Source organism: Lethenteron reissneri, chromosome 41 (assembly GCF_015708825.2).
Source record: "Lethenteron reissneri isolate LAM-NWPU_2019-01 chromosome 41, ASM1570882v1, whole genome shotgun sequence".
Taxonomy (NCBI): domain Eukaryota; kingdom Metazoa; phylum Chordata; class Hyperoartia; order Petromyzontiformes; family Petromyzontidae; genus Lethenteron; species Lethenteron reissneri.
In genome coordinates, this window is record NC_083819.1 from 2692186 (window position 1) to 2980543 (window position 288358).

Sequence of the window (288358 nt, forward strand, 5' to 3'; positions counted from 1 at the left end):
CGTGCTTTCAGAGGCGCTTCAGCGGCCGTCTGGAATGCTCTTCCCTCCAATATTATGAAGCCACTGAAGCTATGCACTTTGAGATCTAGATTGACAACTCGTTTCTTTCTAACAGTGTTTGTGTTTAGTTTGTTGTCCTCCCACACTTTCGATTAGCACGGTTGGATTCGCACGGTGTGAAATAAGTTCAAGATACATACGTACACTATTGGATTAAGGCCTAGCCCATGAAACATGGGTGGAGTGGTCAGGACTGAATGAGTTATCACTCACCACTGATGTTAGCTGTAACCGGGAAGCGGGGAAGCCAGGTTCACAGCGCAATGCACTAACCACTGCACCGCTGCTCCATCACGTTTACACGGAACACATCATTGAATTAAACATTCAAATTGGAGCACATTTTCCGATTGTTATGTAATTTTATTCAAGATATAGTTCTGGTTCATTTTTTGATAATTATATTATGAATTTATATATCTGTATTTACTGTATTGTATACAATAAAATAACATTTGCATATATATGAAAATATTGTCTTTTCTCAAGAATAGAATTATACGGAGTTGATCAATATAATAAACTCAACAATAATAATAACCCCTCCTGTATTCTGTGCACATCTGAGGTGCCTGCAGATGGCAGCGGCACAAATAGGTTAATTGTGTTTTAGTGTTACCATTGTCAATAGAGTACTGTATATGGATTGTTCCAGGTAGTTTTTTATTTATTAAATATGTTGGACAATAATCCCAAGCAGGATCTTCCTGAAAAATAGTCCTTAGGCTCAGTGATTATTTTATAAATAAACGAAACTACAAATAGTCATTTTGCTGCGTTGGTTACATAGACATACAACAACGTTAAATTACTCTGTGTTTCATCGACAAGCAAATTAATCAGAATTGACAAAGTGTCATTGATTTTCGTCAGAATTGATTCAGTATTGAAACACTGATATATTTTCCAATTCCTTATATTGTCTTCTTTTCCACAATTTAGTTCCACTTCATTCGGGAGCAGTGGCACGGTGGTCAATTCACTCTGCTGTGAATCTGGCGACCTAAGTTAAATTCCTGACCACAGCTAACTTCAGTGGTTAGTCATAAATTAACCGGCCCTCGACCGCCCTCCCCGTCCCCACCTTCACCAACCCTGCAATGACCAGCATGGGGAAGTATGATAAAAAAAAACATTACTGTGACTGACATGGTTTGGTAAGGCCGTCATCCAGCAGTGACTTGACGAAAGGACGTGCATTGTTATTCCACCACTGGTATTTGTGTCATGTCATGAGGCAAAATATCCATGTGGAACTATCTCAGAGTGGTGCAACCCTGTATTAAAGAACAGCCCTCTGAAGGAGAGATCATGGAAGTACCGCTGAGATCCCGTCCAGTGATTCATTTTTCCCCACACACATTTGACACGACTTGCGCAATTCGCATGCCACAGAGACATGTTTGTTGGCCGACAAACCAATATTATTTATTCTAGATTTGAAATTAAAATTAATAAATTATAAAAATAACGACGTTTCGGAGGCAACACAAGTCTCCGTCATCAGGTGGGACCGTCACAGCCAGATTTGCTGTATCAAGCAAGCCAGATTTGCTGTATCAAGCAAATCTGGCTGTGACTGTCCCACCTAATGACGGAGACTTGTGTTGCCTCCGAAATGTCGTGATTTTTATTACTTTATTTTTTAATAATTTTAATTATTTTTTTTTACGTACGTGACTTTACCGAAAAAACTAAGAGTACAGTATTATTTAATTGCAAGAACTGAAATAGTGCCACGTTTTGTGACGAACCAGGTTTAACATAATGTCATTTGTGGGGGCATAGGCGACTGGGCTGAGACCATTAACCCGCTGCACTTGAGATACCAGATTAATCATGAGCGGCTGTTCGTATATCAGCTGGGGCCAGTGGTTAGGGGCAGCAACCCCTGAGCTACCTGGCTTTCCCTCTCCATGATTTGAAATTTCAGAAGCCACAATGAGCTCCTCCCCTGTGTGCTTGTGGGGGTTGATAGGGGTGCATACAAATCCCTTGTCCTTATTTCGCAGTAGAATACACAACTAAAAATCCCACTTTAAGATTACTTGGTGTCTCCTGGAATAAATGCATCGTGTCCGGGCACTGAGCAAGCACCTCTGTGATCTTCGCTCTTAAGTCGCCGAGGCAGGAGAGCATAAACAAATAAAGTTGTTCCATCCCATTTGGAAGCGTAAAAAAAAAATGGTCCTCATACGCGCGGCACATTTGCTCGCAAGCTCGGTCGACCCTGTGTGTGTGTGTGTGTATTTGCACACAAAGAATGTTCACACAAATGTGTGTTTGCACTTAGTTTGGCCACACTCAGCTAGGCGAGGCGCAGGCATCGGCAGGTGATGTGCTGGAGAATCCATTATCCCGCAGTCTGACGGTGCGTTAGCGAAGTCCATCGTGACCAACCCCCCCTCCCCACCCCAAAAACGTGCCAGGGAAACTGCCTTTGAAATTATCCGTTGGTTAAGGTGTTTGAAGAGGAGTGCTAGGACACAGTGATGCAACAGCTTTACTGAGGTATAGGTGTACGCAGGGCTGTGCCTCGGCTCTCCGATTGGGAGCAGCGGGCAGAACGTAATAATCAGGCTGCGCACCCATCACTCACGCGTAGGCAGCGGCGAGGGTAAATGTCAGGCTGCATATCGGGCCCATTTCTCACAGCTGGAGGGAGTCCCCCACAACCCCCCCGCTTTTTGAGTGCAATTTAAGACAATATTACTCCTCCCTGACCATGTGCCGTACAAATAAGGAGATACCCACACTTTACCCCACCGCAAGCGACACTCCAACCAGCCTGTTGCCGTGGTCCGCTGTGGGGTGGGTTTTTTTTTGTGTGTGTGGAATCTTGCGTAGTCACGGCCAATGGTCACGTGACGCAAATGGCTAAACGTTTAACGTTCCCACACAAGGAAGTTGACCCCGTGACTCGGTATTGCGAGGCCCGAGTGTAAGGTGATGGGAAATGTAACTGAAACAGGATGAAGAGACGGGCAAAAGAAAAGATGCAATTGTTACAAATGTGTCTGCGGTCTCCCACTGGAAATTCATGCGCTAATTTGATCGTGCTAAATACGCCCACGTCTTCCGAGGTGTCTGGCCCGTTTGGAGGAGTAGGCCAAATGTCCATTGGAAGAGCTTCGTCTAGTGGAGGCCCGTTTGCCAGCAGGGGCATGAGCAAGATATTGCAGGGCTGCACATTTACCTTTCACGTTGGAGTGTCGACATCTGCATGCCGGGTGTTTTCTTTGTTCACCCCGCTTCCTGATAAAAAAAAAAATAAGAATTCTTAACGGGCTTGTGCTGCGTTAATTTAATTCAACAAAATGTGGATTAAAGAGCACAGAAGCAATGCAGATAGCCTTGTGAAATTGACAGTTCTGAATTCAACACGTTTAGTATGATGTTTTTTGCCATGATGTCGTTTCCGCACATTGCATTAGCGCACAAACCGAGTTAATTCATTACGGACAGAAAATTCTATTTGACACCTGAAAATGCTTCACAGCGTGGGCACAGGCAAAAGGAAAACAAAATTGAAAAAAATTGATTTCGATGCAATTTTTTTTTTCGTGAAAGAGAGCTCCAATTTTTATTGGGTTGGTTGGTTTATTGAACTTTGCGATAAGGTGGTGAAATCACCCAGGGATAATGGGTTTTGCGTTCATATTGCAGGCCGTGGCAATGGTGAAGGTGGGCGATTTTTTTTGGGAGGGGTTGTGAAGGGGGGCTACTGCCCTTTTCCCAGTAGGCAATGGTTTGTGAGCAGCAATGCACATATCTTGAGTTGATTCACCTGGTCGCTCTGTGGGCAATAACACAACCAGATGTGAGATAAATGCGTACAACGCGCCGTTCCTTTGCGCTCTGAAATAGACGATATCAGAACAAATAATTGTCATTGCTCATCGCTTTGCGCCGATCCATTCTACGTAACGCGATGAACGCGCAAAAAGTGGCTTGCGAGGGCTCCAAATTGGCTTCTTTGTCTCATAACGTGACGAGAGCACAACCGTTTTCATTCTGACAACAATCCCGCAACCACAGCGGCCGCGGGAAAACGCAACGCGGTTATTCCGCGTCGGGCAAGACGGGTGCGCTGACAGATACAAATAAAAAAAATGTGTGTGTGTATTGAGCCGCTTTTACTCATTACATTCACGACGATAGCCTTACAAATGTGTGAATGGATCTATGTGGGGGGGGGGGGGGGGGGTGCGGTGGAAATGTCAAAATGGTTCCGGCGGAGGAAGCATGCATGCTTAGGTCAAGGGTTCACACATTTGGTTCCTGGGTGCGGGCGGGGGGGGAATGAGGTGAAGCAAGGATGGTGGCAAAGCAGCCGATGTTTTCACTCCGCACGACGGCTGCTCTCGCGCGTGGAGATGAAATGTCACCAGCCTGACATCGGGGCCTCTCCTAATCGTCGTCATCATCATCATCACGTGTTCACAGCACGAGCAGTATTTATAAAGCAGCAATGGAATTTTGATTTAAAGCTTTCGTGACTGCAGGGATTCATATTCTTCGTTCTTTCGGTAAAGTCACGTAGAAGGGAAACAATAAAATAATAAAGCATATAAAGCAATAAAATGATGATTGCTTGTGTTGCAGTCGAAACGTCGTGAGAATGTTATTGTTTTATAATTTGTATTATTTTATTGTTTTATATTTTTATTATTTTATTGTTTCCCTTCTACGTGACTTTACCGACAGAACCAAGAATACAGCAATGGCATATTATGGAGGAATCCTGCCATGGTGTACACGGTTAGCACGCAGTGCTTGACAGTGCAAAAGTCGCCGGTACAGTTTCGTTTTCAGGCGCGGCAGTTGAAGCAATGGGGCAGTTTCTTAAATGCCCCCTCTCACCTCTTCTGTGTCTGCACAGCAATAAATGGCTACACTGCAGTTGATTGGCTGACCATCGAACAAAGACGGTCCACTGCGTCGCGTGTTTTCAGATGCGCTTCTGCGGCCGTCTGGAACGCTCTTCCTTCCGATATTAGGAAGCCGCTAGGAGCTGTGCAATTTGAGATCTAGATTGAAAACTCGTTTCTTTAGAACTGCTTTTGTGTTTGGCTTGTTGTCCCCCCCCCAGCACCTCCGATTAGCACGGTTGACTATGTACGGTGCAAACGAAGTTCAACATACATGTCTCCTGTGGTGTTCTTAAGTGCGGGTACTCCCACCTCTTCCAAGATGTCTGGCCAGGGTGGAAGAGTCAACAAAATCTCTTCCATGGAATCTCTTCGGAGATACCTCTCGTGGAGGCCTATCTGCCAGCAGTGGCGTGAGAAAGGAACTGCAGTGCTGCATCTTTACCTTATGGTGAATATCACGACGCGCTGGAAATAGCATAGTTGAGGAATAATGACAACACAAATACAGCAGCAGATAATATAAAGGCAAGCTAGAGAGTGTAATTTCATAAATGAGGAGATGGAATGATGAAATAAGAACCTAGGCTGGTGCGAGGTGGATTGTTACATCGCATAACCGTGAGTGATAGTGTCAACTTGTGGTGGCTTTCATCCAGAAGTGGAAATGATCATTGGTTGATAATGATGATTACATTTTTCCATAATAGTGTAAGTGGTCTCACTTTGAGGTCTTTGTACAAAGTGATATGTCAGTGTGGTTTTATTTTACTCTTGCACAAGAGTTGTGGGTAAAAACCCCTAATTGCAAAACATAACCTTGGACTTTCCTCGTGGCATCCCTCATGTAAAATTCATGAAAAGTCACCCACGTTTTCCACAACTCTTCATTAGACCAGCGGTGGAACATGCTGGGGAGGTTTTATATTCTCAAGATTTACAAATGCTTTCAGAGATCAGTGCTGTTAGTGTGAACATTTTTCCCGAGTAAATTCAGATGGTGTAGTTACCACTGTGGAATCAATATCGCTTACTCCACTGAGAGCGAAAGAGAGAGAAAAAGCCCAAAAAACTGGGATAATTACCGATTCTGCCTTTTGTAAAAGTTAATATTTGGAGGTTGTGAAAGGAACGTTTGCAGTCGTGGGTTTGTTTAATCAGTTTGACGTTTACAGTTGCGGTCAGTGGCTTGTTTTCCTACACTGAGTACACTTGCCGTTAATCAGCTCAGGGTTAGGAAAATACCCCTGTTTGATGTCGCATATTGATCCCTCGGGGTTTTCTCGTAGACAACCGGTGTTAGCAGTCGCGTGTGTTTTTTTCGTTGTTGGGGTAATCGCAGATTGGATGAATTCCAAAAAGGGAAACGGCTCTGTCATCTAAGAGTCAAATTACATCACGTGGGGCTGGTGCGGCGGCCGTAAATTGAAGGCATTTCATAATGCAGGTTTCTTTGGTTTAGATGGCGTACACATTTTGGGTTAGGTCGCGTAAACGGCAACTTGTGATTGCTTTCATCCGGAAGTGGAAATGATCACGGTTGATCATGATAATGACATTTTTCCATAATAGTGGAAGTGGTCTGACTTTGAGGCCTATGTACAAAGTGATATCTCAATGTGTTTTTATTAAATTTTTCTATTTATGCGATCTAACCCAAGAAAAACCCCCTGTATTATGGATGATATTGGTCGCGAAAGCCTACCACGTGTTAAACTGGACGACAGTTATCTGCGAAGAAGCACAGGGGGTTGTGGTCGTCTCCCCCAACAAAATAATAAAAATACTCGGGCAGTGCGGATTGACAAACCGCCCAAGTGTTGACATCGATCTTACAGTAATGATATTCATTGACTGCCTTCGAGGCGATCCGACGCATCGTTAGGTCTCACGTCCGTGTACGCCCGCGTGTAGTTTTCACACCGTGTTCTTTTGGACCACCGCGCGCGCGCGCGAGCTCGACAAAAATTGCGCCAGCGCTCACCGCAGGCAGGAAGCCATTTAAAATGAAAACATTGCACGTGGTTAAGTTTTTTTTTTAATATATAAAATGAATCCTTTGTCCAGCTTTCATATATATATAAATAAGCTAAACAATGTATTCATTTCAGTTCCAAATATCAGAGGTTGAGCTCTGGAAAATACTTGTCCCTCTCGCCTAGAAAATATTTATGAAAGATATCCATGGGAAATTGAGCCCTCGATACACATTGATGCGATGGGCATCAATGTGTATTGAAGGCTCTTCACAGCCGACTGTAATGGACGCATTCCTTGAGTGTTCTGTTCATATATGGATGCTTTTTCATCACGGCCATGGGCTGCTCTCGTACACGTTCGATACAAAGACAGAGCGACGTTGTAAACGAATTGATACCGATTTGTGCGTGAGAGGAGATGTAACGAAAGAGACATCCCAAACTTACCAATGATGGAATAGGCACGGTCTGCCAGAGGGCTTCTTCTTTGCTTCACAAAATCCTGATTTAATGACGTGAAACGAGGTGATTAATCGGCAAAGGATGCCCACGCGCATATATTTGTACCCGTGGAGCCATTTCAGCTTTGTGCGTGTGTGCAAATGTTGGCTCAAGCTGAGTGTATTTCCTCTGTGCCCCGTTATTTCCGATCTTTTATTCTGCTCGCTCTCTCACATGCACACATTATGTGGACGAACAGAGGAAGCACATCTCGCTTTAAAATATCAGTGACTCGATTTGCTTTTGCGTCTCATCGTATGCTCTGCCATTGAATTAGGAAGTTAATCCCGCGGCACTTTGCTAACGCGGCCGCAGCATGCCTTAGAAAATAAACTCGTGCGCATATTAAAGTCAACGTTTGCGTGAAAACTGCGAAACTGTTGGGAGCTCGGCAAAACGTTATCGCAATGTTATCGGGGTGAGTGCAAATTGCTAATTTTCTTGAAAAATATTGGATCGTCGTGCGCTAAACTATTCACGGCAGCCGGCAAATGGGGAAAACCCAAGCCTGTGCATGAAAAAAAAATCATCCCTTGAAAGGATTTCACAGGTAAAATTTCGATTTAAAGCTTTCGTGACTGCAGGGATTCATCTTCTTGGTTCTTTCGGTAAAGTCACGTAGAAGGGAAGTAATACAATAATAAAAATAAAACATAATAATTTTTATAATGTTTTATTTTATTTTATTATGTTTTATTTTTATTATTTTATTACTTCCCTTCTACGTGACCTTACCGAAAGAACCAATAAGATTTCACAGGTAGTTCCATGATATACCCTTCAGAAGGCTGTTTTGTAACACGGGGTTGCACTGCTCTAGATATTTTGCCTCATGACATGACAACAACGAATGCGGCAGGGTGTAAGAATCCATTTTTTCTCTCTCTCTCTAAACACCCGTCTCTTGCAACAACATTGTTTGTTGCAAAGCAACGCAATGCGGGGACCATGCTAATGCATCACTCTGTAGAGGCACAAATGACGAGCCGCAGGCTTTGACTGAGGATACGAAGCCACTGAGCTCGCAGCAGTCGTTAGAGCCAGTGACTCATTAATGAGCCCACTGGCGTGCAAATCACTGAGCCACACTTTCTACCACGGGGATTCAATAATAATAATAATTCTAATAATTTGCACACCTTTATCTCTCCGCTTCTGGATGAAGGCTTCTTCCATGCTGTGTAGATCACGGGCATTTGTTCAAGCATCTTTTCACTACGCCAGTCATTGCGGTGTTGGTGAAGTGGGTAGGGGAAAGGCCATTAACTAGGTTCAGATCTCAATCGCCACTGATGTTAGCCGTGGCTAGCATGAGTGACAGAACAATTAAACTCGTGGAGAAATATTATGCAGATATCTTTATATATTAAAACATATCACGTGAAATAAATTCAGGTGCGAAGGAGGAGGTTAATTTCGCGATCTTTATTTGCCTGCTATGAATTTCCACATTGATAACCCACGTCGTTAAGGTATCATTTGTGGTCAGGTCGCTTCTGAGAAAGAAGCTAATAGCTCAGTGTGCTTTAACTGGTAGAATAAAAAATATATAGTTAAGATTCATTTGTATTTTTTGTGATTTGTTTACCTTTCCTATATGTTGCACTCATATCGTGTTTTTGTTTATTGTTTATTGATGTCACGTTCTGATCTGCCCCTACTGGACATCTGTGAAAAAGAGCTTCATAGCTCATCTGATTCATCCAGTATAAATACACATTCTGATTCTGTGCAGTTTGCGGGGAAATGGAGGATGGTTTGCAGTGCTTATTAATTATAAATTTAAATTAATTATTCCATTAATTGCCTGCTCAAGACCAATTTATTCATTGTTGCTACCTCTTTGTGCATGCCTTTCCGATGTCAGATTTAATATTTGTGCAGAGTATGCTTAATAATTAGGTTTTTGTTATTTGCTTCAAAGTTTCCATTGAAATTTTGAGCGGAAAATTGCTGTTATTCTATCTAACAGACTTCAGTCTTCATTTTTTACAACGACATTTCCCGTGGCAAACTGCACATATGGCATGTCAGATATCTGCCACTTTTACATTACATGGCCGTGTTCCAGGCAATATGAAAATGTAGCAGTGACTTGACCGAGGAAGAAAACTTTATTTCTTCTTTATTAAAATGTCATCTTTGTCAGAAACTCGCCTTTTCCTTTAAATAATGAAGCGCAGAGTGTGTTGGGTACAAGTTGTGAATTTATTGTCTATCCAAAAAAATGTTCTTCTCTTTCTCAGCATCGCAGGTTTAAAAGAAAACTCTCCTTGCATTTGGATTGACTCCCAGGTTGCACATTTGGATGTGAACATAGTGCAAAAGCAAGCAAACAAAAGATAAAACGAGATGCGTTGTGTTTAAACGACAGACGATTCATTTCGTGGTTACGAATGTTGGGTACAAACATAGCTGAACAGCTCAAAGCCTGCACAATGATGGCTGTGTACAAGCATACATCTGAAATATTTACACATGCGGATGTCTATAAATAATGCATGAAGCTCCATCGTGAAGGCGGTTGGAAGTTTTTAGAAAGGTCATACTCATGGCAAATATAAGTAGTAAAAAATAGCAATCGCTCTTGAATAAACTTGATAGTCGGGCTGCTGGGTCAGTGGTTGATATACGACAGGGTTTGGCTGAGAGCAAGGTAAGATTTCCCACTCATACCACCCATTGTAGTTCTCCCCTTGGGTGGCCTCAATCAGATTACTCCACTTAGGCTGGCAGTAGAGCTACGGGCCTGGACACTTTCTCACATGCATGGGAAGGCTTTGCTTGTATGTACGTATGTCGAACTTCTTTCGCACCGCACGTAGCTATCCGTTCTCATCGGATGTGCGGGGGGAAGGACAACAAACTAAACGCATTTCTCGAATTGAGCAGATTTATGAGTATTGGAGGTTGCGAAAAAAGGCAATGGGAGCGAATTCCAAAGCGGAGCAGTGCGAAGGAAGACCCATGAACTAACTAAGCTCATCTTGATAATTGTTTTTTTACCCTTTTATCTGGCAACAAAATTGACACCTTTTTAACAAGGAGTCATGTTTGCATAGACCACAATACCTGCAGTCATAATGCAAACAAAAAACATAACTCTGACCATGTATGCACTGTCCTTGAAGCTGATTGGTCCACATCCGAGACAGCTTTCCTTAGAGTCTAGTCTCACATGGTGTTGGACCAGATGACGTCCAAAAGGCGCACAACTCAAAGACAATGCACCATCAGAGTATGAGAGCTCGTTTTTGTTTGCATTATGACTGCAGGTATTGTGGTCTATGCAAACATGACTCCTTGTAAAAAAAATGTGTCAGTTTTGTTGCCAGATAAAAGGGTAAAAAAAACAATTATCATATTTTTTACTGGCAAATGAGGTTCCAATGGTGTAAACTCATCTTACTAGAACTGAACTGATATTGCGATAATCGCCGTATCGTGTAAGTTAATATCCCATCATATTGCATCGTCAAAAAATTATAACTCACCAACCCTGGTGTTAATCCTAGCCTAACATCATATCCCCAGCTGCAGGGAACTACCTTATCACTCGTCTAGCGCTACTACCATGGTTGCTGATTGTGTGATCTCCACCCACTGATTCCCCTACCCTGGTTGAGAACTCAGTCTACCAGACAAAGACGGCTTCGTCTCATCTACACTGCGCTCAAACAAATCGCCCACAACTTAAATTCCTACCTCTTCCCACGCACGGCTCAGCTTCAGAATTATCTCTCGTTGTCTAAAATCCCAAGTTTTTTTTTTTTGTAAATAATAACCTTGCTCCACTGAGCTCGTATCGACTCGCAACTTTGATAGTGCTGTTTGTTGCTGGCTCCTTGACACACGCTCTGGGCCTGGGGGCTTGTGACCAGACGCTTGCAGCTTGCAAAGCAGAAGGTCGTGCGTCTTGCGACCCAATCAAAATCCCTGTCGCTGTGGGTTACAGTCGCTTAGCAACCCGGGGCTGCTTGAACTAAATGGAAGAAACAGTTGATAGAACTTCACAATTGATCGCTATTTATTACTCAGAAGAAGAAAAAAAAGTGTTCGATTTTATGATATATCGATATAAATAAAAGTGCAGCTATGCCAGAGCCTTATACGTGTTTTACTGTATTGTAAAACACATTTGACCCTGTGAGATTCATTCCAATGTATTTGTTTTTTGGGCTTGTTTGTAATGTATTGCGTTATGCGTGGGTTATTTTCATCGCTAAGGCAGCGTCGTAGTGGAGTGATGACCCAGGAGATGGCGGCACCAACAACAGATTCTTGTATCCATCGCTGAGGTTTTTTTTTTATTTTAAGAAAAGCTTCGTTGCTTTGATCTGACACGTAAAGTTTATCACATCCATATGTAAATATGGAACAGCTGCACTGAGATTGCATGAAGAAAGTAACAAAATACAAATCCTAGGCGGAGTCAGGCAAGAGGATACAACTCCAAGTCTATGGATTTGGCCAAACATGCCAGTGTATGTCTTGGTGAGATTGTTTTCGCGTAAATAAAGGGCATTCGTGTTTTTATAACCGAGTTTTCTGACGTAACGTGTAATTTTGTTCGTGATGTTGTTGTTGCTGTTGCTGCTGCTGCAGAACAGCTAATGTGCAGTGCCGTAGTTACTCGGGGTAATAGGTCTTGTTAGCATTGCCCTATGCAGTTACACTGTGATCCAAATCACTGAAAACATTGCAGGACAACATTCATGCTCCCCCCCCACCCCACACACACACACACAGAGATAGAGAAAGTCACGAGCACGTGTTCTCAGAGCATTATCTCCCGTGTCAAACCGCGCGGACAGACTTTGTGGCTATGTCCGTTGAAAGAAACTTGGTTCCAAGGTGATGAATCCCATCGCAGAGGGCACAAGTCAATGCAGCAGGTCGGATAAGAGTTTCAAAGCGAGCACAATCTCGCGTTGTCTGGGGAACCGTGAATATGTACGGTCCTTCGTCAATCACCTTCTGTGTGAAAGCCACACGCCGTTCCAGTCATCGGGGTTGTTTGACCATACTTCGCCACGCCGGTCAGTGCGGTGTCGGCGATGGAGAGATCGTCCAGACGCGGTTCAGATACCACTTCCCCCCGCAACTCCGATTAGCGCGGTTGGTTGCGTGCGGTGCGAAAAAAGTTCAACGTACACGCGTACAGACTTGCCGCTGTCCAGAAGTTGAACTCGGGGTGCCGTGGTTTGGAGCGCAGTGTGGTAACCACCGTGCCACTGCGCAGGTAAACACAGAGTGGCGTCAGCATCACTTGTCAAAGCAATGCGTACTATACTCTTTGGTTCTTTCGGTAAAGTCACGTGGGTAGGAAAAAAATTGATCACGACGTTTCGATTGCAACAACAAGCGAGCGTCTTCAGGTGAGAGAATCAGAGTGCTGTGGACGAGGAATTATATACCATGTGTCCCGTCGAGTTATCATCCTTTCCAACATTTCAGTTAAATATTGGCTGCATAACTCGGCATATCCCTCCCAGAGAGGGCCTTGCAAATGTGTTTTTGTTTGCATTTTATTTACGTGCGATAAGCACGTGGTTGTGTCTATCACACGTTAAGGAAACTTGAGTCTGTCATGAATACTCTCCCGGTGCAAACGAGTTTAATTGCCACAGGGAAAAAAGAATGTATTTTCAATAATAAACACAACTTGGTGGTGTAAAGTAAATATTATTTGGCATCAGCAGCATTATCATCCCAATGCCATGTGGATTATTGAGTTTAATTTATTTAAAAATTACGTTAAACTTTTGGGAAAATACAACAACATTGCCTCGTGAACAAGGGATGCATGTCTAACCTCTATTGCTCCGAATTATGAAGTTTCATATTATCATCATCATCATCATTATTATCAGGTTCACATTTTATAATCACACTTCGTACACATACCCCCGTACGTATTCACCTTAGCCACCTCAGCTGTGTAGATGCTGTTATTATGCATTACGTCCGGCGAATGCTGGAGAGGGCTTGGGGGGAAGAGGAAGATACACGGACGTGACAGATTTCATTATGAACTCTGGAATGTGGCTGTTACGGCACTGTGGCAGCAGGGATATGTAACGTCGAGCTCGGCCCTGGGGCTAGGTCAGGATGCGATGAGCAAGAGGGCCGAATCGTGACTGCGAAGGGCAAAGCACAGTTGAGAAGCTACAGATCATGGATTACGACGAATGCAATTCAGGTACTGGGACTGGGGTATCGGCCACACTGTTCCAGTTATTGTTATTATTATTCCATATCCGGTCATTACAATTGTTGTTATATTATAGCTTTGATTGTTGAAGGGATTCTTCGTGACTCACAAGCCATGAATAGGTAGCCATGCATGTGCTCGTTTAAAAACTGATAATATAATCGGGAAACCGTTACAAATGTAAAATTTCATCACGCCCCCTCAAAATAAAGACCAGTCTTCAATTCTAATCGACTCTATCTCTCTGGCCTCTCTATTTACGCCATGAAGAAATGCCATTTCCCAGAAAATGTCGAATATTATCTACTTTTCATTTTAAGGCCACAGCGGTATTGACGATATTTTTTTTGTTATTTGCACTCGGACACCACTGCCAACGCAGCGTCACCAAAATAATCAGGCGTCGTGCATTTGCTTGGCAGGAACACAATTTCAAACAGCTTGGAGTGTTTCGGGTGTTCAAGATTGGCGTGCAAGCCAAACAACTGAGATGATCTCAGAGCCTGGCTACACAATCGAGCGATGTGGATTTACGTGGCTCACGATATTCCTTCCGAAGCTGTAATGAGCCCAGGGCGCGGAAGGTCGGATGAAAGTGGTTGTTTGTTGTCTATATATATTATTTTTTGAAATGAGACCAGACGAGTCTGCGCGTTGAGCAACAAACGGTGACAGCCTGGGCTTCATTTCTCACTGAATATTCTCCGGGTTTTCCGGCCGACTGGAGGGGTGTGCTCGATAGCGAGAGGGTGATCTGATGGATGTGGTGTGCCGGGTGCAGACATATTTTCTGGGTCACCGACAGACGTTGGCTCAAATGATTCCTCGTGTGACAGGACCAAACGCGTTGCGAGCACGATGATTGTCGCATGCACACCACGATTGGATGTGGAATAGTTCCATAATGGAAAAAAAGGTGCGCTGGTGAATCTACGAATACAACGATCCATCCCCTCTCACGTTCTCCTACCTCGCTCTCTGTCGTCCAAGGGTAGTCGTGTATGCGTGGTGCTTCCAGAACATTTGATTTAGAGAGCTGCTAGGTATTCCGGCAGCCGGCTTCGTGATGGGGGGGGGGGGGGACGCAGCTTCTCCCAGGGGCAGTAAACACCGGGCCTGCAGCAATGCATCACGACACACGCGTGTAATTGTGCACTTGAGAACCGGTTCATAGCAATGCGTGCAATGTCTATGCAAATGTTATGCCAGTGTACATATTATGCTAACAGATTGAGCAACAGTGTACTAACAAGACAGGCACGAAGAAGCGATGCAAAAAGTGAATGTTAACATTAAATACGTCGTGATCAAATTTACGGACTAAATGGTGGGGTTTGGGTTGGGGGATGTTTGAGGGAAGCGTGGTTGATAAGAGCAGTTACATCGCTCTCGATCTCGTTGTTGGTGATGTGGGTAAGGTTACACGTTTGGGGATACGGTAACGTTTAGTTAATTCACAGTCGAGGTGCGGGGAACGCTCCCCGCTCCTATAATCCAGAGAACAATCACAGGAGAGGTGGTGCCGCACTTAAAAATGCACTTTAAAATACAGTATTATAACTAAAATACAATTTGTTAAAATAAGCTTCGAAAGGTTTTTTTTTGCTTGTTTTAGCAAGTGTGGCCAATTTAAATATAAGACTTATTTTTTGCGTTCATACTCATATTTTGGTCGAATTAGTTCAACCCGAATATGAATAATCAAAGTCAGGGTCACTTGGGTTGGCAGAGGGACAGCCCTTATTTCTCTCCCTCCCACGCCCCTCCTTCTCTGCAATAGTATTTTCAGTGCGTGACGTGTGGCATTTTTGTTAAAAGGAAATCAAGGATGGGCCTTAATCACATGCAGTCTTTTTGTCAGGCTATCCCAATATTTCAAGGGCCTCATTCAAATTCACGATTTACGTGACCACCGTTCGTAACCTTTCTGCCAAAATCGCAGCTTTAGTTATGAGCCTAAGCCAGTCTTAAAATAGCCCAGGTAGATCAGTCGGCAGAGTGGCAAACCAATGATTTTTACAGGGCACGAGTTCAAATCCTGTCCAAGGTTAGCTCAACCCATCATTTCTCTGCTCTCTTAAGCTCCCTATGCCTTGGGGGCAGGTCCAGAGCTCAAGCTGTCTCCATTCAATCTGCCCCCATATCCCCTCTTCACTTGGCAACACCGCGCTCGCCACATGCCCTGGGGTGCTTGAGCCACTACTAAAAAAGGACAGTTGAGGTTGTTCCCCCACGCCTTCCCGAAGTGTTTTTTTAGGTGACGCCGTCACCGTTTACCTGGGATGATTGACAACTATGCCATCATGGGGCGCCACGGTGGCGAGATCTTAACTGCCTCGCCTGGTGGGGTTTGAATGTTCTTCCCCTGGTCGCGTGGATTTCTCTCCGGGTCCTCCGGTAATTCCCTCCACGTTTAGAAACATGCGTTTAGAGTACAGTTTTTGGCTGATGTACATTTCCACGCAATAAGCCACTTCATTGAGCTATCATTTGTAGCCTAGGTCACTTCTAAAAAAGAGCCATGTAGCTCAGTGGGCCTTTACCTGGATAAAAGAAAAATGGTAAAATAGTCAAGTATATATACTCAATGATCTTCTTGGTTCTTTGGGTAAAGTCACGTAGAAGGGAAGTAATAAAATAAAAAAAAAACATAATAAAATAATTATCACGACGTTTCGGCCACAACGCAAGCAGGCGTCCTCAGGTGAAAAGGACGGCTGCTTGCGTTGTGGCCGAAACGTCGTGAGAATTATTTTATTATGTTTTATTTTTATTATTTTATTACTTCCCTTCTACGTGACTTTACCGAAAGAACCAAGAAGATGAATCCCTGCAGTCACGAAAGCTTTAAATCGATACTCAATGATCACCACCTCGTAATATCCGTTGAGGCGGAATCCAAGAGTGGTTGACAAATGAATGCACTCATCCCCACCACGGGACTGTGGAATTTCCAACACTCACTCAGGACCATCAACAGGTGCAATTTGAGCACCATTCAACTCTCAGATGCAGTGCTCCACTGCATCTGCTCTTGCATCTTCGCGAACACAACTTGGAGAATTCAAAGCGCTGCTTGAGCTGAGCAGTGTCTGTCTTCACATGTGTGCGGTGGAAATTGGGCCAAGCTTCCGAAACGTGATTGACATGGCTTTTTAGAGATTTTAACTTTAAGGTTAAGGTTGATCCACGTATATTCCTGCTTGCACAACCAATCATGGTGTGCCTTTGAAGAAAGGGGAGCTTTCAGAGATAAATGAAAGCGTGTATTCCAGATATTGAGTGCTTGCGTGTCGCGTGTGTGCGTGCCCGTGTGTGCATGTGTCCGTAATCTTCTGTTCACCTAGGTGCTCTTTAACAGCACTTACCCCCTGACGCTCCGTGAAGATAAGCGGGTAAACGTGTCTCTTTTGTAACGTTTCATATGTAAATGATAAACTCGATGTTACAGGCGTTATATTTTCCACGACCTCCGTTTAATGAGATGTCGGTACTTGATGTGCTCCGCATTACACAGTGTGCTTGTACAATTGTGGTTTATGATATTTACGAAACAAATATCGCCTCTCAATAGCGTATACATAGCGATTCCGTTCCCTGGATGTTGTGACCCTACGTTCACTGCCAAGAGGTTAATTCACTTTCACGTCGGACAAAGTGTGCAGGAGCGCAGCATTCGTCACCGGCCTGCTATATCTACGGCGATTCCTAATCTCTTGCCATGGTCGTGTGCAGAATCCAAATTCTAACAAAGTTCAGCGGCAGTGACTCAGCCAGCCATCAGGACTTATTATTATTATTATTCTGGCAGTATAGCAAACCGTGGCAATGTCGAGATTGCCTGCCGTAGAACCGGACCCCGGATTTTCTCGTAGACCGGCAACAGCACTTGTGGCCCTCTGAACTTTGTCGACAAAAAAAAAAACGCAGATGAATTGCTGTCTAAATTTTACGTGACTTGGTCTATTCATTTGCAATGAAGAGGTTCGATGAGACGAACTCAATGCAGCCCGGGCACGGTGGCGAAGTGGTCACAACTAGTGAATCACCGGAAGAAGGTCACTTGGGGTTCAAATCCAGACCAGGGTGCCTTCCTGTGCGGAGATTGTACGTTCTCTCCCTGCTCTGCGTGGGTATCCTTTAGGTTCTAAAGTTTCCTCCTATAGCAATAAAAACATGTTTGATGTTGGCTGAAAGTTTACCTGTTAATTACTCTCTTTGGGATTAGACATTGCAGCAAATATGCTGTGACAACTTGACAGGCCGGACACTCCTGAAAAAAGCATCATGAGACTCTTGAATAGAGCTTTCCTGGGTATACTCATCATCATAATAATTATAACACAAATGGATCTTTCCGTAGCATTTCGCATGCTGGTGTTTGACAATGGATTATCGCGACATCGGTATAATTCCGTGCCTGCATTTAAATTAGCATACGCGAGCGCACACAGCATGCTGAAATGTCCTTGCATTTTGGGTGGAATGTGAATCTATAGTTGTGGGTTTGTTCATGCGGGACGTTGTTGTACATTTGAAGGCTGTTATGGTGAAATTATATATAATGACTGATGTGAGTGTTTCATAACACTATGTAATACCATTTTTGTTCCTGGGTAGTAAGTGTTATTTCGTAATTGCGTATGCCTAAAAAGTATATAAAATGGCTATTATTTCCCACGACTTTTGCTTTTGTGACCAGGACAGTGACATTTGAAATGTACCTATTTTCAAAGAGAAAACGAGCGAATTCGTGTCTTTTAGTTCACATAAAGTCAGAAAAAAACATATTAATACTAATTTACATGCATTTATACTGAAGTAATACAGAAATGACCAAAAGATTTAGAAGTGAATTGTTTTTCGAGATTGTCCCCCACCAGTCCAGTCTGTGGTAGTGCGCCTTGGTGTCTAAATATTTTGTAGTAATTTTTGTATTACTTCAGTATAAATACATGTAAATTTAGATTCACATGTTTTTTCCTGACTTTATGTGAACGAAAAGACACAAATTCTCCCGTTTTTTTCATTGAAAATAGGTACATTTCAAAATATCATTGTCCTGGTCACAAAAGCAAAGTTTCTGGGGAATAACAGCAATTTTCTGTACTTTTGAGGCATAAGCAATTAGAAAATAACACGTACTACCCCAAAAAAATGTGTTACACAGTGTAATCAAGGCCACAATGCAGAACAATATTGCTAAAAAAAGAGGCGATATGGGAAAAAGCAAAGGACAATACTTTCTATGCAATCTATGCCGGATGTCAATTTAATAATTTATTGGAGAAATGCAGGATTTTTTTTCGCCTTTCCTTTTGATCCCACACAGCTCATTTGCATTAACTTTCATTTGTATGGATGATTCGTGTAAATTTATTCATTATTTCTTTTCCCCCCGAATAACAAAACAAAAGAGGTTGATTGGAATACAAAACAACTGATGTTTGAAACTTCAGACGTATTCCTTTAAATTATTGTCGTAACCATTATAATTATTGTCAACATTACAATTTTTATTATTGCAGCAACAATCTTTTACCACACGAAGACATTTTCGTGGCACAGAAAAGTGCATTATGGCCTTTTCGTGCGCTTTATTTATTTATACTTACATACACCAATATTTAATGATCTCTCAAAGACTCGTATAAATTATTATTATTTTTTGAATACTCTACACACACACCAAAAAAGAACAACGGGACAAAATAACAACGCTCGGGTGACTCACGCGCTCATGGCGAGAGCACTTTTATGACTAAATAATAAAAAATTGTTATTCACGAAGTGCGTCAGAATTGCAGCCAGTGGCACGCGCGTGCACATCCCATCGTCGTCACGTGCGCGGAGACACACGAAGCGCATCTGCCGCGGTGCGGGGGTGACACACAGCTGTTGACGTCGCGCGCGCACACACCAGTGCACCTCACCACCCGCGGCAACACGTGCGCACAGTCATTGGACGTCTGGTTTCTGCCCCCTTTTGTACGCGCGATGGAAGAACAAAAATGTGTACGCACGCATGAATCGGGGACGCTCTTTTAGCATTGCGGGTGGAACAACGGCGTGCGGGTAGAGAGGGTGTCCCGCGGGTTACGAGTCTTTACGAATGATAATGATTTTTGATTGGGATCCTTCACTGTTCACCTTTGTTCATGCGTTATCCAGAAGCGCAGTATCCATGTAATAGATCTCAAAGCTATGAATTAATCAAGTGTAGGTTATAAACCAGAGCAGCTGTTTTGGTTTTCATAACTTGGCTTGAAGAGCAATGACTCAGCCCACGTGCTATGAATTAAATATATTCCGACCGACAGAGATGTACATTTTTTAGTGAAAAAAAAACTCCTGCTCAGTATATTGTTTTGGGATTAATTAGCAGCAAGTTACTCTAGCGGCTAATTTGTTTTTTGAAGCAAAACAAATGTTGTGCATAGTTTGCAGTGAGATAAAGACAGCTAACTCCACAAACAAGTCAAAAATTGATCAAGCGCAACTGACTCGTTCAGAACGAGAGAAATAATCATCAAACATGTATTGCTAAAATACTGGGGCCATGGAGCCTCTGTGGATTAGAAAGACCCCGTGGTGCAATTTCAGAAAGAACATCTCAGCCCGGCTTTCTTGGCTTGAATCCCATTATAGGTTTATAATATCTGTACCGTCCAAATTTCACTGTCTCAACAAAGAAATATCCACTGGTCTAAGTTCGTTTTTAAAAACGTAAACTGCCTTTAGGCTTATCCCGTTTGCTCATTTATACCGGATTAAAACTTTAGCAAATTAAGATGTGCTTTTTAATCAATGTGTCAGGTACTGTGACTCAATACCATAATCTTGACGTACCCAGGATGACGTGGTGTATCTTCTATGATTCGTGTCCGTTTCACGTACATCGGTTTTCTAGGATAAACTCGATACGTAGCGCAATCATTCTTCTGATGTTTGTTTATAAGCATGTATTTATAATTATATATCATGGCTTGCTGAGCACAGGTCCAAATGCCAAAAAAAACTAACAGCCAATAACAAGAATTGTTTTGCCCCGTTAAATCACTTCCATGGCCGTTTGCCGCGATAAACGGTTAATGATCGCTTGTTATTACCACACTCTCTCCCATCGCTATGTCCAAACATACGCTTGGATATTCATAAAAAAAACATCTATTGGTTTGCGAATCATAAATGGCAGTCAAGCTGGTGGATGCCGAGCTGTTTGTGGACTTCGTTAAATATATATTTTTTGAAACATGAGTTTTGGCTGCTATCAAATTCCACACGATAAGCCACTTCGTTGGGTTATCATTTGTGGCCAGGTCGCTTCTGAAAAAAAAGCTACATAGCTCAGTGGGCCTTGCCTGGTAAGATAAAAAAAAATTGTTGAGTTAGTTAGTTGTGGTCGAGCCATTTAAGGATATATTTTGCACATTTCTGTTGAATTTCTCTTCTCTGTTCAATATTTGGTGATCAATTTGATGGGTTAATCGTGACCTCACTGCTACTTGCAAATCTGAGGTCACTATTTTAATCTCCCAGCGCAGAAGTTGAAACAATGGGACACGTGTCTGAAAGCTCTCCCACCACAGTCCATCCAGCAGTGTAAGTGGATTCACCGCAGTTTGTGGAACATCAGGTCGCATGTGGTGCAGTAAAGTGGGGGTATATCCCACCTCCTCCAATACGTCTGGGCAGGCGTGGAAGAGGAGGCCAAAATGCCCTCTAGAGGGGTCCTCCCGCGAGTAGAGACCCTTCTGCCAGCAGTGACGTGAGCACTTAAATATTTGTTCATAATATTTAAATGTGTACTTGATGATGTACAGACCATTGCAAGGCTACTTTGAGCCCTAAACCCAACTCCTGCCCACTGTTGCCACTTGAATTCTATCGTGCTCCTGTCCTACCTGCTCCTAGCACAGAACACGAACGCAAAAAAACACTCACATCATCACAGCCCCCGTCCACCGTGTCCCTTCTATTGTTGTCCCTTCAAAACATGCTGGCTGCCGTGGGATGCACGATCCCTCACTCGACTCCTCAAGGTCACACGGAGTAAGCGATTAGAGGCACAGTCGGCCCCCCTCTTCGCGGCTCGACTGCAGCTACACAGGCCACGCAATCAGGCGACTGAATAGCTCGGGGCACTGAGTTGCTGCATTACACACGGGAGGAGAGGGAGCCACGTGGCCCATGGACATCGTGTTGAATCGCGTGGCATTTTTGGCGGAGGGGGCGATGGCGCGCGACGGAAGCCGGGGTTGGGTGTGGGCAGGCAACACGTGGAAGCCCGTGGGCAGATGGACATCGCTCGCTGACCTAGCGGCTCCGTGAGCAACTTGAAGAAAATGCGTCAGCTCTCCCGTCGAGCGCCATCGCTCTCGAAATTCCGTTGTGAGCCCGTTCGCTCCGCCTCGATGTGCACGGACAGACGGACGACAGAAGGACCGCACGCACGCACGCATGGACTCGCCGACGGACGGATGGCCACATGAACGAGGGACGCGCTGGGTGAATGTGCCCGCACGGCGTGACGAGTGCGGTGGAATCCACACGGCTGTTCACGGGGCCGTAAGATGAATGTAAAGCCCGCGCAGGAATGAGTTTATGAACCGGCGAACCTTGGGCGCGGAGGTTTAGAGCGTTACCTCCGAGCCGGTGATTGGGAATAAGGTTGATCTTACAAGCAGAGCGGCTTCTGATTAAAATGATAGCCCGGGCTCTTTCCGCTAGACCATACATACGTTACGCACACACACATACAGACGCATCATTAATCTTTGCTGTACTTGTTATCTTGAGTTATAATCCTCGCAGACCTTAGGGCCTAATCTGGACCCTTGATAAAATGTATTTTCCGTTCTGACCTATGTTAAATATGTAATAGAAAACATACGTATATTAGATTTTGTGCTGAGGATGCTTGCTGTGCAGAATGCATGCGCTTATTGTCCATAAATATAATGGCATTTTTCACCAATTGCTACTGCTTTTTATAGATTTTTATTCGTGTCAGGAGAGTAATTAAATAATATGTCTGCAAATGGACTGGAAAATTGGAATGATTAAAGAAAACATTTTTAGTTACGCGACTCTGGAGCCATATTCAAAGGCATTTTTTTTTGGCAGACTTAACTGCTGGAGATTTTCTCACAACTCGCTGTGCACATGGCCAACACTGCAAATGGTTTAAAGGTTGATGTGGGCCGGTGAGCTAGCATTTCAAAGAGCAGGAGCGACTTTGCACGGTGTGCCGAGACATTGACATTATTACGGATAAAATTGTGATAAGCCACTTCACCAAAGTCTAAATGGCCGATTTTACCACGTGAACATTCCTTCACCACACAGCACAACGACAACAACAACACTAATAAACTCTCACCTGTCCGGTGTAAATTCCTCGCCCCCACTGCTTCCCCTTCTTCGCTCTCCCCCCCCACTCCGCCACCCCCGACTAAAGCCATTTCGATTCTCATTTAAAATGCCTTGAGAGACAGGCAGGTAAGACTTTTACATCGTGTTTGGAAAGTAAGTCCATTAAAGAGTGCGCTCCCTTAGTGTTAGGCAGCGACGGGCGCATTGGTACATTGCGGTCACAATGGGATGTGCTGTCTTGAGTCCGCGAGGAAGATGCATTAACTGGCCTTGGGAGAAAACATTTTTGGAATCAGTCCAAAAATACTGCCAGGCATTTTGACATCGCGGTGCAGCGAGCATGTTGATAATAAAGGCCTTGGCACGCGCAGAGTGATCAAGCACACGTTTGCTCCTCATTGACACCTGGAACATGGAAAAAAAACCAAGGCCAATTCATTGATTGACTGCATTTTACTCTCTATATTCGTATGGCACAGAGATATTTAATGCAATGTTAATATAATGTGTTGGTGATGCAGCGTTGGCAGTGGTGCACAACCATGCACAAAAACTCTACATAATCCTTCAAAAATGTACAATAGGCAACGTTTTGGTGCAATGACGCTTCTGTATAGCACACATATGAAGAAGAGCCGTTGTTCTTAACATCACCTATTATGTATTCTTTTTAAAGCAGTGTTCAGGTCGAATGTATTGAGAGATATGTAATAAGGTAGGTTGAACTGCTAGATGGACTCATCTTTGGCAGGATGGCTTACAGAATCATGAACCATTATTTTGGGAGGCATAACATCGCATAAATTATACCATTTTACTGCCTTTTCAATCTTGCTGGTGCATAGCAACCTTGTGTATCCCCAGGTGGCAATGATATGAAATTAATACATTGCCATCATACTTTATTGCTTATTACTTACAATACACATGCGCAGAGGCTAATTACTAATGACATTTTTTAATGTCAAAAGGAATATGTGGGCATATTACGCCACCTTCCCTGCCAGCGGTATTCATCTTTGCGTGATTATCCGTTCATCTGTTTGTGTGTCTGTGTACATGCTTTTGAATGGGAATATGTGGGTGTGGATCAATTTGAACTATGAAAATTTTGATCGTGGCATTCCGTTAATGTTTCCATACGCATGGGAAGATTTCCGTGGAGGTATTCACTTAAATGTTTATGTTATATTTATTTTATCGTGTGTCACTGCTCATTACAACCCCACTCTTTATCTCAACCACTAGCTTAAATACAATTTTATAATTGCTGTAAAGCGCTTTGGAATAAGGCGCTCGATGCATCTATAGAACACAATATAAGATGACTGAAGTGTGCTTAATATGAATTCATTACAGAGAAAAGAATCATAATTATTATAATTATCTAGAAGCTAAGATGTGCTATTTTCTAGACGTGTAACAATGGATCATTCCATTGAATACCTTTCTGTTATTATGTTCACGATTCATCCAAGTCCAATGAACAGTGAGCACAAGAAAATCTATTTTCTCCCCTCCAAATGTATCCAGCTTGCGTTAGTGGCCTTATGATATGAGATTAAGTATCCATTCAGACCTTATACTCTTAGTTCTTTCGGTAAAGTCACGTAGGTAAAAAATGAAATAAAAATTAATAAAAATAAAACAATAAAATCACGACGTTTCGGAGGCAACACAAGTCTCCGTCATCAGGTGGGACCGTCACAACGAGATTTTCTGCATCAGCAAATCTGGATGTGACGGTCCCACCTGATGACAGACACTTGTGTTGCCTCCGAAACGTCGTGATTTTATTGTTTCATTTTTATTAATTTTTATTTCATTTTTTACCTACGTGACTTTACCGAAAGAACTAAGAGTATGAATCCTTGCAGTGACGAAAGCTTCAAATCTAGAACCATTCAGATCTGTCACAGAGCAGTGCGACTCATCGTGCAAGAGAGAACGGCCCACAACAGCTGAAGTCACAGAAATGCCTTGAGATAGCCTCTGGTCCAGTCGAGGGTAGAACTTCCCTACCCACTCGGCATATGAGTGATTATCATCGGCACGACGGTTTAATCCGATGGTTAATTATCAGAGGTGGAATTTTGCCAAATTAAGTGCATATCCACATTTAGGATAATGGAGTGAACTAAACTGGGGGACAAATGACATGATACAATAAGAGAGTGAAAATTAGACGAAACTAATCTTTTTTTAAAAATCAAATCACAACCCTTAATTGTGACGATTCGTCTAATCACTTGGGTGCACACCCAAACACACATTATTCTCTCCGTTGGCGGTATTTTACACCGTACCAGGTACTCATTTGAGGCTGAGTCGACATAGAGGAGACTCAGGATCGAATCGTCACTGGTGTTGGCCGTGAGCGGGAATCAAACTTGGGTCGCCGGGTTCGTAGCGCAGCGCTCGAACCACTACACTACCTCTCCCACACTAGCACACAACAAAGACAAAGAACCCCCGTATAGCCTTAACAGACTGTTGGGGCAAGTGCTGTTAGCGAGCACCTATGAAGGCCGGAACGGCACACGAGGGGGTGGGTGGCCAGCACCACGCCCGACCGCCTTTGTCTCCTTAGTGGCGATGTTTACACACCGCACCAGGTACTCATTTGAGGCTGAGTCGACCTAGGGGAGGCCCGGGACCGGTTGAGATAATCGTCACCGATGTTGGCCGTGAGCGGGAATCGAACCCGTGTCGCCGGGTTCATAGCGCAGCACGCTAACCGCTACACCACCGCTCCCCACAACACACACACTAGCACACACACACACACGCACACACTCAAAACAGCGGTGAAGACACATACATGCAGCGGTACATCGCTGTTTTTACCCAGAGATCCCATAAGCCCTAGGATTGCCACTATCCACTTGGACACATATATGCACTCATCCCAAGCTTGATTGTATTCAGACTGGGATAAAGCTATATTCGAGACAGAAAAAGCTTCAAATAACTGTTTTGCCATCGATCTGACTTGAGCAATGCTGTGCGTCAGATACACGCACGAAACAAATGTGGGACTCACACAAGAGTGAAGTTGCTTTACTTTGTGGAAATGTCACTGCTGAAGTTGGTAATCTAAAGCGGATGTCCCTGCATCAGAGCTCGCGTGTTTATGCTCAATAATTCCTGCTCACAAGTGACCATGCTGTCTTCTTTCATTGACGTAATTTTTTTAATTCCTGGCCATGCATGCTTCTGTAAAAGTCGAAATAAAAATTATCTAAATTTCGAGTTAAAGCTTTCGTGACTGCAGGGATTCATCATCTTGGTTCTTTCGGTAAAGTCACGTAGAAGGGAAATAATAAAATAAAATAAATTAAACATAAAAAATAATTCTCACGACGTTTCGGCCACAACGCAAGCAGCCGTCCTCAGGTGAAGAACAGGTCTGTCGGGAAGACAGCGTCTGAATGACGCTGTCTTCCCGAAACATGTAAAGGATCATTCAGACGCTCTCTTCCCGACAGACCTGTTCTTCACCTGAGGACGGCTGCTTGCGTTGTGGCCGAAACGTCGTGAGAATAATTTTATTATGTTATATTTGTATTACTTTATTATTTCCCTTCTACGTGACTTTACCGATAGAACCAAGATGAAAAATCATCTAGTTATATATATAGACATTTAATTAAGGCTCAGGTGGAAGCAACGCTGACACGAGACGTTTCAGCCACAGTGCAATGGACATCCCCATAGCAATCCTGCAGTAATCAGTATAGAAGTGAAGAAGCTAATGTCTGCATTATGAAAGTATAAGGGATTGAGTTATGCCGCATGGCAAGCACGCATGCTTTGCACATATACACACAAAACGGGTTACTAGTAGAGACAGCATGGCCAGTTTTGAGATTGATAAGTTGCAAGGGCAATTGGGCAATATAGATATGGCATCGTAGAAGGCCGCGCATTCATTCACATATTGCGTACTGCCGGAGGCGGTGGCACGCCGATTGGTTCACTGCGCAATAATCCTGGTGACCCGAGTTCAATTCCTGCCACAGCTGACATCAGCTGTGAGTTTGAGATTGGAACTATCCTGGAAATCCCGGCAGGGTTGGTCAGTGAATCCTTTACATTTCCAACTCCTGTAAACATTCTGACCACCCGCCCTCCGCAAGGATATCTAATGTAAATAAAGTACAGCTTTGGAAATTTACTGCAGATTACATTACGTGAGAGACCATCAATTATCATAATTCTCCCTTGGTGAGGAATTAAGTGGGGCGTACAAATTACTTTCCCCTCTGCAATCAATTTATATTTTTTTGCAGGGCCGCTGATTGATAAATACCGCGAGTGTTTATGACTTCCACGAATCAGCATTCTTGCCTCCGAGCTAATAAGGATGTAAGGCATTACTGAGCTTGCTTTACTGATGTTTCCATGAAGGATAATGAAAACGGCGGTGGGTCTCTTCCCGAATCATCATTGACGCTGGCGACTTGCTGCGTTCTTAAGTGTCTGCAATTTGAGCGAAGTGTGCAGATGCCCTGAAATTCGTATAAAGCGGCTTATGATTTACCAATGACATAAACGTAGGGGTGAATTGTTTATAAACTGTACCTCTTTTGATAATTGATTGAAAATGTAATGGCACAATCAGAGGGTAATTTGGCTTTGTAAAACACGCTTTGTTTAAACGTGTATATGACTGTACAGGACAAACTTAAATTAATTAAAAGTAAGATTATCAGCTCTTTGGAACTCTGAGCCGTTGAGCTAACTTCAATGGCAATGGTCCAATTTAAGTCGGTAGAATGTTGCGTTTGCCCATTACATTTTAAGCCGAACAAATGTTGCGTTAAGATATAGAACACAGTGAGCATTATTTTGAAGTGAACATTTAAACGTGCCCGAGTCAGTTATTATTACACTAATGTTCAGCTTCTCCCTACAAATGCCATGCCATGGGTTCACGCTCGCGACAACTGGTTTCGCATTCGTTAAAGTGTGATCGTTGCATTCTCTTCGAGTGTTTTATTTGCACCTCAAACATTGGTTACATTACTTTTTTCTTGCTGTTATTCTTGTTGTTGCTGCTTTCATTATTTTTTTGTAAAACCTAATCATATCAGAACCGGCTATGGGGCTTAGCGATAGAGTGAGGGGCGCCAAATCGGAAGGCTGAGAGTTCAAATCCTGGTTGAGGGTTTGGCTTCGTCCATTATCCCTCCGCGATCGATACAACGACTACCAATTTGTGGGGAGATCAACAATGGGTGCCACGGTGGCTATGAGATGCTAACTACCTCGCCTGGTATGCAGGAAGTCGATCCCGACCCTGACACCTGTATATTTGGAGTTTGCGTGTTCTCCCTGTGGTTGCATGTGTTTAGAGTATTTGGCTGCTCTCGATTTCCACGTGATAAGTCACCTCGCTGGGCTATCATTTGTGGCCAGGTCGTTTCTGAACAAAAGCGCAGTATAGCTCAGTGGGCCTTACCTGGTAAAATTAAAATTGTTAAAACATATATTTTAGTTAAATGCTCACCCCCGTCATAAGAATGTGGAATTTCCCACACTGGCTCATCAGGGCTGTAAACAGAGATGAGCACGGGGTGGAGAAGTGGTGTAGCTGTTAGCGCATTGCACTGTGGACTCATCAACCAGAGGAGGTTCATCACCTGCCCGTGCTAACATCGGCGGTGAGTAATATCTGAACGAGTAATTGGGGGCATCCCCCTTCATTCACCTTTACGCACTGGCCAGTGTGGTGAAACAACGCATGCAATTGACACGGCACCGGGAGGCTTTCATGTTGCAATGCGGCACATTGACAGAGCCGTAAGAATCACACCCGGCAGCGTTACGCACGGCAATAAGAATTACAGCATAAACCCACAACAGCATACTTACGTATGATTACAAAGACACGTGGCGCGCAATTAAAATTGATCTTTGCAATCCATTTGTCATGGAAAAAGGAGAGCGACTCATATCAAAAAAGGGGACTAAGAACTTATCATTATTTTAGATTTTACCAATGTTATCTCCACGCACTTGATTGAACCATTAGCAAAGGGGGGAAAAGAAACAATTTGAAGGCGGGAGAGAAGCCTTTTTAATGCGGCACATTAAATGAGCATCATTTCTACCGGGAGTGTTCACAAATAGCACGGCATGCAGCACCGTCACCCTCCGAGTGACCCGACTCCCCGCAGAGCAGCAAAAAACGGAGTTGGCTTTCAAATTCCTATTCCGCAGCGCCGGCTAAATTGAGCCGGACCCTCTGGGTTTCAAACGGTGGAAAGACTACTCCTGTGACCGCGCGCTTTTAATAACACGTTAATGCGTTCTATTGGAAAGGATACATGCAAGGCCCAGCATCACGTAGGGTTTTGAGTTACTGATTGGAATGAATATATGATTTCCGCATTTCCGCACAAGAACCACATACTTTATTCAAATGCGGAGCCGTGATTACGAGCACATGTACATGATGTATCCTTTCCAATAGAACGCATTAACGTGTTGTTAAAAGCGCGCGGTCATAGGAGTAGTCTTTCCACCGTTTGCGGTTGACTTTAGCAAAAATGCGGGAAAATTTGAACCCTCCTTCCGCATTTTCCATGCGGAAATCGCAACCCTGCCTTCCACACTGATGTGGACTCGTGGTCGTATACGGACCGTGTGTCAGAGCACGACCGCACGAATAAACACCTTGACAGTCAATGTTTGTCCAATTCTACTTCCCGTACGCAAGCCTTGCTTTCATCTACGTGACAGCGCTGAGCCGAGGATGCTACATTTGTGTTTAAGACTTCAGTCTATACCACTCTAAACACTGCCACCCCCACCCACCCCCACCCCCACTGCACCCGCTTCATCTCCTCTCGGAGAGCGCAACTTTAGTATTCGCAAATGTTATATACATCGCATCGATCAAGTGGTTGAAAGAGAAAATGCGTAAGCGGTCATTAATTTGTTCAGAGAATATTGTGCAGCTTTGAAGTCAATTGCAGGTTCATAGTGCAGCCACTGCGTGTCATTTTCTTTCTTACGGTCGTGCATTACACTTCGTTGTTACGCTACATCGCAGGCATATGAACATGAAGCAGCAAATAAATCCTTAATCATGCCCAGTCTTTATGTGCATGTTGAGATGCGGTTGCATTTGGAAGCTATATGATTCCAAACGTATTGTAGTGTGCATTATTTTACTTGAGAAATATGAAATGTGTTTTTAAATCGACATGTGTGAACCATCTAGTGCATGTCACATTAAAAGATGGTAAAGGTGCAGCCCTGAAACCGCTTGCTCACGCCACTGCTGGTAGAACGACCTCCACGAGAGGAAACTCTAGAAGGTCCCTCTGAGAAGGTGCTTTGGCCTACTCTTCCACGCTAGGCAAGGATCCATGTAGAGGTGGGACTACCCACACTTTACCCCACCACGCGTGAGCTGCCGATACATTAACCGTGATGTAGCCACTTCTTATACTGAATAGACATAAGTGGAGGGATATAAAAAAAATTGCCCCATTGTTTAAGTGCCCTCTACATTACACCACGATAGTATGTCGTTCTTTGAAAGGGGCACTTTACAAAAGATCAGCTTAGATTAACGTACAGCAAAAAGAAATCCCATTACTTAGAATTAGGGAATTGTCAAGCTAAAGCAATTAGGAGAACTGTAACAAATGGGCAATTGTAGAACAGTGGGAATTAATTTGTCTTTTGCAGTTACATATCTTTAATTAAGTCCGGGCAGTCCACGACTGGAGCTGATTAATGACCCGTGTTGTGCTCTACGAAGACGAAGATAAATCCTGAGGGCATGATGTTTAAGCATTTAAATATTTAGAATACCTGTCTTCAAAGACCTTAATTTGCTTACTGTATGCCAGAGGCATAGTGAACCATGTGGTTTAAAATGGAGCAGAGGGAGAGCGAGAGAGCGAGAACAAAAGAATAGAGACTTCAGCGATAGAGGCAGTGACAGACCGACAAAGAGACAGGTGAGACGTATGGACAAAGACACAAAGGCCAGAAGATAGGCAGATAAACAGATGATAAGAGAGAATAGATGTTTGTAAAGACAAGACAAAGTGGCAAGGTCAGAGATAAAGCAGCGACCCAGGCAACATTTATATTTGATCTTCAAGGGGTTGCTCTGCACGCGCATTTGTTAATGAAATTGAGGGTTAATGCAACACATTGGTGAGCGTAATTCGGAAAATTGACTTTGTACGGTCATCACTTGAGGCAGTGCAGTGGATTTCAATTCCCAGGCATTCTGCACCGACGAATTGCAGCACAATGCATTGAGTTCATCGGCGTTTGATGGAATCACACAGAGATCTCTACAATGTTCTCTCAATCGCGCCCTGATGAAATACCGTGCAGCGGCAATACACAAATCTCCCATTAGCCATCAAAGGAGACGGGGCATGATTTGCGTGGGGCTCTGTATGGGAAGAGACAGGAGGGATATTGGCTTTGGGCTCAGGGAGAATGAGCTTGTTTGGCAGAGACGTGCCTCTTCCTTGTTAGGTTTATCTTGTTTTGTGCACATTTTTGGGGTTGGATGGTTTTTTTTCTTCTTCTTCGTCAATCTGCTCCGCCACCCACGCTCTCTGATTAACTCTGAACACACACGCGGCTCCGGGCGGCCACCACGTCTCAGACCGAACGGGGCGACTGGATTCTGCAGCGTTAATTACGGCATTATAAGGTCAGACGAAATGTCCCGGTAGATCCATAAGGTTCCTTTGCCCTGAATTTTACCGCACTGCCCCATGCATGCCCCCGTGCTTGCTAATTTTGAAGACGCACCACTGTGGGTAGAAATTGGAGAGCAGTGGGGTGTACGCGATTATCCACGTTTACAGCCTTTGTGTACCAAGAATTGTATTAGTTTCTCCCGTCGCCAAGGGAGAGAAACTACCGCAATATCCGAATAGCGTGTGGCCATGTGGGCACGTGGGTGTACACGTGGTAGTGGGGAGCGGTTGGGCGCAGCTCTACGAATCCGGCGAACCCAGTTTAATTCCCGCTCTGGGCTAACACAAGTGACGGGTAATCTACATTGGTATTGAGCCTCCCCCAGATCGACTCAGCCTCAAATGAGCAGCTAAGTGCGGTGTGTAAACATCGCCACTGGGGAATACAAAGGCGGTCGGGCGTGATGCTGGCTACCCACCCCCTTGAATACCGTTTCGGCCTTCATAGGAACTCGCTAAAAGCACTTGCCCCAAAAGTCCATTAAGGCTATACGGGGGATCTTTGTCTCGTGTTACTGTGTGTGTTTATAGATCTGCTTGTGTATGTATCTCTGCATTTGTGTATGAATGAAAGGAGCGGTATAGTGTAGTGGTTAGCGCAACTACGCTGCAAGCTACAAGTTGCGCTAACCACTACACTACCGCTGCTTTCACACATTTCACCTGAGTTCAATTCCCACTCACGGTCAACTGACATCTGAACCGGTGTTGGATATCACCGAGACGGACTCAGCCGTGAAATGAGTTACCCATTCCAGGTGTGTGAACTTCAGTACTGGAGAGACAAAGGCGACCAGGATTGGCGCTATCATTGGATGCTCGCGAACAGCCCTTGCTCCAGTAGTCTTCGCGTGTGTGTGTGTTCACACGTGTGTTGAGTTTCTCATTGCGGTGTGTTTTTTATTAGTATTATCGGAAAAGCACTCCGCTGTGTTGCTGCATTGCAGGAAGCCCTCTCTCCCAGTCGACTCACGATCAGTCGACGCGCTCGCTCTGACGCACACTTCGCGCTGCGATGTCGCGTCCCGCAGTGGCAGAGCAATTTGTGGGGCAGCAAAACCGCGTGCAAAGAACGCGGCCCGGAGTGATGTGTGGCAGAAGAAGAGGAGGAGGAAGAGGAGGAGGAGCTTCACTCGTGTTGCAATTAAACCGTGGACTGATGGCAAAAGTGGATCACACACGGTTAGATGTAAGCAGCGAGAGTGTTTTATCTACTCTCATCTTTAACCATATCTGTCAAGGAAACGAAGCATGACTACGAAGGCTGGTATTTATAATCCACGGCAATGTGTACCTGTGTATCACACACCGCCATCGATCACGACAATAACACATTGCATTGAAGCGAAGGCAGCGTTTCATCAGTGTAAAAATAGCCTCGAACACGCATTGTCCACGAATGAATTAACGTCACCATCCCATCTGAAGAAAATACATCTTGGCTCGATTAGCCGGTTTTTTTTTCTTCTCCTTCTAAGCCAACAGTCACACGGACACATCGTGTCAGCTGCTCAAATCTTCTTTCCACATGTACCGTACATTTATTTTTGTGCCTCTTATTGAGTCATGTTCACCGTCTTCGAATCTCGTTCTACTGCACCCTCCCATATTCACCCTGGCTTTCTGTAGAGACCTTCACCGCTGCACCGGTGACATCTCCATAGCCCCTCTGGTCTGTTGGTCTCTCTGTGATACAGTGGGTCTCTGTGTTAGGATGTCGGTCTCTCTGTCATACAATGGCTCTCTGTGTTAGTCTGTTGGTCTCTATGTGAGTGTAAGGGTCTCCATAGCCCTTCATAATTTCATAATCTTTGTCTTTTCTCAACACCTGCCCAAAGCCATCTACATTCAGCTTTGCTCGCCTTCTGAATACCATTAGTAACCCCTTGCGAAGCTTTCGTCATTCCGCCTTATTCCCCTTAGAGATATTCCCAACATGCACACTTGATCTCACCTCATTTCTCAGAAGGCGCAATCGACTTCGAGGGGGTCCCTGGGGAGCAAAGAGCCCCCCGTTTTTTCCCCCAAAGTGAAAGCTGTTACTAAAAATGCCCTTATTAATTCTGTTTTTGTTTGTGAACGTTGGCTAGGCGATGAGCGGACAGCCGAGTTGGGACATGTGCCGACAGCAATGCGTGATAACAAAGGCCAATGAGCAAAGTGGTTATCCTGGGACGCGTAGGTCTTCGTCTGAAGCAAGCGAATGCCTCTCACACGCACGGTCGAAAGTCAAAAACTCTCTCTCAGGTGAAGCGTCTGAGATTGCTGTGCTGTATGCGGTCTGGTCGGGAATGTTTATGTTTAAACAAGACAAAGGCGTGTGTGTGTGTGTGTGTGTTTGTCCTTCGCCGAAAATGTGATGGTAACGTTGTTCAACACGAATGTGTGCAAAGTACCACGAGTGTGGTTAACGTCAATTAAACCCAATGTCACTTAATTCTCCTGTCCCTCAATGGAAGCCATTAGAGGCGAGCAGCCCTAATTGGCGCCTCTGCACATCCTTTAAAATGTCCTGGGCACTTATGGCTCAAAGCACCAAACGTAATCTGCTATGAGGGTAGGAGTGTCAGCTGTATTCCCCCCCCCCCCCCTCCTTGAATCGGTTAGTGAGATTGACAGCCTGTAGTGCGAAAGAACACACGCGTGTACACGCGTGCAAAAAATATAAAATGCGTTTATTTCCACAGAATGTTTGCTCATGGGAGAGCGCTTCATTTATTTACTCGCGCCCACGTCTCTCTGTTTTCTCGCGGTGATTTTTCCTTATTTCGGAGGACTTTACGTTTGCCGGTGACGGGTGTGCGTATAGCTGCCAAACGATAGACGCCGCTGTGAAAGCGCTTCGCGTAATTCGCGATGACGAATTTGTGGGTCACGAGATTGGGCGCGTCAATATATGAACGCGTCGGGCACCCAACCACCGCACGACGCAGCCGGTTAGTAAGGTTTGTCACCTGAAGGAAACGTGTTCATGTTGCGAGTACACACTGCACGTCAGCATACCCGGCGAGTTAGAGGGGATTGCCAGAAGATGCTGGCTTGCAATCACCAGTGAATCGACGCGCGCTCAATTGTAAATGTTTAAACGTGTTCTCCCTCTCCACGCACCGGTGTGCTGAAGTCGTGTCACACGAGCACGTTCTGTTCAGGCGACGAACCTCGCTGATCTGGCCGTGTCGGGTGGAGGACAGATTTGTGTGCGACAGATTTACATTGATGCGATGTAACCCCTAAAGATGAACGAAAATAAACTTCATCATGAATGAGATCGGTCGCGGAAGTCTGCTTCGTGTTAGAATCGCTCACGCTATGTAGAGTACGGGAATGGCTCTGTGTGTGTGTGTGCGCGCGTGTTTCATTTGTTCTTGAATGGACGGTGTGGACGTTGTCAAGCGACGATTCACTGCGCCCCCCGCCCCCATCCCATTCCAGGTGCTCCGTTCAATTGTGGCTCGTCAGATGGAGCCCTCCTCTGCAAACTAATTTCCACGTGGTCGCCGCGGTGTGGTGTAGAACGTCCGTCTACTCGAAGAGTTTTCATTTTTTTCCCTTTTTAGTTTTCAGAGGGGGCAGCTGCCTTGACGAGATATCGTACCTAGGCATTTCGAAGAGCAAATCTCATCAGCAAATATGGGCGGTGGGGGGGGGGGTCATCGGGGCTTGCTCTATAATTTCATGTCGGTTTTTTTCTGTTCGCCCAAAGTAACCTTTGCTTATTTTATAATCATCACCAACTCCCCACACCTCATTTCAACCCCACCCCAATCTCACCCACTGTACAAGTATAAATACCAAATCGGTAAAAACAATATGATCCGGGGCTGGCAAGATGGCTCAATATTAATTAGTTCGGTCACTGGAGGCATGAGGTTAAAACGGTGCATAATTAAAATGGTAATGAAGAAATGCATCGCACGTAATGCGTCGACCGACCTATTTATAATTAATAGCGTAAGTAACGGCGCAAATTGTAACGATAAATCAAAAGGATTTTTGCCAGTCGATGCCTAAGGGGCTTGCTTGGACCTTGTTGCATGAGGCCGGCGTTCCAATCAATAGCGGCGTCGTCGGCGAACACTGCGCGGCCGGAGGAGGAAGGGGAGGAGGGGGAGGAGGGGGAGGAGGGGGAGGAGGGGGAGGAAGGGAGAAAAAGGGAGATACACTTCCTTAGTGCTGAGCTCCAGGATCATTGCAGCGGCGGTTCGCGTAGCTGGATCGATATTGCATCCCACATGTCCAGTCGGCCAGCGCAGCCGGGAAGGCTTTTTGGCTGAAATGGTTTCGGGCAACGCTCGCTCGTGATGCTTTAGAAGTGGAAATGTTTTTAAATGTAAAAAAAAAAACAATTGCGGGGGGGGGGTCCCTACACATGGTCGTCATCAAAGCTCCAGCACGTCTGGGGATCGAACCGAGCGGGCGTATCCGTCGTCACGTTTTTGTTTTTTTTGCCGCGAGGAAGTGAAGCGATGTCCTCGCCTTCGCGGGAACTCCTTCCGCTGACTCTCCGATGCGGTGTTTGGGGGGCCGTGCCGCGGCGTGTTGGTTCGGTGAGGTTGTCCGACGTTTCGTTCCGCGCGCTGGGAGCTTCTCCAGGAACGTCTCGAGGAAGGAAGAGCGCAGCCCGTGCAGCAAACATGTCGTCCATCGTAACGCCCAACAGCACACGGCACAAACAGCAAACACACGGAGAGTTGTACAGCTCAACCGCAAAAAAGAACACGTACACGCGAGACTTGCCCCTCTTGCTAATATCCCCTCTTTAAAAATGTGATTTAAAAAGGCTCACATTTCCCCCCAATTCACTGTTAAACAAAAATGATTTTTTTGTTCCTGGGTAGTAAGTGTTATTTTCTAATTGCTAATGCCTCAAAAGTACAGAACATGGCTATTATTATTCCCCACAAACTTTGCTTTTGTGACCAGGACACAAAAACAAAGCTAATAATCCACTCTATTAATAACACTGTGTAACACATTTATAAAAAAATTGTTCTTGGGTAGTAAGTGTTATTTTCTAATTGCTAATGCCTCAAAAGTACAGAACATGGCTATTATTCCCCACAAACTTTGCTTTTGTGACCAGGACTTTGATATTGTGAAATTTACCTATTTTCAATGAGAATTTGTGCATTTGTGTCATTCCTTCACGTAAAGTCATGATCACAAAAGCAAAGTTTGTGGGGAATAACAAAAGACATTTTATATACTTTTGAGGCATAAGCAATTAGAAAATAACACTTAATACTCAGGCACAACAATCTTGTTAAATATAATCGAATCATGGTTTTCATTTGGCATCCTTGAGTTACGGTCGCATTTAGAAAGCGTCGTAAATTCAAATTGCATTTTCATTGTCGACTTAAAAGGGATTAATAAAGCTGCAGCCGCCAGGTCTATTTCTCTCTCCCCCTCTCTCCTCTCTCTCTCCATAGCACCGCTGCTGCTCTCCCAGGACTGAGCCCCCTATTTTTTAGAGACTTTCGCCAACCTCATCTATAACACCAAATGACCCACAGCTCCCTTCCCTCACCTCTATTATAGAGTTTTAGTGTACGGTATTATTTTTTTCAAATTGAATGCCTTTGCGATTCACACTTCACACACTTAAGACGCGTGCTCCTCAGTTGTCCATTGCAACAGCTTTTATCCGATGCACATCGACGGGCCCGTTGCGTTCTTGTCTCATCGCCACAAGGCGAAGCAGACGTAGAAAATGCTCGTTTGTATTTTTTCACCTTGTCTGTTTTCAAGGGACAACATTGGGTACAATTGAATTCCGAGACCGCACTGCAGAAGCGCGTTAAAACACATGACGCCTGAATCCATTAACAAGCAACTGCCTTTTAACTTTAAAATATTTATCGCGAACACTTTACTCAGGAGCCCTTCGCAGACTGAAAATAATGATGACTCTCTGGAACAAACATTGCAGATACAACTAACAATCACTTATTTGAGGTTGAAGCATTCACATCCATATCTGAGTTGATGATGTAATAATTAGAACATAATTTTACAGACTTTTCTTTATCCACTGCTGATTGAAGATCTCCCCGATGCCCGTATCGCTCATGTGGGGGGATCGCTTTACGATACGTAACCACGATGGTCAGTGCGAGCTGGTGAAGTTGCTTCCCAGGATACGTACAGATGTTGGTCGTCGATGGCAATCGAACTCAGGTGATGGGTTCATAGCTCAGCACGTTATTCACCCCTCTGCCCCTATTCCAATCCAGTGCTGAACATAATAATAATATAGAATTTTGCTGATGCAGAATGATTAAACATTACTTTCTCATTTAAGTTCACAATTTCCTTAGGTGATCGTAACACAAATTCTGCATGGGTAATGCTCTGAAAAGGTTAAGGGCAAGGAATGGATTATGTAAGTGTGCCATGATGCATTGTATAGAAATGTATGTGCCGCTGCTATTCCACTGATATCTTTAAACGAGTTTATTTCCCGAGCTGGTACGGCAGCAGAACATACTGCACAGACTCAAGTAAATAAGACCTCAAAACAGGAGCGAACAGACGAATTGTCCCAGGATGACTATAATCGAGTCCTATTATTGGTGTCAAGGCACTAATTGATGGGTACCGTCCACCAAGTCCATCAGTCAGTCCTTTATCTATAACCAGATAAGCACCCATTGTGAAGCAATTTAGCTTTTTTCAAGTGGGACATTGGGCCAATGTGGGGGAGCATCAATCATGGTCGCAGTCACGAGTCAACGTTTGTGCGACGATGCAATTCACAAAAGCGATGAGTGGGCATCCAAAACACGTTGCTAAACACTAATGATTTGTTTTAAAAATAAAATCCTTTCTTTTTTCGATTTAAAGCTTTCGTGACTGTAGGGATTCGTCTTATTGGTTCTTTCGGTAAAGTCACGTAGAAGGGAAATAATAAAATAATAAAAATTAAACATAATAAAATAATTCTCACGACGTTTCGGCCACAACGCAAGCAGCCGTCCTCAGGTGGAGAACAGGTCTGTCGAGAAGACAGAGTCTGAAAATCCTTTCTTGCACGTACAGTCGCTCTTTTCATCGTAGCAATCTATTGTAAACGCTTGTTAATTCGATACATATGGGGCTCTGGCCTTGCCCCGATTTAGGGGCCGTCCATAAATGACGTCACGCACCTAGGGGGGGGTCAGACATTTGTGACGATGTGTGACGAGGGGGGGGGGGGAGTTGAGTAATGTGACGTCACATAAAAATGCGCAACTTTAAATAAAACATAGACAACACGTTCTACTTAATTAAATAGACTTTTAATAAATGTTTTCTCCTACAACATCAGAGTGCAGCGGCACATTAAATACGCACTACAATGACAATAGTTTAAAGCGATTTGAAGCATGTTTTATTTTTTTTTGAGGGGGGGGGCAGAGATTTGTGACGTCATATTTGAGGGGGGGGGGGTCTGACTTTTTGTGACGCCGTGTGACTATAGGGGGGGGGTGGTTAAAAATCGTCCAAAATCGCGAGACGTCATTTATGGACGGCCCCTTATCCAATATTACGAATCATGTACAATGGTACTCCCAAGTGCCTCCTGCCCCATCACTTTAATTGTTTAAAAATGTGTTTTCCAAACTCTTCACACCCCGTAAGCATTGACACACCTGCACCAATTATATCCAAAACAGTGGATTTGTCTGGGCAGACTAATGGATTTATACTGCAGTCCGTTTCTATTACTTCTTGATGTCGGTGTAGACGGCATTTCTGAGAGTGTTGGCTTGCACAGAGGGCATGAACAAGGTAAAGTCCAAAGTAACAGATCAGCACTAACGCTCACCACGCGCTCCGCCACGAGACTGAGTCGTTGTTTTGGCCACTGCGTGCGGCGTCGCTCCACGCGAATGCCGAAATTGGACCATTCGCTACGGCAATTCGGCTCATGGCGAGTTATCCCCAATTACAAATTATAAAAAATAGAAACAAGGAGGTTTAACTCTATTACCGTGCATGTATCCAGAGAAGCTGCGACCACATTAACCCCGAGCGTGACCGATCTCGTAAAAGTCTCGGATTCTAAGCAGAGGTTGAGCCTGGATAGTGCCTGGATGGGCGACTACCATGCATTAAACAGGTTGGTATAGCTCTTGTGGGCAGCAGAGGGCAGTGCAGCAAACATAAGTTGTCCTATAGTAATAGGTTTTTACCCTTTCAACTGGTACAAAAACTGACACCTTTATACAAGGCATCATGTTTGCAATAACCACAACACAAGCAGTCAAAATGCAAACAAAAAGAAACAACTCTGATGATGATAATGATATGCACTGTCCTTGAAGTTGATTAGTCCACACCCGAGACAGCTTTAAGTTAGAGCCTAGTCTCCATTGGTGTTGGACCAGAAGACGCCAAAAGGCGTACAACTCAAAAACAGCGCACTATCAGAGTATTGAGAGCTCGGGGTAAGATTTTACACTATGAGACCTCCTTTACCAGTGGCAGTATATAGTAATAGGTTTTTACCCTTTCAACTGGTACAAAAACTGACACCTTTATACAAGGCATTATGGTATAAGTTGTCCTGTCCTATACTCCCTGCCATTGCCAACTGATGAGCGTGCTGAAGTATGGCAAAATTACCCACGTGACTCGCAAGGCATGGGGGGGGGGGGGCTTTTATCCAGAATTGATTTTTCAAAAAAAAACTTTACATGTCCATACATGTACATTTCTTCAGGAAAGCCTCACTGAGTGTTAAGGCTCCTGGGATGTTTGGCCGATTCTAGTAATGAGTGTTTGGCATGTGGGACGAACCAGAGTACCTGGGTGAGCCATAACAAAGGGGGTAACACTCAAAATTCCGCACAAATAGATTTAATAATCCATTGCTCTGCTCACGTCTCCTGGCTAGCTCGCTACCCAAGCCTGCGGACACGTGCTGTTCCCAGGTAGTCTTACATCCAAATAGTTTTCAGGCTCAACCCCACTGAGCTTGTGAGATTCGATGACTTTGGGGTGCATTCGTGGTGATTTTGGTTCGTGTGGGCTTGTCGCTAGAGGGGTTTATGTCCCACTGGAGGAAAAAAACAATCCAGAAAAACTTGAATAAAACATACCTGCTAATTGTAAATATTATAAATGGAATACAATCACCCTTCCCTTCATTCGCCCCTATACCTCCCCCCCACCCCTCCTGCCACCCCCACAGGCTTCCGTGACCCCACAAATACAGAATCAGAATCTTGATTTCAACTGCAGGAGGAATCTGATGACCTGTGAAGCTCTTTCTTCACAGACGTTGTCAGATAGGCCGGTTCAGCAATGCATGTCCCGACCCATCACCGCAGCATGTGGGTACTAGGCAAAAGCGTGCAGTGGGCATCTTGCAACGATGATCGGTCGTATTCATGCCACTCGTGAGTGGCTATAACACGTGCTCGAGTTCTTGAGATTGTTTTCTTCAGATTGGAAGGTCCCTCGAATTAACGCTTTGTTGAAAATGTCTGATTTGCCTCTCGCTGTTTACACATCACCCCGTTGTCCCTTGTGCAAATGTTACCGTGATCCCATGGCAGATGAAAATGTTTGCTGAACCGTTAATGCCGGGATCTACCACGTCTTGGCTCGATGCAGTTACCCAGCATGAGACCGCAATTAATTGCCACGTTACTCCATTAGGATGCCGATCGATACCGTTGTGTGTTTGTGCATTTTTTTTTTACTCAGCAAATTAATTCCGAGCCATTGCAAGCAGTTTAGAAGTTTCTGCGAGTGGAGCGGAATGCTTTTAGGCGAGCAGTCATTAGTTTGTGTGTACGGTTGGTAAACTTAAGCGGCGATAATTGATACCGGTAAGTGCAGAGTGTTCCTTGTTCGCTCTTGTAATAAAGCTGCTGCTGCAGAGAAATTGCTAGAAAAGAAAAAAACTTGCATAAGTATGGCTTATGTAGTGCTTTCCAAAAGGTGTTTTCGTCGGGATTATTTGATTCGCTATGAATACCAATTCCTTCAGACTTATAGGAGATACCATTATCATGTCGCCACCCTCTTCATCAAACTGACCGAATCGCCGTACAAGTCCCCGATGGCGACGCGACTTAACGCCTAATTTGTGTTCGTATTTTGGATCATCCTTCGTAAGAGTTGCCATGAAGCCTACAGACAGACGCGCTGCGAATGCATCAACGCACTCAAACTCCGCGGGTGAGAGTCCACGTCCTTGTCCCTTTGAAACGACCGTGCTGTTGTGGTGCTGCTCATTGCCGACTTCAAGCCCCGTGCCAGTGGTGGAAATTCCGCATTCCGACAAAATGTTATACGTTTAACAATCCCCATAGATTTGGATTTAAAGCTTTCGTGACTGAAGGGATTCGTCTTCGTGGTTCTTTCGGTAAAGTCACGTAGAAGGGAAATAATGAAATAAAAATATATAAACATAATAAAATAAAATTCTCACGACGTTTCGGCCACAACGCAAGCAGCCGTCCTCAGGTGAAGAACAGGGCTGTCGGAAACGCAGCCCTGTTCTTCACCTGAGGACGACTGCTTGCTATTATTACTTTATTATTTCCCTTCTACGTGACTTTACCGTAAGAACCAAGAAGATGAATCCCCATAGAGATGACGTTCCTGAGTGGACCATGACTGGGATTTGATGTTGCCAGCGTCTTGTTTTCACGTCCACACGAACTACTCTAGCCAATGCTGCGTTGCATTTATGCTGGGGCGATTAGTTGACAAGGTCAACGGATCGACGGAAACGTTTTAACGGATGGCTTTTTCGACAGTCAATTACACGTGGCCCTTTAAAAACGGTGGCCGCAAGCCCATAGCCTGCCTCTCGAAAGCAGGAAACTCCCACCGCCCCACCTGCAATACGCACTCAGCGTGACGCTGCCGCTGATGCGTGTGACGTTACAAAGCCCTGCCCATCACCTCCCGTCCAGCGGCACATGTGGGAATAGTGAGGTTAGACTGTTTTTATTTTATTTTCCACCCCTCCAAGTGTTTTTTTTTTATGTTACCCTACAAGTCGAGAAATCAAACCGACAATTAGTAGAGTAATCGATTACTTAAATTACCGGAAACGACCCGGATCTTCACTGGTGCCGCGTTGTCCTTTACTTAACGCCAGGTGAGATACCTCTTGAGACCAATATTCTCTGTTTCAATGGAGGCCCTGGGTCGATTAAGTAAAGCAAATGTGCCCCTTAGCTTATTGAGCCGGCCCTCTAGATGTATTGTGGCATGAATCCTTATTTGTAATGCTCCTCTCGTGTGACCTATCTGTCACAGAAATAAATGCTAATTAGCCCATTATAGCTTTTAACGCATTTTCAATGGAGCCTGACCGTTCTGCCATCGTCTTTGTTTTTCTATTAATCCGAAGCTTGCCTTTTTACTCAATTCCCGTTTTATCTGCCGTGTCTATCATCAGCGTATGCTAATGTGCATAACAAACAAACAGAAATCTGCCCCCGTGTCCGGGTTGCATTGAGCTAAAGATGCACGTCGCACACAAGCTTGAGCACGTGGCAAATGCGTCAATTAATTAACGAAACGAACACGGAAATAAATATATTAACTCTGGTTCTCATCAAGGGCGAGGGGGGGGGGTCTTTGGAAGGATTATCTCGGCTCATGAAAGCGCCAGGACACTTCCCACTGCAGCTCGTGACCGGTATTTAACGGGGACCCGTGTTTCCAGGAGCGAGTTGTCTGCCAGCGCATTCACCCTCCAGACAATTTCTCAACCCCAGGGAACCCCTTGAAGGAGCAGAGGCCACGGACTGAGAGGACAAAAAGGGTGTCCCGTGCCTCCATTTCCCCCGCCCCCCTCCACAAAACGCGTACAATACACATCAATGTCTTATATTGTGCCTAGAGCCTGCAATCGTAAAGGGCGTGCGGGAAGGACAACGGATATATAATGATGCCGAGAAAGACATTTCCACAATGTATCATTTCTGCTCGTAAGGATGTTGTTGGTGTGACCACCACAAACAAGTTACATTCACCATGCACTGCTGGATGAAGTCATCCCCATGTCATTGCCGTTGGTCACGATCGTTTAATTAAAATAATCCATCCTGAACACGAGCTGATTTCATCGCTCCATCTCGCCAGCGGACGTTCAATTAGGCGCGACCTCTACTTTGACCTCTGCTTTGACCTCTGCTTTGAGCTGCCCACCGGCCATCACCCACTTTGAGTAACGTGGCAAGCCAAAGGCGGCTGAACCTTTCTCAATGGTCAATGCGATGTCTCCAAGTGACCAAAAATAACCTCAAACGACTCCAATGTGTTCCGCAACGGAATTATATTCAGCATAAAAAAACACGCACACACAAAACAATATTGCCTGTCGCTTACACGGGCAGTTTTGTTTCCCTTCTGAGAGGCGAACGCGAGGGAAGCGTGCACTCGACGCCGCCGTGATATTTCTCATTCCACTCGCCGAAGCAGAAACAACAAAAAGCCGGTCACGATCGAACGCCACATGGCGGGCGAGCTGACGCCCGTTGTGACCTACGCGGCCAATTCGCGGACACTGTGAAAATCTGGCTTACAGCCATGCCCCCTGGCTCTGTCCTCCTTCCTAACCACGGCGGCAAGATGTGAAACCCCTCTCCTGCTATGCAAGAGGTCGTGGGTACGATCCCGTGCCTGGCGCCTGTATATTTGGAGTGTGCATGTTCTCGCCGTGCTCACGTGGATTTTTATCCGGGGTCCTCCGGTACCGCCCCACACACTCCACATTCAGAACCAACATCACGCGTTTAGAGGAGTTGGCTGCTATAAATGCCCCACGTGATGAGCGATCACGGCGTGGCGGCATACCCTGGTCCACGCATCCCCCACGCCAAACCTCCACCTCCGTCCCTACTCCCAGCTGTCGTCCGCCGCGCATCTGGAAAACATTTTTTTTTATCGTAATTCCCGAACGGCGCGCGCCTCGCCGGCGTGGACAGGCGAGCGCCAGCGCGTTCCGCTCATTTAGCCCGCTGGTGATTTACGACGGCGGTGCGGCAGGTGTCCTAACGATGCGGCAATGATGACAAATGCGTGTATGTATATATATATTTTATATTTATTAATTCAGTTTTCGTTCCCGGCGTCACAACGCCGCACGGGTGGCCGCTCTTGCGTGCCGAGGCAGCGGAGGTCACGCCACATGGGTGTTGTCGAACCCGACCGACCAGCTTCTGGCATTCGAGCAGTGACAGGGAAGTGAAGCGAGGCCAAGGACTCGCCCGCTCGGCGCGGACGGCACGTCCACACAGTCCGCCCGAGCTCTCGCACCCCCTAGGTGTATGCCGGAGTATGCTGTGAGTATGTTGTGATACTCTTAGTTCTTTCGGTAAAGTCACGTAGGTAAAAAATGAAATTAAAATACAAAAAAAAATTAAAAACAATAAAATCACGACGTTTCGGAGGCAACACAAGCTACCGTCTTCAGGTGAAACTGTCACAGCAAAAAATCTGTATCAAGTGGAGAGAAGTGCCAAGAGGTACGACCTTATATACTGGTTTCACCTGAAGACGGAAGCTTGTGTTGCCTCCGAAACGTCGTGATTTTTTTATTAATTTTAATTTCATTTTTTACCTACGTGACTTTACCGAAAGAACTAAGAGTATGAATCCTTGCAGTCACGAAAGCTTCAAATCTAGAAGTATGTTGCGAGTATGTTGTGCGGCGGTGCAGCAATGTGGCGCGCCGCGCTACTAAGCCGGCGCCCCGAGTTCGATTCCCGCTCACGGCCAACGCCGGTGAAGATCATCTGAGCCGGTCCCTGGGCCTCCCCTAGGTCGGCTCGGTCTCAAAATGATTACCTGGTGCGATGTATAAACATCGCCACTCGGGAGACAAGGGCGGCCGGGCGTGGTGTTGGTCACCCACCTCCTCGAACGCCGTGCTGGCCTTCATTGGTGCTCGCGAACAGCACTTGCCCCACCAGTCTGGTAAGGCTATACGGGGGAACTTTGTTTGTATATTGTGTGTCCTGTATATTGAACACATTTTTGAACCAAAATTTCTTGACTTTCCAATAGGAATTTAGCCGATGGAGGCTCAATCCCATACAGTTTTCTGGCGTTACGGGACTTTTTTAGGCGCTTGTGATTTCACGAGGTTCTCAAATGTAGTGAGTTAATGGTCTCAGTCCAGTCTCCAATGATGGCACACACACACAAAATCCCCGTCATATACTAAATTTTATTTTTCAATTCATTCGGTTGAAAGTCCAGCACTGATAATAAAATATATCCCTGCAGCAGAGCAGCCTGAGAAGGCACTGCCGCCTCGTGTGGATAAGCGGTTACTTGAAAATATTTCACAAGTAGTTCTGTGATATCTCCTTCCAAAGACTGTTCCCTAACATGGGGGTGTTGCACTGCTCTGCGATATTTCCAAATTCTTTATACGTCTCATGACACGGAGCCCATCACTAATGTGGGATCAAAATAGGTTGGGGGGGGGGTGGTAAAAAAAATGAAGCTTATCCAAATGTGGTGGTGGATCAAAGTCATAACTGGCATGGAACACCCAGATCCGACTTCACTGGTTTCTATGGATTTAACATAAAGCAGTCTGGCTGATTGATGGTCAAACACTCACTCATTCGTTTGCATGGTGAACTTCGTTCGCACCGTACGGAGCCAACCAAACTGATCGGAGGTGCGGAGGAAAAACACAACAAACTGAACACAAAGAGCAGTTAAGAAATTAGTTTTCAATACAGACTTGAAAGTGCATTAGCTCCAGTGGCTTCCGAATATCGGAAGGAAATGCGTACCGGGAGAGCCACAGAAGGGCATCTGAAAGCGCGCGACGCAGTGAGCATCTATGGAGTGAGTCACTCCCGTCCTTCGCTCACTGGCAATTGCCTGGAGTCAGTCGCCCCCTTATCACTTATATACGAGCGCCGCCACCATGGTTACAGTCCTCCTGAATCTCATTCGTCATCACGCTCACCCGTATTGAGGACTCGGATTCATCGTATCCACATCGTGTTCAGCCACCACACTGCGGTTAACCCTCCCCCCCCGCTCTGTCTTTCTTCCCCCGCAGTGCTAGACTTTGGACGTTCCTCCCGTTGTCATATTTTTTGTTTAATTTTATTACCCAAGGTTCTTAGAACCACGTTTAATTCAAACAACGCATTTGCACATTAGTCTAACTGCATCTTTAGCAGTGCTCTTTCTTGCCGGAATGCATGGCATTGTGGGATTTTTTTTGTTTTGTTGAAAAGGCCTGATCTCATCGACTGTGATTGGAATTAAAAAAATTGCTCAGCGTAGGTCGGGGTTGCCTCCTTGATCTCAACAAGAGCCTTGCCAACTTGCCCCGTCGTGCGCACCGTTGAGCGAGGCGACTCTCGCCTGAGTCACCGTCATGTTGACGCGCAAGATGACAGCGCGAGACAAAGGGACCCGGCATGCACTGCGGGGCGCATTCAATGAGCTTGTGAATAAGAGTGGGTGGGTGGGTGGGTTTAGGGGCTATTAAAGACATTTATGAAGTGTTAATTGCGTGTTTCGGGGTAATTTCTTGAATTGGAATGTTTTCACAACATCTTTTGAACAACAACAAACAACGCGAATTAAAGTTTAGATTACTGTATTACCTTTTTAAAAATATAGTAATTGTAATGTCGGGTTAATATGGCCTTTTTGGTTCTTTCGGTAAAGTCACGTAAAAGGGAAGTCATAAAATAATAAAAATAAAACATAATAAATAATTCTCACGACGTTTCGGCCACAATGCAAGCGCCGTCTCCTCGACAGACCTGGTCTTCACCTGAGGACGGCTGCTTGCGTTGTGGCCGAAACGTCGTGAGAATTATTTTATTATGTTTTATTTTTATTATTTTATTACTTCCCTTCTACGTGACTTTACCGAAAGAACCAAGAAGATGAATCCCTGCAGTCACGAAAGCTTTAAATCGAAATTTTATATGGCCTTTTTGGTTCTTTATCGAAATGGTTTAATTCCCCACTCGAACACATTAAAGTTGTTTTTTAAATATTATCGTGATTCAATCTCGCGATTGATTCGCGCATAAATTATATTGTTTTTACACCGTCGCGAATATTTGCTCTTCTAGTGACTGCAAAGTTCACGTGAACCTCTTACACCCAACATATGGTGAATTAAAACGTATAGATTCGAACACACACACAATGCGACACATTATCGCGAGTTTAATCATCTATGTTGACCAATAAACCAGCTTTTAACGCCATGCATTGTGACACTTTTATAATGTCTGGAAATATACGCACGCGAGCACTGCTCAGGTTTTTGCCAGAGCAGGGTTAACCGACTGCCGTGTGTTTACGAAATAAAATTCAGCACAAAGAAACTTATCGGCTGAGTCTTGCATGAATGACCTCTCGAGAGGCAAATAGCTGCAGTTTGCAGTATTTCTTCTCCCACGTCTCCTTTGTGGCAGGACAGAGAAGGAGCGAACATGAACACACATTACGTGTCTTTGTGTGTGTGTATGTATGTGTGTGAGGGGAGCAGTGGACTAGTGGTTCGCGCACCACACTACAAACCCGAGGGATAGAGTTCGATTCGCGACGATTATTTCAACCGGTTCTGAGCCTCTGATAGGTCAACTCAGCCTTAAAAATAGCTGGTGAAGTGTGCAAATATTTGCATTGGGGAGACAAAGGCGGCCAGACATGATACTGGAAACCCACCCCCTTGTGTGAACACCCACCTGTTGGCTTTAATAGGTGCTCGCTAACAGCACTTGCCCCAACAGTCTGTTTCAGACTGTCTGGGGGATCTTTGTCTTTGTTTGTATGTATGTAGTGTGGAACGGTGGGGCAATGGTGAGCACACTATGTTACAAGCCCAGGAACCTCGGTTCGATTTCCGATCATGGCTAACATCAGTGGCGATTGATGTATGGATTGGTCCAAGGCCTATCCTGGGTTGACTCAACTTCTAACTGTTTAATGTTCATGTTGATTCTTCAGCGGCCTTTTAATGGCTTGCCATGTTATGGTGCTTTAGAAGTCATCGTTGTTATTATTCTTTTTAATGAGTTCCTAGTGCGGTGTGTAAACAAACACTGTGGATAGAAAGTGTGCCAGGCGTGGTGATGATCACACGGTTCTCTTGTACTCTGTGCTGGCCTGAATAGTTTGTTGCTAACAGCACTTGCACCAACAGTTGATATCGACTAGACCGAAGGATCTTTGTCCTGCAGTATTAGGGATGGATTTTGAGTTTAAACATTGCGTCTTTATATTTTTAAGGACATTACTCCATATTTTCGATATAGTTGGGTGCTCATGTCAAAAACCTGTTCATGCTAACCAGAGTGTGTCACCTGAAGCCACGTGACTTTGGGAGTAAAATCGTGGAAGTGGCTTCAATGTTGCCTTTCTAAAACAAACAATAAGTATAACCCGTAAAAACAAAGTTTTTCACTCTAAATCCTTTATATGCGTGGCGGCTAGAGTCCTCTTGTCCTCTGGCTTGAGATGGCTGCCACCTATGGATCAGATGATTGTCTGCAGTATTAAACAATTGGTAATTAAATATAATATTTTTGTCCTATAAAGTGTAAAATTTTGGAAAATTTTTCACGAACATTAATTGTCACGCACAACGAGTCTGTGTGGAAAATGTCAACTCGATTGGATCATGGGAAGTGGGTTAAAAAACGACTGAAAGATTTACACGGTCGTAAGCAAGCAAGCACGCAAGCAAGCAAGCGAACTTAATATAAAGGATTTTAAAAAAAACTGTTTGCATCATGGGACATCTCACGCCTGGGCCTGATTTTCAAGTTGGCGCAAATTGAAATCCCAAAGTTGGGAGCACATCCATCGCACATGGAGGCGGTTTTCGACTTAAGGCGACTCGAGTTCCGTCGGGAAGTTTGCCAAATGCCACCCCACGTTGTTTACTCGTGACGGTCGGACACGCGCTGAACGGCACGGCGCTGACTCAGGCGACGTTGACGGGATGTCGCCCAGCCGGTCTGCGTTGATGAACCTCCGTGCCTCCAGTTCAACACTGAGTAAAGGTTTCGCGGCCAATTTCATCATAATACGGGGGGTTGTGTTGGGTCTGATCGCGTGATATTTACGCGATCTAACCCAAAAAATTAACCCGTAAAAACAACGTTTTTCACAATAAATCCTTTATATGCGTGGCGGCTAGAGTCCTCTCGTCCTCTGGCTTGAGATGGCTGCCACCTATGGGTCAGATGATTGCCTGCCACCATTAAGCAATTGGTAATTAAATATAATTTATTTTTTCCTAAAAAGTGTAAAATTTTGGATTTTTTTTCACGAAAATAAATTGTCACGCACAATGAGTCTGTGTGCAAACTGTCAGCTCGATTGGATCACGGGAAGTGGGTTAAAACACGACCGAAAGATTTTCACGGTCGTAAGCGCGCAAGCAAGCAAGCAAGTGAACTTAATATAAAGGATTAAAAAAAAAACCTCTGTGCGTCCTTTGTGATTTTTAAGCTTTTTTTTTTTACATATATTTCAGCCTTTAAAATGTCTACTGAAAGGAAAGCGCAGTGCCGTCGTGATGGTGTTGAAAATAAACGCAGCAGAAAGGTCATTGCAGTCGTGTACTGTATGCGTGATTGATAGTTAATGAAATATGCTATTTAAATTCATATCTATTTTAAAAAATGGCATATCGGACCCTATTATATCATTGTTTACCTGGGAAAGTCGCTCTCGACTTTCCCAGGTAGTAGTCCGTAGTTAGTCGTTTCGACTAACTACGGACGCAACTGGACGTAAGTCTGAGGACCACCAGCATACTGTACATGAAGATTAATCGAACATTTTTGCTAATGGAATTCCGAAATATGCACTTACACTTGTATTAATGTGCGTGACTTTGTAATACAATCACAAAATATGTAATATATATTATTTTGGTCTTTCGGTAAAACCACGTAGATATAAAAAAAATCATAAAAAAATGATTTTAAAAAATCACGACGTTTCGATCGCAACACAAGCAATCGTCATCAAGTGAAAAAAATATAGCAAGAGAGCTGCTGAGGCAGGAAAAAAAATAGCTATATTTTGTATTAATTACTGCAGTCACGAAAGCTTTAAGTCAAGGATTAAGCTATACATTCTGAAACTATTTACATTTGAAGGACACTGACACTATTTAGAATTTCCCTTCTTTGTCTGTTGGCTGCCAAGAAACAAAAAAATTATATATAACAACCCTTTGGATGAAGAACCCCCATCCCCACTATTCCATATGGTTCGTGGACATTTTCTTTTAATCATACTTCACCAAGGTGGCTTGTGCACATTGCTAAAGGAGTCTTGGGACCGATTCACGATATATATTATTCACCACTAATCTTAGCTGTGGCCAGGATTACAGTCTATTGCCTATTTTTATTTTACCCGTTAAGGCCCACTGAGACATATAGCTCTTTTTCAGAAACAACCAGGCCACAAATGATAGCTCAACGAAGTGGCTTATCGAGTTGGAAATGTATCACAGACAAATACTCTAAACGCGTGTTTATAAATGTGGAAGGGAAAACCAGGGGACCCCGAGAAAAATCCACGCGACCACGGGGACAGAGACACGCAAACTCCAAATATACAGCAGGCGTCAGTATCGATCGAACCCACGACATTCTGCATACCAGGCGAGGTAGTTAACATCTGACGAGGGCAGGGGCGGTTTCTTCATTAGGGCGATTGGGCGACGCACCACCAATGTCATTCAACCACAGAGTCACGCTAGCCGTCACTGTCAGCCTCTGGATATAGTCCAATCAGCGTCATGTTACGTTCTGTGGAGTACCGCCTCTTTTTGGGCGATTTCACTCCGGCTGAGAATCGCCCCGAGTGGCCCCATAGACTTACATTCAAAGATGTTTTTTTCGAACGGGAGCGCTGCAATGCTTCTCTATGGCTTCCGGGAGGGCATGCACTAACGTGCTTACGTCATCATACGTGCTAACGTCATCATACGTAAGCACGTTTCATCCAACAATATAATTTATCGCCACCTAGTGGAATCTTTAATAAAATAAACTTGAGTGGTTTGTTTTAATAGTGAGTATAGAAACAAACAAGATGTATTGTAAGAGTCACTTTATTTTTCATTAATATTAAAGAAGTGAAGTTGCCTTTACATGCTTAAGCTGTTAATTTATCCATTGCATGGGTGGACCTTATCCTTATCAATCATCCAGACATTTGCCCCCCCTGAGAGATTTTGCAGGAGCCGCCACTGGACGAGGGATATTCTGAACTGGTCCTGCCTACCCTCCCCCTCCCCCCTCCACTCCACACCACACAAACCACCTTTTACAAAACCCATGTTGTTCCACACTCAGGTCACCAGCTTCAATGTATAGTGCAGTTACCATTGTGCAACCACTCTAGCCGGAGATACAATTTTTTTTTTACGTACCGATCAAATATATTTTTTACATATATTATATACATGTTTAATGTACATATATAGATATAGAGCATGTCAAATATGTATTTTCATCACCCATCTCCAATAACACAAACATAATCGAATTGAAATTTTATTAAATAAGTAAATTGCACCAATACATTATCTGTTCATGCCTTCAGAGTGGATTATTGCCATAGCCAAATGTTCCTGTGGGCCCTATGCCCTGCTATCTGTATGGAATTTAAATTGGTGGCAGCACTGGCGTAATGAGGGCCCCTTTGGTTGATATCCACAATGGATAAAATAACCACATTATCATGAGAAAAGGAAAGCTTAGAAGTAGTTCGCTGGGTGACCCTTTAACTGAGAGGGCCCAGTGATAGCCCTTTGCAGCTATTCCTGGCCATCTTTTCGTATTTCCTATTAAGATAATAATCAATGTCGAGTTGAGTCAACCAAGTAGGTTGACAACAACAAATGTTGGGCATTTCAACAGAAATCAAATCCGAACGTACGGCCACTATAAAAGTCCGAAGCGTCGATTGCATTTCACGTTTAATTAGCCACTTTAGCGCAACGCGACCGCGCGAGCGAATCGATGTTGCTCGCAACGCACGTCGCTAACTCACCTGCCCGCCCCGTGCGATTCCACGGCGGCTCATCGATATAAATTTGCTTAACTTATTAAGTGCCGTGGCCATTCGCGGGCACCACATTTGGCCCCTTACAAGCGGCGGGATGCATTGCTATTTTGTGCGAGGTCGTTCACGCTCAGGCGCTGTTGTGTTGTGCCGTGTTGGATTCTCCGTGCGTAGGTTTTGGTGAATTGCGTTATGGCCAGCGAGCACCAATGCCTGCTGTCTACATTCCAAGCGAGTGGCAGTCGCCGATGGGCAAAATGACACGTTGATGGTAACAAAACAAATTGAGATCAATTAACGCGCAATGCCGGTTGTTTTCAAGTGCTCGCGCACGCCAGCGTGAATAGCCGCACGTTGATATTGTATCTCTCCCTAGTTCACACAACCGCGCGCATAGTAATTTGGCACAAAAGCCACTCGAAGCACTTTAAGCTAAAGGTAAAAAAGAATATATATTTTTTAAACCCGATCGTTCATATTGCTTACCGTGATCATCGTGCGATGACACCAGTAATTGTTTGTGCGGGATCTCAATAGCTGACGGGAGGAAAAGATTTGGGCGAGGAGGGAAACCATGAATTACCACGGCGCAGAAATATCTTCCTCGCGAGGAGCTCTTCGTGATGAACGCCGCCCCCCCCAGCAGGCTTTGGGCGAGCTTGCGTGCGCGCGTGTGTGTTTTATTTTATTTTGCTGAGCAATGTGGGTACCGGTTACAACCCCGCCCGCAATCAGCCTCCTCAAATTGTCTACATAGGCCACTATTAACAATGATCAGAAAATCTTACGTGGGTAAGTAGAGTAGGATTTGCTATTGACTGGAAATTAGCATATATATTGGGCAGCGGCAGCAGCAGCAGCATATGGGCTTGCACTGGTGCAACCGACAAAGCCAGAGTTCTGTGACAGCGGTTGCAATTTTCAGCACGGTGATGAAGTGTGGTGGATGGGGGGTGGGGGGGTTAAAATTACCAAGCAAATTGGGATGACTATAAAAGTGCTGTAAAAACTTGAGAATTGGGAGAATAGAGAGGGGAGGGGGGGTAGTGGCGGAGAGGTGGCGGAGAGATGGTGGAATTTGAATTAGAGAAATACATATTTTTTTTAAGTGCATGCTATTTTTTTGGGTAAGTGGCGTCAGGTTTAGGTAGAGCATGTTCCTTGTGACAGCGAGTCGCATTGAGATGGATCGCTTGGCAGATTGCTATGACTGCTGTAAACATGACTAACACAACACATGACGTTAATTGCATACTAATGCAAGACTGTTTTCTCCCCCCCGCCTCACACATAAGTCTGTAAGCCCTTACTGTAGGTAACCCGTGTAGTAATTGAGCACCATTACACCACATTTTAGACCTCTTGCCATTGGTCTGGTGCTGTACTCTGCATGTTAATGCCCTTAATGACTATTGACCAAGGCTAAACGTAAATGCATATTGAAAAACTTTTAACTGAAATGTTTGAATGTGTGCGTGTGTATTTTTTTGTGTGGGGAGCGGTGGTGCAGCGGTTAGCGCTACGCTGCGCTCCGAATCCGGCGTCCCGAGTTCGATTCCCACAGCAGTGACGATTTATCTGAACCGGTCCTGGGCCTCCGCTAGGTCGACTTGTCCTCAAATGAGTACCTGGTGCGATGTGTAAACATCGCCACTGGGGAGACAAAGGCGGCCGGGCGTGGTGTTGGCCACCCACCCCCTCGTGTGCCGTACCGGCCTTCATAGGTGCTCGCTAACAGCCTCAATAGTCTATTAAGGCTATACGGGGGATCTTTATCTTTGTGTGGGTGACATATCGGTGAGCACACTGTGCATCAAATAAGGCGACCTATTTTCGATTCTCGGCCACATCCAACGTCAGTGGTGATGATATGAACCAGGCCTGGGACTCTCCATGGTCAAATGGGTATCTAGTGTGGTGTGTGAACATTTGCTGTGGGGAAACAAAGGCTGCCGTTCGTGGTGATGGCCACCAAACCCCTTCGTGTGCCGTGCCGGCCTTCATAGGTGCTCGCCAACAGCACTTGCGTCAACAGCCTGTTGGTGGCCATACAGGACATTTTTGCCTTTTTGTCTGTAAATGTTGTTCCCGTATGTCTCAGGGAATCCATGTGTGGTCAAGAACAATAATGGAGTGGAAGTCAAGGGATGGAATCAGACTATGTCCACCAAGGAAATAGAGCGCTACATTCAGTTTATCATATCGCAGGATCGTAAAGACGTGTCGGCGGCTAGGGGAGGCCTTCATCCAGCAGTGGATTGACCCTGGCTGACGATGATTGGGAGACCTTTCTAGAGTGAAATCTTACCGCGATCGCGCGGCGCATTTGCGTGAAATTAATGTGGTAAACATTTTTAGACAATTTCGATTTAAAGCTTTCGTGACTGCAGGGATTCATCTTCTTGGTTCTTTCGGTAAAGTCACGTAGAAGAAAAATAATAAAATAAAATAAACATTATTATATTATTATATTTTATTATTTTATTATGTTTTATTTTTATTATTTTATTATTTTCCTTCTACGTGACTTTACCGAAAGAACCAAGCAGATTTTTTGACAAATGCTAATTATCTTCCCGTCAAAATTTGCGCTGAAATTTATACTTCATTTCATGAGCGCACAGTTTGTGCTGCCCTCCATTAACATCTTGACCTGTCGCAAAGTAATGCTGCGTATGCTGGCACAGCTGTTCCAACCAGTTCGGAAAAGTCACGTGCCAAATTAGTTTGAGACATCCCAGATGTGCTGAGCTGCAACGAGTGAAGAGGGAAAATAAGGCACGGAAAAAAACCACGTAAACGCAATTGTGCGTGGTTTTTCTTTTTGAATGATGAGCTCCATTCGTTCGGTCACAAAAAAATCAAACAAACGCCATCGCTCGTGACTGCTCACCGCGATATACAAAGTGCTTCGTGGAAAGTTGAACTTCTATCCTAAATTCGTGGCATTGGGAAAGGTCATCGAGTGCATTAAATACCCCACGCTTAAGCAACTGCGTTATTTTATTTTTCACTTCTTTCTCTGAGCTTGCGTAGCCATAGCAAAAAAAAATCAATGCTAGGAAAGGAGGAAATTTAATTTTCTTTCTAATCTTGCATCATATTGACCTGAAGCCTTGGGCAAGCAACGTGGCAAGATCTGCTTTATTTCTGGATTGTAGCGCTTTAATATTATTCAGTCGTCGACTGATGCACGTGGAAATGCTTTGAATGCGAGGGGTGTTTGTAGGCACACTTTGGTAGGTAAATGTATTTGATATAACTGAGAAGGTTGTAAATGTACAGACATTACTTTATTTTGTTCCGTTGATTTGTTTTTAAATAATTTTGTTATATTATAGCAACGGCTTGGATATATATCTCAAGGATACTTTTTTTACTTTCCATTATATTGTGTACTTCCACCCAAAGATCTATTTAGTTGCATTCAATTAAGGCTGTCCTCAAGACAAATATTATCTCTGTGCACAAATGATAAACTATTGTACATAATAATGATATCACGTAAACATTTTTTTAATATATATTTTTATAGAGATTCATGTGCCAGTAGTTTATTTTTCACTTATTTTTCGTATCACCAAACCAGGATTTTCTGAATAAAACAAATAAACTTCACACGTTGAAAGAACAGGCACACGATGAAGCGTTATTATTTAAGCGGCGTGAAGTGTGTGCGAGCATAGACGCAGTGCATCTTGCACTGCTTGTGTTTGACAAATAAGGTTTGAATTGCAGTTTACAAAGCCGAATACATCCCTCGGTGCAATTTCACGAGCATCCAATGAAGTTGCTTGTAATCGATTCATCCATAAGTATTGATTCTTCAGCTTACGAACCACGCATCGAGTAAACATTATCAGTCATCGCGATCCACACCGCTACATATTTCCGCGTTTACCGAATTACTCGACCATTCAAATACAAATCAAACTCGTTCGACGCTGCACGCACCTGATGATTGTTAAATATATCGCACGTTACCCGGCGACGAATGAACACAGCCTGCATTTATAGAGAGCCGATTAAAATTAAGATTGAGAGCTCGGTGTGTGTGTGCGCGCACGCGCGTTCCACGTGACTTAGCGTTAATTGCTTGGCTTGTCCCGTGGGCCGTGTTTAACAAGCATCAGGCACGTGCAGCGTGGAACGAGTTATTTTGTGCTTCAATGGGGAGGATTTAAATTGGTAATCGCGAAATTTGGAGTGCGGGAAACCCTCCGTTACTGTAGTCACGTGTCTCGTATGTAATGAGATATTCTCACCTTTGCTGTCACTAAGGGCTCCACCGTTCACCTTGATGTTAAAAAAAGAATCGTGACTCCCCAGAGGACCCAACTCATAAATCGTTTCCTCCACCCCCCCTCCTCCCACCATACCCTCCGAGTATCCCCCTTTTCTGAAGTGCCGGACATGTGAAAATCCCAATAAAGATGTATTACAAAAAAAAGCAAGAAAAGTAATCGTGACTAGAATGATAATCCCGACATTGAAATAATCGTTACACTCCCAGTATTAAAATGCACTTTTTTTCATGGACGTACATTTTTTATATTTAAAATAAGAAAAGTGTTCACGTGAAATATTTATTTTTGCAATGTAGACCTGATCAACCATAATACAATCTTTAACAAATTCAATGCTTCATTTTTTTTTGTTCCCTCCAAAAGGTATCTGATTCTTTGCAAAAAGTATATATTTGGTGTTTGAACATCTCAACATGTTTTATTTCCAGAAAGGGTTAAACTTATTATTATTTTTCAAACGTTTGTTTTGCTTTGACCTGAACACTCAATGTCCCACTCTTGTACAATGACTTCTCGTAGTATATTTCTTTACAGGCTACAATGTGAGTTGATAATAGTGCTCCACAGCCTTGCGGAATAAACCATCAACCCAGTGCAAACTCATCAACCCAGTGTCCATATGCAGCATTTATATTCATTGCAAATGCAGCATGCACTCAACGCTATTACCCTGAGGCCAACAACAACAACAATTTAATTTAAATATTTATTATATCTACTAGGGCTGCAACCGATGTCCTTTGGGCCAAAAGTAATGGTATCGAGTGTGGCCTCCCACCAATATTATGGACTCAAAGGTCAGCCCCGGCTTTTGTTACTGGCGCTGTCCATGGTTCTGGAGCTCTGGGTTTTGACCGGGCTACTATTGGAGGGTACAGAAGGCACCAATTGCATTTCGGTGTGGCTCGCCTTGACCTCCCTGTGACTCTTAAGTCATGAGCTGCGACTCAGCACATGTGCAATGCATTCTTGTGCAGTCATGCATAAATTCTTGATTTATAGTCGAGTCTATTATGCCAATATGTATTGGCCACAACGGCTGATGTATAATCCAATATACAACACATTACCCACGTTAGTGATCCACGTTTAAATTATGAAGAAAAAAAAACATCACGTAAAAAAAAAACGTTCATTCATAAACATAATCGGTGGTATTTGGTCACATGTAGACGCAGTGTAAATCCAAATTGTATTGAGCTGTTGGTGGTTACGTGGCTGGTTGCGGTGGTGGTGGTGGTGGGGGGGGGGTATTGGTGAGACAAAGAGGGACCGGTCTGCAGAGCAGCTTTGTTCTCTATCACACGTGGGAGAGTCGCAGTGCTCAAGGAGGGCCTCGTTGAATATTTATTTTCTGGGACACGTGCCTACGGGTTGTGTTTTTTGTTCACGTATTTTTTGTTTAAAGTGATGTAGAACCCGTGAGCTCAGGGGCGATTCGCTAGATGCAAGAGGAGCACTCGATGGGGTTCCGCGAGCCCCAGGTGGGAAACGCAACGCCAAGGAGACAGATTTCCACAATATTTTTTGATGATACTGCATTGCCACACAACAATACAACTCAACAAATTCCACGCATTAATCAATAACACCGCATTTGAAGGATAAGTATATAACAGGCGACGTTTTGCGCAATGCCTCTTCTTCATAGCACATCACAAAGTGCCCTCTGTGAGATTGGACAGAGGGATAAGTGTGGCCGTGACTCTCGGTAAGCCTTGGTAACCTGCACAATATGCACGGCGGCAGTCTTGTGTCTGGCATGAATGTCAAAGCACTGCGTCTATCGAGTGGAAGGTAGGGGGTGTGAAGTGCTTTTACAATAAGTGCTACACTGCCCAGCTTGAAGTTTTCATGTCTTTTTGTTGTTGCTGCAGTGACTGGATTATATAAAAGCCAAAGCATCATATTTCCTGTATTTTATGCACAAGTCCTGCATTAAGTGGGCACTCAATATGCAATTTAGAAATTACTGAACACAATTTTACACACCATTTAAAAAGGGTTGTATTAAAAGTTAAAATGAGGATGCCTGTTGGTTTGTTTTCTAATAAGTATATATGAATTACATGTTTAAGCCTTGCATACCACAATGAAATTACGAAGTTGTCTTCGATGTAACTTCGAGCGTATTACAACGAAGCCAATTTTACACTATGGGAACCTCATTTGCCAGTAAAATATGATAATTGTTTTTTTACCCTTTTATCTGGCAACAAAACTGACACCTTTTTACAAGGAGTCATGTTGGCATAGACCGCAATACCTGCAGTCATAATACAAACAAAAGACATAACTCTGAAAATGTGCACTGTCCTTGAAGTTGATTGGTCCACACCCGAGACAGCTTTCCTTAGAGCCTAGTCTCACATGGGTTGGACCAGATGTGTGGACCAATCAACTTCAAGGACAGTGCACATTATCAGAGTTATGTCTTTTGTTTGTATTATGACTGCAGGTATTGCGGTCTATGCCAGATAGAAGGGTAAAAGAAGCCAATTTTGTCACTTAAAACCTTTCATTACGTTTAAATTGCACCATTATGACAATTGCACACGTATTATAGTTCTGTGTTGTTTATCAAGGTACTTGATTATATTATTGGATCTTTCGGTAAAGTCACGTAGAAGGGAAATACTAAAATAATAAATAATAAAACATTATATAATTCTCACGACGTCTCGGCCACAACACAAGCAGCCGTACTCAGGTGAAGAACAGAGCTGTCAGAAAGACAGCGTCCTAATGAACACTGCTAAGCTTTAAATCGATCTTTACTTTATTATATTTTCCATGATACATATTTCGTTGCAAAAAAAGATGTATGAAACTGGTCATCAGCTATTATTTTAATAAATATTTCATACAATTATGTTATAAACGTAATATACCATGCGTAATTTTGTTTAGGCAAATAAAATAATAGCTAACTCTAGTACAGTATCAGGATAATTCATATAAACTCAAAAAATGCCGCTTGTCATCATTTATTTTACGATGCTAGTACGCATAAAAGTAACAAAGAAGATTTATTAAAAATATATTACGTGATTTTTCCCCTCCAAAAAACATTAAAGTGCCTTCATACTCTCATACACGCCATTTTATAGACAATCCGTTTCAAGACTATTTAGTTTACAAGTTAACTGTAAATATTTTATGAGTGCTTAAAAAATATATCGCTGCATTGGCCATGAGTCATTGGCAGAGTTGAATAGGTGACCTGGTATCGTTACTATTGAAACCACTTAATATCACCTTATATCCATACACTCTTCATAACTAAAGGAGGCATGGGCAATGTGGTACGAATTTGTCAGAAATCGTCTCTTGTTGCATGCTACATGCACTGTTGCACAAACTAACTGCAAGTAATGTTTTAGTCACCGTCACTTCCATCGAGACAGGTGATTGAGAAAAGCCTTTTTGTCCTCACAACAAACCGGAGACTTGCCAAAACAATAGCCTGACCCTGCTGATGAGATCCCGAATGTTGAAACCGGTCCAGAGTTTGCTTGCTTCAAACAATGTTTTTTGGACAATAGCGAAGAGGCTGATGGAAGAACAACATAAGGATTCATCTTCTTGGTTCTTTCGGTAAAGTCACGTAGAAGGGAAATAATAAAAACAAAACATAATAAAATAATTCTCACGACGTTTCGACCACAACGCAAGCAGCCGTCCTCAGGTGAAGAACAGGTCTGTCAGAAAGACAGCGTCATTCAGACGTCGTGAGAATTATTTTTATATGTTTAATTTTTATTATTTTATTATTTCCCTTCTACGTGACTTTACCGAAAGAACCAAGAAGATGAATCCCTGCAGTCACGAAAGCTTTAAATCAAAACATAAGCATACAAATTTGTATTGGTAGAGATCCAGAAAACCGCTTTACCTACATGTACATTTTTACTAACGTAAAGCTCTTTTTGAATCCACTACTGGATGAAGGCCTCCTCATGCCATTTCTGTCCTGGGGGTTGTTTGACCCCACATTTTGCCATACTCTTCAATGCATGTTCGTGAAGTAGAGAGGAGGGGGGGGGGGGTAGGACCGGTTCAAATATCACTCGCCCCTGATGTTAAGCCATAGCTGGCAATTTAACTCATGCCGTTGAAGTCATCGCGCAGTGCATAAACCGCTGCGTCGCCGCCCAATGCAGACTTTCCACAGGATCATGGAATTTCCACTACTGGGGAACAGCGCCGCGCTAAGTTTGCTTTAGCAGACACACACATTTACCGTTGACTTTCCACCAGGTCACTGGTTCTTTGATCGACGTGGTTTCATCTTGTCTGTAAATGGGCCTTGCTTAGACTATTGTATACAGTTGTTATATCCTCGTGTGAATTTCATTGGGCAAGAGCAAACTATAAAGGGAATTTTAACAACAACAAAAAAACTATATTATGGATATAAATGGAATACTTTTAAAATAAAACCATAACAAAAATTAAATCTAGGCTCCGAACAATTAGAGTAGGAATTCATCTAAAAAATTGAATAAAAGCCTTTCTAAATAATCTGCCTACAGCATCCACATAAATTATTTCATGAGAGTTTTGCATTTTAAAAACAATTACGTGAAGTGGAAAATGTTGCATGTCACCAGAGTTTATATTGCCCTGTGATTTTGATTATCTGCTCATGAATGCAATGAAAAGAAAGTACATGAAACATACAGCAGTGAATACCTTGATCATCCGTAACGAAGGATAGGGCTTAAACCCTTGCAATACCCACCGCGTTCAATGTAGAGACATGTTTGGTAAAGATTCCAAGACTGCGGTGGTGTTGCATAACTCTCCGATGTGTTTTCAGATTGTGCCACGTGGTGTTCGGCACGATGTCCGACGTTTCGCTCCACGTTCTCGGAGCTTCCTCAGTTCCAGAAGGAGCCCCCAGCATGCGGAGCACGTGGAGTGAAACGTCGGACGTCGTGCAGAACGACACATGGTACAACCTGAAAACGCATCAGAGAGCCACAACGATTCCATTTGCACGGTTTTATGGTTTTCCTATATTTTTTTTTATTATGACCATTAATGAATTGTGAAGGCCACACTCCAGAGAAGGCACAATGTAAAGGTCACTATTAATTCAGATAAATTACACAGTGGTGTTGAATGGAGAAATAATCTGGATTACTGTATTTTCAAATCTGACAATTAGAAATAGATTAAAATTTAATTACAGCGTTTGCCTCTGCTCTGGACAATAAACGGCCACTAAATCAATAAAAGGGCTTAAAGCGTTTCTTTTAAAATTTAACAAAGCGGTCAAAACTTCAGCATTAGAGGCTGTTAAAAATAATTGCTTTCCTTGGCCATCCAAATTTCAGTAAGATATAAAAAAACATATATTTCTCACATTTTATATCCTCGGCTGTCTTATATTACGGTTTATTTATATGATGGCCTGAACTCTTCGAAATATTTAGCATGAAAAAAATGTTTGAAAAATAACATGGCATCACAAAAGGAATAAGAAAAAAATACTATAATTGCCTCATGCCGTTACATTATTTGAGACCCATAAAAGGTGCATTAGAGAGGAATTATCATTTAGTAATCATCTTGTCATCCACAATTAATCTCTGTATTAGATCCTGAGACGCTCTTAAAATCTTGCGGATCCACTCTCAGATCAAAGATCCTGTTTGGACTCTCATGGCTTTCTCAGAATACGGGCATTGTTGCAAAGCGTCTTCCAATCCCCAATCAATGGACATCACATTGCCTCTCCAGACGAAGCCCTCCGCTGGAGCAGCAGGGACATTTTGCCGTGCGCTTGTTAAGCGTTCCGCTGATTTTTCATTTGCCGTGTTGCTATAAGGCATACAACCAGGTCTACTTTGCAAACAAGATATTGTATCGGAATTGGCTCTCATCTGCTTCTAAATAAAGGGCCACTGCTCATTATACCGAGACGCTCTTTGCAAAATAGATATACCTCGAGAGACTCCCTGCTGAATCTAAAAATAAGAAAGTCTTATCTTCTGCTTTTCTGGACAATCAAGATGCATATGACGGAATCAAACTCAAACACTATTTTTTTGGGGAAGGGGAGGAGAGGGGGCCCGGTTTGGAGAGAAGGACATTACTATAAAGGTGCTGAGACCATCACAGCCTGGAGAGTTGCACACACCATTGCAGCGACGTGTGATCTGAATACCCCCAGATGTTGTTTGGATTATATAATATATGAATATTTCGTGTTCCAAGACAATTGTTCAAAATATTTGCTTTCTTGTCATTTATTTTTAATCCCACTTAAAATTGCGATGAACTACGACGCTGAAAGCATCTGCTCTATATGCACGTTTGTGTGAACATGCCTTTCACGCTTAATACATTCGTAAAATGTGTATAAATAAATCCTTCAGATTAACTGCATTTTATTGGCCTGAAGACCAGAGGGCTCTGTACACAAACACAAACAATTTTCTCAGACCATTTCTGGGCAGAGACCTCAATTTCCTCTGAAACAAACAAACAGGCTCCTGAGATGCTCCTTTAGTCTTTAAGGAATTCATTAATCTTTAATGGATTCCACAGTTGTTTGGTAAAACCATCCAATGTCTTGTTAAAAAAAGGAATGAAAACCCTCGCTAAGCGACGGGGAACAGCTTCATGGGCAATGCAGTCTTGACTGGGGGGGAGAAGTCAGGTGATGTGTGCAGGCCGACTGTACGCATATCGTAAGGGTTGGGTTCAAAGTGTAATTTTTACACACGTGGATATACCATAAGCTTGGCCCTCACATGACTTGCTCATTGGGTGCATGAAGACATCTTGTCGCTCGCTCGCAAAATTTTGTTACCGGTTATTTTTGTTCATATTATGTCGAATGCGCTATTAAATTTAATTACGTATTTTAACATTGGCTTGTTTGGTGAACCACATCCAATTCCTTGTTTTATATCTACATACACACATAAAAAAATGTAAAAGACACATACTTGAAGCACGTGCATTATTGGTGCCATTGTCCACACTTCAGCGGTTGATGCATCTCCTCGAACACAAGTGCCTTCCATTCTGGCCACAAGCATTGTCAGCATTGCACGAACGTGGGACCCACTTAAGCGAGGATCGAGGCTCGTACCCTGTGGCACGCACGCACGCACTCTCTCTCTCTCTGCAGATGTGTTTCCATTTCAAATAGCGTCGAGGAGAAGAGAATATTTTGCACGAGTGTTTGCGGTTGCGCTGTACTACAGCTCTCTCCGATGTGCATTTCGGTGTTTGCTCTGGACGACTCCCGAACGTATTGATCCACGTACTGGGACGTTCTGAATTAAATTCTGAAGTAGTCGCAAGCGCATGGAGAGAAACCTCCATGCCAGTATCTGAATTTATTTCCCAAGAAGCTCGCAACATCATGTGCAGCGAAACGTCCTTGATCATACTGAACAGCACACGGTACAGCCCGAAAACACATTGGATTGCTAGAGTACCCTTTTTCGTATTTGGCAATGGGTGGCTCATGATTGTTTTTGGGAAGAAAGAACAGAGTTTATCCGTTGCTCTCTCTCTCTCTCTTTGGCCAAATCGCAGCTCTTTTTAGACTTTATCTGTGGGCGCATGCAGTTGGGATGACTTTTGTACGCACATGCTGCTTGAATGGCTGCACTTCAGGCGGTCTATGATGTGCGTATTGCAACGAGGAAAGGGGGACTGTTGTGGCCCTTTGACCTGTAGGGCATATCTCTTTGGTAAAATCTCAAATCTATCACCTCTCCATCAAAATAGTGCACAGGCTTTAGTATTCTTCGGTCAAGGTCTGTTGATTTTTTCCCCACTAAAATATGTTGTACTTAATCAAATTGTTGTAAGTAATACATTTATCCAGTGCTATTCAGCACCGTTCGTTATGTTACAACATGGGACCTTTCTTGCAAGTATAAAAGTATAAGAATAAGTTTTACCCTTTCTGACAATAAAACAATTGTGTTCAGATGTCCAAACACCAAACAAAAACCTTTTGCAAGTAGTCATGTCTGCATTAACCACACATACTTGTGGCGAACATGCGAATAACAACATGCTCTGTATAACACGTAGACTTTCTTCAATTATTATAATCCATAATATAGTGGTATTTTTGGGGGTTTGATCGCGTAAATATATTAATGTGTCGTTAAAACCCGCCACCACCCGACACAGCCAACTAGCAAGGGTTGTCACGTAAACAGAACATGCCATAAAGGGGTAGAACCTATTAATATACGTTCTTTATGTTGCTTGGGAAGGTACATAGCACTCTTAAGGAAGTGCCATGAAAGCAAAGTGGTCCATACAGAATGATAAATGAGACTTCCTCTCATTCTTCTTTTAAAAGTCACATGGATTGATGTGTTTGTCATCATTTGAAGCAAAGGAAAATGTCCAGATCCATGAAATACTGTACAATAAAGTGTTTGTTCAAACGTGTTCACGTATTCTCACGAGTAAATGTGTATATATTTTTTAAAAAACACTTCATTTGATAAAACAAGAAATTACAAATATTTCTGACCAACAGATTTAAGAAACATTTCGCGGCAACACTTTTGTGTCCACATAACACGGGTGACTGCCTCGTCATCCATGCCAGTCTATCTTCGTTAAGCATCAAGGCCAAGCGATATTTTCAAATAATAAACGGTCGAGCTAAAATAAGTCTTGCGCGTGCGTTGGCGTGTGGTCTTTTTGCAGAAAAGCTGTGACGAGAGATGGAGAGCGGTGAAAGAAGATAAATGGGAGAGACGAAACGATGGGAATGCCTGTGGGGGCAGCAAACCTCCAGTGCCTCTTTGTTTGTGTCTCCAAATGGCAAGTGCTTTTTATACTTGAATTCATCTTAGGGAACCATACATCTCATTGCACACGTGATCTTAAGAACAGCTCTCTCGAGGCACCGTGCCATGCATGCATGGATAAATGCAGGTAATACGATGCCACCACTGTGGAAATAAAGTCGCGGTTATCGTTATTGTCTAAGCAATGTCTTTGTCGTCGACAGGAAACCTGGGATGCACTGGACGCATCTGTGAAATATCCTTCATTGTCGCCATGACACTACAACTGATTTATTAAAAGATGTATATTTGTCCTTAGTCCAGTTATAACTCAAGTATCAAAATAATTAGGATGGGCAAACACAAAAAAAATGGTTAAGACATTTTCTACGTTCCAAAATGGAACTTTATGCGAGGACTAACCTTACCTGCTAATCAAGCAAAATCATAAATTGGAGAGAACAGTTTCGTAAAAACTGCCTCACTGCCATCTGCGAGTTGCAAAATAATAGATATTTATTGTATATTGACGGTACACAAAGGTGCATTCTTGGATAAGGCAGAGAGTCAGGATTGCATACCATTGCTAACTTGTTGGCAAACAAAAAAGCCATGCAGACATGGGCACAGTATCAAATGAGTGCCAAAGTCGCCATGAAATTCAATTTATAAACAATAGTCACGCATAAGGATAGACTATAAAAACTGTTGTGATGCCCCGTGAGGACTACGATAATAAAATCAAAGATTTACTCGATAAAGGTACCTACCTTAAAATTAAACGAGACCCAACCAGCATCTTGGAACGTAAAACAACGGCAGTCATTGCCCAAGCCATCAATTCCCAAGGAAGAGCAATACCTGATCAAACCAAGGGCATCAAAACCACCAAGCCTTTATGGGCGAGCAAAAATTCACAAACCTGATGTCCCATTAAGACCCATAGTACAATAGTCTCTGCCACATACAAATCAGCACAATACGTAATGAAACAAATACAAACCGACATCGGTAGAACCTCTTAGTTCATAAAAAAAAAACACTGAACATCTCGTAAATATAATTAAAGATTTCTATTTAAAGCTTTCGTGACTGCAGGGATTCATATTCTTGTTTTTTTCGGTAAAGTCACGTAGAAGGGAAATAATAAAGTAATAAAAATAAAACAATAAAATTCTCACGACGTTTCGATTGCAACACAAGCAATCATCAGGTGTGAAAACCACAGCAAGAAAATTTGAAAAAAGTGGCGGTTTTTTCTTAACGTCAGCACCACGGACAGCAACTGGCGGTTGTTCAGACGGACAAGTCCGTCGGAACAGAGGAAGGGGGAGAGAACGAGAATGGAATGCGGTCTGAAACGTCGTGACAATTTTGTTTTCTTTTTATTATTTTATTATTTCCCTTCTACGTGACTTTACCGAAAGAACCAAAAATATAATTAAAGATGATAATTGTTTTTTTACCCTTCTATCTGGCAACAAAACTGACACCTTTTTACAAGGAGTCATGTTTGCATAGACCGCAATACCTGCAGTCATAATACAAACAAAAGACATAACTTTGATAATGTGCACTGTCCTTGAAGTTGATTGAACCTGCAGTCATAATACAAACAAAAGACATAACTCTGAGAATGTGCACTGCCCTTGAAGTTGATTGGACCAATCAGTGCACATTATCAGAGTTATGTCTTTTGTTTGTATTATGACTGCAGGTATTGCGGTCTATACAAACATGACTCCTTGTAAAAAGGTGTCAGTTTTGTTTCCAGAGAGAAGGGTAAAAAAACTATTATCATATTTTTACTGGCAAATGAGGTTCCCATGGTATAATTAAAGATATTAAGCTTAAGTTTGTATGTAACTTCTCTGTTCACGAGGGTTCCGGTCAACGAGTCAATTTAACTACTCGACACTGGTAACGAACAAAGGTTTCGCCAAAGATATCCCAAGACTAGCTGAACACTGTCTAAAGAACACCTATTTCTCGTGGAAAGGTGACTTCTAATAAGTATAACCCGTAAAAACAAAGTTTTTCACTATAAATCCTTTATATGCGTGGCGGCTAGAGTCCTCTCGTCCTCTGGCTTGAGATGGCTGCCACCTATGGGTCAGATGATTGTCTGCCAGTATTAAGCAATTGGTAATTAAATATTTAATTTGTTTTCCCTAAACAGTGTAAAATTTTGGACATTTTTTTGGGAAAAAAATGTTCACGAACATTAATTGTCTCGCAGAACGAGTCTGTGTGCAAAATGTCAGCTCGATTGGATCACGGGAAGTGGGTTAAAAAACGACCGAAAGATTTGCACGGTCGTAAGCAAGCAAGCAAGCACGCAAGCAAGCGAACTTAATATAAAGGATTTAAAAAAAAAGGAAGGAGCAGCAATGGGCTCTCCTTTGTCTCCTGTGCTAGCGAATTTGTACATGGAAGATTTTCAAACAAAAGCAATAGCTTCAAACACACTAAAACCCTCTGCTTGGTTTAGATATGTGGATGACACATTGGTGGTCTGGCCACACGGCAAAGATACACTTAACGAATTTCTAAATCATCCCAACTCGCAAAACCCATCCATCCAGTTCACCATGGAAGTAGAAGCTGACAGAACTCTACCATTTCTGGATATTCTGCTTGGACGGGGTCTAAATGGTAAAATAACACACAGTGTTTACCAAACGCATACTGACGCCTATCTGAATGCAGTCACACCATCACCCCGCAGAGAAATCTGCTCTTATCAAGACGCTCATTCATCGAGCTAAGTGTCAGATGATGACAGTCTGAGAAGTGAAATTCAACATGTTAAAGAAGCGCTGCAAATGAACGGTTTCAATGATGCACACATCAACAGGGCATTGGATGCCAAAACCAAATCAAATAACACGAGCACTGAAACTGCCCAAGTAATTAAAACGATCAAAATACCGTACATTGCGGGAATAACTGTAAACTAGCCAGATGTTTGGAAAAACAAACATCCGAGTCAGATTTGGCACGTTACATAAAATACAGAAATTCATATCTTGTACAAATATATGTTACCGAAGCTATCAACAGAAGCTGTGTACAGGATTAACTGCACTTGTGGAAAATGTTATGTTGGGCAAACAGGATGAATGATCAGCACGAGACTAAAGGAACATCAGAGAAATATTAAATACTCCCAAATACAACTGTCAGTAGTAGCAGAACACGCGTGCCAACAAGGACACTCAATTGATTTTGATAGTTGAAGTTCTGTGCAAAACTAGTTCCTACTGGCCAAGACTAATTATATTATCGAAATTGAAAGAAATAATTATTTTAGCCGTTCGGATAGCTACCGACTTAGTGCTGCGTGGAAGCGAATCATCAAATAATACATTTTTAAATGCATGCCTACAAAGGGCAGCATACTTCAATAGGGATTAGCGTTGGTACGGCTATTTTAATACACACAATGGACAGGAAGGACAATATCAAAGGGCTCGCATAATGCGCATGCATAATGTGCGTTGGCTCATTAATCCCCCCTACCTTTGTGCAAGACCGCAGAAGTGTGGTCACCGAATCTACGCCTCTATATAGAAAACGAGACAGGTGGACTTCTCCACGAATCTGGCTGTCGCCTAACGGAGCTAGTTGTAATTACTGGCAAAACGTCGTACCCAGATTGTAAATGTTGTGGCTTGGCTCTCCAACACACCGGTGTGCTGTACTAGTGACGAATTGGCACGTTCTGTTTACGTGACAACCCTTACTAGTTGGCTGTGTCGGGTGGTGGCGGGTTTTATCGACACATTTATATATTTATGCAATCTAACCCCAAAAAAACCTCTATGTTTATAAAAAAAACCTACCTCTCTACTTTTACCATGCACACTGCCGAAATATAATATTCTTTCAGCAATGGTCCCCTTTGAGACCAATAAAATATGCAATAACTTTTTGCGCGACTTGTGTTTGCAGAAAGTTTTACAATTCGCTACCCAAACACCGAGGAATTTGGATACTGCATTTGCCGTAAAAAATGTTGATTATGTTAACATGTTATATCAATATACACATTTTTTATGTTAGTATTCGCCAATTTAGTCCATTTTTATTTCAATAGGTGAAAAGTTATCAATCACCACAAGACACTTGGAAAATGTGATGCTGGATTATTCAGTGATGGATTTTCCAAAAAACACTATAGGCTTTAGTGAAAATTTTAAAATGTTATGCAGTGCGTGACACGTGAATTATAATGCTGTTACCAATGAAGTTTGTTTATGATATTTAGCTTATGTTGGCACAGCCCAGCAACTGTGCAGCATGACAAATATCACTGTTCATTATCCTGTATCTGTGGACTCGGCAAAGTCAAACTGCCTTTGAGGAGCTCCAATTACATTATTGCCACGTCAGTTTGCACGAATCTAGGAGTTCTCATTTTGGTTATATCTTTAAAATAGAGGCATGCGAGAAATTAGTTTCTAGGGTACAGAAAATGGAAGGACAAAGGGAGACAACATATGAAAATACTTTAATATTACAGGGCAAATCACACGAGCCCATTTGTTCTGCCAAATCACGTGCCATGCATATATTTTGTTTCAGTAATGTGTAAAACAGTTCTATATTAGGTACTGGCTTAAAAATGTGTTAACAAGACACACCTGTTTCCCAGGTATACTCCTTTAAAAACCTCACGGTAGCTTTGATGCGTCACATTTAGTTCTCATTATTCTATTCACCAAACATTGTAAAAGTTCAGAATATTTTAATTAACCATTGTCATCTTTTAGAAATTAAAGCATGTACCCCAATGACCTCAAGAATATTTTTTATAAACCGCATGATCGCACTAACGTGGTTGCATGTCCAAGTTTCTTAAATTCATGCCACAAGAATCAATAATTTTGCCATCAGAATCACGTTAGTTTCTAGAGTGAAATTTTAAATCCGGTGCTTCACCAGAAATTTCAACAAAAAATCCTGAAATGTTTTTACATGGCGATAGCAGCTTGGCAGGGCACGTCGCCTGCCCTGAGTGAGGACAGAGGTTTTATATGAAGAATAAAAAGTACAAATTGATGCCCATCACAACGACAGCGCCCTGATGGGTTTTTCTAATCGGTGGCAGGCTGGTGCACATGACGGATTGAGCAGGTGATTTTCCCCTATCTGCACCACAGTGCCGTGTCTATCATTATTTTTGGGGGACCTGAGCAGCAGTTTGTGCACCTAAAACCCAGCTCCCATAAAACTCTGGGTCCCCCGCTGGCCACTTCACAACTCCAGCCAATTGGTTATACATCACGATCAATGCCATCAAAGAGGATTTTCCACTCGCTCATCTGTATGTGTGGTCACGGACTCCCAACATCAGCAGCCGGCTTGCTGATGTTTTTTTTTTTAACAAGATCGTTTATTATGTGGTTGAATCGTCAAACTGCCGAGGAGAGGCTGTACCAACCCGCATGTTTACGAGTACGCCCAAACGTCGATGTTAGGCTTCCCCCTGCAAATTATCCACAACCACGTGGGGTCATCAATGATCTGAAACCGTGGCGGCATTTACACCATAGGTGATGGAACTGCGCCGTCGCATTTCACAATGAAAATTATTATAATTATTCGTGAAATATGTACGGCACTTAAACACACTACGGTGAGGATATATATATATTTTTTATGATATAGTGGCCTATCAATTTATTTTTGTATTACATATAACGCCTTGTATCTGGCCAAGCAGTGGTAAAAAGGTGATATTTGTCGCAATGGTGTAATTGTATTAATATAGCATGTGCTATTCAACTTAGTTGAAGATGATTAATTATTGCTGTCCTATGTAGACAGCTGACACAAAGCTGCAGAAAAGATGTTAAGGAATGGCACTGCTGTCATGTTTTCATATTTCCCATTGAATTCACTCATCACTCGTGACCTGAATTATTGTCCCTAGAGAGGTGATGGCATGCGGGGGGGCAGTGTTTGCAAAAATGATGATTCAGAGACCGTATAAGATTGCTTGCTTTGTGACAGGCACATGGTCATAAATTGGTATTGTTGGACTGATGTGAGCGAGATGTACTATTTCTACCAATTGTGATACAATCAGTGTGAGAATGATGTGTTTTGGCTGCCTGCTGTGCACTGCCCAACACACACTTGGGGTGATTGAAGAGAGTGCTTATATATTTTTTAAGGTCACCACGCACGTACAGGTAACGAAAATCACAATTACACAATTATATATGGCTTTACATTCCATGGTAAAACGATTATCTTTACATTTTTACGGCCATATTTGTAAAAACAAACGACCACAAATTATACAAAAAGTAAAATGTAGGAAAATAAACGATTTAATAAAAGTGAAGATCATTTTCTTTTTATATTAAAACGTCTGTTATAAAGGACACGTGCCTTTTAAGGGAGCCTCTTTATTTTGGTAGGAAGAATTGCATAAAAGAAAGCTCACGTCTGCCCTCTGTCGGCACTTTTTTGAATACATGCAGCTTGTACCTCTCAATATAAAAAAAAGCATCCATTACCATGCTGCATAATCAACGTCTAAAATATTCACGTGGATTTTAAATTGTTTATAAAATTGCATAGAGCAATCGGTGTCACTGAAGTGCATCAAAATACTGTAAAATTAGATGATACAAATATTTTACAACATTAATCATGTACCATCATATCGAGTCATTGCGTCACCACTTTTTTAACCATTAAATGGCCATCATGTTTTACAATTCTTAAAACATTACAATCTAGCCAAAAGGCTTCATGACCAAAACATTTGACTAAGCTGCATTGTTTTCATAATATTTTTTTAAATCCCATGTGAAATTCTTTCATCAGGTAGTGGTAGATTTGGGGCTTTTCCATCAAATCAGTTTTTGGTGCCCTCACAATAATTTGCCTTCTGAAGTAACTATGCTTTTTGTGTCAATTTATACTCCCATGCTGAGGACTCGGTCTACTAAACAGACAGTTTAGTCTCATGCAAGCTGCGTTCAACCACCATACTGAAGGTAAAAACAAAAACCTCTTTCGGTTTCAATCCTAACACTGCTCGACTCAAAAAATCCCTCCCGTCGTCCCTTTTCCCACATTTTACAAGCTTTGCTCAATTCAAGAAACGCATTAATTTTTACCTATTAACAACCTCAACAGTAAAGTTATCTTGCCGACCGCTTGGCATATTGGGGCTCAGCAACCGTGATTTAACAACAACAAAAACGCAAATATGCAATCGGTCACTTGAGATCCGAAAAATCGACAATCACCGGCTCGTGACCCGTCGCTCGCACGAAGCGCATGAAGTCCGGCGTCCGCATGCCGAGCGTGGCCGCGTTGCTCATCGGGTGGCAGTAAACTCGTTCGTACGGACCCTGCTCGGACGCGATCTCGGCGTCCAGCACGAAAGTTACTTTCGGGCGGCTGCCGGGCTCGCCGGGGGCGTTGAAATCGGCCGAGTCGCGATACAGCGCCAGCGCGGTGGCACAGCCTGCACCGACGCCCAGCGCCTCGCGCATGGCCAGCTCGTCGGTGAACCTCAGCGAGCCCGAGCCGAGCCCCAGGCGCTTTGAGAGCGAGCCGAGCGGCAGGGAGCGGTCGTGCAGGGCGGTGACGAGCCACAGGCCACCGCGCTTCTTGTCTCGCAGGAACAGGTTCTTGGTGTGGGCGCCAAGCAGGTGGCTCACATGCGGCATCATCTCGTCCACCGTGAACACCTGGACGATAGAGCAAGGCGAGTGCACGCATGAAGATTAGCATGTATGCACGTACAGCGCCAACCTTCTGCCCCCTCTACACAAAATACTAAGCACTTGTCTTTCTCTCTTAAGTTTAGCTATCTGAAGCAGTGCATCACTGCATGGTGGGCGAATGATCTGCGGATGGAGATATCACAGAACTGCTTAAAAATTCGAAACCAGGATCTCAGTTGTGGCAGCTGAGCACCATCACCTCTGAGTCACCTCAGAGTTGGGGCAATTTTAATTCGGCTTCTCTCCCACTTCAGTAAAAATTTATTGCTGTGGTTGTCACACCTGATGATGATTGCTTGTGTTGCAATCGAAACGTCGTGATTTAATTTATATTTTATTTTTTCTTTACCTACGTGACTTTACCGAAAGAACCAAGAGTATGTATCCTTGCAGTCACGAAAACTTCAAATCTAGAATAAATTTTAATTTCTTCTTCTTGGTTCTTTCGGTAAAGTCACGTAGAATGGAAATAATAAAATAATAAAAATAAAACAATAAAATAATTCTCACGACGTTTCGGCCACAACGCAAGCAGCCGTCCTCAGGTGGAGAGCAGGTCTGTCGAGTAGACAGAATCTGAATGACACACTCCAGGCTTGGAGCGGCTATTTAAGCTGGGATGGAGGGGGGAAGGGCGCCTTGACAAAAGAAATAAAAGAAAATTAATTTATTTAATTAAACAAAAATAGAGGTTCTTCCCCACCAACAAATAAAAACTAGTTGCACATTTGAAGTTAACTTTAGTCTCATACAACCATGCACTGGTGAGGGGCACACTCTTTACTGATAAGGTTGGCCCTTGGAAACAGTCCCTGGGAGGGTTAGGTGTAGGAATATAAAGTTATATTTGATAAGTATGTAGAAAACATTTACCCCTCCAGAAATTCAACAAACTCTGACGATTAGAAGGCACTGTTTAATGAAATAATGCATTTTGTTACCTATCTTGTCTCATTATTTGCTATATAATTTACAGACGTAATAAACGTGACAAGTGATTCAATGCATGTGTAGTGGTGGTGTTGACGTGCGCCGACAGTGATGGATCACGGGGCGCGGGGTTGGGCACGCGATGTGGGCGTGGTATGAACGCGCACGCCGGTGGTGAGGCGCGCTGATACAATCGGGGAAAAGAGGATCGTAGCCAGCGCGCGCAGTGATTGGTCAATAAGATGGGTGCTCTCAGCGACGTCCGCAGGAGGGGTATAAAGGGAGACGCGCGAGAGCACTCGTGGTCAGTGTTAACCAGTTGAAGACCGAAGACGGAGTGGAGGAGGTAGTGGCCCGAGACCCCTAGTCCCGCTGTCCTTGCCGGGACCGGGGCCCTGTGTGGCTCGGAGCCGAGACTGGGGAACCCGTAGTCCGACGCCCGCGTGGGTCGGGACGGTGGTACCCAGAGCCGAGACGGACACCCCAGCCGGGTGTGTTCCGGAAGGCTACGGGGCGTAAGAGCCCGTGTCAGTATAGCTGAGTGGGTGTTAGTCACCCGAGTAGCTAAGTGGGTGTTAGTCACCCGTGTAGCTGAGTGGGTGTTAGTCACCCGAGTAGCTGAGTGGGTGTTAGTCACCCGAGTAGCTAAGTGGGTGTTAGTCACCCGTGTAGCTGAGTGGGTGTTAGTCACCCGAGTAGCTGAGTGGGTGTTAGTCACCCGAGTAGCTAAGTGGGTGTTAGTCACCCGTGGAGCTGAGTGGGTGTTAGTCACCCAAGGGGCTGGGTGAGTGTTAGTCACCCGTGTAACAGTTTGGTGTCAATAAAAAGAGTGTGCTACCCGTGAAGACGTCTCCCGCCGAGTTACTACTTTACAACTGGCGTCAGAAGTAAACCTGTCTTCAAGAAGAATGGACACAAGGAAGACTTCGCGTACCCACGTGCAAGATCGGGGAGACGACGGCGTACCGGAGACACCAACCTCGGGAGGAGAGGACGAGGAGTTGCCGCCAATACAGCACTTCGCGGAAATGGCCGATGCTCCGCTTGCCTCCGACACCAGCCTGCAGGACGCACACTCCCGCCTGGCGGAGTTGCTGCTCGCCGCCGCTGCGATTTTGGCGGAAATCTCCGTTCCAGCGGCCGGAGGGACGGCTGCGGGGTTGGAGGAGGCGGCGCGGCTGGAGGGATCCTGCCAGAAGGCGTTTCGCGCCAAAAGTTTTGGAGTTGGCGCCATTTTTGAGGGCCCGCCACCGCTTGGCGGGAAGCGCGGACACCACGTGGCCAGAGATCTCCACACAGCGCAGCCCGCGTCATCGGCGCGCGCCGGAGATCTCCATTATGCGCCTGCAGACGGAGCCGACATTTTCTACAACCACAGCGGCGCGCGGGAAAATCGTTCCAACGACGACGACGGCGATCGAGTCCTCCAGCAACGATTGCCCGCGCTGTCGGTGTTCAAGGCGGACGGGGGCGACTGGGGAGCCTTCCAGCGACGGTTCGTCGCGCATCAAGAAATGTCGGGGTGGTCCGACACCACTGCCCTGCGCGCGCTGCCAGCGATGCTCGACGACGACGCGCTTGCAGCCTTCACATCGGCCCCGAGGTCGTCCCGCTCAACGCTCCAGGCCGCGCTACACCTGATGGCCAAGGTGTTCGGGCCACACTCGACCTGTCGCCACCAGTTCTACGATCGGCGGAAGGTGGTTGGAGAAACAACGCTCGCCTATCGCACGGCGCTGCTCGCCCTGGCAGACTCAGCTTTTCCCCGCATGGACAAGGAGGGGAAGGACGCCATGGTGACGGAGCAGCTGCTGGCGTTGGCTCACGGATTGGGAGTTTCCATTAATACGGCGGACGAGATGGACATTTGCTCCCTGGGAATTGCCACAAGTATTCACGCTTACGAAGTCCTAAAGCGAAAGCCGACGGTCGTCTGCGCATCGGTGGGGAACGGGGCACCGGCCGCCACGATCATCGGCCCTCAGCCTGCTGTGCCGCGGGAGGAGGCCTTCGCCGTTTCAAGACCGGGGGAGTGGAGAACGGGAGGTCGTTCGCCCACACGTTCACACCGCAAGCTGGAGCAACCGAAACCTACGACGTCCCTCGTCGTCTGCTACAACTGCGGCCTTCGGGGCCACGTCGCGTCCGGGTGCCGGGCCCCACGTCAGCGTACCGCGGGACCACGTCCGGACGACGACCAGGGCCTAAAGACATCCCAGCTGAACCCGGCAAGTCGCGGCACCTCACACGTTCGGTCCACATGCACGGCACGTTCGGGTCGCCGCTTAGCGGTGGGGGGACCGCGTATGGGCACCGGGGGTTCGGTTCGGCGAGAGGGGTCCGTACACGGCCCGAAAGCAGTCGAATGGTCCGAATTGGCCCACAGGATAGTGGCTGCGTCGGCCGGGTCGTCCGTGGTAACGGGGTACATTGACGGGGTTGAGGTCCGGGTGCTTGTGGACACGGGTGCGTCGGCCACTATCATTTCGGACCTTATTTATAACATTCTTCCCGTCCAATGTCGACCCCTTCTGCCGGTGGACGTACCGTTTTACGTGGCGAACGGGGGATCTTTGGGAATCATCGGCCAGATTCGGGCGACTATTTGTATTGGCGATATAAAATTGGCGGGTCCTATTTTTGTATCATCTTCGTTGGCCGTTCCTTGTTTACTAGGCACGGACTTTCTGTCTAAAATGCCCATCAAAATTCTCATAGACCAGGCCTGCATTGAGCTTCCGTCGGGACGGCGGGTTGAGTTTTTTAAGAGTCCTACTAAGATACGCACGGTTTGTGCGACGGTGCAGGCGCTGGCAACCCAGACTGTACGGGTGCCCCCGGGTTCGCAAATGTTGGTACCCCTTCGGTTGAGGAAACCCCTCGGGGCAGATGCGGGGGCACAGGGAGTTCTGTTGGGGCCGTCTAACAGAGCTAAAGGGGGCCTCGACTTAGCGGTGGCCCAGACCATGGTGAGGGGGGACTGTGAGCCGTTCGTTATGGTCCTGAATACGGGGTCGCGGCCGGCCGTGATCACGCAGGGAACGGTGCTGGCTCACGCCGCACCGCTACCCGTCGAGGAACAGCTCGTTGCTCACGCCGATTCGAGTGCCGATACGCATCCTCAAAGTGAGGAGGGGACGGAGTGGTTGGACTCGTTGTGTGCCGGGTCCAGTAACTTGTCCAGTGTGCAGTCGGGTGCATTGAGGGGCTTGCTACTCGAGTTCGCTGACGTGTTTAGCAGGCACAAGTATGATATTGGCTGCACAGACCTGTTGCGCCACCACATAGCTACTGGGGACGCGGCCCCTATTCGACAGAATCCCTTCCGGCTCAGTCCAGCCGAGAAGGAGCATGTGCAGTCGGCAGTTAATGACATGTTGGCGGCCGACATCATTGCGCCCTCTTCCAGTCCGTGGGGTGCTCCTATCGTCTTGGTTAAAAAACAGGATGGGTCCTTGCGGTTCTGTGTCGATTTCCGCCGCCTAAACAAAATCTCAATGGCCGATGCGTATCCGCTCCCCAGGATGGATGAGTCTCTGGATGCCTTGGCGGGAGCACAGTTTTTTTCGACGCTCGATTTGCTTTCGGGATTTTGGCAATTACCCCTCGATGACGAATCGAAACCAAAAACCGCTTTCCGGACACCGGGAGGCCTATTTGAATTCAACCGATTGCCCATGGGTTTACATTCCGCTCCTGCCACGTTCCAGAGGCTCATGGAATTGATTTTGTCAGGCCTCCAATGGGACACCTGTTTGATTTACCTCGATGATATCATCGTTTTCAGCCGGACTTTTGAGGAGCACCTCCAGCGACTGAGAGCGGTGTTTCTCAGGATGCGTTCCGCTAAGCTTAAATTTAAACCGGCTAAATGTTTTCTGCTTCGGGAATCGGTCAGGTATTTGGGCCATATCGTTAGCCGTTCAGGGATCTCGACAGACCCTGCTAAGACGAAATGCGTCAGCTCATGGCCAACGCCGACCTCTGTCACTGAAGTCCGCAGTTTCATAGGATTCGCCTCCTATTACCGTCGTTTTGTCAAGCAGTTTGCCACCATAGCCAGGCCCCTGCACGCTTTGACGGCTAAAGGGGTGCGGTTTCACTAGGGGTCGGAAGAGGAGGCCGCGTTCTGCTCCCTTCGTGACGCCTTGGTGCAGGCTCCCCCCTTGTGTTACCCCGATTTCACGCAACCGTTTGTGCTCGACACGGATGCCAGTAACACGGGTATCGGGGGAGTGCTCTCACAGGTGGTCGGGGGGGTCGAACGGGTGGTCGCCTACAGTAGCAGGGTTCTGTCCCCCGCGGAACAACGCTACTGCGTGACACGTCGTGAATTGCTGGCGATTGTGTTTTTTATACAGCAATTCAGGCCGTATCTTTATGGCCGTCATTTTACGGTTCGCACGGACCATGCGGCTCTCCAATACGCTATGCGGGTGGCGCAGCCATCCGGCCAATTGTCCCGATGGTTGGAGGTCCTTCAGGACTACCAATTCACGACGATTTACCGCAAGGGGTTGCGCCACTCGAATGCGGATGCATTGTCGCGGTTGCCGCCGCGTACGGAATGCGCATGTCTGTTAGGATCGGCGCGGTGTAAACCCTCTGTCGCTGTCCCCGCGGAAGTTGTGCTCGCCGCCACGGATACTACGGGGGTCGACGCTCCCACGGGGAGGGACTCGCTGTTAGCGTTGCCTCTCATCGAGTGGGGCCGTCTGCAAATGACCGACAGCTCCCTACTCACGCTACGTCGGAAGGTTGACGATCCCGAGAGAGGGGAAACGCGGGTCGGTTCCTGGGTGTGCAGACAGGGCCTTTTGATGAGGTGGGACATGTCCCGGCGTCACGTGCTCGTGGTGCCGTTTGCTATGCGGGGTAGGGTCGTCCTGGCTGCCCATGAACGACTCATGCACCTGGGGTTTCACAAAACGCTCGCCCTCATTCAGCGAGACTACTATTGGCCGGGGATGGGCAACGACGTGGCGAACATTCTTAAGGGATGTGTAGGGTGCGCCCAAAGAAAACCACCACCAATAGCGGCTAATCCACCGCTGCAATCCATTCAGGTTTCGCGCACGAACGAATTGGTCGCGCTAGACATCTTGGGGCCCTTTCCCGTTACACCTCGGGGAAATAAGTCCCTGCTGGTTGGCGTAGAGTACTTCACCCACTGGCCCTTGGCATGGCCACTCGCCAACCAGTCGGCTGCGGCAGTGGCGGACGCCTTTGTCCAAGGTTATGTTTTGGACAAAGGCGCCCCCGAACGCTTGCTGACGGATCAAGGAAAAAAATTTTCGAGCATTTTGTTGCGCGAGGTGTGCGACCTATTGGGTACAAAGAAAGTACGTACCTCCCCGTACCACCCGCAGACTGACGGTATGGTTGAACGTCTGAACAGGACGATTACGTCTATGCTGTGCCAACAGGTATGCGACGACCAGGTGGATTGGGACTTACAGGTACCGGGGGTACTAGCGGCCTATCGAATGGCCCCTCATGCGGCGACGGGGTTTTCTCCATTTTTTCTGATGTATGGGCGGGAGGCTGATCCGGCCATGGATGTCCAACTGGGGATTTCCCAGCCACGTGCAAAATCTAAATTGGCAGACCATATCAAGTTTAATATCGCCAGATTGGCTGAAGCGCGAGAGGCTGCGAGATTGAATTCGCGGTCTCGGCAGATCGCGAACGAGCGATTGCATGGACGGAAGGTGCATACGCACGATTGGGAACCGGGCGATAAGGCCTGGCTGCATTGTCCACACGCACCGTTGGCTACGTCCCCCAAACTGTTGAGACCATGGAGGGGACCGGTGGAAATTGTGCGGGTTGCACGACCCCAGAGTATACAGATTAAATGGGGAAGACGCCGTTGGTACGTGCACCCCTCCCGGACTGAAACCCTACGCGGCGCCGCGTGACCCCGTTTCGTGCCGTGACGACCGGGCGTGTGATGTGTCCGTCGACTCGGGGAGGGATGTGTCGCAGGCTGATCCTCACGTGTCTCCACCTGACCCACCCCCAGGTGTCTCGGACCTGACGGCTGTTGACCGTTGGGAAGCGGAACCCCGCGGCTCGCGCAGAGCCCCGAGGCCTGGCCCATGCCTTCCTGAACTGCCGGCGTCACCGGATGGCCAACCGCGTCTGGTGCCGTACGACGGACCGGCAAGGCGGACTCGGGCTAGGACGCAACACTTTTCATGAGAAAAAAAAAAATTCTTTTTTTGTTCAAAACCCGACCTCGCCGCCGTGTCCCCCCCCTCTGCCGGGGAAATGTCCCGTTCAAGGGATGCTCGGACATATTGGGACGCTGCACGAGTCGGAGAGAAAGGAAGAGAAAAAGAATAAAGAAATTTTTTTTATTACTCCTTCTGCATACACATTATCGTTGCCACTCGCCGGATTGTACATATTGTTCTTGCTGTGGGTGTGGCGGTTGCGGGTTTTTTGCGGATAGCGGTGTTCATGTTGTGTTGTTATGTTTTTGTTGTTATGTTACGGGGCACACATAAGGGGGAGGGGGTGTTGTATATTTTGTTAGCAGCCGGGTCGGCTGCGAGCTATGTGGTAGGGGGTGATGTAGTGGTGGTGTTGACGTGCGCCGACAGTGATGGATCACGGGGCGCGGGGTTGGGCACGCGATGTGGGCGTGGTATGAACGCGCACGCCGGTGGTGAGGCGCGCTGATACAATCGGGGAAAAGAGGATCGTAGCCAGCGCGCGCAGTGATTGGTCAATAAGATGGGTGCTCTCAGCGACGTCCGCAGGAGGGGTATAAAGGGAGACGCGCGAGAGCACTCGTGGTCAGTGTTAACCAGTTGAAGACCGAAGACGGAGTGGAGGAGGTAGTGGCCCGAGACCCCTAGTCCCGCTGTCCTTGTCGGGACCGGGGCCCTGTGTGGCTCGGAGCCGAGACTGGGGAACCCGTAGTCCGACGCCCGCGTGGGTCGGGACGGTGGTACCCAGAGCCGAGACGGACACCCCAGCCGGGTGTGTTCCGGAAGGCTACGGGGCGTAAGAGCCCGTGTCAGTATAGCTGAGTGGGTGTTAGTCACCCGAGTAGCTAAGTGGGTGTTAGTCACCCGTGTAGCTGAGTGGGTGTTAGTCACCCGAGTAGCTGAGTGGGTGTTAGTCACCCGAGTAGCTAAGTGGGTGTTAGTCACCCGTGTAGCTGAGTGGGTGTTAGTCACCCGAGTAGCTGAGTGGGTGTTAGTCACCCGAGTAGCTAAGTGGGTGTTAGTCACCCGTGGAGCTGAGTGGGTGTTAGTCACCCAAGGGGCTGGGTGAGTGTTAGTCACCCGTGTAACAGTTTGGTGTCAATAAAAAGAGTGTGCTACCCGTGAAGACGTCTCCCGCCGAGTTACTACTTTACACATGTATAAAGATAATAATAATTGTTTTCATTTACTTTATTACATTTTTTACCTACGTGACTTTACCGAAAAAACCAAAGAGTATGAGTAACAATAAAACGGTTTTAATAAATTGTTACATTTTTAAGAATGAGCATTTGGGGTAGGAAAATTGTAATGGTCACGTGTGAATCGAGTTCAGGGCAGTGGGGGATTGGTGAGGTGTAGGCATAGCACGTGGGTGTTAGGTACTGTATCTCTATTAATTTCTCAAGAGGCTAACTCCAATTCCCATTTCAATATGAAGGTCAATCAGACCACAGCCGCAGTGGAACATACGTAACAATGCTACACTGATTTCCACAATCACATCTCCAGTGATAGCATAGCAAAATACCTGCTAAATATACAGCATTTGCATGCATGACGTTCCACAATATTTAGTGTGCATTTCAGACACTTTGATGAACATGGGGTAATCATGAGTACAATCATGCAGTGAAGATTTACTCCGGCATTGTGTCAACAAAGTACGACGAAAATTCACGTATAAATAAATTGTCCACCTTTCTTGATGAGGGGGAATTGCTCATACAACATCAAGGTGTCTGATGTACCCCGACAAGCTGACAATTTCTTCCATGGTCAAAGGGCATTCAGCTACGTGTTGTCTACTGTTCTTTCGTCCAAGTAGTTCACAGTTCCTATGATCACTGTTTCATTGCTTTCATGGCTTTATTTTGGTGATTTTCGAAAAGTTTTTTGGTTTGGCCATGTTTGTTTGTTGTAGTACAGAGTTAGACTGATGGCCTTAATCTAAGTTGTCTTGTGGTTGTTGTTGTTGTTTGACTTGCATCCCACTGGGATATTTGCACAGGGTTGGTGTACGGTGATTTTTTCTGCAATATTTTGCTGTCTTTTCTTGGATTTTCTGTTTGCACATAGTCACTTTAAGATGTTTTCTTGTTCATGTTTTTGTTTTTGTTTGTTGCGGTTGCACCCGATTCAAGAGCCGAATGGCTCACAGGGATATACCTAATAAATGAACTTTGAACGTTGTGATTACACTCAGGACGGTCTGGCAACGGATAAACAACGAGGCTTCATAAAACAATTTAAGTATTTACTAAACAACTTCGGTGGCAACAACAAGCACTACTAATACAGTTTTGAATTGTTTCATAAAGCCTTCAAACCCACACTTAATGACCCTTATTTACAGTTGACTGTCCGAGGCCATCCCGGGTGTAATCATCTGAGTGCCGCGTGTTTGTGCCAAGACCCTCTTCCATAACCAAGACCCCCTTCCATAGCCAAGACCCTCTTTCCTTAGCCAACACACCTCTTCCATAACCAAGGCACATTCGTACAGACAACAGCCCTTTAAAATGACGACACGTCTCGATTTTAAGCTTTCGTGACTGCAGGGATTCATCTTCTTGGTTCTTTCGGTAAAGTCACGTAGAATGGGGACGGCTGCTTGCGTTGTGGCCGAAACGTCGTGAGAATTATTTTATTATGTTAAATATTTATTATTTTATTATTTCCATTTACGTGACTTTACCGAAAGAACCAAGAAGATGACGACACGTCGTGTATTATTGGGGCAGTAATTTCCACTGCGAGATTGCATCAATTTGTCGGCGAAATCCCACGGGCATCCAAGACTACTACAACAACAAAAACAATAAGCAAGTGTACAACAGAGGCATGCTTCATGCAGGGTCAATAAGCAATGGTTTTAATGAACGAAAACCTCGAAACAAGATTAGCAATGCACGATTAAGCAACGTGGTGGAACACCGCCGCGCTTTTACGTAACAGCATCGTGAAGTGATGCTATTTTTTTCCTCCGGATGACGATTGCTTGTGTTGCGATCGAAAAGTCGTAGTTTCTTATTTGTTGTTCATTTATTTGAACCTATCTACGTGACTTTACCAAGAATATCGTGAAGTTATTCACTTCATCCAACGGAGCCGTCTGTCAAGCTCACGACGACGAATTCGTTTCGCTAAAACAACGTGGCAACGACAGCCGTACCCACCGCAACAACACGATGTTTCGATTTAAAGCTTTCGTGACTGCAGGGATTCATCTTCTTGGTTCTTTCGGTAAAGTCACGTAGAATGGAAGTAATAAAATAATAAAAACAAAACATAATAAAATACAATTCTCACGACGTTTCGGCCACAACGCAAGCAGCCGTCCTCAGGTGAAGAACAGGTCTGTCGAAACGACAGAGTCTGAATGATGTTGCGAAGACAACACGATCAACAACAACAACAACACACAATTGTGACAATCTTGTTTATCGAGTTGGCGTGTGAGCTTAAGTGAATTCACAGCGCGACGTGGCCGCGGACTTGTTTAACGAGGGCTTAAGGAAACTCTTTGACGGAACGAGGGGCACGAAACACTTCAGCCGTCAGTGTAACAACACGACAAGAAAGTTACAATCCCCTCACAATCCCGTCACCTCGGGGTGTTCCACACAGTCGAATTCGATGCCCAGCTTGTGTAGGAACGACTCCAGTTGACGTCTCAGATTCTCAGACGCCATGGCGAGCAAGTCTTGAAGCGTGGATATTATTGTTGTTTAGCTAGATATGTCTGGTTAACTGTGAATTGTAACCGTTGTTGTTGTTGTTTCGAACGAACGGAAATTTAATGTTGAATGGGTTAATAGAAATCAATTAAAGTGACTTCCCCCACCCCCCTCCCTTTTAGCGTTGCTCTGACGTGGCCTCAAAGCGGGTGGTGGGAAACCGACCCGGATGTATACACGTGTGGCACCGGCTTTAACACACAACAATAATAATAACATTCACTCCTCTATAACATTGACGCATCCGCGAGCGTGTCGTGTACATATTGCACGGCGGCAAAACGACGTGGGTGTTATTTTAATCGAGCTGACCCGTTTTGGTGATTTGGGGCTTGTTCTACCAACTCGTGACAGACCGGAACGTTTTATCGCGCGAGGCTTTTTTTTTCCCGACGGAACTTTGTGAATGTTGCCCCCCCCCCAACTTGCGCAGAGGCTCGCGGGACTTTAAAGATGGCGGCGCCCATTGCGGCTCGGTGCTTCGCGAAGTGAATCTGAGATTTTTTTAAATTTCCAAACTTTAAAAAGATAAACTCTTTATTCGAGTGAACTCCGCGCCGAGGTAATTTGCTTGAGTGTCGACTGACGCCTACAATGCCGGTTTTATTTATTATTTAGCTTTAAAGGCCGATATGTGACAGTCACACCGCGAGTTTATGGGAGACGCGGGGGGGTCAGTCAGAGTCAATGAGAGCGGAAAACCACGACTCGACTCCCTCGTCTCTTTAGAGCACAGCTATTGCGCACAGCTTACGATGCATAGTATAAGAAGTTCAGTGCAATGCGCCCGAAGAAGTGATACCTTCCGGTGCTGCTTGATATAAAATCAGCCACGCTTGTTGCATAATTCTGTCCAGTGGTATATTAACACGGCACTCACTGTACGATGCAAATACGTGGGTTGAGGTCATTTAATCACGTGAAATATGATTGCTATGCAACTCATTGCATTGTTGTATATGTATTGTCCAGCCATAGAGTTACCAATCACATTCCACTATTATACACAATTTTGTCGTATTGCATTGCCCTCTGAAGCCAATCGCAACCCATAGTACAATTGTGAACTTCTGTGCAGTGTTCCTTAATCACGTATTATTAAATTATAGAGTTAAATGCAGTATTAACTTCACCACGCATTGCTATACAATCATACGGTGACTGCATGATACGATCATGCAGTTCAGTACGGTTGGCTACGTACGGTGCGAAAAAGCTTCAACATTAATACAGTTTTCAAGTTTTGTGCGATTTGCAAAATGACTGGACAATTTTCTATAAAGTGAATGATTTTTTTTAATATCACGACGTTTCGATCGCAACACAAGCAATCATCATCATTGTTATTTTTTCTATCTACGTGACTTTACCGAAAGACCCAAAGAATATGAATTCCTGCAGTCACGAAAGATTTTAAGTCAAAATTAATGTACATTCACTGTTATGGTTGAAAAATATTGCAATGAACGTTATGCATTTTACCTAATTTTCGTTCAAATAGTTGTCAAATAAACTACAGTGCATTATAATCGTAATTGGATATTACACTGAACTTTTATTTACATAGCAGCTTTCCGCCTCTTTTTTTCTCCTGATGACGATTGCTTGTGTTCCAATCGAAACATCGTGATATTTTATTATTTTTCATTTACTTTATTTTTTTATAGTTTTTTTCGATCTACGTGACTTTACCAAACGACCCAAAGAATGTGTACATTCATTGTCCAGTTCAGTGCAATGCTGTTAAATTCATTATACACTATACGTGCCATTTAACGAAAATGGGGTTAACATATATACGGCTCCACAAGATACTACGGTATATCCTTAAATTACACCAAGTTCAATCTCATTCCCAGCGCGCAGAGGCGGTAGAAACATTTTAAGAAGCATCCGGTACGTGAAAGGGTGGGGGGTGGCGTGGCCGCTTGGTCATCATGCAGGCTTTGTGTCTTCAGTCCTTATCCTACAAGCTAATATTGCTACAGTGTGGGTGTCTCTAGTCTACAAGCAGGTATCTCAATGTAATAAGCAGGACGTGTCTTGCAGAATTAGAATTATCTACTTGCATATTAGGAGGGCATTGTCCAGGCGATACATTTTCATGGGGAAGGGGCACCTGCCCATGCGAAATGCTTTATGTCTACGAGAACACATTTTATGCAAATAACGGATACAGCCCTTTGTTAGATTAAGGGCTCCCCGCACTATTCGGGTTACAGGCATTATCCATAGTTCCCCACCAGTGCAGATTGATCAAGGGGAGGGGGGTGCCTGACCAGTTTTCATATGGACCTTAGGTCGTTGGGTTTATCATGACCCTCATTGAGTGAGTTTAACAATTCAAGGTGAAGCATTGCCACCAGTTAAGCTTCAGCTCTGCTACTAATATCCTCGGCTCATTTCCTGTATCTATGTCTGCAGCAATTTCAACAATGCCATTGAATAACTCTGCATCATCCAATTTGTTAGGCAAATATTTTAATCTGTTGTTTATGCAGAATGAACGTACGTGCGAGATTGATTAAGTGCGCCTGGAAAACTGGGGTGGTCCAAGCACACAGAGCACCTGCCTGGTGCTGCAGGCACCCAACTATGCAACCCCATCCACAGCCTTCCTGCTTCCCAAGTGGCTTTCGACATATGGCAACAACTGAGGTGTGATATTTTTACATTTTCTTCGTTTGCGTCATTTGATTTTGGTCTACATCTGCCAGGATGTTCAATGTAGGTACTATAAATATGAAAAGCAACCCGTGAACATTTTTTTTTCAGCCATGGAAATCAAATGAAAACATCAGCAAAATAAATGTGGCCAAACATGAGAATCGCAAGAAGAAATCTGAGACTCAAGTTGTGATGATTCGACAGAAAATGAGGGTATCTGAACTTGCAAAAGCAATGAACAAGGATATTGGTGAGTGCTTTAACATCTTGGCTTTGCGTAACTAACATTGTAATGCACTGATATACCTTCATGGTATTTTTAGGTGCATTGTCATGTGTCACAGTGAAATTAAACGACTTGAATTTTCAAACACAGACCATGTTTACGAAGCTCTGCTGCATAGAGATGACCTGAATGTTGAACGCATGAAGCCGAGCACTTTTCTCAATGAGGCTGTCATCAAAGATGTAATCAAGAAGTCTGGTATGAAGTACATGTCAGAGAAGATAAAGGTTGAGAAGATAAGAGAAAACAAAGATGCAGTGAAAAGGTATTCCGAAGTTAAATATCACTTATATAATGCTGATATGGGGAGATGTTCATTCAGTCAGATGGCTTATTGCTTAGGATGACAATGATGGAGTAACCTATACATATCATGGATTATATAATTACAGCTGTGGAGTACACAGCATTCACTTAGACATATACAATTCTAGTTGGGAGTCATCTCAGCCAATTAGCTTGCAGAGGTTGATAACAATAACTTCCATTTTGTGGCGAATTTTGGCAGTGATTTTTATTGGGCAATACTATTCCCTGCCATAGGAATGTGGATTTTCACCACTGGCTGGCTCATAGTTGTAAAGAGGAGGTGAGTATCACCCCACACTCAATTGAGCAAGACACCATCTTGCTTGAAGAATCTGCAGTCAATTTATCTTAAGGGCATTTACGTGTGGGCTGGGGCACTTTAACAAAATCATGGTTGCTGAGCAAAGGCCAAAAACGCATCTAGCGGCAAATAACATTTTTTTAAAGGTGTAATGAATGAGCATTACATGTTTCTTTAATTCAGCAAAGTTATCATAACTTGATAATAGAGACAATGGGAGGGATTTCCAGAATCGAGTCATGCAAGGAAAGATGTATGGATGAGATGAAACGGGTCATGCATACATGCATCTGTCCATCGCTTGTGTGTGTTCCGACACGCAGCCCTCCTGCAGATGCCTCAGCTCTGGTGCCGCGCCCACCCATCATCACTATCATGGGCCATGTGGACCATGGCAAGACCACGCTGCTCGACAGCTTGCGCCACACGCAAGTGGCAGCTGGGGAAGAGGGCGGCATCACGCAGCACATCGGAGCATTCCACGGTAAATTGGGTTCTTGTGATGTTTGTTATTGCGTCACTCTCCAATCTCACTGGCATCAACCGCTTTGTGAGAACTCAATAGCCGAGTATTATCAAAAGACTGCACCTCTCCCCTAAAACGAATGTGGATTTTAATCCACTGGCTTGTTCATATGAGCAGCACTACACGATAAAAATTTCCCTCCCTTTATTACTGCTAATCCTGCTTCCTCCCTTCATCACTGCTAATCCTACATAATACACGAGCATAATATGACTTTGAGACCCCCCCACCACCTACACATTCCACAAGGAGTGACTAATCCCATATCTGCATTTTCCATCAATATGCTTAATTCCGGTGTTGATATGTAAACTCCTTTGTCAAGGCGCTCTCCTCCCCCCGACCCAGCTTAAATATACGCTGCCAAGCTTGGCGTTGTTCATTGGGACACTGTCTTTCCGACAGCTCTGTTTCTTCACCTGAGGACGGCTGCTTGTGTTATGGCCGAAACGTCGTGATAATTTTTATTTAATGTTTTATTTTTATTATTTTATTATTTTTCTTCTACGTGACTTTACCAAAAGAACCAAGAAGACAGCATTACACACATAGTTGAGCATTGAGACACTTGCACCTTTGTTAATTTCATTTGACTATATACACGTGCATGTGATACATATATAATAAATGATGTATCCTCATGTTTACTTTTTAAAATCACATTTGGGAAGCAGTCCCAAAGGCCCATAGCATAAATGATATAATGGATAATATTGAACACATTTCTTGAATTGAGTTAGCTAATAGCAACTTTGTCTATGACCAAATTATTTAGAATGTGCTCAATCTTAGTGCTTAGTTGGGTGACCACCATGCATAAAACATGTCTCGTATTGAGTAGTTCAGAGAAATCGATTGTACTGTACCATGCTACAACAACTATGCTCCCCACCTTCACCAACCCGCACTGACCAGCGTAGTAAAGCATGGTCAGATATTCTCCATGACATGTACGATGTGGAGAGGCATTGACAATGCATGCACGCATTGATGCAGATGTATCTGCAATGCACTTAACACGCGTCATCCTTTCAGCTTAATGGCTTCAGACTCTGGTGACCTGTGGCTACATCTACATGCCTTAATGTATGCCGCCCAATCTACACCATGAATATTGCATTGTAGTTTATAATCATTACAGTAAAGTCATTTTTTATCTTTACAGAAAGGCTTTACTGAGTCTCAAGACACTTTTATAGGAGGGTCTTGCATCAGCACATGTAGCGGTTCGCACGCTGTGCCACAAACCTGGCCACCCAATTTCGATTCCTGTTCGCAGCCAACACCAGAGACGATTATCCGAACTCGTCCTGGGCCTCCCTAGGTCGACTCAGCCTTACATGAGTACCTGGTGTGATGTGTAAACATCGCCACGAGGGAGATGAAGGTGGTCGGGCGTGGTGCTGGCCACCCACCCCCTCATGTGCCGTGCCAGCTTTCATAGGTGCTCGCTTACAGCATTTGCCCCAAAGTCGGTTCAGGCTATACGGAGGATCTTTGTCTCTTATATGCACATATTCGTGCTTATATGACCGTGTCTGTGACCTATGTCTGACCGTTAGTGGCACTGCCCTCCGGGGAGTACATCACTTTCCTGGACACACCTGGCCACGCCGCCTTCTCAAACATGCGAATGCGCGGCGCTCTCGTGACGGACATCGTGGTGCTGGTGGTCGCGGCTGACGACGGCGTCATGGAACAGACTATCGAGTCCATCAAATATGCTAAGGCAGCCAAAGGTGAGAAATTCACACAGCGTTGTGACGGGCCAAGACAGCATTTTATGATGCCAATCACTTAGTCGCTCTGAATTCGCTCTCTCCCAATCTCCTCTTAACACTTTCCTGTTGCGAGACATCTGCAAGTTGCAGGGTGGGTCTTGTTCAACGCTGAATTTCCGACCTGAAGACGTACCGATGAAGTTTATTCATTTTAGTTTTTCTTCCAATTTTGTCCGGATGACGTACACGTACCCACGTCATCGGAACGTACGTATACATCATCGATAGAAAAACTGATGACGTACATCTATGTACATCTATGTACGTCATCGGAATGGGAAAGGGTTAACTGACAGATGGATTAATTGTGTGATGCGGTGTGTTTTGGTACTAATATGGGCATTGCATAATAATGCTTTTGCTGTGTTGTATGTGTGCATGACATCATTACAATGCTCACATAACGAGGTGCCTGCACCTATAACTGTAGGCTGCACAAGTATGTGCACTTTATTGTGTTCGTATAAAAAAATTCCACGTTGACGTTACAAAATTTTACGCGTGCTTCTCTGTTTCTACACTCAAGACACAGCACATGCTTACAGGCATCTTACATATTTAACATCAGTTGTTACACGATGACCAATAATGAGACTGGATTCACATTTTCCACTCCTTTCTTTCTCTGGTCATGTCAGTCGCTTCCTCCAGAACTACTAAGTTAAGTTCCCGATGCCGTGAATCCACCTCTTTCATTGACGGGCTACAACTTCTTGCTCCTTCTGCTTAGCAGTGCAAGGCAGTGATGGTTACTTGTTGGCCTCCTTCTTTGCTACATTATCACTGACCCTCTTTTGCCTCATTTTGATCTTAAATTTACAACAAATCGCGATGGCATGAAGACAGCCAGAGCGGCAAGTGCGTTGTTGCGTGTGACGTGCCTCTCTCTTGGCTCGTAGTGCCCATCCTCGTGGCGGTAAACAAGTGCGACAAGCCAGGCGTGGACCCACAGCACGTCAAGCACGAGCTCCTGGCGCACGAGGTGGTGTGCGAGGAGCTCGGTGGCGACGTGCAGGTGGTGCACGTGTCTGCGATCAAGGTGCGGAACCGCGCGCGTGAAATGGCTCGACAGCGAGTGCAGTGATTGTATGCCACCTAGGTTCTTAAATTAAAGCACGCGTCGTTGTCGTCATCGTTGTCGTCGTCGTCGTCATCATCACCCTAACCCAATCGTACCACCCCTGCGCCCTGCGCCCAGTCATGCTTTTGTTCCTTTTCCCATCTTATTCCCCTTCAACGGAATCATCTCCCACTGCACATAAAACAATCATCTTCAGGAATTAGTTTCTTTCTTAAAACCCATCTCTTCTCCCTAGCCCATCCTGCTACCGCTACTCCCTGCCCACGCCCCCCCAGCTCCACCCCAACCACCTCCTTGACCTCTCCCGCTGTTCTCCTGTCACCATAACTACACCACCATTTTGACTAACCCTCACTCTTTAGCTCAACCACTCATCTTGTGTATTTTATTATCATAAGTTTTAATGTGACTTCCCTGTTCACGAGGGTTCCCCTCAACGTGTCAATTAAATTACGCGATACTCTGGTAACGAACACAGGTTTCGCCGAAGATATCCCACAACTAGCTGAACACTGTCTCAAGAACACCTATTTCTTGTGGAAAGGTGATTTTATAAACAAAAGGAAGGAGTGGCAATGGGCTCTTCTTTGTCTCCTGTGATTGCGAATTTGTACATGGAATATTTTGAAGCAAAATCAATAGCTCCAAGCACACAAACCCTCTGCTTGGTTTAGATATGTGGATGACACATTGGTGGTCTGGCCACATGGCAAATATACACTTAACGAATTTCGAAATCATCTCAACTCCAAAACCCATCCATCCAGTTCACCATAGAAATGGAAGTTGACATAACTCTAACATTTCTGGATATTCTGCTCGGGCATGAACGAAATGGTAAAATATCACACAGCGGTTACCGATATCTGAATGCAGAGTCACACCGTCACCCCGCACAGAAATCCTCTCTCATCAAGATGCTCATACATCGGGCGAAGAAATTGTCAGTTGGTGATAGTTTGAGAAGTGAAATGAAACATGTTCAAGCAGCGCTGCAATTGAACGGTTACAATGATGCACAAATCAACAGGGCACTGAATGCCAAAACCAAATCGAGTAACACGAGAGTTGAAACTGACCAAGTACAGTAAACTTTTGATTGCGAGCATATTTCGTTCCGGAGACGTTTGTAATCCAAAGCACTCGTATATCAGTTGTGATCACGTGACGCTCGGCAGACAAAGCGTATACACGTACTACTCGTATTGCAAGACCTCGCTCGTTAATCAAATTAATATTTATTTTAAAAAATAGCTTGTCTTGCAAAACACTCGCAGTCCAAGTTACTCGCAATCCAAGGTTATACTGTAATTAAAACTATTAAAATACCGTACATTGCGGGAGTAATCGATAAACTAGTCAGATTTTTGTGAAAAAAAACATCCGAGTCAGATATGGCACGGTCCATAACATACGAAAACGAATGTCTGGTCCTAAAGATGTATTTCCGAATCGATCAACAGAAGGTGTATATCGGATTAATTGCACTTGTGGCACATGCTATGTTGGTCAGACAGTACGAATGATCAGCAGGAGACTAAAAGAACACCAAAGAAATATGATATACTCCCAGATACAACTGTCAGCAGTGACAGAACACGCATCCCAACAAGGACACTCAATTAATATTGATAATGTCGAAGTTCTGTGCAAAACTAGTTACTACTGGCCAAGACTAATTCGAGAATCTATCGAAATTGAGAGAAATAACAAGTATAACCCGTAAAAACAAAGTTTTTCACTATAAATCCTTTATATGCGTGGCGGCTAGAGTCCTCTCGTTTTCTGGCTTGAGATAGCTGCCACCTATGGGTCAGATGATTGCATGGCAGCATTAAGCAATTGGTAATTAAATATAATATTTTTGTCCTAAAAAGTGTAAAATTTTGGAAAAAACTATTTCACGAACATTAATTGTCACGCACAACGAGTCTGTGTGGAAAATGTCAGCTCGATTGGATCACGGGAAGTGGGTTAAAAAACGACCGAAAGATTTGCACGGTCTTAAGCAAGCAAGCAAGTGAACTTAATATAAAGGATTTAAAAATAGTTGTAACCGTTCGGACAGCTAAAGGCTTCGTGCTGCTTGGAAGCAAATCACCAAATAATACATTGTTTAAATGGATGCCTATACATGTCACCATATGTCAATGGGGATTACCTGTGCACAGGTACTGCTATTTTAGTGGACACAAACGACAGAAGGTGCAAGGGACAATGTGCATGCATAATGTGCACGCATAATGTACGTTGATTGCCATATTAATAACCCAACCCGTAATGGAAACCCATTGTAAATTATATGCATTCATTAATCCCCCCCCCCTTCGCACTTAAAGGGCTCAGAATTGACGTCATCACATCTATTCTTCTATTTAAGGAACGAAACAGGAGGATTTCTTTATGCTCGTAATTACTGGCGAAACGTCGTACTCAGATTGTAAATGTTCTAGATTTGCTCTCCAACACACCGGCGTGCTGTACCAGTAATGAATTGGCACGTTCTGTTTACATGACAAACCTTACTAATTGGCTGTGTTAGGTGGTGGCGGGTTTAATGACACATTTATATTCATGCCATCCCCACAAAAAACTATATTATTTATGTTTGCTGTAAAGCGCCTTGGAATAAGGTGCTATTTAAACCTATATAAGATAAATGATAATATTCCGGTAAATGGGCTAGATGAGTCAAGGGCCTCCCCAAGTGATCGTCATCTCTCACAGTCCTGAGATGTATAAATCCGCCGAGCACCAAGACAGAAGTTGGTTTTGTCGCTCTGTATGTGCGGCGGACGTCCTCTCAGGTGCGTTCCCTCCCTTGCAACGTCATTCTTAGTCTTGACCACCAGCCATCATCCTATCCTAGCCCAGCTACGTTTTTTTTACAATTATAATGATATCCTTAACCGTGCATATTATTCTATAATCCAAATGTGACTTTCAATGCAGTTCCAATGTCTCTAAATGCAGTTCCAAGCATGCACCTTTCCATGTTTATTTTGAAAACGTTCCATTATTTTCACACTTTACCTTTTCTTTTCTTAATGTTCAGGTTCATGATCCGTATTTCTCGTGGATGATTCACATTTGTAAGAATAAGCTGCCGAGGACAAATGCATGTTCTAAACATTTCTGCATTTTCCTGATTTTTTTTCGCTTTTTGTATTGACTTTTGAATGTTTCATTTTGAATATGTTTATTGTTGACTGTTAATCATTGTGAATTGTTATACATTTGTGTTATGCCTTGCTTGATGAGTCAGATATTCCTTGAAAACTACACTTTTGATATCAGTGGGTTCTTACCTTCTTTAAATCAAGCTTTGATAATGACGATAAAAATATATCTAATATACAGCCCTTTGTGGATACACTGCCAGTTATGGTAGTTCTTTGACAATAATAATTACATTTTATATAGCGTCATTCATGCTTAACTGCAGCTCACAACACTGTACAAGATGACAACAAAAAACAAATCTCATATTATTCCCATGCTGGTCGTACGAGTTCAGGAATGGGACTGCCCAGGACTGTTTCAGATATCACTCGCCGCTGATGTTGCTGATAATGGAAATTAGTTCACGTGGTTCATATGACAGTACAATGGAAATTAGTTCATAGCACAGTACGGTGACCACTGATGATTTTTTTAGTTTTTAGCGAGTGGAAAAAAAAAAAATTGTCACACCTGACACTTGCATGGCGCTAATCACATTCCCACGGTAAATAAATCCCGTCGGCCCAATCCTTGTGGTGCAGTGAAGGGAGCTTGTTGTTGTCTCCAGGGAGAGAACCTGGCGGCGCTGACGGAGGCGATCATGGCACAGGCCGAGGTGATGGAGCTGAAGGCCGATCCCGCTGGCCTTGTAGAGGGCACCATCATCGAGGCGAGCACCAATAAGGGCAAAGGGTCAGCAATTTTGTATTCATACCTAATTGGTTCATGTAATCACACAATATACTAGTGGTGCTGCAATAACTACAATCCGAAACAGTATTTGTTTCTTGGTTCGAATCTCGGCCTTGAATTTTGACAATTCCTCGAATTGCAAAGGGTAGAATTTCTGCATGCCCGATCGAGCACATTGCACTTGGCTCGCATCCTTTCCATTTTGCCTATGCCGTAGTTGGACAACGTCACTACATTTGCTACCACCACCTCTACCATTGCCATCGCCACCGCTTCCACCGCTATCACTACCGCCACCATTGCCACCGCCACCTACACAACCACCGCTTCACCGCCACCACCTCCGCAAACGGCCACCACTTCCGCATCCACCACCGCTACCGTCACCAACATCACCACAACCAACACCAAAGCCACTACCGCCACCTCTTGCGTCACGCAGGCCCGTGGCGACGGTGATGGTGCATCGCGGCACGCTGCGGCGAGGCTGCGTGCTCGTGTCGGGCCTCTCCTGGGCGAGGGTGCGCGGGACGTTTGACGAGCGCGGCCGCCCCGTGGCCGCCGCCACCCCCAGCATCGCCGTGGAGGTCGTGGGCTGGAAGACGCTGCCCTCGGCCGGGGACGAGGTGCTCGAGGTGGAGTCCGAGGTGAGTGGCGCCTCCCTGTAACGGTAGCACGAGCGACGTTGCTGCGCACGCACGCCCGCACACCCGCCCGCCTGCCGCTCCCACGAACACGTGAAGAGTCACGCTCGTTGTGCCTGCGTTTCTGCCTGTGCGGCTTTGTCGGCAATTACCTGACTTGCAAGCGTGTACGCGTGCATGTTGAACTCCTTTCGCGCACCGTCATGTAGCCAACCGTGCTAATCGGAGGTGCGGGGGGGGAAAAGGACACAATGTTTTGGTTCATCGTGTGGAATCAACTCTTGTGCTCATGGCACATACCAAATCGTGCATGAGAATTGTGGCCTTTCTACAACATTTGCAGATGATATGCAAATTACATGCTGTTGTGATATTTGGGTGAACGGGTCATATTCAATTCCACAAATGAGACAAATTATACAAATCGGACAGTGAAAATTGTACACGGAATTAATTGATTTCTAAATTGAATTGCAGCACTAAATAATGATACATTATCCAGTCCAGTGTGGGGGATCAAGAAGTGGTAATTAATAGTTATATAATAAATAATTGGTGCTATAATTTCTGGAGAGGAGCAAATTGAATATCATTATGTTAACTCTTCGAAATGTGCGATTGAACTTGAAGATATGACCCTTTCTTAAAAGCTTTGAATGGGTTCTCGCTTGGTAAAATAAATCCAATAAATCAATATATTCCCAGTTGTATTATTAGGCTACACGACCCGTGTTCAGGGAAGTTGTTTAATTTGTGTCTTTGATATGACCCAATAACAGTGATTTATGCGGCAACTAGAGTGTGGGGTGCATAGGGGATTTTTTTGTTTACCAAAATCGGTGACAAGACCAGCCAATGATTAATGTCCAATCGTGTGGACTTGTTTTTGCTGATTTATGTATAAAAAAAAAAAATCTGCAACATAAGTTTCCATTGAACTAGACTGTCATCGCCTACTTTAAAGCCCATTGGAAAGGCTCGTCGCTACACATGAGTTACGATCGCCATTGATGAGACATCGCAGCACTCTCAGATGGACCCACCACGACATCTATGTTGATAAGTCGTTGCTGGAAAATTGTGATATCGCATGCCACGTGACGGCACACCGTCCAACAGATGGTATTACTTGGCTCTCCTTTGCATTATCGCTCATATTTACATGCTATACATCAGGCAGTAAATGGAGGTGAGCAGTAGTCGCAGCATATCAATGTATATACACCCTATATATACTGAGACAAGTGCTGTTAGTTCCCACCAAGTCAAGCTGGAGATGGTGTGGTTAGTACCACCTTGAGCCGCCTTTGTCTCCCCACTGCTGATGGTTTAAACACCTCCCAGGTACTACTTTAAGGCTGACTAATCATAGGGGAATATTCAGGACTGCTTCATGTATCACTCGCAACTGATGTTGGCCATAGCCGGGAATCAAACCAGTTCAACGGACTGATTGCACAGTGCGCTAACCACTGCGATACCACTCTTCACATCAACAAGAACAACCGCCATTCGCCACTAAGTGGCGGTGATGTCACCACGACGCTTGTGCCAGGCTACGTGCACCTTGAGGCCACGTAGCCTGGCACAAGCATCGTGGTGACGTCACCGCCACTCCTCACATATACACACACACACAGCAAATCATACAATAGCATACAAATTACCAGACTAAAGCACCTTTCGGGCTCTCGGAGTTGAGCGTTATTGCCTGAGACACTTCGTCAGTCTCAGACACCGTTGGGATTTGTCGGGGTTTATTATTATTGCCCAAAGATTTCACAAAATCAAGCAAAGGCACCTTCAGGAGTAATAATGCCCGAGACTCAACGGTGGTACAGTGGTTAGCACACCGTCTATGAACCCAGCAACTCCAGTTTGATTCCTGGCTGTGGCCAACACCAGTGCTGTGTGATTTGTATGTATGTTGAGCTTCTTTCTCACCGTACGTAGCCAACCGTGCTAATCGCAGGTACGGTATCAGTATCAAGGAGCGGTATAGCCGTGGCAAAAATCGTCTCGTAATCAAAAACACGCGTAGCAACGTGACACGGCCGCCGTTTGTTTTATTATCGTAGTTTGTTATTGCACCTTAACGAAGGCGCGCGCCAAGGAGGTGGTGGAGTGGCGCACGGAGATGGAGAGGCTGGAGCGGCAGGAGGCCGAGGGCGAGGCGATCCGCGCCCGGCAGGAAGATGACCGCGAGGCGTACGTGCGGCTGCGCGAGGACCTCTCGTCGCTGAGCAGGCGCAAGCAGAAGGTGGCCAAGGCGCTGGCGTACAAGCAGGGGGAGCAGCAGGCGGCTGCCGGCAGGGCCCTGGAGGAAGCCGAGCCTCGCCTGTCGCTCGTCGTCAAGGGTGAGCGGTTGCGCCGGGGGAGGAGGCCCTCGCCATCAAACGACCGCTCCCCGGTTTGCGCAGAGCGGCACACGGTGATGGGATGCGACGAGTTGACCAAAAAAGCGCAGTGCGTCCATCTGTAATGCCGCGGTGGTGAGATTTTATCTGCCTCGCCTGGTACGCAGGAGGTCGTAGGTTCGATCCCGACCGCGTGTTCTCCCCGAGGTCACATGGATTTTTCTCTGGGTGCTACAGTTTTTTCCTCCACGTTTAGAATAATGTGTATACATTTCCACGTGATAATAAGCCACTTCGTTGAGCTATCATTTGTGGCTAGGTCGCTCCTGAAAGAGCAACAGCTCAGTGGGCCTTATTTGGTAATATAAAAATTGTTTTAGTAACGCTGCCATAAAACAAAGTGCCATTGCCAACAATGCTGACTATTTATGTACGTATGTTTAACTGCTTTTGCACAGTACGTAGTCAACTGCGCTAATCGGAAGTGCGGGGGAAGGACAACAAACTAAACACAAAAACCAGTTCTAAAGAAATGGGTTTTCAGTGTAGGTGATTTAAAAGTGTGCATAGCTCCAGTGGATTCCTAATATCGGAAGGAATCGCGTTCCTGACTACCACGGAAGCGCATCTGAAAGCGTGCAGTGCGGTGTTTTTTTCCCCTTTTAAGGCAACAGTGTTATAGATGAGTGCGTTTTTGTTGTTGTTTGTGCTTGTGCAGCACTGCCAATGCAGTATTACCAAATAATTTGTTTAATGGTTTCACAGATAAGACTGAATCGTCGTTCTCTGATGCTGATTCACCATATGGCTTTCACCATATCGGACCTTTGCCTTTTAACAACTCATTCGATATGTGCCTTACCTCATTAGATCCTGGAAGCTAGGCAGGATTTAAACCTCGATAATGCTTGGTCAGGTGACCACCAGGTTTAGAAACAGGTCATAATATAGTTTGTGTGCTGGGCTACATTGTAAGTGGGAGAGAGCAGTGCAGCAAAAATCTTTAGTACCATACTATGCACCCACACCTCTGCTTCCCGCCTTGACCAACCCACACTGACAAGCGTAGTGAAGTTTGATTAAATAACATTCACTCCACCACCGGATGTGGGCAATCCCTCATTCAGCAGTGGATTGACAAAAGCAAGGTTAGAAGAACATTGCTTATGACCAACATCACACAAAATGTATCCGATATTGTCTGATCTTGGAAGCCAAGTAGGATTGAGTCTGCATTGTGCTTTGATGAGTGACCACCATGCATAGAAAACAGGTTGCTAAATCGGCTGCTGTGGGGCCACAGTGTTGGCAGCAGAGGGCAGTGTCAGAAAAGCAATGTCTGCACTATGCTGCTCACATCTTATGCTCTCCCAGCTTTCACCAACCCACACTTAGTAGTAGTAGTAGTAATAGGTTTTTACCCTTTTATCTGGCAACAAAAGTGACACCTTTATACAAGGGATCATGTTTGCATTAACCACAACATTTGCGGTCAAAATGCAAAAGGCCTTTTGGCGTCATCTGGTCCAACACCTTGTGAGACTGGGCTCTAAGAAAAGCTGTCTCGGGTGTGGACCAATCAATTTCAAGGACAGTGCATACATTATCAGAGTTGTCTTTTTTGTTTGCGTTTTGACCGCAAGTGTTGTGGTTAATGCAAACATGATCCCTTGCATGAAGGTGTCAGTTTTGTTGCCAGATAAAAGGGTAAAAACCTATTACTCTATCTTGCTACTGGAAAATGAGGTCTCATAATGTAAATGCTCAACCCACACTTTTCAGTGTGGTCACATGTGGTCAAATAACTCTCACATCACTCATCTCGCAGTGGGTTGACAACGGGATGTATATGTATGCACAACTCTGGTGGTTTGCTATGGCAGTGGCGCAGTGACACGATTGCGATTAGCCAATGGAAAGACAGTTGACAAATGTGTTGCGAACAACATTGGTCTTGGGAGCACACAACCTTGGGAAGTCATGTCACCTCGGCCGGTGATCTCATTGTTTTTTTCTGTTCCAGTTTTTTCACTGAAGTGAAGCAGCTCGTGTTGCAATCTAAACGTCGTGATCTATTGTTTATTTTATTTTGTCTTTCTACGTGACTTTGCCGAAAGAACCAAAGAGCAATTCCTGCAGTCATGAAAGCTTCAAATCAAGATTAAAGCAGCTTGTTAGATTAGTTCACCTTTTTTGCAACGATGCTTTTTACAATAAAAACAATTGTACACCACCCGTTGCCGATGACAGTTTGCCCTAAAATTTCCCAGATGTCGATTTAAAGCTTTCGTGACTGCAGGGATTCATATTCTTGGATCTTTCGGTTAAGTCGTTGGGACGCTGTCTTTCCGACCGCTCTGTTTCTTCACCTGAGGACGGCTGCTTGTGCTGTAGCCGAAACGTCGTGAGAACTAGATTTTGTTTTATTATTTTATTATTTCCCTTCTACGTGACTTTACCGAAAGATCCAAGAATATTGCCCAGATGGGCGTGTGTGGGAAACAATTGGGCTGCGAGAGGCAGTGCATAGCCTGTGGCCAGTGGTGTAGTCATCAAAGGTAGTGGCTGTACTTCACAAGGAACTATAATTTGGCAACTACTGGAGTGCAAAGGCGTGTGTTTTTAAATAATTATTTAAATAACTGTAAAGGTCATATATATAAGTCGTTATGAACCTACTAAACAATCTTGACTTTTGGCTCAGGTCATAGTTATGCCCAGCTGAGTAAAATGTTTGTCAATGTTTAGACGTGGTGATTAATTAGTGTTATGTTCAGTTTTTACATAAAAATATATGTAGCCAGATTTACGAACTGTAATCCGGTTTTATTGCTGGTCTTTGGAAATTTGTATCTGAACCAGTGCTGGACAGTCCATCGGTTCACTCAGCCATACAATTAAAACGAGTTGCAATGTGACAACATCAGCAAGAGGGAGATAAATGCAGGTCACTGTTTATCCTTCTCGCCACATCAGCCTTCGTGTGCCACACAGGCCATAATTGGCATTCACTAACAGCACTGTCCTGAAAAGCCTGTACGGCTAAATTGATCTGTGTTACATGTAGGTTTGAGAAACGCAGTGAGCGAATTACTATTCAGTGTTGGATGGCTTCTACGCTCTTCACAGCTTCAATGCTCTTCAGTACCCACTCAAGGGTACTGCAGTTTAAAGATGTGCATGTCATTAAACTTATGAAATATATAAGACTTCAATTTAAAGCTTGTAAGTGTAGCTTAACTTGCGCGCAGGTCCGTCGAGAGAAATGTGGGGACCCAGTTCGTGATAATGTTTGGCTGAGGGGCCCCATCCCTTCACATCCTCCGTCACTTTTGTAAAAATGAGAAACTTTTCCTCGGCCAAGGTCGAAATATGTGGCTGAGATATTAAACCACAAAATTGCATTGTAATGTACCCCGACACATTTAGCATTTATCGTAAGAATTGGTTTGATTTCAATGGTATGTAGTGCTTGTTTTTGTTGTTGTTTTGTTGTTGTTGTCGCATCTTTCCAAATATTGCAATAATATGAAACAATCACTGAATTACAAATGTAATATTTGCTTGTAATTCTTTGCACCTCCCCTGAGCTCGGAGTCCATTTGCAGTTGTACCCTCTATCCCCCCTCCCCCACCCTCTCCTAAGGCCTAGTGTGAGCTTGTATTCTGACCACCAAGTGATCACAATGCACACTCTCTCGCAGGTGACGTTGATGGCTCGGTGGAGTCAATACTCAATGTTCTGGATAGCTACGATTGCAACGACGCGGTCAAGATGGACGTCTTGCACTTCGGCATCGGGGACGTGAGCGAAAAAGACGTTCTCTTGGCAGAGACCTTCAGTGGTGCGCATTTCTCTTGTCTTCCTGCCCGGCCCTTTTATTGAGGCCACTGGGTCAACGAATGTCCAGCAACAGTCCTCCACTGTTGATGAACATCATATGCCATTTGTTGCTGATGTTACCTTCTTAATCCTCTATGTTCTATGTGTCTCATCAACTCCATCAGTCCACCTTTTCCGCAGCCGTTCAGTACCTCTCTTATTTTCCACCAACGTTGCCTTTGCTAGTTTAACACCACCTAGGCTTTCACGACCAATATCCATAATACGGGTTATTTATTTTGGGTTAGATGGCGTTAATATATAAATGTGCCATTAAACCCACCACCACCCGATACAGCCAATTAGTAAGGTTTGTCATGGAAACAAAATATGCAAATTCGTTACTTGTACAGCACACCGGTGTGTTAGAGAGCAAAGCCACAATATTTACAATCTGAGCGCGACGTTTCGCCAGTAATTACGACAAGCTTCATCAGGCGACAGCGATATTTGTGGAGAAATCTCCTGTTTCGTTCTTTAAATAGCGGGGTAGATGCGATGGCATCACTGTTTGGTGTCATAAGGCATGCGACTCCGGTTAACTCTCAATTAACGACGTGGGCATAACCCCCACCCTCCTTCCCATTGATTTGATGAATTGATGTGACAGGAGTTCAGGATTCGATTCAAGCTGACTGGATTCGAACCCAGGATGTCATTGCTGCCAGATGAGCCACGTGGCCACCTTGTTTTGTGGCCCGAGCTTTTGGCAAGAATGGCTTTATCTTCTTGGTTCTTTCGGTAAAGTCACGAAAGAACCAAGAAGATGAATCCCTGCAGTCACGAAAGCTTTAAATAGAAATTTAAGAATGGCTTTACGATGCAGTTATCTCGCGTAAGTAACGATGCGGTGTGATTTAATGTGCGCAGGGACGGTGTACGGGTTTGGCGTGAATGCCAACAAAGTGGTTATGCAGCTGGCTGAAAAGAAGAACGTACCCGTCAAACTCCACAAAATAATTTACAGGCTGGTGGATGACCTGAAAGCCGAACTGGACAGCAAGCTGCCGCTGATGACGGAGGAGGTAGTCGTAGGTGGGTGGCCTGTGCCTGTCAACTGAAGTCCTGGTGTGTCATTTCTCGTTTTGTAAGCATCGCATCGGACTGGACTAATGTATGGTTCTCGCTCACCGTGTGTGTAATGCATTTTTTGCGCACAGGCAGTGCCACTGTCCTGGCCAAGTTCGATGTCACTGTGGGCAAGAATGAAGTTCCAGTGGCAGGCTGCCGCATTAAGAAGGGCCGATTTGATCGAAATTTTAACTTCAAGATCGTCCGCAACAACTACGAGACTATTTGGCAAGGTAAATAAAGCATTGGGTGCACTCGTAGATGCATCTGTGTTGGTTAATATAATGCACTATACCTCGTATATGAACTCGTCAATTTCACATGCTGTCGCGTTAAAATGTGTTCTGCCATAATGGGCCAAAACTCGTCCAACTCACTCATCCATGCCTCCTCACTTCCCCATCTCCCCCTGCTTTAAACCTTCCCTCCATCCTCCACAGCAAACCCAATTTCTTGACTTTAGTCGTTAATCACAAAGATTAATTGGACACTCCCAACCACTCTCCTAATGAGAAGTTTAAACCAAATGATGCCATTTCCTCCCTAGGAAGGCCTCACTGAGTCTCCAGTCTCTTTCTGTAGGGTCTTGCATTGGGATATTTGACCAATAGCGTTAATGACTATTTGACAAGTGGGAGGAAACCAGGGTAGCTAGAGAAAACCTTTCTATACGAGGGGGCAATACCCAAACATCCACACAGTTTAAATCTAAGAATCTGGTGCTGTATTGCCATCTGCTGGCTATTTCGCAGCATTTCCTTACAAATTTTATTTTTCTCACAAAGATTTGAAAGTCATTCACCATTGTTTTGCCCGTTTGCCTCCTCAGGGAAGTTGTCATCACTTAAGCACCACAAGGATGACGTGCAGGAGGTGAAGACAGGCATGGAGTGTGGCGTGGTGATGGATGATGATGATGCCGACTTTCAAATCGGGGACAGCATTATCTGTTATGAAGAACAGAAGGTTCCTCAGCAGATACAATGGAAACCTCCAGGGTTTTAGAAACGCACCGTCCCCCAGAATGTATGATTATCGAAATATTAAAAAGTGTATTGCTTACTTGGTAATGCAGGCATCAATGCAATTCTGTTAGGTGGCCATGTGTGTTAAAGTTGTACAAAGGGGTTGTTTTTTGCACTTCCATGCACATGCTTGCACACTAATTTGCTTTACCTAACTGAATTCTCAAAAAGGCAATCTCCCTCGCATGCATAGAAAATGTTCTGCTCGTAGTCACTGCTATCCTTTCATAGCACGAGCATGTACCATGCTATTGCGTAACTGTTACAATGTTTCACGGGAGTATCAAGTGCTATTAGTGGTAATGCTATACTTGTAAAAATTGCATTTCCTCAAAAATGAGCAGTGCGAGACTTAATTTGCAGACCCAGCATGTTTTCTGCATCTGTGTGCGATGGAAGATGTGTTCCAAAATTGTATTGGTGGAGAAATAATAGCATAAGTATAAATGTAAAAAAATATTAACCGTTACTTATTTGGTGATGACATAGTCATCATAGCAACCAATGGAAAATGAACTGCAGGAATGATGGAAGACGTTAATAAAGGCTGCAAGTAGGGCTCGAGATAAATATAAGCAACACGAGTCATCCAAAAAGTTCACCTTAATTGAAGATATTTATCAGGAGGGACATAACTGAAATGTACATCAGACTACAGGTATCTTGGGTAGGATATTGAAGGTAGTCTCGCATACAAATTGTTTAAATAAAGAAGTTCTTGAAAACAGGTTTGGGTACTTTTGTAAAACTGAACTCTTAATGAAAAACATGGCAAGAAATCTGCATCAGTTGACAGTAATTCTGATTTCCTGGATTGTTACTCTGACTTGTTGGATATTGTCATTATGTTTGATGTCGTTGCATATGAAACGTTATATCTAATTGCGAAATTTGGTTGTGAGGATTGTTCAATTTAACGGTGAGCTGACACAATAATAACGGGTGCGTTAAAAAGTTGCGCACGTGACAATTTTGGATTATGCCCGGTGGTGAACGGTTGTTTAATGACATTGTCAGATCAGTACGTGGTCTAACCTAACAATCAATTATGAATCAACTTGGCGATGTTCCCAAGAAGAACATGTTTAATTAGCTTTGGCCTAACGCGTCATGAACATTGATAATACTGTATGAAAAATATGAACAGTGGACAAATCAGCATGGAAAGGTACATGCTTGGAATTATACGGAGAGGAAAAGAACCTGGATTTAGAGAACAAACGGAGACATTTAAATAGGCTTGGGCAGGACACAACTAGAATGATGATCTAGAATACTGATGGTGTGGCGGCCAAATGAAGGAACGGGGCTGAGGTTATTGACTGCAAAGATGGAGTCATGAAATCAGCTCTTGTAAGCACTAAATGTATTGTATCACAAGGCCATGATAGATGACAACCGGTTGGGTAGTCCTTCATACATCAGTGGATAGCTCATGACCAATAACATTGTGTTGAAGATGAGAAACGTACATATGTTTAACGTTTTTTTTAAACGACATGTACGATCAGCCTGTATCATATTATCTTGTAAAATTATGTGTACGTGTTGACATTGCGACTGTAAAAATACTGATTTCATGTTTGCTGCTGAGGGCAGTATATAAAAAGTAATATATTTTCTAGAAATATGAAACTGTCATATCAGATAATTGGCTTTCCTAGTTTTACATTTTAGAAATGTGAAAAAAAAATCCCATGTAATTCAATATATGCCAAACACATACAAGACTTAAAAATACATTTTGCTGCCCGTTAAGTGCGCGGTGGTGACGTCACTCGCATCCCAGAGCCTTTGAGCAGGGTTCGTGTGGTCGTGTTTCCCACGAAAATCCGTGGGCAGTGCTACTTTACCTGACGGATAAATCCACTTTTATGACAAGTGGTGCAAAAGTTGGTCCCCTGCACTACGAACCCAGTCACCAGAGTTCGATTCGTGGGATTGGAGAACACCAGTGGTGAACTCTGACCCTGGTTTTCCTGCCCCTTCAACCAGAGCAGACATGGACGCGCTTGCAGCCTCTTCTCGGAACAAAATATGGTTTTCATCTTTCTTCACTGGTAAACACCTTTTGTATATTGGTGTTTTCCACAAATAGTTTCCATCACTTTATTTCATTGTGTTGACGGTTCGGAGTCCAGGCCTGGTGGATTTGTAGTTTAATTTGGCTAGTCACATACCCACACTGACTAGCGTGGTGAAGTATAGTCAACTATTCCCATGACCATCACAAGGCATTTATCAAGCAGCAGATTCAGAACTGAATTGTTTCATAAACCAGATGTGAATATCTATAAATGTGACGTGAAAATAGGATTTCTGCAGTGAATATCAATATTTAAAATCTAAAAAATACTGTTCACTTATATATTTTTAAGCCGATGTTTTAAATTGTGCATAAAAAAGATTTCTGAAATTTGAAGATGGGCCTGTTTTGGTGAAACCTTTCAGACCTCTCAGGAAAATCATAAAATGCATGGCCATGTTTGACCAAAACAAAACAATGAATATGAATGTTCCTTTTTAAAATAAAAATACCAGAAGGTAACATTGCATCACTGCGTGAATGTGGTTATTGATGAAAATACTATTTTATTGTAATGATTATAGATGTTTTAATTATATTTGTGATTTTTTTATTCTACATGCATCTCATTTCCTCATCGAGCTGAGCTTTCACCTGGGTAAAGATTATTAAGTCCTATTCCATGTACTGTACATTCAATATATGTTCATGTATAGCCCATTTGTTAATCCACTGCTGGATGAGGGCCTCTCCCTGTTATCCAGGTCGTCGGGTTTATTTCAACATTCACTAGTCAAGGTTGGTGGGCATAGACATTGGAACATAGTCGAGTACAACAATGGATTTTGCTAGTTTTCTGCTGACAGTGCATGATGGCCACTCATCCAGCACTGTTCAGGCTGTCATATGGAGCTGAGACACATACATGGAGATGCTGCTCTGGTGTAACGATTATCATACTAGATTTGCATTCTAGGGTTTGATTCAATTTCACGGCACAAGAGTTGGAATGGGCACATTTATTAAATTACCCTGCCTCTGTCCACCCAGCAGTAAAAATGTGTGCAACCACAATTAGTCAGTCTATGGGCAGGTCGTGTGTAGTGGTGTAAAGTGTGGGTACTCCCATCTCTTCTACGATGTTTGGCCAGCATGGAAGAATGGGCCAAATACCCTTTTATGGGGCTCTTTTGATCTTTTTTAAGTGGGAGAGCCCTTCCACCAACAGTAGTGTGATCAATACATTTCTGGGCTGCACCATTTATATGCACTTGGGCTCATTTTTTTACCCATTCATCAAAATTCTCAGGCATTTTCCCTATCATTTGATCAGCTCAATGTAAATCATCTTGCACAGCTGCTTATTAGTTCAGGCATAAATGCACTCCAGACAGCACCACATTTTCACCGCCTCCATGCGTTTATTTATAAGCTTAACACTACCGTAGATAGATTCACCAAGTCCCATGCAACATTTAAAAAGAAAAATAGAAAAATGAAAACAATTGTAGATATTGGTGTATGATTGTTATGTTGTAACTAAGCAGAATGAACCAATAGCCACGTTACAGTAAATTGATGTTTACTTTAATTGACATTGGGAGTTTTAGCAAACCAGAATGTGTATGCAGGTTTGTCGTTAACATGCCTAGCCTAGGTCTTCAGATAACACAATAGCAAACATTGAGTTTGCGCTATATGAATCACAGAATAACTGGGCTTTGGTTGTCTAAAAAGCTAGTCTGCGAAACAAATTAACCCAAACACTTTGGCAAAGACAAACCCCACAAGCACTTAAAATATACCATAGTGCAAAGCAGTAACATCTGTATAGGATGCAGAGAAACTTGAAACTTGACAAATTGGCAATAAAATTAACAGTCTCCTATGAATTCATTCCAACATACAATATATGTACATGTCTCGGCCAATTCCACCACTCTATTATCAAACTACACTTTTGCTTATTTAAGCTATTTTCATGCATATTAAATAATTAAAATGGAATAAAGATACTGATGGCTGTTAGCTGATTACAGCTGTAAATCCATTATAGACATGTATAACATTTTCTGTAGACAGCATTCCAGTAATTTGTTCCTCTTTAATGAGTAGTGGGCGACACACGGAAACATACGTCAAGATTTGAGTTTTTTCCTCAAGTATGTCCTAAAAATAGCAATTTGTTCTTCGTCGTTTGGTTGAACGCCTTCCACATTCACTTTGCTGTCATCATTTGGACAAATTCTGTAAAACAACAAAATACACAACGTAAGTTTTTTTCCACACAACAAAATTGCAAAGTATTTTTGTATGTTACCGTAGTTTATTTCTGGGGGCTAATCTGTGCATAGAAATTAAGATGGGTTAGCGTCACTGAATTTTCTATTGGGGTAAACGACTGTTGAGTACCATTACCCAGGTTTCCCTTGCAAAAGAGGAAATGCTTCATGTGGCTCATCAGGGTTCATGTAATCTGGTTAATGGATGTTGCTACTAAATAAATTCCAATCATATGCCTAATTTTGACCACATTTTGAAAGGTATAAATTGTTGCGTGAACAAATATACCTTCAACATGCATATTTGTGTTCAAAATCAGTAAGGCTGAACTGTAAGATGAATTTATTATATTGGACCAACATTTCTAAAATATCAAAATGCCTTGAATGGTGATTGAAACAAGCCTGGATTTACAAATTATTTTCTCACAGCATCGTGGATGCCCAAATGCCACAACGGTCGAAGCGTTTTACAATTAGCTCACTTCCCCGCTCCATAATATCTGCTTGTCACAACATAAGATAGTTTGTGTAAAAAATCTTGTCATTTAACACAGCATCAACAAATTAATGTACCTTCATAGTTGACTTGTCCGTCTCCATCGATGTCAGCCTCTCGTATCATCTCGTCCACCTCCTCGTCCGTCAGCTTCTCCCCCAGGTTCGTCATGACGTGACGCAGCTCTGCCGCACTGATGTAGCCATTCCCATCCTGTGTAAATGCAAAAAATATATAAATTTGTAATCAATTAAACATGACTGCATAACAAAACGGTGCTCATGCCTGCAACAGATGATGGAAAACTGCGTGGGTTCAGCTATTGAACCAAAACTTCATCTGGTAATGGTAAGGCTTCATATGCAAGCTGCTTCAAAGCAACTAATTTAGACCACGTGACATCATTAACAATAAAAAGCCATAGTGGTTTTTTTATGGTCTGAACTTGAACACTGCGGTGTAAAAATGCTTTTTACTAACCCACGTGGGTTTGTGGGACAAACTGCCACAAGGCACAAATTGGCATGCAATACAATTCAGATGTATAAAGCATCTCAATGCAATTGCATCAAAAGGTACAATTTATTAATGAATCACAAAAATCAGTCGGTACATTTGTCGTTTTTACCACTGGTTCTAAAAAAGCTCAAGTTGCTCATCTCACCTTGTCAAACACTCGGAAAGCTTCTCGTATCTCTTCCTCACTATCGGTGTCTTTCATTTTTCTCGCCATCATTGTCAGAAACTCGGGGAAATCAATGGTTCCATTTCCTGAAAACATAAAAAGGGATAAAAAGTTCAAGCTAGGGAAAAATAAATGGTGCAATTGTTTTGACTTCTTTGTAAATAAATCTATGTTATGAGATCATGTAGCACAAATGGCTGGTACTTCCTACAAATGGTTTTCATTATAAAAAAAAGGCCACGCCTATGCCAGGCGATCAACTGAAGAGAAAAGTTAAACTTTCTACCCGATGGCATTCTTGTCATCTTTGCTGATGGCAAGCTACCTTAGGGTGAGAGACAGAAAAAAATAGATGACTCGTGATACTTGACAGGTCTTTAAACGTACCATCTGCATCCACCTCATTGATCATGTCCTGCAGCTCAGCCTCAGTGGGATTTTGGCCCAGAGACCTCATGACGGTGCCCAGCTCCTTGACAGTGATGGTACCGTCGCCATCCTTGTCAAAAAGGGAGAACGCCTCCTTGAACTCTGCAGGGAAAATGAGAGAATTATCAACCGTATAGCGTAGAAAGACAGTTGGGGCAAGCGCCGCAGGCAAGGATCTATTAAGGCCGATGTGCTACGTAAGGAGGTGGTCTGGCCAGCACCACACCCGACCACCATTGTCTCACAAGTACTGATGTTGACTACTGTGGGTTCCCAGGCCAGTTCAATAGCACGCCACACTAATGTTGGCCATGGTAGGGTCACTGGATTCGTAGGGCAGTGTGCTAGCCACCACGGCACCACTCTATACCAGCAAACAAACACGCACATGCTCACATGCAAAATACAAAACATTCAGGGAATTGAATAGCTTAGCTCACTACTGTGCAAACTTGAGGCATTTTAATAATGCACAGAATGCATGTGTGGTCTTTAATGATTGCACTTATGGCATAATGGATGTACTCAGTGCTGTAAAATATCCATGCCATGCGAACATGTCACCTACCCGCAATTTGCTCTTCTGTAAGCTGGTCTGCCTGAAAAATTATAGAAATGGAACATGTTAGGGACAGCAGCTTTACAATCAGTGCATTCAAAACCTTTGACACGTATATATCTCAGTCACCGTTTCACATGGACGGTTTACAATGTTAATGGTGAAATGTATTTATCACGCCACTACGGGCAGAAAGGCCTCCCCACCAGAGGGGGCTCAAAAGAGCTAATTTCGATGTCATTTTGTCTTCTCTTCCATGCCGACCCAGACGTCTTGCAATGGGTGGGAGTGCCCACGCTCTACCCCACCACACGTGATTTGTCGATGGGACTAACTGTTGTGTACCCATAGACATTTATATAAACACGAATGGATGGACAAGAAGGTGAAATTAATCGAATAAACGTGCACATTTTTTTTCAGCTGCCGCGCTGGGAGGTCAAATCAAACCGGCGACCTCTGCATTGCAAGTCCAGGATGTTCACCATTACACCTGGCGGCAGCATCCCAGTTGAACAATGCAAATGTATTATGAATATTATGAATGCAAATGTCGTGGATTCCTTTTTGCCGATCCAAAAACCCATGCAAACCGTAACCTCCCCAACCCAACCACACACAATCAATACACGGTCATCCATCAATAGCTCGTGTAGGCACAGACACTGGCTACCAATGTCCCCACGTTGTCACCGATAATGGTTTATACACGCCAAAGCATTAACCTTAACATATTTTGCCTTCTCTATTGTGCTGTATATTAGCGTTACGTATTCGTGTCAAATTTGGTGAGCAAAATGTACAATTGGTAAACAAAAAAAACCCCACTACTTTTGAATGGGCTCTTTACCCGCCTTAAAATAGATGTTAGGTTTTATTCATTAAAAATGAGACGAAATAAACGACATCCTTGAAAAAAATATTAAAATCCAGCGAGGCTTCTTTCAATGAAATAGTATTAATTAAACAAAAATGTACGGATACATGTCACGGATATCTTCCACGTAAAAAAATCGTCATGCACAAATATAAAATATATATCGTCAACATAATGTAAAATAAAATGTGTGAACCACGCCGTTGTAATCAGCTATGGCCACTACTGCATCATTGCAAGACATCGTCGTGTGCATCGTGCGATGAGCAATGCCCACGTATTGCGTGTGTATATATACACACGCCAGCACGTATTACATCATACTGCACATTACATCCTAATAACGCCGCCATATGCCGCAACAACGTACACTTTGTCCCAGAAAAACGTTAAATACAAAACATCACTTGAATATTTACTCGTATTCATTAAAGAACCGACCCCCATTTAACCATCCGCATTCATCAACACGCATCTCGCCACCATTTAACATTTTTGTTTTACATGCAACGCGCCCTCACGCGTATTCAATTGTCGCGTTTTATAACCATTCGCGCAAGACCACACAAAAAAAAAAACCGACGACACCCAACCAAAGTACGTATACGCATTTACCTCAGATTCCAAATCCCACGAATATATATCCACATTGACAAAAATTAACACGAGCCGCGTTCGAAACACAGCAAAAAAAGACAACAACGACGACGACGACAACCGCGACGACCTACCATTTCGCGTTCGTGCCGTTCGTTCGCGCGGGGTTTGACAGCTTCGGCTTGCCGCACACCGACGACACACGCGCAACCGGATCACACGCGGCGGTGAAGCGGCCTATTTATTATTATTCGCGCCATAGGCGTGGTGTGTGGTGGGTGGGTGGGGGGCAGCGCGCGCAGGGGGGGGGCGGGGCTGGGCGGGGTGTATCGCTCCGCCTTGTGTCCTTCCGCGCGCCGCATTCGCAACGGCACCCGCCAACACGCATTTGCATTTCCCAGCGCGGATAAGCACCGCCCGCTGGCGCGCCTCGCCTCGACCAATGAGAGCGCGGGGCCCGGCTTATCCGTGCTGGTAAATATAATCGGGTGTTTGTCACCCCCCCCCCTCTCCACCACCACCGCCACGGCTCTTTGTTAGAGGCGCCGTGCAGTGGATGGAGCCTGACCCCCCCCCTGCCCCCGGTGCTGTGAGCAGCCGTGAGCCGATGTCATAGCGCACTGCGCTATCAAGCACGAGTCGCGGCCAGCTTCCATTGCTGCTGCTGCTGCACGCGATGATAGGCGGGGAGGGAGGGGAGGGGGGGAAATGTTGCGACGCGAGCTGACAAACAGCGGTTGCATCAATCTGCAACCGGTCTTCGTCTAGGTCGGCTCGGCCTGAAAATTAATGCGTGGTGTTGTTGTTGGTGGTTGTGGTGTTGTTGTTGATGGTGGTGGTGGTTGCTAGCCGTTGTGCGCTATGCAGACAAAAGGGACACACCGGGGCGTGGTGCTGCTCAGAGGGGGCCCTCTTTGTCTCTCCTCGTCGGCCTTAATAGGCGCTCGCTAACACACACAACGCTGTGCGTATGTCGGAGTCAACCATTATCATGACGATCTTTGTCGTCTTGGTACGCGAGCACCGTCAGTCGCGATAAAGATGTTTTATCCACGATCCCGTGAACATCAATAACAATATGATCATCGGAGCGTGGACACCCTCTAGGTCGACTCAACCTAAAATGCGGTACGTTACGTACCGACGGATGTTTTCCTCGCCAAATAAAAATCCCCACAATGTTATTTTGTCCGATATACAACAGCAATTGTGCTCGGTTGCCTCGACATTTAACAACATCCGCCAAACCGTATACGCCCGTACGTGACACGTTGCCTTGGTTATTATTCGTGTTACTAAATAGGTGCTCGCGATACAAAAAAAAAGCATTGTAGAGAAAATAAAAAGATAACCACGTCGGTTAAAATGCAACAGCGAAGGCGAGATAAATAAACGTGATGGAATAAAACTGTGGTGGTGGGGGTGTGGTGTTATGTGCAATGCAGTGGTGAGACGCCGCTGCTACTGCTGCCGGGCGCGCTATGAGCATTGCGGATGGCGTGACGCACACAACGCAGCCACTGCAGCGACACACACGGGGGTGGTGGTGGGTGGTGGTTGGTTGGTGGTGGTTGGTGGTTGTTTGGTGGTGGTGAGTTGTGGTGGTTGGTTGGTGGTGGTGGTTGGTTGGTGGTTGGTTGGTGGTGGTGGTTGGTTGGTGGTGGTGGGTGGTTGGTGATGGTGGTGGTGGGTGGTGGTTGGTTGGTGGTGGTTGTTTGGTGGTTGGTTGGTGGTGGTGAGTTGTGGTGGTTGGTGGTGGTTGGTTGGTGGTGGTTGGTGGTTGTTTGGTGGTTGGTTGGTGGTGGTGAGTTGTGGTGGTTGGTGGTGGTTGGTTGGTGGTGGTTGGTGGTGGTTGGTTGGTGGTGGTGGTTGGTTGGTGGTGGTGGTTGGTTGGTGGTGGTGGTTGGTTGATGGTGGTGGGTGGTTGGTGATGGTGGTGGTTGGTTGGTGGTGGTGGTGGTTGGTTGGTGGTGGTGGTGGTTGGAGGTGGTGATGGTGGTGGTGGTTGGTTGGTGGTGGTGGTGGTTGGTGGTGGTGGTGGGTTGGTGGTGGTGCTTGGTTGGTGGTAGTGGTTGGTGGGTGGTGGTTGGTGGTGGTGGTGGGTTGGTGGTGGTGGTGGTGGTTGGAGGTGGTGATGGTGGTGGTTGGTTGGTTGGTGGTGGTGGTTGGTTGGTGGTGGTGGTGGGTTGGTGGTGGTGGTTGGTTGGTGGTAGTGGGTGGTGGGTGGTGGTTGGTGGTGGTGGTGGGTTGGTGGTGGTGGTTGGTTGGTGGTGGTTGGTGGTGGTGGTTGGTTGGTGGTGGTGGTGGTTGGTGGTGGTGGTTGGTAGTGGTGGTGGTTTGTTGGTTGGTGGTGGTTGGTTGGTGGTGGTTGGTTGGTGGTGGTGGTGGTTGGTTGGTGGTGGTGGTTGGTGGTGGTGGTTGGTGGTGGTGGTGGTTGGTGGTGGTGGTGGTGGTGGTGGTGGTGGTGGTGGTTGGTGGTGGTGGTGGTTGGTGGTGGTGGTGGTGGTGTTGGTGGTGGTGGTTGGTGGTGGTGGTTGGTTGGTGGTGGTGGTTGGTGGTGGTGGTGGTTGGTGGTGGTGGTTGGTTGGTGGTGGTTGGTTGGTGGTGGTGGTTGATTGGTGGTGGTGGTTGGTTGGTGGTGGTTGGTTGGTGGTGGTGGTTGGTGGGTGGTGGTGGTTGGTTGGTGGTGGTTGGTGGGTGGTGGTGGTTGGTTGGTGGTGGTTGGTTGGTGGTGGTGGTTGGTTGGTGGTGGTTGGTTGGTGGTGGTGGTTGGTTGGTGGTGGTTGGTGGTGGTGGTTGGTTGGTGGTGGTTGGTGGGTGGTGGTGGTTGGTGGTGGTGGTTGGTGGTGGTGGTGGTTGGTTGGTGGTGGTTGGTTGGTGGTGGTGGTGGTTGGTTGGTGGTGGTTGGTTGGTGGTGGTGGTTGGTTGGTGGTGGTTGGTTGGTGGTGGTGGTTGGTGCGTGGTGGTGGTTGGTTGGTAGTAGTGGTTGGTTGGTGGTGGTGGTTGGTGGTGGTAGTGGTGGTGGTGGTTGGTTGGTGGTGGTTGGTTGGTGGTGGTGGTTGGTTGGTGGTGGTGGTGGTGGTGGTGGTCGGTTGGTGGTGGTGGTTGGTTGGTGGTGGTGGTTGGTGGGTGGTGGTGGTTGGTTGGTGGTTGTGGTTGGTTGGTGGTAGTGGTTGGTTGGTGGTGGTGGTTGGTTGGTGGTGGTTGGTTGGTGGTGGTGGTCGGTTGGTGGTGGTGGTTGGTTGGTGGTGGTGGTTGGTGGGTGGTGGTAGTGGTTGGTTGGTGGTGGTTGGTTGGTGGTGGTTGGTGGGTTGGTGGTGGTGGTTGGTTGGCGATGGTGGTGGTGGTTGTTCGTGGGTTGGTGGTGGTGGTGGTTGGTTGTTCGTGGGTTGGTGGTGGTGGTGGTTGGTTGGTGGTGGTGGTTGGTTGGTGGTAGTGGTTGGTTGGTGGTGGTGGTTGGTTGGTGGTGGTGGTGGTTGGTTGGCGATGGTGGTGGTGGTTGTTGGTGGGTTGGTGGTGGTGGTTGGTTGGTGGTGGTGGGTGGTAGTGGTTGGTGGTTGGTGGTGGTGGTTGGTTGGTGGTGGTTGGTTGGTGGTGGTTGGTTGGTGGTGGTGGTTGGTTGGTGGTGGTGGTTGGTGGTGGTGGTTGGTTGGTTGGTGGTGGGTTGGTGGTGGTTGGTTGGTGGTGGTGGTCGGTTGGTGATGGTGGTTGGTTGGTGGTGGTGGTTGGTTGGTGGTGGTGGCTGGTGGTTGGGTGGTGGTTGGTTGGTGGTTGGTGGTGGTGGTGGTTGGTGGTGGTGGTGATTGGTTGGTGATGGTGGTGGTGGGTTGGTGGTGGTGGTTGGTTGGTGGTGGTGTGTGGTGGTGGTGGTGGTTGGTGGTGGTTGGTTGGTGGTGGTTGGTTGGTTGATGGTTGGTTGGTGGTTGGTTGGTGGGTGGTGGTGGTTGGTTGGTGGTGGTTGGTTGGTTGGTGGTGGTGGTTGGTTGGTAGTGGTGGTTGGTTGGTTGGTGGTGGTTGGTTGTGGTGGTTGGTTGGTGGTGGTGGTTGGTTGGTGGTGGTGGTGGTGGCCCCGTGTGGTCGAGACTAACTACGGATTGGCAGCCAACGGAGGGAATCACGCCCCGGAAGGAAGAAAAAAAGAACGTCCGACATGGAGACGGAGTGATGATATCGTCGTCGGGCCTCAATATCATCCAGAAGCAGTGGATACATCATGGCCGTCGATGGTAATGACGATAGGAAATTCAGAGAGATGTCCGTCAATGAAACTTCTGAACGCGTGGATGATTTCCCCATGCTGTGACGATCAGTCATGCTGATCGGTTGGTTGACCATACTTCACTGCGCCGGTCATCGCTTGTTGGTTCACACATCAGTGCTGGACCACTGCTGTTAGTTTAACACGTAGTGGGCTAGATCGCGTAAGTAGAAATGTTGTGTCGTAACCCTCCACCACCCGACACAGCCAACGAGTAAGGGATTTGCCACGTAAACAAAACGCGCCAAATTAGTTACCACTCCAGCCCACCGGTGTGTTGGAGAGCAAATCGACAACATTTACAATTTGAGTAGTCCGACGTTTCGCTGGTAATTACATCCAGCATCATCGGGCGATGTGCCAGACTGCTGTTGGTGTGTTTGGTCGCGGCCGTGGATCGAACTGTCGAACCCCGTGGGATCGTTCCCCCTTTGCGCTAACCACTGCGCCACCGCTCCACCCAATGGTCATCGCAACCCCTCCCAATTAAAAAATCCGATTACGTCTGAATGGGCGAAAGTGATCATTGCGATATTTAATTAGCGAGGAGGGGAAGACTCCGCCTCTTCTCGCCTTCAGCGATCGGTTTCTTAATTGCGGAATCTGCAATGCTTAATTGGAGGTTGGACTCTTACGTCGTCCTCCACAACACTGCAGAGATAACGATGATATCCTGTCGTGGTGGAGTGGATAACATGCTGCACTTGCAATCCAGATGTTGCTGGTTGCATCCACTGGCACGGCACTTCTTGGAACAATAGTGCACATTCTTAGGTTTTTTCGGTAAAGTCACGTAGGTAATAAAATTAAAATGAATAAAAGTAAAATAAAAATAAAATAAAAATCACGACGTTTCGGAGGCAACACAAGCTTCCGTCTTCAGGTGGAATCGTCACAGCACTTGATACAGCTGTCGTGCTGTGACGGTTCCACCTGAAGACGGAAGCTTGTGTTGCCTCCGAAACGTCGTGATTTTTATTTTATTTTTAATTTTACTTTTATTAATTTTATTTTTTTTACCTACGTGACTTTACCGAAAAAAACCTAAGAATATGAATCCTTGCAGTCACGAAAGCTTCAAATCTAGAAACAATAGTGCACGTTTCTTAACCCCCCCCCCCCCCGCTGGCCCCCGTCCACCCAGCAGTATAAATGGGTAACACCACCACATTTAATCAGATTCTTTTTTCAGACTGGAGGAATCCGATGAGCGATTAAGCTCTTTTTCATAGGTATCCAGTATAGGGTCGGGTCAACAAAGTTACGGTAACAAGGAATTAAAACAAAGGGTAGGAGTGCAAAATAGAAACAAGGTAAACATATCAAGAAAAATAAATAACGACCAATAAATTTAGTATGCAAGTACAAATTCATAAATTCCCGGTGATGTTTCTAGACTAAATGCAAGCTTGGGCAAGGCAGCAAAACAACACCAGTTCCAGACCATACCAAAACCAGCGCACAGGCCGTCAATAAAAGTGCACATTAAAATGTTGTGTGAGCACTTCCACCTCTTATAAGACATTCGGTCAGCTTGAAAGAGAGATGCGGCTAAATTGCCTCGAGGAGGGGAGCTCGCGAGAGCGCCCTTCTGCCATCAGTGGTGTCAGTGGAGTACTGTCATTGCAGGGCTGCACCTTTATCTTTTACGATTAGCCCATTGCAGGAGTTGACCAAACTCCAGTGCAGGCGAGACACGATAAACTTCTCAGTTCATATGCAAATGTATTATTTGCACACTCCACGCGCCTGATGATTGTTAAACACGCCCCTCGTGACATTGGGGGCTTCGGTTACAATTAAATCGTCCTCCATGTCACACCAGACACGCATGCACATACACACACACACGATTGCTCTCTTATTTCGTATGGTTGCTATGTCAATTGAGATGTGTTTAGCAATAATCAGCCATGTTTAGTCTGTAACGGTTTAAATAAAACAAATGGTCAATGTTAAAAGTCGTAGCCTCGTGGGATGCCAGGACAGGAGGTTTGGAAACCCTGGCCCATATGCTACATGTTTACGTGTATACAGAATACATAGTACGTATGTATATACATAATATCCATTCATTCGATATCACGTTCGCCACTTGTTGCAGAGGTTCACGGTTCCATTCCAGCGGTCGCCCGAATAAATACTGCAGGTGTACTCACCTTAAACATATGAAGATCCTCACAGTAGACGTTAAAGATTCCGTGACGTCATTCACAAGAGAAGGCGATTGTGTGTCGGCGTCATTGTCCGAATGTGAAAAAGTACCCACAAATTACTCAATTGGGATGATACGTACCATAGCAGTCATGGCCCACTGCTTCGAAACGGACAGACACAAAATAGACATACGTTTATGTATTCCCATTCGATAATAATAATCAGGTCAAAGCCCATTGAGATCACATCTCTTTTTAAAGGAAGACCTGGAAAAAACAGCTGGAGTGGTCACCTAAGAATGGAACGTGTTTGAGAGATCGTCCTCCAAAGGAGATGGAGCGATGAAATCAGCTTGTGTGCAGGATTATTTCATCGCAGAGCAAGATAACACGAGCTTGAAGAGGCCTTCATCCAGCAGTGGACTGACGTCGGCCGATGATGATGATAATGATGATGACAGCATGATAAGCGAAATTCGAAAAGTCAAATAAAAATAATGCACGGCAATGAGCTGATCCGTATGTCGATTGACAGTAATACTGCTGCTACTGTCGTAAGCAACTTAGGCATTACGGCACAGACAATTACATAAGGGCTTACGTGTTGTCAATAATGGCAGAGCCAATCAGACAAACTGCAATCACTGTTATCGAAATACAGCGTGATGGAGTTTTACAATGTTGCGATTTTGAATTCAACGGGCCCCATTTCTTAAGTGGATAGCTCTTGCCAATAACACTGGTCAGCACGGCAGTAATTGACTATGACCAAAACACCTTAAATGTGGCTTGATCTCGCCAGATCTCTAAGCTGGTTGGAGCCTGGTTAACATATTTTATGGGTGGCCACTGGGTGTTGTAGGTGCGTGGGTACGATGTTGCCAAGTCGTCTTGAGTGTTACCACCCCATCCGTACGCATGGGTGGTTATTCTGGGTATTCCGGTTTCCTCCAACATGAATCCACTCATTAATGGCATTAGCCAAACATTACAAAAACAAGACCCTCTTCACAATGTATTGAGACTCAGTGAGGATTAGCTCTGTAAATAATTTGTCATGATTATCGTTTAACAGGCGTGACTCTATTGATGCAACCCAGTGTGTTTGATCTGGTCCAGAGTTTGCCCTGCTCAAATAATGATGTTAAACATTGGCCTGGAAGACCCATAGACTGGTGAATTGAATTGAAAAATATATTTTACTTTTATGTGAAAAGAGTGGCTGCTTAAATGGCCCAGCCTTGTCCACAAGTCAGTGTCCCCGTGGTCTAACAAGCATTGGGCGGCACATATGTCAATGACCATTGCACACACCAAGGGCAATTACTGTTGACATTCCACCAAATCAGACGCGTAGAAATTGAGGGTTCAGGCAGTGCCACTGCCCATGGGCCCCCCGTGCAGAGGAGAGCAGGCACCGGGCTGCAATAGAGGTGGAGAAAACTCGGGGCGAGTGCTGGTGGTTGACTGGAGCTATGTCCGTGTCGGCTTTAGGCGTAGGCAATTGGAGTCATTTACCCAGGGCGGTGGCAAATTGTTGGGACTCTGGAGGGATAACGGCAATGTCAAATTCTGCAGTCGGGTGGCCGGGATTAGTGGGCTTGTGGGCATGCGAACTGCTCACGTGAGCGTGTGAAATGCGCTATTGGCACGCGAAGACGTGACGTGTGAGGTGACAGTGATAGATCACAGGGGGTCCCATTTTCATTCCTAGCATCAGGACCATTGCCAATGGTGCAACGCCACTGCACCAAATGATGCTCGCCTTTTAGCACAGGCCATCGTAATGAGGCGTTCACCTACTGAATCTCAATAGGTGTACACCTGTCAAAAGTAAACCCACTCTTCATTGGAAGGCAACACAAATACTCCCATCTCCAAATATTGCTTGATATCCATTTAAAATAAGGGATGAAAGGCTTCATTGATTTGTGAATATGGACTGAGTTGGGCCAGCGAAGCATTATATTCTTGTAATCTCTCATTTACTTGATACAGCTGTCGTGGCTGTGACGGTTCCACCTGAAGACGGAAGCTTGTGTTGCCTCCGAAACGTCGTGATTTTTATTTTATTTTACTTTTATTAATTTTAATTTAATTTTTTTACCTACGTGACTTTACCGAAAAAACCTAGGAATAAGCATTGACTGCCCCATATGCCTACAGTCGTCAATACGCTAGAAAACATTTCAAACAGTGGGGTATCGTGCATGATTGGCATGGGTTCTGGCGGTTTGGTGGTGCTGAAATGTTTCCGCCTCTTCGTAGCCTGGCGTCTGGGTCACTCCACTGCCCGCACATTCGATCATTGTACCGCTCATAGCAAACACATTGGTCAATGTTTTCACATCTGTAGTAGTAGCGGTCACCACAATACACGCACACGCGTGTCGCGAATTTTGGTCTGAATGAGACAGCGAGGAAAGTGTGGCTGACTTCAGACGCAGCGTGTGTACGAATCCACACTGCGTGATATAATCACGTTCTTCCCTTGACCCCCAGTGCTGTGTTTAACACCATTATTTATTTATTGAACACACCACGCATGCACGCACGCACGCGGATTTGTCTTGCTGGCACGGCCATCACACGTGACACCACACCGTAATCAGTGCAGTTCAATTACAGTATTATATTCAATTCAATTTACTTTGATTTCAGGCTTACGTAAGAGACCAAACAACGTTATTTTATCCAACGAAAACGTGGGTAAAAATGATTGAACGTTGCATCAGCAATGGTTCTGGAGTAGTACATTAATACATAATTAATCATCAAAACAGCAGCAACAATCAGGTTATAGAGTGCAGCAAATTGAGCATTAATGTGTGCAACATTTTCAAAATCAGAATTATTCAATCATGAACGGTAAACATCAAAACAACATGTTCTAGAATGCTACGAATCACAATTCCGAATAAAAATTCACTAAATATAACAGCAAAAGGTTCTGGACTGCTACCATTTGAAACGCCGTGTAAACAACCACAAGCAGTGAACATCACAACCGCGAAAGGTCTTCGCGTGCCACAATTCAACATTAATCACTTACCAATCGTACACAATAATTGCTTGATATCTTCACCTCCGATAAGCACGGTTCGATACGTACGGTGCGAAAGAAGTTCACCAGATATGCATACATAAACCTGTCACCGCGAACATTGGACAATGCATGGCTAGGCCTGGTGTCAATGAATTGCTCTGCGGGCCATAATGGATTTTAAACCTCACGTCATTAGCATCTTCCTACCCGAGACGTATGCCACTGACTGCTATTTTTTTTGTCACGTAAAAACAAAATCGACACGAGAACAATAGGAAAAACAATGAGTACTTGCGTAAGAATTGTTTTTTAAGGTTGCTTCAATTTACCTTTCATTCAAACTGCCAAGATAAAGGTCTTTGGCAGACGCGATAACTTTCTGTTGTCAATGTATTCATTAACATTTTTCAACAATGGCATCAACTTCATATTGGTAGCCTTTTATTTAATGAATTACTGTAATTGTACGGCGCAGTCCCTTAGCCGACTATTCCCAATTCTTCTCACGTATCCAAAGGACCACCTTAAAGCAGGATAGTATAAGACAGAGTATATATATATAGCGATGGCTCTATTGCCACGGGACACTGTGTCATTTGCTGAACCAATGCTGCACATGGAATAAAAATAAAAGGAAATATATTGCAACAATTGTTACATAACTTTGCTGTGGCTGGCTAAAAATGCGCTATGTTCACAGTTATTATTTAGTTTTAACTTGTGTGGTGGAGCTTCATGTTGGCTTGCAAGTTATATTTTTGAATGTGTTCAACTGCACTGTAGGGATAAGGCAACGTACTCTTTGTCAGACACACCGAGAAGAAGCGTTGCGGAGCTCCAACGCGGTTTCAAACCAGAGGAGTCATGTACCAGATTTCATTTTCTCTGGCCGTGTGCTACAGCAGAGGTGTAGAGAATTCCAACAGGACCCACATCTCTGCTTTATTGACCTGGTCAAGGCTAATGATACCCTAAATAGGCCAGGGGCTCTGCGTTATTTTCCGTGATTTTAGAGTCACTGACCGTCTGCTCACAATAATTAAGGATCTTAATTCTAGATTTGAAGCTTTCGTGACTGCAAAGATTCATATTCTTAGGTTTTTTCGGTTAAGTCACGTAAGTAAAACATCAAAATAAAAATAATAAAATAAAAATAAAAATCACGACGTTTCGGAGGCAACACAAGTCTCCGTCATCAGGTGGGACCGTCACAGCCGAATTAGCTGCATCAAGTGAAGCAATGATTCAAGATGCTTCACCGTCACAGCCGAATTAGCTGCATCAAGTGAAGCAATGATTCAAGATGCTTCACCGTCACAGCCGAATTAGCTGCATCAAGTGAAGCAATGATTCAAGATGCTTCACCGTCACAGCCGAATTAGCTGCATCAAGTGAAGCAATGATTCAAGATGCTTCACCGTCACAGCCGAATTAGCTGCATCAAGTGAAGCAATGATTCAAGATGCTTCACCGTCACAGCCGAATTAGCTGCATCAAGTGAAGCAATGATTCAAGATGCTTCACCGTCACAGCCGAATTAGCTGCATCAAGTGAAGCAATGATTCAAGATGCTTCACCGTCACAGCCGAATTAGCTGCATCAAGTGAAGCAATGATTCAAGATGCTTCACCGTCACAGCCGAATTAGCTGCATCAAGTGAAGCAATGATTCAAGATGCTTCACCGTCACAGCCGAATTAGCTGCATCAAGTGAAGCAATGATTCAAGATGCTTCACCGTCACAGCCGAATTAGCTGCATCAAGTGAAGCAATGATTCAAGATGCTTCACCGTCACAGCCGAATTAGCTGCATCAAGTGAAGCAATGATTCAAGATGCTTCACCGTCACAGCCGAATTAGCTGCATCAAGTGAAGCAATGATTCAAGATGCTTCACCGTCACAGCCGAATTAGCTGCATCAAGTGAAGCAATGATTCAAGATGCTTCACCGTCACAGCCGAATTAGCTGCATCAAGTGAAGCAATGATTCAAGATGCTTCACCGTCACAGCCGAATTAGCTGCATCAAGTGAAGCAATGATTCAAGATGCTTCACCGTCACAGCCGAATTAGCTGCATCAAGTGAAGCAATGATTCAAGATGCTTCACCGTCACAGCCGAATTAGCTGCATCAAGTGAAGCAATGATTCAAGATGCTTCACCGTCACAGCCGAATTAGCTGCATCAAGTGAAGCAATGATTCAAGATGCTTCACCGTCACAGCCGAATTAGCTGCATCAAGTGAAGCAATGATTCAAGATGCTTCACTTGATACAGCTAATTCGGCTGTGACGGTCCCAGCTGATGACGGAGACTTGTGTTGCCTCCGAAACGTCGTGATTTTTATTTTTATTTTATTATTTTTATTTCGATGTTTTACTTACGTGACTTAACCGAAAAAACCAATGAAAATGAAGGATCTTCATTGCAGTGGGCAAGCCCCGAATGAAGTTGCGTGTCTGGTTGTTGGAACCTTCGATTCGGGGTGCGACAGGGATGTCCTCTGGCCCCTACATTGTTTAACGTTGCCTTCGACCATGTAGTTTTAGCTTTCCATCTGGTGTAGATACAATGGGATGCTGATCGATGCTTGGGTGCGGTCAAGGGATGGCCTCCTATTGGTCAACCATATGTATGCTGATGATCTGGTGCTTGCTGCTTACTGTGAGGAGTTGGAGATGCTAGTGCTGAACCTGGAGCATGTTGCTAAGAAATAGGGACTTAGCATCAGCCCCTCAAATACTAAGCGCCTGCCTGGGTGTTTTATGTCATCAAATGCTCCCCTCCCTCGAATCCCCATAAGTTGATGAGGCATTTGCGGAGAGAGCGGAGAAGTTTCCATATATGGGCCAGCACCGCTTTGGCAACCGGAGGTCTCACATCAGTCAAGTTGCATTATATTTTCATCAGCTGCATAGCACTGTGTAAGATACCTGACCTGTCGCTCCATATAAAGCTCCGGGTCTTCTCGGCCACAGTTATACCCTTCTTTATGTTTGCAAAACGTGGAACCCTCTAAAAGAATACCTGCGCTGGTTTGAAATATTCAGGCTAGCCTGCCTACGATCCATCCTGGGTTTAACCGGACTGGATTGTGTGAGGAGTTCACAGATCCTTGAAAGATTTGGACACAGGCCCATCAGTGAGCTCCTCTGGCAATCGAAACTGCAGTTGGATGGGTCATGTAGCCCGCATCCCCAGCCACCGCATGCCCAAGGAGTTTTTGTTCGGCGATTTTGACCGGATAGATGGGGCGAAGCAGACACGGCACGGGCTAGAGAAGAGATGGATTGACGTGGGACAGAAGGATGGGGATCTGATTGTCCTTGCCGATGACTGGTACCAGCAGTGTCAAGATCGGCATCTGTGGAGGAGGTCCGTGAAGGACGCTGCTGGGAAGTTGGAGGCAGTCGCCCTCCAGCAACAACGGAGGGTAGAGGAGTGACGCTCCCAACAATGAACTCCGAGAGTTGGCACAATAGGGAGCACAGTTGGCGCATCTGCCAGTCATCTCAGTCAACCCATGGCACCTGTTTCTGTTCCGTGACCTCCTTTCACCAGGCCTTCGACACTTCACGTGGCCTCAAAGTGCACCTAGCATGGCACAAGCGCCATGGTGACGTCACCAGCACTTAGTGGTGAACGGCGGTTGTTGTTGGTGGTATTGGAATAATACTGTCGTAATAATAATGTACGGCTCTTTGCTAATCTACTGCTGGATGATGGCCTCCCGTGGGTTGTTTACCCATACTTGACCATTCTGTTGAGAATTGGTTGATGGAATGGGCGGCGGTGGAAGTGGAGGGGGCGGGCGGTGGGATGGTTAACTGCTAATAGTGAAAACCAGTTGTATTGCATTGATTCACATTGAAATATGGGGTTGCCGTATATGGCACGTGTGGACATGTTCGACCGATGTTTTTGGTGACTATGCGTTTGCGGAAATGAAACGGCTTGCAAGAGTGAAGTTTGTGTGTAATTTTTTTTTATTTCAAAATCAAGTGTTAAGGCAAAACAATTTCCGGAAACAAAAACAATATGATTTACATTCGCGTTTACATTTAAGGACGTAATATAACTGTGGATTATTCCTTCTTAGAGATACACTCAAATCACAAACAATCATGAATTAAGACTGGGAAAAACTCACAGCAACACAATATATCTCTGCACTACTCCGAACATATCAAGTATTAATAATGTTAGCTGACCGCTGGAAGGTTTAGGCATTGTGTGAGCATTTTTTCGAATCAATGAGGGTTGGTGTAGGTGATTGCATGGTGTTGTTTTTTTCCTTCCTCGAGCGAGAGCCGAATTACGCGACGCAAGCCACATGCGCCTCCATCTCGGTAATGAGGTCCTCGCTCTTGCCGCTAAGGCTGAAGGGACGGCCCTCAGACATGGCCAGGGAGATGGCTTCGGACTCTGCGAATGGTCACGGAAGAAACAATGAATATGACGTGTGTACGTGTGCATGCGTGCGGGTGTGTGCGTGGTGTCTTATGGGGAACGCAGCAGCGTGGCTACGAACCCAGGGACCCACCGAGTTAAATTCCCGGCTATGGTTAACAACAGTGGTGGTTATCATATCCACCTTAGGGCCTCCCTTAGGTTGAATCAGCATTAAATGAGTAAATGGTATGGAGCACAATTATCAGCTATGGGGAGTCAAAGGTGGCCAGATGTGGAGTTGGTGAAAACCACCTCTCATGGACTGGCGAGCTGAGCTTAATAGGTGCTCATCAAACACAATTTGCTCTCCAAGATTCTCTGTAGCTATATCCAGTGGCGGTGCTGGTCATAAGCTTTGGTCGTCATGCAGCCGAAGCTCAAGGTGTCCTCAGATTCTTTTACAAAATAGCTCTGCATCAATATCTCAAATTCATATTCAAACAAACATCGCAAACCCAATATCAAAAATCCAATCAACGTCCCTCATCACTATTCTTGTTTGCATCTCCCTTCACCCATTTCAGTAAATCTCTATTTTTGTCTATATTCTTTTTTTTATCTCACTACATCCATAGCTCTTGTCTACGTCTCTTTCGCCATGCCATGCTGGCCTGATGGGCTGATAGTTGTCATCACGTTTTGTTTTGTGTTGACGGTGGAATTGCTGCATCTCAGGATTTTTGAGAGGTGGCAGCAGCTTCGGGGGAAGCCTTCATTCAGCAGCGGATTGACCATGGCTAATCATGATGACGATGATGGTTGATGGGGGGGGAGGGGGGGAAGGGTGGAGCTGCTACTCACCGGCTGGCAGGCAGTGCATGGCCACAGAGACTGGCACGGAGCGGGAAGCTGAGCAGGTGGCAGGGCAGCGCATGATGGGCTCGGTGGAGTAGCAGTTCTCGCGAGAGCCGCTGATGGCGGAGGTGCTCTCCTTGTGCACGGTCTGACGGCTCAGGGCGCAGGCTGATGCGCAGTGTCGGCACACACGAGAGCACACACGAGAGCACACACATAGACAAAGATGAAGATCCCCCCCCCCCTCCACGTAGCTTTTAAGCGGACAGTCGGAGTCAAGTGCTGCGAGCGAGCCTGCGTCGAGTGACCATGTTTACACATTGTACCGGTTACTCGTTTGAGGCCGAGTCGACCTAGGGGGAGGCTCAAGACCGGATCGGATATTCACCAATGGCGTTGGCCGTGAGCGGGAATCGAACTCGGGTCCGCCAGGTTCGCAGTGCGGTGCGCTCACCGGAGCACGACCACTTTCCACGAGAGCGCTCGCACACACTCACGCTACTCGAGCATTCGCTTGTACTCATCTCGAGATGGTGGTCTGAAGCCAGAGATGGCATTGCCACATTAATATGGTCCATGTTAATGTGACCGATTTCGCATCATCTCCAGATGTAACATTATCAACTGGTGATAATTCTATCTTTACTTTTACCGATGACTAAATCTCCATGAATGTGCCCGATTTCATCAGTATCTAAGCAGGTTAGTGCCTGGTTAGTGCTTGACTGCCTAGGACGACCCAGTGTTGTAGACCTTGGCTGTGAGGTGACAAGGAGATGGCTATACAGCAATGGATTATTGAATCCATTTGTAAGGAGCATTGAGTGTTACCCGCTCATAATCACGGCTTTTCTCCGGCTACTAGTTTTCTCCCACATGCAGCCAGCCACTGGTGAATGAAATTGGTCCATCGTCCCAATTTCCAGGCCCCTTTCTGAATAACCCCCCCCCCCCCCCCACTTAAAAAGACTCGGCGAAGCATTCCTGGCTAAATAAATGGCATTATTGATTCATTATTACTTCCACCGACTGGTTATTGGTGTGCAAGTGTGAGATGGACAGGCCACATACCACCACCGCAGGTCTCGTCCGGTGCAATCCAGGAGTGGGCGAAGCTCGTGAAGTCTTTGGCCACTTCCAAGTTGGGCATGCGCATCTCAGTCACCAGCTCGTCGTCGTTGTGGCCGCACAGACCGCACGTTTGTCCCTTCAGCGATGACGGCACCCAAACCTGCCACCACCCCACCCACACACACGGCTCTGTTGTTTAATCGGCTCACGACGATTGCATTTGCCAAGGGTGCTGGACGTAAACTGGCTCAGCTGGCAGCGTGCTGAGCCGGCAAAACCGCTCAGATCCTGCATTGGAATCTACGTCCCGACTGCCCGCGATGAATGTCTCATTACCTATCTGAATTCAAGAACTGTGTTAACTCTTCAATTTCGATTTAAAGCTTTCGTGACTGCAGGGATTCATCTCCTTGGTTCTTTCGGTAAAGTCACGTAGAAGGGAAGTAATAAAATAATAAAAATAAAACATAATAAAATAATTCTCACGACGTTTCGGCTACAACGCAAGCAGCTCCAAGCTTGGCAGTGTCTCATTCTTCACCTGAAGACGGCTGCTTGCGTTGTAGCCGAAACGTCGTGAGAATTATTTTATTATGTTTTATTTTTATTATTTTATTACGTCCCTTCTACGTGACTTTACCGAAAGAACCAAGAAGATGTGTGAACTCTTATTATTATTATATCTGTTGTGGGTGTGGATGTCTGAAACTTACCATGCGACGCCCTCTAGTGGCCATAGCTAGTAAGTCTTGCATGACGGATTTTTTGTGGTACCAAGTGTATGGAGCGGTTGTTTAAGTGAGGAATTATGGGGTTGGATACATTAGATTGATGCGTGTTTACATGTGCATGGATGCATGATAGTTTAGCACGTGTGTGTGCTAGCATTAATGGGAGCCATGTCTAGCCGAGGCACTTCCAACCATTCAAATCCGCAGGTATTAAACTCATAACGTAATGTATTCGGCCTTTTAAACGTGGACATTGACGCTTGCTTGCTTGCTTGCGTGCTTGCGTGCTTGCTTGCTTGCTTACGACCGTGCAAATCTTTCGGTCGTTTTTTAACCCACTTCCCGTTATCCAATCTAGCTGACATTTTGCACACAGACTCGTTGTGCGTGACAATTAATTTTCGTGAATTTTTTTTTCCAAAATTTTACACTGTTTAGGGAATTTTTTTAAAATATTTAATTACCAATTGCTTAATGGTGGCAGACAATCATCTGACCCATAGGTGGCAGAGATCTCAAGCCAGAGGACGAGAGGACTCTAGCCGCCATGCATATAAAGAATTTATAGTGAAAAACTTTGTTTTTACGGGTTAATTTTTTATGAAGAGACGAGTCATAGGGCAGATAGATGACAGCACAGATGGCAGGGGGCCAGACTGTGAGGGTCTCTGCACGTCTCGTGCACCCACTGAGACGAGTCCCCATTCATTCCACGTCGCCTGCGTCTGGCCGAGGGCTCACGTAAATGCGACTGGAGGGTACTGTCATTCTCACCTGAACGGATGAGGAGTTGAACGACACTTTCAGATCCTTATACTTGAGCAGGAGGTGCACTCCGTCATCCAGAATCAGAAAACCTGACGGAAAAAGTGCACATGTCGTAACTTGAGCAACCACCAAGTTTAAGAGGAGAGTAATGCTGTATTCATAGGATGATTTAACAGCTCAGTGTATCCGTTACTTTGAAAGTGACCGCCTCCGTTGTTCGTGTTGATTGTGATATTGACATTGCATTTAGTAAGCATATTTTAAATAGTCAGAAGAAACATGTGGATCGCGTAAGACGGTACGAAAAGGTGTGTGAGTGTCGTCTCACCGAATTGATTTTTCTGGGACAGACGACGCAGGGGCACCTTTTCGCCATCGACTCTGATGTCGTTCCTGCTCGCAATCTTCACCTTTCTGTAACGAAATAATAACCAAGGCCCAACAATCACCAGCAGAATACCTCAGTACATCGGGTGCACGCTGACACGCGTGGCACAGCTAAAGAGATGCCCGTAACCAATCTTCCCTCTGTATCTTGGAAGCTTGGTTAGGTTTTCAGCTTGGTCAGTGATTGTTGGATGGGGTGACCACAATGACTTGCCGGGGGTTACGGGGCTTGGGGCTGCTATGTGTTGCCTAGAGGTGGCAGCGGCGAGCGTCACCCCTTTAATATTCTTTGTGGGGGTTCTCTTCGATTTCCTCCCACGTGAAGCCAAACTCTCATGAATGGGAATTGAGAATACAATCCAATGCATCATCCTGAAAAAAAATGAGTCTTTACGACTCGGTGCGGATTGTCTGAGTAGACATTTAACAACGTTACTATTCGTGTTATTTGTTACACGGTGCGTTGCATTAAACGCATTTAAGTACACAAGCGTGGTTGTGGCTTGTTTACATACGTGTTATCGAGCTGGAGCTCAAGAGAGATACGTCTTTCGGAGTCCAGCTTGACGAGAACGATGACATGAGGCTTGGAACCGCATTCCTGTGCCAGCACGTGGTAGCAACTCTCCGGCATGTCATAGTTGAAGAAGGCGCCGTTAAACGTGGTCAGGGATTGTTCATTCAGCTCGCACACAGCTACAAGACATTGACACATCAGAGGGAAAAGACAAAAAAAAATCACGTTACACGATCTGTGTACAGTCAGTCGCAACTGTCGCTGCAAGAGGATGTGACGTGGTTCCGGCTGTTTGGGTGCAACTCCAAATTTGCACAAAATATTCTTTAGAAAACGGGTATTTACTGGATAATTGAAGGACAAAAAAGTAATATTACTTTTAGCTCTCTGCTATGTTGTCGGTTTGTGCCACGTGTTCTACAGCTGTCTGACGTTTTGCGCCACATTTAGGGGAGCTCCTCAAGTTCAGTTCCTGAAGAAGCTCGCAGTAGATGGAGAAAAATGTCGGCTATCGTGTTGAACCCACACATCCGATTGGCACGTTTGGCTACATACGGTGCGAAAAGCGTTCAACATACGGACCACACATGGTGCAGTCTGCAAACCACTTCAGAGAGCAACGTCGCACAACTCCCAAAACCTACGCAGGAGGACTATCATAACAAGGGATGTATATTTCGAAAGCGGTCCTCACAGGCGACGGGTTCTTGGGCGATGCCTGAGAAGGCGCTGGCGATCTGCGCTGGAAGACTCTCGGATTGGGATCCTTCGGGACGATCCCAGAACCGTGGTGAGGGGAAGGTGAATGGCAATAAAATGCCCTGCTGGTAATAAGTGACCTGTTGGGGAAAAAAAAACAACAAGAAAGCGATGAGCGGAAATGTCATAGCCTCACAAAAACCGACGCAAAGCATCTTTGGCTTTCTAAATAGCTGTTCATTAAAAAAGGGGAAACATTCTTTAATAATTTCCCCTTGATCCTTCGCTATTGGTTGTAATGAGTATGCTCCAAGCTCGGAGTTAGATGGATCGTTACATTGCGTGACCACGAGGAATGGCTATCGTTTAAGGAAGACTTCATTCAGCAGTGGATAGATCATGGCTGCTGCTGCTGCTGCTGATGATTAAGGACAATGATGACACATATTAACATGTATCTGTATTATGTAACACTGCAAAATCACAAAAAAAACATGTTTGTAAACCCACAGATTGCCAGAACTTAACTGGGACGGAACATAAATGGTAGTGGGCCCGAGCACACGGGCACCCACTCCCACCACCTGTTTCCTCATTCCTCTGTTGTGTCTCAACTCAAGGCTCCCATTCAATTCCCACAAGGTTCTTGAAAGGTCCTGGCCCAAGGCCATCAATTGTCATGAAAGTCACCCACCTCAAGACTCCTCCGGTTTGGTTTCAGAGATTTGTAACCAACATCTAAAACCGGCGCGAGGATTTCGTTTTGATGCTTTTATTTTAAATCCTACCTTGGGGAGCTTCACGATGATGTTCATTCTCCTGGGAGTCATGGCTGCTAAAATGACAGAGACTTGATGTTTCTGGTTCCTCTTTGGAATGACTTCCATCTGCATCTTGGAGGCGATCACAGGGGCTTTGTTCTGAAGCCTGGAAATACATGCGGCCGTTCTCAGTTAGCCTCATCCGTCACGAATTAAGCAGGGATGTCCGCAGCAGCGTAGTGTTTGTGACGAACAGCTTGTCTGCCTGAACAAACACAAGCCTTCCCCTACAGATCAACGACAACTGCGTTAGGTGCGGAGTGTACCATTATTATATCCGGCCCGGCGACACAGTGGAAGATGATGCGGGTCACAGTCACAAGGCCTACGAGTTTAAAACCTGCTCAAGGAGACATCCCTCTTGAGGTGCAATGAATCTAATACCACTCTGCGGGGAAGACAACAGTGGTTGTCCTATGGAAAGACTCACCCCCGCTAAAGGCATGTGGAATTTACACCACTGGCGTAGAGACTTCAAATGAAATCAACGACGCCCTGATCTGAACGGAGCGGAAAACCACTTTTCACTTTTTTTACATTATCGATAGAGGCTTTCGTGTTGAAATGGTCGATCCAATTAATTCGAGCATGATGTTAGGCGTTAAGTTCCATTTAATGTATACTGCACTAGACAGCCTTTGCTTCGTAGCGTTTTCCCCGTTGTGCTGCATGGCTCTCGGATGCGTTTTCCGCTTGCGCCGCCGTCGTTTGGCACGATGTCCGACGTTTTAGCTCCACGTGCTGGGAGGTCGTCGAGCTGATGAGGGGCAGGAGGAGAGAGCTACGTGGCTGTTGTTGGTGCGTGTGTCGACTGCACTCACAGTGAGTTCTTCGCTCTCTGCCAGGAGCTGGGCAGGCGGCCCCACTTCATATCCACGCGGGCGGCAGGGTGCGACTGGAGGTTGCCGGTCGACGCCTCCAGCATGACGCGGTACTGCTGGCAGTTCTTTCCCCAGCCGATTGCAGCCTACACACAAGATCAAGTTCAAGTTCATTTATTAGATATATAGCCCTGTGAGCCATTCGGCTCTTGAATCGGGTGCAACCGCAACAAACAAAAAACAAAAACATGAACAAAAAACATTTTAAAGTGAATATGTGACTGAGTGCAAACATAAAATCCAAGAAAAGACAGTAAAATATTGTAGAAAAAGCACCGTACACAAAAATGTGCAAAAATCCCAGTGGGATGCAAGTCAAACAACAACAACCACAAGACCACTTAGATTAAGGCCATCAGTCTAACTCTGTAAGATGCACAAGTGCAAGTAGGATGCAGGCATGTGTGCGTTACTGGTGCTGCAAAGCCCAGGCTTTGTGATCCTCATGGCAATTTATTTATTTATTAACTATCTATGTTGGGTCGCAGAGAGGGCATTGTCCGCCTCGCTCGTACTGATCCAAAGGCACTCGTTTGCAACAGAACTCCTCACGATCCTGGCTCCTCAGGGCTGCATGCGGCAGATGAATGCCGCCACCCTGTGCTCATTTGGAGCTGCGAATGACTTTGAGGTTTTTATTTTAATGAACTAACTCCGGTGTGGTAAAATGTGGCCATACAATCATAACTGAGACAGGATGGAGAGAGGCCTTTATCCAGATGTCAATTGACAAAGTGCTGAATATATACACACAGACGTGTTCTTTCACCCATATCAAATATACGTAACGATGCCCTGCGAACCCTACACAGGCTGTTGGGGGTGGATCGGCAAATGCCACGCCCGGCCACTTTTCTCTCCCTTGCGCCGATGTTCACACACCGCACCAGGTACTCACTTTGAAGCTGCGTCGACCGAGGCTAGGCCCAGAACCAGTTCAGATATTCGTCACCGATGTTGGCCATGAAGCGAAAAACAAACCCTGAGCGCAGTGCGCCAACCACTGCACCACCACTCCCCCGTACACGCATCACGCACAGCGAAGACACGCGCGCACGCGTTACCTTTGCCTTGATGTGGGCGGACAAGCGGAACTTGGCGCACAACTTCCACACGCTCAGATCGCTGAGCTCGACGGTAACGATCTTTGCCTTGGGCAGCCCGCTGGACGTGAGGCCGTAGTACAAGGTGGTCTGCAGGCCCTGCTGCTTGCCGTCGGCGCGCACCGCACGCAGCACGATCACCACCTTCGGCTTCGAGTGCTTCTGCGGTTTGCGGTCGGCACGGTGACACGAGAGGATAGAGAGAGAGAGAGAAGAAACACAGAACGGGGCTCATCAGTCTCTGCCGAGCCGAATGGCTCACAGGGCTATACCTAATAAATGAACTTGAACTAGTCGATGGGTGGCACTCCCCCTGTGCTGTGACGTGTAGAGCCACAGCCCCTGCAATTACTTACGCATGATGGCCATGCCACCGTGAGTGGAAGGGCCTGCTCTACGGGGACGGGGGGGGGGGCATTGGAGATCCCTCTCGAGATGATACCTTGACACCTATGTGCTGATCGACCGTGGTGAACCCATTCATGCTGCTGTGTTGACAAAGGGATTTCATAAACTCGCCCCCGTTGTTTCAACTGCTGCACTGGGAATGGCAAGTCCAGTGTGCATGTATGGTATTAGAGGTATTATTTATCTACTTGCGAACAATGTTAACACAATTAGTAACATGTAGCTCCTGCAATGTCGTGACGATATGTTAAAGCATTCTGGCGGCGATCACGCATGGGAAGCTTTTTGTAATTATACTAATTATTGATCAGGCACGGGAATATTAAAACAGAGTTGTGCACGTATTCTTCTCGTGTGGCAGTGGCACAGTTTGGGATGATGAGGAGCCAATACCGAATATGTGGCGAGACATCACAGGAAAGCCTGCAAGCTGACAACATCTCACAATGCGCCACACCTTGTCGCTTACTATTTGAGGTGACTTATTTAGAGTGCGAACTGATCACACGTCGGCGCACCGTTTTTTTTGCAGCGTTCACACGCGAATTCACCGCGTGTGTGTGTGTGTGTGATGCACATCGTGAAGGCACCTCAAACGATTCGGCGCTGACAGTCATGGCGCTGTCACTGGAAGAGGAGGAGCTGCTGCTGCTGCTGCTACTGCTGCTGCTGCTGGCAGGAGAGTGTCTGCGGGAAGTCTGCACGCACACAGCGATCCAGTTGCAGATTCGATCAATATTCCTTGTGTTCAGCGACAACGGGAAGCACTTTGCGGTACAGAGTGTAAATCACCAACATGCGTTGTTGCAGTGAGATCCTGCAAGGCTTCGTTTGCGTCATACCTGGGGCTTCCTGTGGGGGACGTATTTGAAGTTGTAGAATGCGCTCTGGTTCACGTCCTGCAAATGATAAGGAGGGCGTTATTCGGTCGCTCAACGCGTTAGGAAAATATGCACACATTTAATTTTGGCGGTCGGCCGCGTTTCTCGCACCAAGCTCACAGTTGTGCAGCAAGAGAGCGAGACACACGCCGCACCGGTCATATCGCATCCTTGCCCGAAAAGACGTCGATTTTTTTCGCAGCAAGTACGATACACAATAGATTTGTGGATTCGGTCTCGCGGCGAACCCCTTTCGACTTACCGTTGAACTCGAACAATAACATTCGCCGCATTAGCAATTGCACACGTGGCAGTTTAAGTTGTTTGAGTGTGTTGGGTGGTGGAGGGCTTCACAACAACAAAAGTGGCCGTATCATTACGTGGCCGAACCCAAAAATAGATTTCGTCAATTCGCTTCTCCGGCGTGAAAATCCTTCCAAACGCCCGCCACTGCGAGATGCGCACGCACCTTGACCGCGAGCCACTCGAGGCTCTTGCTTTCGCTGCTGCTGCTGCTGCTGCTGCTTGAGCTGGAGCTTGAGCTGGAGCTTGAGCTTGAGCTGGAGTCGGAGCTGGAGCTGGAGCTGGAACTGGAGCTGCGGGCCGGACGGGGCTTCCTGGTCATGGGCGGCTGGACGGTGCTGAACGGCTTGCTGGCGCTGCTGCTGCTGCTGCTGCTACTGCTGCTGCTGCTGGACGAGGAATGCGACTGGGGTCCCAGGTGCGGGGCGCCGTGTCCGGCGTGGTGCCCCTTTGACCCGCGGTGCTTGTGGGGCGACTTGGAGCTGTCCGACGAGCTGGACGACGAACTGGACGACGAGCTGCTGGAGTGCTTTCCGCGTTGCTTCTTGGAGGGCCCCTTGGCAGCCAGGTTCACGGTGCCGGACTTGTGCGGCTTCTTTTTGCCGGCCTTATCCGATGATGATGACGATGATGAGGACGACGACGACGATGACGACGATGACGACGATGAAGATGACGACGAAGAACCGGCTTGTTTTTTAGCTTTCTTGTCCTGAGAGGTGTTGGAAATTGGGGAAACGGCGCAGCATCAGTGTGTCTGAAAGTCAATTTGAAGTCATCGGTGTGCAGTGGCATTGGTTGTCATCAAAATAATAATAGCAACACATTCTGCAGTGCCATAGAATGACAAGCTGTTACAAGGGCGCTGAGCAAACGACACAAACATCGAAACACGAGTCCATCAGAGGATGAGACAGATGTAGAGTCACTCGTCGCGACTTCGCAGTTTTGATCGAGACTTTGAATGACAGCTGCCGCTCAGCAGCTCCGACAGACCGCTCCAAGGACATGTGCCGGTGACGGCACCTCTGCCAAAAGGCCAGCGCAGGTGGAGTGACTGTGCTCCTTCATGGCAATGTTTAGTCTCCACGCACAATCGCCAAACAGGCCATGGGCACGACTTAAAAAGAAAATTAGGTAAAAGAAAAAAATATTTTCAATGCGCACGCTTTAATTTGCGCTCAAAAGGTAGAACATTTATTATTTTGACCCAGAAATTTATCAAAAGTGCTCAATAAAAGTGAGTGGCTTGCATGAAGAAAAATGGAAAATATGGAAAGGAAATAAAATAAAAGTGTGCCACTCGGTGTTCGTTTTGAATGCGGAAACACCAAGCGATGGTGCGCGCCTGTAAATCCAGCGCTTTCAAAGGCTAGGGGGTAGGTGGATCACCTCTACATTTGTAAAAAATCTGCCAAACCCATTGTTGGGCTGCGAGAACTCGCCAGAAGGTGATGGTGCCTCTGCAGCCAAGACGGATTGCATGAAATATGAATAACACTGGGAGATTTCGTTTCGATTTAAAGCTTTCGTGACTGCAGGGATTCATCTTCTTGGTTCTTTCGGTAAAGTCACGTAGAAGGAAAATAATAAAATAATAAAAATAAAACATAATAAAATAATTCTCACGACGTTTCGGCCACAACGCAAGCAGCCGTCTTCAGGTGGAGAACAGGTCTGTCGAGAAGGCAGAGTCTTCTCGACAGACCTGTTCTCCAGAGTCTTCTCGACAGACCTGTTCTCCACCTGAAGGCGGCTGCTTGCGTTGTGGCCGAAACGTCGTGAGAATTATTTTATTATGTTATATTTTTATTATTTTATTATTTTCCTTCTACGTGACTTTACCAAAAGAACCAAGAAGATGAAACACTGGGAGAGGAAACATCGAATAGGCTCCTCGATGTGGAAGGCTCCATACTTTGCCACTGACGAGGATCTTCTTGAGCTGAGAGATGATCGTTTCTCCAACACCCTCCTCTGTAATGGTGGAGTTTTTCTTTGACTTCTTGCTTGCCTTGGCAACCTGAGCGTGAGACAGAGCCAGGGCGACATGGTATGTTGTTACTCGACAACAGATGTGCGTAGCTCTCAAATTGTTGCGAAATAAACATGTTCTTTGCCGTTCGTATACTTTCTTTTGACTGTTTTTGTGCAGCGTCGTGATATGCGGTCACATTTAGACGCTATGTCAATCAAATGTATTGTTATTAGCGTCAACATAAATCATAATCAACAGGCACCACCAATCCAGCGCTGGATGAAAGCCTCTTCAAGTCCTCCTCGGCGGCTAACCTCTCGTGAATTAAGTGAAAGTTGTAACACATGCATCAAATGAGATTATAGTCGCGTGTGTGTGTGTAATGAATGATTTAAACGCACAAACACCATTCGCCCCCTTCGTTAATCCGACGCACACTAAAGTGTACGAAGACCAGGTAACCTGCTTGCAATTCATCCGTCTCCCGTACACGCGCTCGCACGTCTTTCTGTCTGTCTGCACGGCGCTCACCAGTTCCACCATGCGGATGACCTTTTCAGCCGCCTGGGGTCCGGCTTGGAACTCGAGCTCCACCTTTTGGATCTGAGCCTTGCTGCTCGCTGTCAAGAGGCACGGACCACAACGCATGCAGCAGCACGCTCTCGAGACTCGCTTGTGGCTTCGACATCCGAGGCTCTGGGCTCTGGCAGCCCATGAAGTCTACGCGTTCATCGGAACCCGAATATTACGCGCCTTACTATCATCAACATTATTATTCCCAGTGTGATTGTGAGCTGCACGAAAGTGGCCGTTGGGTAGCGCGTGCGTGCGTGCGTGCGTGCACTCACTGGGCTGGACGTAGACCTTGCTGACGTAGTCTCCGATGATCTTGTAGAGCAGCGCGTTGCGGATGAACGCAGCGTTGCGGATCCGGGCGGAGAAGCACACCTTGGTGGAGAGCGCCGCTATCTTGGAGCAGTGCTGCTTCCTGCGCAACACGGGGCGCGCCGTCATGATGTCGTGGATCTGCTTCTGCTCGGCTGACGAGAACTCGTGGGAAGCCCATGGGCGTTGGTAGGCCTGGCAGTGGGCGAGAACGGGGGGGGGAGGGGGGGCAACACGGAGAGCGCGTCGTTCCGAACATTGGTTATGTCTCACACTTTTGGGGCAATGGAGGCATCTCTGACACCCACCCTGCGTTCGTGTACATAGTCCTGACATCTGAATGCACACTGTTCAGCAGCAGTAGTGGCGACGACATCTCGACCTGTTCTGGGCCTTTCACGGCCCGCCTTTTGCCAATTCACACAACGAGTTGTCCTCAAGTTTAACGGGGGGGGGGGGGGGGGCGGTGGGTGTTTGGTCCGCTGGCACTCACGCACCGTGCGCTTAAAAAAAAACCCGCTGGAATGTCGCCAAATCACTCGTCTGCAAACTCGATGGAAAAGTTATTCCTCGACGAAGACGTGGGCTCACTTTGGAACCAAGGGAAGGTTAAACTCAAGAAAACAAACAGCTCGTAAAATGTTCTGTGGCTGCTCTCTATGCCTACTTAAGCCCATTGCGACGTGGGGAGGTGGTGGGGGGGGGGGGGGAATTCAGATGGCTATGAGCTGTTCACTTATCAAACTCATGAGCTTTTCTGATGAGCTAACTTCTTGGTATAAGTATTCATATATCCCGGCCACTCTACGTGTAGTTTAGCCTTAAGCTGTGGATGTGTCGTGAGGCTGTCACACGTTTGAAGCTTTGCTCATGAAATAAAAAAAAGACTTCAAAATCACACGAGGCACGAAATAGTCACATCAATGCAGCATCACCCTTCTAAAAAAAAACATTTAATGCCACTGCAGAGGCAACATTGGAATTTGCCCAATGTGTTTTTTTTTAAGAATATGTTTTCATTCACGAAGCTTTAAACTCATCTTGGAAGGCCTAAGCCACGCACACTTTAGGTCTGTGCACTATTCACAACATGTTACTGATATCTGTATTGGCTTGCGCCTTTGTTTAGGTCATAGTTCAAGACTGTGAAATGCGCAGTTTTTTTGTTCCACCCACTATTGACAGACTAATTCACACATGCAGGGCCGTGCTACATTCACCTTTAGCCGCACAGGGACAGCTTGCTTCAGGGTGTCCCCTAGGCTAAAACATTAGCTGGGCGTTGAAATTATTGAGATGATGATGATGACGATTGAGATTTAAGACTTCTACAGTTGTCGAAGAATGGAGGCATCGTACAAATGCACATCGTTAATCACGTCATATTTCATAAGTGGTGTTGGCTGCCCACGTTGGTTCACTTACCGCTCTGGCCTGGTGCTGGCCACGCTGTTGTGGATGTTGCTGGCGGTGTTGCTGCTGCTGCTGGGATGTGAGTCCCCTGTCCAAAGTCATCTTCGGGGGCAGCACGGGCAAGATACGACTGCCGGAGGCGTCTCTCACGAACACAATGGATTCCATGCTGCACACACGGACGGGGCAAAGACACTCCTCTTTAGTATTCTTGAGGGCTTATGCTTAGGCTTTGAATATACGTGTAAGCTAGAGTTAGGCTAGACTTGGGTTAAGATGGGGTGGAGGCATTGGCTGGATTTCGACTTTTGACCAGGGTTAGAATTAGTGTAGGGTTACAATAAGGCGAGCATTAGCCCGAGGCAATAGTTTGATTTAGGATAGAGTTTGGCTAGGGTTAGAATGTGGCTAGATTCGAACTTACGCCTGGGTCAGACTTAGGCTAGGTTTAGACTGCGAGGTCTGGTTTGGCTTTGTCTAGATTGGAGTTGTAACGGAGACGTTTTCAACGGGAATCGAGGTGCATGCTGGCAAGTTTTGAAGGTTCCATATTATTCCGTCCCACGAACGAATCTCACGTTGATAGCACCACGACGGTCTTCTGCTGGAAGGGCTTCATCGACACCTTGAAGTTGCTCTCCCTGGCGTTCATCTCAATCTTGCCGTTGACTCCGAGGCCTGCGCTCATCTTGTAGTGGGTCTGCATACCGGCTTTGACCAGATCCGTGTTGAGGCCCATGATAGCCACGGCATGCTTGGAGATGCTGTTAAGAGAGGAGAGAAGGAACGTGAGAACTTGTTGGTCATTGCCGGGGGGATTCAGGACTGGCATTTGTCATGTGTTGTCGATCAATTCCCAATTGTGCTGTCGAAACGTCAGCAGTGCAACGCATCGTGTTAGAGGATGGCCCACAGAAGTCGAGATACCATTGCTACCTTTGAGACCCCTTCACGTGACCGCTGATTCACGCAGTAGAGGGCAGCACTTTCCCAACAGCTCTGCATATGAGAGTTATGTTTATCGAATGACAGTAAAAGTTTGATGGCTTATATTATTTTATAACATGATGCCTTGTTTTATGTGCCGATCATTGGAAAGCAGGCAGGGGCCATCAACTTACTACACTTGAAAGCCCGGTTTTAAAACATAGTTAGCGGCCTTGAATTGAACCCAAAATCTCAGCGGTGCCGGCTCAAGACTTCTCCGAGCCACCCGAACAATTTGAATGGCGATGCGCAACTCGGGGGTGAGATGGAGGGGGGGCGTGGGGGGGTTGCACGTCAAGTGCATACCTGGTAGTCGCGGCCACGTGGAGCTCGATGTTGGCGGCGAGGAGGTCTGCGAGCTTCATGTCCGCGGGCAGCGATTGCGCGAAGCTGGCGTGAACTGTGCACAGGGGAGACGCAACTCATCACTTCTAAGCCAGCCCGTGTTCGCATACACCCCCCAACTTTGTTTTAGAATTGTGCCCAGTCATCATCATTGTCGTCAGCAGCAGCAACCGTGCTCTATCCATTGTCGGATGAAGAATTATCCATGTCATCACCATCCCTCATGGGTCTGCAATGTCGTACAAGCTCCCATCTAGCGTCTCATCTGGACATCTGTGAAAACTACTGGATGACGTCTGTGAAAAAGAGCTTCATAGCTCATCAGATTGCTCCAATGTTAACAAAGATTCTGATTCATCGTTCCAGCTGCGACGTCAACGACATGGACGGGGGGGGGGGGGGGGGCGGCAACGTACGGTTGGCACGGTTGGTGGTCACTCCGGCGACCAGGAGGTTGAGGTCCATGGCGATGCCGATGCACACGGGCTGCATGTAGCGGACTTCGGACACGACGTAGCCCTTGGTGAGGAGCACGTCCATGCCCTGCTCCAGCTTGCTCACGACCGCGCGGATCTGCTCCTGCGCCGCCGTGTGGTGCGAGCGTGCGCTTTGCCACATCTGCGGGGGCACCGTTTTTGCCGGGCGGCGGTTACAGCGCGCCGCGCCGCGAGCTTGGGTCCCGACTCACGGCCAATAACGGTGGTGAATGTTTTAAAGAGGAAAAAAAACGATTGAAACTTGGTTTTTTATTTAACCGGGTAAGGATCACTGAGCAATAGGATTGACTGTTTTTTACCTTTTCCGTTTAGCAAGCATATGCATTGCTGCCCAATAGTATTGATTGTGTGCTGTATTTACGGTAACATATCCTAAACCGTGCAGCGAAGCCATCGGACACATATCGTATGGGATATTTTGTGTTTAGTTGTTGGCCTTCGCCCGTACCTCCGATTAGCACGGTTAGCTACGTACGGTGAGAAAGAAGTTCAACATACAACGTACATATGTACAAGAAAGAGCAATCAGCACTTGCCTGTGAGATTCGCTGCATAATTTTCTTGTCAAGCTCTGCAAACACCACCTCCTGCCCATGAACCTTGATGTATCCTGAGGCAAGTGGCCTCTCTTCAGGGACCGACTTCCAGTCCGACAGCTGCCCGGCACACAAAGACAGAGGCATGAGGAAGGAAAAACGTTGGAATTGTTTTGCATTTAGGTTACGTCACGATTCCATCATCAACCCCGACCCAGTAATTTTTACAAAGTGTCAAAACTTGGAGGTCGATGATTCAATTGACGAATTTATTCTTTATTGTGTCGTGTTTACTGTCTCATTTGTATCATCTAATTTGTATTGTCCATTATTGTATTTTATGTCCAACATCTTTATTTCATTTGATGTCACCTTTGTTCTATCTTTTTTGGACTGTCCCTGAAATAAATCCTGCCTGTCTCTTTCGAATAATGAGCTATTTGCTTTACACTGTTACATTAGCCTAATTGCACACATAACGGGCACATCATATGCATAAATCAAAATAACATTTCTCCGCTCATGTTGTGAATCGATGCACCATCATCACCATCATCGACGACGATGCATCATTTACACGCCCGGGCAGATGTCTAGCAACGGGACTACTTTTGTTCGTTTACGCATCACGCGTTTCTCGTTTCTACTCGGCGCGTCAGCGCGCTCCGCGAGCTCCGTGGCGCGCGCCGTCCGAGACCGCCGCTTGGCGTCTTGCCTTGCGCAGGGTGTCGTGGATGCTGGACACGTGGCTCCTTGCTTGGCTGCTGCGCAGCACAGTCTGCCTGTCCAGTGCCGTGCCGTAGGAATCTTGCTCCTGGCTGCCCCTGTACAGCAGCTCCTGGAGACCTTCGGCGCGCAGTCCAAACTGCAAGGGCGGCGAGGCGGGGCGGGGCAGGGCGGGGGGTTGCAGAGGAATAACGCAAAACAAAGTGGGTGGCCCACAGGACGGGTGAGGAACGGGCGGAGAAAAAAATGCTCGAGGCTGCTGAGACAAATCAATTAGCAGTCTGGGTCTGTGCGTCGAGTCAAGGTGAGACGAAGCGCAAAGTGAACGTGATCGTTTCTTGTGCGGGGAATTACCGAAAAGCGTACGACCCAGTTGTGAAGTGGCCCTCGAAGATGTTGTGATAAAATGTAAATGTGTTCTGGTGGCTAAGGTCGAATCCCAAATTTGAAACTCGAGATAATTTTTTTGTTCAAAGTAGCTTCACGTAATTACATTTACCCACGTCTCGTGGGTGAATGAGACATGGGTAAATTTAATTACGTAAAAGCAGGGAATTCAATAGGCATTAGCATGGTTAAATAAAGGATATCAACCAGCGAACTTCAATTAAGGTTTTGGAGACTAATTAGTGGTATATTGAATTGCACCCAATAAACGAATGTCCACTCAGCAACAAAAACAGCCAACGCAGCAGCATTTGTTAAGGAAAGCATGACTGCTGATGAGACCCTGAAGGTCAAAACCGGTCTAAAGTTTGCTTATATAAACATATACCGGTGAATAACATTGGCTGGCGGACTAAAGCAAATATCTCACTATGAGAGGCCAAACTGAGATCTATTCGTTAATGAGATTTAATTGCGCACGATGCCCCCACAAACAAGGCACCGGTAATGCATTCTCAACGGTCCGATGGCAAAAACCGTGCACAGCGCCCCCTGCTGTCTCGTCACTGTAACATTGCCCCGGTCAGTTTCGTCGCGCGTACCTCCAGAATGTCGCTGGCGTAGCCCATGCCCTGGCCGCGGATCTTGGCTGCCAAAGCACGAGGCAGAGGGCCGGATGGAGAGTTGATCCTGAAGTAGTCAGCAGAGACACCAGCCATGGTCCTCGCTGCAAGCAGAACCGTACGACAACCAAAGTGTAAATAACAACAACAACAGCAGCAGCAGGCTCTTGGTGGTCGTTTATGCTCTACTTAGGATAATGCGGTGTCCTTATCACAGTTTTTGAGGTCAAGCCCAAAAGCCTCAAATACAAACAAACAGAGAGCGTTAATATGAATACGGCTGATAATCATTAAAATATTTCTTGAATTTGGCAAAGTTATAGAAGCTTTGGAAAACAGACAATGACGACGGGAGGGAGTTTCCATCACGATTGGAGGAAGCCAGCAAGAGAGAGCACGAATGATAGTACAGCAAATAGGATCCAAAACGTTTCTTAAATTGAGCAGCGATACAGGAACCTCCCGAAAGAGATGATGATAGGGCATTATAATTCGTACAGGATGAAGAAAGGGAAAATTATGGGTCCTGCAATATGGAAGTTGAACACAGCACGAATGAGAAGGAAACACTCAATCTGATAGAACAAGTGCTTAACATGGACAGATGTATCAAGGCATGACAATTATGGGAATTATGAATGATTGGCAAGTGACTGAACAATGCTGGCATGTAGAAGCAGCAATCAATTTAACTACTAGACTTATATCCAGCAGTCAGGTAATTGATACAAAACTTTAACTAACTGATTTTTTTAAACGAATTGTAAGTCTTTTTTTACACTTGACAACTGCCACTCACGTAATTCAGCAGTTTCCCAAAACGAGCCTGCATTCAATCCCACAGTTTCTTGAAATATGCCCTATTTACCCCGAGAATGTGTACCTTCCACCAAGTTAAGTCAAGGCATATTAGACTTTGGCCATAGCAAGAGCTTATACATTGCACATGCGTAGGTCATTTCGTCAGGCAGCGATGGGCAAAACAAATTTCTGGTCCAATTTACTGAAGTGATGAAATGTAGATACAAATTCCAAATTATTTTGAAGTGTGTAATTTAAATACCAATTGCAAATGATGATGAAATTCATCATCATCATCATCATCGGCCGTAATCAATCGACTGCTCGATTACGGCCTCCCCAAGCCACCTCAGCCATATAATCAAATGACATAATTTGAATGACATGCGTTCGAGATGCTGCCCATCTCTGCGGCGACTCCGACAGTAACGCGGCTGCGTGGGGTTCGACGGCGGCTCTACAGACCGTTGAACATGTCCATGTGCACGGCCTTGCTGTAGCGGCTTCCGAGGCGATCCAGTTTGGAGCCCATCATCTTGATGGCCACGCTGCAGGCTGCGGCACTGGATGAACCAAACCGGATGAGAAATACAATTCAGATTAACGACCCGAAGGAAACCAATTTTAGAATGGTGATGTGGCGTGTCTCTCACGACCGGTACGGTGCCTGCACGCCTGCAATCCACCGGCTTGGATGTGGGATTGGTGGATCGTGCAGGGACTTAGTGGGCACAAATCGATGCATTTATTGTGACTGCCAGAATTGATAAATAAAAAAAAATCGATGCATCATTAAATGACCATACTGGACTTGCAATCCAGAAATCGCTGGTCGCTGGTATTATTCAATCTCCCGGCATAGCAGTTGAAACAAGGGACGAATTTTCTAAATTCACCTGCCTCAGTCCACGAAACAGTATAACTGAGCACACCGCTGTTGATCGGCAGGTCACGTGTGATCGAAAGCTTTCGACACTTCACGCGATAACCTCAAAGTGCACCTGGCCTGGCACAGGCGCCGTGGTGGTGAATGCATAGCTGTCAACTCACACGGTTTAGCCGTATTCTTATACTGGGAAATTGAGTTTTCAGGTCCGCACGGCGTACAGCCGTTTCAATACGGGCAAACACAGTCTAATGTGTTTTTTTTTGTGTTTCTCCCTTGTGATGGGACTTTGTAGAATGAACGTTGAGATTTATACGTGGCACGGGATAACTAATAAGCTCTGAAATGGTCTATAATAAGGTAGGGCACCGATAAGGGTGGTTGACAGGCATGCGAATGCTATTGATGTTCTTGCTGTCGTTGTTGGTGGTGGTGGTGGTGGCAGTGGCGGTGGCTGCTGTGCGGCGTTACTCACACGTCCCTGAACTCGGGGTTGCTGCTCCGGGACAACGAGCGCATTTGAGAGTAGGCGAAACTCGCCACCTGCAGGTTGGGCTCACGACGGATGCGCACGGCGACCATGCTGACCAGCGCCACGGACGGCTTCGACTCGAGGAAGACGATGCAGGCGCGGATCCGGAGCTCCGACTTGATGGCCGCGTTCAGGAAGATGGGCAGCACGATCTCTTGCACCTTTGCGGCGGCGGCGAATGAAACAGAGAGGGTGGCGTTAGCGGAGACGCGTCGGTGCCACCCGCGCCGAATGTTTGGGTGGCGAGCCTTAATGGGTCAGCCTCCTAAGAGCGAAAACTCAAGCCAGGGTGTTGCTCAAACTCCAGTTGCTCACGACTCACGGCAACCGCAGCAACACAAATTAACTCGTTACGCGCCGCATGCGACCCTACGATTGTTCATCACGTCCCACGTGACGCGCTAAGCAATTAACGCTGCACCACGTGGAACACGAATACAAAGATTCCCCGTATAGCCTTGAACAGACTGTTAGGGCAAGTGCTGTTAGCGAGCACCTATAAAGGCCGGCGCGGCACGCGAGAGTGTGGGTGGACAACACCACGCACAGCCACCTTTGTCTCCCCAGTAGTGGTATATATACACACACCACACTCGGTACTCATTTGAGGTTGAGTCGACCTAGGGGATTGGGGGGGGCAGCAGGACCGGTTTAGATCATTGTCACGTTTTGGCCGTGAGCAGGAATCGAACTTGGGCGGGCAGGTTCGCAGCGCAACGAACTCACCGCTGCACTCTCTACGTGTAACACGTGCACGCTCCAAGTGTATTTATTTAGTATTTGAATGAGGATTAAACTGGGAAACGCAGGAAAAATATAGCGTGGTGGTGGGTCGCGAGAAATGGAGTTTGAGGGGGGGGGGGGGAACTCTGCTTGCAGCTGCAAACAAACGCTGCATACAAATCCATGACTTAATTAAACGCAAGTGATGGTGTGAACATAACGCGCTCGATTCGTCATTGCCGCAGTTGCAAGAGCTTGTTGTGTGTGAATTCATGTTAACCCTGAGACTGAATGGGAACCCACCATCAACCGCAGGGAATAATTCCCCACGTGGCATCTTTGATGTTGTTTGTGTGCACCGTGTCTTAATTGTTGGTCGCAGATTGCTCTTAGATGGCTTCTGTTCGTAAAATCAGTTTCACTAAGCATCGCTGGATATCCAAAAAAATATCAGCGCATGGCAGATCACACGTGTTGAGTTATTATTGATTATTTTTGGCTACAATTGCTGATAGTCACACTTCTACTGGACTGGGTCATTGAGGCAATTGTGTAAAAAACATGCATTTGTTGCACTGAGAACATCCAAAATGTACATATTCAATTGGAAATACATACAGATAACGTTACATAATGTACTCTTATACATAACATCCCGTTTTATGAATGCAATAATAGAATGAAAACGATTACGTAAACTTCGCCGACTGCATTTTACAGCTGGGGGCTATTGAGCGGGTAAAGGCCGACCTCTCGCTCTCATTACCCAGCAAGCACACGGGCGATGTAGGGTAATGAAGTGTGTCGAGAGGAATTATAATATCTCGAGAGAGAGAGGGGTAGAGGGGGGGTATGGGCTTGCACTTCAATAAATTTAGGGCAATTGTGTCACTGGCAATCAGAATCAGAATTTAGACTGCCGGAGAGAATCCGATGAGCTATGAAGCTCTTTGTTTTTTTTCCACAGATGCTCCAGTATGGGCCGGTCAGCAAGTTACAACGGCGAACAACACCGACAAAAAATAACCGAAATGAATGTAAAATAGAGAAAATGGTAAACAAGTCACCGAATGTAAATTATGAATTTCGTATTTAAATGCGTCCAACTTATGGAGCTTGGGCAAATCACGACAGTGTGGTTACAAAGTGGCCAGGCGTGACAACTTGGTACAGCGACGGGAGAGAGAGAGAGAGAAGAAGCCGCGTCAGGCCGTTTGATGACCGCCGTGTTTGATGAACAATGATCGCTCTGGATGAGCGCACAACCTCGGGCGCTCACGTGACCGTTGACTGAGGTCCCCATCGTAAGTTGCCTGCTTGGAGGAAGACCGGATCAGATATGTCCAAATTTGGTCAAAATATTAGCGATTTTTTTACGCACAACACTAAATGGCCATCTACACTATGGGAACCTCATTTGCCAGTAAAAATATGATAATTGGTTCTTTACCCTTCTATCTGGCAACAAAACTGTCAGTTTTGTTGCCAGAAACTGTCAGTTTTGTTGCCAGATAGATAGAAGGGTAAAGAACCAATTATCACTAAATGGCCAATTACGGGTGAAACAAAGAGGCGGATATTGTGCGAGGTTTCTTTTTTGCATTTTGCATTTTGCAGGTGATGATTGGCGCCCACCAACAACTTGCCACCCAATGACCTCCAAGCGCATCGCGGCGTCGAGGGAGCAGGATGAGTGCGTTGCACCGCGGCTCGGCGCGGGCACGAGCTCACCTTGCGCGGGTCTCTCTTGGCGATGTTCCTCAGCGCCATGATCGCCTCGGCCTGCACACGGGTCGAGTACTCGTCCAGGGACTTGCCCTGCGCCGGCAGGAAACTTCTGGATCTTCTTCAGGCTGCTGGGTTGCCCGGCGTTGCCTATGGCCTTGATGGCCAGGATGATCTCCTCCTCGTCGGCTCTGTCTGCTGACTGGCTCAGCAGGTCTTGGAGCGGCTACACAGGCGGATGCGAGAGAACACAACGGCGAATTATTTCGTAAGTCACCGAGGTCAAGGGCTGTGTGTGTGCAAAAGCGTCGACCGCGCGCACAATTGCTGCGTCGTGGCGGTTGCGACGGAAGTGCGTGGCATGTGCCGAGTTGTCGCAGGAAAGTGTGCAGAGCAGCACAAGCGCACACGGCCATGCGACTGCATAGATAGCTAGTCAGACGATGATGTGTCTCCTTCGTATTACTGTCTCTCCACGTAAAATATAAAAGTATATCTTACATAACCCAGCAGGCCCCACTGCTATCTGGGAGTGCACCATTTCAGCAGCATTGATTCAGTAAAGGAAAACTTCCGAACGCTTATGACTAACAGTGTCTCGCCAGCAGCCAGGCTTGCTTGAATCATTGCTGGTGAACGACGGGATGTTTTAGGCAAGGGACCTCACGTTAAAATAGGGGTACTGTTTCCACATGTACATAAGGTCGTTGCATCAGCCCCACCCAGATCACATCCAACGTTTCCACACCTTGCCACTGCGGTACAACGTTGAGATAGCAACGAATGACAGGGAGATGATGAGCTGTATTTCTTAAGTGTGAACGGCTTTGAGTCGTTACACAAAACTAGATTGTTGACTGTATGAAGGACGATTTTGTACTGTGGAGATGAGAATTGGAACATGTCGAATCATTCTGCTGATCCATAGCACCTGTGACCTCTCGCCTTAAGAACTGTATCTGTCCAATGATCTCAAGAAATACGATAAATTGTGTGCTTGGATTTTACATTCCTGCAGCCATCTGCTCATATCAGAGTGAAATTACCAAATCTCACTGTATGATGTAAATCAAGTGTTAATTTGCAGAAGCAAGCATGCATGTATCAGGGCTGTAGCCCAAAATAGCCAACCAATTTGAAAATCAGCAGCACCTACATTATCAAATCACGTAACTACTCCTGCACAACTTCCGATTTCAGCTCTCCGTTGCAAAAACATACATTTAATTGGGCTCTCACCTGATTAAGTGAAGTGCTAAATATAATCCTGAGTCTATATTTGCTTTTAATTTATCATACAATTCCCGGCCGTGGCTAACATAAGCGGCAAGTGACATCCGAACTAGCATTGGGCCTTCTCTTCACCAATCCACACGGGCCAGCGTGGTGAAGTATGGCCAAGCGATCCCTATGAAGGACACGACATAGGGAAGAGGCCTTAGGGCATTCACAAAAGGACTGTTCATCTTTTTTATTTTCTCTTTTGTTTATTCCGATAAAGCGTCACCGAGTCCCAGGGCTCACGCTTTACTCTCAAATTCACCTGCAGCAACTCATCGGGGCAGGAGACGGTGTTGGCGCAGTAGCGGAAGACGAGCGAGCCGTATCCCAGCACCGTGGTCTTGCGCAGCATGGGACGGTTCCTGATGAAGCTGGAGTGAAGCAAATCCTGCACGGAGACACGGCCATTCGCACAGCGGGAGGGAAGGAGGGAGTGATTGAAAGCCTTCCTTTAAAAAAATTAAAATTGCCAACACTTTTCTCGTAGGACTAGATTGCACTTCTCTAAATTCCGTTGCAAAAATTGTAATTCGCATCGAGAAGGCAGTTTGTTTGAAATGCCATTCGTCGAAACGGTGGCACTAAACTGGTGTCCATTGCATGCACGTTGTGCACACTAGTCCAATTTATTTGCATATAAGCAGGGTTGATCGGAGACTTTACATTAACACAATACAATTAGCATTTCCAAAAGGTTGACCAATAGATGGTATCTTCAAATGGCAGAATCACATTTTACAAATCTTTTTGAGTTCCCACGGAACACACAGATTTCACAAATACTTCACAAATACTACACAAATACTACACAAGGCATGGCTAGCCTCAGTGGCGAGTGATATCCAAACTGTTTCTGGGCCCCTGCTTCACCAACCTGCACTGACCAGCATGGTGAAGTATGGTAAAAAAATTCCCACGACCAGCACAGCATTGGTGGTGGCCTTAGGCCACCAGTCGTTTGACTAAGAGGTGTAAATTATGATAATGATTTCTACTCGGCATTACATGCGTTTCCCAGCTTGTAGAATATGCATGCATGTTGAACTTCTTTCGCACCGTACGTAGCCATCCGTGCTAATCGGAAGGTGCTGGGTCAAAAACAACAAATTGAGCAAGAGACCACACAGCCGGCTCTGTTACCCGTGCGTAGTTGAGCGAATCGCGAGTGGCCAGCTGATGGCTCAGGGTGCCGTAGACAATCTGTGTGGCCTCGGCCGTAGTCAGCTGCTCGCTGGCGAGCGTCCGCTTCAGGAAGATCAGTGCCTCGGATGTGGCCATGGCTGGGACCGCGTCCAAAATCCAGCGCCTGTCACGAACGCAGAACCACAACAGCGGCAACATGCAGGGTCAGTTGATTTCCCCCTAATGTGCGAGCACTTTACAAGCTGCTATTCACATGACAGCTACGTGCAATGCATGACAGTCAAAACCGGTATTTTATTGAAAGCAGCTCCAATGTTGTTCAATTAAGAGAATTATTTTTTTACGTTGATGACTTTTTTTGCAAGCGGTCATTCGTCAGCCAGCGGACATTTATAACTACCATCTCGTTAGCTATGCAATATTCCTTAAGGGTGCTGTCCTCGTTATGGGCAATATTGATCTTGATTTGAAGCTTTCGTGACTGCAGGAATCTATACTCTTGGTTCTTTCAGTAAAGTCACGTAGATAGAAAATTCATAGATCACGACATTCTGTTTACGTGCCAAACCCTTACTGGTTGGCTGTGTCGGGTGGTGGCGGGTTTAACGACACAGCATTTATACATTTCGATTTAAAGCTTTCGTGACTGCAGGGATTCATCTTCTTGGTTCTTTCGGTAAAGTCATCACGTAGAATGGAAATAATAAAATAATAAAAAAAAATAATAAAAAAAATAATAATAATAAAAATAAAACATAATAAAATAATTCTCACGACGTTTCTCGACAGACCTGTTCTTCACCTGAGGACGGCTGCTTGCGTTGTGGCCGTAACGTCGTGAGAATAATTTTATTATGTTTACTTTTTATTATTTTATTATGTTTTATTCTCATTATTTTATTATGTTTTATTTTATTATTTTATTATTTCCATTCTAGCATTTATACATTTACGCAATCTACCCCCCAAAAACAAGCTCAAGAAGCCCTGCCGGGCAGCAGCACGGAGCCCACCGCACCTGTAGTCCTTCTGCTGGTGGAGCTTGTGCCAGAGTGACTGGAGGACGTCGGCGTCCACGTTGCGAAGGAAGGCGGTGAGACGGAGGAACTTGGCGGGCGCGTCCTCGTGGACGGAGAGCTGGTTGTTCTCCACCAGGTGCTTGAGTACGGTGTGGATCTGCGAACAGAGGGGCACACGAGGGCAGCGTTGCGGCAAGGCGTCATCGTCAGCGGCGGGGCATTTACTCTGAGCGGCCGCTGCAGCTTGGTATTGCCGTGGTGTAGAGCAGTGGTTTTTTTCAAATTTACTGTAGCCTTGCACTACCTTTGGTTCTCAATCGTAAATAAATTGTTTAATGTTTATGAGAGTGCACCCCAGGTTAAGAACCACTGGTGTAGAGTCACAGATAGGCAGTCAAATACGTAGTTTGTAGTTTGTCGGAAATTGTATTGGATGAGCAATGATTTGCCTCGATAACACAACATTTGGTGGTCATGTGACTTCTGTCTGTGACTTGATTGCTTTCCCAGTTTTCCACAAAGCTGGGGCAATGTTCAAATTAATCGACACAGTATTTGGATATCAACATGTTTACAAGCGAAAATTGTGCGGCAATTAATGCAAAAGACGATTGCTTGCAACAGTTGCCCTAAATTGCCCTTAGGTTATTGTGGACTTAATGGCTAATATGGTTAAACAGATGCACACTTTAAGAGATGCTGTTGCTACTTAGTGAAACATAATCTTCCGTACAAAAGATTTTCCTTACAGAATACATATATTTACCATATATTTGTTCCAATGAATGGATGCCCCAAAATAATTATTTCCATAAAAAGGTAAGTACACCGTTAACGTGCCTTTATTACTTTTATTGCAAATCGATTTCTGCTCTGCAATATTTAAGGTTGCCGAACTAATATTCGGTATCAGTTTGGTAATTAATACACCGTGCCAACGATGCGCCTGATGCACGTGTGAGCTGTGTCATTCACGGGTTTATGTACACATCCCGTAAGGGCGCAACACTCTACCTCTGACTCGAGATTCTTTCCCTTGGTCACAAAGAGGGACGACGTCTTGGTGATAGCTGACGACGGGAATTTGTACATGAGTCCACCGCGGTTCTGCAGAGAAGCTGCCTGGCTGGCTGCTGGAGCAGATTGGATTCCCTCCAGGATCAGCTTTTGCCTGCAAAACACACGTGGGTCACAGGGTCACGTGTTCAGTAGCATAGAATACGACGGACGGGTTTCAGACATGAAGCATTCTGGATCTTTTCCAGATTATTTTGCAAGAACAATTTGCGATCAATTTTTTTGGTTTCAGACGTGTGTTTTTCGTGCCAACAAACGATTGCGTTGTCCACGTGATGAAAAAAATCTCAATCCTCGGATATTTCTTATCTGTGCCTCATTTTCGGATTAAACTAAACATCGGGAGCAAACTCCAAGTATATCATGTTCTTGTATATTTAATTAAAAAGTGGCTTATCATGTGGAAATGTATAGCAGCCAAATACTCTAAACGTATGTTTCTAAATGTGGACGGAAAAAACCGGAGGGACCAAATAAAAATCCACGTGACCACAGGCAGAGCACGCAAACTCCAAATAAGCAGGCGTCAGAGTCGGGATCGAACCCACGACCTCCTGCATACCAGGTGAGGGAGTTAACATTGCCCCCCTCACCTTGATTCAATGACCACGTTCCCTTCTTTGATGTCGAACACGCTCAGCTGCTGGATCTCTTCGGAATGTGCGCTCTTGATGATGTAGCCGGAGGGCTCGTCGAAGATGGCGTAGCTGTACACGGCAGTGCTACGCAGGTTCTTGTTCATCTGCATTGCCACAAACACGACCATCACCATCATGGGACTTCCTTTGCCAGTACCAAAATATACTACCATGGGTACCTCATTTGCCAGTAAAAATATGATAATTGTTTTTTACCCTTCTATCTGGCAACAAAACTGACACCTTTTTACAAGGAGTCACGTTTGCATAGACCACAATACCTGCAGTCATAATGCCTTTTGGCGTCATCTGGTCCAACCCATGTGAGACTAGGCTCTAAGAAAGCTGTCTCGGGTGTGGACCAATCAACTTCAAGGACTGTGCACATTATCAGAGTTATGTTTTTTGTTTGCATTATGACTGCAGGTATTGTGGTCTATGCAAACGTGACTCCTTGTAAAAAGGTGTCAGTTTTGTTGCCAGATAGAAGGGTAAAAAACAATCATCAAAATATACTAATAGGGTTTTTCCCCTTTTTTTTCCGGCAACAAGGAATCATGCTTACATTAACCACAATACTTGCAGTCAAATGCAAACAAAAAAACAATACTCTCATAATTTATGCATTGTCTTTGAAACTGATTGGTCCACACCAGAGACAGCTTTCTTTAGAGCCTAGTCTCATATGGTGTTCGACCAGATGACGTCAAAAGGCGCACAGTTCAAAGACAACGCACTACCAGAGTAATGAGAGCTCGGGGTGAGCAGCTACATCATGGGACCATCACCATCATCATCTGCTTCATCATCATCATCCACTACGTGGGGTCTTAAAACTCAGGCCTAGCTATTAATTTCCTATTGATCTGGAGAGAATTTAGTTTTCGAAATAATCTGACAATAATCTCACGTCGCTTCTGTGAATGAACGTGCGTGCTCTGCTTGATTCATTCGCTGTCACATGGTGTCGGATGACATCACTTTTGACAGCATAAAAAACATGTAAAATTATTATTATCCTGGATAAATACTGAGCATTGTTATGAAATGTTTACATGTTTGTACAAGATGCAACCATTGGCAACCTACTAAAGGGCTGCTTTCATATGGTACCACAGTACAACAGTGAAGATCTTCCTGTATATTTCATCGTCGTGGAATAATGTATATCGATCAAACTTATTGTAAGGCATGTCCTCAGCGATTACACACACGCTGCGGTGTGGTACACAGTTGAACGCTGCATAATTAATGTTTAAGTGCGATATGGTGATGTATAATGATTAATAGACTTCATGTAAGGCACCTTGGAGTGCCTCGCCAATGTAAGGGGGGAATATAAATGTCATCATCCTAACTTCCAGAAGCGACGACGTCAATTCATGCGACGGGGTGCTGGGTGAATCGTTATGTCGCAGGATCCTGGGAAGTGGCAGCAGCTTGGACGAGGCTCTTAGTCCAGCAGTGGATTGATCATGAATGTTGCTGATGATGATTTTTTAAAATATATATTTATTTCGCTCCCCCCCCCACCCCCCCACCCCCGGGGCCTGCTCTGATGAGCCCGGTTTACATGATATCATCAATGTCCTTGGTAATGCCAGAATCAGAATATTTATTTATACTGGAGGAATCCGATGAGCTATGAAGCTCTTCATCACAGATGTCCAGTGGTAAGAACGTTATAACAACCAACAATACAAAAAAACATGACACGAGTGCAAAGTACAAGAGAGGTAAACAAATCACCTGGCCACAAATGAAAGTTCAACCAAGTGGCTTATCATTTGCACATTTATAGCATCAAAATAATCTAAATAGTCTAAAGGCATGTTTCTAAATGTGGAAGGAAAAACTGGAGGACCCGGAGAAAAAAAATCCACGCGACCACGTGGAGAGAGATCATTGCAAACTCCAAATATAGAGCAGGCGTCAGGGTCGGGGTCGAACCCCCGACCTCCTGCATAGCAGGCGAGGAAGACAGCGTCTTATTAAAATAAAAAAAAAGTTTAGAAGGCGCACCTTTTGGCAAGACGGGCAACGCTCAGCGTAGGCAACTCCCATCGTCTTGTAAACCTTGTGGTCGCAATTGTTCAGGTCCTTGGTCTTCACCACCGCCATCTCGTTGGTGCGGTAGCCCTGTCCGACGACGTAGGTCGTCTGGCAGACACCTTCCACGCCGGTCTGCGCGGCCACAACGGAGCGCGATGGAACGAGAATGTGGAGGAGTAAGAGTCAAGTTGGGCGAACGGCTTGTGAGCAATCCGCAGTTACACCGAGCACAAATGACAGCCCTGGCACTGGGTGCGGGCAGCTAAATTGATGGTGGTGACCATGTGACAGTCGGATACGTAGACGTTTGACTGCGCGAGGCATCATCATCCACTGCCGTTACTTATTAAAGAGGCGCCTGTGTCCTGCAATGACGCGGCACCGAGGCTCGTTTATGATAAACGCTGAACACGGGAAGGAATAAAATGTGTGCGTCGGGGCCTCCGGATGTGAGTGCTGACAGACGTGCTGCTGCTGCCATACCTCCTGGAGCTCGAAGGTTTGCTGGTTCTTCTTGAGGGACAGCTGGAAGAGGTTGAGGATTCCCCTGATGATGTTCACCGCGGTGTCGGTGACCTGGGGCGGAGCGTAGATGTCTCCGACGCGGCCGGCACTGTAGTCAAACCTTACGGGCACCTGGAGCTGCTGGATGATGTGGTCGTACCCCGCTGTCAACGGGTTGAACGAGTCGGAAGGCCACGGCCCCAGGAAATACTTGAAGTTCACCTGCGTAATCTGCACGGGGTCATGACCAACAGAGACGGACACGGGGGGGGTTGAACACTCATTCCTTTAGAAGTGGCTTTGTGTGCGCGTCCTTCCCGACGCACGGTTGGCTACGTACGGCGCGAAAGAAGTTCAACATTTAGTACGTACACACATGCACGTTGCATTAGAATCGGATCTGGAAACTTCACAAGGCGGGCGAGCGGGGGGGGGGGGGGGTCCTGCATATTAAAACAAAAACTAAGATATTTTTTTGGATGATAAATATCGATAAAATACAAATATTCGGGGTCTCAAAAGGGGGGGGGGGGGGGCAATGGACCCACCACTTTTCTGCATTGGCAGTGGAGCACAAATGAAGTCCAAGACACATGTTTCAAGAACACAGAGGAAGAAGTCCTTCAACACAAAACGACACACCTCTGTGTACTCTGTGTGCGTGTGTACGTGTCTGAATGCATGTACATGTGTATAGTTGGTGTGTATCGGCCAGTCATCTCATCGGCCAATTCATCTCAGTCAGTCAACCCATGGCACCACCTGGGTCGGTCCCGTGACCTACTGCCAACGGGCGTTCGACACTTCGCGTGACCTTAAAGTGCACTTAGCCTGGCACAACCGCCGTGGTGATGTCGCCGCCGCTATTGTTGTTGTTTGTGTTTACTTGTTGTTATGCTAACAGACATTTCACGTTGGGGGGCGGCGAGTGGGAGGGGGGGGTTATCAGCCCCCTCGAACACAACCATTAGGTGATGCGTCTGCCACTCATCTCGATCCGTCAAACCATAAACAGCAAGGGGTCATATTCTTTGGGTCTTTCGGTAAAGTCACGTAGATAGGATTCAAATAACCTATCTACGTGACGAAGAATATGAATTCCTGCAGTCACGAAAGCTTTAAGTCAAGATTTAGCCGAGGGTCAGTCCCGTGACCTCCTGCCAGTGAGCCGCGTCTCCGACGACGCATTTTTTGTATTTAACGCGATCGCTTCAAAAGCGCACCTAGCCTGGCACCAAAAAAAAAGAGCGCCGTGGGCACTTCGCCGCTACTTTCTTAGCGAGTGATGTTGACCGTCGCTGACGATGTTTGTTTGTTTGTTTGGTTATTTGGTTGTTTGGTTGTTTGGTTGTTGCTGTGGACAACACTCGCACCTTCAGAGTGGCCTGGTTGTGCGTGTGCCCTTGGATCTCGATCTTCATGTCGCCGCTGAGTCCCGCGCGGTTCACGCCAGGTTCGGGCAGCCCAGACACGGAGAAAGCGTCGTACGAGTAGCGGTAAACCTTCCCCGGCTGGAACTGCGCATCTGCAACCCACGGAGAGGACAGGGGGGGGGGGGGTGACGAGGGTGAGAGCGCGAAGACTTTATGCTGCGTCTTCTTCATCATCATCATCATCATCAGGCGAGCGGTTAATGCTGTGTGGGTTTACTCCTCCAACACACCGGTGTGTCAGAGAAGTAACGAATTGGCACGTTTTGTTTACGTGACAACCCTTACTGATCGCCTGTGTCGGGTGGTGGCGGGTTTAACGACACAAAATAAAGCGCTATTATGAACAGCTTAAAGAGTTACCATTCGGCCGCAGCAACGTAACAATGCTGTAGTAAATTTCGATTTAAAGCTTTCGTGACTGCAGGGATTCATCTTCTTGGTTCTTTCGGTAAAGTCACTTTCGGTAAAGTCACTTTACCGAAACAAAGTCACTTTACCGAAACAACCAAAAAATGCTGTAGTAGCTGCTGATGAGACCCAGACGGTCAAAACCGGTTCCGAGTTTACTCACTTAAACAAATGCTGCCTGCTGAAATTGATCCGGAAAGTCACATAGGCTAAATCCATACGTGTGTCTGCGGACACGGAATGCAACGTCGTATTACCTGCTGATGAGACCCAGAGAGTCGAAACGGGGTCGCAGTTTACTTGCTGCAACAAACGAAGCTTAATGATTTTGGTCTCGAAAGCTGATAGGCTGGTGGACTTCAGCAATCGTTTTAGTTGAGGGCTTAATAGAGTTCTGCTGATATTTGAGTACTGAAATAAGACTTGGGCTACGCCGGTTTTCTAAAGTAATCGACCAAAATATCCCAACGCAGGACCTCTGCAGAAAAGAATTTTTTATCATAGACTCTGTGAGACAATCCTGAAAAAATGCCATTATTAACACTATATAGCCGCTATACTGAGCCACAACACAAATATTAAGATCCCCTGCGTAGCCTCTGTAGGCTGTTGGGGAAAGTGTCATCGGTTATTAGTAGGTGCGCACGAGGTGCGCAGCAGCCTTTATCTTCTTGAATGCCGATCTTTGCATTTAAATCGGGTACTCACTTAAGGCTGAGTCTACCTGCGGGAGGCCCAGCGCGGGTTCAGATGGCGCTCTCCACTGACATTATCCGGGGGTGAGAATTCAACTGAGGTGGCCGGGCTCACAACGCGGCACATTAACCACTCTGCCGCCGCTCCCCGTAAGCTCCAATACTGGACACACCGAAGAAGAATTTTAGACGCTGCGTGTTTTTTTTGAAGTTGTGCTATACGGCTCCCCGATACAGTTTTACGGTTCGTCGGCTCGTGTTGTCCGGCTTGGTGCCCGAGGTTTCTCTCCACGTGCTAAACAAGCACGTGGAGGGAAACGTCGGACATCACAACTCTTCTCTGTATAAATCACTCCGATTGTGCGTAGAGCAGTGAGTGGGACTTACCTGCAAGGGCAAACGCCAAAGCCACCAGGAGTAGCTTCCACATGGCTGCGGTGTTTGTTGAGAGGTGGTGGTCAGCAGTAGGCGAGAGAAGTCCTGGAGGAGTCCGAAGAGAGGAGAGAGCTGGGTTACTATTCCCAGAACTCTGCTCGCTGCTGGACTGCCTTTACAACGGCGGAGGTCTTCCCTTTTATACGGATCGGAGCCGTCTCCTTATCAGCACCGGCACGACGTGCCAGGTGACACTAACCTCGGTTTTGCGTGCGCGCCCAGTTTCTGCAGCCAATGTCACTCGTGGCGTGGCGAAGCATCAGCAGCAGCAGGGAGTTGGGGACAAGCCTTCAGAGTCTGACATGGGTCCGAAAAACAACGAACGCCCCTTCATGCTTGTCAGCGGTTTTCGTGTCAAGAGGACCTCGCCACGGCACGCGGGACACGTGGCCGCACTGCTGATGAGATGTTGACGAGACGAAGAAAACGACCCGGGGCAATGAGTGCACAATGCATGCCGGTGCTGGCTGCCTGTGTGCGCCTGTCATCCAGCACCGTGCAGGCAGTGGGGACTGGTGGATCGCACAAATGTTGGAAGAATCCCTGCACCTGGCTCACCAGGAGAAGGCAGTACAGCAAAAATGCGCACTCCACCCGTCCCATCTGTATGGGACAGAGCGGTGGTTCTCAACTCCACCACCCTTGCCTAACCCAACATGGTTCTGAGAAAGGAACGTGTGAAAAATGAGCATCAATATTTTCACCAATTGTCCATTTTGTGAGGTATCTTAACTGGCGAGTAATTGCAAGCGAATAGCAAAAAACAACAACATGCTCGCAGGTCACTCTTTGAAACCACGTTGTTTCCGATCAATGAGTTCAGAAAGGTATTTTATATCGCTCTAGGCCACCATATGGATTCGAATGTTATCGTAGTTATTTTATATTGGCAGATTCACACATGATTATTCACCAATGACTCTGATGTATGATATCACTAGCCTTTTGCCCGTGCAAGGACGAGTGTAGTTCAGTAAATCTGAAACTTGTAAGCGAAAAGCAGATCGCGACGTGATATTCATTGCATTAATGCGTGTGCAATTTGTAAGGGCGCGGTGACACAGACATATTTCATTTAAAGGTAATAATCCCTTGTTCATCACGACGTCCTTTTTACTTCGATGTCTCAACAGCGTTACGGAGATCACGTGACGTGAGGGTTCTGCCTTTGTAGTGAGGGTTGGGAGGAGGCGGCTCGCCCCCCCCCCCATGTGGAGTGACGTCACTTGCTAATTAATATTAATGGGGGAGGAGGGTGTCCATTTGGAAGACGTCACCTCTTCATGATTTATAAATGTGGGGGGCTGTTCGATATGGAGTGACGTCACCCACTTATGATTATTAATGAGGGAGGGGGGGTCCACGTGGAGGACGTCACTTGTTCATGAGTATTAATGAGGGGGGCTGGCCGACGTGGAGTGACGTCACGCGCGGGACACACAGACATTCTTGGCTCATTATAGTAGTTCATTTCACGCACTTACAAACCACCTCACATGCCCCCTGGGGCATTGCCACGTACCCCCAGGGGTTCGCGGAGGCCTAGGTGGAAACCACTGGGATAGAGCGTTGCCCTCTCGCATGCGTGGGCTTTCTCTGAGGGCTCCGCTTTCCTCCCACATGGAAATACTCATGAATCATGAATTGGTTTAACACGTATAAGGTTTTCGCGACCAATATTATCCATAATAGAGCGTTTTTTTGGGTTAGATCACGTAAATATATAAATATGTCATTAAACCCGCCATACTAATGACGAATTGGCACATTCTGTTTACGTGACAACCCTTACCAGTTGGCTGTGTCAGGTGGTGGAGGGTTTAACGACACATTTATATATTTACGTGATCTAACCCAAAATACGTCTATTATGGACTCATGAATTGGCTGATAACGTAATATATATGTATAGAGAATCGTATAGTTGGGGCAAATTGTTGGCATTGGCTCATTACGTGGCTGCCTTCCCGCTTGCCTGTGCGTCCTCGGTGCCTCTGAGTCGTTCTCTCTCTTCGCTTTACAAGTTACGTGTGCATTACGTGTTACAAGTAACGTTACGTTACAAGTTACGTGTGAATTACGTGCGTGAGATCACTGCACGGTGCATTGAGTTCTGCTTTAACGAGCTGATGACTGTGGCATTTGTCCATGCATACGCAAGTGGAAGCCCAAGGACTGACAATCACGCCATTGTAGCCATTGTGATATCCAAAGGTGTGACCTGTCCACCAGAGGGTAGTGGGCGCCACGGTGCCGAGATGTTAACTACCTCGCTTGGTAGACAGGAGGTCGTGTGTTCGATCTCGACCCTGACACCTGTAAATTTGGGGTCTGTATGTTCTCTCTCCCCGTAGTGGCATGGATATTTCTCCAGGTCTTCCGGGTTTTCCCTCCACATTTAGAAATGTGTTTAGAGCATTTGGTTGCTACAAATGTCCACGTGATAAGCCACTTCGTTGAGCTATAACTTGTGACCAGGTGGCTTCTGAAAAAGAGCTATATGACTCAGTGGGCCTAACCTGGTAAAATAGAAATAAAATATTTTAGTTTCTAGTTTTAGTTTGGTGGAACGTCGTGTCTGGTGATAGATGTCCAAGGCCTAGTCGTGTCACTTGGCCAACTTGCAGCAGTCACAAACTTTGGTGGACTGGCAGATGCATTTGTCGAACTCGTCGTTCATGCGGGAATTGCTCCACTTCCAGAGTCAGTTGTGCAGCAATATCGTCTCATGTGGATGCACAAAAGAATGCACGTTACACAATTGCACTATATGTATTGTAATTAAAGTCCCTTGTGACTAGACGTATAACGATTTGGAGTTAATCGGTGGTGCATATACATATATCAGTTGTTTGTGTGACTTGAATTGATATATTCATATATATTTACAGAAATAAATCAAGGATCAGCAATATATGTGTTACATAATTTCCCACACATTTTCCATTGCAGGGTTTTAATAAGACTTTCCATATATATTTTGAATATAGCCCTATTTTACTTTGTTCATAGTATTTATAATTATCAAACACATAGTATTATATGCAAAGATAATAGATATATCGCCATTTTTTGGGGGAGATTTTGGTCCTAAATCATCAACATTGGGCATGGAAAACACAATACTCAGTTTCAGCATAAACCCAAATCGTTTGTAAAAAAAAATACTTGAAAAACTTTTCCTGATAAATGCCTCCTAAAACATTATGCAACAACATATATGAAGATTTGACCTCGTCTATATCAGGTAAGTTCATTACCAGTGATTGTCATAATTGAATCTGAGACGGTTAATTATTTCACCAATTATCTTCAGGCCATTAGTTCTCGAATCCATTTGTATTGGTAAACATCTTCAATGTAGAAGCTCACCAACCAGGAGGACAAGCTATTTCTAGAAAAGGAATGTTGAAGCAGTAAGATTATAGAAAATGCAGTAAAAAACAACACCGTTTTCCCTAGCTTTAGTAGATTACAAAAGCGCATTCGATTCAGTGGAAGTTGATACAGTCATCCAAGTTCTCACAAACCAGGGTCCTAATACATTACTATATCCACGTTAGCTAAATAATGCAGAATGAGGGAATAGTTATACTGAGATTGCATAACAATTCTATACTGAGTCAGAATAAGGGGGACACGGGCCAGGTTCTCGATGCAATCGCCCCTCTAAGCATGGTCAAGCATCCAACCAGCATGCTTTTAAAGCATATACTGTACAACAAATATGAAATGTGAAATTAATGTTGAAAAACAAAATGTTAAACGCGAGACCGTGGCACCAACATCGGTGGCAGAGGTGTCGATGTTCATCGCACGGCTGAAAATTAGACATTGCCGCTCGACCACATCCACACGCCGATTCTCAAATCATGCTTGGACGTTGCTTGCGCCGCTGATCGTACACCCGGCAAATCTTTCATTCAGCGAGGCCTGTTTTCCAGACCGATTCAAAATGGCGCAGCTAGCACCGCTCCTGAAACAAGTTGGCTTGAGCCATAGTGACCCTGCTCACTATCGGCCCCATCTCAAACCTGAGTACGATTTCAAAGGTCATAGAGCACCTGTGCCCGAAGCGGTGACCTCCCCACGTTACTGTGACGGGCAGATTCCACCCGTTGCAGTCGGCATACCGGCAGTTCTACAGCAATGAGACGGCTCTACCAAGATGGCTAATGCCCTCGACAAGATTATGGGTGACCGGTGCGCCGCAGCGTTGGCTGGCCTCAATCTCTCAGCCGCCTTCGACACCATCGACCGTGAGATACTCATCGGACGGCCAAATGGGGTGGATTGAGTCAAACCTAGATGGTCGGTCACAGTTTGTCACGCTGGGCGATGAACAGTCATCGCCTATGCCATGTCGAGTTAACATACCACTGGGGTCTATCCTCGGGCCCTTCCTATTTTAAACATACGTCCCTCCGATCGCATGACATCAAGTTCCATCAACATGCTCATGATAGACAATTGTACACCGCAGTGAAGTCAAAGTTAGATATGGAGAGCCTCGGTAACCTCGAAGATTTCTACTCTTCGAAAGAGGCTCGGAACCATACTCGACCAGAGTATATCGTTTGATCACCACGTGCAAAATAGAGAAACGTCCTGCAATTTTTATATCAGGGCTCTACAACATTCCACCACTATTGAGTAGTAACATAGCCAACACGGTGACCTGTAGCATAGTATCGAGAAGATTCTATTATTGCAACTCATTAATCTACGTGACGTCTGGCAAAAACATTAGCAAGCTGCAGCGTGTAAAATATTCTCTGGCACGTGTCGTGACAGGTACTGCAGGATCCGACCGTGTCCGTCCAGTGCTCGCCGAGCTGCATATCCTTCCTGTTGCCGAACCAAAATAATTACAAGGTAGCGCTCATTGCACAGAAATTGCTTGCCACATCTTGTCAAAGAGCTTAACTCATCTGGCGAATTTCTGGTCATCCTCGCAGTGGCTTTTGGCTGGCCATTGAACAAAGACGGTCACTGCATCGCGTGCTTTCATGTGTGCTTCTGCGGCCGTCTGGAACGCTCTTCTGATATTAGGAAGCCGCTGGAGCCATGCACTTTAAATCTAGATTGAAAACTAATTTCTTTAGAACTGCTTTTTTGTGTTCAGTTTGTTGTCCTTTCCCCGCGCCTCCGATTAAAATCCCTGCAAAAAAGTGTGTCCTTTGGCATTGGACTCGGCTTGGTGTTGCATGCCTCTGATGATACACTTTTGGAGAAAACTTTGTGGATTATGTGCATTTGTAAAACTCTCACACCCATTAAGATGCGAGGCAGCCATGGAACATCAGTACGGCAAAACGGACTGTTTAATGGATCAGTACAGAGCTTGAGTGTTCTCTCATATTACATGGCATTTCTTCACGTAACTCTACGTTTCTAATACATGCAATGTAGGTATTATATTTAACTTCATTCACACAATACGTAACCGACGGTACTAATCGGCGGTGCGGGAAAATCATCATCATCATCATCAACATCATGAGACCTCCTTTACCAGTGGCAAAATATAGTAGTAGGTTTTTACCCTTTAAACTGGTACAAAACTGACACCTTTATACAAGGCATCATGTTTGCACTTGTGTTGTGGTTATTGCAAACATGATGCCTTGTATAAAGGTGTCAGTTTTGTACCAGTTTAAAGGGTAAAAACCTACTACTATATCATCAACATCGTCAGCCATGATCAATCCACGACTGATCGAACGCCTCCTTCCAAAAGCCGCCACCAGCTCCCACGATCTCATGATGGACACAATCCAGCCCAGCACGTGCAGACAAACTCATCTCATCACTCCATCTCCTCGGTGTAGGCACTCTCAACCGTGCTGCATTCGGGCATTGCCAAACGCACAATGCAGGCCGCGTCTGACCCTCCCGACGATGAGCCTCGAGACTCATTTGAGGCTTTCCCTGTCTAAGTTGTTGGTGAGTGGACACGTGGACGCGGTGAAATAAAATAAATGCTGAGGTGGCTCAGCCTGACCGTGCCAGTGAGCTCAGGGGAACGGGCAGGACACTCCGACCGCGACTGCCCTCTTTTGAACAAATATGTAGGCGCTGGACCCCGTGTCCCCGAAAGCCAACATTACTCAATTTGCTGTCGATGTGAGATTGCACAAACGTGACGTATTTTTTTCAGACTCCGAGAAAGGTTATATATACCTTTTCTTGGTTCTTTCTGTAAAGTCACGTAGAAGGGAAATAATATTGTTTTATATTTTTATTATTTCATTATTTCGCTTCTACGTGACTTACCGAAAGAACCAAGAATGTGATTCCCTGCAGTCACGAAAGCTTTAAATCGAAAGTTATATATACGCTTCTGCGGATCAAGTAGGCTGCACATATTTTAAATGCAATCTATTATTCTTTTTGATTTGAAGCGTAATATATTATTACTCATAGATCGCGACGATATAGAGGCGTATTATTGGCAGCTTAAAACCAAAAATTCTAGACAGGTCTCCGTTGGGTTTTTGTGTTGTTCGGTGTGTCTGACGTTTCGCTGCATGTGCTTGGGAGGGTTTTCATGAACTGTTCCTGAAGATGCTACCCGCAGTTTCTCAAGATCGTGAAGACGAATCATCCCAGTAAGTGAAGCTCAATGTCGGACATTGTGCCGAACAACACAAGGTTCAATCCGAAAATACACCACAGAGCTATTCAGCAGGATATAGGAACATTGGGATCACCATTGGAACCTCATTTGCCAGAAGAAAAAAATCTGATAATTGTTTTTTTACCCTTTTATCTGGCAACAAAACTGTCACCTTTTTTTACAAGGAGTCATGTTTGCATAGACCACAATACCTGCAGTCATAATGCAAACAAAAAAACATAGCTCTGATAATGTGCACAGTCCTCTCTGATGTGCATACAGTGCATACATTATCCGAGTTATGTTTTTTTGCATTATGACTGCAGGCATTGTGGTCTACGCAAACATGACTCCTTGTAAAAAACGATGTCAGTTTGTTGCCAGATAAAAGGGTAAAAAACCACTTCTAACATTGGGATTACTTTAATTTCGCTGTACGTCGTAGTTTGCTTCTTTGGGTGTTGTAGTTTCTCACAAAAACGACGGATGGGACATTCTGACGGGGTTAAGCATTGCAGTCCAAACGGTTCAATGCAGCGCTAAATAGATGATCAGGTGCCTTACGGTCACAGTGGTTATCCGAGGGGGTACCAAACGGTTGGCTACGTTCGCTTTCGAAAGAAGTTCAACATAACGCACGGTACACACCGTGCAACGTTTGAATAATCACGGTGGCGAAGCACGGGGCCAGACTCAAAACGCCAATCGGCAGCAACTTGCAGCGCCGTCGAAGGCAAAACAGAGGAGTGAGTTCGTACTTTTCTTGAATTGGGGAAGATCGCGATAACTCGGGAACACGTAGACTCTCATATTCTTAATTCTTTCGGTAAAGTCACATAGAAGAGAAATAATAAAATAATAAATATATTAAACAATAAAATTATCAGGACGTTTCGACTGCAACACAGGCAATCATCATCACCTGAGAATTGTATTGTTTAATATTTGTATTATTTTATAATTTCCCTTCTACGTGACTTTACCGAAAGAAGCAAGAATATGAATCCTTGCAGTCACGAAAGCTTTAAATCAAAACATGTAGACTGTGTTGATTTGAAGCTTTCGTGACTGCAGGAATCCATACTCTTTGGTTCTTTCGGTTATAATCACGTAGGTATCAAATAAAATAAATCACGACGTTTCGATCGCAACACAAGCGGTCGTCCTCAGACGGAAATAATATAATCCAGCATTTGTTTCCGCCTGAGGACGACCGCTTGTGTTGCGATCGAAACGTCGTGATTTATTTTACTTTATACCTACGTGACTTTACCGAAATAACCAAAGAGTATGTCGACTGTGCTTGGATTTATCGCGGGGAAGGTGAGGAGCCAGCATTGATTGCCCCTGGCATGCTGGTATCTCAAGTTTGTGTGCTCCCTGGATGGGGAATTGTATCTGCGCCCTTTTTGTTATTGTGGGTACGGTTAACAGAGGGCAGTGTGTGGATTTCGTCCTCAAGTTCATCTGCAATTTTGATTCTTGTGACCGATTAACAAAATCCCTCCACTAATTTTCTTAAGATTCTGTCTAATATGTTCTGCTTCCATCTGCTAATTAGCACTCGTTAACTTCCTAAGCGACTTGTGATGCTCCTCCCTATTCCTGCTGACATCTTCAAATAACTGTGCGTTGTTTCTTCACTGGCTTTTCTCTCTCCACCTGATTATTTTACGGAGTGGCTATGTTATGTGTGGATTGTTCATCCTCTTTGAATGCAACTCCCGTGTTTTTCATCGTCTCTTGTGATGTCACATAAACCTGTTCCGTTTGCTTGTTTCACCGTGCATCCACGCTCTCCTCCCCCTCCACCCCCGCTGGAAAAAAACTATCACATTTTTAAATCCTTTATATGAAGTTCGCTTGCTTGCGTGCTTGCTTACGACCGTGCAAATCTTTCTGTCGTTATTTAACCCACTTCCCGTGATCCAATCAAGCTGACATTTTCCACACAGACTCGTTGTGCGTGACAATTAAATTTCGTGAAAAATTTTTTCCAAAATTTTTACACTGTTTAGGGAATTTTTTAAAAATATTTAATTACCAATTGCTTAATGCTGGCAGACAATCATCTGACCCATAGGTGGCAGCCATCTCAAGCCAGGGGACGAGAAGACTCTAGCCGCCACGCATATAAAGGATTTAGAGTGAAAAACTTTGTTTTTACGGGTTAATTTTTTATTTTTCTCATGGCAAACGTGATGTCCTTGTGCTTGCACGCCATTTCCAACGCAGTCCCACACATTTATTTTTGCTTAACGCATTCCACGAGTGCACATGAGAATTAACACCTCTCGGATAAACCTTCTCACGTTCGTCATCAAGGCATCGTTAGCCGTGATCAACCCACTGCTGGATCACGGCCTCCGCAAGCAGTTGCCCAACCCCGCACTCAATCTCCACCAAGGACGTCTTCTCGGGCAAATTCCCCCTCTTTCCCGTTGCCACGTGGTTCGCCTCGTCTGCTCGGCCATCGTTCCTTCTTGGGAGATCTCAGCGATGTCTCCAGTCAGAATGATTTAGTTGGTAAGGATACGTGAGCAGGAGGTGTGACACCTCGGCGAGGCGGAGTTTGACTTCTCTATTTGGGGGGGGGGGGGGGCAGGGGTTCTCTTTGTCCCTCACATCAGGAATCGCGGGTACAAATGTTTTTAATTTTTAAACTACTGAAAGTAAATTAAAGGTATCCAGTTTGGGGGGAAGATGGGTTGCCCCCCCCCCCCATGCATTGTGTGTGTTTATAACATAAACATCCCAAAACCTTAAAATGTTAAATGACAGTATCGCGTATGTTAATCGCAGATACAACTTTCAGTCAGGTATACTGTACACACCTCAACACACAAGGATGAGATATGGGTAATACAAATATTTAAGCAATGGATTAATTTACCGTTATCAGTTCAACACTGATTAATCGGCAAATCGCAGCTTAACAGACGTTTAGCTGTTGCCACTGGTAAACACATTGTCCTGCGGAGGGAGCTGGTAGGAACGTTGGGTTGCTCGGTCAATGCCCAGGGTCAACGGCGGCGTGGTGTATTCCGCAAATATGCCCGACTGTGAGGGCGGGCACAAGCCGGCGTGAGTAGGTTAAACGTTGAGTTTTATAAGGGCACCACGGGGTGACCAGCCCCTCCCCACCCCTCACCCAGCCCATCCCTGCACAACGGACGGACACAATAATCCCCTGTGGGCTGGTGTAACCAGGAGGTTCCGACCAGTATTATGTGCAAAAGTTGTTTTCGACTCTGCAACACACGATTTCCGCATCCTAATCATCTCCACATCGCTGTAATGTTACACTGCGTCCACAGAGCGTCACTATTTTGCCACGCAGTTCTAAAGTTGGCATCCGTCCGTGACTTGAAATTGCAAACAAGGCACTGCGAGGCTTAAAAAACAAATCTAATTAGATTAGAAAGACAACAGCACACACGACACAAGAGCATCGTCCTTTCTCAAGAAAAAAAACAAGTTTAATTTTCATACATTACAGCAGTCTGTACAGTTGTTTTCTTTGTGCAATATGCACGAGAACATTGCTATGAAATTAACATTTCTACAGGTGTGCACACGCCCAGAATTTCAAAGGCAGGTCTGCCAAACGTAGGTGTGTTTCAGTTCCTATGAGTTGCTTTAAGCAATGCAATCCATACATTTGGCAAAATATTACACTCTGACTGCAGTGGATTAAGCCTTCAGTGGCATGCTGTAGACTGAAAATTACATTTCCCCAATTAAAAATGCAATTAACACGTTTTCTAAGTAGCGCTTGATGGTTTTAGGGTTGTACCACATGGTTTGGTTTTCCGTTTGACATTTTGCTCCATGTGCCGAGCTGAAAAAGCTCAGTTACTGAAGAAGCATGTGGAGGGAAACGTCAGACATCCCAAACAAAAAGAGGTTCAACCCAAAAATGCATGGGACGGCTAATACAGCACCGACTGTGATAAAACACACAGCAGTATAAGTATTATGGGAGTGAAATATGAATTACACTTTAGCATTTTTTGTCAGTGTAGTTCCCAAACCTTGCTTTTATTTCCATATTTGTGAGTTTTAACGACGTAGAAACAACACGCTTGCTTTCCTACAAATGTATAGACACTTGGGATTTAAACGAAACAAATGTCACATCTTATTGGGGGAAAAAAAATAAAAAATAAACACTTACCAAAGTAGCCAACAAATCTAACCTGCCTATGAAAATAATGATTTTCCTTTTCACATCATTTTGTACACGCGTCAAAATTTTCCGATTTGTTTAAACTTTGAAAAAAAAAAGCATGAAAACAAAGCAAACAATAAGTGTTACACCCTGTCAGGTGCCTTCCTTGCCTCTGGTCATCAACAATAATCAATCTTACACATAAATTACGTTTCATGTTTCCTAAGCAAATGAATGCAAGACAATAACTTAATGCTGTTCATGACTACAATTTGTCTTAAAGTTTTTGTGAAATAAGCAATGCTGCGTGCCATACAAGCACAATATATGACCAAGATAGTATGTTTTGAGTAGCAGAAAATTATAAATGGAGCATTTAAGTTAAATTACACAATCAGATCACATTGTTGTTGAGCTGTTTTCAGCACTCGGCGATGTACATTACACATTTCACGTGAAGACATGAACGTGCTTCATTTAAGTATGCTTTCTTAAATCTTATTCAACTCTGACCAAGCTCAACACAAGGCAGATGGACAACTAATATTCAAACATTTAATCACTGGGCGACTGTCCACGGAAATATCTGCACTTGTTAAAATTTGTCATACAAAGCAGATATCGGAAAAGTCACGGATGCAATAAACCCACGTTAACAAAGAAAACCGAATGTACAAATGGCTTTGCAAGGGACAAAAACGAAACCAAAAAAAAACATCTGACCAATTGGTTTCACCAAAACATTCCTCTGCAGGCTTGACAGGGCTTGTGCAATGAGCACGAGCAAAGAAAGGATGGGTGGGGCACAAATTGAGTCCAGGTCCTCTCACCATCCAGTGTGCAGGAGCATATAAAACTAGATTCCCCCCCCCTATCTCCTCCGTCAGTTCGAACGATTGCTCACAGGCCCTCACTGCCTGCTGTCAAATTCCAGCTTCTGCAGGCGCCGCCGTCGCAGCTCGTTGGCATCGGGCTCATTGGGCAGGGAGCCTTCCGATGGCTCACCACCCTGCGTCGTCGACTCCTCTGGCTGCTCGCCACCAAACGCGCCACCTTCTGGCACGAGGGGGGGGGGGCACACAGAGCAGAACGTGAGCAGTGCAATGTACACCCAACGGTGCTGAGTTATGCAGCATCCAACAAGACGGCAATTGTGGAAACCTCTTCCTCGGTCCATTAGGGATTAGGAGTCAATTTCACTTTCTAAATTACGTCTTAAAACTCATCTACTTGTACAACAGGCTTTCCCTGTAACTTAAGATAAAAAAAACGTTGTTGTCCGATTGGATTACTCTGTAATTCTTATTTGCTTTCATCAGTTTATTTTATTTTATTGGGATTTCGAGAGTAGTCATTGATATTATTATTATACACTTTTTATTTCGCTTATTTCATCTATACTTGTGAGCGAACTCTTTGGTTCTTTCGGTAAAGTCACGTGGGTAGAAATAAAATAAAACATATTACGACGTTTCGATCGCAACACAAGCAATCTTCATCAGGTGGAACAACCACAGCAATAAAAAGCTGAAGTAGGCAAGCGAGGGCTGCCGTGGAAAGAGGTTATATAGGTAAGAAAGGGGGGAGAGAGGGAGGGGTTGTGGGGTAAGGGAAGGGGGGGGGCTGCGTGAGCACGAGGTGAAGAGGACGTGAGGCTGGAGGGGGAAGTGGGCGGGGCTAGAAGTGGGAAGCTGAGTGTGGGACGGGGGAGGGGGAAATAAAAATGTACTAGTAAACAGCAGGTACGATGGAAACAACCACAACCAGTTAAGGCATTTGAGCGTAGTTTTATCTTAATGTACACTGCTTTGAGACACTTCAATATGAAAGGTGCTTTATAAATTAAACATTATTCACGCAAGATTTACACAAACACACCAAACAATCCCACTCTGCACTCCATATAATGGGCTTGCATTGACATTAATGTAGTCAAGAGGCAGACTAAAAGCAATGTTGCGATTGTAAAATGTGATAATTTACAGCTCTTTTGTGAATCCACTTCTGGATATCGGCCTCCCACGCACAGCGTCGGTAATGGGATTTGTATTTCCATATTTCACGACTAGGGGAAGAGCGGAAGAACTGGTTCAGCAGATATCTCTGGCCACTGATGTTCGCTGTAGCTGGAATCCAACTCAGGTGGCCAGGTGCATAGCTTGGTGTGCTCATCACAGCGCAACCATTCTCCTCGTGCAAAATATTTACAGGGTTGCAGCTATTGTCAAATGACATGTTTGTATGTTACAGTGAGAGCAAGGTAGCAGGCAGGTAAAGCAACGATATCAATCAAACTTGGTAGGCCTTGTAATTCTTGTGAATGCAGTGAACGTGAAGCCAGACATAGAACCGTTCGCATTGTTTAATATGACGACATTACCAAATCCATCCTCTGCTTCAGCGCCAGCCTCAAGGGTTTCAATCCCAGCTGCCTCCACTCCAGCAGAGCGGAGGTCTGCGGAGCCATTGGCTCCGAGGGTGGTGGGTGTTGTTTCCGAAGTGGAAGCAGGCGGCGGGTCATTATTCATCGACAACAGACTGCTTGTTCCTGCTGGCCGTTGGCTCAGTTCTCTGTTCTCCAGCAACACTGCAAAAAAACAATAAGGTAAGGCACTGTGTTACTATTACAAGTTAATGTACAGCCCTTGGACAATGCACTGCTGGATGAAGGCTCACTCGCGTCTTTCTGTTACATGGGACGATTGACCATGTTTATTAATGTCATTATCAGCTGGTTAGGGCAATTTGCCAACCACTGCATCACCGCTCCATTTAATATTAATGTCGGTAAAAGTATATTGCTTAAATGAGCCACATTCGGACGATGAAGGTCATCCGTACAATTCACCATCGCGTTGTATAAAGAGCAAGAGCAGTGTGTTGCATTTGCTCCTGCAATATTACAAATAACACTTAAGAGAGCATTAGAAAGCGACAGTATCTCAAAATTCTACACCACAGGTGGACACGTGTGCAGGGAGTGGAACAGCGAAGCAAAATGTATATTTTTTTAGGCATCTAGGTTGGGGCAGGCAAGTGAGATTAGAGCACGGTAAGGTGCAATTGCAAAACTTTATATCTAAGAAACAGTATTCAAAGGCTGTGGACAAAAGGTCATGATCCCGGGACCTGAGCAGGGAAAGGTTCTTACCATGCACCACTCCACTGGAATAAACTCTCCTTTAACATTAAGCAGTCCACCTCCTTAACCTTCTTGCGTTCCTCTCTGAAAGCCCACCTCGTCTCACTTGCCCAGTCTCTTCCTCTTGCTTCACACTGCCACGCCTCTTCTTCCCGTCCCTCCCCTCGCCTTTCCCAACCCCTGCTCACCCTCGACCATGGTCACCCTTTGCTCAAACCCTGCACCGTGGCCTGCCATGTAAATTATTTATTTGTTCATCCCGTTTTTTTTATTACTACGTTAAGCGCCTTGATCAAAGGTGCTCTATAAACATAAAACAAAACGAGGAGATCCCAGACCAAGGGGGCGGCTTCTGCCGAGAAGGAATGACTGCACGTTTGGCCGCCGAGTAGCCTACTTGCCTCAAGGTCGCGACGAGGGTCGAGTACTGCTGCATTTGCATGACGGCGGCATCGAGGAGCGTCTGGATGTTGCGCAGACAGCGCACCCGCGCCTCCAGGTGGCGTCGCTCCGTGCCCTCCATGGCGCGCAGCTCTTCCTCACTCAGCCCTCCCAGGTCGTCCGGCGGCGTGGGCATGGGTGGCAGGCCTGCGACCCAACGAGCGACAGGCCACGGTTGGCTCAGTCGAGTGGCAGCCGGCATGCGCATGATACAGTCGAAACGTGAAGCACATTCGGCATGATGGGAATCCTTTGCGCTTCACATTGTACCCATTTGACATTACTCTTGAGCATGTGTACATGTACATGCGTAGCCTCTCCAGACAGTCCACAGCTGATGAGGGCCTCCCCATGCTATGCGGGGGTAGTGAGGGGTTATTTGACCACACTTCACCGCGCTGGCCAGTGCGTGTTAATGAAGGCAAGGGACACAGGCGTGAGGACATAGAAGTACAGTACAACAATGGATTTTGCTGCACCCACTACTTACCACGTTGCCTCCCAGCAGCCCACTACAACCTGCCATGCAATGTGCTCACCCATCCTTGCACCATCGAGGCTAAACCCCGCCAGGCTTCCGAGATCCAACGATAACGGGTGTGTTCCAGGTGAAATGAACGTATTGTTTTTGAGCAGCAGGAGTCAAGAGTGAAACCAAACCTCACTCACCAAACACCTGGGGAGGTGCGAATCCGGGCATAAAGAGTGGCGGCAGATGAGGGGGGAAAGCAGAGAAGTCCGGGAAGGACCCTGGCAAAGCATTGGCTGAAGCCGAGGCCCCATTTGCAGCACTCTCACCAACGCCTGCCAGTGGGTAAAACGGCAGCATTAAGACTGCAGCAGAAGAAACTTTCAACGGCAACAAAAAATTTTGGATAAAAAAGAAGAAAGCACGTTCTTCAAAGCTGAGGCATCCCACAAATGTAAAAGTAACAACACTCGTGTGGAGTTAATGTGGCTAACGCACACCGACGAAGCCACGGCGCGATTCGTAGGTTCGGCTGCAAACATAAATTGACGTATTAACAAAACCGGAAAGCCATTAAGTGTCACAGGTAATTCAACAAAGGGCACAGAATCAGTTGGAACCCGTGGCCAACAGGAGAGTATAAGTGTGGGACGAAATGCATGGCTGGGTCTTTATATTTTAAGCACACGTAATTATGAGATAACAGGCAGAAAATATATATGAAAAATGTCTCAGCATTGAGCATGCCCTCTGTCTGGTGGAACTAACGCTATAGCATCTTACTCCCATCTGGTTCATATGCTCACAGTACATGCAATGAATCCGTGCCCGGAAGAATTATTTTTACAAGTTATCTGAATTGTAATCAATTTATAAGCAAATGCCACACGTAAGTTAACATTGTACACCTGATATTTAAGATGACAAGACATAATGCAAGCAGGATGGTAAGGAGACAAATAACAATTGTTAAATCGAATCCTGACTATAAACTGTTACATTCATCGATTCACATGGTAAAATAAAAAAGTGAAAAGCCTCATGTCATGCTTGAAAATGTTTATACGGTGGCCTTTCAAAGTTTGTGTTCATGGCTGAGCCACAAAGATACGCTTGGAGAAGGGGGGGGACACGTGTAATGATCTGTGTTGTGTTCCATCCTCCTTCACTTGCGCAATCCGTCTGCGCAATGTTACAAAGAGGATAAGAACTGGTTGGCGGAGTTTTTTCATAAACCCATATGAGGCTTCAAAAGGTAATTAAAAAACAGCCTCTACATTGCTTTCCACCACCTCACGCTCCTCTCGGAAAGTATGGCCAACACTGCACATGGCAGGCCTCTCATTGCCTCAGCCTGCCCAGGGGGTGGGACTGCAGGGAAGTGGGGTGGGCCTAAAACACAATCCGTGGAGGCCGCTCCTGCAGATTCATGCCAGTTCTTGAGTGAACAATTTAACATTGGATGTCAATTTTGGTGACAATTCATCCATGTCATCCTACACACCTGTTAGATTTATATGATACTTTTGCATGATGACATTACACATGTATTGACATATGCCATTGAGACGTACCTGCACCTGATGAACCCTGATCAGTCCCAGCATCCCGTGCAGGCATGTGTGGGGCAGCAGCTCCCCCATGTTGAGGGATTGGAACAGGACCCATAGGTGGCCAAAGAGGGAACATCCCCGGGAAAGGGGGCATCATGCCCTGTGGCACTGATAAAAAAAACAGAAATTAGTTATCAATCTGTCATTCATGCTTTATTACAAAGTTTAAACGGACTTAACGGAGGACACCGTTTCTGAAAATGCCATCCCCTCTTGAGCCACAGGTCCAGCTTTTCAGGATGATGTGTTTCAACATGCGTTTGTCTTTGGGAGTATTTAATTAACAGTACGGAATCTGATAGGTCGCTCACGGCAAAAACATGGTTGCATATAGGCAAGGAGTACATTTTTCCCTAGTTTCTTTATCTTAAGTTTTGGACAATATTTCGATCAATGTGGCCGGTTTTCAATAAGGTAAGTCCCCCCCCAAAAAAACTAGCTATTTCATGAACCAGGTTAAGCCCACTGAGTAATTAGCACTTTTTCAGAGGTGATATAAGCCTAACATGATTGCTCATCAAAGTGGCTGATATCATCATGTGAGAATTTATAGCAGCCAAATATCCTAAACGAAATTTTCTACGTGTGAAGGGCAAAACCAGAGAAACCGGATTAAAATCCGCATCACCACGGGCAGAGAACACACAGACTTGTATACAGGCAACGGAAGGAGCGGGATCGAGCCCACGACCTCGTGCACACTAGGTGAGGGAAACATCATCCTCGCCACCACGGCGTCCCTAATAGCAGCACAACATTAAACTAATCAGCCCCCCCACTGGTTACAGACGGACAGAGCTAATGCATAGACACTTTTAACCCGAGTTATAATGCACTGAAAAGTTACTTTCATAAAAGATTTGAACTTTTCGTGACTGCAAGGAACCATACTCTTGGTTCTTTCGGTAAAGTCACGTAGGTAAAGAAAATTAAACAAATAAAATCACGTTTCGATTGCAACACAAGCAATCATCATTATTTTCTTTACCTACGTGACTTTACCAAAAAAAACAAGATTATACTTTCATAAAAGTTGGCACACTTACGGTTTGGCTGGTTTTGGCCTGCATGCTGTGGGGCCTGCTGTTGATGTGGCTGTTGCTGTTGCTGCTGCTGCTGTTGGTGATTTTGTTGCTGTGCTCCAGCCTGGCCCTGGCCTTGCCCTTGCCCTGCCACCGTGTTGCGCAGGATGTCCATGCGACACGTGGGGCAAGTTTGCTGGCGCTGGAACCATGAGCGCAAGCAGCTGTGCAGAGCATGCGGCGAGATTAGCATCAAAAGCTGTCAGATTTTCACACGCATTGCAACAACCGATTTGCTAGAACCACGGTTATTTTATGGTCACGACAAACAAATATCCGTGGACAATTTCTTCTTGTTACGCATTTCGACTCGATATTTGTATGGTGCTTTATAGGTATGTAATCTTATCTGCTGCTGCTTTGCCTGTGTTGTGCTGCATTACCAGGTGTTTTGATGATGGTCAAGAATATTAGATGAAAGGTTCCAGAACCGCTCAACACCCAGTGCTCGCTTCAATTAATATAGGTGACGTTCATTTTGTGGAACATTTTGCTGAAGATCTGACTTAAATTGCCAGGATACCTTCGTTAACACAGTTTGCTTTGAATATGTAAAAATGACACTTGAAAGAAACAATTAAATATGAAAATAACCTACGTAAGATTAATCACCTCCCGCTGGAGACTGAACCCAGTCTCTCAAGATTGTGATATGAACTTCATATTTTTAAAGATTTTACCAGGTAAGGCCAACTGAGCTATGCAGCTTTTTCAGAAGTGACCTTGCCACAAATGACAGCTCAACGAAGTGGCTCATCATGTAGACATTTATAGCAACCAAATACTCTAAACACGCTTAGAAATGTGGAGGGGAAAACTGGAGTACCCAGAGAAAAATCCACGCGATCAAGGGGAGAAGAGACAAACTCCAAATACACAGCAGGCGTCAGGGTCGGGATCAAACCCACGACACCTTCTGCATACCAGGCGAGAGAGCAGAGGGGAGTTCCGACTGCAGAGTTGCTGAAACGTGCGTTACCTGCTGCATGGCCGGCTGCGTTACCTGTAGGTCTCATCAATAACGAGACCCTTTGCTGCTAAACACCGCGTGAGCTGAATCCCTTCATCTGGTGGCAGTGGTGGGATTCTTTATTATGGTGGCTTTTACTATAGTGGCTTTCGTTCCACAACTCCTCAGTTGATCTTAAATCCCTACACATGCATTTCCCACTGTCACAATCATTTAAGACACTTATTCCACAATCGGATATAATGCACACACACACACACCTCGTGTGGAATATGTGATTGCAGGGCAGCCGCTTGGCACCAGTGACCATCTCTTCTCGGCAGATAATGCAGACATTGTCTGTTGCTGCAAGCTCCTCTGGGGTTGCATCTGGATACCTGCCAAGCAAAGCAAATGCAAGTTGTGTCCATCGGTAACAAAGGAGCAAACGCATTGACCGAGATGATCCGATTTGCACGAGCTTATTTCATAACGCTGGACAAGTTGGGTTTGCATTGGGCACATTTTGTGGACCGACATCATGCAAAATCTGGGTATACATGCGACATTGATATTTATGTAAATATAAAAAACTGTACATCAAAAAAACTATAATGCACCATGGGAAAAACATTCCCTGATAATGCATTGTCTTTGTACTGTTTGCCTTTTGGCGTTCCATGGTCTGACACTGGTGAGACTAGGCCGTAAAGAAGGCTGTCTCTGGAGTAGGCCAATCAGTTTCAAAGACAATGCATGTATTACCAGAGCATGTTTTTGTTTGCGTGTTCACCACAAATACGTGTGGTTAATGCAAACATGATTACTTGAAAAATGTTTCTATTTGGATTTGAACATCTTAACACCTGTTTTCTTGTGAGAAAGGGTAAAACATATTCTTATTTCTTCATAACTGTAATGTAGCCTAAAAACACAACAAAGTAAAAAAAACAAGTGGGGGTCTCCAAATTGATTTATTTGTGGCGACTGATGATGCCACGCATACATTTTAGTTTTGCCCCAATTACATGCCAATTGTGCTTTCGGCATCATGATACGAGACAAATAACTTAACACATCAACATCACTGGAGTGAGGGGTGCAGCACTCAATGTCGAGGAATGGCCCTGGAAGATGATCTCAAAGAACTACTTCTGAAGTCACTTCAATAGAACCCATTCTCAGCATGATAGGCCCACCTTTGTTTACACCCTGCGAATTGTGGCAACAAAACCCATGTTATGATTTACAAGCAAGATGCAATTTATGTTGTCTCAAAGATGGAATTTGTGACATAAGCGAAAAACCACATTCATGTGTTTTTTCACTTGTGTGTGTGAATCATTGGTGACCTGGCCAAGACCATCACCCGATTACACTTGAGAACCTGATTTAATCACAGGTCACTGCAGCCCAAATACAAACCCAGGAATTCTGAGATGCCAGCTCAGTCCTCCGATCCTTGAGCCATTTTGTACACCTTCTGATGCCACAGTCGGTGATGTATTTATGCAATGTAAACTTACAAAGTGTTCATATTCCTGATTGCTCTCCGAGACATGATGGCATCCGTTACAGCTTTCTTGAATTGCCTGCACAAGGGTAAAAAATTACAAATTAGTTTTGGTGTCAAGAGGCTTAAATAAAAATACGTATATAAAGCACACGCGATGCTGGAGTGTGGCATGTTTTGCGAACATTAATCGTAAAAATGGTGTATAAACAGCCAATACGCTTTAATATGTACATTCCGACACACAGAACCATTCCTGCAATCACTCACCGCATGGTCAGGTACATTGGACGTATTGCAAACAGGGGGAAAGTGTGGACCTTGATCATGATGGTCATGAATGTGCCATAGAGGAGCACTTTAATCAGCCCTGTTAAGGAAAAAGATTTAAAACATAATCAGCCACATAAATACACCCCGCTGAAATCCAGAGCATAGATGCGTAATTGCTGCACAAAAGTCGAACAAAGAAGTATAAGGCATGATAACATGAAGAACTGGCATGCTGTGGGATGTCAGTTTTCCATTAGATGAATTCACATTGAGTAATGCACACCTAAATATGAAAAACTGGGAGTGTGCTGTTTGACTACACCCGTTAAGCACACATACAAACACTACGGGGTATGGTCAAACATGCTTTTCACTTCCTGCATGCCATACATTTCAAAGTATTAACACAGCATACTATTTTTAGTTATATTTCACTTAAATGACACCTTGCTTCAGTACATGCAAGTAGAGTTCACATTCTTTAGACGTGACTATCCATTCCTCTTTCTGTTTCTCCAAGCCGTAAAAAGTTTTTTTTTACATAGTACGATTCGTACAAATAACATTTATGAAGTAAATATGTTTTCAATTATATATATGCGAAAGTAAATGGATGCGTTGATTACTTGATTAACAAAAACAGAAATAATATCTTAGTTAACCTTGGTTTGAAAAAATTATCAGTGGTATTAAAAAAATGACATCACACAATACGTAGACAAAATGGACAATATTTGCTGGGTGGAATGGAAGAGTGGTGTAGTGCTTATAATATACTGCATTATGAAGCCAGTGACCCAGGTTTAACTCCAGGACATGGCTACCATCAGTGAGGAGTGCCCTTAACCTAAACCGCATGGACCAGCGTGAAGAAATAGCGTAAAACTACTCCCTTTATTGACCCAGCATGAGGAGGACTTCATCAAAAAGCCGACTGACAAAGGGTGGTGAATTGGTATTATTTTGTTATCTCGGTATCTGTGTGTGTGTGGCTCGTGTGTGTTGTGGCTTTACCAGTGAAGAGCTCGGTGTAAAGCATGTACACTGCTTTGTTGTCCCATGGGTTTTCACTCTGCAGGTCTATGGTGTGCAGCAAATACTTGATGAATATGGTGAGCACCATTGTGAGCAGGATGGCATACTGCAACCGAGACGAGAAAAGAAAACCCACCGTTATAGTATCGGAACAACTCTGTGCATATCGGTGCAAAAGCGAAACAAAACCTTGGTCTACGACGTTTATTTCACTCACCTCAAAGCCAAAAACGAGCTGTACTGAAGCTCCGCGGGTGATGACGCTGTAATAGGCGAGGTGAACCAAAAAGCCATCCGCTGCAGAGAGCACCAGCATCAGGGCTGAAAGGGCAGGCACATCGCAGAGATCAAAAAGACTGAATGGAAAACACCGTCTAGGAGCCACACACAGACACAAAAACCCACCGCATGAATCTGTCTATGGAGCTCTTTTTGGAGGAGAGCGGAGATGCAGAAATTAAAATTTCAATCACTTTGCAGCAGAGGGATTCTACTTAAATTGCCATGTGCATGCACGACCCTTGGGTCTAGCCGCTGCTGAATGAGGGGCTAACCCTGCCATGTGGGTCACGGGGGTCATTTTGCAATATTGCTCCACGCTGGGCACTAGATTGGTGAAGGCGTGGAACGTAAGATGTAGAATTACACTGCAACAATGGGTTTTTTGCTGGACTGCCCTCTGCTGAACACAATGCCGCTGTAATATCAGTTGTGCCGCCTTAGCATAATGCATACATTTTTAAGCAGCAATAATTTTTTTCGGGTAAATATTGCTAGGTCTCAACACAATCACAAGGTGTACAAATTACAAAGCCCAATTGGGTTGTGCTTACGCTGTGCATTCTCATTACAGTGACTCGAGATTTCAAATTCAGTCTATGACCAGTTCACACATTACTCGCCAATAACATTAGCCATGGCCGGGCATCGAACTCAGGTTGCCAGGTTCATAGCACCGTGCAATAACCAGTGCTCCTCAACATATGGTTTGGATTATTGTAAGCGATAAATGCATATTTAGTTGTAATAGCATAAGTAATATACTGTAATAACACTTTCATATCGAAGTAATTTTAACGGTTTACTTTAATAGAGAACCTTGGCACTGCCGAACTGTATATTTAGACAATATCAGCAAGTAAACACAACGATATACTCCAAGCGAATGTGAACATGGGAAATATATTTCGTTCACTGCGCACATTACTAAAAAACTACGGTACTCACAAAAAACACGAATGTGAAAAAGCCACGATATGACAGGACTTCTTTCCATCTGCAGGATGAAAGGACAGGATCAAAACGTTTAGTTTTTTTTGCTCAAAACATTCAGCACAGTGCTGGTGATTGTTTTATGTATCCATCATTTGAAAAACAGTCACCGGATAGATACCCACAGCAGTGCATGCATCATTGGTAATGTGTACGCTGAAAATTACTACCACCAGTAAATACTGCATATATGTATTGATTTGATGACAGACATATTTACGAAAAAAATTATTTTAATATGCAGCTTATGTTCTGAACGTAATGCTAATATAATTTAGAGCTATGTGTTAATCCACTGCTTTGTAAAGAATTTTCCACGCTACGTCGATCAAGGAGCTTGTTTAAGAATACTTCCTCATGTGGGTTAAAGGATGAGGCGATGCCCAAGACCGATTCGATATCGCTCGCCAATGACATTAGCCGTGGCTAGGAATCAAACTCTGGGAGCCGGGATCATAGTGCAGTGCGTGAAACACGGCGGTGCCCCAGCTGGTATCCAGGAGGTAATGGTTTCGATCCCGACCCTGACAATTGTATATATTTGGAGTTTGCATGTTCACCCTGTGGTCCCGTGGATTTTTCTCCGGGTTCTCCGGTTTTTCCCTACACATTTAGAATCAACATGCGCGCTTAAGAGTATTTGGCTGCTATAAATGTCCACATGATAAGCCACTTCATTGGGCTATAATGTGGCCAGCTCGCTCCTGAAAAAGAGCTACACAGCTCAGTGGGCCTTACCTGGTAAAATAACAAAAATTTATAGCTCCTGCGGTTTATTTAAGCGCTTAAACTTAAACGCCAACAAACAATGGGTAAACAACAGAGCTGAGACATTGAGTGCAGAGGACAAGCGGCGAGTACAGTGCCATACTCACAAAGTCAACGCGATCCTCGGCCAGCCAGTGAAAGCACTTGAGGAAGAGCAAGAGGGTGAAGAGAGCCACGAAGCGAGGGCTGACATCGTCCCTGAACACCGTGAAGGCGAGGCATGTCTCCGTCACGGCGTACCAGGAGCGCTCGATGAGGTGCTGAGGAATGCAAAGATCCGGCGTACACGTGTATCAGTCAGTAATACACCACTGCTGGATCAAGGGTCTCCCCCCCACCATGGTACTTACGTCGCGGGAGGGGTTAATTGACCATGCTTTGCTGCGCTGGACAGTGCAGGCTGATGATGGAGGGGAGGCATTGATGTGGGAGCATTGAAGCACAGTACAACAAGAGTGGGATGCAAAGCGGCTTCACGGTCAAGTTGCCGAGTTTGAAAAGTTACCCGCAAATTACGTAATTAGGTAAAACCACTTTGCAACATCGCCCACTGGCAGACTATATCCATGAGTGAAATCCACCGCCTTCATGATAGCCTTTGTGCTCAAAGAATGGTGTGAATGCAAAATGTACCATATTTCAAATAAATGGATGTTTATGTTTTTGCTGGAATGCCCTCTCCTGCCCAGAACGTAGCACACCTCCCGTGGATGCCGATGAGAATCGTATGTGAATCGTAGTTGCCCATCCAAGGACTATCCAGGCTTCAGCCAGCTTAGTTTCCGAGGTCTCATGGGATCGGGTGCCCCGATCATTGGTGGGGCACACATATGGTCACATGAAAGAGTCTTAAATTTTGTACCGATATTTGCACCATTACATTCTAACAGTTGCAAGTAGTGTCATGACCGTGACAACCACATCCTGAAATGAAGTGACTTGCCACAGTTGTGTCCTGGAAAGTTGCGGAAATACAAGTACTGTATAATCTATATTTGAACAAGTGCTTTTACCATCTCACAATGTGTGGCATTGTGGAGTAAAGAGAGAGTTTGATAAAGATGGACGAGACCGTGCAGAAATTTCCACAGGGTCTCATACAAACACATGCTTAAAAAAACCCCCGCTGTACTCTGACACACATGCAGATGGGTCATGGGTTTGATACATTCTAGATTTGAAGCTTTCGTGACTGCAAGGATTCATATTCTTGGGTTTTTTCGGTAAAGTCACGTAGGTAAAACATTAAAAAAGTAAAATTAAAAAAAAATCACGACGTTTCGGAGGCAACACAAGCTTCTGTCTTCAGGTGGGACCGTCACAGCCACGACAGCTGTATCAAGTAAATGAGAGATTGCAGGATCTACCACTCCGTTTATATAATGGTTGGAGAAGGTGGTGGGGCAAGGGCCGCATACTTTTTTATTAATATGGTAAGGTGAGGCTTAAGAGGGTGAGCTTTTGTTATGGAGAGGTATGGTTTGTGAATCAACCTGTGACAGGGAGACAACCACTAAACATGGTAAAACTGTAATAGTTGTCTGTCAAATAAGATTGGCAAATAAGTGTAGTTAAATCTTTTTTGCATGGTTAATCACATCTTTCCAATGATTACTCAGTTTGTAACAGTCATCACGGTTGAAATTATGTCTGTGTTTGTATATTTGTATGGCTTCGTGTACAAACCTTTGATGGTAGCCAGGAGGTTTGCAGAGAACCTTGGTCTCGGAAAAGACAATTTCATGAGAGCCCACCGAGTTGTAGCAATGATTGGTACATGTTGTTATGACAAACACTTTTAATGCAAATCAGCAAATAATGCCCTCCATGGGCAATAGAGCTTGTGCCAGGCTATACGCAGAGACCCCGTTAAGTGTCGATGACTCACTGGCAGGTCACGGGAGACACAAGCGTTATGGGTTAACTGACTGACTCCCCACTATGCACATGCACATAATACTGTTTAGAACTGCCCGTGAAAACAGTGTCCACATCTCCTGCCTGGAGTTTATTTCATATATACACATACACATTTTCACACACACACGATGACTTGGAGGACGAACTGGACCGGCGTTAAAGCTGGGGCTAGCCCCAATCCTTTTTTAGCTTATTATAAGAATAACATGGGTGCTTAGCCCCCCCTTATATAAACGAGTTCAGTGGCTCAGCTTAAGCTATCTTGAGCCTCACCATGAGCCTCACCTCTGTTTCTGCTGCTCGCAGTTGTCCGAAGAAAACTTTTCGCATTAACTTTCCCAGTAGGAAGACCAGGACAAACGCCTGCAGGTAAAGCACCTACCAGAGGGAATACAGCAGCAGCAGCACAAGTTACGCACCTGTATTAACACCGCCCTTGGCAAACAGTTCGACTCCACCGATTACCAAACAAGAGTATTAAGTAAGCGAACAACACAATCACATCACATTTTTTATTTAACTTTTCTCACTTTTGACGTTTGTTTCAAGGGCAGCATCGCTAGTTGGCATGGTATTTTATGAAGACTCCGCTTGGGGTGCTAGCCCATTCATTCTACGTGAAAAGTTATTTGCTAGTGCCACGTCACCATCAAGCCCACATTATAAACAAGCACTGTGTGAGTGATTGTAGTGAAGTGTTGAGCCCCGTTTGATAAGCTGTTGACAGAGCAATAATGATAACAAACCCAGATAGATCTTCGAGGTATGTAAAGGTGTATGTTATGAATACATTTTGATCAATTATTTGATTCGTGCACTCAAGAATATATTTTTTTACATTATTTTAAGTTATTGATTCACGTGACCTCTGCAGGCATGAGACTCTACATAATGATGCTAATTACTTAGTTACCCAGGAAAGCCACACTGAATATGAAAACTGAATCTGAAGACTTTTTTTCAGGGGGTCCTGGCATTGGGATGCTTGGCCAACACCAATGACACTGTATGTTTGTATATTTGGGAGGAAAGTGGAGAACCCAGAGGAAACCCACGCAGAACAGCAGGCGAGAACATACAAACTCCACGCAGAAAAGTTCCCAAATTCAGGAATCAAACGCAGGTGATTCTTGCCATCAGCCATGAGTGTTACCAATGTGCCACGCTGCCACCACCGTGATGAAAATGAGTGAATCTTTGAGTTGAATCACAAATACAAAATCATGAAAATCCATCGATCCTGAAGATATTGTTGCACACCTTGAACCCACAATATTTCCACATCATTGGAAGTTTTTATTTATTTACTTGGCAACGATAAATGCCGCACGGAGAACACACATTAAAATACCTTACACTGTACAGTATGCACATTATGAATTAATACAAATGTGAAACAATAATCACCATTCCCATACGAGAGTTTTATGTTTCACAGAAATAGTTTCGCGTTCAGAGAAAAATATTAAAATGACAGAGAACGTTTTCATTGATTAACTTTTTTAAAATTTATTTTCCGACTCAACTGGTTACAACAAAGAAGTGTTTGTAGATGCCCTCTTTTGCAAGCCTGTCTGATTAGAGGTTGACAATATTTTCAAAACCCGTTTTGAAAAAAAATCAAACAGGAATCCTCCTTTGGTAGCTGTGTTGGCATCAATCAACGACAAAATAAATTGTGGTTGATGGATCGTGGTGAGATTGACTGAGACAGCCACCTGCTGGACACCTGGGTGATTGATACTTTGAGAGAGCAGAATAAGAAGCAGGATTCCAAGGCCTTCATATGCAGCAGAGTTTGAGTATTATTTTCTTACATGTGGGCAACTCCGGTTACCTCTCACAAGCAAAACAGTCATGCACAGTAAAGGGACTGGGCAAACATACCAAGAAAGACCATCTTGAAAGAGTAGAGATTCAGTTTTTTTCTGATTAAATAATTACATCGAATACGGCATGCATGGTTATCAGAGCCAATTCAAGTGTCTAACTTACTTATCCTTCATAGGCCACGCTGAGGAAGTGGTGGAAATTCCACACTTCCATAGAAAGTGGAGGCTCTCCATAGCAAATTCAATGTAACCAACTGGTATCATTATTATCAGCACCACCATCATCACGACACTTATTTGTTACATTGCTTATGGCTTTATTTTGGTGATTTCGAAAAGTTTTTTGGTTTGGCCATGTTTGTTTGTTGTAGTACGGAGTTAGAATGATGGCTTTAATCTAAGTTGTCTTGTGGTTGTTGTTGTTGTTTGATTTGCATCCCACTGGGATTTTTGCACAGCGTTGGTGTACGGTGCTTTTTTCTGGAAGACTTTGCAGTTTTTTCCTGGATTTTTCTGTTTGCGCATAGTCACTTTAAGATGTTTTCTTGTTCATGTTTTTGGTTTGTTGCGGTCGCACCCGATTCAAGAGCCGAATGGCTCACAGGGCTATACCAAATAAATGCAACTGAAACAAAACTGAAATTTATATCTTCCAGTTTTGACAACACTACCACTGCCATTGAGTCCAAACAGCCTGGGCCCTGCTAGTTTTACATGCGCTTGCATAAGATAGCTAGGAGTTGAGTGTCAAAAGACAAGAAAGCAGGCTGCTGGTGAGAGTGGTTTGTAGCGGTGGTTGTCGTGGGGAAAAATGTCCACCTGAGTTCAATTCGTTCGACTTTGGTAATGCCAGTGGCAAGTGTTGTCCTGGGGACCAGTTTAAAAAAGCAGCTGCTACTAATCAAATGATTTGTGATGTACGTTGGAAGCGGGGCACACGCGCAAATAACACAACCATCACATTCTTCAATAACGCTGCAATGAAGGCAACACTATACAAAAGGCGGCGTTTCGGGCAATGCCCCTACTTCATAGGTGATACAATGATTATCAGGTTAACTTCTCCAGTTTTAAAATAATTCAAGTACTTCACATGAAATGTGTTTTATGAAACTGGTTGGTCAACTCGGCATCACCGAGGCCGACTTGGCCTTACACATCGAGTACCCAGTGAAGTATAAACATCAACAGCGGGGAGACAAAGCCATCCTGATGGATGTACATGGTTCTGGCCACAACACCGCCGAGTGCCCATGGACAGCCCTAATGTGTGCTCACGAACAACACTTGCTCCAGTGGTGGGCTCTCCTTGGCTACACGCGGGATCTTGTTGTATGGTGGTGGTGGACGAAGGGATGCTAACGATGGTGGTGAAAATGCTGGTGATGATGGTAAGCGGTTGTGGGAACAGTGGTAGTTGCTGGCGTTTTTGTTGATGGTAAAACAAATGCCTGTACTGGTGGTAGTACTGCCCCGGTCGTGCTGCTGATGAGAGTTGATCCCACTGTCGATGCCGAGATGTGATACTAATCCGATGGGTGCTGCTGTTGCTACTGCTGGTGTCGATAGCGTTGGCAAGTGCTGTCACTGCTGCTGGTCGGCGATTGTGAGAGGCGCTGCCGATTCTTGGTGGCGTTGACATCGTTGGCAGTGGAGTTTCTGCTGCTGCTGATCAGTGCTGCGTGCGGCTGGTCGTGTTGCTAACGCTATTGAGTACTGCTTCTGCTGGTGGCAGGGCTGGTGGTGAGAGGTGATACTACTGTTGCTGCTGCTGAAGCTGCTGAGGTGTTGCTACTGTTGGTTTAGATAGTGGCTAGCGCTGGTGTTGATAGAGCTGTTGAGGGCTGCTACTGCTGCTACTGCTGCTAAGTGACAGGGACTGTTGCTGTTGCTGCTGCTGATGGGTGGTTTCCCCCCACGAGGGTGCCGTCTCACTCACCGCTAGGCAGGGGCTCGACTTGGTGAGGTAGACAACGGTGGGGTAGAACTGCCGCTTGGTGTAGGTGGCGTGCAGCACCACGGCCGAGGTGAGCATCGCGCTCACCCCGCTCAGCACCGCCAGCCGCATCGCCGCCGCCGCCGCCGCCACCGCCGTCGTCGTCAACAGCTTCTTCTTCTTAGCAGCAGCAGTAGCACGGTAGCAAAGACGTCGCTGTTTGTACGGCGGTCGGGGTACTAGCCAGAGAGGAGGAGGCGGAGGCGGTGTGGAGATGAACGCACGTACAGTGGAGCGGGCAGGAATGTACACGACATCACATTGCCGTGACCCCTGACCCCGCGCGCTCTTCCGGGATATACCATCTCGTCACCCCCCCCCCCCCCGTTCGAAGCCACACGTTTAAACGCCGGCAATTTTCGTTAGATTGTTATGTTAGAAACTAAACTGACTTTTGTAAAAATTTATTTTGTTTGTTGTTGTACCGAAAAACGCTATGCTTGCTTAGCCGTTGCTGCTGTGAGGAATTCCACGTTGTATATCTGCTGTGAGTAATTTGATGGGTGGAGTTTGTTTGGGGTGGTGGAGGTGGTGGGGGGGTGTTTGGCGTCGAGTGGTACATTCCGCAGCCCGTGGTGCTGGTATTTCCGTGGCCGCCGCTGATTGGTGGAAATTCTCCCCGGAGGTTGTCAGCGTGGCGGGTCGCTCGCACGTGGCGCTGTTCACAACCGCGCGTCGTTTAACACGAGGGGGGGGGGGGCATGGGATGGGTTTTAACCTTTCTGGCAATGACACAGGTGAGACTAGGCTCTAAGGAAAGCTGTCTCGGGTGTGGACCAATCAACTTCAAGGATAGTGCATATTTTAAATTTCGATTTATGAAATTTAAAATATGAATATTCGATGTAAAGCTTTCGTGACTGCAGGGATTCATCTTCTTGGTTGTTTCGGTAAAGTCACGTATAAGGGAAGTAATAAAATAATAAAAATAATAGAATTATTTTATTATGTTTTATTTTTATTATTTTATTACTTCCCTTCTACGTGACTTTACCGAAAGAACCAGAACCAAGAAAAGTGCATATGTTATCATAGTTATGTTTTTTGTTTGCATTATGGCTGCAGGTATTGTGGTCTATGCAAACATGACTCCTTGTAAAAAAGGTATTAGTTTTGTTGCCAGATAGAAGGGTGAAAAACCAATTATGACACAGGTGTTGTTAAGATGTTAAAGCACCAGCTTTTTGAAGTGTCGGTGTTAGACCAGACAATGCACTGTCGGGGCATTGAGAGCGCGGGGTTGAGCGGCTACATCACGGGACGTCCCTTGCCAGAATCAAAATACAAGAATAGGTTGTTTACCCTCTCTGGCAATAAAGCCAGGTGTGAAGATGTTAAAACACCGAAGAGAAATATTTCACAAGTATAATCTTGTCTGCATTAACCACGCACACTTGTGGTGAACATGCAAACAAAACAAACGCTCTGGTAATTTTTGGATTGCTTTTAAAACTGGTCCACACCAGAGACAAGCTTTTTAAAATCCTTTATATTAAGTTCGCTTGCTTGCTTGCGTGCTTGCTTGCTTGCTTACGACCGTGCAAATCTTTCGGTCGTTTTTTAACCCACTTTCCGTGATCCAATCGAGCTGACATTTTGCACACAGACTCGTTGTGCGTGACAATTTTCGTGAATTTTTTTTCTCCAAAATTTTACACTGTTTAGGGATTTTTTTTTATTACCAATTGCTTAATGCTGCCAGACAATCATCTGACCCATAGGTGGCAGCCATCTCAAGCCAGAGGACGAGAGGACTCTAGCCACCACGCATATAAAGGATTTATAGTGAAAAACTTTGTTTTTACGGGTTAATTTTTTTAGTCTGAGTATTAGACCAGACAACGCCAAAAGGCGAAAAGAACAAAGGGAATTCACTATCAGGGTATTGGGAGCTCGGGGTGAGCAGCTACATCATGGAACCTCCCATGATGCATCACCATTGATACAATTATTTGACAAATTATTAGAAACCCAAGTTGGTAAATTTATCTTAGAAAATAAGCTACTACATCCTAAACAATCGGGTTTCCGTAAAAAATACTGTACTTCACAGCTTCTGCTGTTTTGGACTCATGTTTAATATTCTGGAGAGAAACCAGTACTGTGCCTCCCTATTTTTAGATTTATCCAAAGCCTATGACACAGTAGACCATAGCATTTTATTAAATAGACTTCGAAGCCTGCAATTATCGGAGCATACAGTTAACTGGTTTAAAAGCTATCTCTTTTCACGTAACCAGCTAGTATATTTTGCTAACCTGGTTTCAACCAAAATTTGTATTACAAAGGGTGTACCTCAAGGATCCGTTCTTCGTCCAATATTTTCCATATATGTAAATAACTTGGGTACCCAGCTTGAACATTCTAGGATCAACATTTTTGCAGATGATACTATATTGCTGGTCGCTGGTCATTCCCCCCAAGATGTCTACAGGAAGTTACAAAGCGACTTCATTAAAATTCAACAACTCATCACACTTAAACTGGTCCTTAATACCAGGAAATCAAAAGTAATGTGTTTCTCTCAGAAAAAGACAACCTGCAGTTCTTCCCCCATTATATACGCTTGAAAACAAACTTATTGAACAGGTAGACAAAACGAATTACCTTGGGTTCATAATAGATTCAAAACTTACATTCCATGATCCTATTGATCATGCTGGAAAAAAAGTAAAAATTTAAACTGGCTTTCTTTATAGGAAAAAAACATTGTTTCCCAGCTAAACTTCTTTTTGAGTTGATAAGGGCAACTTCCCTGCCTTTATTTGATTACTGTGACATATTCTTGGTTCTTTCGGTAAAGTCACGTAGAAGGGAAAGCTTTCAATCAAAATGTACTGTGACATTGTTTATCAGTCTGCATCAAATTAATTGCTAAATAAGCTCAACCCAATATATCATTCGGCTCTAAGATTTGCTCTGGATGCCTCTTATAAAACTCATCATTGTTACCTATATATAGAGACTGGCCTAACATCCCTCCATGATCACAGAATTATTCACCAGGCTTTATTTAAAATGTCCTTAGTTCCAATTCGGCAGAATATTTGTTGGATCTGTTGACACCACGGGATGCCAGACCTAACCTGAGGAGCTCACCATTGTTTATGTTCCTATAGGTACAAAACAGCATTGGCTGTGGTGGGTTTAACAACACATTTATATTTACACGATCTAACTCAAATACACCATTATTATACAGCGTGTTGTGTGGGGTGGGGAGGATCCCCACCTACTAACCACATACCGGAATTCCATTTGAATGTTTTTTTATAAGTATTAATTACTCTGCAAAGTCATTTTACGACTCAGGTCCTAAAATGTGCTCGCAGTCGGGGGAACGATTTTGCTACACCTGTTGGAATAACAGTGTAGTTTTATTTGTATATGTGTAGTGGAGTAGAACGACATTGTATTGGCTCGGTATGGGGGCTGTAGGCAGGTGTCACGGGGTCGTGTCGGGCCGTGACACGCTGTGTGAACCCAACAGGACACGTGACCAGATAAAGGGGGGCCAGGGGCCCCAGGGGGGTCACGTGGTTGGGGTTCGGGCCTTACCGAAGGATCTGGAAGGGGGGCGTGACCTGGGGTGGATCCGGCCATGCCAGAGTGGTTATAACCGGGGTGTGGAAGGTGATCTGGGCTGTTCTGCCGGGTCAACTCTGGGATGAAGCCACCATCTACGATCCTTGGTCTCCGGTCCAGGAATGTAGTATCCCCGTGTGTTAGCTAAGTTAGGAACGGTGGTTACCACCACCCTATGTCGTTATCCTGTTAATGTTAAGAGTTACCCGTTGTGTTTAGATAATAAATAGTGTTGCCTCCAAAGTTCCAGTGTGCGCCTGAATTTAACCCACTACATGCTTTAGTGATTTTCTTACCGTTCCTATACTTTGCACTCCTATCGTGCTTTGGTATTGTAACGTTCTGACCAACCCCTACTGGATATGTGGGAAAGAACTTTATAGCTCATCAGATTCCTCCAAATATTCTTCTTCTGTAATGCCCAATTAAGTAATGTTCAAGTAATTATTCAGCATTTGAGATGTTTGGCCAGTACTATACTGTACCAGTCAAGTATATTCGAGTTTCGTGGGGTTTAAATGTTATACTGTATCACAGTTAATTTGGGGTTCTAAAATGTGATGTAACCTCAATTTGGTTGAAAACGGCAAGTTTTATTTTTTTTAGTTTTAACGACCGCACTTTATGCAGAGGTAGTACAGTAAACACCGGTTTAAGTGTCCAGGTACATCGGTTTTCATTATCTATTGAGCTTTTTAAATGCAGTGCAACCTGCTCTCCTTTCAACACCCCTAATTGCAGTTTATTGTCAGTCCACTGCAGGATGAAATCCTCCTCCCCCATACCTTGTTGGTCATGGCCCATAAAAGTTGTTTGAACGTAACGCTTCACGCGAATTGACATCACTCACCAATGATGCCCGTGTGCGTTTAAAAGGATATCCGTTGTAATTAGCACTGCCGTTTAACAAGAAATGTGCACGTAAAATAAAGCCAATTCCAAAACGCAAAATTTAATGGGATGGCGGCGCAGTGTTTGATGGACTGCACTTTATACCTCGGGTACCCTGGTTTGATTCCTGGCCATGGCTCAGTGGTGATATCTGAACTGTGCCCGAGCAGTCCCTTCACCAACCTGCATAGACTAGTAGTAAAGTATGGTGTTTATATCATTTTATTACACAAACAATGCATATATGAGACCATTCTGGGACTGTCAAGAATCTGGGAATTCAAAGTTGGAGACTATATATTTTCATCAGCACGGTACAAATACAGTACTGTAGATTGATACAAATAATGTGTGAATTTAGAACTTCAACCAAACTCCAGCAAGTCTTGCAATGAAGGCAGAATTTGGCAATAAAACACATTCCTGCGGAGGGAGCTGGTAGGAACGTTGGGTTGCAGGCACAAGCCGGCGTGAGTAGGTTATAAACGTTGATTTTTATGAGGGCCCCACAGGGTGACCAGCCCCCCCCCACCCAGCCCCACCCCTCCCCACCCAGCCCCTCTCCACCCTCCCCTCTCCACCCAGCCCCACCCCTCCCATTTTTGGATGCACGATGGACGGACACAATAATCCCGTGGGCTGGTGTAACCAGGAGGTTCCTACCAGTAAAAGTTGTAATCCCAGTCTCGTTAACGTTAATGCTTCGCCATCACTACCAGACTAAAATTGTGAGCACTGTTTACAAGATGCGTTGAAGTGCGGAATGAGTGCATCTCGAGGCCACGTGTGGATAATACATCGACATCATTTATTGATTTCATAGAACAACAGTGTCAGTAAACGGATATGGAAAGTCTCCAAATCTTAACTGTGCCACTTTTTTAATGTGAGAAACCAAGTAACGGCTTCATTCGTGAGGGGAACACTACATGGCAACACACATATAAAACAATGTGGCGCACTGAAATAATCAGTTATTACAACTACTCGATTGGCTTCTACATATAAAAAATACAAATGTATACTCATCACCTGTCACAGCACGCTTGTAAATTTGTACACGATATTTTCCAAACACTAATGAGTCAAGTTTTAGTAAGACTAACACAACTGTATCAAACAAAAAAAAAATAAGATTTTCGTTTTAAAGATTGAAGCATCATCTCGTAGTTTAAGCTCTTTACACCCCTTAAAAATGCAAGTGACAGACAAATACATAAAAATTTAACGCGTAAATCAATAATTAAAGGTCACTTACATTTTGGGTTTAGGGCAGGACAGTACAGTATGAAAGGGAATAAAAAAAAGCTGCAGCATAAACCTTATAAAATATTCCTTCGTTTTGAATTTCATAACTTAGGCAAAACTAACACTGCTATTTATATTATCTTCCCAGTTAAAATGCCTGGGGGCTACATAGCATGTCTAAGCAGACACTGCTTAAAGAGTGTGTGTACCCTTGGTCATGCTCTCCAGAACGTCATAAATTATATCAATGTCTGAGAAAGTACAGGTAAAACAATAGTATGGTGGGTTACCATATAAAGAATGAGTTAATGTGGATTTAAGACGACTGGTGGTTTTATGATTAAGAAATAAAGAATAAGTAGCCATTAGGAATCTGTGTTGGCCATAAGTGGCTTGTAACCCATCAATGAGCCGATTCGATGACAACTATTGCACCGAAAAATGTTCAACTTTTAATCAAAAACCTTTATTAGACATTGATGAACCCAGCCATGAGTGTAGGTGTATGGCAGTGCTGATGGCAATCAGATAAACAAGAGTACTTAATTTAATCAAAACGCTGTTCATTTGTGTGAAATGGATGAGCTCGTTTGCAGCATTATATTTTAATCGGCCAGTAATTTTTTTTTTGTTCAAATAAGTACCCAAAGAACTAACCACGCAAAATGAAATTAAGATATACATACCCCATGTGCATTGAGGTTAAGCCAAGTGGTAATTATATAGACTGGGCCTGAGGAACGAAGAGTGCCATAATGCCAATGTCACTTTTCTCCTGGTCTTCAATACTTACGGTCCGCTTTTGCCGCTGAAATAACCGCGGCAGGTCACGGATCTGAATTTCGTTGCGGAACTTCTGCCCGATGTCTTTCTGCAAGCCGTGAGCAGACATGGAAACAGATGAACAGTGGCGGGGTCATGACACAAGTGTGAAAAGGTAGAAGAGCAAAGCACACGAAAAAAAATACGCCAGAGCACCCCACTGCATTCATATTCACGGTTATTGTTGTACAGCTCGTGTTTTCGGGTTGGACCACATGTTTGGCATGATGTTCAACGTATTGATCTACATACCAGGAGCTTCTACAATGAGAGGTTGCTGTAGTTCTCAGGAAATGGAGCAAAATATCAGCCATTATGCCCAATTATCTATGTAAGGTGCGAAATAAGTTTAACATACGTGCAACATGCAGTAAAAACCCTCCAAAAAACGCAGAGAAATTAAATGCAGATTTTTCAACAACAAAAAAAAGACCGACTCGGACTAAAATACAAGTACAGGAGACAGACAATGAACGAATAAAAACAATCTCAAGTTGTAACCAACCGCAATGACGCCAGCAATCAGCTTCTTGAAAGTGTCCTTGCGTCGCCTCTCAGCCTGCTTCACAGCGTTGGGTCCAACGGGCCCCGGAGGCCCTTCAGGAGCCATCAGATCGCCGATCAGCTTCTGCTCGTACATACTGAGGGTGTCTGCCGAGATGTTGGGGATTTGGTTCATTATGGCGTTCAGCTCGGTGAAGCGGGGCCGCTGGAAAAACAGGGTTTGAGAGATGGGTTCACACGGATATCATTTTAGGAAGCAACTACAGCTAAAACAAATTGTGCAATCTTAAGTGATAAACTCGCAAGAAAGTTACATTTCACAGCTGAACGATGATTTTAACTTATGTTATTTTAATTTATATAGTGCCTTGATTAAGGTGCTGGACAAAGAATTAGCTATTTGTACAGCAGAAGTGAGATGCATTGATGAGAAGGATGGTTTCAAGGGCTACAAGACTGAAAAACGACTTGAAACCGCGATGCATCAGTGTGTTCTATCGAGCAACACTAACACAAAAGAAAGGGTGCATTTCTAAAGAGAAGTCAGTGGCATGGCAAGCCAATATAAATGAATCTACACTATGCCAGGAAGCTGGTCGCAAGGAATAATGGCAAATAATGAATTCTCAAAAAAGCATTCTGGTGGCAAATATATACATATATACACAGTCCTAAGTTGGCCACGTGGTTCAGAGGTCAGTTGACCAAGCCGAGCTCAAATCCAGCCCGCCACCTGTCATTACACTTGGTTCTGAACTGTTGTGAGTGGATGGTTTTTTTAAATAGCCGCAATCGGCAAATCCTCAAAGACAAATAGGAAAACGAAAGTTTGATTCACGTTCTGCAATATGACACCCCCCTCCCCCTTTTGTTTCATGAAACAGAAAGTATTTTCAATGTTAAATGATTATTTTACATAAAGTTACATATAACTCGTAGAGTAAATGCATAGAATGAAAAAAAAATATGTAGTGTACAGTACTGTTATGTACACATAAATAAATGCAAACCTGAAAATGAACATCAAGTTAATGATGCAGCACTCACCTTGTGCAAGGCTGTCATGGAATTCAACTTTCTTACTAAGAGACATCACCTTCCTCTGCTTCTGTCACTAGAATCACTACCAATTCATTTTCTTTCAGGGGCCATTGCAAAATAATCAATAAGGGTACTGATGAAAATGTAAGAAAAATCACACGGCTGAACCTCACTGCCTCACTGGGAGCACGTGAAATGAGACCGGTGATGAATTGCGTTTGAGGCAAAACGGCGTGGATATTTTTCCGTAGAAGCATCATTGCGAAAAGCGCACTTACAATGTGTACAGGCATCCCGTGGTCAACCACGAATGTTCGAGCCACAGCGGAGCGATCAATACATTTGGCGCGAAAAGTCAAATCCGCGACGGGAAAACCCTCCATGGGCAAGGTTATGGTGTAACACAGGCACCGCAGCCACTCACCATGTTCTCATAAATCTGGAACGCCAGGTTCACCAGTATGGACTGACTGCAGTCGTGTTGACCATGCACTTCCAGCCCCCGCAGAACAGCTGTGAAGCACCACACCATTGCTTCTGGTGATAGCGAGTGCTGTGCTGCCTGTGAAAGCAAGTATAGTGGTTAGGTGTTTTATTTATGTATGTATGTTGAATGTATTTCGCACCGTACGTAGCCAACCGTGCTAATCGGAGGTGCGGATGTTACTCTGTTGTAGAGTGCTCTGTCAGGTCGGTTATCCGCAGGTACCCACGGGTAACCCGCAAAGCGAGTTGGAACCAAGTCGTTTTTACGGCTTGATGCTTGGGCTATATTCATCGCGTCATGTCTGAACGGCAACCGAACGGTTATCTGTAAAAGCAACTTAGTTCTGACCAGTTTTGTGGGTCAACCATAGGTCACCCGCAGGAAACCAAATCAATGCAAGATTCTAAATTAGTACGTTTTTTATGACTATAATTTACCATTCATTACAGCATCTCAGACTATGAATGCAGTACTAAGAGGGTGACCCAGTTGGAACTACTCTACATAAAATATGAAAATTATAGAAAAGTGTATTTAATTTATAACAAAGCGTCTGCATGAGTCCGACCAATCTAAATGCACTCATACATATGTTAACCCTCTCCTCTGCTAAGATAAGGAGCCATCACAATCGTACTATTCAACTACCCGTTGAGAATAAACTCAAGAGAGTCCTCACAAATCAGTGGGGTATTTTTACAAATTAATCACCCGCTATATGTGTAACATAACAAGTGTTATTATTCGGTGATTCTGGGTTGGCAGTCAATAATACTCCCTTAAAAATTAAATTAAAAAATATATCATAGGCGACATATTGAACAATTGCCCTTCATCAGAGCACATCATGTGCTGGTGAAGAATGGCCATATAAATGTTTGGGTGCAATTAACCCAACAGTCAATACTATGACTGGAAAGCATTCCCAAGGCACATCTCTGTTTTCACCTGCTTGAGGACCGGCCAGCAGAGGTGGGTGGCAGCCTTGTGACAGGTAGGAGTGTCATTCCAGGAGAGAGCAGTGAATGCACTCAAGAGGATCGCTTGGCAGGCCTCCTATTGCACAAGAGGACCATGTTGTAAAACAACAACAACACACTATGGGACCAGGTGGTGGTCAAACTTTCCTGGCCTTACGAGCCGCCTCACGTGGCTGAGGCCCACAAGACGCACACGGTGGTCACACCGCCAATTCGCTCACGCTGGATGGCTGCGGAGTTTTTTAAATTTGGAAATCTGAAGAAGGATAACTCATGGAAGCTGTCAGGGACAACTGCCCCGGGTCACTTTTATTTCGCAGATTTTTCCCCGTTTCAAACAATGTATTGACAATAAAATGAGCTGCTTCTCTTGTGGCCTAAAATTAAACTGCCCGAGATCTGCATGCGGCTCATAAGCCATGATTTGGCTAGCCCTGCTATGGACTATGAAATTTGCCATAACACATTAACACTGCATTGCATTACTTCACATTTATGTGCGTAGATTTGTACATACCTCATTCATGATCAGCCCCTTCCCCAGTTCACTAATTTCATCAGATTCACTTGGGGCAGCCTCTATCGCCATGACCTCATCCTCTGAACAAAGAAAATAACACAGCAGTCAGCGGACAGCTAATAAAAAGGTAATGAATAAACGGTATAAACAATGCTCATTGAACTACACAATAGTGAAATGTTTTATTCAAAACGCACCATCCATATTCTCCATAGTGGTCGGCAGCTCTGCAGATTTTTTCACACTGACACAAGCACCTGCACAAGAAATCGACGGAATAGTCAGAGCAGAATTACAGTCAGCAATGGCCAGATAACAGCAATTGTCGTGCATATTTCTATTTAAAACTTTCGTGACTGCAGGAATTAATATTCTTTGGTTCTTTCGGTAAAGACTTTACCGAAAGAACCAAAGAATGTCGTGCATTTCTTACGTTACCATTTTAAGGCCACACGAGTCACTTGACTGATGTGAGTTGCTGATGATTATCTTAAGGGACATAACACATCTACTCAGGGCCATCTGCTTAAAGTATTGGTTGTTAACCTGGGGTGCACGCACCCCCTGGGGGTGCGAGATGCCCTTCTAGGAGACGTGGCCAGATTTTTTTAGAACGTAAATCATCGAAACACAAATTAAGCACGGGCACGTACGTACAACGACTTTATTTCATCAAACCTATGTATTTATTAACATACTTTTTTTTTTACGATTGAGAACCAAAGGGGCGTTAGGCTGCAGTAAAGATTAAGAACCACTGGTGTATTATTTTATTATTTCCCTTCTACGTGACTTTACCGAAAGAACCAAGAAGATGTAGCAACGTAGTGAAAATGATTTGAATTAGGACTCACAGAGGATCTCCAAGTATTCGCGTGTCACCAACCGCGTCAGCTGATCCTCCAGAACCTCCTGGGCATCATCCGCACGATCCTCCTCGGAACTTTTTTCAAAACGCATTACGAAAATAGCATAGTCATCAATAATGAGGTTACATCAACCGTGATGATGCTCAATCTACTGCTGGATGAAGGTCTCCCTAAGGTCATTACCATCCCTCAGTCATGAAATTCAAACGAGTTGACCTCATCACTCTACCTCCACGATGCGCTCACATTCTTGGGGATGTTCACAGCTGCCAATCTGTCGTCATTAATTTGTTGTTGTTTTTTAACTCGACAAGAGAGGCTGGATACAGAGAACAAACAGTAACAAGAGAAAGAGGGCACCGAAATTCCGCAGAAAAAAAGCCCCGAAACGGTGCTCAGGGAGAAAAGCGAGCTCACTGCCGTACTCGCAAAGGGACTGCAAGCGGGAACTTAGATTTTATTTTATATGGGGAAGAGGAACACAAGGGGGAAAAGGATGGGATGGGGGGGGTGGATCTGTCATCATTCTTAATGATCAGCCAATCGTCCTTTTCAGCGATGTGTCCCTGTTCAAGCCTACTTGCTTTTCTTAACAGGAAATATGATTTCCCCAATATCGAATAGTTGTTTAAGCCACAGAACAAATCCAGCATGCTCATTATCAGCAACGTCCTTTAGGAGCCGTAATCCATGTTCAAATGTTGTCGGTCCTTGCCAGGGATGGATAGCACTACGGCTTCTTTAACACGGAGACTTTCGCGACCAATAATATCCATGAAAGGTTTTTTGCGTTATATCACCTAAATATAAAATGTGTCGTTAAATCAGCCACCACCCGACACCTTACTAATTGGCTGTGTCGGGTGGTGGTCGGTTTAACGACGCATTTATATTTACGCGATCTAACCCAAAAAACCTCTATTATGGACTACAGTTTATACTGCAATCATCAGACAGGAGGGTGCAAGATGTAACAACGGACACTGCTTCATTAAACATGCATTTAACATACCTCTCCATTGACCTTTGGACCAAGTTCTGCCACAGTATGCTCAATTTCTGTGGCGAAACAAAGAATCATGATATACGTTTAGGCATCACCACACACAACACACGGAACCCAAAGTTTAAACAAGACGACAATCTCATAATACACTGTGGTGAAGTGTTTTTTTTTCATTTGACTGCACAAACGAGGTTAGACAAATACTTCTTTAAAACACCAACTTAACAAGACAACAGTTTGTGCCAAAGCAAGGGTTGTGTGTCGGGCATATTTTGAACGCCTTGTTAATTCATACGCCGCTCACCTGCAGCATCACAGAAAACACGGGTCCACAGATGGGAATCAGAACGGAGTTGTAGCTCTCAGCGGGGCACGTCTGAATGAACAGCTTCAGAAAGAACTGTGGGCAGCACGGTCAAGGGAAGTGGCTCTGCTCAATGTGCACGACAGAAAACGTTCACGCTCCACCATCATCGTTTCGACATGCTGGTGCATGCAGCGAGCGACGGCGCCAATGCGTGTGCACATTACAGAGGTCGTAACGTCGCGCGGGAATGGGCTGAAGAATGTTCGACGGTTAAGTGCATGTACAGCCCTTTCCTCAATCCACCAATAAATAAGGGCTTCCCCCCACCATGTAGGTCACGACGGTTGTTTGACTAAACTTCACCATTCTGGTCGGTGCAGATGGGCGATAGTGGGGAGCACACATATGGGAGCATCGGAGTATAGTACAACTATTAATTTTGCTGTATCGCCCAAGTGCTGTCCAACGCTTGTTTAAATAGACAGATAGAAGAACAGGACATATTTGACAATGCCAACAATAATACCTTCTGCAACATTTTCCAATTCCTACAGATGGCAGCATTTGATACTTTGTGCAAAGCACGCAGGCGTACAGCAATACAACTGCTACACACACACTCCCACATTGAGCATTATTTACTTACACTAAAGAGGGATAGGTGGAATTTTGCTTGCTCACTACTGCAACCTCTCTCCCTGCTAGTTCTCAAAAGCACTGTGACCTTAACCTTTGACGTTTTGAAAAGCAATTCCAAGCAAGACATTTGTGGTCTCGGAGTCTCTGAAAAGTTTGTCCAAAATGATCAAACGGTTCAGATGTCGTGGGTACAAGCAGGAATGCTAGGCTTTTGATATTGCCATAACCTTGGTCTCCCTTTGACCTTTTTATCTAAAAAGCAATCAGAGGCAAGATATTGTGGTCATGAGCCACCCCTGAAAATGTTGTCAACATTGATCCAACCGTACAAAATATCTCATGAGCAAACGAATTGATGTACAGAAATGATTACTTGGTTGGCTTTCACCCTTTGCGGTCAGAACAGTTTTGTTTTCGGCGAGAATGCATACATCTTTTACGTAACAAAGTTTTACACCGCACATCTGAAAATGATTCAATTTACAAAAAATATCATTGCACGTATGGTGCGAAAGAAGTTCAACATATATACATACAAGTGACTCGAATCGTTGGTAGTAGGCTTATTTTGATTGGTATACAAGTAACGCAAAGTTGTTCACTCATACGACACGGGGAAGCAGCAATGGATATTGAGCAGGGCTCGAAGGCGGTGTTCGGTAGAGATGTCCAGATGGGAGAGAGCCGAATCGAGCAGCAACTGCGCCACATTCGGGATGTTGTAGAAGTCACGTCCGAGGGCACTCCCTACTTTGCCCAGTATAATGTAGCTGTCACATGCGATGGGACACAAATATGCTTCATTTAGCAAGAACAAAAGGAGGCATTAAAAGCACTTAACAATAATGCCAACTGAATAGCCAATGTGGATCTCCTTTATGACAACACAATGTTGTAAATACATGCAATGTTTCACTACTGTACATGCTATTTTTAAATCCTTTATATTAAGTTCGCTTGCGTGCTTGCTTGCTTGCTTGTTTACGACCGTGCAAACCTTTCGGTCGTTTTTTAACCCACTTCCCGTGATCCAATCGAGCCGACATTTTGCACACAGATTCGTTGTGTGTGACAATTAATGTTCGTGAAAATTTTTTTCCAAAATTTTACACTGTTTAGGAAAAACAAATTAAATATTTAATTACCAATTGTTTAATACTGGCAGACAATCATCTGACCCATAGGTGGCAGCCATCTCAAGCCAGAGGACGAGAGGACTCTAGCCGCCACGCATATAAAGGATTTAGAGTGAAAAACTTTGTTTTTACGGGTTATACTTATTAAACTACCATCCACGGCCGACTATTTGTTGGTAAATTACCCAGGTTGTGGTTTAACAGTGCTCACTCACCCCTTTAACTCATGCCGCTTTAGTGAAAAGCTGCTCCTCAATCTTCGAGACTCAGTAATTCAGTGCCCACGTTGACCACAAACACCTCCCACATGTATAAACACCCACTAGTTGACTAAACTAACTTGATATCTATGCACCTCCGTGTTTGTGGATTGTGTAGCGGCTGAGATGCATGAATGATGCTACGTAAAAATGCTCGTCCCTTTTATTACCTTGGATAATCACCAGGTGACTGCATTAGCATTCCTCTTTCAACATAACATTTTCTGGACCCAATGAGTTTATAGTCGCAGCATCTTAACTTTTTTCCTGCAAATGGATTATACGTCCCATAAGCGGACAAGCTAATGCCTTTAAATATTACATTCCTACATTTTTTAAGGGATACTGAAAAGAATATGAAGCAGATGTAGGGACATTTACCAGCTTTCGTGCATTGTGGTGATGAAACTCTGCATTCTTTCCAGCGGCGTTCGGATCTTCTTGTGGTGCTCAGTAAGGGGCAATGGGATGGCTTGAGGCAACCATATGAAACGGCCAATAAACAAACAAGAACACACATTAATCCTGTTTTTTATATTGTATTAAAGGGCGCACTGTGATGCATGCTTGCATTCATTGTCTAGTCTGGACCAATAATGCAATAACTCAAAGCACAAACTAAATTAACATTAAATGTATCCAATTAGAGTTTTGAACAGCATCGCGCGACATGATTACATAGAACACGTTTGATAAAACCTATGATCATCCCATCTTGATTAGTGTCCTTCAAGCCTGCAGGCAAGGTTGGCTGGCAATCAAAAAAGGTGGAGCTGCTGTATTGTGATGCAGCGAAGAAGCTGAACAATGAACATTTTCCCCATGTGGTATTGTTGCAAGATAGCTCATAATTATAACAATAAACATGTTTTGCTGTGGTCTCGGTCAGGCACACAAACAATTAATAAATTGCACACATTCACCAACCTAGCAGGTTATGTTTTTCCGATTCCATGCACTCAAATGCGAGTTCATAGTCCTTGTTTAACTTGGCACGTTGCTCCGGTAGCCAGAAGGAATGAAAAGTCCTGCAACACAGGCGCACATACAACACATTCCAAATGCTTTTTAATCAAAACACTGTTGGAATTCCACAGAGTATGGATGCTGTTTCCAGAACAGCTGTTGGGTGTCGTGCCTATGTGTCCCACCATAAGGCACCAATGGCTAAACAGTGTGAGAAATGTAATTATGTAAGAGTGACCTTCAGTATACTATAGGTTATTGGCCATGCACTGCAATATAGGAAATTCGATTTTTTTTTTTTTACCCAATGAAGTAATTGAACCGAGAAGGTTTTATGCTATCATACATTTATATTGGCATACACTATATATCAAGTATTGCAAGCTGCATTTGCAATGCGTGCTTTAGTTTGGTAATGTCAGAATTTCAGCAATGTTTTGATATATACAAAGTATATATATATTTCAAGCTCGCCAAGAATGAGTGGTATGGTGAGCACGGTTGTTCGTACACTCTGCTATGAACTCGGTAACCTGAGTTTGATCCCTGGCACCAGCTAACATCAGAGCATGAGCAATATCCGAATTAGACCTGGGCTACCCCTTCATCAACGCGCACTAACTGGCGTGGTGAAGTATGGTGAAGTAATGCTCATGATCAATAGAAAGACGGGCACATCCTTCAACTTTTGATGAGCTTTTTCCATAAAAACGATTATTCTCTTTTGAATACTGAAATGCAAGCATAAGACTGTACCAGCAGTGGCATTTGCCACTAATCACAGCCATATTATTAAAAAAACTGGGCCCACACAGCATGACTATTGTGTGCCTATCTGTACAAGTTTAATTATACTTGGTCTTAGGATAAATAATGTAACTTTCATATCCTGTTACACCATAAACATGTGCACTTGTACAATCCTTTTGTCAAACCACTGCTGGATGAGGGCATCCCCACAAAGTGGGGGTAATGGGGGTTATTTCATGTTACTTCACCATGCTGGTCAGTGCAGGTTGGTGAAGACAGGGAGCACTGACGTGGGAACATACAAGTACAGTCCAACAATGGACTTTGTTTAAATCCTCTCTCCTGTCAACAAAGTAGCCCTGCAGCATCCTGAACACCTGTTTACGTAAGTTTGTCACCCAAGCAAGCACACTATCCAGGCTGAACTCTACTTAGCTTCTGAGATCCATTAGATCAGGCGCATTTCTGGTGATTTGGTCACGGGCGTACAAAACACGTGACGTCCACAGCATTTGCATCCGGTGTAACTACCCGCTGCGTGCGACTTGACGTGCACGAAGCCTCACCTGGAGAGTGTCAGCATGTTTTCCAGCATCTTGCAAACAAACTGGGAGCACGCGTTGCGATAGACAGGGCCGCCCGAGGGCGTTTCGCCAACCACGAAACCGCCAGCCTGTGCCTCCTCTATGCTCTCCGGCCATCTGGCTCGCTTCACCAGCATGCACATCATGTTCATGCAGTACACCAGCTGCAAAGGCACGACAAACGATTCCTTGACAACGCTCGCCGGGCATTGTGCACAGAAACAGCACCTCCCACACATGCAATGGGATGTCTTTTCCCCCTAAACCACGCAGGAAACAATTCCACCTGCAAACAACGGTTGTGTAAATTCTCACTTTACATTGGAGATGTGTTTTTCTCAAATTAATATAACTGCGAGCTGGGCCGTCGATAGTTGAAACTTTAGTTGATCAGTAATGAGCGCAGGGTAATTTCTACAACAAAGCACTAAAATGGCAATTTTTTTTTCCATGTGAAAATTAAGCACATGGCATGTAAAATGTTAGTTTAATCACTTTCAAAAAGAGGTACATTATTGCATGTGAGCAGAGGTCGTAAAGCAACTTTTTAATACTTTTGGTCCAAGACCAAGTACCTGACCACGGTGAAGGCCTGCGATGTCCTCCATTCCATCCGGCACAATGCTCTTGTCCAATCCAAAGTACGCCAAAAATCCATCTGTGCTCCACAGGGCTCTGTTGGAGAGGAAGGTGCAAAACGAAAGCACCAAGTGTGTAATGATACAACATAACCTAAATCGTCTATGCAGTTAAGTTTATGTACATTCCAAAGAATATACAACGGTTATGCAAATCTACAAAAGGGCGAGTGTGTGCATCCTCACGCCATACAGGTCATGGGGATTTGACCATGCTTCTCCACGCAAGTCCGTGTGGGTCCGGAGGTGGGCTGGGTACAGGTGTGAAGCATAAAAGAGTGCACCAGTGTATATTTATGCACAGGCCCCACAACGTCAGATGTGCCTCCGCATATTGCCTACACGTTTTAAGCACCAACATCTGTTTCTGGTTAAGTTAAATATTAACACAATCTAGTTGAGTAAAATGTATGGGTCCTCCACTGTGCTATGCACTGCATTTGCACCCTCATTACAGTAAGGTAGGCTTTCGCTTTCAGACAGAGAATTAGATGGAGGTCTCTGCAGCCAGACTTTATCACCCAGTATAACCGCTGGGGCGAAAATAATAAAGGCGGCCAGGCGTAAGCCGCAAGGACACATATCCCATTATATGAAAGGTAAAGGTGCAGCCCTGAAATTGCTTGCTCACACCGCTACTGGCGGAAGGGTCTCCCCGTGAGGGGCGTTTTTGAGAGCCCCTTTGGAGGGTATTTGGCCAAATCTTCTACGCGAGACAAACATCTTGGAAGAGGTGGGAGTAAGCCACACTTTATCCCACCACACACAGCCTGCCGGTCGACTAACTAACTAATCATGCGGCGAGCCGTAATACCAAGTGTGTCCTTCCGATGCGTATCCAGTCACTTAGGTACAACACAACGCATGACCGTTTTCTCTTTTACGCATTCTGGAAGGCTCAATTTCCAAGGAAGCCAACAAAGAGATTTAGCTTAGTATATAATCAATAAAGTTCTGGTGTGGCAAATGAATCAACCCAGCAATAAAGGGAGCACGCTACACTGTGCATGGGTATTACTTATATGTCAGTCATCAAATCAGTTGATGGGAAATATTACTTATTCTAACAGGATTGTGGCTATGCCAGCATATTTCCAACAAGCTACATTATGTTATCTTGACCCTCTTGTCAATGGTACGCTATAAAATCTGGCAACCAAAAATGATGACAGCACCGATACAAACCCAATGATAATTTGATGGTTAACTCGATAGTTTTACTCCTTTTAAATAAAAACTTAGCTAAATATAGTTGGGTGCGGTAATGGTGTGTGCGGTCTTTGGTGCGCTGCGCTATAAACTCAGAGACCGGAATATTGACGCCTGGTCACAGCCAACATCAGTGGCGAGTGAATATGTGAACCGGTTCTGGGCAACCCCCTTCACCAACTCACACCGACTGCCATTGAGAAGTAAGATAACAAAAGTTACCACGAACAATATGGGGTGGGGGAGGTCTTCTTTGTCCACCAGTGGACTGTCAAAAGGACTGTAAATTAATGTTACTCGATCTTTATCCACGCAATGCACCTGTTTTAAGAGTTATGAAATGAACGTGTTATCGAATGCCCCATTTACTCTACAAGGGTCCTTCTACGTATAGAATCTACGCAAGTGTCTCACTCAAATACGATGCCTGGGAAACCCAACAAGAAGCAGCACTCACTGCTGCATGTCAGGCTCCATCCACAACGCCATGAGGGTGGTCAGCATCTGCTCCAGGAAGGCACGCTGGCGATCGTAGTTGCATAGCTTGTTGCTGATGATGACGAGGCACTCCATGAAGGCGACTCGCTCCAGCTGGGTCATGCCTTCCATCTTATGCAGGCGCAGGAGATGCTCGCAGAAACTCTCAAAGCACGGCTGCGACGGGCACATTTTAAACATTGAACCATCATTGTCGTCATTGTTCATACCACGCCTCCTACGCGGCACGTAAGTTTACTCAAAAGGAATTTATTGCAGAGCAAATACAATGCGCAGAGCACAAAACGAGGGAAACATTTAAAACTAAAAATAATTGCGCGAGTCTTCGAATCTTTATTGTAATTTCATATCAGCTCTTTATATGCCATCTGAAAAGATAGCCTTCAAAGTGTTACATTGAATGATAAAGGAGTGAGGAATTCAAAGGTGTGTTTGAACTATGAGACGTTACAATATCATTTACTTATCTAAGAAAGCACCGCCAAGTCTGAAGACCTATTTTTGAAGGGGCTTGCATATGAAGGAATAATACTCAAAGATTTACAATGAACGGTGCATTATCACACTTGTTGAACTGTAATTTACAAGCCAATTCACAGCTTGGAAACGTTAGGAGTTTCACCATCAAAGCGTTGGATCAGAGGTGTTCAACACCATCAAACATGCTTAAACATAATTTCAAAAACATTTCAGTGGTTATTAATATTAAGATATAATTATAGGTGAACATTAATGAGTACCAGAGAAAAAAAAACGAGACTATGGCTGTGGAGGCTTTATGTGAAATTTCACAATGCACACCATAGGGTAGATGCTATACATATATATAAAAACTCAGGTAAAAAAAGTAAGGATTTTTTTTATTTAGATTTATTTGCTGCTATAAATGTCCACGTGATAAGCCACTTCGTTGAGCTATCATTTGTGGCCAGGTCGCTTCTGAAAAAGACGCTACATAGCTCAGTGGGCATTACCTGGTAGGATAAAAAAAGGGTTAAAGCTTTATTTGTAAATATTTTTAAGCGATGTGTTCACCGTGCCTTTACATTGCACTGCTATCGTGTTTTTGTATTGTTTGTTGTTGTAACGTTCTCACCCCGTGCCCCTATTGGACACATCTGTGATAAAAAAAAAGAAGAGCTTTATATAGCTCATCGGATTCCTCCCGTATAAATAAATAAACTGATTTCTGGCTCGGACATGGTCATCTCTCAAAGAACGGCGTTTCCGTACCAGAAGCAGCTCCGGGTAATCTCTGCAGATCCTCACGAGGCACGAGCAAGCGTGGCGTCGCACATTTTTCACAGATCGGCTGCGTGGCACCTGGAAAAAGTTTAGAACATAAAATAAAAAAGTGCAATATAACTCTATGGCAACTTTGAAAGAAAATTATTTGAAAGAAAAAAAAAACCCACACAACTGAAACGGTGAAGAGTGTGTGTGTCAATGTATGATCAGTAACGGCTTACAAAAGCACCAGGTGCCTTGATTCCTTCTTGCTGACAAAATGTCACGGAAGAGAACAACTGTGGACAAATCAATTTCGAGCTTCGTGTTAGTACTACTGTAATTGTTTAAGCATATCAGTATTGATAAGCATCCCAGTATTACGTTTATAACGCACATTATATGTTAAAACAATCGAACACATCAACATTCTAGGGACGACAAAAAACAACACACTAACTCTCTGCTAAAATTCACTGACAGATTATGCAGGGCACCTCACCTTGTCGAGCACCCGTGGCACAGCGGAGGAATCATGCGACAGGAAGGGCATGAGCGTCGACATGCACGAGAGGGCGCATGACAGCACCAGCGGGTCGCCGGGTTCATAGGACAGCACCAGGTTCAGCAGGCGGATGCCTTCCTCCACCAATTGCTGTCGAGGAGGAGGTTGCAGTAGGTGTGACAAAGACAAAGATCCCCCATATTGCCTTTAACAGACTGTTGGGGCAAGTGCCTTTGGCGGGTCGCACCGATGAAGACCACCAAGGTACATAAGGGGGTGGGTGGCCAGCATGATGCCCGGCCGCCTTTGTCCCCGAGTGGCGACGTTTACACACCGCACCAGGTACTCATTTGATGCCGAGTCGACCTAGGGGAGGCTCAGGACTGGTTCAGATATTCGTCACCAATGTTAGTGGCGATCACCAGATTCGTAGTGCAGGGCGCTAATCGCTATGCTACAGCAGGTGTGAACACACACACACAAAGGGCAGCCAGTGAAAACAAAAATCTTTAGATGGGAACTTACCTCTGACCTTCATCTACTAGCTCAAACACAACCCCTCTAACAAACACGTTTTCAAGCCTGGCTCTGTTGTGTTCCCCTGGGACAGGGCATACGGGTGGGAAGGAATTGTTTGGCAAGGATTGATAAGGTCGCATATTATGAAAGTTTCGCATTTTCAGGGCACCATAACAATTTTGTGCAGAAAACTTATTTTATTACAGGTACAAAACTGATATATTATGATGCCCACGTTTATAATGTGTTTTTAACGTACGTTTACACTAAATACAGACAAAACAAATGACATCCCGTTGAAGAAAATCGCATGTTTAAAAACAATTACAATATTACTCTGCAGAATATACCAGCCTATAATAAAGGTCACCCAGGTATTTAATCTAGCCAGGAAAAAGTCGTGTTTTTATCCCCAAGCAATGGCAGAGTACAAATGATTGTGCTTTCAGTGCAAGACCTCACAGCGAGCAGCCCCTTTTTCTCCAGGGCTTTGAGGAGGTGGCTCATGGTGCAATCCATGAACGTGTTGAGAGCGTCCCACTGAATGAAAGATGGCGAGTACGTGGTGCAGGTCCCAGCTTCGTCGTCACAGATCAAGCCGTTGGCTATGACAATCAGACACACACGCACGCACGAGTCAAAACTCACTCAGGAGCGTAACACAGTCGTACACGGTGCCAAATAAGCAAATGTGTTCTTGATATATTTAATGTGTGGACAATTAGAAAATACAGTGACACCACTCTTTGCCGCGTGTTCACTCGCGATTAAACAGGGATAACAGAATGGACAAGTTTGCTGTGATGCCTTATCCAATTTTTTGTTTTGCAATAGATTAATTTCATGTTTTCAGCGACCACTTTCCGATGAGTGATAATGGGACAAATTTGCTGCACAATTCCTCTTATTGATTAAAACAACCACACAAATTGGATTCATGTTTATCATGCGAATTCTCTCGCCTGCAAAATAAAGTGAACGGAAGCTCTCGTTGATCTATTAGCGGCCACAACTACGCGAGTCGTAGACAATACGAGCGAGTAACAGAGGGAGCTTCACTGCATTCTATGCACCATCAACATTAATTCACGTTCATATTTGTATGACGCGACCACTTTTCACTTACTTGTGCCTGGTTCAATTGGAGCGGTGAGCTGAAACTGCAGCCACTTGCTAGCCACCTGGAAGGTTGCCTCCGGGGCTATACGGCAGGCCCATCGGATACCTTCTCCTTGTTGAGCTCGGAATGCTGCAACAAGCACAACATATGCAACCATTCACTGAAATGCTAAACCGATAAATGACTGCATTTTTTCATGTAAATTTATAGACTTCCATAATAAGAGGACTACATTTTGATTCACATGGAAGGTGAATCAATAACAAACTTGGCAATAATCTCAGGTCAGGAGATTAGAGCAGTAGGACATAACACCGTAACAACATTTTATAAAGCTCAGCCATGTTTAAGATAAACATATGAATAACAATTGAGAGCATTTGTCAATCCACTGCTGGATGAATGCCTCCCCATGCCGTGTTAGTAATAGGAGCTGTGTGACCATATTTTATGATTCTGTTGGTTGAGTTCATGAGAAGAATGGCCCACGACCGATACAAATATAACTCGCCAGGAATGGTTCAGATCTCTCTCCCCACCGTGACCAGGAATCAAATTCTGGTCACCAGCTTGAGAGTCTAGTGCGTGAGGTGCTGTGCCATCACTTTCCAGCACTACGGTTCAATGAACTCAAGTGTATACAAAATGAAAGAAAAACGATTCACAAATCTAACCAAGGTATGAAAGAAAAAAAATGCGAAGTCATGGTATACACCACACACAACGGAGGAGGTTCCATCATAGACAGATGTTTAGAGTTTCCGCTGCGGGTGAAGGTGCAATCTCACTTGAGAAAAAGTTGTTGTATTCCTCATCGCTCTCGAAGTCCAGACGAGAGTACTCGCAGCTTGGGCTGTCATTCTTTGAAGGAAAGCCAACCTGTGAGCATCCAAAAAAAAGTGTAAGCGTTACGAAACTAAATAAATAAAGATGGCACATTTTTAAACGTAGATGCCCTAGGCTGTACTGACCTTGAGCAGTTTTGTCGTGTAAATGTCCAGCAATTGTGGCAGGATTTGCAGGAGCAAAGCATCCTGAGAAATGATTTCATGGCGAAAGAATGCACACCATGTGCTCATCGTGCTGAAGCTGAGATACTGAAAAGAAAAACCAATGACAGGTAAAACATTTTTAACCCGATTATAAGTGAACTGTAAAATATTACCATTGAGCGCAATATAAGAATCAAGTTGCACGAGTTGTATTTGTTTGCTTACATCTTCACCTCACCTGACTGGGATGTTTGGTGAAAGCCAAAATCGAGAGAAGATACTCGTGAAAAGTTGCCGGTTGCACGACACTTCTATCGACGCCCTAGCAGCAAAGGGGTTGTGAGAAATAACACGCAAACATTTTTACAAGCAAAAAAGGCATTTTAGACAACGCATTCAAATGATATCACTGGTCAACACACTTTTTCTGGCATAAGGTTTTCCAACGGTTGTAATGTAATTTTGGGGTGCTGATTCCAAATCTGGCATCAGTTTTTGTCTATCGCATCAGGTTTTTAAGATATCAAATATTGCATTTTCAATAAAAACTGCAAAAGAAAATATTAAATAAATGTGGATATCTACATCAAATGATACTATAAACACACTATCCTAAAAATACAGCACCATATTTTAACACTAAAGCAGTTACTAACTCGCAACAACTTGCAATCATAAGTGACAGAGTTAATTTCGGGTAAAATCAATGAAAATGGGGTATGCCGATAGCATAAAATGAGATGTGATAGAGCAAATCTGAGATCAGATTTGGAATCAGCACCCTGAAATTAGTCTAGAACAGCTGCAAAAGTCCAGGCAAGAAAAAAAATATTTTTTTGTTGACCAGTGTATTTAACCCCGAGGTCGATTTTGCATTAACTCACCAAAACAGCATTGAGCTGCACCCCAAGTGCTATGAGCACCTGGCACAGCTGCTTGAGGAAGAAATAGTGCCTCTCTTCGAGCCCTGCATCGTGAGCAGACCTGGTTGGACCATCGGAACATATCGCCATGAACAGTGGGGGTGTTAAAATTATACATATAAATCCAAGCAATGAAACACCGGCTTTTATAGTCACAAGACATAGAGGCTTTGCTGGACCAAAAGGGCATTATTTATTCTTATTTTACGAGCAGGCAGTTGCATACCAGAGCGAGATAAATTCATGAATTTAGAACTAGGGGCTGTTAAGATATAATTATAAATGCATATGTGGAAACATGTGTTTCAATAAGTTAGAAACGTCAAAATGTATGTAAAGGAATTTGTAATATTTTGATTTGGACCATAACAGTGACACATACAACAGTCGAGAATGTTCATTTGAAAGTGGACAATTTTGGTCATGTTTGCAGCATCAATTGACCATCAGAGGTGAGGGAAATCCATAAAAAATATATCTTGATGAAAAGCGTACCAAAAAAATTGCAGTAACTTCACTACTTATGCGTGTCTAGATCACACGTGCATTGTAACTGCATAACAGACTTACACAGCGGCCTGAAGGATGGACATCATGGCTGGCTTGGAAAATAGAACGAGCAGCGGTTTCCGTTCCTCCATCTTACCCTGCCCAAAAGGTCAAGAGACACAACATAAACAATTGACATGAACACTGTAGCATGACCTGAAATATTTAAAGGGGAGGCATCCCAAAACCTCAGGGGAGGTACGACACAATGTTGAACTTTAAATGATTGTTAAAATCTAAGCAAGATGAGTAACAAAATAATCAGATTTTGTCGATAATGAATTCTGCTCTAGCTCATACATAGGTATGTATGAGGAGAGGCTGTGACAACCGCCAGATTTCAACTGGTGTAATAAATTTAAAAAAATATTTGAGTTGACTAAAATTTTTGCAGCAGGGGAGGCACTCTGCAGTCTCCACAACGCTCCAGGGCTGCATCACATCACTCTCCACAATAATGTCCTATGTATAAACAATGTACGTAATCCCCGTCATACAAATTCGAAATCTATCATAATCAGATAACATCCTTTGCTTTCATGCATTTTTTTTTACACAAAAACCCACGCTCCGCGCACACCTGTAATGATCCATCATCGCTGAAAGTAATCACTCGTTTAAGTGATGCAGGATTATGCACTCAATTTAACAAATGGCCATCTGTCCCACATGTACTACCATATGAACCAATGACCTTAATACCACAGTAATTAATATTTTTCAGCTCAGATGTGTATTATAAAAAAAAATATGTATTGAATGCACAAATGTTTACCTTTCGACGAACAATGAGCAGTAAGCACTCCGCAGCCTCCAACTGAAAGCGTGGCTCTCCCAGGAGTGAGCAAAGCGTGCGGAGAAGGGCACAGTCCTTAAATGCCAGATGTGTCATGTTCACCCACTCCACAAAGCCGGCAAGAGTTGCAAGCGTTGCGCACGCCACCCGGCAATGAGTTGTGGCCTGTCCGACATCAAAACACATTTACTAAAGCTCGTGAGACTTGCAATCATGTGAATGCCTCAATGTTAAAATGACAGTGAAGTGTGAGAATATTTTAATAAAAATTTAGTTCACCTGTTTTTGCGCTTCTTCTGTTGGAGAGTCTTTCTGTTGGAGAAAATTAGAAAATAAATTGTCAGAATTCAAAGCATAGCTTAGAATCCCTGTTCTGTCCAACTTAACTTTCATAATATTAAACTGCACCGGATGAAAATGGATGTACCCATGGAATTATTTTCACTCATTTGATTTTTCTGGATAATTTAAACTAGGCAATGCTGGAAAGGACAAAAGGACATGTGGTCCAATAAACCAAAGTTTGGAGTATGATTTTATTGCATTGGAAAGGATAATGAAAACTGAATGCACTTTGATATTAAAATGGACCCGAGTCCAACCGCCCCCCCCCCCCCCCCCCAACCTGTGTTGAGTTGTAGACGGAGGTTGTTGAGTTGTAGACGGAGGTTGTTGAGTTGTAGACGGAGGTACTCGGAGACGGAGGTTGAGTTAGAGGCTTCCGCCAGGGTCTATTAACACTTATCACTATCCCTGGTTCCCTCTTTACCCCTTCCACTATCCCCGTTCCTCCAGTGACCCCGCTTACGTTACGGGGTCTCCCTTAAATACCCTAGGAGGGGTGACGTCACGTGCACTGCCCAGTGCGTGCGACCCCACGTCCCGTGAGGTCACCGCACCGGACAGCGCACACGACGCCACCACTCTCCTCTACTCCTCTACACCTGTATCCCTTCCTTTAACATGAACACAAAATACTGGTGCCCTGGCTCATGCAATCCTGTCAGCAATTTCTCACGAAGGACCAAATAATGATTCTTCAGACGGCCTATTAATGCCCAATTTGTAACAAAGCGATTAATTTTTGTTCTCTAAATCATAATTTATACTTTGAAAATAATTTAGTGAAGACAATGACGACTTTAAGACAAATACGATTACATTTAAAGGCATGCCTATTTAAATAATTTGAGGACCGCTTGCTGCGTCTACATGAACATTGGCAATAACTTATTGGGGGGGGGGGAATTAATACATTGAAAAGAATCCCACATTAAAAACAAATAGGATAATGATTACTTTGGAATATTTCACCTATTAGTTTGCAATTAATTTGCCGAGATGCCTAGTATACAGAAGTTCGTGGGTTCGATCCCAACTCTAACGCCTGTATATCCGGAGTTTGCATGTCTCCCTGTGGTGGCGTAGATTTTTCTCCAGGTCCTCCGGTTTTTCTCCTCCACATTTCGAAATGTGCGTTTAAGAGTATTTGGCTGCTATAAATGTCTACGTGCTAAGCCAGTCCATTGAGCTATCATTTGTGGCCAGGTTGTTTCTCAAAGAGAGCTATATAGCTCAGTGGGCCTTACTTGGTAAAATAAAAACAGAATAGAATAGCCAGGTAAACTTACGAGTTGCTGGAATTTGTTGGAGTGTTCTATAAGAATATCCAGTAGGAAGCCCAGCAGCATCACATTCTTGTGGGTAAGCGCCTGCATGATATCTCTCCGTCGCTGCTGGGGCAGCGCCTGGAAAGCCACCACATCCTCTGCCAATCTCAGCAATACTAGCAGCATCAGCTCCGCTTGTGTCTCCTACAAGGGGTAACGTGAACATCATACAATACAGTCATGGTTATTTCTTTAAAATACCGTTATAGGATTTGCATAGCCATTTCATGGCCATTTTAAGGCGATGGAATTTGTTAAAACATTCATTTTTAGAAAGTATAACAGTATTATTTAAATGTGTACTTAATGATTATCATGTATTGTAAATGTATGTACTGAATGTACATCATTCATCAATCTTGTATCATGAAATGCGTAACTAACTGGTAAGACAGAGAACTCTCAGAAAAGCAAAGAAATGTGCAATTTACTTCAACAAACATTTTTAACCATAAGTTTGAAAAGTTAGTATGTATGCTAAAATATCAAATTAAATCCTTACGCCTAATTTGCTGGTTGCGAAGAGTTCTTGCAGCATCTCAGGCCATTGTTGAGGCCACTCTCGTTTAATCATCTCTACCATTAGCCGTGAGACAGCATCTTTTATGTAAGGTTCTTCTTCCAGAAGGTGTTTAGTGCCCTACACACACACGTACACACATATACGAAAGCTTAGTTTACCTATACATTTAATTTTCATAAAAGTTGACACTTCCAAATGGTGGTTTCTTCAGTGAGTCACTATTTTATAAATACCTGAGAAAATCCTAACACAGATGAATAAAGCAACAACTTAAACCACTTATTTGTTAATATAATGAACTTCATTGCAAGAATTTGATGGTCAAGCTGTATGACTCGGATTTGTTTGCAGACATTTCGCTCCACGTGGTGGAAGCTTCTTCATTATTTATTCCTGAAGCTCCCAGAAAGTGGGGCAGAATGTCAGACATCATACAGACATCGTATGACAACACATGGTACAAAAAATGCATCGGAGAGCTATGAAATTATACATACAAATTGCAAAATATCCAGAACCCATGACTAAAGAGTTTACTCTGATCATGAATATTAAAAAATACAGTAATACCTATATATTTGAATAATTGTTTGGCTTCATTGTCACACTTTCATTGTGTTGTAATCTCCATACCTTTGAAAGTAGCCCCATGACATTTTCTTTCACTTGACACTTTTCCACCTGGCTCATGTTATTCCAGCGAAACCTGGAGTAAAAAAAAATTCCCATCAACACCATGAATGAAACACACATGCAATGCAGGAGAATCCACTGCTGGGGGCACCATGGTGGCGAGATATTAACGACCTCGCCTGATATCCAGGGGTCGTGGGTTCAATCCTGACCCTGATGCCTGTATATTGGGAGTTTGCATGTTCTCCCCATGGTCATGTGGATTTTTCTGTGGGTCCTCCGATTATTCCCTCCACATTTAAAAACATACGTTTAGAGAATTTAGCCTCAAAAGTCGAGGCACTGCTCCTTCGGATTGAGATAAGCCAGTTGAGGTGGTACGGGCACCAGGTAAGGATGCCCCCTGGTAGACTTCCCCTGGAACTCTACCGGGCATGCCCCACTGGGCGACGACCTCTCGGCTGGCTTATAAACGCCTGGGAATTCTGCAAGCTGTCGCCAGGGAATGGGAGGTCTGGACCGCCCTACTCAATATGCTGCTGCCGCGACCCTCACCAGGACAAGCGGATTGATAAATTAACGAACGAAATTTTCATGTGATCAGCCACTTCGTTGAGCTAAAATACGTGGCCAGGTCGCGTCTGAAAAAGAGCTACATAGCTCAGTGGGCTTTACCTGGTAAAATAAAAAAATAGTTTATATAATGTTTAGTTTAGTCACTTACTTAATGCAGTGCTCCAACAGTTGCAGGCCCAAGTGTCTCACAATGCCTGCGTTGTCTTTGTCTGCCATCATCATTCCGCACTGGACGCACTGCGGGGAGTTCTGTTTGAAGTCTTCACAAAACTGGGATCGTTCACACAAAACAAACAAAAAAAACGCCTTCTAAATATCGTGTAACAACGAGGAAAATGGAACAAATACAAGTGTGATCAGCAGCATGCAGACATTCATTCTTGGAATTGCATTGAGAAACTTAAAGAGGAGCAACTGGATTCGATATGTCCGGGTTAATGACATAATTCAGGACACATTGCTCGCAAAGATAATGGCAGATCATCACCATCATGAGTTATGATCAATCCACTGCTCGATCAAAATCTCCGCAAAGCGCCGCTATAACTCACAATCTTGTAATGCAACAAATCATCCAGCACCTGCATATAAACTGATTGTATCGTTCCATCTCCGCTGCAAAGACCTCTCGGGCGCATTTTATTCCTTAGCTGTCATTCCGTTATTATCTTTTTATATTTTATATTATTTCATTAACCTCTCTAATCCATGTTCCACTTTCTGTCCCTCATTGTAATTGCGAGCACGCGTCCCTTAATGCTTATTTGGACACTTTTCAGTTTTTGTTCTATCCTAGTTTGTAAATGACCCATGTTTCTGAAGCACGTACTAACAGGAGGTACACACACTGATGATACACGTTATTTTCTTTGGCACATTGGGTGTACCTTACTTTGGCACATGGTCAAGACATGTGGCTGACAAACCATGGAACGTATGTCTAAAAGGACGTCTACCCGAGGAGATGGAGAAATTAAACTGAACTCGTGCGATAAAATCAGCTCGTGTGCCTTCACAGAAGCGGCTTGAATTTGGCTGATTGTTGCTCATCGTGAACTATTCACGCACCGAGCAGCCGAGCTTAAAACGACTACGCGTGCACAAACCTCAGTGTGCATTGTGTGCGCTCAGCTGCACGCACGGCGTACACTTAAACTATCAGTAACCACATCGACAATGCTTTACGTGAATACTACGACGTCAGTGTACAATGCACGGCTGAGAACGTCAGCATAAAATCGCATTACGTATGGCGCCCAGTAAAGATTTGTCGAATGAATGAGGTAGCGCCGGGTGTCGAGATCACATCTGTGTGACAAAAGCACCACGCAATTCGCACGCAGAAACTCCCACGTGCACCGCACACAACGCAATAACGCCACACACACACACCACGCCGGCATAACGTACAATGATGGCCTTCGGCAGAGGCCAACATGCGACAAGACGGAGTGCTGCTACTGCCACATTCTCAATCCACTGCTGGATGTCGGCCCTGTTGCCCCAACCCACACTACACGCCGGGGCCCGTTACCTTGGGAGCACATATGGTACAGTACAACAATGCATTTTTTGGCAAGCCTAGAACCGCGTCTGATAATAACTTACTGCTGCATTAGAAACAAAAAATAATTTAAATTTACCCTTAAACGTGGCCCATTGAGTGAGCGAGGCCTACAGCTTTTTGCGGGCCCCCCGGCCTTGCCTGAACAGCCCGGCCGTGCCATGTACGGGACAGGGCGGCGGCGGCGGCGGTGTGGGGGTAGTACGCTCACTCACCTTCAAGGCCTCCGCACGCTGCTGATGCGTCGACGCCGAGTCCATGACCACGTAGAGCGCTCTTATGAGCTCCTCGCAGACGGCGGAGATTTCCTGAGCCATTCTCGCCGCGAAGTATAAACGCGACGGTGCGTCCGATGCGAGTTTGGCCGAAGCGGCAGAAAAAAAAGGCGAGAAACACAGTAGGTCGTGAAGCGTTCCACGCGCGTTCAATTCCATAGCGCGCTTAGGCGATCCGCCATCGTGATTGGCTGAAGCTCCCCCCCCCCCCACCACGCGGCCGCGAGGGCGCGAAACCCCATTGGCTACTGCCTCGCACCGCGTCCCTGAGCGCGCTACCAATTCCAAACGGCGATCTGTTGGGGCCCAGCCATCAATCCGACGTCAACTTCGCCAGCGGGCGTGCTCTGTCCACTGCTGCACGTGAGGATTTACCCTTCTCCTCTCACCCCACCGAACCCAATAAAAATCTGTCTATCGCTAGCAGTCTTTCACTACGGTAGGGGCAATCTGTGGCAAGCAGCCACGCTCGATCCACTGCTGCGTTGCGAGGGTTCGTAGTTACCACTCGTCACTCTGGTGTCGGGGAGAGCGTCTCTGGAAACTTTCTTAAAACATCGTCAGCGAATGATCTCTTGTCCAGGCTTTCGCAGCGATCCACAAGATCTAGCTCCTTCCTCGACCACGAGTTTGGTGTTTTAATAACATCACTGCCACTCGTTAATCTCAACCACAGCGCCCAAGCATTGCCTGACTTCGACACCGCGATGTACTGAGAAAGGATTGTTCGAAAGTCGCCTATTTTTTATTTAATGGCAGTGTTATTGACAAATGCGTTGAGCATTGTTCGATGCCCAAGCCCCATTAATGTGGGTAACAAGTCCATGTTTATTTCGCTTTAACATCGAAGACACCGCTGCTGTCATCAACCGCATGAGAACGTCAACCGGCCGATGCACAACATCTCCTTCATGAATGGAAAATTTAAAAGTCGCAGGCTGTGTATTCTTGGTTCTTTCGGTAAAGTCACGTAGAAGGGAAACAATTAAATAATAAAAATATAAAACAAAATTCTCACGAAGTTTCGATTGCAACACAAGCAATCATCATCAGGTGTGAAAACCACAGCAAGAAAATTAGAAAAAAAGTGTATAGTTAACGAAAGAATTTGCAAAACGACACAAACTCTTTCGTAAAGCCCTCCCATGGCGAGCAGACTTCGACTTTGGCATTTCGCTATTGAACTGTCATACGATAGAATATAATTGGGTAGTATAGGACGACATAGCTGTCAACCCATACGGTGTACCCGTATTCTTGCACAGGGAAATTGAGTTTTCGAGTCCATATGACGTACAGCCGTTTCAAAACTGGCATTTTTTATTGTCTATTTGTGTTTTTCCCTTGTGATGGGATTTTGTAGGATGAACGTTGAGATTTATAAGGGCACGGGGTGACCAATACGGTCTGAAATGGTCTGTAATAAGGTAGGCACTGAAAAGGGATTGACAGGTATGGCGTGATGAGTAAAAGAAATAACTCTTGGGGCTGCAAAGAAAGGGTAAAGGTGTGACCCTGCAATTACTTGTGCACCCCTACTGCTGACGGAAGGGTCTCCACTCGAGTCCCACTAGTCCATTTTTAAGTGATGAACTTTGCTAAGATGAAATGTCACAACAAACACGCTAAAGCAAAATGTGACAATGGCCAACACTCCTATAAAAGATGTTTCCAATTGCATTACCATATACCTCTCCATTGAGTTTTGGACCAAGTTTTGTCAGTGAAGCCTCTAACTTACCTTTCTTCTCTGATCTATGTGTTACTCCTTCTGACTTGAAGTAATTTTAAGCATGAATCTCTTTGTTTACTTTCAGTTTTACCCTTTTCTTTGTCATTGTCCATGATGCTGATCTGTATCTCATAGCTGGTCATATCCTCCTGCTTAATAGTGATACAATAATGCACCTTATTTCTCTATTAAAATAGTTTCATATAGTGTCAAGCATGGCATAGCAAAGAGTTTTTTAGGATAAATTTGGAATATTAATTTTAGGCTATAACCACCAGCATTGGTTCGTGAGGCTGCACTTTTCTGATAAGACTTTAATTTGAAACGCTTTCTGATGTCTCCTACCAGTAACCTAAAGGCACCCAGTGGTATTAACTTCTAATCACTGATGACACTGAAATTAGATAAAACATTTCCCGTAAGAACATTAAAGTTTCCATTGGCATTAGTTTAAAAGGCATGCTGATGAAGCGTGAAGTTGAAACTGGACAAAGGCTGCCCTGTTCAAACAAATGCTAATGGCAAACGTATTTTTATTTAACTATCTGCCGAAGGGCAGGTTCTTATATCAAGTTTCCTCCATCCTATCCCATCTTACACGTTACTCATCAATTAGTCATTAAATATTAAAGTTGCCGAGCAACATTCATTTTTCAACCCTTCTAAAGCTTCCTTCATCAAGTCTTCACCGTGGCAATACGTCCAATCCAAATTTATTTTGCATTTTATTAATTAGAATTAAATGTCTCTCTTTGTGAACCTGCTCAAGCCTTTTGCTATTTTTTTTATGTCCAGCTAATTTGCTTCATTTTATGCGACACATACATCCAAATAAAAATCCATCTTTCTGTTGTCTTCCTTCAACACAATAGCAGTGTTGAGTGCCCGGTCAAAGAAACATCAAACATTTGATCAGTGAGAGGTTTGGCCGCATGCCACCCTACAGCTGTGTGTAAAGTCAAGGTGCGCAGTGGGGACTAAGTGTCGGGGAGAAGTGTCAAGCTACCTGGCCTCATTACTCCTGACTGCGTCATACCTGGATGTCGCACTCCTGGCCCCGTCACACCTGGTTGCTCCACACCGGAGCCATGGACTCGTGTGAGTGACTGGCTGGAGTAGAGGCTGCGACATAACCTTTTTTTGGTCAAGGGAAGTATAATACACGATGTCTTACTTTATAAATGTCCACGTCTGTGTTGAATATAACACCACACTCCGTACTAGGCTCTTTGTGAGTCTCTTCTGTCATGCTGTACTCATCCATCTTATCAGCAGCACTTTGTACTTGGTGGATGCCGCTATGCCCATGACAATTCGAGTTCTAATCTCCTTAGAACAACTGTCATATTCTGTGAAATTACTACCCACAAACCTGAACTCTACCGCCAGTTTTATCTGTTTTCCATCCACTCTGATATTTAATCTTCTTACACTTTTCCGTTCAAGGCTGATACACAAAACTTTACGTAATGTATTGTGCGGGGGTTACGTCGTGGTTCAATGGCTCATGCTATGAACTCGGCAACTTCAGAGCTAAGAATCAGTGGCGAGGTGATGGTCTGAGCCGGTTCTAGGTCCCTCCTTTACCAACTCACACTGACCAGCGTGGTGAAGTATGTTCACACAAACCTCTGTGACCGACATGACATAGGGGATACCTTTATCCAGCAGCGAATTGAGGCAATGCTGTATAATATGTATTTTGTACTTTATGTACGGAATTTTACAAACTCATGAAATTATTTTAGCAGTTTATTACCTTGCCTTTTTCAAATCATATAACTATATTGCATATATTTCCCAATCTCGTAAAAAAGACGAGCTTTTTTAATGTGCTCTCACCTGGCACCATGGGATTATGTTGTATTTGACATACTTTAAATTATTGATTTAATCATTCACAACTACAGGCTACATTAATAAAGTGCCATCATGGCTAGTTCACTTATAGTTGGATGTGTTTCATTATCTGGCTTATGTATGGTATTTTTAGTGCTGGTGAATGTGCATGTGCGATGGCGGGGAGGAAGCCGCAATAGCGTGGAGGAGGCCGCGATGGCGTGGAGGATGCCGTGATACACTCACTCATCATACGCTGATTCACTCACACATCATATACTGACTCACTCACACATCATACACTCACACAACCACTGACCCATTCACTCATCATACACTGATTCACTCATCATACACTCACTCATCATACGCTGACTCACTCACACATCATACACTCACACAACCACTGACCCATTCACTCATCATACACGGATTCACTCATCATACACTCACTCATCATACGCTGACTCACTCACACATCATACACTGACTCACTCACACATCATACACTCACACAACCACTGACCCATTCACTCATCATACACTGATTCATCATACACTCACTCATCATACGCTAACTCACTCACACATCATACACTCATCATATGCTGACTCACTCACATCATACACTGACTCACTCACACATCATACACTCACATAACCACTGACCCATTCACTCATCATACATTAATTCACTCATCATACACTCACTCATAATACGCTGACTCACTCACACATCATACACTCACTCACACAACCACTGACTCACATCATACACTCACTCACACAACCACTGACCCATTCACTCATCATACACTGATTCACTCATCATACACTCACACATCATACACTAACTCACTCACACATCATACACTCACTCACACTACCACTGACTCACTCACACATCATACACTGGGAGTGTCATGCTGCCAGATATGGCTGCAAGTTTGGTCGTACATGTGATTGTATATCGTTTATTGTAAAATTTTAATCAAAGTTCCTATGATTACGGTTGTTGCATTGTATTTTATAGCTTTATTTTGGTGATTTCGAAAACATATGGTTAAGCCATGTTTCTTGCGGAAGTGCGGAGTTGGCCTGATAACTTTAATCAAAATTGTCTTATGGTTGTTATTGTTTGACTTGCATCACACTGGGATTTTTGCACACAGCGTTGTAATACGGTGTTTTTTTCTGGAAGATTTGCTGGTTTATCCAGGATGTTTCTGTTGCGCGTCGTCGCTTTAAGATGTATAGATATTCACAATTATAAATGGATTGCCAAAATAATCTCGTCACGTTATGCAAGAAGACTCACACCATTTATTTTTGAAGATTAAAATTATTAGCTATGCTTTTTCTTTAACAAATGTTATTGCAGATATATTGTTTCCCATTTTCGCGGATGTTTAATGACATAGGCAATCTAGTGAATAATTTTCATGGTTTTGAATAAATGAAAACACATAGTAAAATTCACTTTTAATGGTGCTCTATCACGTTTTATTGGTTGAAAATGGAAGTCCATACCATTTAACTACAGTTTTGTCATTAAATTAAATAGACTTTGATATATATTTTTCACTGACTTCATGAGGCAGATTCTGTTAATTCTAAAGCATTGCCTTGGCACTTTTATTCCAACAGATGGAGGCCAAGACACATTTGGGAATAACTAAACAGCTATTCAATATACATCCCTGCAGACCCGACGCAATGCGGAAGGAAAAAAAAGCACTGTTGATATTGACCAAAATTTAATGGGCATGCCATTGTATACCAAATGATAAAATCACATAATTTCTGTTAATATATGACAACGGAAGGAATTTAGTCGGCCTAGCGCAGCTTTGCGCCCACGCTCACAGCAAGGTACGATCACATTTAGACAAGAAAATGATTTGTGACACAACAATAAAGTCAACAACATGTCGTGTAAGGGTCTCCAGATGTTCAATAAAGATAGCAACATAAATGCTCCACAGATCAAGGGACACAACAAGTTAAGGAATTCCAAAAAAACGATACCTCAAACAACCTTTGCCTAATTATTTTTTAATTGTAATCTGCCTGCCAATTATGCATCGTTAGATATAACATTACAATGAGTACAAACGGAAAGCCAGCAGGACAGCGGGCAAAGAGAGCTATTTGAATAAAAATATGAGCATAAATGTAATCCATGCTTTGTTGTGCCAGCTAGGTTTTGAGGGTTTAGACTTATAATATCACTAGCTATCTCAGGATTTTGTGTTTTTTTTACAAGCAGTGCTTTTTGTCATATATTCAATTCCATCACGAAAGTGCCTGCTGTCGACTTTACTGGCATAATGGTAGGATATATTTGATGTATCAGAACCCTAGCACACAATATATTGGCTTTTGCACCATGGGGGAACATGATTGCGGTTGAGAAATGCAACTTCTCAGATACGATCTTCCTTTTTCTATTGTAATTTTGGGATATGGTGCGTGTAGTGCATAGGCACAATTCTTAGCTCATTTCCAGTGTTCTGGCATGAGCTACAGGGTACGTACTTGCATTGACAGATACCAAATTACATTTATACTTGTGTGCACACACATCCACACAGCCACTCACATCGGTAAACAGCCACCATTTCATATCTTGCTCAATGTTTTAACCAAATTGAGCTTAAATCACGTAAAGACAAGAGCATGATTTGTGATGTGACAATGTAATCTCTAAACTCCACTTGACTCCGGAAAAAAATGCAATGTAACTGGCATTGGCCAAAACTCCCAATGCCGAAATATTACCTGCAAATTAATTATTTAGAAATACACATCGCAAAAATTGGCAGGACCTTCCTGAAAAGAAGGAATGGAACTCGGTGAGGATTTCCTAGATAAACAAGTGAATAATAAATTTGAAGCTTTCGTGACTGCAAGAATTACTCTTTGTATAAAGATTTATACGTGACTTTACCGAAAGAACCAAAGAGTAAGTGAATAATAGTGATGTATGAAATATAGAAGTGTATTAACCATCCAAAAAGTGATTTGCATATTTATGAATATCATTGTTTAAACATTGTCTTCATGTCTCACAGTTTTCATTATTGAAATGGGAGCCTGATTTAAAAAAAAAACATCTTCACTCATTGTTTTCATTAACGTTCGGATTGACAGGACAAGTACTTATGCATGTTGCATCAGAGGCTTTGCAATTGTTAAGCAAGTGACTCGGACATTGGCATGAAAGTACACGCAATGTTTATTGTGGCCATGGGGAATTGCGGACTATTGTAATTGTCTGGCACCACGGGTTTGTGGGCTGTGGACCAGCTCGACGTTGCATCAATAGACAAAACAAAAAAAAACTGTATTAACATTCCATATCGTTTCCCAAGGCAGTGCTCAAATATAGTTGAGCTCTTGTGAGTGCATTGGATCAGCAGTGCTGCTGTAGTTGAGATTTATGTTTGGGATTTGGCTCCTTGACACAGATTGGGCAGGGGGCACTGATTTCGAAATGGCATGCTGCCACCAGGGTATTGGGGCATTGAGTTGGCTATTGCTGCCAAATTAAATGTAGTTTTCTGAAATTATGCTGACAGTATTGCTGGTCACACACACACACAATAAAGAATAAAAATCAGGCTCTTGTAATTTAAATGCTTTATCCTGTACGCTTGTGTTTTACAAAGATATATTTTTTTGCAATACACTTGTAATATCAGCACCAACATTAGGCGTTGGGCGTGTAAGACAATTGATTGTTTTGTGAGCATTGTTCCTCTTGGATATAAATTCTATTTGTGTCTCTTCACCCGGAAATTAATGATCGTTTATTTCAGCAGTGAAAAATGGGAATGGATTTGCACTTCGCACTCGTGCATATTAGATGTGTGTATGAAAATTGTTATTACATACTGCGCATGTATCTGTGCACAAAGAGCCCACCGTTTAGCCTTAAGAGGCTGTTGGAGCAAATGCTGTTAGCGAGCACCTATGAAGGCCGGCACGGCACACAAAGGGGGTGAGTGGCCAGCAATCACTCCCGGCCGCCTTTGTCTCCTTAGTAGCGATGTTTACATATTGCACAAGGCACTCATTTGAGGCTGAATTGATGTCGGGGAGGCCCAGGACCAGTTCAGATAATAGCCTGGTTCGTAGCACAGCGCGATAACTGCCACAATACCGCTCCCCACACGTGCACACCACCGTAACCACATGTATGCATGGTATGTATGGTGTCCATGGTGTATGTTTATCTGCACCCAACAGGGTTTACAGATGCGTGGAAATACAAGCAGCAAAATGGAACACTCACTGATGGGACACTTTGGGCCTGAAATCAGCAAGATGTATGGGTGTAATAAGATGCTACTGCATACAAAAAGATTTGGATTCCAAACTTTCCTTATTCACAATGCTCTTGAGTGCTAGAGCCATTACTCAGCAGCTTTCAACTAAAACCCTCTCTAAGTTACACTTAGTCCCTTTATCTTGTGTGAAATATTTGTCGACAGACACTACTTCATAACCTTTATTTGCTTCCACGCTCTGGCAGTTTCCAGCATGTGGGGTTTTTCACGCACCAGTGTATTGTAGGTTAATATTCCAGCATGCCATGAAATATTAATCTGCTAGAATGCGAAAGCACTCGTAGCATATAGACAAAGATTTTTGTTTTTTTTTAATAAATGAAATATTAACTACTAAATAATGAATGGGCCCTTAAAAAAAGGGTGATCGTGCCTTCGGAAACATTGACAAAATCAATGTGGCCACGGTCGGAGATTTCTATGAAAGGGAGTAACCTTCGGAATCCAAGAGGCCACCATGCACGGAATGCGTATGTCTGTTATCTGTCAGTCACTCTGATCAATACTTTGACAGTCTGTCGTGCCTGTGATGTAACCTCGTTATTGCATCGATCAGGAGATATGCACTTGCTGGTGTGGTGGTCGGACTAGCCTTGCAGGTGGCGTCGGCGTCTAATTTGTATTCGTCGAAGGCCCCCAGAACCACCTCTGTCCGAGCTGTAATGATTGAAACAGGCTCAGATTTGTTAAAGGGCCAGTGTACACCTAATCGATGGAAAGGGAGCATTAGACCCAGGGCAGTAATTTGGTACACAGTGTGCAGTTTAGGCAACATTACATTACGAGTAATTCAATTCGTAAGGCACCAAGCGGAGAGGTTTCTCTGCAGAAATGAAGGTAATTATGATATTAATTAACAATTAAATTGCTGTGCTTCTCAATCACATCGAACTTGATGCAATAATTGCTTTAAGTACGGGTGTATGATGGTGCAAATGCCAACCTCGTCAGGTTAAGCATTTAACATTAGCCCGATGTCTTCTCATGAAATGCAAGATTAAGTTTTGCGACGCATTCAGTGCACCGGCGGTGGTGGTCATATGTCATGAAAAATTGATGTTATTCTGAGGGCATCATCAAGATAATTTATCCAGAGCGTTGATTCAATTTTCAAACGCAGTGCACCTCATTGGGCAGAAATTTATGTTGCCATAGTAATACTAGGCTGTGTAAAATATATATATATATCTGGAACATTTGACTGCAGAGTTGACCTAATGGGACAATACAGATAACGTTAAAAACAATGTGAGATGGCATAATTACAGGACTGGTATCCAGAGGCAATCTTGGGGATATTGAGGCCCCAGCATGTACCACTGCCTCCACTGGTGGCATATATAAATGAAATATTAGGCAAGCATGGCATTAAAGGCAATTATACTGTGACGGCCTGCATAATAACCTTACTATCTCGGCTAATTAGCTAGGAAAATTGAAGTGCAGTACTTGACAAGTAATGCTTACTTTTACCTACCTTAAAATGCCCCACTAAGGTGGTGTAATATTAGAAGTGTCAGACTGGTGATCAGCTTAGCATGGAGTCACCGTCATGCCACTAAGAATTGCACTTTCATCATCAGAGATTACAATTTTTAATATCCTGCAGCCAAATGTCCAGACATCCTATATTGCTGTGCAACGCGGAACCTAAGAAGAACGATGGCTGTCTGACACGTGATGATTCACCTCTACAGCAGTTCAATACACGGACACGATCCAGGGTCGTGGTTCAATTTAAACCACATTGCTTTTTGTGGTTTTAAACTTTTTCGTGTAATTATCTGGTTTGTAACGCGTCTCATTTTTGTTTCTTATCTATAATTTGTTCGCTCGATTGTCCTAGAAGTAATAAGAAATATGTTTTATATGGTTTACATATACAGGAAAGCCTTGCCCGATGCGGCTTCATTGAACGCGTGTTTCGGCTATACACGGTTTACCTAATGAGGTCTGTTTTCTGGAACATGGGGGTGATGTTTCGACTCCACGCGGTTTAATGCGGCTAATCTCATCTCTGCGTCAAAAAGTAAGACTCCTAGAGTGGTGCATCTGTTGGGATGTGTGAATGAATCGACTGTGAGAGCTGTTTATTTACCATGTGTATCTTGTGCATGTTTTTGCGTGATAATGTAACACTCAACGCGCACAACACAAGTGTTTACACATTGGCGAACACATCTAGCCGTCCACTCGTTGCAGACGTCAGACGGATACCTATGTAGTGGTTCAACTCGGAGGCAGTAATTCTTGGAGCCACTTTTATTATACTCACAATCCCCCTTCACACACCCTACATAGGCTACACACACCCTCGCCGAGACACCACACTAGCCGTCTAACACCGATGGTGCTGACCGATACCGCCAACAACCATATAACAGCGCAATATCAAGCGACGACGCCTGCGGCGACTAAGAGAAGAATGGTGACGATGGACTTGAGCAGCACGGCGGGATCCCACTTACAATCAACAGCCCCGAGGTCCCCTCCAGGGGCCCCTCTTATACTGTCACGTGGCCTGGCACCGCCCCTGGCCACGCCCCCTTTCTAGAACCTACCAGCGGGTTCCTGGTGTGCCCCTTCTGTGACCTTTCTGTGACCTTTCCGCGAGATCCTCTGGTGTATCACGTGGCCTGCTGATGTCAGGGCTGCCGTAAGCCGCAGATCCCCTTCCCTGCCAGCAGCCAGCGCTATGCTGCTACATTACTATTCTATGCCACTACACCTAGATGGCGAATCGTCAACACGCTCTCAAGACAACGACAACAGCAAGAACGCAAATGTTCACACATTGACGAATGAGGACGTTAGTCATACGGACGTCTAGATGTCGAATTATTAACGTTCAAGTGACTGTGTTAGGAACGATAGTCAGGCTGAGAATTCAGTGTCAGGGGAGAGTGCTGGCCCTGAGAACCGCGGTGTGGGATAGAAGTAGAGACGGGGGTTTTGTGTTGCGGTGAAATTGAAAACTAAGTGTGTACACACACACAAAGCAGAAATGGACAGCGAATCTACATTTTTTAGTACAATAACATTAGTTAAAGAAAGAGGGAGGGGGTGATCATTTCGGAACCAGGACCGCAACCCTGCTTTTTACTTAAGGTCTATTATTCCTCGAACGCGGTTTTGCCCAACGCGGCATCTTCTAGGGATGTAACCACCGCGTTCGGCGAGGTTAGGCCTGTACCCTACAAAAGTATACCTACATGCTTAATTTAACGAATGTATCTTGCATACGATAATCGATTTTAATCCATTAAAGCGTGCATTATACTATGCAGGCCAGCTGTCGTGTTAATGCTGTGTTAAGCTGCTGTGGTTGAACGGCATGCGATGCTTAATATGCTGCACATTCTTGCATCTGCTCCGATGTAACCAATTTCCCAGCACTGTTCCGTTGACATAAATTAAAAAGCAAACACAAAGTCAAAACAGGGCAGTGTTAAGCCCCAGACATGGGGCGAGAGTTAGGGGTAAGGCTGGAGCTAACGAGCTGGTTAGATAATTCGCTTTTATATGTGTAAAATAGCTGGTATTATCCTGCACAGGGAGCAGCACATATAACCAACACTCTACACATCCGTCAATAACACTGCCCTCAAATTAAAAATAACGTTTCGCCATCATGCTAAGTAGAAGGGCATTGCCTAAAACGTCACCTATTCTATAATTGTTTTCCTTTTTGGGGGCATTGTTATTGATGGATGCGTTGAGTTGGTGTAAAGTGGAGTTAGTCTTGCGAGTGTGTGTGCTGCCCGCTCACAGGTTTCACGTTCCTCCATTTGCCCAGTATGGCCTCTGTACTTTGCTTTTCATTGTTTGGTGTTTGCATTACTGAAGCGGTGGGTGCCACGCTCCAGAAGGAACCATCTTACAGACGATACGCAATGCGAAGCGAGGATATGTGCACCCAATAGAGAGTATGAACATCACAGATCATGTGAGCTGCTTCAATAGATCAGGGGGGTTAACCCTAGCCTTCTGGCTAAAATCTCACTACAGCTCAATCGGATCTCCTGCCTTTTCCAAATTCCCTTCACGTGACTTATTTGTAAACATTTTATTTTGCCCCGTATGGTGGTTGAACATCACTGTCAACATGGTGTATACGGCTCATATGGATGTGTATTGTGAGTTCTAAATATCGCTTTAAAAAAAAATCTAAATATTGATGTGCACCAGTTAAAATCAGCGGTGACATTGAATACGCTGATCACGAATCCTGAGACGTTATAAAAGATTATAATCCCTCTTAAGTTGGGAGAACACAACACGTTGGTAGCCAGATGGTTAATATTCCACACGCTCCTCTTGAATGCATCCAACGTAAAGCACAAACAATGTATTGTACAGCATACATTTCAACGCGAAGCCAATAATCGAGTAATTTTCCAGACTAGGTGAGAATAGCTGCACTGGCAATTTCCATGCAATGTTTGACACGTGACTATCTGTTAACAATGCTCCAGATGTTGTGCAAGCAGCATGACTATGAGGCAAAGACACGGTCGCAATACGCAACGTGTGTTCATCAGAATATGTATTTAACCTAGAATAATCCGATGAGCTACACAGATATACATTGTACTCGGGTAATAAAGTAAAGTTGTGGCCCACATTTTTCGATTTAAAGCTTTCGTGACTGCATGGATTCATCTTCCTGGTTCTTTCGGTAAAGTCACGTAGAAGGGAAGTAATAAAATAATAAAAATAAAACATAATAAAATAATTCTCACGACGTTTCGGCCACAACGCAAGCAGCCGTCCTCAGGTGAAGACCAGGTCTGTCTCAGACGCTGTCTGTGGCCGAAACGTCGTGAGAATTATTTTATTATGTTTTATTTTTATTATTGTATTACTTCCCTTCTACGTGACTTTACCGAAAGAACCAGGAAATTGTGGCCCACAATTGTTTACTCACACAACTGCTGGTGGGGCGGCCTCCACTAGAGGATGTTCTAAAGAGTCCTCGACTCATCCTTTGGCCTACTATTCTCGCTGGCCAGACGTGAGAGGGGGTGGGGGGGGGGTTTAAGAAACGTACCCATTGTTTCTACTGCCGTGCCGGGAGATCGAGCCGGCGACGTCTGTATGATAAGTGCAGTGTGATCACCATCACAACACAGCAGCAACCCGGCAGGTCATCGTACTACTAATATGTCTACGAATACTATTTTTACGATGCCAATCAAATGTAAAAAAAAAAATTTGTAAAGGCGCAAATGGAAATCGCAGTTGTAAATTATTGAAAGATGATTGGAATCAAAATTATGAAATAAAAAAAGAGATGAAAAAGAGCAGGAGGAAGTATTTTATTTTTAAGCGAGCGCGATAATGAGTCACAGCATGCCGTGGCGTCTGAAGCAGCAAGTTTTCAATCTGTCCATATTGCCACCTATATACTGTTTGGATCAAAAACGTTGAACGCTGACAAGGTTTAAAATTGCATGAAGAAGTGGCAAATACACGAATGATCACACCAAGAGACAGAAATATGAACACTTTGGTCAGGGAACAAATGCAATTATCAGAGACAATATTGATGTGTTAAGATAAGTAAATGGGTTCGGGCAGGAGACGCGTTTCGAAAGGATTATGGCCAATGGACAAGACTGGTCATGGAACGGCAGCCAATGGATAGAACACACCCAAGAAGACCACAAAGAAGTGAGAGTGATGAGAGCAGTTATGTGCAGGACTGGAAACGCAGGGCCATAAGAGATTGTGACGGAGTGGGGAGACTTTCATCCAGCAGTGGATAAACTATGGCTGATGATGACGATAATAATTATCTACAAAGTTATTGTATATTTCGTAATATGGATGTGATAGGGCATTTAGCCCCAAAACGAATGAAATATCTAAAGATAAGTATTGAGAATATATTCAGGACCAATATTGTAGTATAATTCTTTGAACTATTGAAAATATGTTATGGTTCCCTACTGATGTTATATGTAATATAGTATATAACAGCTACTTCAATGACTCTTAGAAATTAACTTTACACAGAACTTTGCCCACATGAATAAATTTACATCATTTTCTGGCTGCAGTTATTGCCAGAAGCTAAAAATGGCCATTGTTTTCATTTCATTGTATAGAAATATGCGATTAAACGTTCACGATGTATCCAATGAAGTAGAATTGAATTACGCTTATTCCTGTTTGTGAATTATCCCGTTCTATAATAACACTCTATTTTCGTTTTTTCCAATCATTAAAAACCTACACTACACCGAACATTTTTGTTGATGAATATGTATCTGCAGTTGTACAAGGCATCGCTTTAAAATTAAGAGATCCATTGATTTTTATATCCTTCATGGGGCCACTGTTTTTCACCGAGTCAGAGTGTTGTTATTCATGCGGGGCTAATTTCTTACAAGGTATGAAGTATTGTATTTATTGTGGCAATTCATGTTGGAATTTGCAGTGCACTGAACAGCGCATTCAATTAAACTCCACATTATTAACTTGTTAATTCATTATTTTTATGCACTCCGCTTTGCCGCGTGGCATCTCTCAGGTAGGCAGCAGTGATGTAGGAATTTATATCGTGCTATTAAAGTTTATCTTGTATTCCAACCATCTGGCATTGGCGTAATTAAGCATTTTACAGTTAATTTATTGGAGTGTACTTCAGGAGCACAACACAATCAATAAGTTAGTTGCAATGCCATCGAGGAGTTGTTTCTCTCCATCATTGATTCCCGCTGGCAGCAATGCTAATGCGTTAACGTCCTGCGAGGGGCAAAGCCACATTCCCCAAACACGACGGGACGCGGGACATGTGGCACGAATGCTCTCCGAGCAACACGTAAAGAAGTCGTTCCGCCAGATTGACTGTCTGCTCTCACCCTCCGGATTATAAAGAAGATAAAGGCGCAGCCCTGCAAAAGCTTTTTTTCTCTCTGACACCACTGCTGGAAGAAGCGGCCTCCACTGGAGGGAGCTCTCCCTGGCCCCGCCTTTAGAGGATATTTGGGCCTCTTCCACGCTGGTCAGATGTCTCGAGTGAGCAGGGAGTGCCCACAAAGATCCCCCCGTGTAGCCTTAATAGAATGTTGGGGCAAGTGCTGTTAGCGAACACCTATGAAGAGGCCGGCACGGCATACGAGGGGGTAGGTGGCCAGCACCACGCTCGACCGCCTTTTTCTCCCCAGTGGCGATGTTTACACATCGCACTAGGTACTCATTTGAGTCGACCTAGAGGAGGCCCAGGACCGGTGCATATAATCGTCACTGGTGTTGGCCGTGAGCGGGAATTGAACCCGGGTCGTCAGGTTCGTAGCGCAGCATAGCACTAAGCAACTTTACGATCAACTAACCATGGTGTACCCATTTATACTGAAGAGTAGACAGGGGCCATGGGATTTAAGAAGCTTACCTATTGTAAGACTATAGTATTGCAAGGAACTATATATATCTTCCTCCTTCTGTCCTCACACTACTTCATGGTTGACATCCCTCCCATCGTCGCTTTTGCCAAGTTCCGATAACCTTACTCAATGTTACGTTTTATCTTGCTGTGCTATTATTTGCACACTCTTTTGCTCGCCACTGTGTGTTGTAGGTCTTTGGGTCTGTGTTCCAGGTCTTTGGGTTTGTGTTCCGTAGCTTTGATGACAAACAAAACGGTGCTGATCAAATATGCAGTACGGTTACATCTAATTTGAACTTAAATTTCTATTTAATTTTGTTGGGTTTTCCGAGCCAACTTGTTAAAATGGAGCCACTGGCATTGTTTCATGGAACAATGAATACATTTTGGAAATGGAAATCCCACAGAGCAGTGTGCCCCATGTGTCAGGGAATAGCTGCAGAATATATATTTTTACAGGGCCTTACCCCATAAAATCCTTTAGGTAAATCTATTTTTGCTTGACACGGATATGAGTCACATTTGCCTATATGGAGTGTGTACGTGTCCAGTAATTGGTGATGGGGCTGAGGCTATCAACTTACTTCGCTTGTGAAGCTGATTTTGGTCACGAGTAGCTGCCCGGATTCAAATCCAGGACCTCACCGATGCTACGCTTTGAGCTCTAACCTCTAGGGCCACCTAATCAACTCGAACAATAATTTTCATCTACCCTCTGCACCACTTGTGGCTGCAGTTGATTCCCTGGACACACTACAAAGCGGTGTGATTAATGATGTTTAAATTTCATTAAAGCACGTGCTTTGCTCTGTATATAGATCCTTTACGAAAGCATGAATAAGTAATTAATACAGGTACTGCTGTGTTTAATTAATGCCATAATATATATTTTAATATCGATCATTATTTTCATAGCATAGATGGTACATTTAGCAATATTTCATCATGAAATATTACTAAGATCCACAAACTCATGCACGATTTAGTATCAACCAGAGGTGGGACAAAGTCATTGTTATGCAAGTCCAAGTCGAGTCTGAAGTCGTCAAATTCATGACTCGAGTCTGACTCGAGTCCAAGTCGCATGACTCGAGTCCACACCTCAGAGGTGGGACAAAGTCATTGTTATGCAAGTCCAAGTCGAGTCTGAAGTCATCAAATTCATGACTCGAGTCTGACTCGAGTCCAAGTCACATGACTCGAGTCCACACCTCTGGTATCAACCAAATATGCGATCATCCCTCTGGGGTTGGTAAAATGAGGACCAACTGGTGAAGGTGCATCACGTGGGTCAAATGTGGTCGTTTGCTCTCTGCCATAGGAATGGAGAATTTCACCTGCTGGCTGAAAACAATTCCACTGGAGATAATTACAACAACAACAATTACAGTCCTCTGGCAATCCACTGCTAGATAACGGACTCCCCACATGATGTCTTGTCACGGGGGGTGGGGGGGGGGGTGTGTTCAACCATACTTTGCCACTCGCATCAGTGTGGGTTGGTGAAAAGGGCGCTCCGAACCAGTTCAAATATCGCTCGCCACTGATTACAATAATAATTATTAACCATGGTCGGGAATCGAACTCAGGTCACGAGGTTCATAGCGCCGCGGGGATGCGCACCATGGAATACTCATTTGAGCCTGGGGGAGTTTCGACTAAACTTTGGCTGCAAGATTGTGGATGAGGGCTGCTTAACAGAGCAGTCACATCCACAAAGGGGTGCGATAAACCACAGGCATTGGTCACGAGAGATACTGAATTTTTTTTTTATAAAGGCCAGCAGACGCCAAAGAGAGATGCACATTTATTTTAATAACATTTCGTTTGTGAAGTAACAGAAGATGTTCAGCGACACGCAGCTTGAAACATTAATCCGAATTAACGTGTGCCAATAAACCCAAGGCACATATTTGTCATGGAATTTCACAAGAAGTTAAATGCCTGCTGGTCTCGGCATTACCTGCGATATCAAGCAGGATATTAAACACCGCACGGGCATTTATTAAACGTTACAATAACGACAACTTCAGATGGTGTCCTATCTTTGGCAGACATAAGCGCCACAACTTCGCGTCGAGAATAAAAAGTTGACCGCATTGTACCCAAGAATGTACAATCTCACCCGCAAAAAAAAGACGTGGAGCCATTTTTTTGGCCTAACTAAACTTCTGGGGCAAGGACTGTCAGCATGTACCATTACAACTGGCATGACACATTATATGATGTTCTGGTGGGATCAGCTTCCCAGATAATTTCTCTCAGCGGTGATTGTGACACATTGCTCCATTTGGTATGTCGACCCAGAAAAGTGTAAGCCAGGTGCAGAAACCAATTTCTACTTGATGTGTACGGCCGGCAATTGATCCTGGTTTTTATCACAGCACAGAATGCTAATTACCATGTAATTACAATTCAATTACTCCCCATGCATACATTCATAAATGGGCACATGCATATATGCATGTTTGTAAGCAATACATTCTTTCTCAGAGGAGGGTGAAATTAAAAAGAGTGATAATGTACACGTTACAATTTGAAAGTATTATATTATTACGCGGTATTATTTAGGTGTCTTTTCGTTGCAGATGGTGGCGTTGCAAGACCTCCAACCAGAATTAGATTAATCATGGCTGATGATAATCATGATGGTGAATGATAATCCACAGTGTTATATGCATATTTAATGTTACAAATCATAATGGGGTGGAGCGATTGCACAATTGAGTACTGCTGCACTTGTGAACTCTGCGACATGAGTTCTATTCCTGGCCACAGCTGACGTCAGTCGCGAGGGACTTCGGAACCCGTCCTGGGTTCGGGGCCGCCACCCCCTTTCCCCAACCTCACCAATCTGCACTCACCAATCTGCACTCACCAAACCTGCACTCACCAATCTGCACTCACCAATCTGCACTCACCAATCTGCACTCACCAATCTGCACTCACTAACCTGCACTCACCAATCTGCACTCACCAATCTGCACTCACCAATCTGCACTCACCAATCTGCACTCACCAAACCTGCACTCACCAATCTGCACTCACCAATCTGCACTCACCAATCTGCACTCACTAACCTGCACTCACCAAACCTGCACTCACCAATCTGCACTCACCAATCTGCACTCACCAATCTGCACTCACCAATTTGCACTCACCAATCTGCACTCACCAAACCTGCACTCACCAATCTGCACTCACCAACCTGCACTCACCAACCTGCACTCACCAACTTGCACTCACCAACCTGGTAAAATATGGAGATTTTTTAAAATCCTATAACTGAAAGGGCATGGGAAGGTCTTCATCCAGCAGTGGATTTACAAAGGACCCTGAATGCGAGTCCACCAAATATAGAGTTGTTGGTAAACATCGTCCACCAGGTCATTGTTATCGGCCTGCCTGGCGGTACTTATTGCCGCTAGGTAAATCTTCTGGTGCGGTAAGTCCGCTCAATCCCAAGGAACCTTCTATTGACCTGGGAATAGTGAGTAGACGGATCCCAACTTGTGGTCCATTTCCATGAGAAGGGGGAACGCTCGTGAGCGGCAAGTAATTGAAAATTGCCTGGACGGGGGCGATAAGCAAAGCCCAGGCGACAGCAAATGGGACGCTCTGATTTGATTGTGGAGCCTGGCGATGCACGCCCGTCAAATGTTGGGAGCAGCACAGGTGGCAGTGCCAAGGGGCCCTGCAGAAAGAGAAGGGCCCTTTAAAAATGTAACGCCGACAAAATGGAACCTGACACGATATACGCTCAGTGGTACCTCGGCCCACATTTGAACACGTGTTCGCGTGGTGAATCTTCGTTTTTGCTTTTCATATTTATTTCAGCGGTGGAAAATAAATAACCGGTACAGGAGGGAATTGAAGGATTGTACGTTTATAATTCTAGATTTGAAGCTTTCGTGACTGCAAGGATTCATACTCTTAGTTTTTTCGGTAAAGTCACGTAGGTAAAAAAATGAAATATAAATTTTAATTTCATTTTTTTACCTACGTGACTTTACCGAAAACTAAGAGTGAGCGTATGCGTATATATTTGTTTATTTTTAACTTCTTCACAATGGGAGCACTAAATCTTTAGGAGGTGACGTTTAGCTGCTAGCTTGCGGATGTTAAAGACTTCAAGACGTTTTACTCGTGCATTCGATGTATTTGCATATACAGTGGAAGCTGTATATAAACACACCCCTTCTCAGCAAGGCGAGGTGTCTTTGTGTCTGAAGTAATGTGCTTGTATCAGATGGTGCCCTTCACGATTCCTTCAACCGTTTAATGTAACCATGTGTTGATCCATTTTTGTTTTAGGAGGATGCCACGTGTTGTTTTTCATGCCAAATTTTTTGGCATTAACCCCCAACCAATTTTGTCATAAAGCCACTACCATGTGGCCAAACCCAAAAAACAAATTTGGATCATCATATTGGCTATGAAAACCTATGTTTAAAGTTTGTGGAACTTATACTTTAACTGTGCTTATATTAGGTGTGCTCATATCCAGCCTTCACGGTGTCAGGTAAAAGGTGGGTGAGAGAGGCAACGGTTAAAGGCCTTGTAAGATTACATTGAACAAATCTTTGCTATACAAACGGTGCATTCCACAGCTCTTGATTGGCACAAATTCTTTAAATGCTGCAACAGCAGCTGCAAAATGTGCAGGTAAGTGCATTGATTTTAGGGCAAGAATAGCGAACCAACTTGTACTTATTAACCTCCATCCTCTGAGCTGCCAACGCATTTAACATGCCTTTTTAATACTTGACTTGAGCACCAAAAGAAAAACATATTGTTCCCCAGTAACAAAACAATCGTACCTTGTAAAGAACAAAAATATACAAGCCTTTTGGACAACAATAACACGACTGCATGCGCCATTTAAATATTTTTTTTCACCTAAAAAAAAATTCGGAATAAAACCACGAGCTGTTTATATGTCATCAATATACATAATACAAACTACAAAGCTCTGTTGCAACGAGAGTCAACCCCCCCCCTCCCCCGCAAAAAACACCACCAAAGAAACATGATGTAATTACCCATATACTTTTCCAGCTCAATATTTTTTTGCAATTTCCCTTATCTAGTCATTCGGCATGCTAGGACACAGTTGAAAGGGCTAGCATGTTTTTATTTATTTATGTATTCGATATTTGTAATTTTATATTTATATTTTTTATTCTATATATATCTTTATTTTCATTTTCTGCCCTTGCACGGCTCCTGCAGTTTGTTGCTTATCACTGCCAAAAGGCAAGTAGATTTTTTTTAATTGTTGTTGCTATTTCATTGCAACTTCCAAGCCGTTTAATGAGTTGTAAGCAAATACGCCACTCTGCATTTGGCAATGACCCCAGCACAGACTACACGTTCACTTGGGGAGAGGGGTGGGAACTAAAATATAGATTTTTTTTTTCCATGGCCTCCTGGTATTTGTGATAGTTATTGCAAACATTGCTAATGAATCTATTTGCTTAGCTTTAAGTTGGCCTGAGCAGCACATAACATGGAATTACAAGCCAGCAGATTGTGGTCTCCAAAACTGTCGCGAAACAGATGGCTCCGTACTCATTTATTTTTCTTGCCGAAAGCGTGCGCGAGTGTTCTTCGGAACGGTAAATGGCGCGTGAAACTTTGTTTTGATCGTGTTCGTCTCCCAGCAAAGAGTCACGAAAATATAAAACTCAGCACGGCATGCACAAGCATCGCAGTGAAACAAAAACGTCAGTTGATGAAGGGTGGGGGAGACAAAGCTTACATCTTTTTTTTGCCCGCCTAGTGAGAAAAATGCTGAATAGTTCTTTTGCCCTGCTGTTTGTTACAAACAAGGACTCTGTCCGCTTCTGGAAGGACGTTCGCAGCTGTCGGGAAGATTTATATGGATCACTTACTAATCAATGCTTGAATGCATCCAATTCAATTAACTGCCGCTAACAGAGCTCCCACGTGTGGACAAGTCCATTTGTGGCATCCTGCAACAACAACAACAAAAGATTTCGGAACGTCAAAAGCGTCGGTCGTGTGGCAGATACGCTGTGTGCAATACACGAGCCATGTATGTAATATTGCTATAATTACCCACGGGAAGGGGCAACTGAGGCATCAAACTGAATGGGAATATCATCCACCATGAATTACGTTGGCCTTATCTCCAAAGAATGCTCGAGATTAAATATGTTTTGCCGTTATTGTGGCACGCATGATTGTATTGTTACTGCATATCTTGCTAAGATAGGCCGAGAGTACAATGGGGCAGGATTTATGTAAGGCCCACAAACTTAAACATTAACTATTATTTTCCCTTCATGTATTCTGTATATTTTTTTGCAACAATGATACATTGAGTGTTTTTTTTGTTACATGTAATGGCTTAATGGAATAAGCCCAATTCTTTGACAGAATGCGGCATTCATTGGCCATGACACTATTACTGTGCATGCTGTTATCTTGATCAGAATTCATAATTGGAGGGGTTCTTATACCAGGCTCTTTTCAATATAATGGAGCAGCAGATGTTTTCTGAGCAGTGTGGTCCAGAGAGCAGACACTCGCCTGTCTCGTGACTGAGTTAATGTCCCAGAAAAGAGGGAGCAAAAAAAAAAACCCCTAGCATAAAATGTCTGCGATTCGGTAACGAAGCCCCAAGAGTGGCTAATCCAATTTAATTAAAGTAGAGTGGAGCCCTAATTAATGTGCGCATCAAAGGTTCATTTGCTTTGGAAATTATTAACTGGCTGTCCAAGGTAAATGCATTTTAATTGTCAGAATGGATGACTGCTAAGACTAAGTGCAATGCTTTTAAAAGTACTGTCATAGAATATAAGCCTCAATGCACGGTTAGGTTTTTGGGAATTTGAGTGTGCATAACACCTGTTACGAAATTACATCTGACCCATTCCAATTAAAACTACGAAAAATCAGCATGTGTATTTTAAGCAGTATTCAGAAAAAAAGTTGCATTTTAGAAAAGCCAAATTCTCTAGTGCACAATACAGAGGGGCATATTAAAAAAAGACGAAATTGACACGCTTAATGAAAATTATAACAAAAGCATAAATAACCATGAATTAAAAGCAGCTAATGCATTATTCATATTCGGAAGGCATTTTTTTTCCTTCAGATTATTTTAATATTTTTTGGTGACTCGAAACAGCATCCACTAATCAAACGTTCATCGTGGCACCTGAGCTCTTCCCAAAAATATTTAGAGAAATGTAATGCCTGGCATGGAATCCAACAATGTAATAAACCAGAGGCATCAAGCCCTATTCATCTCAACATTCTATCCCTCTGTTGATACAACAAGGGATCCATGGCTTGGTAGCGCCTGTACAAGCGAGATTTGGTGAACAATCGTTTTGGCTTCATACAGTTTTAATAGTGTTGTTTTCCAATCCCCCAAAGATGCTTACTGCATATCCCTTGTAATTCACATTTAATCAATAAGCATTCGGGATGGGCTATGATTAGGGGACCCCAAGCAGCATATGCCGGGCCCAGCAGGGTGAAAATAACAACGGCAGGTGTGCACAGCCGACACTGATTCTGACCCGTCTCACCTCACCACCAGCAGGGCTGCATGTCACCGGGTACCAATATCGAAGCGTAACTATCCTGCGATGAGCAGCAGCGTGAGCCACTCAGCCACGTAATATCAATCCAGTCAAGCGTTCTCAAATCTTATAATGAAATTGCAACTGTGGTTTTTTTTTTGAGTGGAGTGTTTTTTTGTTTTTTTGTATTTTTTCGCCTTTTCCTGTTCCTGTAGTATGGCAATCGAGAAGAGGAGGCTTCGTGGAAAAGAATAATTAAATGTTGTGAGATAAAAAAACATCTTTTTTATTTTATTTAACGTGTAATGGAAATTGATTAAAACAAAACAATTATAATAAGATATATATATATCTCTGCGGAAAATATGTAAAGTTCAAGAGCGGTGACGCAGTGGTTCGTGCACTGCAGTGTGGACCGGGTGACGTGAGCACAATTTGTGGCCATGGTTAACATCAGTGTGCTCCCTCCTTCACTAAACAACACTGGCCAGCGTGGCGAAGTATAGTCAGATAAGTCACACGACTGAAATGTCATGGGGAGGCATTCATCCTGCAATGTATTGACAAAGGGTTCTACATCAATCTAGTGGTTAAACACATTCCTGCGGAGGGAGCTGGTAGGAACGTTGGGTTGCTCGGTCAATGGCCAGGGTCAACGGCGGCGTGGTGTATTCCGCAAATATGGCCGGCGTGAGTAGGTTAAACGTTGAGTTTTATAAGGGCACCACGGGGTGACCAGCCCCTCCACACCCACCCCCCATCCAGCCCCACCCTCCCCACCCAGCCCCTCCCCACCCTCCCTCCCCACCCTCCCCACCCAGCCGCTCCCCACCCAGCCCATCCACTCCCATTTCTGGATTCACGACGGACGGACGGACACAATAATCCCCTGTGGGCTGGTGTAACCAGGAGGTTCCGACCAGTATTAATACATCGAAGTATGATATCCGTATGAACCACAGCATATATTTTTTGCCAACACTTTGCAGCCTTTGTGCTCCAAATTTTCCATGTTTTCTATTCGTCTGTCTTACGTGATGCTCAACAGCAATTCCATATTCCCAGCTGGGATTCAGTCTGGAACGTCCAGAAATTGCATGCAGTGATCCGTGAGTTGGAGTGTCGCAATGCAAACCGCGCTCTGTAGCGGCAGTGGTAACCAATTTGAAGGCACACCCACAAAAACGGCCATGTACAGTACGCATAGTTGAGTTTACTGGCTTGAATTTATTTTGCGTTAATTGCGTCAAGTAAATGATGACAGCAGTGAATTCGTGATGCTGCGTTGGTAGTGGTGCACAAGCAGGAACAACAAAAACAACAACAACAACAAAAGTCGACACATTCATCAATTACACTGCCCCAAAGGGAAAATAAATATGTGATAGGCAGCGTTTCAAGACATGGCCCTTATTCAGAGCAGAGATTGAGAGGCCAGATACATTCAATGAATAATAGTTGCAGACTTCACTCTACAGCATTGGGCCTTCATCAACATTTTATTTAAAAAATGTGTATACATCAACAGTCTATATTTTATTTTGGAATAGTTATCAATTTATAGATATTTAGTAACAGTCAAAAAAATATAAGCATAGACTAATTTGTGTTTAGAGTAAACTAATAAGAAAATGACGCATTGCATTCTGGGTACCCATTGTGCTTTAGACTCAAAAGTTCCCATGCTACATTGGTGATATATTTTATACATTTTGACAAATATCAAAAGGTAGTATGCATATTTAATTGAATGCCAGAACATTGTGAACACAATCTCCAGCGGTCAATATTGACATGAAATGAATGCCTTTTCTAAACAGCTGTCGTGAATGAATACACTGAAATAATGTGAAACTTTTTAGAGACTTTGTTTCCTTACACATGTTCATAGCGTGTGATGTACATTGCAAATTCATTGCAATGGAAATGTTGGCAATGTTTTTTACATTGCTAAAAGTCTCAAACTATTAGCGTGCCAGATCAATTGACAAGCAGGTAGAGGCAATGTCCCTTGCGTTGTTATGTTCTTTCCGTCATAATGTGCCACGTTGCCAAAGTTGATTCGTAAACAGCGACTATCAGCCGCAATGGTGACATTCAGGTGGATGGATAGCTTTAAAGAGCCCAGTGGCTGTTGCAGAATGCTACGCCATCATTTTTTATGAACATGAGAGTAGTCTGTGGCTTTAAAAAATATATCCTGCCTCAGAATATTGGTGAGTGCAGTTTTGACAAAAATAAAGCCAGCGAGGTATACATATCCGAAATATATTTGTACATATTGACTATGGTTATTCAAAATATAATCACATTTTTTAAGCTCACTCAAGTGTCTGCTGTACCACTAAGCAGCGTGAGAATGAGACAAGCACATTCAATCGCCAGTAGATGATTGCGCACATGGGTATCCTATGGTCACTGCACAGGTAATAACACCGGCATTAAATCAACAATACGAGTGTGGACATAGTCATCACTTCCAGGGCCCAATTCACGAAGGGGCTTTAGGTGCTCAGATTTTTCAGGAGCCCCGCCCCCAAAAATTAGTTTTGCTTTAAAATGGTTGAAACACAACACTGTAGCACAATGATAGATCAGATACTGTCAAAAAATTTGGTAATACAAATTATAACATCACTCTGTACCACTATACAGTTATTTGCTGTATTAACAAAAAAAACGTTTTTTTTTTCTCGTGAACCTTTTGATTTAGCTTTTGCAATTCATATATCACGTAAAAAAATCATATAACTGAAATAACCGAGGTAAATTACAACAATTGGAGTGTTTTGGGTTCAGGCATTGGGTGTGATGGCAAAAGAGCCAAGGGAATGAATTTAATTTGCAAAGTGGTGCCTCCCCGCCGCCCCCCCCCCCCCCTAAAAAATGAAAAAAATAAAGCAGTCCCAGACCCACCTCAAACCTAATCTGGCCCTGATCGTCATCCACACGAGCCGGTGGGTACCGGTGTGAAAATGCCACACACGCATTCTAGGAGATGCCCTTTGTCTACAGCGATGATACTGGCTAAAAGTTGCATGGCACGCCAACACGTAGAGCGATGGACAGAGCGAAACATGGATGGGGCGCAAACATAAATGAAGTGACAGTAACCATTAAACTAGCTGTTGGGGGACACACAAAACAACGAACTGTGCCAGTGACAGATGGATTCTCAGATGCCCTTTTGGGCACAGTAATTCGTTTTTTGTTGTTTTTAATGTATGGCAGTATACACGTGAAAAAAACCACATTCAAATAGGGCAATGTGATGTTGTAATTTACATCTGTGAGCAACGAAGTGACAGTCGAGCGCCCGAATAGTAAATGCATTTCTGTAAATCGTGTTTTTCTAACGGAACATTATGCACGACTAAAACGCTGTGCAATTTTAACATTAATAGGCACGAGGTTTTGTTGGAGAAACAGCCAAAGGTTGATGCTGCAATATGTTACTTTGACGAGATGTATAATATAAAGGGTCTGCTAATATTCATACATCTCTTTTAAAAGGGCATCTCATTCTCAGGTAAGAAGTCTGCAGTTTTTGCCACGTAGATAGCATTTGGCAAGGGCATAGGGTTTAGGACATAATGGGGAGTTAACAACTCCGCTATTTTTCATAGAGCAGCACTCGATCTTCAATATACAAACAAAAGATAGGATGTATGTATTCATAATCAAAGTTTTGGGTTTAGATCGCGTTATTTATAAATGTGTCGTAACCCTCCACCACCCGACATGGCCAATCAGTAAAAAAGTGTCACGTTGACAAAAGACATGACACTTTTTTACTGATTGGCCGTGTCGGGTGGTGGAGGGTTACGACACATTTATAAATAACGCGATTTAAACCCAAAAACGTTGATTATGAATAATATTGGTCGCGAAAGCCTACGTGTTAGGATGTATGTATGTTGACTTTTTTCGCACTATACGTAATCGGAGGTGCAGGGGAAGGACAACAAACTAAATACAAAAATCAGTTCTAAGGAAATTAGTTTTCAATCTAGGTTTAAGTTTGCATAGCTCCGGTGGCTTCCTAATATTGGAAGGAAAAGTGTTCCAGACGGCCGCAGAAGCGCACCTGAAAGTACACGATTAAGTGAATGCCTATTTTCGATGGTTAGCCAAACATTCGATGGGACCTGAGCATTGAGGGCCAGAACCCGATGACATCAGGAAGAATAAACAACATTCACGGCACACTACTCAGAGTGGCCAGTTTAAAATTAGCCACTTGATGTTACGTAGTGTCAATTATCATTTGCTTTTTTATACTGGTAGGAACCTCCTGGTTACACCAGCCCACAGGGGATTCTTGTGTCCGTCTGTCCGTCGTGCAGGGAGGGGCTGGGTGGGGAGGGAGGGGCTGGGTGGGGACGGGAGGGTGGGGAGGGGCTGGGTGGGGAGGGTGGGGCTGGGTGGGGGGTGGGAGGGGTGGGGCTGGGTGGGGAGGGGCTGGTCACCCCGTGGTGCCCTTATAAAACTCAACGTTTAACCTACTAACGCCGGCTTGTGCCCGCCCTCACAGTCGGCCATATTTGCGGAATACACCACGCGGCCGTTGACCCGGGCCATTGACCGAGCAACCCAACGTTCCTACCAGCTCCCTCCGCAGGAATGTGGTTTATGTGGCTTGCTTTGGTGCCCAGAGCCTGATGCTGCAAAATCCTACAGTAATCCTAAACAAACTTATTTTTTTCCATTAGACTTGCCTCATTTAGATTTGTTTGCATATTTCAAATTTAAACTTTTAAATACAAAAGGCATTACCTTAGTACAGCTGTATTAATCTTTAGATCCTGAAACAAATACAGTATGATGTGTTCCTCAGATGCCTTTAATATGTTATCCTTCACAACTTACAATACAATAAAACACTAATAATTATTTCAATTAAATGTTAGCTACCAGTTTACATTAAAATTGCAAGCTGCATTATTACATTGGCATAAAAGTCACACTTTATAAAATCAATCAGGTGAAATTTACTTTGCTACATCACAGTAATGCAAGCTCGAAGCTAATTACATTCCTAAAGAGTTTTTTGAACAGGAAATTGCAATTTAATAGGCAACTTTTTTAAAAAAAGTTAAACGTAAAACAAGAGCCATGAATGAAGTGACAGAGGTTGTAAAAGTTATTTTAGCTCGGTTGTTTCAAATAAAATATACGATGTACCTTTTATGGGTGTCGGTCATTTTTCTAACCCGTCCCATAATTTTGAAGAGACCTCAAATCTACCCTGCTGGCCACGGTTTAATACCCCAGCATTTCTGAATATATTAAGTTGCTTTTAATGTCCGCAGGTGCAGTCGACAGAGAAGGGGTGGTTTCATGTCTGGATAGAACTATCGACATGGTAATTAACTGTGTAGCCTTCATCTCCGGCCCAAAGTCAATTGGCTGCAAGCACGCACACGCGCACAGAATCAAAACTCTTTATTCATACTGGAGGATTCTGACGAGCTATGCAGCTCTTTTTGCACAGATGTCCAGGAGGGGTGGGTCAGCAAGTTACATCGACAAAAAGTAGAAGAAAGGATAGAGCGGTGAGACAGAGAAGAGTTAACCAAATCAATAATACATACATGTAGATGTAGCATGGAAGTATAATCTTCTTGGTTCTTTCGGCAAAGTCGCGTAGAAGGGAAATAATAAAATAATAAAAATAAAACATAATAATATAAAACGTCCGAATGAACACGCTGCCAAGCTTGGTGGTGTTCATTCGGACGCTGTCTTTCCGACAGCCCTGTTCTTCACCTGAGGACGGCTGCTTGCGTTGTGACCGAAACGTCGTGAGAATTTAATTTTATTATGTTTTATTTTTATTATTTTATTATTTCCCTTCTACGTGACTTTACCGAAAGAACCAAGAAGATGAATCCCTGCAGTCACGAAAGCTTTAAATCGAAATTGAAGTATAAATTGCACAAGTATGTACATTGCTGCAGATTTTTCAAGTCAAATGCAGCACACACGTGCGTGGATGTGCGCGCGATTGAAAAGAGATATAAATAAATAACAAGACAACAATGTCTGTGAAAAAAAAAATGCAGTGAAAATAAAAAGGCACAATTTTATTTCATGACACCGACAGAATCTGACAGCCTAACAAGATCTCCGCTGCTAAAATCAGTGTTTCAGCCCATGGCCTGGGGTGCATTGCAGCGCAGCGTGCTTTGATGTGTCTCCCGAGAATGTTGCCACGATTTTGTATAGGTGAGAGGTAGGTATCCAGGGTATCCTTTGAAATGTGCCAGAGGCAGCAAGTTGCCAAAATATCATCAGGCCACCGTTTTGTCTTATTTTATGAATATTAACACCGCATCGAAAACAATAATTATCAAAAATAATCCCTGCTTTAAAAAAAAAACTTTTGGGAGGGAATGTTTTACCATGGGGAACAATTTTTGTCTTTGAAATTACAATATTCTGAAACTATAAATGTTTCTCACAACGAATTCTCAATGACTTTATCTCGTAATTTCAAACATGTCAACGGGGCAAGTACACAGGCCTCAGACAATATGAAATGCCGTTTTTTATTTTTTTAAAAATCTACGTTTTGAGAAAAGGTACTACTTATTTTCTACCCACAACTGATTTTCGCCGGTCGAAGTTGAAGAAGCAATTCATAAGGGCTTGGCCGCAGTCTTTACTGGCAGGCCCTCCATGGGAAAACAGGTGGAGCCACTGTACTTTGATATTCGTCAAGACCGAGCCCACAGCAACAATTAGCATAAGAAGGCTCTAGTAATGAACGTCCTTTATGTTTGCTGTGCACCTGTTGAACTAATCGCAATGAACCTGTTCCCCGGAGCCGATCTCCAGCTGCCGTACTGGCTCACTTATAATGACACTCACACACTACCTGGGGGGTCGCTACTGTAACACACACAACTTAAGCATCTAAGCCAACGGCAAGGATGCATTGCATATTCTTAGGTTTTTTCTGTAAAGTCACGTAGGTAAAAAAATTAAAATTAATAAAAGTAAAATAAAAATAAAATGAAAATAACGACATTTCGGAGGCAACACAAGCTTCCGTCTTCAGGTGGAACCGTCACAGCACGATAGCTGTATCAAGTGAGAGTAATTCCAAGAAACAGTATTTGTATATATACTGGTTGAGGGTGGGAGGAGCCAAGGTAGTCCCTGAATATTATTTTTGTGAGGTTCGGTGCGGCTGAAGCACGCTGTTAGGAATGAGCCTTTGTTGTGTAAACTAGGTGCGCATGATGCATTGCATTTTCCAGATTCGCTGATGTACCTCAAAATTAATGGATTACGTTACAATTGCACACATTCTGGCAGGGTTAATATCGTACAGGTTTTGCATTTCTGTACTAGAATATGTGCGCATCTGCGTTGTGTGCGTGTGTGCACGGCATATGGAGAGTGGTGACACAGTGGTTAGCGCGTGGTTAGAGCTACGAAGCCTGTGATCTGACTTTTATTCCAGGCCACGGCTGATATCAGTGGTGAGTGGACATCTGAACTGGTCTTGGACCTCCCCTCGGTTGACTCAGCGTTGAATGAGATCCCGATGCAGTGTTTAAAACAAACAGCACTAGGGGATTCATATTCATTTTAGTGATTTTTATTTTATTTTTTATTAATTTTAATTTAATTTTTTACCTACGTGACTTTACCGAAAGAACTAAGAGTATGAATCCTTGCAGTCACGAAAGCTTCAAATCTAGAAGCACCTGGGTAGACAAAGGCAGTTCGGCGTAGTGCTGTCCTGAACACCTCCTCACGCACCGTGCCAGTCTTTAATTGGTGCTCAATTCACAGCGGTTTGCTACGACAGTCTGCGTGGGCATTACAGCGGGGGGAGGAAGGGGGAGGCCTTAAGTCTATGTTGTGTACAGATATATCTATCCATCCGTCTAAATGTGATTTATAAATTACTGTACAGCGTTACAGAGAGCCACCGCTTATACGTGGCATTAAACACGCGGCATTCTTAAATGCGTCTTCGAAACTGGAGTCCCGGAGATTAAAAAAAAGCATGCATGCACCACGTTTTGAAATGACAAATTAGGTCCGCCCGAAAACAAATCATGCCCTGCCATCCAGCAGAGTGACAATAACGCGACGCTTGCCTGTGCAATATGGCAGCAATATTGGACATCCTTCCACTAAATTGATGGTGATGCCCCGCGCATGCCGGCAATAACTATACGAATCGAATTACTACTCGCTCACAGCCTGCAACGCACGGATGATGAGTTTTTGTGAAAATCTCATATCGCTGTGCCGGTAATTATCAGGACATACTGTCAGGCGAGGCTATTTGTCAGGCTAAAGCTAATGTTATGATTTATCCCCCCCCCCCACCCCCTTTTATTTAGTGATAACTCGTACCGGAATATGTGAATGTGTGCGTGCGTGTGTTTTAATGGCACTTAATGTGTTGACTGGCATTACATTTTAAAAGTGCTCATTTGCATGCTGTTAAACCCACACGGGTTACACTTTGATTTATGGAGTCAAAATCATTTGACTCGTGATACTTTTACGTTGTCGTTAATATGCGGACGGCGTTTGTTATGATTGCAATAACGTTGGTTTGCCCAAGGTTATGGGGGTGGCGTTACATAACAGCGACGGGCATTAGCGCTCTAAATAACTTTTCAGTTTGGCCGCGTGCAATTGGGCCACGAGACTGGTGTGACTGCATCTCGCCTTGATCTACATGGCAACTGTGAGACCCCACGGCGCAATTGTTATAACGACGTGGGGTCTAATAATCGACACGAGTCTCAAAAGTACGCGCGGCAAATATAGTTCACAAGCAGCGAATCGAATGAGTTCGCCGAGTATGTCACGTCTGTAACAAAAAATGTTCAAGTCGTTCATCGGCCGCGTGCACGACCGAAATGTGCGTCGCCGTTTCCAAGGCAGGCAATCGCGTGTGGTTCTTAACGCGTTTGACGGATTTTCCAACAACGCGGTTCGACGCGACACGGAACGCGACGCGATGTGTTACGCGCGCCAGCGTTTGCGCCACGTGCGTTAACGCGACGCAGGCAGGACTTCAATTACGCATGTATCTGTCTTGAAAAAAAAACGCGTTACAACTGCTCGGTTTCACTCGCGCGCCGCCGCGGCTACGGAATAAACAATTTGCTTATAGAAATTGCAGATTATTTGTCATGGTTGGATTTTTCTCGGAGTCGGCGTCAAGACTCTCTCCCCCCACCCCCTCCCCTCCTCTGGCCTAGGGGAATCTCCCCGTGCACACGGAAATCCAATTTGTTCTGCTCTCTGCTCCTGCGGAAGATGCGTGCCGGCATGGCCTCAATAGGAGGACATTTAATCTAATCTCACAATGAGAGGCTGCTTCTGCATGGCATGCCGCTGTTTGCTGCTTCTGCTGCCGTTGCTGCTGCTGCTTCTCCTTGTTATGCCTCATGCTTGCGCCTACCGCATGGCGTCATCTTACAGGTTGTCTTGACCCAATGTGTTAATTCAACTGCCTCCATCCTGCCGCCTCGAACCATCTCATCAATACCACTTGACACGGCCATGCCTCCCCGTCCTGTTCTTTGCAGCTCTGAGCTCAGCGATTCCTAGAAACACGCAATTCAGTCATCCCTCATTGCCATCTATTTATCGGTATGCTTAGCTATTGAGTAATTTGTTTTCTGCGTTCGGGGTTGTATTATATTTTCAAATTTTACTGCATTTTGAAAAGCTCCAGGTAGTGTGAAAGTAAATAGTTGATATTTTCATGTCGATGTATTTTTGCCAATTGTTATCCACCGCAATTGGAGTTAAGCTACCCGAGTGGCACATTGTTGGTTCATTTCGAACAGACAATGGTTATGTGCCCATTGGGATGCACTTATCGTCAATAGTCTAAAGCCAGTTTTCGGAGAAATGTAAGTACACGTAAATGTGGACGTTACTGAGCATCCATCCTTTTTGATTTCGCGAGCGGAGTTGATCAGTAATGGTTGCATGTTTCTGGTTGAGCTTGGTAAGTGAGCCATTAGACGACTTCAGAAAGAGCCGGGCGGATATCTGAAATTCTGGAAAATGATCGTCGCTGGTAGTGGTGTTACTGTGTCGTTTGAAATTGGTGGCCACAGTCGTAATACTCTGAGCTATTCTTAAAACAAAAAGTTCAAGATCATAAGAGGCTAAATTTAATATTCATCCTTCGTCGCATGCTGAGCACTGGGTTAATGTCAGCAATTCTACAAGAAACATTACAGTTGACCAAATGCGGTCTCGTTGTCGCTATAAATTCGTCCAATTTTTTCGAAATTAATTTAGCTTCAGCATGTTCAAAAGAATGCCTTTCACGGAGGTCCACAGAACATTGTCCCGTCATTGAAGGGAACTCTCTCAAGATGCATCACGTCTGTTTTTGCCTGCGTACTTAAAATACCATTCGGCAGCCTGAAACTAATTTTCCCCATCCCCGTAAACTTGCATGTGAGTCACAAAGGGATTTTGCTCCTCACAATTATATTTTAATGCGCTCCAACATTATGGGGTGCATCTCTCTTTTGTTGTTGTTTTCATAATGGAAATGAAGAAAAGATTGCGAACAAAAAAATTCCAGAAAAAAGACATTCTGCATGCAAATGCCCTGCAAAGCAGAACAAAGTAATTAATAAAAAAATACAAAATCATTACACAAAGATTCAAAAACGTCTGTCACTTTTAAATATAGAGCAGTAGTATTATTCAAGGCACAATTATATGAAATTCATTGTGTGCGATTCGCATTTGGGAATGTTTTATTTCGCTGGCATGCTCCTACATATATTTTGGTCGTCTTTTGTACACACACTCAGACACTATTTAGCCTCTGGGGATTATACAGGACACCTTTAAATGGAGCAAACAAATTTTTTTTTTCAAATTCTGTAAGCATAGCTGCTAATACGATGGTAATATATTCATGAAGTCGCTACTCATTAGCATTATCATTCACGATGAGAACGGCCCATGTTGGTTGGAGAATGATTGCCACTGGCATGCATGTGTTTCAAAGCCCCAGGTTTACATTTCGCTCACATTAGCAATTGAAGCATTGCTCGGCATTCTCCACCAAGAGCGAGGCCAACGCCACGTTTGGACACAATGACGAAGCGTCCTGGGTATTAGCAACAACGGGCCCTTTGCAGGATGCAATCATATCATAATCTGCGAGCAGCCGGCAAAACAATTCAACTGCAGTTCAACTGCTACCACACCTAAAATAATAAAACGTGTCTTACCTTTGGGAGAACGGCGGTCCCTGAAACGTGTCTGTGGAAGAAGATGGTTGACGTGCACGTGGCGCGAAAAAATGCCTCGAGTTGGGGCGGAAGTGTAACGTTATTAAATTCAAAAACCTCCCGAATAGTAAAATTAATCAATTTTTAGCATTTTTGATTTTCCTGATAAAATACAATTAAATTCTACTTAGTTATTGATGGCTGATTTCATTCGAACAAAACTGAGTAAAATACAATTAATAACTAATAGAAATGTGTTGAATTCAGCTCAATGTGATTCCAAACTACACATAGTCATTATTTTTAAGTATTGGCTACTCATATATTTACTAAACATTAATTAACCCCAGTCTCGGTTTTTACAGTGTGCTCTACACGTGTGAAAATTGTTTAAGGGTCCGGGTGAATTTATATGACAATGCTGCAGTCGATTACGAGTATGCATATATATATACACACACAAACAAGAAATATCGAAAACGGTGTGATTTTTGTTTAGTTATCTAACAGAGGCTGTTGGTTTAAACAAATTATTTTTCATAAACAACGACCGGTCCGAGTTGCTCAGCAGTCGAGTCGTGGGAAGGTTGAGAGCTCAAATGCTTGCTGGGGTTTTGACTCGACCCATCATACCCTCGGGGTCAAGAAAATAACTCCCATTTATTTGGATGTACAGTAATCCCTCGCCACTTCGCGGTTCAAGTTTCGCGGCCTCAGTGCATCGCGGATTTTTCGAACTGATTTAAAGGCCTCATTATACCTGTGCAGTAACACCATCATCATCATTCATCATCACATTCATCGAACTGCACAGGTCTGTCATCGTCGTCATTACTGGAGTCAAGTCTCAAGATACTACTGTCATTGGTGAGTGTAGAACACCATAATACGTATCGTATGAGAGAGTGAATGTATAATATTAAGGTTTTATAATTAAATAGATTTAGGTAAAATAAATATAAAGTATAAATATACATTTTTTAAACATTCTGGTACCCACACACACATATACGGAAATTCCTAGGGGGCCAATCCTACTTCGCGGATTTTCACCTATCGTGAGGGGTTCCGGTCCCCATTAATCGCGATAAACGAGGGATCACTGTATCAACATCGGTTGTCCGTAGTTTAAGACTTACCCCCCTTGCCATAGGAATGTGGAATTTCCACCACTAGCTCAGGGAGCTCGAAACAGGAGACGGGCACAGACTCAATGCTCATTTGAGCAGGAACTCACTTTGATTCGGATTTACATTTGTGGTCATAAAATACAGACACAACGAATTACAGACATTTTCATTCCACCAATGTGTAATGACCGAAATTAACAGGCACTCGCTCCACTTTCAAGAGCCGATTGGCTCACAAGGCTATACCAAATAAATACATGAAACTGAAGCCAATGTGCAGCCGAACGGTTATTCAAAATTAGGCCAAGGTCTCCGATTGGCAGAAAGAGGCCTCCACGGTGATTGGTCGAGGAGGCGGGGCTTTCGACGTTGATTGGAGGAAAAAGGTTTGAACGAGAATAGCCGGGAACCAGAGCGGAAGCCCAGAGGCGATGGTTGGGATCCATTTCGAGGAGAAGGACGGGGATTGGCTAGGGGGGGAAACAGTGAGGGAAGATTCTAGAGAAGGGGGGGGGGGGGGCTCGAGAAAAATAAAAGGGGAGAGCACGAGAGGAAGGGGACGTTTTGGGAAGGGGACGAGCTTCAAGATCAGTCACGGAACCCTGACCGAGTGTTGTTACTTTGTCAATATTAACAGGCTCCTGGTAGTTGGTCGTTTGAGTCTTTTAAAATGGATGAAGGCGACTCCCCGCTATGTCAGTCACGGGGTTTTGAGACCATATTTCACCATCAGCGAATGGGTCTAGCAGTTTTACAGGCCACACTTTACACACATAAAGCAGCAAGGATCTCCCGTTTAGCCACACAGACTGCTACAGAAACATGTTGGTGTGCAATGGCCTATAAAGACTGGCCCATCACGCCAACGTGTTTATGTGACCAGCACCACACTCGGCTACTTTTGTTTTCCCATTGCTAATGAAGACATTTATTTTCGGCTGAGCCAATCTTGGGGAAGATCTGTGCCAGGTTCAGATAGCAATTACCATCTGTGCCTGGAGGGGTTTAGTAACCAGGTCACGGGGATCATAGCGGTGTGTACAAGCCGTTATGACACCACTCCCCAGGTCAAATAATTATGATTTGTTCTTGATACAGTGCCATATACGATTGCAAACAGGCATTAGGCTGCCGGTAGGGGGGTGATGATTTGAGGGTAATTTTCCAATTTGCCAAATTTGGACCGTGATGATGGCCTAGTTTTTGCGAATGACATCACGTAATCTTTCGCAACCACTGTGGATCACATTGCACTTATTATGGTTATTACATTCGCAGTAATAATCCGGGTAGACGCTGGAGTCGAACCATGAACTTCTGCAACAAGCAGTCGACGCATTACCGCGAGGCCGAACAAAGTAAAGATCCTCAATTTAGCCATTGTAAACTTTACAGGCATGTACTGATAGCAATACTCTACTATGGCCAGGGCCGGATTAAGATTGTGTAGGCCCCTGAGCTACAGGTACCATGAGGCTCCCTCAGTAATATTTTCAAAAGGAAAACAAAGTTAAAGAAGAATAAAATTTATTTTTACAAGACAAACAACAAATAAAATTCAGCATTCACAAATTAACTAACTTTTCACTTCATCTCTGGAGGCCCCCCAGATGGTAGCAGTCCCTAAAGCCCGTGCCTTTATCCGGCCCTGATTATGCCTGGTGTGGTACAAGAGAAAGTGATGTGGCCTGAAATGTGCATGACCACTTTTGTCTTCCCAGTGCCGATAGTTTCACACCACACCAGGTACTCGTTTAGGGCTGATAACAAATGCCGCCTATGTTATCGATATCCGGGAGTCGAAGTCTGTTGGCTGGAGTTGTCACGTGGTGATTCTTTTACACTAATTCTGGTCATCCTCTCAGCCACGTTTGGCTAATCACACTTTGTAACTAGTTTTTTGTTACTGGGTAGTAAGTGTTATTTACTAATTGCTTATGCCTCAAAAGTACAGAAAGTGGCTATTATTCCCCACAAACTTTGCTTTTGTGATCAAAGTCCATATCCTTGATGCCCATCTTGATAAACTCGAGGAGAACATGGGAGCGTGCTTGGAGGAGCAAGGCGAGCGCTTCCACCAGGATATACTGGACTTTGAACACCGCTAACAAGGGCGGTATAACGAGAACATGATGGGAGACTACATTTGGGGGCTGATTCGTGAAAGTGATTTACAGTATAATCGTAATTCTCGAAAATCTACTCACTTCTAAATCTTGATTTGAGGCTTTCGTGACTGCAGGAATCTTTTTTTAGGTAGAAAAATAAAGCAAAAAATAATATATCAAGACGTTTCGATCGCTACACAAACGGTCGTCCTCAGGCAGAAAAATAATCCAGCAGTGGAACTGCTAATCTCTCTCTCCCTAATCTCTCTTTCCCTAATCTCCCCCATTAACACAACTGACGAGCTTGCGTCCGGGGATGTAATTCCTTTCTAGCTCAGACCCCGCTTGCTTGCCCATCGCCACATAAAAATAACATCTTGGTGTAACAGCTCTCTCGCTGGTTCAGCAGTTCCACTGCTGGAATATTTTTCTGCCTGAGGACGACCGCTTGTGTTGCGATCGAAACGTCGTGATGTGTTATTTTTTGTTTTATTTTTCTACCTACGTGACTTTACCGAAATAACTTCTAAATATGTTGTGGTAATTATTCTTTGGGTCTTTCGGTAAAGTCACGTAGATAGGTTCAAAGAAAATTACAAAAATAACAAAAAACTACTGTAGTAAATTTTGTATAACTTTAGTATAAATACATGTTAAGTTTGATTAATATGCTATTGTTGTTTTCTGACTTTATGTGAACGAAAAGACACAAATTCGCCCGTTTTCTCATTGAAAATAGTTACATTTCTAAATATCACTGTCCTGGTCACAGGACAGTGATATTTAGCAAAGTTTGTGGGAAATCATAGCCATTTTCTATACTTTTTAGGCATAAGCAATTACGAAATAACACTTACTACCCAGGAAAAAAAACTGTGTTACATAGTGTCATCAAACAAAGCCGTTCACTGCATCGCGCACTTTCAAATGGGCTCCTGTGGCCGTCTGGAACGCTCTTCCTTCCAATATTAGGAAACCACTGGAGCTATGGACTTTTAAATCTAAATTGAAAACTAATTTCTTTACAACTGCTTTTTGTGTTTAGTTTGTTGTCATTCCCCTACACCTCCGATTAGCACGTTTGGCTACGTACGGTGGGAAATAAGTTCAACATACGTACACGCTCTACTACCAATATCGGTGCACACACACATGGTGATCCATTCATAGACACCCCACGGATTTATAATGGCCCTTTTTATTCTCAACAGGTGATTGGCTCGTGTGGATGCGATGGCTCGGCATCTTACAGAGGAACCGCAAAGGAAGGTGGTGGTAGCACGGGTGGAGCGTTGCAGATCTGTGGTTCACACACATCGATTCGAACATCTATTCAATTGCTGCCTTCTCTATAATCTCATCGGATTGTTGAATTTTAACGAGGTATCTATAATTGGACCACCGTGTATGTGAACTCTCAAATGTAGGAATGACATGTTTTTAATGCCTACTTAAGAAGATGGTGCTCATCTTCAGACCCTTAACTTACCTGTAGAGACATGGCCTACATAATACATTTGCAGTGAGCAAAAGTGGTGGGGGTAGGGCAGAGGGTAGGAGCAATTTATGAGCACTAAGAAATTTTGCGGATATTTCTCGGAAAACATGTAAAGAATTATTCATGAATGATAATTGCAAAATGGAGCCAAAGGCACGCACGGGCTTTCTTTTTGTATGAATAAAGCTTCTGACCCGAAGAGCATTGCCATGCATTTTTATAAATGTTAATCTGCCAATTGCTGTTGCTGAAATGCACATCCTGAATGAGAAAGTGCAGATATTCCCATACGGGTTAAGGATTTCAGTAAATGAAACAGTTACTATTATTGCCGCTATATATATAACAAATCTGTTGATTGTATTCTGCTGCCACCGTATATTTTTGGGTCGTTTAATGAGTGTTTCTTCTTCTGTCGGAAAATGAAATTTTAATTAAAAGTTGTCAACGCATCACACCCTCTATTCTCAAAATATATTTTACTCCTGACCCCTGCTCGCGCGCTAACACTGAATAGCAGCGTTTTATTATTATTTTTTTTTCAAGCCAATTAAGGCCCCCCCCCCCCCCTTGCACTTTGCACTAAACAAAGCAGTTTCATTTTCTGCTGTTGACGTCTTCCCTAAGTAGCCGCGCGCGTGTTTACAGTGCAGCGGGCGGGTGCCATCCGTTATAATTACGCACACGAAAGTCTCCGAGGACACTTTAGGGTGGCGTGGATATGGGGGGCAGAGAGGGGGGGGGGGTTCGTGTGAAGGCGTTGGTGAGAATGTTTAGGGGGCTGGGTGGCAGCTGGATTTGTGGGGAGCGTGCGGTGGTGTCGCGGTGAGTACGCGGCACCGAACCCGGCCCACCCGAGTTCGATTCCTGCTCGCGGCCGCGGACAGCAGTGACGATTATCTGAACCGGTGCTGGGTCTCCCCTAGGTCGCCTCGGCCGTCAATTAGTTCCTGGTGCGGTGTGTAAAAACATCGCCACTGGGGAGATAAAGGCGGCCGGGCGTATCGCTGGCTACCCCCACCTCCTCGTGTCGCGTGCCGGCCTTCATAGGTGCTGCTAACTAGCAGCACTTTCCGCAACAGTCTGTTAAGGCTACACGGGGGAGCTTTGTCTTTGAGGGGCTGCATAATTGGGGGCAAGCTCGGTGTTGGGAAGGCGTGAGACTATCCACATTCTCTTGCGATTTCATACATTGTCGCGATTTAACGTTTAGATTTAAGAAGATATATATTTAAAATATTGTCGTTTCATTCCCATTTTCGACGTACCGCATGCATGGTGCATTTTCGACGATGAACACCCCACCCTGGCGTTTGCAGGTCGTGCACGTCTTTCTTTAGAGAGCTCACTGTTGGGATTTTTATAAGGTTGGCTCAACTTATTTTTTCTTCTCAAAATCAACACACGATGTTTGGGGGAAGAGCAGGGGGCCGTGGGGCCGTGGGGCCGTGGGTAAAGTATGGGAGGTCCAGTCCCTCCAGAAAAACGCGATTATGCGATCGCAAGATTCCACGCAAAATCAGCCAAAGTCCGCATATTTATGCGGGGGGCGCGTTTTTTCAAATACGCCGCACTTTCGCCGCATAAATTGCAGATTTCCGCACGCAAAATATGCGGGCTTGCATGATTTCATAATCCCCGCATTTTCGTTGCAAAAAGTCACATATATCTTAGCAGAAAGTTGAAAAATGTTGCGTTTACTTCACACAAGTGCAGCCATTTCCCCTGTTGCCATGGGAACGTTATGAAGTGACGCCATTCCAGGTTTCACTGAAGTGCAGGGTGATGAATTTGATTCTTACTTCAAGACTCTTGGTCCAGCAGCACTCAGAGCTGCACCATTCGGCGTGGTGGATTTGGATGTGTTTTGGGATGGCCTACAGGAGAGACTTCCTGTGCTGAGTTCCTTGGCCAAGCGGTACAAAGATGCTGTCTCAAACTCAGCTGATGCTGAACGCAGCAACAGCATCTACAAACTAGTGTTGTCTAACCGAAGAAGATCAACTACCAACCAAAACCTCAAAGTCTTGGTCTTCCTTTACCATAACCAACGAGTCCGCAGTGGAGCATTTGAGAGAGAGGAGATGGTGGAGGGGGAGGAGATGGACACTGAGGGAGAGGGGATGGAGGATGAGGATGGTGAATGATTGGACAGTGTTAGAGGCTACGTAGTTAGTTTTATTCAGGAGTTTATGCAACTTTACAGTTGTAAGATTGCACTTTTTTGTTAGTAGTATGTAAATTTACATTACTGTAAGACTGTACTGTTACTGTATCGCTTACGTTACTGTGCACTGAAAACACTTATTTTAACAGAAGATGTCTGTTTTGTATAGCTACCTCTGTAAAACAGGAAGCACACATTTTATTTTTTAATATTTTATTTATTCATTTTTACAGAAGTTGTAGCATATTCATTTTGTAAAGCTACAGAACTTGTTCGACTCAATGTTTTGTAAGTTTGAACCATCTGTTTGTTAAGGTCTGAAATAAAACAAGATGAGAACTTAAATATTCCCAGCACTTTCTGTGATGTAGTATGCTTGCTTATCATAGGAAGTAATAAGAAATGACTCTTTACATTAAAGTAGTAGCCTAGTGAATAAGGTGTTGGGGGAATCACTTTTTTTTCTCTTTTTCATCAAACCGCAGTTCTTGCAAGTTCCCGCAATTTTTGCAAGTTCCCGCAATTTAATCGCATAAAATTGCATAAATATCCCGCATATTCCATCGCATTTTTTAAGAAAACGTGCCGCATAATCAACGATTTTTGCCCGCAACAATCACCAAAAAACTCCGCGTTTTTCTGGAGGGACTGGAGGTCTAAGACCTGCGCAGGGGCGAAGTTTAAAGAAGTATACTGTTTAAACACTGGTTTATCCATCAGAGGGGTTTTTTTGGGGTTCGATCGCGTAAATATAAATGTGACTATCGTATCGATAGTAAGCACGCAAGCCCGGTACAACGATACGTTGTACCGGGCGTGCGTGCTTACGTAAAAAATATATAAAATGTGTCGTTAAACCCGCCATCATCCGACACAGCCAATTAGTAAGGGGTTCATCTTCTTAGGTTTTTTCGGTTAAGTCACGTAGGTAAAAACATAAAAAAGTAAAATAAAATAAAAATAAATCTAGAATTAGTAAGGGGTTAGTAAGGGGTTGTCACGTAAGCAAAACGTGCCAATGAGTCACGACCGGAGCACACCGGCGTTTTGGAGAGTAGATGCGCAACGTTCACAATTGGAGGACGACGTTGGCTGTGTCGGGTGGTGGCGGGTTTCACGACACATTTCATATTTACGCGATCTAACACCGAACAAAAAAACACATTTATCATGGATACTATTGGTCGCGACAAACCTATAACGTCTTCTTGGTTCTTTCGGTAAAGTCACGTAGAATGGAAATAATAAAATTATAAAAATAAAACATAATAAAATAATTCTCACGACGTTTCGGCCACAACGCAAGCAGCCATCCTCAGGTGGAGAGCAGGTCTGTCGAGTATTTTATTATTTTATTATTTCCCTTCTACGTGACTTTACCGAAAGAGCCAAGAAGATGAATCCCTGCAGTCACGAAAGCTTTAAATCGAAAATTAAACCTATAACGTGTTAAATATGTGGCGAACATAGCGACGCGTCGTGGCCGCGGGAGTGGCGATGCCGACCAATTGGCACAGCTCTTCTCAATTCACTGCTGGACGTTCCCCCTCCCCCCCAATTCCATTGTCACCCTCGGGTTGGAGTTTGCCGACCGCACGTGCGCCACGCTGGCTGTAAAAACGCGCGGTTGGCGTTCGAGGGCTGGGGCGGTGTGGTTGCGAACGCATCATTTGCCCAACATTAGTATCGGTCCAGCACACACCAAAGACGAAGATTCCCCCGTATAGCCTGAGCAGACTGCTGGGGCAAGTGCTGTTGGCGGGCACCTATGAAGGCCGACACGGCACACGAAGGGGTGGGTGGCCAAGACCACGCCCAGGGCCGCCTTTGTCTCCTTAGTGGCGATGTTTACTCACCGCACCAGGTACTCATTTGAGGCTGAGTCGACCTCGTGGAAGCCCAGCAAAGGTTCAGATAATCGTCACCGGTGTTGGTCGTGAGCGTGAATCGAACTCGGGTCGCCGGGTTCATCGCACAGCGCGCTAACCGCTACACCACCGCTCCGCTACACTACAGCTCACACTACACGCACGGAGCCCTTGGGCAAGCTGTCAAGGGGCAGAAGGAGCGAGGGGGCTACCATATAAATTGCGGTATGACCTCGAGGGTGAATGAAGGAGTCACAACCGCCGACCGCGAACTGCTCGTAGCCTCCCTCGTTCTCCTCGGGGATTGCTGTTGGTGGGACAAAAAATGATCCAGAGCCTTATTTGTTGTTGTTGTTGTTCCTGCAACGACTGAATACATCTGCATGTACAAATCGTTTTCGGGTTTGGAGGAGGGCCAGGGTGGGCACGGCTTGGCTATGTAGGCGGCGAAAGAAATTCAACGTACGTACATGGGTTGTACGTGCGTACGTAGGTTGTACGTGCGTACGTGGAGGCGTGGGAAATGAAAGCGGACTGGAGTCTCCTTGGCGTTGAGTGTCACACCTCAGCACCGCCCCGCTGCTTACGAATCACACCGCGATGCAAGTTTTGTACATTTTTATAAAATCCCACTTCCAGGCTGTGCTGTCGTGTGGTTTGTACGGAAGAATTAACGAGTGCACTTTGTGCACGCACGCTTGCTCGCACACTTCACATCAAATTCTCGTCTGCTGTATTGTTTTGTGGAGCACGCTTGCATTTTTTAAGAAGTGCTGGCTATGCAAGGGACGGTAATGCAAGCCCTGTTAATTGGCTTCCAATTGGGAGACGCGTATATTTTCAGGGTGATCTCCGTACTGTTCCCACTTGCCTCCCTGTTTGGGGATTTGCAAGTGAAGCCGGCAAAGGCATTTTCTTTGTTTTGGACACACTGCCTATGCATGGTCACAACGAATGTGTTTAGACTGAAATTTGCAAAGTGAAATAATGTTAATTACTAAAATGTACCAGCTGTTTCGTTTTAGAAACACAAACTTTACTTGAAAACGAGACATGAGTTGCAATATTATTCATGCTAAACGTCTTTTCCTAAATGCCCCTTTTGACACTATCAACCCCTGCACAATATTATGTATTGCTCACGTACTTAATTACCAGCGTAAACACAACGAGTGATATGAATTATATTATCAAGCTGTCACTCCAAAGGCAATAAACTGTACTCTATCGTGGTAATCGAGTTCAAAACTAGGCCTCCACACCCACACCCGTAGAGGAGACCTTAATCACCTTAATAGGTAAAGTGGCTCACCATCTAGTTCCAGATCAACGCCAAGATCATACCGTCTTCAATACCCTCCATGGACTTTACGGTTGCCATCCGTTTAGGTTTGACCCAGACAGTCGAGGAAATGGATCTGTGTTTGGGTGGCAGGAATTGATTTGTACCGAGATATGGTCGTATTACGTTGAGCTTTATAACAGTAAACCGCACAGTTTTTATAGACCTTGACTGACTGAGAAATATGTTCGGGTTTGGAAACCATTAATTGGACTTGCCCTGCATATCTCTCCACTCTCGTCTCACTATACTCCTCTCCATTCACTCTCCACTCCAGCAATCAAAGCCTTTTCACTGATTTTCCTCTGTTGCCCCCACAGTCTGCAACTCCCTTCACCCCGGTCTTCCATGCCGACAACCCTCTGCCTCTATTTCAAGTCCACGCTCAAGATCTTCCTTTTATCCTGTGGCTTTGCCGTCCCTTTTACTGCACACACCTTTGTTCGGGACAATGCTGAATGAGGCCCTCCCCACACTGTGTTGGTCGTGGAAGTTGCTTCAGTATATTTCGCCACGCTGGTCCGTAGTGCCGGTTGGTGAAGGGTGGTGGCCAGCAACTGATTTAGGTAGCGGTCCCCACAACCTTTTTGGCACCAGAGACCGGTTTCGTGGAAGACAATTTTTTCACGGACCGGGGAGGGTGGGGGGGTTCATCATTGGGTCTTTGCCCCTTTTCAAAGAAGCTCTCCAGCGACGTTTGTTGTTTTACTCATTGTGGCTACTAGGGGTTAGCAGCCTGTTGGCTTACCAACACTGTGACCGAGACAAGTGCACAGTGCGGGAAAGTGGCGCGGACGGAAGTGGTAAATCATAAAACAATGGGGGAGAGCCACGCGCGGACTCACCGCTCTCACCTCCTGCTGCTGTGCAGCCCGGTTCTAACAGGCCACAGACCGGTACCGGTCCGCGGCCCGGGGTTGGGGACCCCTGGGTTAAGGTATAACTCGCCACTCACATTCACCACGGCCAAGAATTCAACTCGTCACCACTACCACCATTTTGTCTCTATTTTAAACAAATAAATATACAGTGCCTCTTTTCCCACATGATGCCCATGTCCCACTATGCGATACAATTGGCTGAGATGCGGTTGCATTTATATGCTATATTCATCCAAATTGCATTTGTATTGTATCAAGGTCTCTCTCCGATGCATTTGGCTTCGCCATCACCCCCCTCCTTGTGAATTCCTCGCAGGAGCCACAGACAGGAGCCATGGATGCAGAGTAATCAGGTGCTGACAGGTTGGGCTTGTTAGCGCCTCGGTCTAGCCCTGGGCTCATCATTGTGGTCAACACTGGGAAAACCTTCAATCTACGCCGCTCTGGGCTCCCCCAGAGAGTTGGCTCCTACACCCGTGCTTCTGAGCCTTTTTTGTCTTGAGACTGAGGACTCCTTAAGTATGGATTCTGAGTTGAATGCATCTTTATGGCCCCCTTGTTGCTCGGAGAACCTCACGCTGACCTCGTCGTTGTGACGACGGCAGGTGTACGGTTGCATACAGACCTGGAGCCATGATGCGGATGTTAAGTCGGGGTTGAAACGAGGTCATTTTTAAATCCTTTATATTAAGTTCACTTGCTTGCTTGCTTGCGCGCTTACGACCGTGCAAATCTTTCGGTCGTTTTTTAATCCACTTCCTGTGATTTAATCGAGCTGACATTTTGCACACAGACTCGTTGTGCGTGACAATTAATTTTCGTGAAATTTTTTTTCCAAAATTTTCCACTTTCTAGGGAAATTTTTTTAATTTAAAATACCAATGTGATAAAAATGAAACTCTTACTCAAGAAAAACAGAAATGAATAATAAAATAAAACCGATGCCACGCATATAAAGGATTTATAGTGAAAAACTTAGTTTTTACGGGTTAATTTTTTCATGGTGTGATGCCACATTTCGTGATGTGACGAATATCGCGAAATCAGTTGACTCTAACCTTGTGCTTTAAATCTTCAATTGTATTGTGCTGTTTGTGCATTTTGTTGTATTTCTAGTGCAAATAAATATACCTTGCATTCCTGTTGAACTTCTTTCGCACCGTATATATCCAACCGGGATAATTGGAGGTTAGCACGGCTAAATGTTCATCAGCCGCAGTTCACTCAACATAAGCCTGCAACAAATATTGCAATCCATCATCCTTTTAACAGACATTCTGTCAGATAAACAAATATGAAAACAAATTAAATGGAACAAGGCATCATATAATCTCGATGCCATCGATTACTCCAGAAAAAATTTTGCAAAGCACTAATCTAATGAGTGATAGTTTGCTGTGTCGAACATTAATTGTTGCATTTGGTAAATAAATACATATTTAATCAGGATAGTGAATATAAAGAAGCGAATAAAAATTAGCAACGATAGTCGTGACATCACGATGTGTTTTGTTTTTTTTGCTGAACGGACGATAGCGTGACCGTGGCACACACCACGTGACAGATCGTAGTATCGCCATATCACAAAAATCCTAACGCCAAGCCCCTGGTAACTTCAGAGTGGAAATGAGGTGGGCAGCGGTGTGAATAGAGTGTCAATGTTCCCCTTGCTGTTGCCAACTCCCATGCACTGGGGCAGAGCCCTCTATACTCTTAGTTCTTTCGGTAAAGTCACGTAGGTAAAAAATGAAATTAAAATTAATAAAAAATAAAATAAAAATCACGACGTTTCGGAGGCAACACAAGTCTCCGCCATCAGGTGGGACCGTCACAGCCAGATTTGCTGCATCAAGTGAGGCAGGGATTCAAGATGCAAGCTCTTAAATACAAGTTAAGGGGGAGGAGAGGGGGGGGGGCTTATCAGAATGTGGTAGCCAATGAATGGAACGTATCGGGAGGGGGGGGGCTTCAAATCTAGAATTGGCAATGTTCCCTTGCTGTTGCCAACTCCCATGCACTGGGGCAGAGCCCTCCTATCAACCCCGAACCTTTCACAGACCCATATTAATCGCAGCCACTGCTCCTTAGGGCAACAAATACGGCCGTGGTAGGAAACTTTTTGTCCTAGTCCGTAGGGCACTCAAAGCAATCGATAACCCACGAGTTCGTATTGGATAGATTTCTCCTCCCACATCTGGCCTATGCCCTGAGACTTTGAAAAAAACTTAAACGTTCAACTTATTTTCGATACAGTTGCCCTTTACTTGAGTATGGTGTAAGCACAATCAATTGTTTTGCTTAGTATTCAATATCAAATTAGATTTTTTTTTGGCATGGGAAGTATCAATTACGACAGCATCGATTCCCTTACACTGCCACTGCCGGTGAGTTAGTTAAGGACCGTGTAGCTGTGAGTATGTTCATTAACTGCGTCTTTAATTAAATAAATAGATCATCCATAAACCCGGTCCCTGAACTGTGCACTCTCTCCTCAGCGAGTGGTCCCACGTCCTCTTTAAACGGTGGCATCGTGGCATAAATAATTGAAAGGAGCCTCAAAGTCCCGTGGAAAAAAAAAATCACACCATTGAAGTGTAACAGTGCCTTCTGATATAACAGCTGTCGATGGCAATTTAATGAAGATACATCACGATGAGAAATGCCCTGCAACTGAAGCACCTTTTTTTCACCCTTCTTCTGCCAAACCGCAAAAAAAGCGGTATCAAATAAAAAAATAAAATTACATTTTCACCCCGAGCGGCTTTGCGTATAATTTCCGAATAACCACCTTGGGCTACGTCCGTGCGTTTAATGCTGAACGGCTCAAAACATTGATTTTTTTTGGAGGGGGGGCGGCGGGGAGAGCAGAGGAGGAGGTGGGGGGGGGCACGTAACCCACGTCACTCGCGTACGCGTACGGAGCAGTCGCCACAGACTCCGTAACAAAGGAGGTCGATCAGAAGCCGCGGCCTTTAATGTGACACGAAGGGTCTGTTAGGGAGGGCCGTTAATGCACCGCTGGTGACAAAACGCGTGCTGCCGGAGGCCCGTGCCCAATCACCGGGCCGGGCCGTTCCTTTATCTTCAGTTGCACATTCCCCGGCATTTGTCTCACAAATGAACAGTGTCAACCAACGCCGAACGACCTGCAGGAATGCTGTCTGGGGGCGCTGTTATTGATTGCGGTGTAAACCAAATATAGGATCGTGCAAAATTACCAAAAATAATAAAAATAATTTTATTTTTATTATTTTATTGCTTCCCTTCTACGTGACTTTACCGAAAGAACCAAGAAGATGGATCCCTGCAGTCACGAAAGCTTTAAATCGAAAAATTACCAATATCGCTGTGTCCGCCAGTGTTGTTCGCTGCGAAACGTAGAGGCGCCTTTTTTGTCTTAGATTTGATATTTTGTTTTGTAGCATATTTTCTTTTTCGTGATGTGTTAATCGCGCGAAGTGCTGTTTTGTTATTTACTACCACCAGCAGGGGAATGTTTAAGCGGTGGAATGACGAACACACCGGACTCGCGACCCAAAGGTCGCCAGCTCATTCTCCTCGCGAGGAAGTTGAAACGGTGGTCAGTTTTTTTTTGTTTTCATCAATGGCCCCACCACCACCTCTGTCCACCCAAGCAAATATAAATTGCTTCCACCACAGTTAGTCGTGAGTGGTGAAGGGGTAGACTGTGAGGGGCTTCAATCTCTTTCATGATGTTCCAGCTTGGAAAAGTAGGCCAATATACACCCAAGAGAGTGACTCACCAGAGCACCCTCCTAGCCGTTAATAAAATAATAAAAATATAAAACAATAACATTTTATTGTTTTATATTTTTATTATATTATTGTTTCCTTTCTACGTGACTTTACCGAAAGAACCAAAGACGAGTGGAATTTGAGTTGTTGTAAAAAAAATTAGGGGTTATTACGTGGGCAAACATTCCCAAATTGATTTAAGGTGTTCAGTAAAAACCGGAGGACGAATATTGAAGCGCAAGGACAACTTTGACAATTTTACGCGACGTTTCGCTAGAAACTTATAATCCAGCATCATCATCAGATGTTCACAAAATCTCAGCTCTCGCCTTTATTGCGAACGGCATGGACAGAAGGGTCCGGGGTGTCTGGGAAAAATCATACCTATTCCTGTGACCATCCTTAGCGGAGCGGTATGGCACCCAATTCAAACACCGAGACAAGATGTGGTGGGCTTCATTCCAGGCTACACGGGGAGCTTTGTCTTTGAGGGGCTGCATAATTGGGGGCAAGCTCGGTGTTGGGAAGGCGTGAGACAATCACCATTCTCTTGCGATTTCATAAATTGTCGCGATTTAACGTTTAGATTTAAGGAGATATATTTTTAAAATATTGTCGCTGTATTCCCATTTTCGACGATGAACACCCCACCCTGGCGTTTACAGGTCGTGCACGTCTTTGTTTAGAGAGCTCACTGTTGGGATTTCTATAAGGTTGGCTCAACTTATTTTTTCTTCTCAAAATCAACACACGATGTTTGGGGGAAGAGCAGGGGGCCGTGGGGCCGTGGGTAAAGTATGGGAGGTCTAAGACCTGCGCCGGGGCGAAGTTTAAAGAAGTATACTGTTTAAACACTGGTTTTTGGGGTTCGATCGCGTAAATATAAATGTGACTATCGTACCCATAGTAAGCACGCAAGCCCGGTACAACGTATCGTTGTACCGGGCTTGCGTGCTTACGTAAAAAATATATAAAATGTGTCGTTAAACCCGCCATCATCCGACACAGCCAATTAGTAAGGGGTTCATCTTCTTAGGTTTTTCGGTAAAGTCACGTAGGTAAAAACATAAAAAGTAAAATAAAATAAAATAAATCTAGAATTAGTGAGGGGTTAGTAAGGGGTTGTCACGTAAGCAAAACGTGTCAATGAGTCACGACTCGAGCACACCGGCGTTTTGGAGAGTAAATGTGCAACATTCACAATTCGAGGACGACGTTGGTTGTGTCGGGTGGTGGCGGGTTTCACGACACATTTCATATTTACGCGATCTAACACCGAACAAAAAAAAACATTTATCATGGATACTATTGGTCACGACAAACCTATAACGTCTTCTTGGTTCTTTCGGTAAAGTCACGTAGAATGGAAATAATAAAATTATAAAAATAAAACAATAAAATAATTCTTACGACGTTTCGGCCACAACGCAAGCAGCCGTCCTCAGGTGGAGAGCAGGTCTGTCGAGTGTTTTTATTATTTTATTATTTCCATTCTACGTGACTTTACCGAAAGAACCAAGAAGATGAATCCCTGCAGTCACGAAAGCTTTAAATCAAAATTTAAAGTCTCATTGTCAAGGGAGACTTTTGACTTGAATTGTCTCAGTGACACTGACAGGTCAGCACGAGTGGCAGCCCACTCACGGCCACCTTCCGATTGTGCCTGTCTCTGGATATGGCCTCTCCGCTTCTGGAAATGCGATTTACAGTTCCAGACAATCTTCTGTGATGTTATCGAGCCATCTTTCCCTCTGATGTGCTGTAATGCTTGTTCCACTGATGTCGCCATACAGGGCGATGTCGGGAAATCTCTCTTCGTCCGTCCTAAGTATGTGCGCCAAGTATGATAATTATTTTAGGTCTTTTTTGGATGATATCTGTGACGTCTCTTTCTATCTCGAATTGTTATTTTATTTCAAGAATTCCCCCGGGTCAAAAGGGGATACAGTATACACTATACAAGAGTATGGATAGTCGCAAACAATGTCAAAATTTAGTAATAGGTTTTTACCCTTTCAACTGGTACAAAAACTGACACCTTTATACAAGGCATCATGTTTGCAATAACCACAACACAAGCAGTCAAAATGCAAACAAAAACAAACAACTCTGATGATGATAATGATAAATGTCAAAACTAAACAGTCAATAAATAACAATAATCAAAATTTGGGTTACAAATAGGAGCGCATTTCCAGTATTTGCACGTGGTATACACCCGAATGCCCCGATGTCGTCAGATCTCGGAAGCTGAGCAGCAGGAAAGAGCCGAGATAGTGTTTGGGTGGATAGGTGACTGCCATGCGTAGCAGGTGCTATAGGCTGCAGGGCTATGTAATGGGCAGCAGAGGGAAGGGCAGAAGCAATCTGCTGTTGTTCTGTGGTATACAGTATGGGTTCGCAAACTGATGCTCCACTCCTTCACCGACCTGCATTAACCAGCATGGCGAAGTATGGTAAAATAACCTCCACGACCCACGTGGGGCCGTTATCCACAAGTGGATTGACAAACGGGCCGCTGCACGAATGTTGCGGACTGTTATGCAGCATGGCCAACAGCACTTCCACAAAATCATTGTCGGCACGAGTGTCATCTTGTTAGCTGTCATCTTCATCTCCACCGTGGTCGCGTTGAGCGCCGTGTCATTAATCTGCTAATTGCCATCAGCAAATTCACCGCCACCAACAACAGCAGCAGCTGGCATTATTAGCATGTGAAATATGTCGATTGCAGGGCGTGCAACCCTTTTTCCGCAAATGGTACGTTCTGCGGCGAACTGCATGGCTGGGAGACCCACAATCAACATGGCCTGTCCCATTGTCATTACGGGGGGGGGGGGGGGCGGGGGTGGGGGCAAGGGGGTGATGCTGTAGCCGTGAGGAGAGTCTCGTGAGAGCCCAGCTCTGGTTTCAGCAGGGAATTCATGAATCATCCCACAAGCGATTTTCCAAGCTAGCGGATCGATAATCCGATCTGCAGTAAAACAAAAAAAAACGATACACACAATAAAGGCACTAATATTTATAGCCACTTCCACGTGAGTATGCCCTATAACTATCATATATCCCATATATATAGCTTGTGTGCCTAATCGTGTTTGTATACTGCATACTATAATCGTGTAAGAATTCGCCCTTCCCATACGATTTAATGAATTGTCGCGATGCAATGTCACGACTCGATTCAATAATATTTTGCAGTGTGTGGTTCGTGTTGCAACACCTACCGGCTGCAGCAGTGATTGCTAACAATTGCGTCTAATATATATAAACAACGACAATTTACAGCCATTCTCAATTCGCTGCTGCTGCTGGACAAGTCAGTTATGTGGGTTGTCAGACCATAACCTCACCACGCTGGTCAGTTCAGTTTAAGTTAAGTTTAAGCGTCATAAAGCTGTCACTGAAGTCGAGTCATATTGAAACACAGGAAGAATTACACGAAACAAAGAGCTGAAGAGTACGCAAACGATGCTAGGAGAAAAACCTGTTGGAAATAACACTGGGAGAGAAAAAAAAGTGGTAATGGAGACACACACATGAGAGAAATCATATTCTTTGTTTTTTTTTCGGTAAAGTCACGTAGGTAATAAACAAAAGAAAATAAATTAACATAAAACAACGAAAATTAAAACAAATCACGACGTTTCGAAGGCAACACAAGCCTCCGTCATCAGGTGGCTGCTCCAGCAAAAGTACTGTAGCGTATGAAGCGAGCTATTTCTGAGACGTATGTTTATATGGGATACTTTTGTTTTTTTACCTACGTGACTTTACGGAAAACACCAAAAAGTATGGATCCTTGCAGTCACGAAAACTTCAAATCAAGGAAGAAATCATATTGACTGTTTAGCAGAGCAAGTGTGCTTGGGCAGGAGGACATTATTCTAAAGGATCATTTCCGATGCACAAGACTAAGTACAAGTCGGCCACTGTGGAGATAGAGTCATAAGATCAGCTCATGTTGAGGAGTGAGATGAATGGTAGCATTTGCAGGTATGTGAGGGATGTGGTCAACATGGTGTAGCCTTCATATAGCAGTGGATATACCCTGGATGAAGATGATGATGAGGATAACAACATATCCTTATTGTTTTAATATGGCTACGTACAGTGCGAAATAAGTTAAACACGCATTCATAAAATCATACTAATTGCTAAGACTTGCTGCAAGGTCAACTGTTGTATAGTTTTGATTGAATTGTCATTTTGGCTATACCGTCTTGTATGATATTTTATTTTATGATGCTTATATGTGTTCATAACGTATGCCAGAAACAATGTTGTATAGTGATGCATACTGCAGTGCTAGTTTGCAGAAGGGCCTCCACTATAGGAAGCTCTCGAGGTACCCTCTTCTACACTGCAAAAAAATTAACCCGTAAAAACAAAGTTTTTCACTATAAATCCTTTATATGCGTGGCATCGGTTTTATTTTATTATTCATTTCTGTTTGTCTTGAGTAAGAGTTTCATTTTTATCACATTGGTATTTATAATTAAATATGAAAAAAATTCACGAAAATAAATTGTCACGCACAACGAGTCTGTGTGCAAAATGTCAGCTCGATTGGATCACGGGAAGTGGGTTAAAAAACGACCGAAAGATTTGCACGGTCGTAAGCGCGCAAGCAAGCAAGGAAGTGAACTTAATATAAAGGATTTTAAAAAGACTGGGAAGACTCACGCTTTACTCCGTGACATGCAATCTGCCGATCCCACGGACGGTGGTGCATCAATTTATAATGCTTGGTGGACAGCAGTGTACGTCTGTACGTGCGTGTTGAACTTACTTCACACAGTACGTAAACAACAGCGCTAATCGTTGGTGTGGGGGAAGGACAACACGCTAAACACATCAAGCAGTTCTTAAGAAATACGTTTTAAATCTTTACTTAAAAGTGCATCGCTCCAGTGGCTTCCGTACGTGAGAAGGAAGAGCGTTCCAGACGGCCGCAGACGCGCATCTGAAAGTGCGCGGTGCAGTGACCGTCTTTGCTCGATGGTTAGCCAAAAGTCGCTGTGAGGATGACCGGAGTTTGCGTGATGCTTTATGCTCTTTGACAAGAACATTTGTGGCAAGAAATATGGGAAATTAGGTAACTTGACCTTTTGTTTCAACTACCCAGTCAGGAGATTGAGCTAGTGACCTCTGGGTTCCAAGTCCAGTGTGTGAACCATTACACCACAGCAGCTAACTGTGAAGTACACATTTAATGGTATACGTTTTTAATAATTAAATATTTTGATATTTCAGGGAATAAATGCTGCAAGCAAATGTCATAGTTTATAATTGTGATGAAAACCAGAATTGACACGATGAGTCATACTCTAATAAAAAACATGTCCTGCCAAAGTATAACATCATTCTTATGGGTTAGAATGCTCATATAAATATGTACGTCATAGTTTGACGCAATAGCTAAAATGTAGTCATCCTTAGCACCGTGGCAGGAAATTAACACACTCATGCCCATATGTATATCATTGCGGATCAGGGGAGGTGGGGAATTCCTGATTTAATGCCTTTATCGATCTCGATGTTTCATAACTAGCACAGACTTTGGACTCAGATCTCATTACATGAAGACTGTTGTTTTCCAAGCTGCATGGTTCGCAATGCAGTGAGACGCTGACACTTAGCCTGGCTGACCTTCTCTACCCAAAGCCAAATCGCACATTGTGCACGAGCTCATCATCCCTGGCTCTGTTGACTTCAGAATAGAGGCAAGATTCGAAGATGAGCTCGAACACAAGCCACTGGATACCATCATCATCATCACCGTCGTCATCATCATCTGCTGTGATCTTATCTCAAGGTGGATGAATCCCTCCCCACACCTTCACCATCACTCGCGGTCCATCGATGTAACGATCGATGTAGCTAATGCACGTGAGCTGATTACGTCGCTTTGTCAGCGTGGTGGACACCCTCTTGGCTGTGTTCCCTCCGTTGGCTGCCACTCCATCATGAGTCTCGGACACTGTCCACAATCCCTACGAGTGATGTGTTCCGCTCAAGCCAGATTCATTGCCCTCACGGTCGATACGATGTCCCCGTACCTGTGCACGTCCTCTGGCCCACGTGTCGTTCTCCTTCCCGTCTCTCGGTGATATTTCCAATCGTTCACGTTCATGTGTAACCACGGCGACCATCAAGCCAAAATCCTCACGTGATCAACCATACACAGGGTGCTTAAAGTGGCTTTAACGCTTCTGAGAATGTGCAACATTACCACGAGAAATGTGCCTCCGGGCTCTGGAGACCACCTGGAGAAGATTCCAGGCACGTGTTGACAACGATGGTGAACAAGTGGAGACTTTTTTTAAAGCTATTGACGTACATATGTTATCATGTTACAGTGTATTATCAGTTCTCTTTCCATTAAAAACGATCGCCCCATGCAAGTGTTAACATCTTTTTGAAGCACCCTGTTTTTAGTTGACTATCACCTTTCCACGATAAATTAATGTGTTCCTAACCTTCGTCAAGATAAAACTCTGACCCCAATTATAATCTTAACCCTCAAGAGTTCGCTGATAGATACCCAGCGAGAAGAATGCCATGCGTGGGCCCTGATGCGAGAAAACTCATTGGGAGCCCCTGGCCAAAATCACCATCCCTCGTGGCCCAGAAGCCGTACCCCTCCGTCGCGTGGGGGCCAGGTGCAGGTTCACCGCCTGCACACTCGACAGCTACCACGCCACTGCTACCACACGATGAACAGCTGAAGCAGTTAGTAGCAGTCCTTGTGCGGACTCGTTTAGACATTGCTTTTGTGGGAATACAAAAGTCACGTAGGCACGGGTGATTAATCAGCGCGTGTCACGCACGCACGCACGCATACACACGCCTACGCACGCACACGCTGGTGCATCACACACTGACTATGCAAAGTGCCTGGGGAATTCTGAAATGCATACCTTGAAACAAATGCCATAAGGTCGCAAGCCATAAGTCAATGGTGATGAATTGAATTGTCAAAATGTGCCTATCACGAGCATGATCAATGTGGGCATCGACTCCAAGTCAATGGATGGTTATTTTTCGTGCAGTGGTCATTTTGAATCATTATTTAAAACATATTGCCATTGACAGCACAGATTATTCATTCTTAAATGTGTTTATGGCTTAAATCAAAACGCTTAATCTATGTTTTTTTCCCATCAACCTTCCAACCTCATTTACACCTCCAGCCCTTTGTTAATAATCCACTTCTGGATGAAGACATCCCCATGCCATATTTACTCATGGAGGAGGGAGTGGGTTCGACCATGCTTGACCATGCCGGCCAATGCGGCTTGGTGAGGGGTGAGGTCCGGATATGACTCGCAATTGATGTTAGCCATGGACGGCAATTAAACTCAGTTCACCGGGTTCAGAGACAAAGACAAAGATCCCCTGTATAGCCTGAACAGACTTTTGGGGCAAGTGCTGTTAGCGGGCACACGGGGCGGTGGGCGGCCAGCAGCATGCCCGGCCACCTTTGTCTCCTTAGTGGCGATGTTTACACACCGCACCAGCTATTCATTTTGTAAGCTGAGTCAACCTAGGGGATGCCCGGGACCGGTTCTGATAAAAGTCACCGGTGTTGGCCGAGAACTCAGGTTGCCGGGGTTTGTCGCGCAGCGTGCTAACCACTGCGCCACTGCTCCCCCGACACATGCATGCAACACATACATATAGACAGATAAAGAGCTATTTCATAAACGAGTATCAATAAAATTGGCTTTAGAAATTAACTGTAAGGAAACTAAATGGGTTTTTGGTTCATCGGTTGCAATGCGAGCTGGTGTTGGGTGAAGTTTAAGGGCATTCTACAGCAGAGCTTCCGATCCCCACAAGTAGCCAGTGGCCCTGATTGATGCTAAGCTGTTGCAATAGGTGAATAAGCGGTGTGTTACCTGCATCGCGAGTAGCCTAATTGAGCCTTCGGGACAGGGTCAAAGTGCATTCTCGGATCAATCGAATCACTTCAAAGTGCAGTCCGCTCAATCGGCAAGTGAATGCAGCGTTCAGGCCAAAGATAACAAAACCCAAATCATTAACAAAATCAAATTTTGCTGCGTCGTTGTCATGTCGCCTACGACCAAATCACCCAGAATGCACCAGATCCCGTCGGCTCTCAGAAGCTCAGCAGCGTTGAGCCTGGTGCGTGTTTGGATGTGTGGCCGTCATCGATGCCGGGTTGCCAAATGCGTCTGGGCGGCTGTGCTACATTGTGTGCAGCGCAGCGAAATCTAACGTTGCAATGTGCTCCTATGCTGCCACGTCTATGCTCCCCGCTTTCAGCAACCCGTGACTAACCGACGGGGTGAGGTGTGGTCAAATAACGTCCTCATCCAGCAGTGGATTGACAAAAGGGCTGGACATGTACTTTACCGCATCACAAATGAAGTGTGTTCCACACGGTAGTTTGTTGTCCTTCCCCCGTACATCTGATCAGCATTGGTTGGCTACGTACGGTGCGAACGAAGTTCAACATACACATGGTGATATGTAATTCTGCTTGAGGGAAACAGTGCTACAGTATTGGCATGTTGTTTAACAGGTTTTTTTTGACAGTGATACAGCTAAGTGGCATCAACCCTGTACGAAATAAAAACCCAAAGAAGATGCTTGTGTATATTTGACTTTTTTTCGCACCGTACGTAGCCCAACCGTGCTAATGGCAGGTGCTACAGGGTGCCATTATTGGTGGCCGCTGTCTGGTGCGATCGTGCTTGATTGCGGGAGTGCAATTGTTGTGGGGGAAGAGAAGAATCCTCGGCTGGTGATTCGAGAGTCGGTGCATGTGCTGTCGCGGCTTGCCATGCCACAAGCGAAAGCCACGTCTGGCGAGGCCCCGCTTGAAGCAACACTTACGAGGCAGGGTAGCAATTTTCCCCGGATGCAAGGGTGCTGATGCCTTCAAAGTGGTAGCTGTTGCAGAGCAACAAGAACAAAATAACCCATGTCCATATTGTGCGTGTTGGCACTGAAATGATGCTCCACCCCGAACATAGATAACATGATTTAAAGCTTTCGTGACTGCAGGGATTCATCTTCTTGTTTATTTCGGTAAAGTCACGTAGAAGGGAAATAATAAAGTAATAACAATAAAACATAATAAAATAAGAAAAATAATTATTGTATTATGTTTTATTTTTATTATTTTATTATTTCCCTTCTACGTGACATTACCGAAAGAACCAAGAAGATAGATAACATGATTACACTCCGTTAGTATGGGCAGACGAGGCAACAAAAGGATACAATTGCTGTAATTTGTGCCCTGGAATATCTTGAAGAAAAATATTTTATTTTTCGCTAAATATATTAACGCATTATATATTAACATATATTACTGCTTAATTAGAAAACTATGCGTGCATATGTAAACTTCACGTAAGGACAAAGGCACGTAAATATTCGCACTTGAATGCACTGCAAATTACCTCGACGTAAAATATCGTGGACGCAGCCAGCCAATGATTTTGTTTTGGGTTCCACCATTTCCCAAGGCCCTCCTGTGGCTTCAGGATTTGCAGGAGCCTTGGGCCAGCCGTTATAAGGGAGGCGCAAAGGTGCCAAGCCACGGGACTCAGCGATCAATACCATTTAATGGATGAGTTCGGCCGTGGCATTTTATTTCCGCCGTTGAACACACGCATACACACACACACGCATACACACACACACACGCATACACACAAACCAAGGCCGTAATTATATATATATATATATACATTGGGGGACACACATTTTGAGCATATTTGAAAATTGGAGGGGGTTGTCCCCCCCAATATATTGCCATAAAATATTTTAAAATAATAATTGCTATGCTATGTATTTTAAATCAACAATTTGCTAAACGTTGGCCACAATATCTGGACTTGTCTTCATATAACAATGCATAGATTTCTGTTTAAGTTATTGTGGTTATGGTTGTACTTTATTAATCCCTAATCTCTGCCATTACATACAATGAAACAATACAAGGTAAAAAAGATAAAACAGAGCAATGTCTTACATTATTGTAAAAAATAAATACAAAATCTATCTCATGTGTTAGTGAATTTTAAAATATTTTAGGCTGGAAATCAGTTTAAAATTTTAGATTTTTTTTCTGGGGGGGGGGGACCCCCAGACCCCCTGGAAGATTTGGTCCCCCCCCAATGTTGACTCCATGGCTACGGCCTTGACACACGCATACATACACTCACGCATACACACACACAACAACAACCGCCATTCGCCACTAAGTGGCGGTGACGTTTCCACGGCGCTTGTGCCAGGCTATGTGCACGTTGAGGCCACATGAAGTGTCGAACGCCCGCTGGCCATGAGGTCACGGGGCAGACCCCGGTGCCACGGGTCGACTGACTGAGATGAGTGGTTCCGATGCACACACACACGCATAAACACACGCATACACACACGCATACACACACATACACGCATACATACACACACACGCATACACAGATAACGTACTGTACATGCATTTTCGCACGACGCTTGTGTTGCGATCGAAACGCCGTAGTTTTATTTATATTTTTTGAACCTATCCACGTGACTTTACCGAAAGACCCAAAGAACATAAATTACTGCAGTCACAAAAGCTTTAAGTCAAGATTTACATTTTTTTGGTTCACGAAATTAGCTCTGGTAGACACACAGCCACCACGTTGGCTACTTTGAGTCTCAACGTAAACGCAACGTAGTCAAGACGAGCATCTGTCGGTATCCCAGGTGCCTCGGTCCAATCGATCATTTTGTTTGCACTCCGCAAGAGCTTAACACTCCGTTCAGGGTGTGTGCTATAACAAATAGCAGTGGATTTATTTTTTATTTAAGGATGGGCAAAGGGGTCACTGCTCTGTCATCATCAGGAACACGGCAGTGGAATGAAGCCCACCACATCTTGTCTCGGTATTTGAATTGGGTGCCATACCGCTCCGCTGAGGATGGTCACAGGAATAGCTATGATTGTGCACAGACACCCCGGACCCTTCCGTCCATGCCGTTCGCGATAAAGGCGAGAGCTGAGATTTTGTGAACATCTGATGATGATGATGCTGGATTATAATTGTCGAGCGGAACGTCGCGTAAAATTGTTAAAGTTGTCCTTGCGCTTGAATATTCGTCCTCCGGTTTTTACTGAACACCTTAAATACATCTTCTTGGTTCTTTCGGTAAAGTCACGTAGAATGGAAATAATAAAATAATAAAATTAAAACAATAAAAAAATTCTCACGACGTTTCGGCTCTGTCTTCTCGACAGACCTGTTCTTCACCTGAGGACGGCTGCTTGCGTTGTGGCCGAAAGGTCGTGATAATAATTTTATTATGTTTTATAATTGTATTATTTTATTATTTCCATTCTACGTGACTTTACCGAAAGAACCAAGAAGATGAATCCCTGCAGTCACGAAAGCTTGAAATAGAAACCTTATATACATTTTTGAATGTTTGCCCACGTAACAACTCCTAATTTTTTACAGCAACTCAAATTCCACTCGTCTTTGTTTTTTTTCGGTCAAGTCACGTAGGTAAAACAATCAATAAAATAAATGAAAACAACTAAATTAAATCACGACGTTTCGGAGGCAACACAAGCTTCCTTCGTCAGGTGTAAAAAAGGCACAGAAAAATAACCGTAGCAGTCACGAAAGCTTCAAATCTAGAATCAAATTCCACTGTTGGATGAAGGCCTCTCCACGACACGTTCGGCATGGGGGTCTTCACCTGAAGACGGCTGCTTGCGTTGTGGCCGAAATGTCGTGAGCATTATTTTATTATGTTTTATTTTTTATTATTTTATTACTTCCCTTCTACGTGACTTTACCGTAAGGACCAAGAAGTTGCCCACAGTGGTCAGTGCTGGTTGGTGAAGGTAGGGAGGGCGGGAGGGGTGGCAGGAGTCAAGAATCATTCTGATATTGCTTGCCACTGAGGTTAGCCACGACTGAGAAGCCAAATCAGGCCGATGAGGTCACAGCGCAGTGCGCTAACCGCGGCGCCACCGTTCCACCCACTCGTATATTTTTTTCTTGGGTTTTGCTCCGATCTTACGTAAGCATGTTGAATTGTTTTATGCTTAACTTTATTTCACGCTTATGCAATTGTGTTGTCTACCGACACAAACGTAAGCTGCACGAATAGACAACTGAAACGTTACTAATTGATGAATTACCACATCAACAGAAACAAAATAAATTGGTTTTAATAATTGTTTTGTTGTCTAATTATGTTTGTGATTTTCAAAGCGTCATTAGAAAAACGAACACGCGTACGCATGGATTTTGTCTAGGCTTTAATGTTCACGCTTCCCAGCATGCCCCCAGTAAATGATCAATGTGTGCTCGAAATGTGTAAACGCGCCAGTGAAATGAAGATCCATGCTCCTTGATGCGTGAGGAGAGTGATGTTCGCGCGCAGATAATTGAATAAGGGAGCTTTTGCGTTATTTTCTCACCTACAAAAATGTAACAAAATGTAGCAAAGTAAATGTGTTTTTTGAACACACAAGGGTTAACAGAGGTGAAGGTGCAGCCCTGCAATTGCTTGCTTATGTCACTGCTGGCAGAAGAGCCTTCACCAGAGGGAGCCATAGAGAGTTCCTCTCACGGAGGCTGTCACTAAATGGGAAGTAAATTAAACAAAACTCCCCTTCGTTTTGGTGTAGTCAAACATTACAAATGTTTTTTTTACCCCAAAAAGATAAAAGATATACATTCAGTCGGGTCACATATATCTGTGTCACTATCTTCTTCATAAACACATTGCATTGCTAAAAACAAATGTTTGTATCGTATGCAAGACCCGAGTCTGTAGTAGTGATATGCAGACATTCAAATTACGGGCATAAGTAGGTCTTTTTTTGGGAAATATCTCATTTTATGCGATGGCAAACAAGACGACAACATGCTGGTTACATAATGGTGGCAACTCAACAGCGCATTGAGCAGACATACAGTGCGTGTGTGTGTGTGGGCGATTCTCCGCTGCAATACGAGCATGCCTATAATCCCACGATCAATAATAACCCGTTCAAGAAAACAAAGCAAATAAATACCTTCACAACCTGTGATGTTTACATTTTTTTGTTTACGAACTTTGGGGTCGCTGCAAGTTGTCTTAATCAGAGCAGCCCACGTTTAGGATGTTTCCAATGAATTTCATTCGCCACTGACTCGAACAGAAACATCAAAATCAACTTATCTGAGATCCTGAGCGTAGCGGGAACGTACCCTTCCAAGTGACGTTTCGCGGTTGCTTCGTTAAAAATTGCGTCGTTCAATGAACATATTTACCAAGGAGACTCCAAACCAATGCCCTAATTATAATATATATTTGGGGGAGGAGACCCAATCTTCAAATATTCTTAAAATGTCGCGCCCAATATATTGCTATAAAGTAGATTTCTGTTCATATGATTGTGGTTATGGTTGTACTTTATTAATCCCTAATCTCTGCCATTACATACAATGAAACAAGAAAAGGTTAAAAAGAAAATACAAAGCAATGTACACTGTTAGACATTATTGTAAAAAAATAAACATAAAGTCCATCCTATGTGTTAGTGAATTTTTCAATATTTTAGGCAGGAAATTAGTTTTAAAATTTAGATTTTTTTATGGGAGGACCCCCAGACCCCCTGGAAAATTTGCCCCCCCCCCCCCCCAATGTTGACTTCATGGCTACGGCCTTGCCCCAAACACAAGGTGTGTGCATCGGAATGTTTTATTATTATTATTAAATGTAGTGTCCCCAAGCTCAATAACGCAGTGGGTATTGTTTGTCTCTATGGGAGATCCAGAATCAGCGGTGAATGATTATATATCCCTACGGTCCTGGATTAGTACAACCAATCTCTCTCTCTGAAGGATACCTACTGTTGAATTCCTACCAAGCGTTGCTGTTAGTCTCACCAGGCAATGCTCATATTCACAGACCGCCGTGTGCAGGTGTATATGTATATGTATACACGGCATATAAAATAATAACAAGGTGGAAATGTTGTGCACCAGCCGCCGTGATGATAATATATGTTGCTCGTGCTGAGCGTGCAATGTGTGTGCGGGCCCAAGGGAAGTGGTCCGCCACCTGTGCATGACATGCTGGAGGATAAAAGTGAGGCTGCGCATCGCGGAGAGCGACCGCGGCAGGATAAAAAAAGCCTCACCGAGTCTCAAGAACGTATATGTATATGTTTTCAGAAGGATGCTGTTTAGCGGGGCTTAATTTCTCGTGGAGTATTTCCTGGTAGCCCCTAACCCCGACCCCTAAATTCCTGCCCTACCAGTCAAATAAATATGGGTGGTTGGAGGGATTTGTGGGTAAATATTTTCAGAAGCTCCGACGAAAATCAGGCCCTGGCCACACTGGAAGCTGCACAACGCTGAACTGGTGACTTCACTTGCGGTACCTGCGGACGTGCCTGTACATCCACAATTGGGGCTGTTCTCCCACTCGCGTACCAATCTCTCGCCGACTCTTTGACACTTTCGATTCTATTTTCTTTGACCACGTACCAAGCCAACGTGAGACTCCTTAATACTGCAGGTGATGTTTCGCCACATTTCTTAAAACCTTTTTTGAACGTGACGGCGTAGAACCGAAGTGTCCAGAGATAATTCACTTCTGTGGTATGGCTGTGAATTGAGTAGCAACCGATTTATTGATGTCCAGGTTGGAAACCCAGTTGCTGGCTTCACAGCGCGGCCAGTGAATGCCACCCGTGTCGTGGGAGAACGCTCGCAGTGGACATGCAGTTGCATTTGGGGTGAATCTGTGTTTACCTTTTTTGTACGTTGCACCATTGTCGTGTTAAATTTCGATTTAAAGCTTTCGTGACTGCAGGGATTCATCTTCTTGGTTCTTTCGGTAAAATCACGTAAAATGGAAATAATAAAATTATAAAAATAAAACATAATAAAATAATATAATATTTTATTATGTTTTATCTTTATTATTTTAATAATAGAATAATATTATATATTATTATGTTTTATTTTTATTATTTTATTATTTCCATTCTACGTGACTTTACCGAAAGAACCAAGAAGACACTGACGTGTTGTCGTGTTGTTTGTTGGAACGTTCTTACCCGCCCCTACTGGACCTCTGTGAAAAAGAGCTTTATTGCTCTTCGGATTCCTCCGGTATAATTAATTATTCTAAAACCGTTATTGTCCACGTGCGGGAGCAAGTGAGTTGCACCGGCCGTGGCCTACTGCCAGCAGGTTATTTGAGTATTTGACTGCTGGACATTTCCACGTGAAGAGTCAATCCGTTGAGCTATCATTATTTTTTTGCCAGATCGCTTTTGAAAAATAAGCTAATGGCTCAGTGGGCTTTACCTGGTAAAAAAAAAAGCGATTTGTTTACCTTTCCAATACTTTGTATTCCTGCCCGTGTTTTGTATTATTTGTTGTTGTTTTAACTGTCTGACCCGCCCCGACTGGAGATCTGTGAACAAGAACTGAATCGTTAATCGGATTCTTCCAGGATAAATAACATTCCGATTCCACCTGATGGGTGGGTGATGGTGGAGGTTCGAATCATTTGGGGGTGAATCTGTGATTGTCCACGTGTGGGAGGTAAGGGCTTGCGCCTTCCGTAGCCCACTGCTAGCACGTCAGCGTGTGTTGTTGTTGTTGGTGTTGTTGTTGTTGGTGGTGTTGTTGTTGGTGTTGTTGTTGTTGTTGCTCTGGCGACCGGGAGATCGATGATCGACATTCAGTCGCCGCGTTGATTATCATTCATCGTCATTTCTCACTTCAACAGAGTGGGCACGGCAGTGAAGCTTCCTGATGGCTGGGTGGTGGTTGGTGGTGGTGCTGGTGGTGGGGTTCACGATGAGGTGCTCATTCTGGATGCTGTCTCGTGTCTGCGTTATCCCAATGTCTCCTACCGCCGGTCTTCGGTGCTGCCCGGCGCATGGCCGAGTCTTCCTGCATTGTTCTAAAACGAAGAGGAACAAAGAAAACTCACTCACAATGTGGAACTCACCCTCTCACAGCTCTTCAAGTCCATGCTCAACACCTTCCCGTGGCTTCGTGACGACATTATCAGCTCAGGGGGCATGGCAACCGGTCATGTGGGGCTCCAATATTGTGATTTGTCTTGCCTAGTGACGTCATCGTTCCGCTCACGGTTTCGAACATTTAACGCTGTAGGGGGCGCTCATGGTGGTTGTGGCTAGGAGGTGCCTACTCGTAGCTTTGGCCACCAGGGGGCGAGGGGTGGGGGCAAGGTACCCTCTGCCTCCACGCTCGTTGCTCTATCGAGACCTTTATTTCTCGGCCTATTCCTCACTGCCGCTCTCTACAAAGTAAATACAAATATTCTCTACGTTTCCGTACAGAACCTTTGAGATGTGGTCACATTAAGATCGTTCCTGTGCAGAAGTAAAAAAAATAAAAAAAATTCGCAGTATAATTGTATGAGCAAACAACACTCAAATTCCACAGATGCTGCACCGGTCCCAGTGGATATTCCTCAATCTCAGTCGGTAGAATTTAGAGATTGATCCACGAACTCCGTTTTCAAGTGCGCCACTACTCTTTGACAAAAATATATATATCTCCGGGTTTCTGACGAGAGATCGTTAATGGCATGCTATCCTGTCGCCTTTTACACCAAGATAACCAAGCACCTTCATTTCATCGTGACCTTCTGACCGTCTTAGCCATCCCGGCGGCCCCCAGCAAGACTCAATCTCTCCTTGGCACTCGAATCACGTGGCGTCACCCCTTCAGCCCCGTTATGACGGCGCGGAGCATTGCGGGGCTTCAAGGCAGATTGCTGCGTTTATCATCACCATCTTGTGCACCGTGTGAGCGAGCTGAGCGAACGTACTGCCGTTGGCGTGGCCACACTCAAACATGTGGCTTACAACATCCTGCTATTCGTAGCTTCATGCAAGCGGATTTATTTATTTCGGTGGTGACAGTCTGTGGCTTGAAGCTGAGTTCAGGGACAGAAGGAAACCTGTTTTAAAGGCGGATTTTCACTTTGGAAAAGGTTTCATATCAGAGGTTTTTGAGTTACATCGTGTAAATATAAATGTGCTGATGTTTTCGCGATGGATATCCATTATAATTTATATGCATACATGAACCCCCCCCCCTTTCTGGCTTTCGCACCTGATAGGATCACAAGTGAAAACATCACATTTATCCCTCTATTTAAGACCAAAACAGGATTTATCCACATCTTTGGCTGTCGCCTGATGATGCAAGTTGTAAATGTTGTGGGTTTACTCTCCAACACTCCGGTGTGCTGTACTAGTAACGAATTTACATGTTCTGTTTATGTGACAAACCTTACTAATTGGCTGTGTCGGGTGGTGGCGGGTTTAACGATACATTCATATTTAGGCGAGCTAACTCAAAAACCTCCATTGTGGATGATATTGTTTGCGAAAGCCTACGTGTTGAATTTGAAAAGGTTATTATTTTTAAAAATCAATGTCACAAGAAAGTGTGTCTGGGAAATTTCAGGATTTATCTACGATGAAGCCTTGAATGAATTCGATATCAAAAGCTAAGAATGGTTGAGGCTGGTTAACACTTGAAATGGGAGAATGCTTTGGCAATGCACGGTGCATTGCAGGTTTGGGCTATGGGACGGCGGTAACAATAATGGATTATTGAATTTATCTGCGCGGAGTTTTGAGTGTAAGACCCTCATGTGAACGTGGACTTTCTCTGGGTACTCTGGTTTCCTCGCACGTGGCGATCTCATTCACGAATGTAACTCAACATCCCAATGGAGAGCCCTCCTGAAAAACAGACCCGAGGCCTGGTAAAGGCTTTCGTGGATTCTTGTTTTTTTATTCAAAGTGTGCCTGTTTTGTTGGGTTGGTAGCATCACTATTCAAAACTAGACCTTTATTGCAACTTTACTTTCTACTCATAGTTTGTTTTGTATGAATGGTGAAATAACGACCATATTCTCGGAATTACATGCTGCTCCAGAAAATAAGATGCATACCAAACCTGTGCCCAAGGTGTGCATAAATTCATACAAACCTAGTCACACACTCACACGCCACATTATAAAAGCAAACTCAAATTTTGCTTTAAAATGGATTTTTTAATAATACATAGAATACGGTAAAGTTTTGACGTGAAAAAAATGTGTTTAACTTTTTTTGACTTCTTTGAAAAAATGAAACGACAAAAACAGGCACACTTTAAATCGACTTCGCTTGCTACGAGCTTTGGGAATATTAATTTAAACTCACAGCTCATCATTTCTAATGATCTGAAAAGTAACACAACAAGATATCCTGATGTGGTCGCACCACGAGCTGAAACCTGACATCCTAAAACAAGTTCCAAGATACAAATGGCTCTGCGCTCTTGTTCATTCGCACTGCTGTGCAGAAACGCCATTTGCGCCGCTGCTTAATGAGAAATCCACGTTTTAGAGGTGGCTGGGTGACTCAGAAGGTCAGAGCACTGAGCCACAAACACAGATCGTGGGTTTACATTTGGGTATCAGCTACTCGTGACTAAACAGAATGTCCCAGTGTAGGTGGCCGATGATAATAGCTGCATGGAAAAAAAAAATACCCTTCCTATAAAGTTAGATTTTGTGTCCTTATTTGGCGGCATTTCAGCTCTGGAGATGCACAAACATATTTCTCTGCCACATGGTGTGCCGTAAAGTGCGTTCCTTATCATGGGGAGCGGTATTGTAGTGGTTAGCTTTCTGCGTCGCGAACCCAGCGACCCGGGTTAGATTTCCGCTCACGGCCAACACCAGTGACGATTATCTGAAGCGGTCTTGGGCCTCCCCTAGGTAGACTCAGCTTCAAATGAGTGACTGGTGCGGTGTGGAGTAAACATCGCCACTAGGGAGATAAAGGCGGCCGGGCGTGGTGCTGGCCACCCCCACCCCCTCGTGTGCTGTGTCAGCCTTCGTAGGTGCTCGCTAACAGCACTTGCCCGAACAATCTGTTACATGTTATACGGGGGACTTTTGTCTTTGTCCGTAGCATGGATATAAAAAAGTCACTTGGATTGGTTTCAAAAACAGTTCTATAAAATATCCTTCGGTGGGCCATTCTCAGATACCCCGGGTGATACACTGAGCTGCAAAAACGTTGAATCGACACTTCATCTCGTGACACGGCGCCAAAAGCACAGTTGGAAGAAATACATTTCCCTGTAGCCCATTGTCCAAATGCTTTCAAATGCAGGACGATGTTAACGGTGTTGTATTTCGTGTTGGAAGTGCCACACTGTTGCTTGTAACGTTGTAATGAACTGTTCTTCATTCATAATTAAATCTGTACTCCGATGCATTTCACAGTAATCTGCGGGAGCTCATTCTTTCATTATCTCTGTTGTTAAATATCGGTTAATCTTCGATGTGCAATGGGGCAAATTAGACAATTAAAATGTCAGTTTCGAGTAGACCGTGAGCGCATACAATTAGACCTGAGCTTGATATCAGAGTATTTGTCTCTTATCGGATAATGCTGTGGCTCTATCTTTTTGCCAAGGGTGTATTGCAAACCTCTATCTAACGGAAACCGTTCAGTTTAATTCTGATAAATGTAAAAAAAAATTGCAACGAACACTTCGTGTCGTGATTATTGTTTCGCTCAAAAAAAAATTTGCCGTCACCAAAACAGAAAGAAAAAAAAACCCCGACGGAATGAAACAGCCTGCGACACGCGTGAAAAGTCACGGACGGCAGCCCCTGAGGCACCTCGCAGGGAGTTGTTTGCTCCAAACATTGGGAGAATTTTCATCGATTCAAGCACTTAAAATATTGGCATGCACTCACATTAGCGACGCTTGCTTTTTTTTTTATTGAAACGAAACGAATGGACTCGGAACAGACAGCGTACTGCTCGGTACATTTCCTCTCAACTCTCTCGTTTCGCCCCCCCCCCTCCCAACATTTCTCTCCACTCCACGTGACGTGTACCCTATTCATCCTATTCAACCGACAGACAAAAAAAGAATAAAAGCGCTTAAGAATGATAAACTCTAACAACGGAACAAGGGGGGCAATGCATCCATCTTTAAGACGCGTGCCCTGTACATATACGCGGACGCTCTCGCTCTGCGTTGCGCGCAGCCCAAACTACGACCTCTTAAGCGGGCACTTTAATGAAACTGGCTGATTGATGAGATGTATTCATTTGCTTAAAAATAAATGAATTTGCTCCGAATGTGCGCACCTCGACGAGAAGGTGGGATGACGGTCGTGCAACCTCCGGGTGAGAGCGAGAGAGAGAGAGAGAGACA

General features: G+C 44.5%; 6 protein-coding genes and 1 long non-coding RNA gene across 9 annotated transcripts; 2 read left to right on the forward strand and 5 right to left on the reverse strand.

Moving 5' to 3' along the window:
- Positions 1–70373: 70373 nt before the first annotated feature.
- On the reverse strand, positions 70374–84859 carry LOC133352778 (prolyl-tRNA synthetase associated domain-containing protein 1-like). The gene is made up of 2 exons (XM_061568652.1): positions 84393–84859; positions 70374–73597 (listed from the first exon to the last, which is right to left on the reverse strand). Exons 1-2 carry the CDS (start codon positions 84474–84476, stop codon positions 73121–73123), a joined length of 561 nt encoding a protein of 186 aa, XP_061424636.1. The 5' UTR covers positions 84477–84859; the 3' UTR covers positions 70374–73120.
- MTIF2 (mitochondrial translational initiation factor 2) lies at positions 73506–106922 on the forward strand. Of its 2 annotated transcripts, none has more exons than XM_061568650.1 (14): positions 73506–73614; positions 87023–87179; positions 87297–87438; positions 87565–87739; positions 88408–88568; positions 90173–90349; positions 91291–91430; positions 95263–95387; positions 95830–96034; positions 98133–98388; positions 102093–102233; positions 103142–103306; positions 103432–103575; positions 104172–106922. In XM_061568650.1, the coding sequence occupies exons 1-14, from the start codon at positions 73568–73570 to the stop codon at positions 104345–104347; spliced, it is 2211 nt and encodes a 736-aa protein (XP_061424634.1). In that variant the 5' UTR covers positions 73506–73567; the 3' UTR covers positions 104348–106922. The 2 variants fall into 2 exon arrangements, with proteins under 2 accessions (XP_061424634.1, XP_061424635.1); XM_061568651.1 differs by lacking the exon at positions 73506–73614 and adding an exon at positions 84950–85083.
- Positions 106923–107794: 872 nt separating this feature from the next.
- LOC133352568 (calmodulin-1-like) lies at positions 107795–112612 on the reverse strand. Its single transcript, XM_061568297.1, has 6 exons — positions 112456–112612; positions 110857–110887; positions 110247–110390; positions 109839–109945; positions 109252–109387; positions 107795–108640 (listed from the first exon to the last, which is right to left on the reverse strand). The coding sequence occupies exons 1-6, from the start codon at positions 112456–112458 to the stop codon at positions 108612–108614; spliced, it is 450 nt and encodes a 149-aa protein (XP_061424281.1). The 5' UTR covers positions 112459–112612; the 3' UTR covers positions 107795–108611.
- A 13141-nt stretch (positions 112613–125753) lies between these two features.
- Positions 125754–159320, reverse strand: LOC133352538 (vitellogenin-like). Its single transcript, XM_061568248.1, is given in 36 exon segments — positions 125754–126204; positions 127033–127194; positions 128098–128257; positions 129603–129685; positions 129925–130010; positions 130499–130679; positions 131195–131339; positions 131988–132126; positions 132842–132987; positions 133966–134166; positions 135003–135110; positions 135255–135311; positions 135763–136308; positions 137515–137619; positions 138106–138194; positions 138423–138654; positions 139885–140041; positions 140451–140636; positions 141166–141259; positions 141621–141822; positions 142238–142357; positions 142953–143102; positions 143953–144077; positions 145240–145337; positions 146136–146353; positions 148647–148748; positions 148750–148866; positions 150184–150309; positions 151062–151227; positions 152083–152240; positions 153098–153254; positions 153754–153902; positions 155821–155982; positions 156334–156585; positions 157728–157879; positions 159278–159320. Coding segments are annotated over 36 exon segments (5484 nt in total). The 3' UTR covers positions 125754–126094.
- Positions 159321–169405: 10085 nt separating this feature from the next.
- Positions 169406–188686, reverse strand: LOC133352589 (E3 ubiquitin-protein ligase synoviolin B-like). Its single transcript, XM_061568329.1, is given in 16 exon segments — positions 169406–171168; positions 172496–172667; positions 172669–172702; positions 173659–173845; positions 174368–174502; positions 175742–175888; positions 176827–177026; positions 178093–178209; positions 179338–179403; positions 179595–179694; positions 180612–180738; positions 180850–180953; positions 181860–181908; positions 182780–182932; positions 184878–184970; positions 188364–188686. Coding segments are annotated over 16 exon segments (1956 nt in total). The 5' UTR covers positions 188493–188686; the 3' UTR covers positions 169406–171025.
- Positions 188687–193683: 4997 nt separating this feature from the next.
- Positions 193684–219392, reverse strand: XPO5 (exportin 5). Its single transcript, XM_061568303.1, has 32 exons — positions 219173–219392; positions 217542–217663; positions 216818–216890; positions 216164–216301; positions 215623–215805; positions 214271–214303; positions 213971–214156; positions 213217–213293; positions 212608–212707; positions 211962–212045; positions 211703–211828; positions 211520–211610; positions 210738–210860; positions 210074–210216; positions 209090–209242; positions 208830–208886; positions 208594–208683; positions 207320–207516; positions 205591–205690; positions 204998–205179; positions 203643–203743; positions 203097–203187; positions 201953–202089; positions 200678–200775; positions 200380–200426; positions 199353–199441; positions 198696–198755; positions 198496–198578; positions 197947–198054; positions 196936–197073; positions 195472–195675; positions 193684–195015 (listed from the first exon to the last, which is right to left on the reverse strand). The coding sequence occupies exons 1-32, from the start codon at positions 219389–219391 to the stop codon at positions 194863–194865; spliced, it is 3786 nt and encodes a 1261-aa protein (XP_061424287.1). The 5' UTR covers position 219392; the 3' UTR covers positions 193684–194862.
- A 129-nt stretch (positions 219393–219521) lies between these two features.
- Positions 219522–231822, forward strand: LOC133352613 (uncharacterized). Of its 2 annotated transcripts, XR_009756280.1 has the most exons (4): positions 219540–219595; positions 221911–222062; positions 224451–224675; positions 227055–231822. It is a non-coding gene; the product is annotated as an uncharacterized LOC133352613 (long non-coding RNA). The 2 variants fall into 2 exon arrangements; XR_009756281.1 differs by lacking the exon at positions 221911–222062 and having other exon boundaries at positions 219522–219595.
- Positions 231823–288358: the final 56536 nt, after the last annotated feature.

What these genes read in the sequence shown, in the direction of transcription:
- MTIF2 (XM_061568650.1), top strand. Translation starts at nt 73,568, where the DNA reads ATGCGGCATCATCTCGTCCACCGTGAACACCTGGACGATAGAGCAAG. An exon ending in GCACATCGGAGCATTCCACG is followed by an intron (nt 88,569 to 90,172) that starts GTAAATTGGGTT and finishes TCTGACCGTTAG; the next exon opens with TGGCACTGCCCTCCGGGGAG. An exon ending in CTACGAGACTATTTGGCAAG is followed by an intron (nt 103,576 to 104,171) that starts GTAAATAAAGCA and finishes TTGCCTCCTCAG; the next exon opens with GGAAGTTGTCATCACTTAAG.
- LOC133352778 (XM_061568652.1), bottom strand. Translation starts at nt 84,476, where the DNA reads ATGGCGTCTGAGAATCTGAGACGTCAACTGGAGTCGTTCCTACACAAG. An exon ending in ACTGTGTGGAACACCCCGAG is followed by an intron (nt 73,598 to 84,392) that starts GTGACGGGATTG and finishes TCTATCGTCCAG; the next exon opens with GTGTTCACGGTGGACGAGAT.
- LOC133352568 (XM_061568297.1), bottom strand. An exon ending in TACAGAAGAGCAAATTGCGG is followed by an intron (nt 110,391 to 110,856) that starts GTAGGTGACATG and finishes TTTTCCCTGCAG; the next exon opens with AGTTCAAGGAGGCGTTCTCC. An exon ending in CAATGAGGTGGATGCAGATG is followed by an intron (nt 109,946 to 110,246) that starts GTACGTTTAAAG and finishes TTATGTTTTCAG; the next exon opens with GAAATGGAACCATTGATTTC.
- XPO5 (XM_061568303.1), bottom strand. Translation starts at nt 219,391, where the DNA reads ATGGAATTGAACGCGCGTGGAACGCTTCACGACCTACTGTGTTTCTCG. An exon ending in TGCCACGGGTGCTCGACAAG is followed by an intron (nt 208,887 to 209,089) that starts GTGAGGTGCCCT and finishes ATTTGTCCACAG; the next exon opens with TTGTTCTCTTCCGTGACATT. An exon ending in TCAAGGCACCTGGTGCTTTT is followed by an intron (nt 208,684 to 208,829) that starts GTAAGCCGTTAC and finishes AACTTTTTCCAG; the next exon opens with GTGCCACGCAGCCGATCTGT.